This window comes from Salvelinus alpinus, chromosome 2 (genome assembly GCF_045679555.1).
Source record: "Salvelinus alpinus chromosome 2, SLU_Salpinus.1, whole genome shotgun sequence".
Classification (NCBI taxonomy): domain Eukaryota; kingdom Metazoa; phylum Chordata; class Actinopteri; order Salmoniformes; family Salmonidae; genus Salvelinus; species Salvelinus alpinus.
Genome location: NC_092087.1, coordinates 126145932 through 126434289, shown reverse-complemented (window position 1 = coordinate 126434289; position 288358 = coordinate 126145932). Strand labels below are relative to the sequence as shown.

At 44.2% G+C, this 288358-nt stretch overlaps 3 protein-coding genes, 1 long non-coding RNA gene and 1 pseudogene across 13 annotated transcripts in view; 4 read left to right on the top strand and 1 right to left on the bottom strand.

Moving 5' to 3' along the window:
- LOC139568670 (alpha-1,6-mannosylglycoprotein 6-beta-N-acetylglucosaminyltransferase B-like) overlaps positions 1 to 60201 on the top strand; it is a 203542-nt gene extending 143341 nt beyond the window's left edge. For both annotated transcript variants that reach the window (XM_071390666.1, XM_071390665.1), the window contains 9 exons: positions 24829 to 24960; positions 36104 to 36237; positions 38956 to 39086; positions 50405 to 50563; positions 51135 to 51281; positions 51462 to 51578; positions 56554 to 56628; positions 58105 to 58391; positions 59110 to 60201. In XM_071390666.1, coding sequence (XP_071246767.1) covers positions 24829 to 24960; positions 36104 to 36237; positions 38956 to 39086; positions 50405 to 50563; positions 51135 to 51281; positions 51462 to 51578; positions 56554 to 56628; positions 58105 to 58391; positions 59110 to 59308 — 1381 coding nt within the window. In that variant the 3' untranslated portion in view covers positions 59309 to 60201. The remainder of the gene's footprint in view (positions 1 to 24828; positions 24961 to 36103; positions 36238 to 38955; positions 39087 to 50404; positions 50564 to 51134; positions 51282 to 51461; positions 51579 to 56553; positions 56629 to 58104; positions 58392 to 59109) is intronic.
- A 100062-nt stretch (positions 60202 to 160263) lies between these two features.
- On the top strand, positions 160264 to 165076 carry LOC139568669 (uncharacterized). Its single transcript, XR_011673646.1, has 4 exons — positions 160264 to 160720; positions 161727 to 161790; positions 162579 to 162746; positions 164671 to 165076. It is a non-coding gene; the product is annotated as an uncharacterized lncRNA (long non-coding RNA).
- A 1734-nt stretch (positions 165077 to 166810) lies between these two features.
- LOC139568665 (SEC14-like protein 1) lies at positions 166811 to 221035 on the top strand. 4 transcript variants are annotated; one of them, XM_071390658.1, is made up of 17 exons: positions 166811 to 167155; positions 172148 to 172237; positions 206119 to 206268; positions 207138 to 207269; positions 209952 to 210080; positions 210717 to 211038; positions 211173 to 211282; positions 211496 to 211685; positions 213325 to 213413; positions 213515 to 213585; positions 214478 to 214649; positions 214809 to 214943; positions 215151 to 215285; positions 215776 to 216033; positions 216384 to 216562; positions 216865 to 216891; positions 218068 to 221035. In XM_071390658.1, exons 2-17 carry the CDS (start codon positions 172175 to 172177, stop codon positions 218165 to 218167), a joined length of 2262 nt encoding a protein of 753 aa, XP_071246759.1. In that variant the 5' UTR covers positions 166811 to 167155; positions 172148 to 172174; the 3' UTR covers positions 218168 to 221035. The 4 variants fall into 4 exon arrangements, with proteins under 4 accessions (XP_071246759.1, XP_071246757.1, XP_071246760.1 ...); XM_071390656.1 differs by having other exon boundaries at positions 211451 to 211685; XM_071390659.1 differs by lacking the exon at positions 216865 to 216891.
- Positions 221036 to 222949: 1914 nt separating this feature from the next.
- On the top strand, positions 222950 to 273584 carry LOC139568668 (endonuclease V-like). 6 transcript variants are annotated; one of them, XR_011673645.1, is made up of 10 exons: positions 222957 to 223106; positions 229398 to 229569; positions 237893 to 238027; positions 238922 to 238961; positions 239631 to 239743; positions 245489 to 245557; positions 245694 to 245822; positions 247549 to 247671; positions 250342 to 250432; positions 256539 to 256643. XR_011673645.1 is itself a non-coding variant. In XM_071390660.1 (9 exons), exons 1-8 carry the CDS (start codon positions 223063 to 223065, stop codon positions 256596 to 256598), a joined length of 762 nt encoding a protein of 253 aa, XP_071246761.1. In that variant the 5' UTR covers positions 222950 to 223062; the 3' UTR covers positions 256599 to 256643; positions 273277 to 273584. The 6 variants fall into 6 exon arrangements, 3 of the variants coding, with proteins under 3 accessions (XP_071246761.1, XP_071246762.1, XP_071246763.1); XR_011673643.1 differs by lacking the exons at positions 247549 to 247671; positions 250342 to 250432 and adding exons at positions 259025 to 259209; positions 273277 to 273403 and having other exon boundaries at positions 222958 to 223106; XM_071390660.1 differs by lacking the exons at positions 247549 to 247671; positions 250342 to 250432 and adding an exon at positions 273277 to 273584 and having other exon boundaries at positions 222950 to 223106.
- On the bottom strand, positions 230496 to 231723 carry LOC139568666 (UDP-glucuronosyltransferase 2B33 pseudogene; annotated as a pseudogene).
- Positions 273585 to 288358: the final 14774 nt, after the last annotated feature.

Here is a 288358-nt window from a genome sequence, read left to right as displayed (position 1 = left end):
TGTACAACATTAAAACCCATTCAGTCTGTCTGCAAACAGGCTCTCAAAGTGCTTGATAGGAAGCCCAATAGCCATCATCACTGTTACATCCTCAGAAAGCATGAGCTCCTGAGTTGGGAAAATCTTCTGCAATACACCGACGCATGTCTTGTATTCAAGATCCTAAATGGCCTGGCTCCCCCTCCACTCAGTACTTTTGTTAAACAGAAAACCCAAATCTATGGCTGCAGATCCACAAGGTCTGCCATGAGAGGTGACTGTATAGTTCCCTTAAGGAAAAGCATCTTTAGTCAATCTGCTTTCTCTGTGAGAGCTTCCCATGTCTGGAATACCCTGCCGTCAGACACACAACTGTAGCACCTATCACACCTTCAAAAATAACATGAAGACATGGCTAGAGGCCAATCACACTTGTGAAAATAATCCCTAGCTGTGTATTGCCACTTTCCATGTTGTCTGTAGCTGGTGAGGCATGGAAACACTTTGTTGATTTTATGTATTGTTTAGTTGCTTTTTGCGTGCCTTGCAAAAGTATTCACCACCCTTGGCGTTTTTCCTATTTTGTTGCATTACAACCTGTAATTTAAATGGATTTTTATTTGGATTTCATGTAATGGACATACACAAAATAGTCCAAAATTGGTGAAGTGAAATGAAAAAAATTACTTGTTTCAAAAATTCAAAAAATAAATTAAAGATGAAGTGGTGCGTGCATATGTATTCACCCCCTTTGCTATGAAGCCCCTAAATAAGATCTGGTGAAACCAATTACCTTCAGAAGTCACATAATTAGTTAAAATAAGTCCACCTGTGTGCAATCTAAGTGTCACATGATCTGTCACATGATCTCAGTATATATACACCTGTTCTGAAAAGCCCCAGAGTCTGCAGCACCACTAATCAAGGGGCACCACCAAGCAAGCAGCACCATGAAGACCAAGGAGCTCTCCAAACAGGTCAGGGAAAAAGTTGTGGAGAAGTACAGATCAGGGATGGGTTATAAAAACATATAAAAAACTTTGAACATCCCACTGAGCACCATTAAATCCATTATTAAAGAATGGAAAGGTCATGGCACCACAACAAACCTGCCAAGAGAGGGCCGCCCACCAAAATTCACGGACCAGGCAAGGAGGGCATTAATCATAGAGGCAACAAAGAGACCAAAGATAACCCTGAAGGAGCTGCAAAGCTCCACAGCGGAGATTGGAGTATCTGTCCATAGTACCACTTTAATCCGTACACTCCACAGAGCTGAGCTTAACAGAAGTGTGTCCAGAAAAAAAGCCATTGCTTAAAGAAGAAAATAAGCAAACACGTTTGGTGTTTGCCAAAAGGCATGTGGGAGACTCCCCAAACATATGAAAGAAGGTGCTCTGGTCAGATGAGACAAAAATTTTGCTTTTTGGCCATCAAGGAAAACGTTATGTCTGGGGCAAACCCAACACCTCTCATTACCCCAAGACTACCATCCCCATAGTGAAGCATGGTGGTGGCCGCATCGTACTGTGGGGGTGTTTTTCATCAGCAGGGACTGGGAAACTGGTCAGAATTGAAGGAATGATGGATGGCGCTAAATACAGGGAAATTATTGAGGGAAACCTGTTTGTGTTCCAGAGATTTGAGACTGGGACGGAGGTTCACCTTCCAGCAGGACAATGACCTTAAGCATACTGCTAAAGCAACACTCGAGTGGTTTAATGGAAAACATTTAAATGTCTTGGAATGGCCTAGTCAAAGTCCAGACCTCAATCCAATTGAAAATCTGTGGTATGACTTAAAGATTGCTGTACACCAGCATAACCCATCCAACTTGAAGGAGCTGGAGCAGTTTTGTCTTGAAGAATGGGCAAAAATCCCAGTGGCTAGATGTGCCAATCTTATAGAGACATACCCCAAGAGACTTGCAGCTGTAATTGCTGCAAAAGGTGCCTCTACAAAGTATTGACTTTGGAGGGGGGGGTGAATAGTTATGCACGCTCAAGTTTTCAGTTTTTTTGTCTTATTTCTTGTTTGTTTTACAATGAAAAATATTTTGCATCTTCAAAGTGTTGTGTAAATCAAATGATACAAACCCCCCCAAAAATATATTTTAATTCCAGGTTGTAAGGCAACAAAATAGGAAAAATACCAAGGAGGTGAATACTTTCGCAAGCCACTGTACGTGTTGCTTGTTCTATGTTGCTCTGCGTGTGCTCACTGCTCCTTGATTGTCTGTATTGTTATTGTAATTGTTTTTAATAACCTGCCCAGGGACTGTGGTTGAAAATTAGCCGGCTGGCTAAAACCGGCACTTTTACTGAAACGTTGATTAATGTGCACTGTCCCTGTAAAAATAAAATAAACTCAAACTCTAACTGATATCCACTGACCGGACATTGTTCCACGTAATGGAAACAGATTATACTGTTAGAATACACTTCCTGCTCAAATTCATTGGTGTTACCGATCTATAAAACCCAGCAACAGTAATCAGAAATTATCACAGAACGTTTCCGATTCAGCTATTCAGACCTCTACTGCAAATGTCCCACTGAATCCCTTACAGCCCGATATAGCCTAGCGAGCACGACTCGCTTTCACCAGCTCTTGTATTCTTACCAGTAGGAAAAAACGATACATAACCCATTCTCAACAACATTCAGCATTTACCTCTATCGTAAGGTTAAAAACAAACTTGGTCTCTTCTCTTTCGGCTTCACACTTATGAAATGTCCAAGACTTTAAAAGTAACATGTAATGCGCCAAATTTATAAAATACATCAGTCAATCCATAAGATGAAAAAAAACACATTTCGGTGGGCACAATACTACAGCCATTTACCACCCACAACTTCGATTATAGCCTAGTTTTATCATGCAATATTTAATACCCATGTTTTATTATCTATCGCTATTACCTATCCGCTATTATTAGAATTCATTCGATTTAGGTAACTGTCTCTTCTTTGATTCAGTTATTTAAATAAGACTCCATTCTCAATGTTATTTCAGCAGACCATTTTGGCAACAGACAACGTATTACAACGAAATCGCCTCGCTATTTATGGTGAATAAATTAACAAACACTGGCGGCCGTATCCGTCCATGCAAAACATACCAATAGTCGAATTACAATCAGAAACCCCATGCTATAGACACAATGCTATTGAAATGACGAAGAAATCCCGCTAATAACCCAATTACAATTGTCTGTAGTCATAACATCTGGTACATAATAACGACACAAATTCCCAGAAAATAGCCTCAATTAAAGGTTCAAGTGTTTCTCCGCAGAGATTCTCACATGCGCAACAGGAGCGGTCACGAAGTGAAGATTCACATCCCCATCCCCGTCGCCAAATGTTGTGGTTAATTTCTTTACTATCAAATGAGGAGAGACAAACTTATCACACAAGTCAGAGTTATACTTAAACTAAATCTTTATTCACTTATTAATAAGGGAGCATGTCAATACAACACACACATATAAAGTGAATCAATTGAGTGCTCTACGTTAATGATGGCTGGTCGACAAATCACCCTCAGTTAGAACGGTATTTTATAGCCAAGATACACCCACTTCAGGCTACATGACAAACAACAGATGTATGGAATGGGTCACAAGGTTAAGATTTGTATGAAAGATACTTAAAATTCACAGCAGACAGTATCTCATTGTGTAGAGACCAGGGTTTGGCCCTGGAGTCATCTCTCCCTGGTACCTTAAAGAACAGAAACATTAACTCATGCTCTGGAATGCGGTATCACCCAAAGACATCGTACATCTTCTAGAGGCCCATCCTCAGCAGAACACACACAGATGAGCGTTCTAACAACCCCTTATTCTGTTGAATAAAACAACCGTTTGATGCAATAACAGCATTAGAGCATAATCTTGTAATTTCTCCACCGTAGGTTTCAAGGGCTAGTTGTTGGCTCTGGGATCAATTGATATATATATATATATTGTTATTTCTTTGTCTTTCTTCCTTTCACTCTCTCTCTCTCATAATCCTTCCTCTCTTCGGGTTCAGAATCTATACTGAACAAAAATATAAAAGCAAAATGCAACAATTTCAATGATTTTACTGAGTTACTGTTCATATAAGGAAATTACGGACTTTATTACTCCTCAATTTCATCAGCTGTCCGTGTGGCTCATCGCAGACCATCCCGCAGGTGAAGAAGCCATATATGGAGGTCCTGGGCTGGCGTTGTTGTGGTCTGCGGTTGTAAGGCCGGCTGGACGTACTGCCAAATTCTCTAAAACGACGTTCAGTAAGTGAGGCGGCTCATGGTAAAGAATTAAATCAAATTGTATTTGTCACATGCGCCGAATACAACAGGTGTAGACCGTGAACACAATAAAATTACAATAGCGAGGCTATATACAGGGGATACCGGTACTGAGTCAATGTGCAGGGGTACAGGTTAGTCGAGGTAAAAACAAAGGGGGGGGGGGGGGGGGGTCAATGCAAATAGTCCGGGTGGACATTTGATTAATTGTTCACAAGTCTTATGGCTTGGGGGTAGAAGCTGTTAAGGAGCCTTTTTTTATACCTAGACTTTGCACTCTGGTACCACTTGCCGTGCGGTAGCAGAGAAAACAGTCTATGACTTGGGTGACTGGAGTCCATGACAATTTGGACAATTTTGAAATTAACATTAAATTCTCTGGCAACAGCTCTGGTGGACATTCCTGCAGTCAGCATGCCAATTCCACGCTCCCTCAAAACTTGACACATCTGTGGGATTGTGTTGTGTGACAAAACCACACATTTTAGAGGGGCCTCTTATTCCCCAGCACAAAGTGCACCTGTGTAAGGATTCTGCAGTTTAATCAGCTTCTTGATATGCCACACCTGTTAGGTGAATGGATTATCTTGGCAAAGGAGAAATGCTCCCTAACGGGGATGTTATTGGCCATAGCAAGATCTTGATCTGTCTCTCTGTCTTTCGCTCTCTCTCTCTCTGTCTGTGTCTCTCTCTCCCTCTGTCTCTCTGTCTCTCGCTCTGTCTTTGTATCTCTGTCTTTCTCTCGCTCATCTCTCTCTCCCAGACCGGGCAGCGAGGGCCTGGTGGTGAACGGGTTCCAGGCGCCTGCAGACAAGGCGAGCGCTGCAGAAACCAGGGAGATCAGTAGTAGTGCCATTCATCAAACGCCTGCTTCTCACAGAGCTGTATTTCTCATCTGACGGAAAAGAGAGGGGGCCGCAGGGAGGAGAGAGAGAGAAGAAGGAGAAGGAGAGCGAAAAAGCCATGCAGTCTCTGAACCTAGACGAGGGGGGGGGGGGGGGGGTCGAAAGAGAAAGGGAGGGAAACAGAGGATGGAAAAAGGGAGAGAGGTATATAGCGAGAAGGATATAAGGGGTGAGCTGGTGAGAGAGAAATTCGATAAGATAGAGCAAGAAAGGATGAGATTTCAGTCCTGCCAAATCAATGATGAGTTATGTGTAAAGTGCTTCTGTGGAGCCCTGTGGTGCTGTGCTAGAGCTACAGCCATAGCTAAAGGGAACAGAGATCCCTTCTAAAGGCCAGTTACATCAAACCCCACTCATTTAAAAGCTCAGACAGTGCAACTGCTGCTACAGCTGGCTCTAGACACTAATTGGGTACAGAAAAGTAAAGGCTGGCCTGCTGTCAAAATGACATAAGTTGCCCCATAGATACCGATCTGAAATCAGTTAAGAGTTTCTTCCAAATGGTCAAAGTTAGGATTAGGAAGTGTAGCTGATTGTGAATGTGAACTTCTTAAGGATCGGGGTCCCGCTAGCGAGACAACTTCCGGTGAAACTGGAGGGCGCGCAATTCAAATAAATTCTAATAAACATTATGGATTTTAAACATTTAGGTACATATAAGTGTCTTATATTGGCTGAAAGCTTAAATTCTTGTTAATCGAACTGCACTGTCCAATTTACAGTAGCTATTACAGCAAAAACATGCCATGTGATTGTTTGAGGACGGCTCCCCACATCAAAATATTTTTCCACCGGCACAGGTTTCATACATTCACATATAAAGATGAAATATTCACTTACTTTTTGAAAATCTTCCTCTGATTTGTCATCCAAAGGGTCCCAGCTATAACATGTGTCGTTTTGTTAGATAAAATCCTTCTTTATATCCCGAAAAGTCAGTTTAGTTGGCACCATCGATTTGAGTAATCCGCTCGTTCAACTTGCAGAGAAAGGAATCCGAAAATCTACCCCTAAACTTTGTTAGAACAACTCAAAATGCATATCTATTTACTCCTCAGATAACCTAAAATGTAATCAAAGAATAATATTTATTTCGGAAATAAGTACGTTCAATAGGAAATCGATTTTAGCAGGTGCATAATTTCTTCACGGCGCGCGCAAACACGGATTTCCAAGACTGTGTCCTTCTACTAAAACTGCTATTTCTTATTCGTTTTTGAAGTTACAAGCCTGAAACCTTGAACATAAACTTCTGACATCACTTGGAATCCATAGGAATTGCAGGGAGCTCATTTACAATATGACCTTTCTCTTGGATTTCTAAGAGGATGGTCTCTCAAAAAAATAATAATTCTGGTTGGTTTTTCTTTAGGTTTTCTCCTACCATATCTATTGTGTTATATTCTCCTACATTATTTTAAAATTTCTACAAACTTCAAAGCGTATTCTTTCCAATGGTACCAATTATATGCATATCCTGGCTTCAGGGCCTGAGCTACAAGCAGTTTACTTTGGGCACGTCATTCAGGAAAAAATGGAGAAAAAAAGGGCCTAGCCCTAAGAAGTTATTAAACGATCACATACCTCAATGTGAGCTAGCATGATAGCCCCATAACCATCCATTCAGACGACTGCCCTATGGCAGATAATAACTGAATAATTGGCACTTAATTTGACATACTATTACATTCGGAAATACCGCATCAGGAAGGCTGCCTTCCTTTACCGTCGCTCCTGGAGGGTCGTCCCATCTTTTCTGCTCACCGCCACGAAAATTGAAATATTGTCATCTCAATTTCATTTTACTTCTGAACTAACTAACTAATGATGGATAATGACGATGTTCCATATTTTCCATTGGCTTGGAGAGAAAAGGTCCTTCAGAAATCAGGTCAAACTAGGGCTGGAGTTTTCTATATCCTCACTAGGGGCAAATTGGCCCATTTTGGTGCAGCCAGGCTTGAAATGAAGTTGAGGGGTTGATTTTACTAAGAGGAAATACATCGCCCTCTCTTTCTTTCCCATTATTTCTCTCTCTTTTTTGAACTCTGTGTCTACAGTACGTGTCTCTGTCTTTCTTTCACTCCCTATTTATTTATTTATCTCTCTCAATCTTTTTCTCTCTCGTTTGTGCAGCTAACTGAGGAGGCTGTAATTGAATCATGTGAGATAAAGATGCAGAACGTAATGGCAGTGTGTGCTTCTGTATTAGATTGGTGCAGTAATGACTCTCCTCTTTCCACTCTTCAGATAACCTAAAAGGGGAAATTGGCATGTTTACCAAGTTGGATGTGTCTGTCCGTGTCAGTGTACAGAATGTGCTGTGTGAAATATTTATCTAATGACCCAGTTTGTCCTGCTCATCCTTGTGTTCAGGAATAACTCCCACCCCCCTAGTAATAGAATACAAGGTGTTTTGTATGTTGTGCCTGTTCTTCACCACCACCTCTATACTTGCTGGCTAAAGTACATAGCCTTTCCACATTTGATCCTCACCCTCGACCTGTTCACCAGTTGTGTGTCTACAGGGGATTCTAGAGGGCTTACCTCAGTCCCCCAGGCCAGTATAATTATACTCCCCAACCAGTCTACTTGTTAATATAATCACTCTTTCTCTCTCCATCACCAATCAATATATAGTCATTATTACTCTTGTTTGTACAGTGCCCTGTCAGCAGCTGAGCTGTGTGTGTGTGTGTGTGTGTGTGTGTGTGTGCGTGTGTGTGTGTGTGTGTGTGTGTGTGTGTGTGTGTGTGTGTGTGTGTGTGTGTGTGTGTGTGTGTGTGTGTGTGTGTGTGTGTGTGTGTGTGTGTGTGTGTGTGTGTGTGTGCACGTGTAACTGAACGTGCATATATTCACAAATGTGTGTGTGTATGTATATACACCAGTTGTGTGTGTATACACCAATGTGTGTGTGTGTGTATACACCCATGTGTGTCTGTGTGTGTGTGTGTGTGTGTGTGTGTGTGTGTGTGTGTGTGTGTGTGTGTGTGTGTGTGTGTGTGTGTGTGTGTGTGTGTGTGTGTGTGTGTGTGTGTGTGTGTGTGTGTGTGTGTGTGTGTGTGTGTATACACCAGTGTGTGTGTGTGTGTGTGTGTGTGTGTGCACCAATGTGTGTGTGTGTGTTCTCTCCCCTTATTCGTCATAATTTAATGTGAATTTTAGTGAAACAACTGGATTTGCTGACATGTAAAACAGTGCTTAGCCAAAGTGGAGATAAAGCAGAAGCAGGATCATTATAGATGGATGCATGCATATGCAGGAGGAACGCTGAGCTCTGTCAGAACAATCTCCCTCTCTCTCGGTCTCAGTGTGTCAGGTCTCTCATTAGTAAGCTGTCAGAGGAGAGAGAGAGAGAAAATGTCTGTTTGTGGAGGAAGGAGTGTTGGAGGGGTGAGAGAGAGCGTGGAAGAGAGAGGGAGAATCACATGCCCAGGGGACCAACCGGCGAGAAAGGTGTCGCTCTGACTTGTTATTCCTTTCCGTCTCACCCTCGCTCTACCTCCACCTCACTTGCCGTCATCATTAATCCATGTGCAGTAGATGATATAGAGTACAGTATATACATATGAGATGGGTAATGTAGGGTATGTAAACATTGTATTAAGTGGCATTGCTTAAAGTGGCTAGTGGTACATTTTTACATAATTTCCATCAATTCCCATTTTTAAAGTGGCTGGAGTTGAGTCAGTATGTTGGCAGCGGCCGCTAAATGTTAGTGGTGGCTGTTTAACAGTCTGATGGCCTTGAGATAGAAGCTGTTTTTCAGTCTCTCGGTCCCTGCTTTGATGCACCTGTACTGACCTCGCCTTCTGGATGATAGCGGGGTGAACAGGCAGTGGCTTGGGTGGTTGTTGTCCTTGATGATCTTTATGGCCTTCCTGTGACATCGGGTGGTGTAGGTGTCCTGGAGGGCAGGTAGTTTGCCCCTGGTGATGCGTTCTGCAGACCTCACTACCCTCTGGAGAGCCTTACGGTTGTGGGCGGAGCAGTTGCCGTACCAGGCGGTGATACAGCCCGACAGGATGCTCTCGATTGTGCATCTGTAGAAGTTTGTGAGTGCTTTTGGTGACAAGCCGAATTTCTTCAGCCTCCTGAGGTTGAAGAGGCGCTGCTGCGCCTTCTTCACAACGCTGTCTGTGTGGGTGGACCAATTCAGTTTGTCCGTGATGTGTACACCGAGGAACTTAAAACTTTCCACCTTCTCCACTACTGACCCGTCGATGTGGATAGGGGGGTGCTCCCTCTGCTGTTTCCTGAAGTCCACAATCATCTCCTTTGTTTTGTTGACGTTGAGTATGAGGTTATTTTCCTGACACCACACTCCGAGGGCCCTCACCTCCTCCCTGTAGGCCGTCTCGTCGTTGTTGGTAATCAAGCCTACCACTGTAGTGTCATCCGCAAACTTGATGATTGAGTTGGAGGCGTGCATGGCCACGCAGTCGTGGGTGAACAGGGAGTACAGGAGAGGGCTCAGAACGCACCCTTGTGGGGCCCCAGTGTTGAGGATCAGCGGGGTGGAGATGTTGTTACCTACCCTCACCACCTGGGGGCGGCCCGTCAGGAAGTCCAGGACCCAGTTGCACAGGGCGGGGTCGAGACCCAGGGTCTCGAGCTTGATGACGAGTTTGGAGGGTACTATGGTGTTAAATGCTGAGCTGTAATCGATGAACAGCATTCTCACATGGGTATTCCTCTTGTCCAGATGGGTTAGGGCAGTGTGCAGTGTGGTTGCGATTGCGTCGTCTGTGGACCTATTGGGTCGGTAAGCAAATTGGAGTGGGTCTAGGGTGTCCGGTAGGGTGGAGGTGATATGGTCCTTGACTAGTCTCTCAAAGCACTTCATGATGACGGAAGTGAGTGCTACGGGGCGGTAGTCGTTTAGCTCAGTTACCTTAGCTTTCTTGGGAACAGGAACAATGGTGGCCCTCTTGAAGCATGTGGGAACAGCAGACTGGGATAAGGATTGATTGAATATGTCCGTAAACACACCAGCCAGCTGGTCTGCGCATGCTCTGAGGACGCGGCTGGGAATGCCGTCTGGGCCTGCAGCCTTGCGAGGGTTAACACGTTTAAATGTTTTACTCACCTCGGCTGCAGTGAAGGAGAGCCCGCAGGTTTTGGTAGGGGGCCGTGTCAGTGGCACTGTATTGTCCTCAAAGCGGGCAAAAAAGTTGTTTAGCCTGTCTGGGAGCAAGACATCCTGGTCCTCGACGGGGCTGGTTTTCTTTTTGTAATCCGTGATTGACTGTAGACCCTGCCACATACCTCTTGTGTCTGAGCTGTTGAATTTCGACTCGATTTTGTCTCTGTACTGAGACTTAGCCTGTTTGATTGCCTTGCGGAGAGAATAGCTACACTGTTTGTATTCGGTCATGCTTCCGGTCACCTTGCCCTGGTTAAAAGCAGTGGTTCGCGCTTTCAGTTTCACGCGAATGCTGCCGTCAATCCACGGTTTCTGGTTTGGGAATGTTTTTATCGTTGCTGTGGGTACGACATCGTCAATGCACTTCCTAATGAACTCGCTCACCGAATCAGCATATTCGTCAATATTGTTGTTGGACGCGATGCGGAACATATTCCAATCCGCGTGATCGAAGCAGTCTTGAAGCGTGGATTCAGATTGGTCGGACCAGCGTTGAACAGACCTGAGCGCGGGAGCTTGTTGTTTGAGTTTCTGTTTGTAGGCTGGAATCAACAAAATGGAGTCGTGGTCAGCTTTTCCGAAAGGGGGGCGGGGGAGGGCCTTATAAGCGTCGCGGAAATTAGTATAACAATGGTCTAGTGTTTTTCCAGCCCTGGTAGCACAATCGATATGCTGATAGAATTTAGGGAGTTTTGTTTTTAGATTAGCCTTGTTAAAATCCCCAGCTACGATGAATGCAGCCTCAGGGTGTGTGGTTTCCAGTTTACAAAGAGTCAGATAAAGTTCGTTCAGGGCCATCGATGTGTCTGCTTGGGGGGGAATGTATACGGCTGTGATTATGATTGACGAGAATTCCCTTGGTAGATAATGCGGTCGACATTTGATTGTGAGGAGTTCTAGATCAGGTGAACAGAACGACTTGAGTTCTTGTGTGTTGTTATGATGATCACACCACTTCTCGTTAATCATAAGGCATACCCCCCCGCCCCTCTTCTTACCGGAAAGATGTTTGTTTCTGTCGGCGCGATGCATGAAGAAACCAGCTGGCTGCACCGACTCCGTTAGCGTCCCTTGAGTTAGCCATGTTTCCGTGAAGCAGAGCACGTTGCAATCCCTGATGTCTCTCTGGAATGCTACCCGTGCTCGGATTTCATCAACCTTATTGTCAAGAGACTGGACATTGGCGAGTAGTATGCTAGGGAGTGGAGCGCGATGTGCCCGTCTCCGAAGCCTGACCACGAGACCGCCACGTTTTCCCCTTTTTCGGCGTCGCACAGGGTCGCCGGCTGGGATCAGATCCATTGTATTGGGTGGAAGGCAGAACACTGGATCCGTTTCGGGAAAGTCATATTCCTGGTAGGAACGATGATGAGTTGACGTTAATCGTATATTCAGTAGTTCCTCCCGACTGTATGTAATGAAACCTAAGATTACCCGGGGTACCGATGTAAGAAATAACACGTAAAAAAACAAAATACTGCATATTTTCCAAGGAACACAAAGCGAGGCGGCCATCTCTTTTCGGCGCCGGAAGTCTTTACTGCATAAAAATAGCATCTTGTCTTTACTGTCTTTACTGCAAAATACTGCATCTTGCCATCTTTATGCAATACATGTACCACTAGCCACTTTAAACTATGCCACTTTATGTTTACATACCCTACAGTACTCATCTCATACGTATATACCGTACTCTATACCATCTACTGCATCTGCCATGCCGTTCTGTACCACCACTCATTCATATATCTTTATGTACATATTCTTTATCCCTTTACACTTGTGTGTGTGTGTAAGGTAGTAGTGTGGAATTGTTAGGTTAGATTACTGTTGGTTATTACTGCATTGTCGGAACTTGAAGCACAAGCATTTCGCTACACTCGCATTAACATCTGCTAACCATGTGTATGTGACTAATAAAATTTGATTTGATTTGATTTTGATTTGAAGTGAGCTCATTTTCATCACTCTTTCTCTCTTTCCCAATGACATGGACGTCGAATAAGGCGGCCCTCCGCACCTCTCTGATTCAGAGGTGTTGGGTTAAATGCAGAAGACACATTTCAGTTGAACGCATTCAGTTGTCCAACTGACTGAGTATCCCCCTTTCCCTTTCCCTTCTCTGTCTCTCTGTATTGCTGTCTACACCGTCCTCTTTCTCTCCTCCCTCCCCGTCTATCTCTCGCCCTCTCTGTTACTCTAGGAACCAGGCAGACAGTTTACCCCTTCACTCCCTCTGACAGAGGAGGCGGAGTAGGTTTCCCCTCCTTCCTCTCATCTCTTTGACTCATCTAGCGCTCCTCTCTTCCTCCTCTGGCTGGAGTTAATGGCTTTAGCATCTCCCTTATCTCAGACACACTGTCATGGCTCAGAGCTGGGATTTACTGGATGTTTGGAGCTGTGTGAGAAACACACACACTCACACACACTTGAGAGCAGTGAGATACACGCATGCATCCGCGCACACACACACACACACACATAAACATACACGCATGCACGGCTGCACACACACACACATGAACATACACGCATGCACGGCTGCACACACACACACACGGCGTAAACTAGCACTAATTAGCAGCGTGTCATTTGACTGATTTGTTCCACAACATCCAGTTTCATCACACCCTCCATCAGGGGAGGGAAGACAGCAGAGCAGCAATCAGACACTCAAACCATCCATGTAATCATCTAATCATCTGCTCCAGCCTCCGCCTGCTTATCCCTATAGGGCCTGCGTGTGTGTGTGTGAGAGAGAGAGAACATGCGATACACATACACACACGTCTGGCTGTCTATACATTAAAGCCCTGTATACCAAAGGACTCCCTTAAATGGCCACTCCCCCCCTTCCTTCCTCCCCCCTTCCTTCCTCCCTCCCTCCCTCCCCCTCTGCCTGACCCTGTCCTCTAGTCAGCCAAGGGGGCGATATGACAGCCTGCTGACAGGCCTGATGGGAGCCCCTGCTGCTGCTCACACATGCAGACACAGACACGGTCGCTCACACAAACAGTCACACACACATACACACACACTCTCTCTCTCTCTCTCTCTCTCTCTCTCTCTCTCTCTCTCTCTCTCTCTCTCTCTCTCTCTCTCTCTCTCTCTCTCTCTCTCTCTCTCTCTCTCTCTCTCTCTCTCTCTCTCTCTCTCTCTCATACACACACACACTCTCTCTCTCTCTCTCATACACACACACCCATGGCTCGTCTCAACACCCTGAGCTGCTGCCACTGTGGTAGGAGACCCTTCACCCTGCACAGACGCTTAGCCAGCTGACAACCTCTCACACACACACATACACACACACACACCCATTTCTTCTTTGAGTACAGAGGAAGAGGAGAATAGCCCGCTTTGAGAGAGACAGAAAGAGAGAGAGCAACCCCCATCTTAATTCACATAATGTAGATGTTATCCAAGGTTTTACATGTACTGAGAGATGTTTGACCTCTGTAGACATGGGGGACTTTGGATTCTCACAGAATAATGATCAGCATCAGAGCACTTCTCCATATTACCCCTATTTGTATCCACCAAAGCCGAACTCACTCCCGTCTTCACATAGGCCTGCTATGTGGTCACAGTGTGCATTCATAGGGGCTTGCTGATTGGACTCCAGCCCAGAGAAAAGGAGGACTGGACTGGACGATTGGGTGCCACTGTGCCCCTGTGTGTCATTGGACATGTGTGTCCTGGCCCTGTGTCATTTCATTTTGAACGAGTGTGTTTGTGTCCCTCGCTTGTCGTAGCTCAAACCACATGCCCACCGACATGTCCGCTCTACACAAACAATCCTGGCAATGCCAGTCGCTCACTGTGCCATCCTGGAATCAAAATGGGTATGCGTAAGGAGGTCACCCAATTATCAAATTTCTAGGGGGGTTTGGGGCGGATAAATGAATCAAATGACTCCCTCATTTTCCTCTCGCTTCCTCTCTTGCATGATCAAATGACTCCCTCGTTTTCCTCTCGTTCCCTCTCTTGCACGACTCTGACAACGTTAGTCACACAGCAGTGGCGTTGACGGGCTAAACGGCTGCCAAGAAACTAAGGAATAAACCAAGAAAAAAAGCTAGGCTTTCTAAATGAAAAACAAGTATTAAAGTCTGTTGCTCTGTTTTGTGCTAACTGGCTCTAAGTGATGGCTAACAACGTTGACTTGATTGATTTGGTTTGCATTGATTCTGAGGGCAGTTAGCGTTAGCGTGATTAGCGCAGCGGCGGCCATTTTGTCTCCAGTTTCCCCCTGGGTAGGTGATTACGGATGGGATGTATCGGAGACAGATAGCCATCTTAGGGCTAACAAATGCTTGATTGAAGTCCTGCGGAGCGTAATGAGAAAGGATCACAGCTCTGTAGCCGACAGGAGCCGTTTCTCAATGCGTTGTGGATGTGTCATATTATGATATTTATATTATGATATATGATATTCATCATTAACAGTTTGTTCAGGTTTGACTGATAATGCAGACGACAGGAAATGGAATCAGAGTGTTATGCAGGATTGATTTGATTCATAAATCATCTAGTTTGATTGAGGCCTGCCGCCCTCACACGCTGTCTGCTCTGCTTCCTGTAAATCTCACAGTCTGTCTCCCAAAAGGCACCCTATTCCCTTTTTAGTGCACTACTTTTGACCGGGCCCACAGGGCTCTGGTCAAAAGTAGTGCACAGTATAGGGAATAGGGTGCAATTTGGGATGCAACCCTCTATTTCCTATGCCACTTACTTAGCGTCTGATGTGCTGCGATGTTTTCACCTATTATTTTAATATCGAGGCAATACAACTCAAAGGGAGGGGCAGTCTTTTATTGCCTCAAAAGAACAGGTGCAGATGCTTAGTAACCATAGCCATCACATCTTTTATACATATTTCCTATTTTCTCAATAAAACTGGAGTTACTGTTCTCTAACCAATCTGGAGGATAGAGTTCACCTTTACCCTCACACAACAAAACAAACAGAAGTTCCACTCTACTGCACAGAGGTGTAGACACACACACACACACACACTAAACACACACACGCACACACACACACACACACACACACACACACTGTACACACACACACACTGTAAACACACATACAAACACACAGCCTCCCCCCACACATGAAAGAGCATAACCACACATTATGTTCAACAAAGTGTACCCCACTACATACAGACGCTCCTATGGGACTCAGTACCACCAGCCTTATATAATGTATTATTAAAGCTTAAAGCTTATGCTCTTTCATGTCTTAATACTTTATACAGTAAAAGCCTCCCTTAGAGATTGCCACTGTCTTCCATTAGGCTCATACTCCGACAAAATGTTGGTTTATTTTTATACATACAGTACATGCAGTACTGCAGTAATGTTGTGTTTAACTGTCAGGTACAGTAAAGAACAGTACTTTAGTTTTTCTTTGGTTGTTATGTGAAATAGGCTACATGGGAGTGTGAGCGATGTGAAGGACAGAGAGAGTTGGGGGAAACGTTGGTTGGATGGGGAGGGGGATCCTTGATGGGGGAAGGGCTCAATCCCGCCATTCAGGGCCGGACGGACTAGTGTGGGCGAAGAGGTGGAGGAGGGAGACAGTCGCAGCTCATCTTGTCTGCGGTGAAACCTCCTTCAGGAATCCCATCAAATTGCAGAGGCATACACACCACACACACACACACACACACACACACACACACACACACACACACACACACACACACACACACACACACACACACACACACACACACACACACACACACACACACACACACACACACACACACACACACGTCAGCCACCCTTACAGTATTAGACTCACATCCTCTCCTCTTCCTAACAAGCGCTCTCAGAACTATATCTACTGCATAACAGGGCCTGGAGATAGTAGGATATAGACAGCAGATCAGCATCCTGTCTCACTCTATACAAATGACCCTCTCATCCCAGCACATGACATGCTGTTAGGACTGTGCGTTGCGCAAGAGGCTTGTTAAAGCCTTCAGTGTTTATAGTATATTCAACAGTGGTGTCTTTGAGTCTGTAGGGAAATAGATGAGCTAGCCAGAGGAACATGTTGTGTCTGTATCGTGTGTGTGTGTTTCGGTAATACGTGTGTGTGTCTCTCTCTAGGGTGTGTGTGTGTGTGTGTGTGTGTTTGTGTGTGTGTGTGTAGTGTTCGCTGTCTGAGCTCCAAAACACACATGCATGGAGACACACTCTCTCCCTTTCTCTCTTTCATGCTAGCATTGGGATTGTTACTTACAATTAGTTTGTGTTTTATTTGCTCATATTACAGTATGCGGTCATTCATATCAACTTCCTTTTCCAAATGCACTTATTGTAAGTCCCCCGGGATAAGAGGGTCTGCTCAATCAAATCTAAAACATAAGCGTGTTCTGTAGAGAGAGGAAATTGACTGTAGCCCACCTCCATCACCATGTCCATTAGCCTTGTGTCTCCATCTGTCACGCTGGGCCAATACACACACACACACACACACACACACACACACACACACACACACACACACACACACACACACACACACACACACACTCACCCAGACCACTCACAGGTCAGCTATCCAATAGGGACTCGGTTGGCACGGTAAGTCCGAGGTTTTAGCCAATCGATGCGAATGAAAATGGATTCAAGTGACGGGAGTGATAGCAGACACAGCCCTGTTGTCTCAGGAGTGGTCTCTACTTCCTCCTCTTCTAGTAGGAGGAAATGGATACAGTGGAAATTGATGAGGGAAAATACATGAGAAGCATGGGAGATTCCTTCCGCCCAGTGGAGTATAGCAGAAATCAGTGAAGGTCAGAGTTTAGGGTTGCGGTAGATTCCTTTTATTTTTAGCTGGTAAGGAGTTTGGAATGTTGTGGGGGAATCAATGGGACACACACACACTGACACACAGAAGTAGACCGCACACACACACACTGACACACAGAAGGAGACCGCACACACACACACACACACACACACTGACACAGAAGTAGACTGCACACACACACACACACACACACACACACACACACACACACACACACACACACACACACACACACACACACACACACACACACACACACACACACACACACACACTGACACACAGACACACACATTCTCTCTCTCACAGGCTCCAGCTATCACTCCCTCTTCCTTAATAATGCAAAAACAAAAACCCTCAACTGGCAGGGAGTCTCTCTGCGTCTCTCCCTCTCTGACACACACTCCTCTTTCGTCCTCTCCCTCCCTCGCTCCTCTCATCTCTGAAACGGACACATTTCTCTCTCTCTGACACAAACTCCTCTTTCGTCCTCTCCCTCGCTCCTCTCATCTCTGAAACGGACACATTTCTCCCTCTCTGACACAAACTCCTCTTTCGTCCTCTCTCTCGCTCCTCTCATCTCTGAAACGGACACATTTCTCTCTCTCTGACACACACTCCTCTTTCGTCCTCTCCCTCGCTCCTCTCATCTCTGAAACGGACACATTTCTCTCTCTCTGACACAAACTCCTCTTTCGTCCTCTCCCTCGCTCCTCTCATCTCTGAAACGGACACATTTCTCCCTCTCTGACACACACTCCTCTTTCGTCCTCTCCCTCGCTCCTCTCATCTCTGAAACGGACACATTTCTCCCTCTCTGACACAAACTCCTCTTTCGTCCTCTCCCTCGCTCCTCTCATCTCTGAAACGGACACATTTCTCTCTCTCTGACACACACTCCTCTTTCGTCCTCTCCCTCGCTCCTCTCATCTCTGAAACGGACACATTTCTCCCTCTCTGACACAAACTCCTCTTTCGTCCTCTCCCTCGCTCCTCTCATCTCTGAAACGGACACATTTCTCCCTCTCTGACACACACTCCTCTTTCGTCCTCTCCCTCGCTCCTCTCATCTCTGAAACGGACACATTTCTCTCTCTCTGACACAAACTCCTCTTTCGTCCTCTCCCTCGCTCCTCTCATCTCTGAAACGGACACATTTCTCCCTCTCTGACACACACTCCTCTTTCGTCCTCTCCCTCGCTCCTCTCATCTCTGAAACGGACACATTTCTCCCTCTCTGACACAAACTCCTCTTTCGTCCTCTCCCTCGCTCCTCTCATCTCTGAAACGGACACATTTCTCTCTCTCTGACACACACTCCTCTTTCGTCCTCTCCCTCGCTCCTCTCATCTCTGAAACGGACACATTTCTCCCTCTCTGACACAAACTCCTCTTTCGTCCTCTCCCTCGCTCCTCTCATCTCTGAAACGGACACATTTCTCCCTCTCTGACACACACTCCTCTTTCGTCCTCTCCCTCGCTCCTCTCATCTCTGAAACGGACACATTTCTCTCTCTCTGACACAAACTCCTCTTTCGTCCTCTCCCTCGCTCCTCTCATCTCTGAAACGGACACATTTCTCCCTCTCTGACACAAACTCCTCTTTCGTCCTCTCCCTCGCTCCTCTCATCTCTGAAACGGACACATTTCTCCCTCTCTGACACAAACTCCTCTTTCGTCCTCTCCCTCGCTCCTCTCATCTCTGTAACGGACACATTTCTCTCTCTCTGACACACACTCCTCTTTCGTCCTCTCCCTCGCTCCTCTCATCTCTGAAACGGACACATTTCTCTCTCTCTGACACACACTCCTCTTTCGTCCTCTCCCTCGCTCCTCTCATCTCTGAAACGGACACATTTCTCTCTCTCTGACACACACTCCTCTTTCGTCCTCTCCCTCGCTCCTCTCATCTCTGAAACGGACACATTTCTCCCTCTCTGACACAAACTCCTCTTTCGTCCTCTCCCTCGCTCCTCTCATCTCTGAAACGGACACATTTCTCCCTCTCTGACACAAACTCCTCTTTCGTCCTCTCCCTCGCTCCTCTCATCTCTGTAACGGACACATTTCTCTCTCTCTGACACACACTCCTCTTTCGTCCTCTCCCTCGCTCCTCTCATCTCTGAAACGGACACATTTCTCTCTCTGACACACACTCCTCTTTCGTCCTCTCCCTCGCTCCTCTCATCTCTGAAACGGACACATTTCTCTCTCTCTGACACACACTCCTCTTTCGTCCTCTCCCTCGCTCCTCTCATCTCTGAAACGGACACATTTCTCCCTCTCTGACACACACTCCTCTTTCGTCCTCTCCCTCGCTCCTCTCATCTCTGAAACGGACACATTTCTTCCTCTCTGACACAAACTCCTCTTTCGTCCTCTCCCTCGCTCCTCTCATCTCTGAAACGGACACATTTCTCCCTCTCTGACACAAACTCCTCTTTCGTCCTCTCCCTCGCTCCTCTCATCTCTGAAACGGACACATTTCTCCCTCTCTGACACAAACTCCTCTTTCGTCCTCTCCCTCGCTCCTCTCATCTCTGAAACGGACACATTTCTCCCTCTCTGACACAAACTCCTCTTTCGTCCTCTCCCTCGCTCCTCTCATCTCTGAAACGGACACATTTCTCCCTCTCTGACACAAACTCCTCTTTCGTCCTCTCCCTCGCTCCTCTCATCTCTGAAACGGACACATTTCTCCCTCTCTGACACAAACTCCTCTTTCGTCCTCTCCCTCGCTCCTCTCATCTCTGAAACGGACACATTTCTCCCTCTCTGACACAAACTCCTCTTTCGTCCTCTCCCTCGCTCCTCTCATCTCTGAAACGGACACATTTCTCCCTCTCTGACACAAACTCCTCTTTCGTCCTCTCCCTCGCTCCTCTCATCTCTGAAACGGACACATTTCTCTCTCTCTGACACACACTCCTCTTTCGTCCTCTCCCTCGCTCCTCTCATCTCTGAAACGGACACATTTCTCTCTCTCTGACACACACTCCTCTTTTGTCCTCTCCCTCGCTCCTCTCATCTCTGAAACGGACACATGTCTCCGCGGTCGGTGCCCCTTTGACCGTTTCATGTGTAGATCTCCCTCTTTTTGGGATGCTGTTGCCCGCTCACTGTTCTGGCCATCTGCTACTCATACAGTTTGGATCACACTACTGAGCGGTGCTTCACCCTCGTCATCAACGCAGCATTGTCGTTTGATCGAGCTGATCGATTGATGTTTCGTTGTGTTTCTCTAATGCTCTCAGGGGCTTGGAAGTGGCTTCAACATTTCTCTCATCATCGTACGATAATGAGATGGTGGTTTATTCAAAGTGACTTATAGTGAATGCAGTACAGGACCGAAGGTGTTTTGACCTGACCAGGATCGACTTTTGACCGTACAGTCCAGGGCACAGTGTTTCCTGGTCAGGGTCGTGTGGTCAGTGAAAACTCCTGGTCCTGAGTATACAACAGGTCCCCACGCAGACATCAAGCAGCGCAGCAGGTAGCCTTGCCGTTAAAGCTGGTTCCAATACCCGAGCTGACGGAAAGGTGGAGGTGGAAAATTGGTCGATGTGCCCTTGAGCAAGGCACTTCACCCTAATTTTCTCCAGGGGCGCCGTACTACTATGGCTGACCCTGTAAATCAACACTTTTCACTGCACCGATCCGGTGTATGTGACAATAACACATTTAAATCTCATAACCTTCTCCAGCCAACTGATCCATGGAAACCATAGTTCATGTAACCTCTGCTCTGTCTGTGTGCTGTGTGTTTGAACCATACAGTAGTTAAGGTAACCTCTGGTCTGTGTGGTTGAACCATACAGTAGTTAAGGTAACCTCTGGTCTGTGGTTGAACCATACAGTAGTTAAGGTAACCTCTGGTCTGTGTGGTTGAACCATACAGTAGTTAAGGTAACCTCTGGTCTGTGTTTGAACCATACAGTAGTTAAGGTAACCTCTGGTCTGTGTGGTTGAACCATACAGTAGTTAAGGTAACCTCTGGTCTGTGTGGTTGAATCATACAGTAGTTAAGATAACCTCTGGTCTGTGTGGTTGAACCATACAGTAGTTAAGGTAACATCTGCTCTGTGTGGTTGAACCGTACAGTAGTTAATGTAACCTCTGGTCTGTGTGTTTGAACCATACAGTAGTTAATGTAACCTCTGCTCTGTGTGGTTGAACCATACAGTAGGTAAGGTAACCTCTGCTCTGTGTGGTTGAACCATACAGTAGTTAATGTAACCTCTGCTCTGTGTGGTTGAACCATACAGTAGGTAAGGTAACCTCTGCTCTGTGTGGTTGAACCATACAGTAGTTAAGGTAACCTCTGGTCTGTGGTTGAACCATACAGTAGTTAAGGTAACCTCTGGTCTGTGTGGTTGAACCATACAGTAGTTAAGGTAACCTCTGGTCTGTGTGGTTGAACCATACAGTAGTTAATATAACCTCTGCTCTGTGTGTTTGAACCATACAGTAGTTAAGGTAACCTCTGGTCTGTGTAGTTGAACCATACAGTAGGTAAGGTAACCTCTGCTCTGTGTGTTTGAACCATACAGTAGTTAAGGTAACCTCTGCTCTGTGTGGTTGAATCATACAGTAGTTAAGGTAACCTCTGGTCTGTGTGGTTGAACCATACAGTAGTTAAGGTAACCTCTGGTCTGTGTGGTTGAACCATACAGTAGTTAAGGTAACCTCTGCTCTGTGTGGTTGAACCATACAGTAGTTAAGGTAACCTCTGCTCTGTGTGGTTGAATCATACAGTAGTTAAGGTAACCTCTGGTCTGTGGTTGAACCATACAGTAGTTAAGGTAACCTCTGCTCTGTGTGTTTGAACCATACAGTAGTTCATGTAACCTCTGGTCTGTGGTTGAACCATACAGTAGTTAAGGTAACCTCTGGTCTGTGGTTGAACCATACAGTAGTTAAGGTAACCTCTGGTCTGTGGTTGAACCATACAGTAGTTAAGGTAACCTCTGCTCTTTGTGTTTGAACCATACAGTAGTTCATGTAACCTCTGGTCTGTGGTTGAACCATACAGTAGTTAAGGTAACCTCTGGTCTGTGTGGTTGAACCATACAGTAGTTAAGGTAACCTCTGGTCTGTGTTTGAACCATACAGTAGTTAAGGTAACCTCTGGTCTGTGTGGTTGAACCATACAGTAGTTAAGGTAACCTCTGGTCTGTGTGGTTGAACCATACAGTAGTTAAGATAACCTCTGGTCTGTGTGGTTGAACCATACAGTAGTTAAGGTAACATCTGCTCTGTGTGGTTGAACCGTACAGTAGTTAATGTAACCTCTGGTCTGTGTGTTTGAACCATACAGTAGTTAAGGTAACCTCTGCTCTGTGTGGTTGAACCATACAGTAGGTAAGGTAACCTCTGCTCTGTGTGGTTGAACCATACAGTAGTTAATGTAACCTCTGCTCTGTGTGGTTGAACCATACAGTAGGTAAGGTAACCTCTGCTCTGTGTGGTTGAACCATACAGTAGTTAAGGTAACCTCTGGTCTGTGGTTGAACCATACAGTAGTTAAGGTAACCTCTGGTCTGTGTGGTTGAACCATACAGTAGTTAAGGTAACCTCTGGTCTGTGTGGTTGAACCATACAGTAGTTAATATAACCTCTGCTCTGTGTGTTTGAACCATACAGTAGTTAAGGTAACCTCTGGTCTGTGTAGTTGAACCATACAGTAGGTAAGGTAACCTCTGCTCTGTGTGTTTGAACCATACAGTAGTTAAGGTAACCTCTGCTCTGTGTGGTTGAATCATACAGTAGTTAAGGTAACCTCTGGTCTGTGTGGTTGAACCATACAGTAGTTAAGGTAACCTCTGGTCTGTGGTTGAACCATACAGTAGTTAAGGTAACCTCTGGTCTGTGTGGTTGAACCATACAGTAGTTAAGGTAACCTCTGGTCTGTGTGGTTGAACCATACAGTAGTTAAGGTAACCTCTGCTCTGTGTGGTTGAACCATACAGTAGTTAAGGTAACCTCTGCTCTGTGTGGTTGAATCATACAGTAGTTAAGGTAACCTCTGGTCTGTGGTTGAACCATACAGTAGTTAAGGTAACCTCTGCTCTGTGTGTTTGAACCATACAGTAGTTCATGTAACCTCTGGTCTGTGGTTGAACCATACAGTAGTTAAGGTAACCTCTGGTCTGTGGTTGAACCATACAGTAGTTAAGGTAACCTCTGGTCTGTGGTTGAACCATACAGTAGTTAAGGTAACCTCTGGTCTGTGGTTGAACCATACAGTAGTTAAGGTAACCTCTGCTCTGTGTGTTTGAACCATACAGTAGTTCATGTAACCTCTGGTCTGTGGTTGAACCATACAGTAGTTAAGGTAACCTCTGGTCTGTGTGGTTGAACCATACAGTAGTCAAGGTAACCTCTGGTCTGTGTTTGAACCATACAGTAGTTAAGGTAACCTCTGGTCTGTGTGGTTGAACCATACAGTAGTTAAGGTAACCTCTGGTCTGTGTGGTTGAACCATACAGTAGTTAAGATAACCTCTGGTCTGTGTGGTTGAACCATACAGTAGTTAAGGTAACATCTGCTCTGTGTGGTTGAACCGTACAGTAGTTAATGTAACCTCTGGTCTGTGTGTTTGAACCATACAGTAGTTAATGTAACCTCTGCTCTGTGTGGTTGAACCATACAGTAGGTAAGGTAACCTCTGCTCTGTGTGGTTGAACCATACAGTAGTTAAGGTAACCTCTGGTCTGTGGTTGAACCATACAGTAGTTAAGGTAACCTCTGGTCTGTGTGGTTGAACCATACAGTAGTTAAGGTAACCTCTGGTCTGTGTGGTTGAACCATACAGTAGTTAATATAACCTCTGCTCTGTGTGTTTGAACCATACAGTAGTTAAGGTAACCTCTGGTCTGTGTAGTTGAACCATACAGTAGGTAAGGTAACCTCTGCTCTGTGTGTTTGAACCATACAGTAGTTAAGGTAACCTCTGCTCTGTGTGGTTGAATCATACAGTAGTTAAGGTAACCTCTGGTCTGTGTGGTTGAACCATACAGTAGTTAAGGTAACCTCTGGTCTGTGTGGTTGAACCATACAGTAGTTAAGGTAACCTCTGCTCTGTGTGGTTGAACCATACAGTAGTTAAGGTAACCTCTGCTCTGTGTGGTTGAATCATACAGTAGTTAAGGTAACCTCTGGTCTGTGGTTGAACCATACAGTAGTTAAGGTAACCTCTGCTCTGTGTGTTTGAACCATACAGTAGTTAAGGTAACCTCTGGTCTGTGTGTTTGAACCATACAGTAGTTAAGGTAACCTCTGGTCTGTGTGTTTGAACCATACAGTAGTTAATATAACCTCTGCTCTGTGTGGTTGAACCATACAGTAGTTAAGGTAACCTCTGGTCTGTGGTTGAACCATACAGTAGTTAAGGTAACCTCTGGTCTGTGTGGTTGAACCATACAGTAGTTAAGGTAACCTCTGGTCTGTGGTTGAACCATACAGTAGTTAAGGTAACCTCTGCTCTGTGTGTTTGAACCATACAGTAGTTCATGTAACCTCTGGTCTGTGGTTGAACCATACAGTAGTTAAGGTAACCTCTGCTCTGTGTGTTTGAACCATACAGTAGTTCATGTAACCTCTGGTCTGTGGTTGAACCATACAGTAGTTCATGTAACCTCTGCTCTGTGTGTTTCTGTCTCATAGATTTCTCGGGGTGCCCCCAGGCAGAGGGAGCTGCCCCCTGACAGGACCTCTGCCCTTTGACCTCATCTACACAGACTACCACGGCATGCAGCAGATGAAGCAGCACATGGGACTCTCGCTCAAGAGACACAAGTATGTGTGTGTGTGTGTGTGTGTGTGTGTGTGTGTGTGTGTGTGTGTGTGTGTGTGTGTGTGTGTGTGTGTGTGTGTGTGTGTGTGTGTGTGTGTGTGTGTGTGTGTGTGTGTGTGTGTGTGTGTGTGTGTGTGTGTGTGTGTGTGCGTACGCGCCAGTGTGTATAACATACATGTGTCAGTGTGATGTCATGGCTGAGGTTTACGGCCTGTGTTTATGAGTCCATTAGGACTGCTTGTTAGGTGCACTGCTACTGACGTGTCTCTCTGCTCATAACTCACAGTTAGTTAATCCCCTATAGGTCAGTAAAACATCCCTCAGTCTCCGGCCAGACTGTCAGTCCTGTCTAATCCTATGATGGAAGGGGAGGGGGAGGCATCAATACAAAAGGCCACACCACAGCAGTAACAATACACACTCTCTCCATCCACTGAGAATTACATGACAGGTCTTCCTTTTGAAGTCCACCCACGCGTACATGAATTCAGAGAAACACAAACGCACACATAGACAACAACAACAAAAACACATACATTTTCTTACATCTTAACTGCATCGTTGAGAAAGGGCTCATAAGTAACTTTTTCACGGTAAAGTCTACACTTGTATTCGACGCATGTGACAAATAAATGGATTTGATTTGACACATGTTTAGAGGCAGACACACACACACACACACACATGTTCAGTGCCGTCTATCTGACACACACACCATCGGCAGACTTTTCTGCTCGGCAACAAACAGCACCAACTAGAACGCATACAGCACAAGGCTCATACCAGCTCATCTTCTATATACAGTATGCACCAGGCCAGCTGTCAACAGCTTCTTATTGCTGTTGTACTGGTTGGGTTCTGCGTTGAGGTTAACTATCGATCGCAGGGAGGCGCTGAGAGAACGAGGGAGCGAGGTAGAGGGGAAGAAAGATAGACGGAGAGGGAGAGAGCGCAAATGAAAGAGTGGCAGGCCTCTTGACTCAAACCGACACCAGATAACAGCCGATGCCCACGCCATGTATTTTTTAAATCCAATTATGAATGAGGGATGAGAGAGTTTTGGTATGCGTGCGTGTGTGTATGCATTTTGGCATGAGGTAAGAGCATGAGAAGTGGGCCCGATGCTCTGGTTAAATTATCCCTATCCCAGCAGCTCTCTCTCTCTCTGTGTATACGTTCGTGTGTGTGTTTAAGCGCAAGAGCATGGTAAGTGAACCCTGAAATCCACCCAGCAGACTCTGTGTGGGTGTGTGTGTGTGTGTGTGTGTGTGTGTGTGTGTGTGTGTGTGTGTGTGTGTGTGTGTGTGTGTGTGTGTGTGTGTGTGTGTGTGTGTGTGTGTGTTTAATTATACTTATAGGAATAGTAAACAAACAACAAGTTGGTCAAACGCTATCTCTAGAGGGTTTAGGTTAAGGTTAGAATTAGTGTTAGAATAAGGTTCAGGGTTTAGGAGCTAGCGTTAAGTTTCGGGTTAAGGTTAGGTTTTGGGGTTAAGGTTAGGGTCAGGGTTAAGGTAAAGGTTCGGGAAAATAGGATTTTGAAATGGATTGAATTATGTTTCCCCACAAGGTTAGTTGTACAAGACTGTGTGTATGCGCGTGTGTGTGTGTGTGTGTGTGTGTATCACGTTTCAGGGAAGACCCAGATGCAGACAGTGTCGAAGTAACAAAGGTTTATTACTAGAACAGAGGGGAGGCAAAACGACAGGTCAAGTGCAGGCAGAGGTCAGTAAACCAGATCAGAGTCCAAAAGGTACAGAACGGCAGGCAGGCTCAGGGCAGGCAGAATGGTTAAAACCAGGAAAACTAGAAAACAGGAACTAGAAACAGACAGGAGCAAAGGGGAAACCGCTGGTCGGCTTGACGAACAAAACAAACTGGCAACAGACAAACAGAGAACACAGGTATAAATACACAGGGAAATAATGAGGGGAGATGGGAGACACCTGCTGGGGGGTGGAGACAAGCACAAAGACAGGTGAAACAGATCAGGGTGTGATGGTGTGTGTGTGTGTGTGTGTGTGTGTGTTTGTGACCAAACAACTTTGTCTGACTGGTCGTAACAGTTTGCTGAGGTCAGCAGCTCTCCCAGACAGTGAGTGGCTCAACAGTTATGGAGTCGTGTTGATTTCTGCCTAGGCAAAGCAGCACATGTCAATCTCTCCCGATCAATCAAGGGTTTGTGGTGTATAAATCAACACATTTTTCGAGTACGGCGTGATTTGAGGTTTCGAAACGTAATAAATATCAGAACTTTTTGAAAAGTAAGCCCTAAACATATTCAGATGTAGCTATGGTAAACAACCTTCTGTATTATTATTTAATGAGCGAGCTCACATAATAAATCTCTCTGCAACACACAGGGAATTGGTGTCACTAGGAAACGTACCACCCGCTCATTATACGATACATTACATGTAGAAAAGCTCAGTATTTATTTGTAAGAAGAACAAACTCCAACGCTTTCTTCCATACGGTACATCATCATAGAAAGCTTTTATACTGCAAACATGAATAACTTATCAGTCGAGTCCACACCTTATTGGAGCCTCATACGCTTAAAGAATGAAGTAGCCTTTAGACACTGGATTTCCCCCTCTACTTTAACCCCAGATGTAGTGCTTTACCCACAGAGGATTTGTGGACAAGAATGAGATACGAGCCTTTTATCGGCCCTACCAACTGAAAGGCATATCATTAATCAAGTGCAGAGCTCCTGGGCCCTTCAGTCTCTGTTTAATTACTTTAGTTTGATGTTGCTCCCAACGTCCAGATGCATTAATAATGCCTGGCCAGCCAATACGCTAGTGTGTGTGTGTGTGTGTGTGTGTGTGTGTGTGTGTGTGTGTGTGTGTGTGTGTGTGTGTGTGTGTGTGTGTGTGTGTGTGTGTGTGTGTGTGTGTGTGTGTGTGTGTGTGTGTGTGTGTGTGTGTGTGTGTGTGTGTGTGTGTGTGTGTGTGTGTGTGTGCGTTCAGGGGAGGAACAAGAGGATGGGGGGTCAATGATAAGAAGAGGGCAGAGGTCTGGTAAAGATGCTGAAAGCTGATATTGTGCGGCTTTAAATCACACCTCGCAACTGATAATGGGGGATCCACTATTGATCCCTATGTACGTGTAGCACAAGGGGATGTGTAGCACAAGGGGATGTGTAGCACAAGGGGATGTGTAGCACAAGGGGATGTGTAGCACAAGGGGATGTGTAGCACAAGGGGATGTGTAGCACATGGGGATGTGTAGCACAAGGGGATGTGTAGCACATGGGGATGTGTAGCACAAGGGGATGTGTAGCACAAGGGGATGTGTAGCACAAGGGGATGTGTAGCACATGGGGATGTGTAGCACATGGGGATGTGTAGCACAAGGGGATGTGTGAAACTTACTCCTCAGCCTGAAGTCTCCCCACTTGGGCCAGCTATCTTTTCGCGTGGCGCCGTCCGGCAAGACCCTTCAGGAGGACGGCCACGTGTGCTAGCAAGGCAGAGGTCCTGAGTTCGCGCCAGGTATGGATCGAATCGGGAGGAAGTGGTACTCGCTAAGCAAGCAGTGTGACGTTCTTTACATACGCATGGTGAATGTACTGCTCTGATAGAGCATAGCTGGAAGAGGACTGCGAGTGTACATACAGTACACATGTGCGCACACACACACAGAAAATGTTGCGTAAGAACATACACTTACTCAGCAACCCAGGGCATTTCTCAGCTCATGAACGGCTACTGGGAGCACTGATCACAGTATTTACAAGCCACAGTTACATTTTCCCCCTTTTTGAACAAGATAGCATAATGTACACTGAGTGGACAAAACATTAGGAACACCTTTCATAATATTGAGTTGCACCCCCCTATTGCCCTCAGAACAGCCTCAATTCATCGAGGCATACACTCTACAAGGCGTTTAAAGTATTCCGCAGGGATGCTGGCCCATGTTGACTCCAATGCTTCTCACATTTGTGTCAAGTTGGCTGGATGTCCTTTGGGTGGTGGACCCTTCTCGATACAAGCGGTGCAGTTCTTGACACACTCAAACGGGTGCACCTGGCACCTACTACTACTGTATACCATGTTCAAAAGCATTTCAATTGTGTGTCTTGCCTATTCACTTTCTGAATGGCACACATACACAATCCATGCCTCAATTGTCTCAAGGCTTAAAAATGCTTTTTAAGCTGTCTCCTCCCCTTTATCTACACTGATTGAAGTGGATTTAATAAGTGAGAACAGTAAGCAATCATAGTTTTCACCTGGATCCACCTGGCCAGTCTACTGTATGTCATGGAAAGAACAGGTGTTCCTAATGTTTTGTTTACTCAGTGTGTAAGACACTTAATATTTATCTATATCAGTGGTTTGTGATGTAGAACACATATCAAATCAAATGTTATTTGTCACATACACATGGTTAGCAGATGTTAATGCGAGTGTAGCGAAATGCTTGTGCTTCTAGTTCCGACAATGCAGTAATAACCAACGAGTAATCTAACCTAACAATTCCACAACTACTACCTTATACACACAAGTGTAAAGGGATAAAGAATATGTACATAAAGATATATGAACGAGTGATGGTACAGAACGGCATAGGCAAGATGCAGTAGATGGTATAGAGTACAGTATATACATATGAGATGAGTAATGTAGGGTATATAAACATAAAGTGGCATAGTTTAAAGTGGCTAGTGATACATGTATTACATAAAGATGGCAAGATGCAGTAGATGATATAGAGTACAGTATATACAGTGGTTTGTGATGTAGAACACATATTTATCTATATCAGTGGTTTGTGATGTAGAACACATATGTATCTATATCAGTGGTGTCTGATGTAGAACACATATTTATCTATATCAGTGGTTTGTGATGTAGAACACATATTTATCTATATCTGTGGTTTGTGATGTAGAACACATATTTATCTTTATCTGTGGTTTGTGATGTAGAACACATATTTATCTATATCAGTGGTTTGTGATGTAGAACACATATTTATATATATCAGTGGTTTGTGATGTAGAACACATATTTAGCTATATCAGTGGTTTGTGATGTAGAACACATATTTTTCTACATCAGTGGTTTGTGATGTAGAACACATATTTATCTGCAGTATTTCAGTGGTTTAAACCTCAATGGGAACAGTGGTGGGTGACAGCCTCCCACCACTGTTCCCTAGGGACCGTTCCCGCTCCAAGCAACAATTTAACCAACATTAGTCCCCACTCTGATCCTCTGCTAGATATGCTACCAGATATTCCACTCAGTAACTCCAAAGCCATTTCCCTCCTTCTTTTCATCCCTTCATACCTCCTTCCCTCCATCCCACCATCCCTTCACACGTCCAGGGTAATCTTGTCTGTTGGCAGAAAATTCCCCCGTTTTTGAGACGATGAGGGAGAAAGGGAGGGATGGAGAGAGGGAGGGAGGGATGGAGAGAGTGAGGGAGGGAGGGATAAAGGGAGGGAGGGATGGAGAGAGGGAGGGAGGGATGAGAGAGAGAGAGATAGGTCGGGATGGAGAAAGGGAGGGATAGCGAAAGGGAGGGAGGGAGCGAGGCAGAACTGAAAGTTAAATCTCTCATCAATGTTTCATGACACCGCTCTGAAAGCGGCCCCCTTGACTTACAGCTGCTCAAAGAAGCATGCCGTTTTTTTTAGACGTTCCCGTGCAGATGAGATGTCGTCTTCAGACGCTCCCTTCGAGATATATCGCTGTCGATCTAATGCCCTGTGCTCATTTGCAGAGTCTTTCGGTGAAAAACATACCGAAGTGTCACAGAAATATCTGCATCACCTTGTGCAGTATGGTAAAGATATTATGCCTACAGTGAAACGTGTATCAATCCTGTTCACATGCTTGAAAATAGCCAATTAGCATCACAACAATGCCTTGAATACACACACAGTAAACACACACTAGACACTGCATCTCCGAATATAGGCCTAGCAATCTTTGCTGTCGTGTTGACACAATAACAACACATGAATAACGTCAGAACAACGTTGCAAAACAATACCCAGTGATTACATGGTGTGAGTCACTGCGGTGTTAAACGGTGCCCATGGTGCAGGCTGTTGTATTTAATGCAGTGAATATTATTTACTTTGAAATGGAGCCAGTGAATCTGGAACACAGCGTTAGAAGGGGAAGTTACACACATCTACGCACTCACTCACACACACACGCGCGCCGCTGCTAAATCGTGGTCACCGCTGAAAGAAAAAACAAATCTGCCACCGCTGCTGAAATAAATCCAGGGGAAACACTGCACAGGCTCTGTCAAGAGGGCATTGGTGATCACTGGTCAGCAGTGAGGTATACATGGAAATATAAGATTCTAACTTGTATTTTTTCTGTGAAATATATTATCGGTAGACTACAGCTCTGCTTCAAGTGCTTACGTGTTTATTTGATGAAAGCTGAAACCGATTCTAGCAGAACATTTCAGCCCTGTCTCAAACTAGGGGATACCATGGGTCTATCCATCCACACGCGCACTCTGCTCGGTATTCCACGGTTAGGGAATTACGCTTTGACTTTAAAAATGTATACCAAACAAAAACTATTGATTTCAAAGTTGAACAAACTCTAAAACTATGCAGAAGGATTACTTTGAACAATTTCCACAGAAAATTAAACAAATTGAGTGGAAAAACTGTGATCAAACCATAATGGAATTGCGGTAAAATCTCTCTCAGGTTTTTATGCTCTGAATTAAGATTCAAAGATGTCAGCAGAAAAAATAGGTTGTCAGCTATGTCATGGTACCTTGAGTTTGAAAAAATCAATTTTTTTGTTATTGAAGTAAGTAAGTAAAGTGGATGTACACCCGGTAACAGAATTACGGTAACGGAATTACATCATGGGTCCCTGGTCTGTACTACACAGAAATGCATAATTATGGATATGAATGTCATTCTCTGTTTGGACATCACAGTAGAGCACAGTAGATTACAGTACAGTACAGTACAATACAGTACGTAAGAGTACAATACAATACAGTAGAGTACAATACAGTACAGTAGAGCACAATACAGTACAGTAGAGTACATTACAGTCGAGTTCAGTACAGCAAAGCAGAGTAGGGTAGAGTTCAATACAGTGCAGTAGAATACAGTACAGTACAGTAGAGTATAGTTCAGTAGAGTATATTGTATACTGTACTATACTCAATATAGTGTTCTATATTGTACTGTACTATTGTATTGAACAGTACTCTGCTGTGCTCTACTCACTGTACTGTACTATGCTAGCCAAACTTGTGAAACATACGTCTATGATAGGTTTCAGATTTGGTCCAGTCCGGTCCGTCCTTTGACATTAACATCTAAAGCCAAGGCGGACTGACCAAAGTTCATCTACTTTTCAACATCCATGAACATCCGGTGTAGGTTGGTGCTCAGCAGTGAGGATGCTGGTTAAGGTAAATGGAGAGAGAGGGGGCTCATGGGTAGGTGTCACTAACAGCTGGGAGAGGTGACAATAACTGGAGAGTGAGAGATGGAGGTAGATAGCGGGAGAGAGAGGCAGGGGTTGTCCAGACTCAGACTGTTTTAACACTGTTGGTTTGACCACTAGAAGACAGGAAGACAAGGAAAGTTAACAGCTGAACATAACAACCAGTATGCCAGTGGAAGGGAGAACAGTAGAAGGTGACCCAACTGTGGTTTGTAACGGTCGTTCTCCTCCTCTTCGTCTGAAGAGGAGGAGTAGGGATTGGACCAAAGAGCAGCGTTGTTATATGACATAATGAATTTATTAAAGTAAAGACGAAAACACTTTAACAAACTACAAAACAACAAACGACGCAGACCGACCTGAACATAAGAACTTACATATACACGAAGAACGCACGAACAGGTACAGACTACAAACAAACCGAAACAGTCCCGTGTGGCGCTACAAACACAGACACAGGAGACAACCACCCACAACAAACAATGTGAAACAACCTACCTTAATATGGTTCTCAATCAGAGGAAACGTAAAACACCTGCCTCTAATTGAGAACCATATCAGGCAACCCATTAACCAACATAGAAACACATAACATAGAATGCCCACCCCAACTCACGCCCTGACCAACTAAACACATACAAAAACAACAGAAAACAGGTCAGGAACGTGACATGGTTTGTGACTGTTATGATTTCCCATTGTTGCCAATTAGGTTGCAGACATTCCATTCTAGATTTTTTGGGGTCGTTTTGGTCAACAAATTGTGTTGAATCACTTAATAATTTATAAACAACATTTCTACCATTAAAATGACTATAACTAATTGGTGTGTCTACCATTACGTGTTACTTCTCTGCACTCGCATTATCCTCGCTCCACATGAAGGAGAGAAATTACAAAATGATCAGACAGATATGTGGGTTGTTGGTAACGGTATTACAAGGCAATATTTCTGAAACGTGCAAAAGGTAAACAACATCTCCAAAACTAAATATACGTTTTGATATCAGTTGCCAGGGGTATTTACGTCAACATGATTGTATTTTAATGTACAGTACCAGTGAAAAGTTTGGACACACCCATTCATTCATGGGTTTTTCTTTATTTCCAACAGTCTTGAATGAGTTCCCACATATGCTGAGCACTTGTTGGCTGCTTTTTCTTCACTCTCTGCGGTCCAAATAATCTCAAACCATCTCAATTTGTTTGAGGTCGGGTGATTGTCAGGTCATCTGATGCAGCACTCCATCACTCTCCTTGGTCAAATAGCCCTTAAACAGCCGAGAGGTGTGTTTTGGGTCATTGTCCTGTTGAAAAACAAATGATAGTCCCACTAAGGGCTGGTGTATCACTGCAGAATGTTGTGGTAGCCATATGGGTTAAATGTGCATTGAATTCTAAATAAATCACTGACAGTGTCACCAGCAAAGCACCCCCACACCATCACACCTCCTCCTCCATGCTTCACGGTGGGAACCACACATGCAGAGATGTTCACCTACTCTGTGTCTCACAAAGACACGATGGTTGGAACCAAAAATCTCAAATTTGAACTCCTCAGATGAAAGGACAGATTTCCACCAGGTCTAATGTCCATTGCTCGTGTTTCTTGGGCCAAGCAAGTCTCTTCTTATTATTGGTGACCTTCAGTAGTGGTTCCTTTGCAGCAATTCGACCATGAAGGCCTGATTCACACAGTCTCCTCTGAACAGTTGATGTTGAGATGTGTCTGTCACTTGAACTCTGTGAAGCATTTCTTTGGGCTGCAATTCCTGAGGCTGGTAACTCTAATGAACTTATCCTCTGCAGCAGAAGTAACTCTGGGTCTTCCTTTCCTGTGGCGGTTCTCATGAGAGCCAGTTTCATCATAGTGCTTGATGGTTTTTGCGACTGCAATTGAAGATACTTTAAAAGTTGTTGAAATTTTCTACATTGACTGACTGACCTTCATGTCTTAAAGTAATGATGAACTGTCATTTCTCTTGGCTTATTTGAGCTGTTCTTGCCATAATATGGACTTGGTCTTTTACCAAATAGGGCGATCTTCTGTATATCAACCCCTACCGTGTCACAACACAACTGATAAGCTCAAACGCATTAAGAAGGAAAGAAATTCCACACATTAACTTTTTACAAGGCACACCTGTTAATTGAAATGCGTTCCAGGTGACTACCTCATGAAGCTGGTTGAGAGAATGCCAAGAGTGTGTAAAGCTGTCATCAAGGCAAAGGGTGGCTACATTGACGAATCTCAAATATAGAATATATTTCCATTTGTTTAACACTTTTTTGGTTACTACATGATTCCATGTGTGTTATTATTTCATAGTTTTGATGTCTTCACTATTATTCTACAATGTAGAAAATAGTAAAAATAAAGAAAAACCCTTGAATGAGTAGGTGTGTGCAAACGTTTGACTGGTACTGTATTTCTGATACCTTTTAAGACTTTTTCTGGTATATTTTCTAAGACCCCTTTTTACGTCTTTTTCTCCATAAATAACTTATGCTTAATAACTTAATAACTTAATAACTTATCCTTTACTTATGCCAAGTTTTTAAGATGGAAAATGGAAAGAAAAAGGTATCTATGCCTTAATTTCCCCAAAATATAGACTCTTAGCTTTCATTTGACACCCAATTTGATATGCTCCTACGTACTTCACATGTTGGTGCGCGTGGGTCCTTTTCGATGGAAATGCCCTGGGCTCTCACTGCTCTTCTACTAATCGTCCCTGAGCTCAGACAGTGGCAGCATTTAACACTCACTAGACTGGCAAAGAACTGTTAGGGCTTTAGAGCGTGTGTAGGGAATCAGTGAGTTACCATGTCACCATGTTTCCTTGATTCCAAGAGATAGTTATTACCCAATTTCTCAGTATTCCCCATAGCCATTACTTTACCATGCTGCTTCTAGTTCAATTACGTGCCCTTACATTTCTGAGAGGGTAAACTGGCCTTTAATTCTGCTTATATTTCTTGGTTTTCCATCTCAGCTCCCAAACAACCCTTGGTAGCTTTTGGAACAACAGAAATGATTGATGCCCCTCTCCCATCAACAGAAGCACAGCTATATCTACTAACTTCTACTTAACAACAGTTCCACAGTGAGCTTTTGTCTCCGTGGTGTTGATAGTATGTTCAGCAATGTGTGTCTTGAAGACTGGTATTGATGGTATTTAACGTTCGTTGCTGTTCTGTGTTCTTGACAGACACGTACACAAGGCTTGTCAATCAGACACACATCCTGCATATCGAGCAGACAAATACACACACACACATACACACACACTTTTTGAAAGACCGATTAACCAACTTCTATCTCTGTCTCTCCGCTTGTGATTACGGCCTTTGAGAAAACACAAAGGCTTTCGGGGGGAAAAGAGCGGTGGTGATGCATTGTGGCCATTATTGAAATGGTTAATGCTGTCTAAAAATCTATTGTAACATGTAATTTATTTAGTTATTTACATTCATACAAATCATTCATGTCAAAAACAAGCATTCAGAAGTCGGGAATTGTCTGTTCAGAGAAGTATTATCAGTTTTCAGCATGTTCAGAAATACACATGATGTTTAAATTAATCTCACCAGTGCCAGTACCAGTACCAGTGCCCACTTTTGACAGGAAATGTCAGTTGTGTAAATTGCTCTGTGGTGTCGTGTTAAAATGGGCTCCCCATTTCAGGTGCCACATCCGTGTGATTGACACCTTCGGGACAGAGCCGGCCTACAACCATGAGGACTACGCCACCCTGCACGGCTACAGAACCAACTGGGGATACTGGAACCTCAACTCCAGACAGTACATGACCATGTTCCGTAAGTATACATCAATATGGACTATCACTCATTAGTATTACAACACAATGGATGGTTGCAGAGACTATGATTAAAGGCCCAATCTGTAAGATTTCCTGGTCTCAGATTGTTGATTCAGTCTACCGCGGTATTGGACACAAACATCGTCATTATACTATAGCGATTCGGGGGGAGGGGTGCGAGGGTCCAAGGCAAAGCACGACCCATGAAACTTTCAGCAGATATTAGGTGTTTTGGGAAGAGGGCTACAATTAGGACCTGAATATAGCCATGTGCTTTTGGGGGGCTCCATTATTATTTGATTTTGGAAAATGGCACATTAAAAAGGTTAGTTCACTATTATTGAATGTCAAGTCCAATACTACTTATGGAAGAGTTAGTAGGGAGTTAGGAATGAGAGTTAGGAGGCCAGAGTGATGTGAGAGTTAGGAGGCCAGAGTGATGTGAGAGTTAGGAGGCCAGAGTGATGTGAGAGTTAGGAGGCCAGAGTGATGCGAGAGTTAGGAGGCCAGAGTGATGCGAGAGTTAGGAGGCCAGAGTGATGCGAGAGTTAGGAGGCCAGAGTGATGCGAGAGTTAGGAGGCCAGAGTGATGCGAGAGTTAGGAGGCCAGAGTGATGCGAGAGTTAGGAGGCCAGAGTGATGCGAGAGTTAGGAGGCCAGAGTGATGCGAGAGTTAGGAGGCCAGAGTGATGCGAGAGTTAGGAGGCCAGACTGATGCGAGAGTTAGGAGGCCAGAGTGATGCGAGAGTTGGGAGGCCAGAGTGATGCCAGAGTTAGGAGGCCAGAGTGATGCGAGAGTTAGGAGGCCAGAGTGATGCGAGAGTTAGGAGGCCAGAGTGATGCGAGAGTTAGGAGGCCAGAGTGATGCGAGAGTTAGGAGGCCAGAGTGATGCGAGAGTTAGGAGGCCAGAGTGATGCGAGAGTTAGGAGGCCACAGTGATGCGAGAGTTAGGAGGCCAGAGTGATGCGAGAGTTAGGAGGCCAGAGTGATGCGAGAGTTAGGAGGCCAGAGTGATGCGAGAGTTAGGAGGCCAGAGTGATGCGAGAGTTAGGAGGCCAGAGTGATGCGAGAGTTAGGAGGCCAGAGTGATGCGAGAGTTAGGAGGCCAGAGTGATGCGAGAGTTAGGAGGCCAGAGTGATGCGAGAGTTAGGAGGCCAGAGTGATGCGAGAGTTAGGAGGCCAGAGTGATGCGAGAGTTAGGAGGCCAGAGTGATGCGAGAGTTAGGAGGCCAGAGTGATGCGAGAGTTAGGAGGCCAGAGTGATGCGAGAGTTAGGAGGCCAGAGTGATGCGAGAGTTGGGAGGCCAGAGTGATGCGAGAGTTGGGAGGCCAGAGTGATGCGAGAGTTGGGAGGCCACAGTGATGCGAGAGTTGGGAGGCCACAGTGATGCGAGAGTTGGGAGGCCACAGTGATGCGAGAGTTGGGAGGCCACAGTGATGCGAGAGTTGGGAGGCCACAGTGATGCGAGAGTTGGGAGGCCATAGTGATGCGAGAGTTGGGAGGCCACAGTGATGCGAGAGTTGGGAGGCCACAGTGATGCGAGAGTTGGGAGGCCACAGTGATGCGAGAGTTGGGAGGCCACAGTGATGTGAGAGTTAGGAGGGAGCGTTAAGAGGCCACAGTGATGCGAGAGTTGGGAGGCCACAGTGATGCGAGAGTTGGGAGGCCACAGTGATGCGAGAGTTGGGAGGCCACAGTGATGTGAGAGTTAGGAGGGAGCGTTAAGAGGCCACAGTGATGCGAGAGTTGGGAGGCCACAGTGATGCGAGAGTTGGGAGGCCACAGTGATGCGAGAGTTGGGAGGCCACAGTGATGTGAGAGTTAGGAGGGAGCGTTAAGAGGCCACAGTGATGTGAGAGTTAGGAGGCCACAGTGGGACACAGTAGGATTCCACCATCATAGAGCCCTGGCCTTCACTATCTGACTGGCTCTGCTTTTTATAGCAAGTCATTGAGCTAACTGAGCACTTGACTTTATCCACCCTCACCCACTCCATCCTCCACAGCACCACTTAGCATCGCTATATATTCTGCACCACCAGTACAGATGATCACTGATTTGTTGCTGAGAGTTTTCCAGCAGAGATGGAAATGCAAACATCTAGTGTATTCAAGAGTTTAAAAAGCTTCTAAAGTTTGTAATTTCCATTTAAAATGTCAGACTTGATTTGCCCTAACGAAAAATGTATCAACCCCTACAAAAAAATGGCCATTAATTAGAATCCACATAATAATTAACTTTTCCTGTTGCAGGATTATTTTCCTGCTGTAACAAACTGGCTCAAATTAAGATCCTACATCTGTACCTATCCACCTGGCTATAATGCACCCACAATACAAACCAAACCGCTCAGCATTGTAATGCTATGGATACCTGCAGAATCCACCTAGGTTTAACACACCACTTAACACAACACTGCCAGGACTTTAGCATACAGACAGCTTTTAGATTAGCCACACTTACAATTCCTGTTTGAATTAGCATATTAGAATCAGACTGAGGCACAGGCCATATCAATATCAGTAGAACCTCTTCACATTTCACTGAGGATATTGTTAAGCTCAAGTTCAAATGAGATGAAGGTATACACCTGTGTGTTTACTATCTCTTCTGTATCTGTCTCAATCTTTTCCCCTGTCACTCTCCCTTCCCCTCACTCTGCCCTTTCCCTCCTCTCTCTCTCTCTCTCTCTCTCTCACCCTCCTCTCCTCAGCCCACACTCCAGACAACTCGTTCATGGGCTTTGTGTCTGAGGAGCTGAACGACACAGAGAAGAGTAGCATCATGCAGAACAAGGTCAACAACATGGCCGTGGTTTACGGCAAGGAGGCCAGCATGTGGAAGGTAGGCAAAACACACACACACACACACACGCACAATCCACTCACAGAGAGACATGGGTTCAAATAATATGTATCATTTCAAATACTTTAGCTGTACTTGATTTAGCTTGCCCGATGAAATGGGATAGTCCCAAAAGTGCACACCGAGCGCTCCAGGCCGGCTCAAGCAAACACTTAATGTACTTGAAAGATTTCCAACACTATTTCAATCCAGGTCTGCATGCAGAGAGATAATTATCCCACTGACATAGAAAGTTATACGTAGTCGGGTAAAGTGCCGGGGGGGGTCAAATCTTTTTCGATTTTTGTAGAGCCATTCAAATTCCCTTCTTGAATAAAGCATATCTGATCTTTAATCTAGAGCTGCTTTATGTCATCCAGCTCATACTCTAAATTGCACCCGTAATATCCCTGTGCTCTTAGAATGAATACTTAGGCATTTGGATTGATGCGGATTTGACGTTTAAAAACATATAGATGAGCTGGATAAGAAGCGAAGATTTCAAGGTGGCTTTTTCTACAGAAACAGATGGTGTCTTTCTCTAAGCAGCAGGAAGCAGATTATTAAGTCAATATTTGTATCTGTTCTTGATTATGTTGATGTTATTTATCAAAGTGCAGCTGCTACTACTCTTAAACCTTTGGATGCATCTACCATAGTGCCCTTCGGTTTGTTACAGGCGACAGTTTTGATATTCGTCACTGTATCCTGGATCAAAAGGTTAGCTGGACTTCGCTAAAGACCCTTAGATCTCTACATTACTCCCATTTATTTTCCAAGGCTTTACTTTATGAACTTTCGTCTTATCTAACTTTGCTGTTAAAGTACAGACACCTGAGTTGCCAAATCCGTTCACAGGATTGGTTAACTCTTGAGGTTCCTAGTGTCTCCACCGAGCCCGCTAAATCTGCTTTTAGTTTTAATGCACCGTATTGCTGGAAGAGAATTCTGAAAACGTTTAATCTTGATGTCCTGGTGCCGTTCGGGCAATTTAAAGTATTGATTGGGGATTTATTTGTGGAGGAATGTGAATGTTTTTCTGTGATCTGTGATGTTTTATTTGTGCTTTGCATGACTGAGTTTTTAATGTGTGAATACAGTGTACAGCATATATACTGAGCAAAATGCCAAAGCAACATGTAAAGTTTTGGTGCCACGTTTTCTGAGCTGAAATAAAAGATCCCAGAAATGTTCCATATGCACAAAAAGCTTATTTCTCTCACATGCTGTGCACAAATTTGTTTACATCCCTATAAGTGAGCATTTTCCTTTGCCAAGATAATCCATTCACCTGACAGGTGTGGCATATCAAGAAGCTGATTAAACAGCATGATCATTACACAGCTGCATCTTGTGCTGGGGACAGTTAAAAGGACACTCTAAAATGTGTAGTGTTGTCACACAACACAATGTCACAGATGTCTCAAGTTTTGAGGGAGTGTGCAATTGGCATGCTGACTGCAGGAATCTCCACCAGAGCTGTTGCCAGAGAATTTAATGTTCATTTCTCTACCATAAGCCACATCCAACGTCATTTTAGAGAATTTGGCAGTATGTCCAACCGGCCTCACAACCGCAGACCATGTGTAACCACGTCAGCCCAGGACCTCCACATCCAGCTTCTTTACCTGATGGATCGTCTGAGACAGCTGATGAAACAGGAAATATTTCTGTTTGTAACAAACCCTTTTGTGGGAAAAATTCACTCTGATTGGCTGGGCCTGGCTCCCCAGTGGGTGGGCCTTGCACCCACGCCCACCCATGGCTGCGCCCCTGCCCAGTCATGTGAAGTCCATAGATTAGGTACTAATGAATATATTTAAATTGACTAATTTCCTTATATGAACTGTAACTCAGTAAAGTCGACGCAATTGTTGCATGTTGCGTTTATATTTTTGTTCAATATAATATATATATATATATATACACTGCTCAAAAAAATAAAGGGAACACTTAAACAACACAATGTAACTCCAAGTCAATCACACTTCTGTGAAATCAAACTGTCCACTTAGGAAGCAACACTGATTGACAATAAATTTCACATGCTGTTGTGCAAATGGAATAGACAAAAGGTGGAAATTATAGGCAATTAGCAAGACACCCCCAAAAAAGGAGTGATTCTGCAGGTGGTGACCACAGACCACTTCTCAGTTCCTATGCTTCCTGGCTGATGTTTTGGTCACTTTTTAATGCTGGCGGTGCTCTCACTCTAGTGGTAGCATCAGACGGAGTCTACAACCCACACAAGTGGCTCAGGTAGTGCAGTTCATCCAGGATGGCACATCAATGCGAGCTGTGGCAAAAAGGTTTGCTGTGTCTGTCAGCGTAGTGTCCAGAGCATGGAGGCGCTACCAGGAGACAGGCCAGTACATCAGGAGACGTGGAGGAGGCCGTAGGAGGGCAACAACCCAGCAGCAGGACCGCTACCTCCGCCTTTGTGCAAGGAGGTGCACTGCCAGCGCCCTGCAAAATGACCTCCAGCAGGCCACAAATGTGCATGTGTCAGCATATGGTCTCACAAGGGGTCTGAGGATCTCATCTCGGTACCTAATGGCAGTCAGGCTACCTCTGGCGAGCACATGGAGGGCTGTGCGGCCCCACAAAGAAATGCCACCCCACACCATGACTGTGGTGACCCATCGCCAAACCGCCAAACCGGTCATGCTGGAGGATGTTGCAGGCGGCAGAACGTTCTCCATGGCGTCTCCAGACTCTGTCACGTCTGTCACATGTGCTCATGTGCTCAGTGTGAACCTGCTTTCATCTGTGAAGAGCACAGGGCGCCAGTGGCGAATTTGCCAATCTTGGTGTTCTCTGGCAAATGCCAAACGTCCTGCACAGTGTTGGGCTGTAAGCACAACCCCCACCTGTGGACGTCGGGCCCTCATACCACCCTCATGGAGTCTGTTTCTGACCGTTTGAGCAGACATGCACATTTGTGGCCTGCTGGAGGTCATTTTGCAGGGCGCTGGCAGTGCACCTCCTTGCACAAAGGCGGAGGTAGCGGTCCTGCTGCTGGGTTGTTGCCCTCCTACGGCCTCCTCCACGTCTCCTGATGTACTGGCCTGTCTCCTGGTAGCGTCTCCATGCTCTGGACACTACGCTGACAGACACAGCAAACCTTTTTGCCACAGCTCGCATTGATGTGCCATCCTGGATGAACTGCACTACCTGAGCCACTTGTGTGGGTTGTAGACTCCGTCTCATGCTACCACTAGAGTGAGAGCACCGCCAGCATTCAAAAGTGACCAAAACATCAGCCAGGAAGCATAGGAACTGAGAAGTGGTCTGTGGTCACCACCTGCAGAATCACTCCTTTTTTGGGGGTGTCTTGCTAATTGCCTATAATTTCCACCTTTTGTCTATTCCATTTGCACAACAGCATGTGAAATTTATTGTCAATCAGTGTTGCTTCCTAAGTGGACAGTTTGATTTCACAGAAGTGTGATTGACTTGGAGTTACATTGTGTTGTTTAAGTGTTCCCTTTATTTTTTTGAGCAGTGTATATACATACAGTACCAGTCATAAGTTTTTTTTTTTTTACTATTTCTTACATTGTAGAATAATAGTGAAGACATCAAAACTATGAAATAACACATATGGAATCATGTAGTAGCCAAAAAAGTGTTAAACAAATGAAAATATATTTTAGATTTTAGATTCTTCAAAGTAGCCACCCTTTGCCTTGATGACAGCTTTGCACACTCTTGGCAATCTCTCAACCAGCTTCACCTGGAATGCTTTTCCAACAGTCTTGAAGAAGTTCCCACATATGCTGAGTACTTTTCGGCTGCTTTTCCTTCACTCTGCGGTCCAACTCATCCCAAACCATCTCAACTGAGCTGAGGTCAGGTGAATGTGGAGGCCAGGTCATCTGATGCAGCACTCCATCACTCTCCATCTTGGTCAAAAGTCCTTACACAGCCTGGAGGTGTGTTGGGTCATTGTCCTGTTGAAAAATAAATGATAGTCCCACTAAGCACAAACCAGATGGGATGGTGTATCTCTGCAGAATGCTGTGGTAGCCATGCTGGTTAAGTGTGCCTTGAATTCTAAATATATCACAGACAGTGTCACCAGCAAAGCACCTCCAAACCATCACACCTCCTCCCCCGGAGATCATCCGTTCACCTACTCTGCGTCTCACAAAGACACGATGGTTGGAACCAAAAATCAAAAATTTGGACTCAGACCAAAGGACAGTTTTCCACCAGTCTAATGTCCATTGCTTGTGTTTCTTGGCCCAAGCAAGTCTCTTCTTATTATTGGTGTCATTTAGTAGTGGTTTCTTTGCAACAATACGATTCACGCCGTCTCCTCTGAACAGTTGATGTTGAGCTGTGTCTGTTACTTGAACTCTGTGAAGCATTTATTTGGGCTGCAATTTCTGAGGCTGGTAACTCTATGAACTTATCCTCTGCAGCAGAGGTAACTCTGGGTCTTCCTTTCCTGTGGCGGTCCTCATGAGAGCCAGTTTCATCATAGTGCTTGATGGTTTTTGCAACTGAACTTGAAGAAACATTCACATTTTCCGCATTGACTGACCTTCATGTCATAAAGTAATGATGGACTGTCGTTTCTCTTTGCTTATTTGAGATGTTCTTGCCATATTATGGACTTGGTCTTTTACCAAATAGGGCTATCTTCTGTATACCACCCCTACCTTGTCACAACATAACTGATTGGCTCAAACGCATTAGGAAAGAAAGAAAATCCACACTGTGAGTTCCCATTAACTTTTAACAAGGCACACCTGTTTCCAGGTGACACCTGGTGACAACAAGTGACACCTGCATTCCAGGTGACTATTTCATGAAGCTGGTTGAGAGAATGCCAAGAGTGTGCAAAGCTGTCCACAAGGCAAATGGTGTCTACTTTGAAGAATCTCAAGTATAAAATATATTTTCATTTGTTTAACACTTTTTTGGTTACAACATTATTCAATATGTGTTATTTCAAAGTTTTGATGTCTTCACTATTATTCTACAAAATATAAAAAATTAAGAAATGACTGATTTCCTTATATGAACTGTAACTCAGTAAAACCGTTGAAATTGTTGCATGTTGCCTTTATAGTTTTTTTTACAGTGCATTCGGAAAGTATTCAGACGCCTTGACTTTTTCCACATTTTGTTACGTTACAGCCTTATTAAAAAAAAAATATTCTCAATCTACACACAATACCCCATAATGACAAAGCAAAAACAGGATTTTAGACAGACCGTCCAATAGACACATGGAGACTCACAGACAGACTCAATATGGATGAGAAGCATACCGTGTTAAATCAGCTCCTTTCCATTTGCTACAGTCAAGAACAAGAGGTTAAATCAATATAAACTACTAGAGGGGTTACAATCTTATCCACATTCACATCCTCATCCACCATGTTACCACACCCCTCCTAAACACTCACACACTTCTCACTCCCCCGGTATACACCACAGAGCTGTAACCAATAGCGCAGAGCTGTTAACTGCATAACCGATAATACGATCGACATGCCATGTATCTACTATCTGTAGAAGATATTACATTTGGCACGCAGCCGCACGTGGATACATTTAACGGAGTCATACAGCTTTCATTTGCAGCCAAATTTCCTTTCAAAAGCAGCCTGGTTGCTCACAGTGCATATTCGAATGAGGGAGAGACTCGAACTGGATGTTGTTTAAAGATGTGGCTTAGCTTTGTTCTCTCTCTGCCTCTGTTGGCGAGCGGCAATTCACGTGGATTCTTATTCAATGGTTTAGTCTTGTATCTCAAGGCGAGACAGAAGATGTTTTAGAGACAGTGTGTGAATATTGAGCAATTGCCGCTTTATAGGAACAGAAGGAGGGAAATGTAATACATGACAGATAGAGTTGAATATTTGTTTGTTCTTTCTCTTGTCTTTCCTCTTCTCGATTCCCTATTCCCTTCCGTATTCTTCTCCCCTCTCTTCTTCGACACTTCTCTTCTCTCCTATCCCCTCCTCTCTTCCTCCCGTGCGTCTCTCCATTGCATCTTGGTGGATGATATATTCTGCTGCAGCTCCAGGTAAGACTCTTCTCAGTCGAACACACCAGCCCTGTTCCCTCTCTTTTAAACCTCGGTTCATACATTTAGTTCATCGTTTCCTCCATGATCACACATCTATGAACACACGATACAGACTCTTGTGAATGTCAGTTTGACCATAAAGCTGCTATCACAATGTCACAATGTCACAATGCCTTCCTTTGCCTTTTCTTTTATACATGTTTAATTTAGAGATAATGGTGAATTGACAAGACATAAGTGGTTTGAATAGTCCACTGCTAATCTTAGCATGCAGCTGTCTGTGATGAGAGAGAGAGAGAGAGATGAATTATTGGACTGGGAAGCTGTGTGGTGCCACAGATGTCTTTCTGAATATTGAATACTGGGCGAGCGACTAGGATATCTGGTTCAATCAAATATACTGGAGCGGACCCAGACTTCACGTGCCCATTTTATGAAGTCGTGGGTCTATCTATCTCAACGCTCTCGAAACAGTTGTTTTTTGGTGGGTTAACTTCTGCTGTCTCTCTTTCTGCCGCTTGAGACAATTTGTCGAACAAATCGATAGTTCTTGCCTGCGCTATGTGGTATTGGGCTTAGTCGTATCATGGAGACATGAGTAGAGGAGAGGTGTGTGTTGGGTTTGAAGGGATAGTACTAGTATTGATTTCTGAAATGTTAACCTTGTGAGTCGGGCCTGTAAGGCAGGCTAAAGCCGTAAACAATATTGTGATGACTTCATCTCGTGTTCCAATGGGCATAGGGGGTTTCTTGTGCTTTTCGCCTGGGATATCGCTCCTTGTCCTGGCAACCAGCCTCCTCAAAATCAGGAGTGAGTTGGAGAGGTAGAAAGAGAGATGGTAACAGTTCAAGGGAAATTGTGAGTATGGAGAGAGGAAGATAGAGTTATGTAGAGGTCTGCAGGTGCTGTGTGTTTTTGGAGCCAGTATGTTCATGCCACCCCCCCCAAATTAGTGGAATGGTTTCAAGCACATGTTTTCCATGTGTTTGATGCCATTCCATTCACCCACTTTGCAGCCATTATTATGAGCCGTCCTCCCCTCAGCAGCCTCCACTGCTGTATGTTCGCCCTGAAGAAGGCACAGTGATGCCGAAACGTTGGTTTGCACAAATAAATTACTGGGAGCTTGTATATAGAGTGCACAATTATCTTTATTTATTTTTATAGCCTACTCGCCGTTAGTCAGCACCCTTTCCAACTTTTCAGGGGTGTTTTTTGGGCAGCCTTTAGTTATTATGCTCCCAGCTTCTGGAATTGCCTGCCAGAGAACACGAGGGAGGCCCAAACTGTGGACATAATTTAAAAGAGATCTTAAAACGCCTCTTTTTAGCTTTGCTTTTCCTTAGGGGGCTTTTTAGTCATTTAGTTCTTGTCATTCTTTTGTTTTGTATCTTATGTTTGTTGTGTAGTAAATATTTCAGCTTTTATTTTCCTCGTTTTTTATTCCTTTTTTTTGTTGCTGTGAAATACATTGCAATGCATTCCATGTCTGAAATGTGCTGTATAAATGAAGCTTGATTTGATAACTTTTTTGGCTGTGCGCCAGCTCGTTATTACATTACCTCCAGCACAGACACACACTCCTCCTCACACACATCCAAGAGCCATGTCTCTTCCTCTTCTCTCGTTCTCTCTTTACAGTCCCTCAACAGGCCATTTCCTAGCAAGACATCCAGTTCACTTGAGTTGAAACCCAGTCAAACAAGCTCAAACCCACCACACAAAGTTCAGGTTGACTTCTATTGTATAAATAAACCTTTCATCTTCCCTGAGTCCCGGCCGATTTTTCACTCTCTCGTAACCCAACCTTGATCTATATGAACTGATTCCTGAGAATAGAGTCCGGGTTAGATAATTAGCATTACTAATGTGGCCCGGGTCTGGCCCAGTCAAGCCAGGTCAAGGATTAGCTAGCCTGGGCTAAGCCTGGGTTACATCCGTGTGTGCGCGTCTGTGTGTGTGTGGTTCTCTCTCTGTTTCGTTGGCTCTAATTCATAGTGTCTGGTGCACTCAGAGCGTTGGCTAATCTCCTAATTGGCTGGGGAAATCCTCAGAGGAAACCATCTATCGCAGCAGCCAACCAATTACAGCACAGCCTACAGGGCGAGCACACAATAGAACAGGGATACAGTAAGCTTCTTAACATCCAGGAAGCAGGAAGTCAATAAGTAGACCTGGGCTGTGGTTGATTCACATTGAGGGGTGGGGGGGGTTGTTTTGTTTTTCAGACGTGGAGGCTAGCTATGAAAGGGTGCCCATGTTTAAACACACACAGGCGAAGCGCATGGACGCACACACACAAACACACACACACACGAGTGCACTCACACACACTCTCACACAACTACCACCTCAAAATGCATCCCCTTTTATGTCAACATCTTTGCACTTCTCTCACCCACACGAAAAACCCAAAGCCTCCATATCCACTTAAGATGCACTGTTGGGTTTAACGGTTGTGCCTCTCAGAAGAAAGACGTACTGTTGCTTCGGCACGTGAATGCACTGTATAGAATCAGCCAGAAAGCACATCTGTTATTGTGCATAGATGTGGTTTGCTTGTATGCCACAATAGATATGTGTACTCCCTATTTATAATCTATTCATTTCAATGTATGGGCATAATCTATTCATTTCAATGTATGGGCATAATCTATTCATTTCAATGTATGGGGACAATCTATTCATTTCAATGGATGGGCACAATCTATTCATTTCAATGTATGGGCGCAATCTATTCATTTCAATGTACGGGCATAACCTATTCATTTCAATGTATGGGCACAATCTATTAATTTCAATGTACAGGCACAACCTATTCATTTCAATGTACAGGCATAACCTATTCATTTCAATGTTTATTTTATTTTTTTTATTTTATTTAACCTTTATTTAACCAGGTAGGCAAATTGAGAACACGTTCTCATTTACAATTGCGACCTGGCCAAGATAAAGCAAAGCAGTTCGACACATACAACAACACATAGTTACACATGGAGTAAAACAAACATATAGTCAATGATACAGTGAAAAAAAATAAGTCTATATACAATGTGAGCAAGTGAGGTGAGATAAGGGAGGTGAAGGCAAACAAATATATGTATAAATAAATAAAAATATAAAAAGGCCATGGTGGCGAAGTAAATACAACACAGCAAGTAAAATAAAAAATAAAAACACTGGAATGGTTGGTTTGCAGTGGAAGAAAGCGCAAAGTAGAGACAGAAATAATGGGGTGCAAAGGAGCAAAATAAATAAATAAATACAGTAGGTAAAGAGGTAGTTGTTTGGGCTAAATTATAGATGGGCTATGTACAGGTGCAGTAATCTATGAGCTGCTCTGACAGCTGGTGCTTAAAGCTAGTGAGGGAGATAAGTGTTTCCAGTTTCAGAGATTTTTGTAGTTCGTTCCAGTCATTGGCAGCAGAGAATGTACAGGCATAACCTATTCATTTCAATGTATGAGCATAATCTATTCATTTCAATGTATGGGCATAATCTATGCATTTCAATGTATGGGCATAATCTATTCATTTCAATGCATGGGCATAATCTATTCATTTCAATGTATGGACACAATCTATTCATTTCAATGTATGGGCACAATCTATTCATTTCAATGTATGGGCACAATCTATTCATTTCAATGTACGGGCATAACCTATTCATTTAAATGTACGGGCATAATCTTTTCATTTCAATGTACGGGCATAACCTATTCATTTCAATGTATAGGCATAATCTATTAATTTCAATGTATGGGCATAATCTATTCATTTCAATGTATGGGCAGGCTTGCTGTTTTATAGTCTGTACTCCTAAGGCCCCATTACTGCATGATGGAACGGCGGGACTATGAAGACACACCCACAGACACACTCTAACACACACGTTCATACAATTATTATTATTTATTTTGTATTATTGTTTGTTTATTGTTGTAGATGAAATGTTTGTGACTGTCCTTGTCCATCAGTGTATCGGTGTTTTGTTACCCGTCATGTTTTGTGTTTTTGTGGAACCCAGGAAGAGTAGCTGATGCTTCAGCAAAAGCCAATGGGCATCCGAATAAACCACTGAATAAACCAATCAGATAGGTAGAGACGTGTGAGAGCTCCACAGATAGGTCAGGGAGAGGGATGTCATAGCAGCCAGTAAGGAGATGAGTGGAACCGGCTGTCACAGGCTGGCTAATGCTGTGCTCTGCTGCTGCTGCCCTCTGGGTGCCTGGGGTGGTACTGGCAGTCTGCCAGTGTTTTTTCCCTGCGTCCTTACATGGACGCCTCGCTCTCTGGCGCCGGGAAGAGACGCTAGGGGCCAAATGTGTGTGATGAGATAGAGAGGGATTGAGAGAAAGGGTGTGTGTGTGTGTGTGTGTGCGCACGTGTGCAGGAAACCATGCCAGATCCCTAGCACCTCACCTCATTCATATTGACGGCCCACGGCAGTGCGGCACTGTGTGTGTCTTTGAGTTTTCTAAAGGGGTCTGTCACATTAAATGCCCTGCGCTCACTAACAGGCAATGGCTTTGCCTCTCTCTGTGTGAAGATGCTAATGTTCACACAGCACACACACACTCACTCAGTGAATTCACAACCACTCATACACACACACATAAACACTCATAGTGCATTATCACGCGTACACACACACTAACACACACACACACACACACACTCATTGCCACGTATATGTACACTCATAAACAACCCCACACATAGCCATTAACACATCACCTCTAATCACGTCATTCTCTCTCTCTCCTTCCCTCTCCATCTCGCTCTACCTCCTTCCCTCTCATCTCCCTCCTTCCTTCCTTCTCCAGCTCTCCCCTCCATCCTTCCCTCTCCATCTCTCTCTACCTCCTTCCCTCTCATCTCCCTCCTTCCTTCCCTCTCCATCTCTCCCTCTCTCCTTACCTCTCCATCTCTCCCTCCTTCCCTCTCCATCTCTCTCTACCTCCTACCCTCTCCATCTCTCCCTCCTTTCTTCCCTCTCCATCTCTCACTCCTTCCTTTGCTCTCCATCTCTACCTCCCTCATTCTCTCTCCATCTCTCTTGCCCTCTCTGTCTCTCGCTCCCTCCGTACCTCACCCTCTCCCATCGCACTTGCTCCTCCACTTTCTCCCTCAAACTCAACCCACTCACTCTCTCCCTTTCCTTTCTCACTCACTCATGACATTTTCCACCGTCCCACTTCCTCTCCTCGCTCACCAACTCCCCATTCACTTTCTTACATTCTTTCTCTCTTCCCTGCTCCTTGTCTATCAGCAGGGTAAGGAGGGTTTTCTCCAGATCCTCCACAGGTACATGGAGGTCCACGGGACGGTGTACTACGAGACCCAGCGCCCCCCCGAGGTGCCTGCCTACGTCAAAAACCACGGCCTGCTGCCCCAGCACGAGTTGCAGACGCTGCTCCGCAAGGCCAAGGTACTGGAACACACACACACTAGACCATACACAACATACACAAGAGGTAACACACTACAGATGCGGGATCTTAATTGGATCACCCTGTTGCAGGATAACTTTCCTGCAATGCAGGAAATGTAAGTGTATTTGAGATTTAAAAAGGCTTCTTAAGTTTGTAATTTCCACTTTGAAATTCAGACTTGATTTTCAGTTACGGAAAATGTATCAACCCCTACAAACAATGTCCATTCATTATAATCCACATAATAATTCACATTTCCTGTTGCTGCAGGATTATTTTCATGCTGGAGCAAACTGGCTCAAATTAAGATCCTACATCTGTACATGCGCAAACACATTCAGGCACCATGCACGCACACATAATACACACACACAACACACACACACACTAGTTCCACACACACTACTGTTGCACCAGCACTAACCACAACAGCATCTACGCAAGGCCAACACACAGTTACCTTCCAGTCCCTGGTATATCTGTAAATGGCAGCATTTTCAATTGGCAAGCATTAATAAAATAACTGATGGTTATCCTAACTAGTATCATCTTCGACTCCTCCACCAGCTCTTCATCGGGTTTGGTTTCCCCTACGAAGGGCCCGCCCCTCTGGAGGCCATAGCCAATGGGTGCATCTACCTGCAGCCCAAGTTCCACCCACCCCACAGCTCGCTCAATCACGAGTTCTTCAGAGGCAAGCCAACGTCTAGAGAGGTGAGCTCCCATTGGTCAACACCGTATCTAGTACTGTACCACTCTTCAATTGAAAATGAACCAATGAAATTCAACAAACTACCAACATTCCCGATTGTACACCAAATGTGCCACTCATACCTCACAGAATATTGCTTTAAACTGGAATGTTCTACTAATTCTATACTCCACCCCTCTCAGGTGTCGTCCCAGCACCCATATGCAGAGCAGTACATCGGGCGGCCCCACGTCATGACAGTAGACTACAACAACTCCCAGGAGTTTGACGCCGCCATCAGAGAGATCATGAGTACCAAGGTACAGTTATTTCATGATGTATTTCTTGACTCATTGGTTTCTTTGGCAGTGACCAAACACACTATGTTGCACCAGGGAAGGATTGTACAACCATATAACGAGTCTGACGAGCCCGACGCAAACGATATACTGCTTTCTCGGGAACAGGCCCAGATCCCCGTGATTTGCGTGAAGAGGAGGCGGAGAAAAAGGGGCCAAAGGGCGGGTTGCCTTCTGAGAATTCGTAGGCGATCGAATTAACCCCACTTCCTTCCATTCTGCTAGCAAACGTGCAATCTTTGGAGAATAAAATCGATGACGTACGCGCAAGATTAAACTACCAAACGAGACATTCAAAACTCTAATATCTTATGCGTGGCTGAATGACGACACTATCGACATACAGCTGGCTGGTTATACGCTGTACCGGCAGGATAGAACAGTGGCGTCTGGTAAGACAAGGAGCAGCGGAATATGTATTTTTGTAAATAACAGCTGGTGCACAAGCTATTGCTCGCCTGAGGGAGAGTATCTCATGATAAGCTGTAGACCACACTATCTACCGAAAGAGTTTTCATCTGTATTTTTCATAGCTGTTTACATGCCACCACAGTCAGAGGCTGGCACTAAGACAGCATTGAATGAGCTGTATTCCGCCATAAGCAAACAAGAAAACGCTCACCCAGGCGGCGGCGCTCCTAGTAGCCGGGGACTTTAATGCAGGGAAACTTAAATCCGCTTTACCAAATTTCTATCAGCCTGTTAAATGTGCAACCAGAGGAGAAAAAACTCTGGACCACCTTTACTCCACACACAGAGACACATACAAAGCTCTACCTCGTCCTCCATTTGGCAAATCTGACCATAATTCTATACTCCTGATTCCCGCTTACAAGCAAAAATTAAAGCAGTGACTAGATCAATAAAAAAGTGATCAGATGAAGCAGATGCTAAGCTACAGGACTGTTTTGCTAGCACAGACTGGAATATGTTCCGGGATTCCTCCAATAGCATTGAAGAGTACACCACATCAGTCACTTGCTTCATCAATAAGTACATCGATGACGTCGTCCCCACAGTGTCCGTACGTACTGTACATACCCCAACCAGAAGCCATGGATTACAGGCAATATCCGCACTGAGCTAAAGGCTAGAGCTGCCGCTTTCAAGGAGTGGGACTCTAACCGGGAAGCTTATAACAAACCCGCTATGCCCACCAACGAACCATCAAACAGACAAAGCATCAATACAGGACTAAGATTGAATCGTACTACACCGGCTCTGATGCTCGTCTGGCAAGTATCTGTGACGCAGCCGATGTGACAGAGACCTGACCGTGTGGTGCAAGGACAACAACCTCTCCCTCAACGTGATCAAGACAAAGGAGATAATTGTGGACTACAGGAAAAAGAGGACCGAGGACGCCCCCATTCTCATTGACAGGGCTGTAGTGGAGCAGGTTGAGAGTTTCAAGTCCCTTGGTGTCCACATCACCAACAAACTAACATGGTCCAAGTGCACCTCCGGAAGCTCCATATGAAGAAGCACTATCTGCAATGATTTGACCTAGGACAGTGGTGTATGCTACTGGGAAACAGTGTGTCCACAGCCAAGGAGTAATTAGCAGTAAATGTGGCTTAATGGGAACCTGCAGTCAGCTTGAGGCTACAGGGAGTGTGAGAGGTTGAGAGAAGTTGAGCAAGAGGTCAAACATGCCGATTAAAATGCCTCTATAAGGCTGTGTTGTTTGTGTGTGTGTGATTTTGTGTGTCTGTGTGTCTCTAAATGTGTGTGTGTTCTCCACTCTCCTGCTGTCTGCTGTGTCTTGTCAGACATGCCATAGCTTAGTGCCCCAGCGCTTACTCTCTGTCTGTCTGCCTGCCTGTCTGCCTGCCTGCCTGTCTGTCTGTCTGTCTGTCTGTCACTCCACTGAAAGATGGCTGCCCTGTCTGTCTGTCATTCCACTGAGAGATGGCTGCCCTGTCTGTTTATCCATCTGTCTGTCTGTCTGCCTGTCTGTCACTCCAGTGATAGATGGCTGATGGGCCACTTCACCCCTCACTGGAGACTGCACACTCCCCCTGTTTGTCTGTGGGCTGGCTCTCTGTCCAGGGCGGCTCCACATGCTCAGCCATGCAGACCAAGCAATCTCTTCTGGCTGACACTTCTTCATGTTCACATAAATCCATATCCATTTCTCTTTCTGTCTCTCTCTTGCTCTGTCTCTCTCTTTCACTCTCTCTCTCTCTCGCTCTCTCTATGTTCCCCCTTTCTCATTCTGTCCATCCCACTGACCTGTTGTTCTCATATTTATCCCTCTTTAATAAATGGGAGGCAGTGAGGGAGGGAGGGAGGGAGGAAATGAGGGAGGTCAAGACTGTGCCTCTCTCTGCTTAGACCAAAGCAAATGTTGTGAGGCATATTTCTGTGCTAGTTTATATACATGATTCATAAAGTGTTATGTTTTGATCAGATTTGTGATGTGTAACTTTTTTCATACATCCTCTCTACACATTTGCTATTCTTTATTTGAAATTGGAAAAGTCCGATTTCACATGCAGTTAAACATTTTGTATTAAAACATGATTTACTGAGTGATGTAACGTTTACAAGTGAGATTTGGAACATTAGATACGTGATATACTGTTAAAACTGGAGGGAATACATTATTAATATGTAGTCTGTACGTTCAGGCTCCACGTATTCCTAATGGAAAAGTTTAACATAACTATTTGTGCTTAATCAAAAATGTATTTCCTTGAAATATTACATTATATTATCAGAGACACTTGGTTCCAAAGGGACATCCAGTTAAGTAATACTGTATTCAGTCGCTCGTGCTAAAAAGAAAACACACAATCCTGGTATTATAATAGTAATCATTTTATAATCATTTTTATTTTATCTAAACTTTATTTAACTAGGCAAACCAGTTAAGAACAAATTCTTATTTACAATGATGGCCTACCAAAAGGCAAAAGGCCTCCTGCGTGGACCTGGGCTGGGATTATAAATTCAAAATAAAGAAAAGGACAAGAGAGACAACACTACATAAAGAGAGACCAAAGACAACAACATAGCAAGGCAGCAACACATGACAACACAGCATGGTAGCAACACAACATAACAACAACATGGTAGCAACACAACATGGGAGCAGCACAAAACATGGTACAAACATTATTGGGCACAGACAACAGCACAAAGGGCAAGAAGGTAGAGACAACAATACATCACACAAAGCAACCACAACTGTCAGTAAGAGTGTCCAAGAGATTGAGATAAAAGTGTCCAGTTTGAGTGTTTGTTGCAGCTCGTTCCAGTCGCTAGCTGCAGCGAAATGAAAAGAGGAGCGACCCAGGGATGTGTGTGCTTTGGGGACCTTTAACAGAATGTGACTGGCAGAACAGGTGTTGTATGTGGAGGAGGAGGGCTGCAGTAGATATCTCAGATAGGGGGGAGTGAGGCCTAAGAGGGTTTTATAAATAAGCATCAACCAGTGGGTCTTGTGACGGGTATACAGAGATGACCAGTTTACAGAAGAGTATAGAGTGCAGTGATGTGTCCTATAAGGAGCGTTGGTGGCAAATCTGATGGCTGAAACGGTAAATAACATCTAGCCGCTCCAGCACCCTTACCTGCTGATCTATAAATTATGTCTCCGTAATCTAGCATGGGAAGGATGGTCATTTGAATCAGAGTTAGTTCGGCAGCTGGGGTGAAAGAGGAGAGATTAAGATAGAGGAAATCAAGCCTAGATTTAACTTTAGCCTGCAGCTTTGATATGTGCTGAGAGGACAGTGTACCGTCTAGCCATACTCCCAAGTACTTGTAGAGGTGACTACCTCAAGCTTTAAACCCTCAGAGGTAGTAATCACACCTGTGGGGAGAGGGGCATTCTTCTTACCAAGCCACGTGACCTTTGTTTTGGAGGTGTTCAGAACAAAGTTAAGGGTAGAGAAAGCTTGTTGGACACTAAGAAAGCGTTGTTGTTGAGCATTTAACACAAAATCCGGGGAGCGGCCAGCTGAGTATAAGACTGTATCATCTGCAAATAAATGGATGAGAGAGCTTCCTACTGCCTGAGCTATGTTGTTGATGTAAATTGAGAAGAGCGTGGGGCATAGGATCGAGCCTTGGGGTACTCCCTTGGTGACAGGCAGTGGCTGAGACAGCAGATTTTCTGACTTTATACACTGCACTCTTTGAGAGAGGTAGTTGCAAACCAGGCCAAAGACCCCTCAGAGACACCAATACTCCTTAGCCGGCCCACAAGAATTGAATGGTCGGATCCACATTGTTACATGGTCCTAATAAATTAAAATGGGGAACTATAATATAAGACAATCTGTTTCCGTTTTCAGATCATTTTTGTAATTTCCATTTAGATCAAGAAGCTCATTTCCAGTTAGTTTATTGAGTTTAGTTTCATTTACAGTTTCAAGTCGGTATGTGGGTGTGTTTTGCCTCAGCTAGAGAGAGAAAGAATTAGTATTTTGATGAATTACAGCCATGTTGATATTCTTTAATCCGACAAATCAACGGTGACCCTTTTGTTGAATAGCTATGAACGTCGATGCAAATGAATAGCTATGCAAACGAGTGCGTCCCAAATTGCATCCTATACCCATCATGCCTCCAGAAGGACCCATCGGGCTTTGATCAAAAGCAGTGCACTATGTAGGGAATAGGCTGCCATTTGGGACACAACAAAATGACTTACACACAAGTCACCCACTGCAATTAAGCCAAACCCACTTCAAAATGGCCACGATGCTTCCCAAATGGCACCCTATGTAGTGCACTGTGTAAGGAATTAGGTGCCATTTGTGGCTATTTATTGCAATTAGGATGAACGATGGGGAAACAGGCCAAACAATATTGAAATTTGGAAAATATGGTCATTTAGTGGTGTTATGCTGGTTGCCTGGCAACGCATTCTGTGGAAATGTTCTGATCTGTGGGAATCTGGGTGTGTGGGTGTGTGTCTTTGCAGGTCGAGCCATACCTACCCTATGAGTACACCTGCGAGGGAATGCTGGAGAGGGTCCACGCCTACATACAGCATCAGGTAGGTTCACCGTGCACACACACACACACACACACACACATAAGCATACATACATGCAGGCACTCAACCGTGTCTGTTTGTCCCAAAACAAATTATCATAAATGCCTTCCTACCACACACACTAACTCACCTCTGTCTGTAATCAACCTGGAGAGGTCACTAATCAACACCGATTCTCATTGTGGACTAGACCCGGGTTTCCCAAACCCGGTCCCCTACCCCCGGTTTCACGTTTTGGTTTCACCCTAGCACTACACAGCTGATTCAAATCATCAAAGCTTGATGATGCGTTGGTTGAATCAGGTTGAATCAGCTGTGAAGTGCTAGGGCGAAACCAAAATGTGTACCCGGGGGGGTGCTCTTGTGTGTTTCTGTGCAATAGCCTACTATTTGTGTAAATACACGGTCCTTGACATTATTTTTACTTAAGTCATTTAGCGGACGCTGTTATTCAGAGCGACTTAGCGCGTGCATATCGTTTCGTACTGGTCCCCTGTGGGAATCGAACCCACATCGCTGACGTTGCAAGCACCATGCTCTACCAACTGAGCCACACAGGACCACTGCCATGCTAGTCATTAATCTAATGTTACTATGTAATACATGTTTATTGGGTCATTGTTAGATACAGTCCCACATCCCATTCTATCGTACTCTGAAAATATCTCTTCAGCCCCGTGTATTTATCTACTGTATAGAATATTCATAACCTCTCTGTTTCCATTACAGAACCATCCCCGTGTTTATCTTCCTCAGTGTGTTTAAATAAAGTTCCTGTGTGTGTTTACTCTTCGGCTGCGTATTCCCCTCTGACCGGGGACGGTGTCAGTGGGTCACAAACCAGTGAAATACATTGAGCCGGGTCACTCTTATTCGCTGACTCCTCTCAGACCTTAGTAGGACCGACACGGACAGAACTGTCACGATCAGACTCTGATATTTCTGCTCTAATCTGTTTAATGTGTCTGACAAATTGCCAGTCAGAACTGCTATTAAAACTGTCGGGCTGATATGTCAAAACGGTTCTCTTTCATGTTTCGAAACGAGTTATCTCTCTGGTGCTGTTGGACCCAGATGAGTTTTGTCAGGGAATAGGTGAAGGATTGATGGCAGATTATTTAGAGTGATGTGCAGTATAGAGGAGGTTAGAGAAACGGCTGTTTATTTTGTATTTCTGTCCCGCGATGCCCTGAAGTGTTTGGAAATGTAGATCTATTCACAGCTAAAGGCAAAAGTGTCAGCGGGCTTTGATTTGTGTTGGCTTTCGTGTTTGTGTAGTGCGGGAGTGACAATTCGTGCATGTGGATGTGCGTAGCTAACTTGGCGTCTGTGCGTGCATTTGCACCGTCAACAAAAATACCACATTCTGTATAATGGAATCTCGGCACCCAGAAACAAATCTCCTGTGCGTGGTAGCACGAGAGACTACCTATGTGTTGTGTTGTTCAACATCCCCTCTCTCTCCTCTCCCTCCAGGACTTCTGCGCCCCCGAGGCCCCCTTCCCTCCGGCCAACTCCTCCTCCTCCAAGCTGGGGCTTAGTAGTCCGGCTAGCCCTGGGCCTCAATTTGTCCTGCTGCCCAACTCCAGTGCCCTAACCTGGGCCCCCAACGCCAACACCCCCCCTGCCTGGCCCCCCCTCAGCTCCCTGAGGCTGCTGGCGTCCCAGGAGGGCCAGTCGTGTGTGGAGGCGTGCCAGCGTGACAACCTGGTGTGTGAGCCCGCGTTGTTCCGCTTCGTCAATAACAGGGAGGCCCTCCGCGGGTGAGTGGCAGCTTGGCACACCTGTTTTCATATTAAGCCATATTCCTACACACACACACACACACACACACACATTGGACATACGTTTCTAACAGCCACACACACACATATGCAGACATTCGAAACACACAATCACTACACGTCACTAACAATCATACAAGCATGCACAATGCTCTCTGACCTCTAACCACCCCACCACTCAAATGTTACCATACAGTGGTTAGTTCCCTAAGGGCTGTCTGTGGGCGTAATACTCAACCAGCTACAGCAAGGATGTCAGGTTCAAAGTCTTCTCAGTGATGTCAGGTGGTTTGTCGGCGCCATCTAGAGATCTGTAGTGACAGCGGAAGACGATAAGAGTGTCACAGCAACGTCAACTCTTCCTCCTCTTATCTTTCCCTTTCACCTTGTCTTTCTCTTCATCACCCATCCTGCTCGACGTATTTTTCCTTTCTTTATCTTGGGTTCCTTTTTAACTTCATGCCTGTCTCTCTCTGTGTCTGCGTCTCTGTCTGCGTCTCTCTCTGTTTCTCCGTCTGTCTCTCTCTCTCTCCCCCTCGGTTCCCCCTTCCATCTCTTCCCCCTTTTCGTCCTCCCCCTCCGCTCTTGGACTCTCTTTCTCTCTCTCTTTCTCTCTGTATCGCTCAATCAAACACCCTCTATGCATCACCCCATCCCCCTCCATTCATCAAACATTCCACTCCCCTCCCCCCACCAGGTTAGAGGTGCAGTGTGAGGTGGTGGAGGCGGAGGTCAACCACGTGTTCCCGGCCTTCTCCGTCCTACGCCGGGAGTGCGGCCTCCAGAAGGACCCCCTCCTCTACAGCTGTGCCGGCCTCAGCCCCAAGTACCGCCGCCTCTGCCCCTGCCGGGACTACCGCCGCGGCCAGGTTGCCCTCTGCCGAGACTGCTTATGAGGTGGGGCCAGGAGTTTTTCCAATGAATGCCTAACCCAGCTAAGTGGCTAGGAACAACTCCAGACGCTCTAGTTATAGCCTATGAATTGTAGACTATAAACTATGAAATGAACCGGCCCTGGTTATGATGCTAGGAGAGGGGGTGGCTAAAGCAGAAGGACCCCCCTACTGAAAGACTTGGTTTGAGCTATCCTGTCCCATAGTCACCCCCCCCCCCCCCCCACCCACCCATCCTTCCTTGGTTTCTAAATGGACAAAAAAAAATCTGATATGAGCCTATGGATGGTTTGCCTCAAAGCTCCTCACTGGCCTAAGAGAGATGTGCTGGACTATATTGCAACGAGTATAACCGTTCACCATGTGGCCACAGCAATACACAGTAATAGAGAAACGGCTATATTGCCATCTAGCTAGCTACCTAACTATTACCTAGAGGAGACCCACTGACCGGAAGATCATTGATTTGCTGCTACAATATCAATAATTTGACTTTAACCCTCCAAGACCAGGGAGTTAAGAGAGTAATTGACCCGGGGGAGAAAACGTGTCCTAGAAAACGGGACCTTTGAGTGGAACGCCAACTTCGGGTCAATAACCAATCTCCTCTCCCCTCCTCTCTTTGGCTCTGCGCTTTGACAATGGATGATGGACACTCAGACTCTCTCCTCCTTTTAAAGATGAAATGTTTCTTTTGTGCGACTAAGATAACCCTGACTGCCAACGGAGTCAATGCAATCAGCTCTGTTGCGCTAAAATGGACTAAAACAGATTAAAGCTTATTTTTGAATAAAGCAAACGTTTTGACCCCTGCTACTGCGAGAACAGAGGATTTTTGAGAACCTTTCGGCGGTTTTGTGACGGAAATAAAAAATAAAAACGGAAAGTTAAAACGAGATCAAAGCGTCACTGTCGTTTTGTTGTCGGTCTTGTCATGGCTCGTAAATATTTTGGTTTCTTTCATCTCCGGCTGCTCATTTACCATTTCCCTCCTGTCCTCCCCTGCCCATCCATCCACGAGAAAGAGAGATATAAGAGATGTTTGATCTTCCACTCCTCCACAGCCAGAAGCAGGGGATGAGACTGTCGATATGTTGCGTTGGAGGGGGGAGGAAATCAGATATCTGTTCTGCTTTCTGGTTTTCCAGACCAGACATGCACTTCTGAGGCCAGCGTTCACAACACTTGTGCTTACCTTGGGAAGTGAGTGGGTGATCCAACATGACCCTTAATGTACCAGTCCAATGCTCATAGTAGGATAGTAGCTGGCCTCTACTAAGAAGCCGAATATGAAACATACTGTACACACTGTACATACAATTATACCTTACAAGTCTATGGAGTCTTGGAGCAAACTGTTTTTACGCCAAGTAGGAATCCTTTGGGAGAGTGCAATGGTTTTCCTCTGATAGGTCTATGGAGGTTGACATCTATGGTAGTGACGATAGTGGTCCATAACAGTGGATGTCTATGGTATTGGATGTACTGTCAGATGTACTGTGTGTCGTAAGGGGTATAATCTTCATAGTGTATATCGATTGCTGTGTACTATATATCTATTGAAGCATTGGCTTGAAGCGTTAGTTGACAGCTCTGTTTCTGCTCCGGGTCAGTATTACAGTGAATGAAGTAGAATATAATGAATAATATATCATCAGAGTGAAGGCCATGCAGAATTCCCCATTGGCCTGAAAGGGAATAAGATAGCATTATTTAAAGCTCTCTCTGTTTTCAATTTCATATAGCCCATAGGCCAATGAATCATTTTTATCCAGGCGTTCATCTCTTGGAGCTCGATATATACAAGAATAATGAAAAGACACTTAGCTGTACTTTGCTGAAAGATAGGAGTTTGAATGAAAACCTAATCCTACTGTTCCAAGGGGTCATAATGCCATTTCTCAACAGACAGAACTGTTATGTCATTTTATTAGCATTACTTGTGATTAAGTCATTATATAATTAGCACAGTGATTTATTCCCCAGACAGTGAAAGGTTAATTAACTATTTTGTCTCAGTATCTGCCTATTGCTGTGTGTGTGTGTGTGTGTGTGTGTGTGTGTGTGTGTGTGTGTGTGTGTGTGTGTGTGTGTGTGTGTATATAAATTAATGTGTGTGTGAGTATGGATACCTTTGGGAAGTACACACATACACTTCTGAGCATCACGTGAGTCCCTGAAACAGGATGGGCCAGAGAAATTTATCACGATCGTTATTTATTCATCTGAGAAAATAAACACGTTCACTCTTTCTTCTTCTCTCTATCCCCATCTCTTTCTCTCCCTTCTTCTCATAGGGTGACGTTCAAAGTTTATACAGTGAGGTCATCTCTTCTAATTGGCCTGAGTTGCTGATATTTGCATAAATGTTGCCTAAGAGAGACACTGGACTGTTCTGAAACAAGGATGCCCGTTCACCATGTGGTCCTGGTACTCCAGCAGGAAGTCAGAGCAGACATGGTGAAGATGATATCACACTTGAATGTTATCTTTGCTACCTAACTCTTAGCTACTGGAAATAACCCACCAGAAGATCCTTATTTTGCTGCTACAATATCAACAACAACAAAAATACTTTAACCCACCACTACCAGGGAGTTAAGAGAGAAATCGACCCGGGGGAGATAACAGGTGACACATCGTGTGTCAAACTCCTAGAAAACATGACCTTTGAGTGGAATGCCACCTTTGGGTCAATAACCCTCTCATCTCACCTCCTCTCTTTGGCAGTGTGCTTTGACTATGGATGATGGACACTCAGACATTCTCCCTAGACTCTTTCCTAATTTCAAAGTTTATACAGCATCCCAATTCTCTATATATTGCTCTACTTTTGACCAGAGTCCTATGGGCCCTAGTCAAAAGTAGTGCACTAAATAGGGAATCGTGGGCCATTTAGGACTTAGACAGGGGGATTTTCAGGAGCCGCATTTCATATTTTTTTTATAGGCCCTATCAAAAAGCTATGCAGGCAAATAGTACTCATCAAGGACACATTGTGTGTGTGTGTGTGTGTGTGTGTGTGTGTGTGTGTGTGTGTGTGTGTGTGTGTGTGTGTGTGCGTGTGCGTGTGCCCTTGAGCAAGGAAGATATGCCACAGTGTGTGAACATTAAAAGTTATCTTACTAAGATGCCCAGTGGCAACTTTAAATACTCCATTTGTAGCTCATCAGAGATTTCAGATTGTAGTCCATTTTGATCAAAGGCAATACCATCCACATAATGACGAGAGCCAGCATCAATGTCATGCCTGTAAGCTAGTAAAGGAAAAAGATTGAATGGCAAACACCATAGAATATTCCAGGCCTCAAATATGAGAGTTGGCTAGCTTGAATGTGATGGAGATAAACTTTCTAGGGTGACTTCCTCAATGGGGTGTGATACATCTCTAGCAGTGGCGGTCAGTGCCGTTGAAGATGAGGGAGGACGTTTGTTTTTCATGAACATGGCCTTATTTATTTCACAGCATATTGGATGACTGTCATTCATATTCCATTCACCCAGTTCAATGTAACAGCGATAGGTTTAGGCTACATGATACTCAAATTGTCCCTATACCCATCAGGAGGTTGCTACAAGCTAGCCTATGAATGAAAGTTAACAACGTAGGTGAACACAGGTCGAGAGACAAATTTGAGGTGACAGATAGTGACACATGGACAAATAGTGACATTCAGTACTGCCTTGCACACTCTTGCATCTAGCTAATATAAGGTATTATCATTAGTCCAAAAGTTTCAAACGAGAGTTTCTATTAGACAAATTCAGGTATGTTTATCCCCGTTTTGTTACGTTTGCTTCCGTTTAAGAACTGTTTTTCAACAGAATCAGCGGAATGATGTGTTGTGTTGGATAGTCATAGCCAGCTAGCTAACACAGCATCCCTCTGTTTGAGCAGGGTGTTTCAGTAGGCTAAACTAGCCAGCTGCATTTGCTAGCTAAGTAAGTGAAACAGAAAGTTACAAAAAATACACTCTTTCTCTCTTGATTCTCCTTCATTTTGGAATAAATTAATTGTTCAAAACTGTTCAACTAATTGTCATTCACTCTCTTTGAGTCAACTACTCACCACATTTTATGCACTGCAGTGCTAGCTAGCTGTAGCTTATGCTTTCAGTTCTAGATTCATTCTCTGATCCTTTGATTGGGTGGACAACATGTCAGTTCATGCTGCAATAGCTCTGATAGTTTGCAGGGCATCCTCCGGAAGTTGTCATAATTACTGTGTAAGTCTATGGAAGGGGGTGAGAACCATGAGCCTCCTGGGCTTTGTATTGAAGTCAATGTTCCCAGAGGAGGACTAGCTGTCCTCCGGCTACACCATGGTGCTACCCTACAGAGTGCTGTTGAGGCTACTGTAGACCTTCTTTGCAAAATAGTGTGTTTTATTCAATTATTTGGTGACATGTGATTATATTTAGTATAGTTTTATCTAAAAAAGGATAACTTTTTATGAAATTCACTGAGGATGGTCCTCCCCTTCCTCCTCCAAGGAGCCTCCACTGATCTCTAGATGGAAATATTCATCACATCAAAGCTTTAGACGGTGAGATCATTCTTATCTATGTAAGCAGGGCTATGGTGAGTAACAGCAGCGCCTTAGCATTCACAATGGATTATATGCTGTTCATCATATCTTCTGGCGACTTCACCAAGGAACGTTACAGTAGCTTTATCCACAATGGATGGCGTGTGTTCATTTCGGAAGTGACTAGAATAGAAAATGAGGAGAAAGAACTAAACCAGACTGAAATACTCAAACATACAGGCTCAGCTTAACTTGGTCACCAATAATCTAGTGAGATAGCGAACCTGGATAACCTTAATAACCTTTGGCTGATGTTGGCTCAATGTTGGATTTCCAACATCCTTTCCAACATTCTCTGATATCGGGCCAACGTTTCTGTTTCGCTTCCGCAATATCGTGTTATTAACCATGGAGTCCCCAAACTAAAGACTTTTGCCAGACATCACCAGCTGTAGAGTAGAGTATATCTATAGACAACAGCAGTAGAGTGTATATCTATAGACACCAGCGGTAGAGTATATCTATAGACACCAGTAGTAGAGTATATCTATAGACACCAGTAGTAGAGTATATCTATAGACACCAGTAGTCGAGTATATCTATAGACACCAGTAGTAGAGTGTATCTATAGACACCAGTAGTAGAGTGTATCTATAGACACCAGTAGTAGAGTATATCTATAGACACCAGTAGTAGAGTATATCTATAGACACCAGTAGTAGAGTATATATATAGACACCAGTAGTAGAGTATATCTATAGACACCAGTAGTAGAGTATATCTATAGACACCAGTAGTAGAGTATATCTATAGACACCAGTAGTAGAGTATATCTATAGACACCAGTAGTAGAGTATATATATAGACACCAGTAGTAGAGTATATCTATAGACACCAGTAGGAGAGTATATATATAGACACCAGCAGTAGAGTATATCTATAGACACCAACAGTAGAGTATATCTATAGACACCAACAGTAGAGTATATCTATAGACACCAGTAGGAGAGTATATCTATACACATCAGCAGTAGAGTATATCTATAGACACCAGTAGGAGAGTATAACTATAGACACCAGTAGGAGAGTATATCTATAGACACCAGTAGGAGAGTATATCTATAGACACCAGTAGGATAAAATATCTATAGACACCAGTAGGAGAGTATATCTATAGACACCAGCAGGAGAGTATATCTATAGACACCAGCAGGAGAGTATATCTATAGACACCAGCAGGAGAGTATATCTATAGACACGAGTAGGAGAGTATATCTATAGACACCAGTAGGAGAGTATATCTATAGACACCAGTAGGAGAGTATATCTATAGATACCAGTAGGAGAGTATATCTATAGACACCAGTAGGATAGTATATCTATAGACACCAGTAGGAGAGTATATCTATAGACACCAGTAGGAGAGTATATCTATAGACACCAGTAGTAGAGTATATTTATAGACATGAGCAGGAGAGTATATCTATAGACACCAGTAGGAGAGTATATCTATAGACATCAGCAGTAGAGTATAACTATAGACACCAGTAGGAGAGTATAACTATAGACACCAGTAGGAGAGTATATCTATAGACACCAGTTGGAGAGTATATCTATAGACACCAGTAGGAGAGTATATCTATAGACACGAGTAGGAGAGTATATCTATAGACACCAGTAGGAAAGTATATCTATAGACACCAGTAGGAGAGTATATATATAGATACCAGTAGGAGAGTATATCTATAGACACCAGTAGGAGAGTATATCTATAGACACCAGTAGTAGAGTATATCTATAGACACCAGTAGGAGAGTATATCTATAGATACCAGTAGGAGAGTATATCTATAGACACCAGCAGGAGAGTATATCTATAGACACCAGTAGGAGAGTATATCTATAGACACCAGTAGGAGAGTATATCTATAGATACCAGTAGGAGAGTATATCTATAGACACCAGTAGTAGAGTATATTTATAGACATGAGCAGGAGAGTATATCTATAGACACCAGCAGGAGAGTATATCTATAGACATCAGCAGTAGAGTATAACTATAGACACCAGTAGGAGAGTATAACTATAGACACCAGTAGGAGAGTATATCTATAGACACCAGTAGGAGAGTATATCTATAGACACCAGTAGGAGAGTATATCTATAGACACCAGTAGGAGAGTATATCTATAGACACCAGTAGGAGAGTATATCTATAGACACCAGTAGGAGAGTATATCTATAGACACCAGTAGGAGAGTATATCTATAGACACCAGTAGGAGAGTATATCTATAGACACGAGTAGGAGAGTATATCTATAGACACCAGCAGGAGAGTATATCTATAGACATCAGCAGTAGAGTATATCTATAGATACCAGTAGGAGAGTATATCTATAGACACGAGTAGGAGAGTATATCTATAGACACCAGTAGGAGAGTATATCTATAGATACCAGTAGGAGAGTATATCTATAGACACCAGTAGTAGAGTATATCTATAGACACGAGCAGGAGAGTATATCTATAGATTTAAAAAATTGAAATATCACATTTAGATACAGTTGAAGTAGGAAGTTTACATACACTTAGGTTGGAGTGATTAAAACTAATTTTTCAACCACCCCACAAATGTCTTGTTAACAAACTATAGTTTTGGCAAGTCGGTTAGGATGTCTACTTTGTAGCTCTGGAGCAGGTTTTCATCAAGGATCTCTCTGTACTTTGCTCCGTTCATCTTTCCCTAGATCCTGACTAGTCTCTCAGTCCCTGCTACTGAAAAACATCCCCAAAGCATGATGATGCTGCCACCACCATGCTTCACCGTAGGGATGGTGCCAGGTTTCCTCCAGACGTGACACTTGACATTCAGGCCAAAGCATTCAATCTTGGTTTCATCAGACCAGAGAATCTTGTTTCTCATGGTCTGATAGTCCTTTAGGTGCCTTTAGGCAAACTCCAAGCAGGTTGTCATGTGCCTTTTACTGAGGAGTGGCTTGTGTCTGGCCACTCTACCATGAAGGCCTGATTGGTGGAGTACTGCAGAGATGGTTGTCCTTCTGGAAGGTTCTCCCATCTCCACAGAGGAACTCTAGAGCTCTGTCAGAGTGACCATTGGGTTCTTGGTCACCTCCCTGACCAAGGCCCTTCTCCCCTGATCGCTCAGTTTGGCCAGGCGGCCAGCTCTAGGAAGAGTCTTAGTGGTTCCAAACTTCTTCCATTTATGAATGATGGAGGCCACTGTGTTCTTGGGGACTTTCAATGTTGCATAAAATCTTTTGGTAACCTTCCCCAGATCTGTGCCCCGACACAATCCTGTCTCGGAGCTCTACGGACAATTCCTTCGACCTCATGGCTTGGTGTTTGATCTGACATGCACTGTCAACTATGTACCTTTCCAAATCCTGTCCAATCAATTGAATTTACCCCAGGTGGATTCCAATCAAGTTGTAGAAACATCTCAAGGATGATCAATGGAAACAGGATGCACCTGAGCTCAGTTTCGAGTCTCATAGCAAAGGGTTTGAATGCATGTAAAGGTATTTCTGTATTTTTTTTTAATACATTTGCAAACATTTCTAAAAACATTTTTTTGCTTTGTCATGATGGGGTGTAGATTGACGGGGTAAAAAAAATTATTTTATACATTTTAGAATAAGGCTGTAATGTAACAAAATGTGGAAAAAGTCAAGTTTGAGTGAGACACGGTGTTGCACTCCCGTCCTTAAAATGAAATCAATATCGTGAGTAAATATTGCAGGCTTGCTTTGCTACAAATAGCTCTCCGTAGCCTTACATACAGGTATGAAATTAAAATAACAGCCACCAGGTTCATTGTACTGTAGGACTCGGCCCTTATTAAACATTCATTGAATTTTTAGACTGTGTTTTTTCCCCTAGACAGTGCTGCGCTTCAATGCCACATTTCTCATCTCTAATATCCGCTGCGCTTGTTTGTTTACTTTTGCCGGTGCAGTTGTAGGGGTTTTAATTAGGCTTAAACATGGTGCACAGTGGACATTGTGTGTGTGTACATGTGCGTGCGTGCGCGTGTGTGTGTGTGTGCCTCGCAGCGTGTCAGTCTGCCAGCGTTTGGAGGGACTAGGTGCCTGTGGATTTCTGGAATGAGATTTTCACACTATTGATTTATATCAGTCAGCTTCTCAGCCTGTCCATTGGCACAGGTAGAGTGTGTGTGTGTGTGTGTGTGTGTGTGTGTGTGTGTGTGTGTGTGTGTGTGTGTGTGTGTGTGTGTGTGTGTGTGTGTGTGTGTGTGTGTGTGTGTGTGTGTGTGTGTGTGTGTGTGTGTGTGTGTGTGTGCACACACCAGAAGTCCCCACAAGAATCGCAAACAAACAAATATTTTACCAACTGGGGACATTTTGTTTGTCCCAACAAGGTCAATTGCTATTTCTAGGGGGTTTAGGGTTAAGGTTAGAATTAGTGTTAGTGTTAGAAGCTAGGGTTAGTTTTAGGGTTAGGAGCTAGGGTTAAGGTTAAGGTTAGGTTTTTGGGTTAAGGTTAGGGAAAATAGGATTTTGAATGGGACTGAATTATGTGTCCCCACAAGGTTAGTTATACAAGACTGTGTGTGTGTTCATGCATTCGTGTGTGTTAAAGAGATGGTATCCACTAATGAGGTAGTTATTGCTGTAATTCACTCTGCTGTATGAAATGTGAATAAACCCACAGCCAAACGTCTACCTGATGCTACGCGTACGTGGTGCATAAGAACAGCCCTTAGCCATGGTATATTGGCCGTATACCACACCTCCTCGGGCCATATTGCTTAATTAACTAACTTTGCAAATGAAGGAAAAGAGGACATTTTCTGGAGTAAGCTACCATGCATTCTGTCTGCCAGTCATTTTATCTGCACTTTCCACTCGAATGTGCACTCTCTCACATTCACACACATTTGCACAGTTCCAAAGGCTTTCTCCAGACTCTTCCCTCTTGTCCTTCTCTTATTTCCCAGGAGTCTAATTTTCACCCCTCCTAACCGCCATTGTTTACCCACAGTGTTACCTGTTGTTAGTTTTTGATGCGATTTGTGGATTTAATGACTTGCTTCTTTAAGTTTTAACTTGGCATATATTCCCTTGCCCTTGATCACTGCTCCACGTTATGGACTACATCCACTAACCTGGAACAGGACAAATATCCTTTGCTATATGGCTATGTCCCAAATGGCACCCTATTCCCTATGTAGTGTAAAGTAGTGTAATGTTTCCTCACATAGCCTGCCCATGTTTTTGGAGTGGTGGAGACTGGATAGAAACAACATCACTGGTCATATGATGTCTTCCTTATGGGTTGCTACCTCTCTTTCTGTCTGTTTGTGACTCTCTCTTTCTGTCTGTTTGTGACTCTCTCTTTCTGTCTGTTTGTGACTCTCTCTTTCTGTCTGTTTGTGACTCTCTCTTTCTGTCTGTTTCTGACTCTCTCTTTCTGTCTGTTTCTGACTCTCTCTTTCTGGTTCTCTCTGGCTTTCTTTTCCTTTCACTTTCTCTCTCATCTCTTTGAGTTGACAGTTTGCCCCGCGCAGTTTCTAACAAGTCTACAGATTCTTCTTTCCTTAGTCAATGTACTGTGTGGCTCAGCTGGTAGAAAATGGCGCTTGCCAACGCCTGGGTTGTGGGTTCGTATTCCCATGGGGGGGGCCTGTATGACAAAGTACTAAAATCTATGCCGTCACTGTGGATAAGAGTGTGTGCTAAATGAACAAAACATTTATGATCCTTCACAGAGCTCTATCAAAATGCATTCTGTCCTAACATTATGTTGTATTAGAAAAGTCCTGTGTGTCCCTTATGTAACAGTATTACTTTAATCCGTCCCCTCGCCCCGACCCGGGGACCCTCTGCACACATCAACAACAGTCACCCACGAAGCATCGTTACCCATCGCTCCACAAAGGCCGCGGCCCTTGCAGAGCAAGGGGAACCACTACTTCAAGGTCTCAAAGCGAGTGACGTCACCGATTGAAACGCTATTAGCGCGCACCACCGCTAACTAGCTAGCCATTTCACATCCGTTACACTTAGTTATTTGACAGTGTTTTCCCAGCCAGACAGCTCAACCCACTGGGCACACACTTGTTGAATCAACGTTGTTTCCACCTCATATTAAAAAAAAGAAGAGTTATTGGCTGTTTTTTTGTGTCGAGGGGTTATAAGAGAGCTAATCTCTAATGTTTGTGTGCACGCGAGTAAATGTGCGTGCGTCTGTGTATCGAAATGCCATAGCCATAATCCCATGCACCACAGTGTCCCGTCAGTGTGACCTGGCAGTGCCGAGCCACCTTGCTGCTTTGTTAAAATAGCCACATGAAAGCTACATTCAGTGAAAGGTACACACACACACACACACTGCATAAGAGGATTTTCAATTCACCAAGCGCAGCAGGTTTATATCTGAGTGTTTTCACCAACTGATTGCATCAGCTGATATTGCACCAATTAGAATCATTAAAATGGCGATCTAGTTAGTTGACTAGGTTCTGCACTCACATTCTCTGATGGCTGACACGTGCAAGCAATACCCTTCTGGGTAGTGTAACTTGGTGAGAAAAAATTACGTTAAAACAAGAGTTCAGTTCACATAAAAGGGTTGACCTTAAAATGAGGGGCAGGTTTTTGCTGAATTTTTTGTTCAGTCTTTATTCATATTAAAAATCAGATTTTGGGGATTTTCCATGTGGTCTATATTAAAAGGAACTTCATTTCATTTGACAGACTTTTAAAATCCAATATTGGTGCACAATTTCTACCTGAAATATCAAAGGGACGCAGAAGGGACTCATTTTGTGGAATGACCCTATTGCTGTAACATGCGTTTGTTTTCTGCATTCCCACCACGCCCACCCCAGATGCGCCTGTTAGGGCTCTGCTTTTGTTTCAGTCAGGGGGATTGGTATAGCATACCTCGCTCACTGCTTGCAATTATTATTACCTTACACGATGTATGCTCTGGCAGTGAGCTACCCCGAAGGAGCAGAGCCTAACGCCAGGACTAATGTACTGCATGTATTGTAATATTCGAATAAATGGTTAAACGAGGCGTTTCCTGTCTGAACCTCTGTTAGGATGTGGAGAATATCATGCAACTGAGCAACAAGGAAGAGAAGAGGAGGAAGGTGAGATGAAGAGGGAGAGAATAGGTGGGGGGGTAAATAGACGGAGAGGAGAGGAAGGTGGCTTTTAATAAAGGGAGGAGGACGAAGAAAAGGAATGGAAGAAAGGAGGTGGAGAAGAGAACAGCAGCTTTTAATAACACTGGGAGAGAGGAGGAGGGCGAGAAAGAGGAGGAGGAAATAGGAGGACAGTGGTGTTGATAATGCTAGGAAGAGAATAGGAAGGGTTGAAGGAAGGTAGTTGTGGCCGCATGGCGCAGCATCATCGCTGTTATGCGAGAGAGGCTTTATTGCCCTTTCAAATATTAAAAGACGAGCTTTATTGCCCTTTCAAATATTTACAGAGGAGGAAATCAATGACCGATGCATAGGTATGCTAGCTAGGATGCCTTTGCCACTCTCTTTTCTTCCTCTCTCCTTTCCTCAGTGCTCTCTCTCCCTCCTTTACCCTTTCTCTTCTCTCTCTCCGTCAGTCTTTTCCTCCCTCTCTTCTCAGTAATAAGTAAGAAGGCAGGTGGTGGGGCTCCACTCAGCAGGTAACAAAGAGCTCTGTCAAGGTCTGAATCTCAAGGTCTGAATCTCAAGGTCTGAGAGAGAGAGAGAGAGAGAAAGAGAAAGAGAAAGAGAAAGAGAGAGAGAGAGAGAGAGAGAGAGAGAGAGAGAGAGAGAGAGAGAGAGAGAGAGAGAGAGAGAGAGAGAGAGAGAGAGAGAGAGAGAGAGAGAGAGAGAGAGAGAGAGAGAGAGAGAGAGAGAGAGAGAGAGAGAGAGAGAGAGAGAGAGAGAGAGAGAGAGTGGAGACAGGATTAAAATAAGATATGGGCCCCCTCTGAGCATTGGCGTGTTAATCAGAGAGAGGGAGGAGAGAGCGAGAGGGAACGAGAAAGAGGTTGCTTTGTCATAATAGCCTGCAGAGCTCTGCGGTAGTACGGCCCAAAGAGACAGCAGGCCGTGTGTGATCGGCCCTCTCACACACACACACACACACACACACAGGTAAGCCACTGCATGACAACGCTATTAAAAATCACTTCAGAGCGACGCCTGCTGAAAAGTAACTGTGTGATTGATGAAATTTCGCAATAATACTCACAGTAGGGCAGTTGTGCAGATGCTCCATGCATGTTAATAGGAGCCTTCTGAGGATGGGTAAACTTCAAAACAAAGAGATTGAGCGATGAAGATGGGTCAAAACGGTCACTTCCAGGTAGGGGGTTTCATACGGAAGCTCCTAATTGCCTCTTGCTCTTATGTTTAGAAAGGGATTTCAAGGTGGGAGAGTGTACTTTGAGAGAGGGGGGAGAGTGGGAGAAAGAGCAGAGTAAGGGAAAGAGAGAGAAGTTAGAATAACTTGCTTTGAGAGAGAAAGTGGAGAGAGAGAGAGAGGAGGAAGGGGATCAACAGGGTAGAGGATATGGAGAATGAGAAGGAGATAAATGGTAAGATGGTGGTTGTGAGAACCAGGCAGGCCTATGTCTCCGCTCACTCTGCCCAGCGAGGGTTCTCCTCAGATGGGGCTCGGGAGATGAAGGCGCCCCTTTGATGGTGACGGATGTGGAACCGTCTCCTCTATACATCCCGCTCTATGCCTCGTTTCCGTATCAACTTTGAACTCGTCTTCTCTGTGGCGTCAAACAGAAAGGACTTAAAGCGCTGAAAATGGAGAAAAGAGATGATAGGTACAGACGGAAGGAGGGAAAAAGAGAGAACAGGAGCTATTATCGGAGGCAGGACGCAGAACTAATGAACGTCCATGTGACTTTGGGCCAGACACCTGCGAGTTGAGGTGCTGGGAACTGACAGGGATAATGGCCCACTGCAGCACAGCACCATTAAAACCTTAGAGTGCTGCAGGGTGTTTGTGTGTGTTATTCCTTACCTACATCCTTAAGAATAGTGATATATCTCCCCCAAATCAACGTTTGTGATGTTGTCATACCTCACAAGGGGCGGGAAGTGGGGCTGAGGTTCTATTTTACTACACCGTGTGCAGTAGAGATTCAGATACATGCATTACGAGAGAAGTACAGACCTCAGGCGCAATTGAGCCTTCGGCACTCGTCGCCTCCACTACACAGTTCAATCACATACCCTTGCATTATCTCTCACACACCCACAGCTGAATTCCCAGAACAACAGACACACACACCTTTTGAAGGATCTTCCTCCCTCTCCCCAACATACTTACTGTAGATACACAGAAATATGACAATACACCTGACACTTTTTGTGTGGGGAGTAGGCCTATATATAGCATACCTACCACTGTAAATATGCTCACATGGGAGAATATGAGTGGATATTGTTTATATTCCAAATGCTAATACCTACTGCTCTCTGCAAGTCGACATTTTTTGTCATGAGCCTTGTCCTCGAGGCAAAACTGAGCGGTTTCCCCTTAGATAGGCTAGCTGTAAAGTAAAAATGTTGTTTCTAAATGAATGAAAACAAAAACTCGCTTTTTGGTCTTCATTTAAGGTTCTGGTTAGGCATTGGGGTTAAGGTTAGGGTTTGGTTTAAAATCATATTCTATGACTTTGTGGCTGTGCAGAGCTGCCTCCAGAACAAGATTCATGACAAAAAACACTGACCTCACTTCCACATATTGAATACACCAGTGGGCTGTATCTTACAGAAACTGCATACAGTTGAGTGAACTAACACTTCAAAGAATTGTCTGAAACTTAATCTTGAAGGGATAGTTCACTTAAAGTATAATCATTTATATCCGCATTTTGAGTGAACTGTCCCTTTTTAAGGAAGTGTTTAAAGCTCAGAAATAGACAGGGCTGAAAACATTACTAGTTGTCGAATATCCGCCTCTTCTTTCCTCAATAAGAGCTGTTTGAAAAGACTGCCTGAAATGTCAGCCTGTTTTGGTGGGATGGAGTTTTGGCCTGCCTGGTGAGATCACCCGGCAGTAAATTAGTTAATAGACCAATAAGAAAGAGAGTTCCAAACCTCTCTGCCAATAAAAGCTAGTTTTCAGTTTCCTACTCAGACCACTCTCAGAGCAAAATTCTTGCTTGAGAAATTGCTCTTTGCTAAGAAGCTATTTTTGTTTATTTTTGACCATTTTAATTGAAAACAATCGCAGTAAGGTGCTTAATTGTTACCCAGAAATTATTTTATATTGAGATAAAAATGACTGCATTGGACCTTCAAGGGTCTCATGAGACCCTCACGTTACAGGATATAAGTGCCTTTGATCTTCTCACTGATAAGAGATGGAGAGAAATACTGGGATCAGCTGAAAAGGCTCCACACACACCGGAACACACACTCATGTGCAACCACACACACACACACACACACACAAACTCAAAGCCAGCTATCTCACTTCACCACTCCACCCTACAACAAACAGGCAAACACAACACAGGTTGTTCATAGAGAGACAGGAGTCAAAGATGTGATAGGGAGGAGGCAGCAGTAACAGTTACATGACAGTCAGGCGCTAAGTTAGCAGTGTGTCAACTGTAGAACACCGTGGCGGTTGGTGCAGTTTAAGATGAGGGAGAACAAAAAAAAAAATCATGAGCAAGGCCTTATTTCTATTACAGCATATTAGAGGACTGTCATTCATATTACATTCACCCAGTTCAATGTAAGAGCGATAGGTTTAGGCTACTATATGATAATCGAATTTCCCCTATACCCATCATGAGGTTGCACCAACCTAGCCTGTGAATGAAAGTTTATAACGTAGATGCACAGGTCAAGAGAACAATTTTAGTACTTAAGGTGACAGACTGTGACACATTCAATACCACCTTGCACAATCGTGCCTGCATTTAGCTGATCTAGGGTGTAATCATTAGTCCAACAGTTACAAACAAGCGTTTCTATTGGACACATTCAAGTATGTTTATCCCCGTTTTGTTCAGTGTGGATCCATTTAAAAAATTGTTTTTCAACAGAATCGGCATAATGAATATACCCCTGATCACACGCAAACACAGCTCACTTTCATAGCAGCCACATAAAAACAGCATGATCTGCTCATTGTATAATTCCTTATCGCATCTACGCACTCTCCTCCTCTTACATTTTCCCTTCACTTGTGGCCTTCAGTGCACAACACATCAGCTGTCCTTGACCAGACTAAAAAAACTTTCCAAGCCAAACCTTCATATCATAACTGCTAACCACTACACACAGCCTACATTGTTGTCACCATATTAGCTGACGTCATGGTCAACATAGCTACTAAAACTAATGTGTTAGTAAACCCGCTACCCTCATACAGTACAGTGTACAGTCAGCAAGCATTTTAGCAGTTACACCAGCGGGCCCCGGTGGCAATAAATTTATAAAACCAAAAGCTTACCTTAACTTGGAAGAGTTCCAGTGTTGGATAGCCATAGCCAGGTAGCTAACATAGCATCCTTCTCCGTTTGAACTGAGTGTTTGAGTAGGCTAAACTAGCTAGCTGCATTCGCTAACTAAGTAAGTGAAAGTGAAAGTAAAAATACAACGGAATATAGCTAGCTTTCTCTCGCTCTCTCCCTCGCGCTTCTCCTTCATTTTGGAAGAAATTCTTTTTTTCAATACTGTTCAACTATTGTCTTTCTCTCTACTCACCGCATTTTATGCACTGATGTAGCTTATGCTTTTAGTACTAGATTAATTCTCTGATCCTTCGATTGGGTGGACAACATGTCAGTTCATGCTGCAAGAGCTCTGATAGGTTGGAGTACATCCTCCGGAAGTTGTCATAATTACTGTGTAAGTCTATGGAAGGGGGTGAGAACCATGAGCCTCCTAGGTTTTGTATTGAAGTCAATGGTTGCAGTCCAAACCCTTAAAAGACACACCCTCCTCCACTTACCCTTGCCTTATGCCCTTGGGGGAATCCCCATCTCCATCTTGGAGGGTGGACCAAATGATTAGCCAAGCAAGGGAAGTTTGCAAGCAAGGGAAGTTTGCAAGCCCCTCAGCCCTCCTTTTTAGTCGGCTTTGCGCGTGTACAATTATGTTCACTACGGGGCCTGAAACTCCCCATAATTCAATTCGCGACGAGTGTACATCCGCTAAGAAAAGTCAGCCAAAACTTAAAAACAACATCAATGGAGAAGTCAACATACAAGTGTAAGTAAAAACGAATGCAAATAAGTTAGAAATGTTTCTACTATGTAAAAAGTAAATATGTTTTTGTTTGGTTCTCTTTTGGAAATTGTAGAAATAAAACATTTTCCTTCTTCAGAAGTTCCAGCTAGGCAGGCTAACGTTAGTTAGCTAATTAGCTAGCCATCATACAGTAGGCATTTATTAATAATTATATACAGTATTTAATATAAGTAGGCATGCACTCATAATTGACTGTAGCGCATATAAAGCACCCACAAGCTACCGGTAGGTGAAAACACAATCATCGCGGGATGAACGAGGGACGAATTACCGGCCAAGGGTGGTCTATTTAAAAATCATTCCTTCCTCACTCGCCCCTTGCCCTGCAAGTGTATACTCGTCAGACGTCATGATACGTCATCAGAAGTGTGAACTTAATTTGAGGGCTGAGGGGATAGGGTGTGTCTTTTAAGTGTTCGGACCACAGGCAAAGTACCCAGAGGAGGTCGGAAACTAGCTGTCCTCCGCCTACACCATGGTGCTACCCTACAGAGTGCTGTTGAGGCTACTGTAGACCTTCATCGCAAAACAGTGAGTTTTAATCAATTATTTGATGACAGATATTTAGTATAGTTTTATCTAATAAATGATCACTTTAAATGTTTCACTATTTACATTTTTCAAAAATGTACTGAGGAAGGTCCTACCCTTCCTCCTCTGAGGAGCCTCCACTGGTAGACCATGTCAATGGGGATTTGGGCCTATGTGACTGACTGACAGTGCACCATGTTTTTGTTCACTTGTATTAAAAAAAAACATATTTAACCTTTATTTAACTAGGCAAGTCAGTTAAGAACAAATTCGTATTTACTATGACGGCCTTCCCCGGCCAAACCCTCCCACAACCCAGCACGACTCTGGGCCAATCACGGCCGGTTGTGCTACAGCCTTGAATCGAATCAGGGTCTGTAGTGATGCCTCTAGCAATAAGATGCATTGCCTTAGACCGCTGCGCCACTCGGGAGCCCCATGTGTCACTGGTGAGTTGTCTATTCCATAAGGTATTTAGAAATTGCTTAGCATTATCTTAACCTTTGAACAATTGAATAGTGTTTGTTGTTATGTGAGTTTGTATGTAAAAAAAGAAAAAAGTTGTAATAATTGTTTCAGGTGTCTCTAATTGGGTTTGTTTGGAATGTGTGTGTTGGTGGCCTGCTGGTGAAGCACGTGCAGAAGCACATATTCTTGAGCGATCATGGAGTTTCCTGAAGTCCCACACAGAGATGGAAGTCATCATGTCAGAGGACCGGGCGAGGAAGATGGCAGATGGGGAGAAGTGATCCGAAAGAAGGGCACGAGGTGCAAACCCGAACTACAAGTCGAGTACTTTCTCCTTTTTGTCAAGTAAAGGAGAGAAAAATGCATGTTACGCACCTGAAGATCCTGAGCAATCGACAAATAGTGAACTTCAAACTGATCCTGACAAAAGTGAAAAAGTGAGGAAAGAGAACATGCATCATTAGGTGAGGTGAAGGCTTCCGAGCTTCACCCCAATGATCAGGAAAATGCCTGAGATGACTGTGGCCCAGTGGGAGTACGATTTGTGAAGAAAGTGGATCCATGCCTTTTGGCCAGTCTGTTTGTGGTATCAGGCTGGGTGAAGAAGGAGTTGGATTCTGTCAATTCATTCAAAGTATCCAGAGATTAATATATGTTGGGCGTTTCAAGACTCGGGACGAAAACGGTGTCCTGCTTTGCTCTCCTGAGAAGAGTCCGACTGAAAGAATTGATAACTGGGCTGGGGTTGAGTGTTACGGTGGATCAACTGAAGTGGGGGATCCCCGTTGTCTGTTATGCACGCTGTTTGGTATGACGCAGACCCGGTGGCATGCACGAGACTGAGGAGACCCTGTCTGTCCTTCTTAGTTTTGATGCAGAGTGTTTGACGGATAAAGTCATGTTAGGGTATATAAGTTATCCTGTGAGATCTTTTGTTCCTAACCCACTACGGTGTTTCAGGTGCCAAGTTTATGGTCATGTTTCAGCAGTATGTAGTAGGGAGATTCCGAGCTGTGAGAAGTGTGCAGGAGGGCGTGGTACAAAAGCGTGTGTCGTTTCAATGGGAAAAGTGTTTCAATTGTGGGGGTGGCCATGTTGCTGGGGATCAGACATGTCCTGTGCGAGTGAGACATATTGAAGTTTCCAGGGTGAGAGCAGTGCAGAAAGTGTCACATGCTAAGGCAGTGAGGAAAGTAAAGGGTGGTGTGCAAAGGGTGAGGGACCCTGAGGGGATCCCTGTGAGTAGTAGGCCAGTACAGAGTGACCCCAACAGTTTGTACTTTAGTAAGGTTGGCTTATTGCCGTTTATTGCTATGGTCATTAATTGTAATGCACAGATGGAAAGGAAAACCCAGAAGATTGAATTGGTAGTAGCAGCAGCATATACGTTTTTGGGTATGATAGGTTTTAGTGCAGAAGAACTACAGTGGTTTTTGAGAGAAGGGGTTTCTGCCTCCCAGGCCGATAGCCTGGTGTAGGATCTGTTGGGGCCAAAGTAGTGGGAAGGACACTGAGTGTATAAAACATTAAGAACACCTGCTCTTTCCATGCCACAGACATACCAGGTGAATCCAGTTGAAAGCTATGATCCCTTATTGATGTCACTTGTTAAATCCACTTCAGTGTAGATAAAGTGGAGGAGACAGGTTAAAGAAGGATTTCTAAGCCTTGAGACAATTGTGACATGGATTGTGAATGTGTGCCATTCAGAGAGTGAATGGGCAAGACAAAAGATATAAGTGCCTTTGAACGGGGTATGGTAGTAGGTGTCAGGCGCACCGGTTTGTTTCAACAACTGCAATGCTGCTGTTTTTTTCATGCTCAACAGTTTCCCGTGTGTATCAAGAATGGTCCATCACCCAAAGAACATCCAGCCAACTTGACACAACTGTCAACATGGGCCATCATCCCTGTGGAACGCTTTCGACACCTTGTAGTCCAAGCCCCGGACGAATTGAGGCTGTTTTGAGGGCAAACAGGGGGTGCAACTCAATATTAGGAAGATATTCTTCATGTTTTGTACATTTGGTGTTTACAGGGGTAGATGGCGGTGCAATTTTTTTTAAATCCCCATTTGTCTTTTCCATTTTTTTATGAACAAATATGCAATGCACTTTCCAAACTGTGAAAGGCAGCAATACGCAACATAGCGTCTAGTCTGCCGGAAAGCCACGCGAATATGTCTCTAATTAGCCTTAATGAGACACCTGGGTGAACAAACATTACTCAACTGCAAGGACTGTGCAAGGTTTGGCTCTCTTTAGTCAAACGAAGGGCCAAACCACTGAATTCTTAAGAAAATAGTCAATGTAAAAGCTTCTTTTCTCTTTCCTGCGTGGCTTGGAGATAGCACCAACAACACTTTGTTTTGAACAAATGAGCAGGAGTAAAACCAACAGTACTACCTCCCTTTGGGAGGCTTTCCATTAGCAAACGCATCCAGTTAGGTTTGAAATGCAAGGTGAATGTCATGCCCTTTTCCCTGGGCCTTGTTTGGATTCTTATAACAAGACCAGCATACGAATGAAGCAATGTATTGGGCGCGCATTCTACTGTGTTTGCTCGAGATTATTTCCCGACGCAGCATTTTGAGTTGACCCTACTAGACATTCATAGTCTACCGTTGTGGCACAAATCCGTGGAGAAATATATATTTCTCAAAGGTTAGCAACACTGGAGGTTGGTGGCAACTTATTTGGGGAGGACAGGCTCGTGGTAATGGACAAAGCGGAATAGGTAGAATAGTATCAAAACCATCGCTCCGTTCCATCCATTATGAGCCGTCCTCCCCTCAGCAGCCCCCACTGGTTACCAACATGCCTAATGCTAATTGGTGTATGTAGTTGTATGTGTTCAGCTGAGCCTGGGGATGTGTGTTTGTGTTTTCTGTGCCTTTGTCTCGTTATCAGAAAGAGACAGCTGGTTCCGCAGGCTCTGTGTTTTTGCTGTGTGAAAAAGCGTTCTGTAATGTAAACATAAAACGTTTACGATGTGGCAACGGCACCCAACACACAGATGGTGGAAGAATATGGCGCTGCTCAAAGATCAAATCAAATCCTACTTTTTCATGTATGGCTTTGCTTTGTTAACTCTAGTTCGCTTTCACTTTTCAGCCTCAAGCATGTTTAATTGTTTGTATTCTATTTGTCATTCAAAGTGTGTGTGTGTGTTCATTTGAGCAGTCGTGGGTGCATACCTGAACAACTCATGCATTGCTTTTGGCATCAGCTATATTCCAGGTGAATGCCTGAAGGTAGCTGAGAGGTGTCATTTGAAAAACAAATAACATTTGGAGCCTTGCGCTCCAGTGCTCCTTCGCTGGCAGAACAATTGAAACTCAGGCAGGCGGAATTAGATTTCTGTCAAGTTATCCTCACATTCAGTACAGATCACTCAAGCATTTTGTGGCCATGGATGTGGAATCACAGACGCTGTGGAGTTTTCCTCTTGAGCAGGTTCCTTCTTTCCTTGAAGCAGCTTCTTATGAAGGGCGCCGTATAGTGCCTTATAAACCACATTCATAGCACCTTTACAGATGAAGACGTAGTGCATTATGAAACTGTATGATTATGCAATAAGGCTTAGTTATGACATGATACATGCCACCTTGCTGTCATTGTGATGTGGAAACGCCTAGGAGCAACAACGGCTCAGCTGCGAAGTGGTAGGCCACACAAGCTCACAGAACGGGGCCGCCAAGCGCTGAAGAGCATTACGTGTAAAAATCATCTGTCCTTGGTTGCAACACTCACTACCGAGTTCCAAACTGCCTCTGGAAGCAACGTCAGCGCAATAACTGTTCGTCGGGAGCTCCATGAAATGGGTTTCCATGGCCGAGCAGCCACAAACAAGCCTAAGATCACTGTGCGCAATGCCAAGTGACGGCTGGAGTGGTGTAAATAAACCTCACCACTATTGGACTCTGGGGCATTGGAAACGCGTTCTCTGGAGTGAGGAATCAGGCTTCACCATCTGGCAGTCCGACGGACTAATCTGGGTTTGGCGGACGCCAGGAGAACGCTACCTGCCCAAATGCATAATGCAAACTGTAAAGTTTGGTGGAGGAGGAATAATGGTCTGGGGCTGTTTTTCATGGTTCGGGCCCTTAGTTCCAGTGAAAGAAAATCTTAATGCTACAGCATTCAATGAAATTCTAGACAATTCTGTGCTTCCAACTTTGTGGCAACAGTTTGGGGAAGGCCCTTTCCTGTTTCACCATGAAAATGCCCCCGTGCACAAAGCGAGGTCCGTACAAAAATTATTTGTTGAGATCGGTGTGGAAGAATACTGAGCCCTGACCTCAACTCCATCGAACACCTTTGGGATGAATTGGAACGCCGACTGCAAGCCAAGCCTAATCGCCCAACATCAGTGCCCGACCTCACTAGCTCGTGGCTGAATGGAAGCAAGTCCCCGCAGCAATGTTCCAACATCTAGTGGAAAGCCTTCCCAAAAGAGTGGAGGCTGTTATAGCAGCAAAGGGGGGACTAACTCCATATTAATCCCCATGATTTCAAGTCAAATCAAATTGTATTGGTCACATACACATGTTTAGCAGATGTTATTGCCCAACATCAGTCCCCGACTTTACTAATGCTCTTCTGGCTCAATGGAAGCAAGTTCCAAATTCCAAATCCTTGGATTTGGAATGAGATGTTCGACGAGCAGGTGTCCACATACTAGTGTATCTGGGAATTACTCTGTAGTGTATATGTGTACATACACAAACGGGCTTACGCTCACACACACACACACACACACACACACTTCTCTAACACACATACACACACACTATTTTTCTTTCATCCGCCAACCCATACACACTCACACACTTGCTCTGACACACACACTAATTGGCAAACACACACTCTCTCTTTCTCACTCACACACAAGCCCACTAACAATCTGAAGGCTGACAGTAACTTTTAAAGTGAAGTGATCCCCGGTGAGCCGCCGTAGATGGACAAGAAGCATCGATGCGTGGGAAACATTGAGCCAGAAACGGCCCTCTCAAAACCCACTCGCCTCCTCAATTTTAAGTAATCGGGGCTTTTAACTTAATCGCCTCGAATCTCCAATGCTTTCCCCCAAAGAGCATCGTGAACTCTTGAATCGAGTCACTTAAATTGGGTCAGCCGTTAAGCTTCGACACGAGAGAATCTAGTCTCTCGCAGCTCTCATAACTCATGCTGATATCATAAGACCCATATATACCAGCCCCAGCCCTGTGCCGTAACACCGGTGTAGAGCAGATTTCCGTTCCGCGGTGTGATTTGTATAATTCCTTGTTGGGCTGTCAGGGAGCTGGGTTTTACACTTGAGAGTGTTGATGTTGATCTCATTGTCACACACTTGCGTTTGCTCTCCATCTCTCCTTCTCAGATTTGATCCCCTGTTCTTATTTCTTCATTCCAAAGCCCGCTGGGTTTTCATTAATGAAGGAATGCTAGTGTAGGTTTGCTGGGTGGATCTCAGCTATGTGTGTCCTCTGGCTTACATTGTACTAACTCTCCAATACTGTAGTGGACTGTTTCACTGTAGGGGTGGTGAGGTTGAAACTTGAGTATATGTCGTCCAGTGTCATACAGGTGCAGTATCACTGATTCTTTGCTCTTTAGTACCTTCATTTTAACCTGTCTACACCATAGGACAGTTTTCCTCCAACCCAGGTCCTGCAGAGCTGTAAGGTTTAGTTCTAGATGATGATTCAAGTTGAATCTGGTCTGTTGATGCTGAGCTGGAATGACCTGGAGCCAGCGGTGACTTCACACTGTGTACAAGAGTGTCCCTTTAACCCTTTGCCCCATTTCAAATGCACTGTGACTGGCTTACATGAATCACTGCAGGACGGGGACTGGTAGGGCACTCCTTTGGGGCCAACGTCTCTCCTCCAATCTCTCCTCCCTCTCTACTCCTCTCCTCTCCCTGCCTCTCTCATCTCTGAACTGTCCCGCTGCAAAATGGCCCAGTTTGGATGATGACACACATACAGACTTGTATAAATGACCCCCCTCCAATTCCACCGTGTCTGAAATCGCTTCCTCTCTGGCATTTGACAGGCTTCAGAGGACTTCCTTTTTAGAACTTCGCTCTGAGTCTCTGTATTAAAGTTCTAATCGGCCCCGTTGGGCCTTGTGGGGAAGAGACTGTTATTCAGCGGTACCGTGAGGGTGTTTTGGAGCTACTGTGATGCCATTTGTGGGATAATGAGGAAAAAGCCTCGACAGCTTACTGAGCGTAGATCTATTGTCTAGTTACTCTGGCCATCGCCATTAAACTGGGGATAAACGGTATTTAAAAATGTTTTACCCAAGATGCATTTCCTTGTGTGTGAGAGACATTTGTGGCACCTGCCCACACACACACACCCAAACACACACACAAGCATGCATGCATTTCCCTTACATGAGTTTGTATTAATGATAAGGCAAGGTGTTTGTGTTCCTCCAGGGTTAGCTACAGTGGGTAGCTGCGTAGCACCAGTCTGCATACTGATTGTGGTGTAACACCGCTGTGTGAGTGTGTCACCGCAGCTGGTGTAATGCTACTTCCTCTCTTCCCATGGAAACAAGTTCAATTAGAACACCCTGGCCAGGGAGGGTGAGAGAGAGAGACAGGGAGAGAATGAGGGAGAGGAGAAAGAGAGATGGAGAGAGAGTTGTCATTACCTACAGGGCTGTGATCAACAGAAAAGACAATGAGAGAGGATAATACAACTCAACCAGACTAGAGGGAGAGATAGAGGGAGAGAAAGAGAGATGGAGAGAGAGTTGTCATTACCTACAGGGCTGTGATCAACAGAAAAGACAATCACAACGAAAAGGGAGGACAAACATCAATGAAAACAGGGGTATCTTGTCCAATTCCAGAGGCCAGAGAAATAACATTACTGGGAGCCTACACTAGAGCACTGCTTCTTAGTGCAGCTTCAGCATTTGACCATTTTAGAGACCAGATAGTGTTGCAAATCCTCACTGGGCAGGAAAACGGCTCAAGCGAGGAGGGGAACCAGCAGGATTAGCACCCTGGTTTGGAAAGGAGAGGGGTGTGTGCGGCGTGCATGCGTCTATGGGAGCCAGTGGGCCTAAGTGGGTTTGCATGTGTGTACCTGTGTGTGTGTGGGCTCGCTGGGAGAATACTAAAGCCAAACGGTACCTACGTCTCTCTCTCTGAATACAGTCAGGAGATGAGAGATGCCTCTGCTGGAAGATGAAAGGAGAGGAAGCGCTGGATGACTCGCCCAGGCCTCTTCTCCTCCTCACCGCCCCGGGTTCATCATTATTCATTAACCAAGCCAAAGAAGTGTATGTTTGTGCGGGCGTCGTGTTGCACATGTAACAAACAGGGACATGTGTATTCTTGCATGAACATGATGTGCCTGTGAGTGCATAGTAGACAGAGAAGCTTATTCCCCAGACTGTACCAGATTAGATTCACTCTATCTCCCACACACACCATCAGCCCACCACCTATTAACCATCCCTCACTCACACGCACACACACAAGATGGCTGTTCTGGAGAGAGCCAGGAACTTGAGAGGAACCAACATCTTCCTCAACGAGGACTACTCTGAAGCTGTACGCCAGAAGAGGGAAAAACTTAACCCAGCTATGAAAGCTGCCAGAGAGCGTGGGGTCATTGCTTCCATCCACCTTGTCCACCCTCACTCCCAAAAGCCTGGGAGGAGTGAGAGAGCCAAGCTTCCAGGTCAGTAGCTTCAGCCCACCATCACACACAGACATCAACTGACACTCACAAGTGCCGGATTGACAGACTATGAGCTAAACAATGCTATTTTACTTTTTTATATATACAGTATATATATTATGTCTATCTCCGATATGCTAACCAGGAAAGGGCAAAAAATAGCCAATATTAATACATGTAGCTTTAGAAACAAGTTTTATGAAATCAATAACTAATATCGGATAACATTCATATACTGGCCATCTCGGAAACTCACTTAGATAATTCCTTTGATGATACAGCGGTAAGCAACACAAGGATATACTGTAACATCTACAGAAAATACAGGAATGCCTATGGGGAAGGTTGCTGTGTATGTTCAGAGACATATTTCTGTAAAGCTTCGAGAGGATCTCATGCCAAATGCTGTTGAAGTGTTGTGGTTGCAGGTTCACCTGCCTCATCTAAAGCCTCTTCTGTTGAGGTGCTGCTATAGGCCAAGTGCTAACAGTCAGCGTTTGAATCATATGTGTGCAATGCTTAATAGTGTGCGCGATGTTAACAGAGAGGTCTATTTTCTGGGTGACCTGAACATTGGCTGGTTAGCAACTAGCTGTCCTCTCAAGACGAAGCTTCTATGACTGATGGCTGTAATATGACCCACGTTGTCACTCAACCAACTAGAGTGTATACCAATAGTGTTGGATCTGTGACATCCGGTTGTATTGATCATACATTCACTAATGCTGCAGAGCTTTGGCTGTAGTGACCATAACGTTGTGGCAATAACAAGGCAAGCCAAAGTGGCAAAGGTTGAGCCTAAAGTCATTTTTATAAGAGATCATACAAAATATTTTTTCTGGACTTTTGTTGAAGATGTAAATAAATGTATGTCAGTCTGATGTGTACGAGGAAGTGAATCCAGATGCTGTCACGCCCTGATCTGTTTCACCTGTCTCTGTGATTGTCTCCACCCACCTCCAGGTGTCATCTGTTTTCCTCGTTAGTCCCTGGGTACTTATTCCTGGGTTCCGTGCTTGTCTGTTGCCAGCTTGTCAAGTCAACCAGTCAAGTCAACCAATTGTTGACAAGCATACACCTGTAAGAAATGAACTGTGAGAACTGTTAGAGCCCCCTGGATTGATGATGAATTGAACAATTCTATGGTTCAAAGAAATTATGCAAAGGAGTTGGAAAACAAGTCAGGCTGCTCAGCTGATTGGTTGACATACTGTACATTTACAAAACGTAAAGCTGCAATATGTGACTTTTTGGGCAACCCGACCAAATTCACATAGACATGTGTCATACATCTGTAATTCTCATTGAATTCAAGTCTAAGAACCGGTAGATCTGTTCTATGTGCGCTATTTCTATGCTTCCCATTCTGAAGTTTCGTTTTTGTGTCTTACTTTCTGTTTTGTACACCAGCTTCAAATAGCTGAAAATACAATATATTTGGTTACGGCAAATGCATTTCATAGCTGTTTAAATGATACAATGATTCTCTACACTATATTTGCTTGTTTTGTCACATAAACAGAAATTAGGCAAACTGTTCGAATTTTAGCAACCAGAAAATGGCGGCGCGATTTCTGCATAGGAGTTGGAAAACAAGTCAGGCTGCTCAGCTGATTGGTTGACATACTGTACGTTTACAAAACGTAAAGCTGCAATATGTGACTTCATCTTTAACAAAAAGATGAAAAAAATGATATTACCAAACCAAGTTAAATGACATAAAAGACAATGGAGTACCTTGAAAAACCCCAAACCCAATTCATCTCCAACACTCATTGAAGTTGATGTGTCATTTATAACGAAACCTTTTGATATTGCCAATAATTTTCAATGATATATAAAAGTGGGAAAACCCAGAAGAGAAATGACAACATTAAACAGCGAACCATCATTTTATATAACATCCAATAATGAAAGAGAAGGATGGCCGTTTTGAATTTGGTCAAGTTAGTGTGGGAGATGTGGAAAAACGATTGTTATCTATAATAATGATAAACCACCAGGTATAGACAACCTTGATGGTAAACTATTGAGAGTGGTAGCAGACTGTATTGACACCCCTATTTGCTTTATCTTTAACCAAAGCCTAAAGGAATGTGTGTGTCCACAGGCCTGGAAGGAAGCTAAAGTCATTCCACTATCTAAAAATAGTAAAGCACCCTCGCTGGCTCTAACAGCCGCCCAATCAGTGTTCTGCCTGTTCTTAGTAAGCTGATGGAGAGGACTGTTTGATGCTATTTTAAAAAGAACAAGTTAACTACTGACTTGCAGCATGCATATAGAAAAGGGCACTCAACTTGTACTGCACTGACTCAGATGACAAGCACGTTGCTACACCCGCAATAACATATGCTAAATATGTGTGCATGTGACCAATAAAATTTGATTTGATTGGTTAAAAGCAATTGACAATAAGATTACAGTCGGTTCTGTATTGTCAAATTTCAGTGCAGCCTTCGATGTTATTGATCATTCATCTTGATTGAAGAAATTCACTTGCTATGGCTTTACATCACCTGCCATTCACATGGTTGGAGAGTTATTTATCCAATAGAACCCAGAGATTGTTCTTCAATGGAAGCTTCTACAACATCAGTTACACTACATGTCAGCATCCAAAGCCTGTGAGCGCACCGAAATTCTAAATACAGTCAGCATCAGAATCTTAAATACATCTATAACTAAAAGCATGGTATTTGGTTCCAAACATTCTCTTAGACCTAAACCTCAACTGTAGTTGTGCATAAAGTGTGCGACCACTGCGCAAGTTGAGGAAGCTAAATTCCTAGGTATAACATTTGTCATGGCTCTCCTGTGAGGATCCGAAGGATCAGGTTACAGTGGGTCCGATCTACAGCGCCCTCTCTCTCCCGCAGAGGGGGAGAAGGGTGAAGTTGGCCATTTTATGACGGTCATAAATACCTGCAGGAGCTCTCTCTCCCACTCTGCAGAAATGGAAGTTAAAAATCCCTTTGTTACAACAGAGAGAGATTTTGTAGTACTGTGCCATCCAAGATTAGATAATGAAACAATATTTCTGTAATCCAAACATTTGGAATGGTCCGTGGGTATTTAAAGAACAATTCTGTCGAATTCATTACGATTTGGTGATGTCATTAAAGATGGTACAACAACATAACTGTATCTCTGAAAGTGTACATTTCCCAGTTGTCAGGTTTACATCTAAATGTTGTGGATCTTATATGATTAAATATGAAACTATTTGTGAGAAGATGAAATGTGATGTTAGCCTTTTAAATGAGAATTGTTTTTCATATAAAAATTCTACCCAGTTAGTAACCACACCCACGTAAGCACAGGCATTATGTCGACATCATGAAATGCCCTTTTTTCCAGAGTGCATAAAACTCCTCGTGAAGAATTAACATATCAGACCAAGCAGGCGGACGGTGTTGAACTGGACGTCACGAATGGTTAGATTCTACCAGACCAGAAAAACGTGGAGCGTGGCTGCACATTGAAATGGTAGGAATTTAAATCTCTAGTGACCAGTACATTGCCAGGTTGCTGCAGACGTGTAAAATGGTTCTAGCTGTACCCTGAATAATCAACCATTGGGACCTGTACACGGACGGTAAGCCGGACGTGTAAAATGACTCTACATTAGACCAGCGTGACCGACAGCGTGTGCTGAAAGGTACGAAACGGTTCGAAACTCTGAAACTCTCTCTCTCTCTAAGAAGACTACACAGGAACATTCGGTCTCCAGCTGTTTAAGTACTTTAGTCTAGTAAATTCGACCGAGAACCACCGGGTGGTACTTTGAAAGATCCATTATAATGAAAACTTCCTCTGGACGCTACAAAGGACATGGTGACCTCTGGTGGACAACCAGAGACTTACACAACCAGAAACTTTTTGTCAAATTTCTCCCCGTAGATGGATTGACTGTTTTCAACAGAGACAGCTAAGATACACACATGAATATGTACATTGCAATTCTTTCGATATGAGCGGCCGTTCATGTGCAAAGTATTCACATTTCCATGAGCATGGTAATCAGCTGTACGTACAATAGTGGAATTCCTTTGTCTCTCCCTTTCCCTCTCTATTGAATCCATCATTTTGTGTAACAAGCCTTCATGTCGGTTTAGTCCACTAGGGACCTTACATTGCGTTGTGTTAGTAACCATTATCTATACCGTGTGTGTGTTTATGTATTATTTAGTTAGTTAGTAAATAATTAATTGAGCCAATTCGTATATCGTGATTTCATCATTTATGCTAGGTTTCGTGCAGATATCCAAGAATTTTGCCACATTCAGAATGAGACTGAAGGTAAATAAAAATTTATGAATTGACTGTGACTGATGTAAGATATATTTATATCTTTAGAGTTTAGTCGGGAGATAGTCACGACACGACATATTGGATGGCCAATTATCATGGTCAAGTCATATTGACAAAGTTGATGTAAAGATGGGGAGAGGTATGTTTGTTATAAAGATATGTTCTGCGCTTTTGACACACAAAATCAACTGTACTAGTTGTTCAGACTCTGGTCTTGTCCCATCTTGATTACTGTCTGGTAATATGACCAAGTGCAGCAAAGAAAGACTCAAAAACAGGCTCAAAACAGAGCAGCACGCTTTGTCCTTAACTGCTGTCGTGGCAATTTCCTGTATTACCAAATGATAAATTATCGTTCAGTTTGGTCTCTAAGACGAGGTTCTAATCTCGTTCCTGGTACTTCATAGTACAAAAACATTACCTCACTATCTGGAATGCTCTTTAGGCTTTATTGGCCAAAGACATCGTAAATCTCCTCTGTCAGTGCTATCTCATAGAGGCCCATCCTCAGTGGAACACTGAACACACAATAGTCAACAGATTCTATTCTGTCGAATAAAACAACCATTCTAATGCAATACAAAGATTATAATATAATCTTTCAAGCACTATAACATAATCTCGCAATTTTCCACGACACTGCACGTACAGACTAACATCAACAACATGCATGCCAGTCTTTCCTGGTTGAGGGTTGACGAAAGATGAACTGCTTGCCTTCTAGTTTTCACGAGAAATATTACTGTGATGAAATAATCTGCATAATCAAATAACATTCTACTCAGACATTCATACATACCCCACAAGATATGCCACCAGGTGTCTCGTCACAGTGCCGAAGTCCAAAACGAATTCACGGCAACGCACAGTATTATACAGAGCCATGATTGCATGGAACTCCCTTCCATCACCTATTACTCAAGCAAACAGCAAAATGACCTTTAAAAAACAGATGAAACAACATCTCATGGAACGACGGGGACTGTGAGGGGACACACAAACACACACACACACACACACTCTAACAAACATTTTTTGTTGTTGTATTGTTTGTATATTGTTGTATTTAAAATGTCTGTGACTTTCCTTGTTTATCAATAACCAGGTTTCCATCAAACCTTTTTATGCGAGTGAAGCACATGTCATGACAGGCCCGATGTAAACTTTCCAAATGTCGACTAAACAAAATACAAGGTGAACTTTTTCTGTCGGTAAAATTCATTATGGGAGAAAAGTCAGTGGAAATGCTTTTGTACACAAAATATAGATATAATAACCATCATATGGAAGTAAACTTGGAGTCATGCGATGACATGTTGTGTGGTCCTCGGACTACAACTTGTCAAGCATGCAGTTTATTAAGCTACAGATGAAATAAGTTAGAAGGAACTTCAAAGTGTGCTGAAAGTGATGAGCTTGATGCTCCTTTCCAATAAATATCTAGGGTCTTATTCTGGTGACATGATGATCGATGCTTGGCTGCCATTTTGAAAAATGTAATCTCATCATGTAGGCTATACGTGCGCTCTAGTCAACAGCGTGCACATAGCGCTGTTGGCTAGAGGGCACTTGCCAACACCAGAGTGGGCACACTCGCTGAATAATGCCAAAAAATGTGTGAGAAAATCTTATATAACTGGCATGCTCATCTGTTTAAAATAACCATAAAACACACTTGTACAGGTTGTTTTTGCATCCATGTTCGGCAATTGTCTATTATTACCTTGTGCGTATGAACATTAGGTGTTAACGTAATGCCGACTGAGATAAGAAGTTCAGCAGATGTGTTGTCAGAGTGTTGAATTGGTGTAATTACTTACAAGATCGTAGAAACGCTGACCTGCTTTAATGACCTCTTTTAACATTACGTCATGTCTACTCACAACTGAGGTGGCTTGTGTAGGAATCCTACTCTACAACCTCCCAGCCTTCAAAATCCCACCAAACCGCTTTTGATGGATCTCATTGGTTAAAACATCTGACACAACTCTCAGTAGTAGCCAGTGAAATGGATGGATGGACATAGTTAGAACAGAAATATGCCAGCCAGTCCCTACTCCCTATAGCGGCCATTGGGACTTGTCCCCATAGACAATAGTGACGGCACTGATGCGATTGGTGGCCATTAGTCTTCATCAGACTGTTTTGTGTGTGCGGAGAGGCGTGAGGTAGTGTCGTCAGCCACTCTGTCTCAATGAGCCCTGGGGGTTGGCGGGCCATAGTGGTGCCTGGCACTGTCCATCTGGACTGGCGTTGGCAGTTCCAATCCAATGGAGTCGGGATCCCAGGTGTGGTTGGGAGTTGGGAGGGTGAGTCAGCACTTCAGTTGGTGTGTATGTGCAGTATGCATGGAGGGGAAATGTGTACTGTTAGACTGTTTAGGGTCATGCTAAAGTGTGTACCGAGTGGCGCAGCGGTCTAAGGCACTGCATCTCAGTGCTAGAGGCGTCACTACAGACCCTGGTTCGATTCCGGGTTGTATCACAACCGGACGTAATTGGGAGTCCCATAGGGCGGCGCACAATTGGCCCAGCGTCGTTAGGGTTTGCCCGGGGTAGGCCGTCATTGAAAATAAGAATGTGTCCTTAACTGACTTGCCTAGTTAAATAAAGATTAAATAGAAATTAGACAGCTTCACTCACAATTTCAACACTACAGGGCTGTGCCTGTACTCTTACAGCACATGGGAGTTCAGAAAGTCATCACAAGTTTGCTAACAAGATCATTTGCTATATCAGTGGCTTAATCAAAGTCGTTGGGAGGCTAATCACGGTCATTATGGTGGTTATTGATCCGTCTAAGTCGGTGCTGTGGTCTCTAGGTGGCTGATTAGAGCTATAAGTCTATAATAATGGCCTTGATTGGGAGAGCCTTTGACAGAAACCTTGAGCGGGCTAGTTCCTCATATAAGGATAAGGGGTCCAAAAATACAAACACTATTCACATAAAAGGTGAAAGACCTGGCCTGTCTTTAGAGCGGTAGAGAGGGAGAAGGAGGTGGGGGAGAGGGAGAAAGAGAGAGAGAGCAAGGAACGGTGAGAGAGAAAGGAAGAACGACAGAGGGGGAAGGCAGTGTACTGTTTGCTGAAAGAAAGAGAGGAGAGGAGGGGTACTTATTTGGGGTCTTTTATTTCTAGACTTCTCATCCTTAGGCCTATTGCTCCCCTCTGTGGTGTCATGATGCTATCCGGAGGACCCAGAGGACCTCATTTAGTCAGGCAGGAGAAAAGGCCAGCTCAGCAGAAAACGGGGTCCTGATTTCCCTCAGGCACTGGAGAGACCACCCTGGGAGACGGCAGTCTCGCTCTCAGTCTTGGGCTCTTTCTGTCTCTGTCTCTCTCGTCTCTCTCTCTCTCTTTAACAGGCGCTGCTGGTTGGGCCTCTGTGGTCCTGTCCTTTATATATCTCTTTCATTCCCTCTCTGCCTCCCTGCCTCCCTCCTCTCTCTCTCTCTCTTTCTAAACAAACCCACCTCTCTTCCTAATACAATTGATCTCTCCCCATCAAAACCATGCAGTATGTTGTTACAAAGTTTTTGAATGCAACGTAAAGCTTCGCTCTGAGTAAAAATCCTTCAAAAATAAATACACTGAACTAAATTAAAGCAGAGATGTAGTTTTGAAGAGCTTCATGGCCATGAGCTGAGATCAAAGGAAGTTCCTGATATAACAATGTTGTTGAAGAAGGAGCACGGGTGCATCCCAAATGGCACCCTATTCCTTACATAGTGCACTACTTTTGCCCTGAGCCCTAAGGGGACCTGGGCAAAAGTGGTGCACTATACATGGAATAGGGTGCCATTTGGGATGCACCCGTGCTCCTTCTTCAACAACATTGTCAACAACTGTAGATGAATAAATTGTGCAGCATCGAAAGACATTGGCCTCCAAAGAACCGAACGAATGGCTGTTGTTATGATCAAACCAAGGCTGACCTTCCTTTGCACTCCTCTGTCTGCAATGCAAATATTTTCTGTTAGATATAAGAAGTGACCTTTTTAAATGCCAATAACAACGATGAATATGCAAATGTACTCCATAATATTCAGTGACTTTGGCTAATGTGCATAATCAACCCATAGAGAGGAAGTGGCTTTGAATGCTTATTATGCTCCCTATTAATGCTTTAAGGATATGACTCCTGCTGTGATCGGTTAACCCACAGCGCGTGTGTGTGGGTGGTCGCGTGTGCGTGTGTGTGGGGGTGGTAGAGTGCGTGTGTGTGGGGTGGTAGAGTGCGTGTGTGGGGGGGTGGTAGAGTGCGCGTGTGTGGGGGTGGTAGAGTGCGCGTGTGTGGGGGTGGTAGAGTGCGCGTGTGTGGGGGTGGTCGCGTGTGCATGTGTGGGGGGTGGTAGAGTGTGCGTGTGCGTGGGGGTGGTTGTGCGTGGGTGTGTGGGGGTGGTGTGGGGGTGGTAACGTGTGTGGTTGTGAGGGTGGTAGCTTGGGTGTGTGTGGGTGGTAGCGTGTGTGTGGGGGGGTGGTGCGTGGGTGTGTGTGGGTGGTAGCGTGGGTGGTAGCGTGGGTGTGTCGGGGTGGTTGCGTGGGTGTGTGTGTGTGTGGGGGTGGTCGCGTGTGCATGTGTGGGGGGTGGTAGCGTGGGTGTGTGTGGGTGGTAGCGTGGGTGGTAGCGTGGGTGTGTCGGGGTGGTAGCGTGGGTGTGGTGTGTGTGGGGGTGGTAGCGTGTGTGTGTGGGGGTGGTGTGTGTGGGGGTGGTAGCGTGGGTGTGAGGGGTGGTGTGTGTGGGGGTGGTAGCGTGGGTGTGAGGGGTGGTAGCGCGTGTGCGTGTGGGGGTGGTAGCGTGTGCGTGTGGGGGTGGTAGCGTGTGCGTGTGGGGGTGGTAGCGTGTGCGTGTGGGGGTGGTAGCGTGTGCGTGTGGGGGTGGTAGCGTGGGTGTGGTAGTGTGGGTGTGTGGGGGTGGTAGCGTGGGTGTGTTGGGGTGGTAGCGTGTGTGTTGGGGTGGTAGCGTGTGTGTGAGGGGGTGGTAGCGTGGGTGTGTGGGGGTGGTAGCGTGTGCGTGTGGGGGTGGTAGCGTGGGGGTGTTAGCGTGGGTGTGTGGGTGTGGTAGCATGTGTGTGTGGGGGTGGTAGCGTGGGTGTGTGTAATGTATGCTGATCAGTGCTTAATGGCCACATGGGGAACATGAGAGGATGCTTACTATTCAAGGGTTTGTTGTGTTTCGTGTGTGTGTGTGTGTGTGTGTGTGTGTGTGTGTGTGTGTGTGTGTGTGTGTGTTCACTCGTCTCTAACTGTGAGGAGCATGAGTGAAAACGTGTGTGTCTGTGTGTCTCCTCGCTGACCTCCCGTCGTCTCCCTCATGTCTCTCGTCCCTTCATCCCCTCACAGTCAAAGCTGACAAAGTGAACCAGAGTGGCTTTAAAAACTGCCGAGGCTTAATGAAACCGAATCATATTAGAGTCAAAGCTGTACACTGAGACAGATGGGAGCCTGGTTGAGCTTGCCAGTATAGGGAACCACCATGTCGCAAATTACACATCCTCAGAAAGAGAGAGAGGGACACACACACACACACACCATAACATCATCTTTATCTCTCATCACATACCAAGATGGAGATGGTTGCTCTCCATCTTCTCTCTTCCCTCTCCTCCCTCCATCCCTCATTCCTCATTCCTCCTTTATCTCATCTGGTGCCTGTCACTGTGTTTAGAGATGTACAACTAAAGTACAACGTAGTTTGGTCTGCTCAGCGGCGCTATTGCTGGTGGTTGCGCTGTACCTTCCCTCCCTCCCTCCTCTTTCTTGCATCTGTTGCCTCTGACTGTCTTGACTGTTACGATAGCACCAGCGTTGCGCAGCGTCCTCCTCACTACCTCGGCTACAGTACGGTGACTAAGTGTCTTCCTCACCCGTATCTTCCTGTATTGACGTAGAAATCCCCAGGCAGGTGTAATCTGCTCCCGCGCATCACCTTCAAACACACCCATCATTCCCTTTCCTGGAAATTATCATTTTTACGACAAGACACTTTATAAAAAGCCATTACCCTCTTAAACCGGTGCCGTTCAGAATGTCAGGACACCATTATTATCGTGAGAGGTGTGCCGGGTTTAGTATGGTTCTCGCCTGCTCGGGACTCACCTCTGATATTTTGCTATTTGCCGACTTTGCCGAGAGGGCGTTTGGGCATTCGAGTTCAATATTATGGAAATGTTCATTTTGTTAAGCTGGCTGCTGTTTTCTTTGACTGACAGCGGAGTATAATAGGCTATCTGGCAGGCTGTGCACTCGGCTATGGTGGAGATACACAATGCAGACTTAATGAGAGGAGATAGCATTGTGGGGAGAGCTGCTGTGGATAGAAGGAGGCCAGGGCATTGTGTGTGTGTGTGTGTGTGTGTGTGTGTGTGTGTGTGTGTGTGTGTGTGTGTGTGTGTGTGTGTGTGTGTGTGTGTGTGTGTGTGTGTGTGTGTGCAAGCACAGGGATTACACTGGGTCTGAGAGGGTCATTTCAGTGGATGAAAATTAAAATGTGTGGTTAGTGATGAGAATCCTTTACTCAAGGCGTACGGCTACTGAGCTGTGATTATAGCTCTGGCTGGTGTGAGCATTTGTGTTGATAGAGCATAGTTAAGGCTAATGTCTATATGGGATGTTTAGCTGTGGAGTAGACAGGAACAAGTGGTAATGTGATTAGGGGTGAGGATGCATTGTCAGATTGTGTACGGCTGGAGGGTAATCTCGCCCACACACATCGTCCTGCTGACGGGAGCAGACACTGAGAATCATATGAAGCTCTATAATGGGCGGATCAATAGTCCATTCAGTGGTGATGAGACACCAGCTAGTCAATAATGCCACACACAGCCTGGCAGGCAGACAGACAAATGGGTGACAATCACTCGTTCGCCTTTAATTTTCACACATGTTTTATCTCACCTAATTTCACTGTTTCATAATCTCTATCTTTCTCTCACACACACACACACAGTATCCCCCACCCCCCACCCCACCCTCCCTCTCTCTCTATGACACTGGGTGTCGTATCAAAAAGTGATAACTACTTGATCAAGCTCATCACCTCTACTGGAGACTAGATTGAATCCTACTGTTCCCCATTTCATCACTGCTCCATTTAACCCCTAACGTCAGATTGAAATGGATTAGTAATGTCAATTAACCCTTTCATGGTCAACAGTAGGAATTGAAGACACATAAAAGGGAGATGGCGTGTCTGACTGGCGATTTCTCTCGGACAGGTTCAACTCCATGCAAATCTGCAGGACCGCATACTAGCATGTAGCTTAGCGACATGATCTTACGAACTGTGGACACCAATCCAATTGAGACATTTCTCCAAGGCACTTATGCGTAGGGAAGCCGTGTGTGATATTAAGGTGTGTGCTAGTGATAGGGCCAAGGTGGGCACAATCTACCTTCCTCTTATTCACCCCAATTGGAAGCCTCTGTCCCGTAACGTTAACTATCAGACATAGGAAAGAATAGGATAGGATGAACTTTAATTGTCTTAGACACACAACGCTGCTGTATATACATAGAAAATGGACACTGTACATGACATTATAGCAGGAATACTAGGGCTGCAACCTATAGCGTACTAATAAAAACTAACCTGATAGAACAGGAGTTGTGCTCTTTCTGTTATTAATTAGACAATGACACAGTAGTCGCCATGGCAACCCGAAGAGGAGTGTAGGACACAAATACACCTCGTGTCTGAGGCAGCAGGCTACAGTATAGCCCCTGATACTGTAGCCTTGTCTGCAGTAATATCATTCCACTTCTAGCATATAGAATGGCTTGGCTCAGACTGAACAGATGTCTGAAGCGAGATGTGTGCCTTTGAACTGATGCGATTACGTCTGCGCTCTCAAGTCTCCGTCAGTTTGGTGTCAGAAGTCGAGCCGAAGGATATTGACTGAGATGTGTGATTGATAATGTCTCGTGAATCTCACAAATTTTTTGGTTTTTGTTACATCAAAACACACCGAGAAGCCAATCACGGTGTTGTGCAAGTTGTCTCACAGCGCCACTCAATTATTTTTCTATTCATTCTCTCAAACGGGTTGTCAGGTCTAATTTACTTCATTGTCCAAACCCACCATTTTCTACAATCAGGTGGATCGTGCGAGGAATGCACTGCTACAGACAATTGGCAAACTGCCCTGTTAGGTAGAAAATAATCAAGAAAAGGGGAAGACTTTTTTTTTGTCCCGTCAAAACCCTATTGACCTGTCATTAATCTGTAGCGGAGAGGTCAGGAACAGATGTCAGGACAACAAATATTGTTAATACGTTATGTAAACGTTGTGCAACCCACCGTAACAGGGTCAACCAATTAGGTCGGAGGATAGATGAGGAGAGTGGGCGGACATTTTCTCCTTAAGGAAGCCTTGTTAGATGGCTAATATTGGTTGATTTATGTAACTAGGCTGTAGTCTATGTAATCTTAAACCACATACCACAGTTGTTATTGTAGGTGGCTGGGGGTGGTTGTGAAAACTGCTCAGAAGACAAACTTTGAGCTGATTATGTTAAAATGATAGCCACTCTTGTTTGTATCTACTGTATAGTCACTACTGAGGTGTATGTTGCTTGAGCGTCCAACTGCTGTTTCCCTTTGCATTGAGGAGGGCTGTGGTAGTCTGGTCCAGACTCCAGAACCCACACACACACACACACTCTCCCACGGCGTATTTATCAGCTCGGCGAAATGTGTTCCTTGTTCTTAAATTAGCGTGACAGTGATGGAGCAGTCCATCTCACGCAGAGTGACGTGGGAGACGGGGGGGTGGAGGGGGTTTGGACTGACCCACATCCAGCTAGCAACTCTTCATTACAGGAGAACTCCAGAGTGTGAACCACGGGAAAAATAACCATCATTTGGTGGGTGCTTATAAGTATTTGTTATTATGGCACATGAGTTCATATGTTCAAAAAAGCATTTCTGCAACAAAGAAATGCATTTAGATGAAAAAACGTTTACGTTCACATACCTCTCCTGTGAAGTCCGTCATATTTGGCTCCCGAGTGGCGCAGCGGTCCAAGGCACTGCATCACAGAGCAAGAGACGTCACTACAGACCCTGGTTCGAATCCAGGCTGTATTACATCCGGCCGTGATTGGGAGTCCCATAGGGCGGCACACAATTGGCCCAGCGTCGACCCGATTTGGCCTGAGTAGGCCGTCATTGTAAATAAGAATTTGTTCCTAACTGACTTGCCTAGTTAGGTAAAGGTTCAGCTTTCTGAAACGGGTCACATATTTGTCCAATTTCCCACAGGTGTGGGAATTGAAAATGTGTTTTTTGCATATCGCACTCTCCCTGAGACACCCTCTGAGAGTGGCGTTACGGCCAAGGTCAGCCATTATCAACAGCAACCCTAGAGCAATTAGGGTGAAGTTCCTTGCTCAAGGGCACATCGACAGATTGTTCACCTTGTCGGCTCGGGGATTCTATCGACCTTTCGGTTACTGGCCCAACAATCCAACCACTAGACTACCTGCCACCTCTGGGATTCCCTCAATCTGCATTCAGAACGACTGCCAGGGCTAGAAAAACGAGGCCCGCGGTGACTGATCGCCATGTACTCATAAAACAGGCTCTCACTTATGCAAGCTGCTGATTAGGTGAAATGTATTCAGGGTACACTTCTTTTCACAACCCCCCCGTCTTGGTGGTGAATGGGCAGGAGAGGAGTCTAGGGATGCACCCCAATTGGCACCCTATTCCTTATATAGGGCACTACTTTTGGCCAGAGTCCTATTGGCCCTGCTCAAAAGTAGTGCACTATATAAGGAATAGGGTGCCAATTGGGATGCATGCCAGGACTTGGGGGTAGGTAATTGGAACAGACGAGCCCAGGCTACAGGGTGGTAATGCTGCGGCCCCCAGGACCAGTAACAGCTTCTATATACTGGTTCACAGACCCCCAATTAGGCTCTCTAGAAGTGGAGGTTCAGGTTCCTTCAGGGAGGGAGAGCAGGATGGTCCTCCTTTATTACATCTGGTTGAGAGGTGGTTCGGTCTGTGTCCCAAATGACAGCCTATTCCCAACACATTGCACTACTTTTGACCAGGGTCTGGTCAAAAGTAGTGCACTATACAGGAAATAGGATGCCATTTGGGACTCATACTTTGGTTTTATGTGGCCTGGAAGGCAGCGCATGGAGAGACAGGGCTCCAGGTTAGCAAGTAGCGGAGAAAACATGTTTTTTCTCTCTCTTCTTTCTGTCTCCTCCGTGATCGTCGTTTCTCACATGGGGGGATAGAGTGAAATATTTATACAGAGCCGGAAACGCTTTTCCTTTCCCTTGCCCTCCTAATGGGTCACAGGAGACTGTGGTTACACTGGGAGCTGGAGATGTTGCTGATGAAAGCTGTTCTGGGATCAGCCCATAGCTCAGTTCTGGGGTTGTTCGAGAGGAGAGCAGCCCCAGAGGACTGATCCTAGTGCTATACAGGTGGAGACTGCTGAGGAATGGTAAAAAGTGGTAATACTCTTGACAGGCTGTGGTTGTGTAATATGTCTTATTAGTCAGAGCCCAGAGTTATTCCTGACCACATAACAACAACAAAAAACTCAGGGCACTTGTCGTGTTCCGAGTTATAGGCTATTACGGGGGCACAGACCTTTTCCTGGCCACATGTAATACAACTTATTAAGGTAATCTTTAACCAATATTTACAGTATCATTCAGATTATTTAAGAGATAAATTACACTATTTGTGACTGTCACAAAGCTTGTCCAGTTACTTCAGACCTTTTGAATAACTCTTGCGTAACATAGTTTTAATGTACATGACCAAAAGTTAGAGGCTCTTTACTTCCTCAGACTTAGTTTGACAGCACCCTGGTATTATTAAAATGCTAGTTTGTAAAACACATCCATCATAGTACAAGTAAATCCAAAAAACACACAAAAGCACAGACGTTGCATAAGTCGTGACCCTTTCTTTTCTCCAGAGCAGAATAATCTCTAAACATTTTTGTCCTCGTTGCCAACCATAGTGCCTGTGTGCTGTGTTTCAGCACATAATACCACAGTGCTTCCCCGTTGGCTCCATCGTAGTGGGATTGCACTCTAGCTTTGAGTACCTTGGTGAGTTGATTAAAGGTGCGATCTGGGTATCTGTTCAATGGCCAATTAAATGATTGATATATACAAGTGATGGGACTGCCATTATGCTGAAAAACAAATCCCAGATTGTAGCTTTTAGTTGGAGGGCAATTTACTTGTTGTCTGGGTCAATTGTGAGTTTCATTACTCCAGGCCTACCCCAAGCAACCCCTGGGTGACTCCCATAGAGACGTAGATTCAGGAAGTTATAAAGACACTACTGTAAAGCATACATCATTGTCATCACAGCCATGGCTGCCCCAAAAAATGTGCACATTTGAGAGATTTTCCTCATCTGATTACCATAGAAGTCATTATTGACTTACACACACTGCACCACCACTGCCACCGCTTCCTGTGTAAATTATTCATTGGAGGGAAATGAAGACAGTTGGGCCTGGTTTAGCGGAAGGCAAAGTTTGCCCCCTAGGGAGGGACTCTGATTGGTTGTTTTAATTACCCTCGCCACGGGACACTTTTAATCACTTTCTGTGTCTCTTCTTGTTTATCAATGCACACATACAGTTGAAGTCGGAAGTGTACATACACTTAGGTTGGAGTCATTAAAACTCGTTTTTCAACCACTCCACAAATTTCTTGTTAACAAAATATAGTTTTGGCAAGTCGGTTAGGACGTCTACTTTGTGCATGACCCAAGTCATTTTTCTAACAATTGTTTACAGACTGATTATTTCACTTATAATTCACTGTATCACAATTCCAGTGGGTCAGAAATGTACATACACTAAGTTGACTGTGCCTTTAAACAGCTTGGGAAATTCCAGAAAATTATGTCATGGCTTTAGAAGCTTCTGATAGGCTAATTGACATCATTTGAGTCAATTGGCGGTGTACCTGTGGATGTATTTCAAGGCCTACCTTCAAACTCAGTGCCTCTTTGCTTGACATCATGGGAAAATCAATAGAAATCAGCCAAGACCTCAGAAAATAAATTGTAGACCTCCACAAGTCTGGTTCATCCTTGGGAGCAATTTCCAAATGCCTGAAGGTACCACGTTCATCTGTACAAACAATAGTACGCAAGTATAAACACCATGGGACCACGCAGCCGTCATACCGCTCAGGAAGGAGATGCATTCTGTCTCCTAGAGATGAACGTACTTTGGTGCGAAAAGTGCAAATCAACCTTGTGAAGATGCTGGAGGAAACAGGTACAAAAGTATCTATATCCACAGTAAAACGAGTCCTATATCGACATAACCTGAAAGGCCACTCAGCAAGGAAGAAGCCACTGCTCCAAAACCGCCATAAAAAAGACAGACTACGGTGTCCAACTGCACATGGGAAAAATATCGTACTTTTTGGAGAAATGTCCTCTGGTCTGATATAACAAAAATACCATTTTTTATACATAAAGACCATCATTATGTTTGGAGGAAAAAGGGGGATGCTTGCAAGCCGAAGAACACCATCCCAACCGTGAAGCACGGGGGTGGCAGAATCATGTTGTGGGGGTGCTTTGCTGCAGGAGGGACTGGTGCACTTCACAAAATAGATGGCATCATGAGGCAGGAAAATTATGTTGATATATTGAAGCAACATCTCAAGACATCAGTCAGGAAGTTAAAGCTTGGTCGCAAATGGGTCTTCCAAATGGATAATGACCCCAAGCATTCTTCCAAAGTTGTGGCAAAATGGCTTAAGGACAACAAAGTAAAGGTATTGGAGTGGCCATCACAAAGCCCTGACCTCAATCCCATAGAACATTTGTGGGCAGAACTGAAAAAGCATGTGCGAGCAAGGAGGCTTACAAACCTGACTCAGTTACACCAGCTCTGTCAGGAGGAATGGGCCAAAATTCACCCAACTTATTGTCGGAAGCTTGTGGAAGGCTACCCGAAATGTTTGACCCAAGTTAAACAATTTAAAGGCAATGCTACCAAATACTATTTGAGTGTACGTAAACGTCTGACCCACTGGGAATGTGATGAAAGAAATAAAAGCTGAAATAAATCATTCTCTCAACTATTATTCTGACATTTCACATTCTTAAAATAAAGTGGTGATCCTGACCTAAGACAGGGGACATTTACTAGCATTAAATGCCAGGAATTGTGAAAAACTGAGTTTAAATTTGGCTAAGGTGTATGTAAACTTCCGACTTCAACTGTAATTGTATTTTGGCCTTTTCTTAATAGTATTTTGTTCTTAATTGAGAAACAAATGTTGTTTTTGCTGTTTATTTTTACTATCCACCTGGACAACACAAAAACACTCATGAGAGGCTGAAGCAGTAGACCATTAGAGCAGAGCCCATGGTGCTATAATGGGTTAAGCTCCAAGGGCAGATTGATAACAGGAGTAAAGCCAGACTGTCCTCTCTATGGATCGTCTGCCAATCAATGGACTGTGTAGTTTCTCTAGAGAGCATCTCCGCCTCTCACAATGCAAAGTGGGCCTTTATCTGTGTGAGGGACATTTAGTCATTCACTGGAGCTTTCTTAGTGTGCTCTACTCTCATTTTTTGGGGTCAAATATGGGTCGATGTCATAATATCAATTGAGGTTAAAATTGAGTTTTGCCATGGCTTAAACATTGCTCGTGTTCATAAGGGCACAACATAGCAAAACAATTTTAACAACAAAAACAAGCTTTTTTTAATTGGACAAGTTCAGACATCCCGGTTTTGCTCCGTTTCAAAGTGTTTTTTCAGTTCTGTGTCTACTGAACACTACCTGGCCTATTCTTTCTGAATCAAATCTTGTGTGACCAATACAGAATCACCGTTCTTGCTCCTGAATGAACTTTAATAAGAAGAGAATATATAATGAAATCCACTGTATGTAATGAAATCCACTTTTCGTTGTCATTTTCTCTTCATGTGTGATGCATGATGACTACTTATATAATATTGCACTGAATTTAATTTCCTCCTAACGTTGATTAGTTTGAAGTGCTTATAGGCCTACTGTACTTTATATTAGATATGAGTCGATTCATTTCGTGCGGACATCTTATTTGACCTTCTGACAAATGTAGATTCTTTCTCTGTCATCAATAACTCGTTTGACACTTTTATCCACGGAATGTAGTTAATGGAACTAGTATGATCTCTGTGATTTTCTCCTTAATCTCACCAAGACCAATGAACATGCGTCATGTGAATGGGTATTTCACGTGATACATCTGGGACAACAGTAATGAGGATAACTGAACAGAAAAAGAGAGATTGGGTTGTGATGTCCTCCTGGCCTACCTATGCTGAACTGTGTGTGTGTGTGTGTGTGTGTGTGTGTGTAGTAACCGACTACTATCGTTCATTAGTTATTTCCTCAATTTCTGTGTTTGCACTGTGTCTAGGTAGCTGTGGCAAGGAAGACAAACACACCATCTTGAGGTCACCTCTCAGAGAACACAGCCGTTAAATGAGTCTTTATACCCCATGAAACATGCCCCTATGTTTCAAATGAACGTTCCCGCGTGACCCCCTCCACCGCCGTAAATACTCCCTGCACGCCGCTCTGCCTTTCCACCGCAATTCACTTTCACTTTAATAACCACTTTAACAACCACTATACTACAGCCAATCTGTACAAGAGCTGGACCACTCAGACATACACACACACTGATGCAGACGCGCACGCTGATGCGCACACAAACACACACACTGATGCAGACGCGCACGCTGATGCGCACACAAACACACACACTGATGCGGACGCATACTGACTCAGACGTGCGCACACACACACAGACACACACACATAGCCAGTGCTAGCCACTGCCCATAACAGCACTATTACTTACAGGAAATTAAACTTGCTCCTTTAACAGCCTAATACTCCTTCACAGAGGTAGACAGGGACACAAAATAACTAACAGTTAAATTGCTAAGCTATATATCTACTGAGGTACCAATTGGCCCAAAAGATGGCATTTACACACACACAAGGTTTTACCAGTGTTGGTTGCTGAGGTAGTGGAGTGTGGTTGTTTGTGTATTCAGAACAGATGTGGTGGGATGCTGGAGTCATCGTTCATCCTCATTTACCTGTTGGACAAACACACACACACCAATACTTGGCTAAAGGCGTCTGCATACTAGGTTTGGTTTGCTCCTAGCAGAACTCGGTTTGGAGAAGAAAATGTCTATGCCCTTAAAAAGCGTCAGTATTACTGTTTGTCCCTCTTGAGATGCCGTAGCAGCAACACTTCCTCAAAATAGTCAGAATCAAGAATCCAGAAATCTGTTATTAAGGTGGTCTTAGTCGCACAATTTTACGTCTAACTAAGCTGTTTGGTGCAGTATTTCTCAAATTATTTTTTGTTGTTGCATGAAAACCACGGTCGTTGAATGACAACAAATAATTAATTGAAGAATCCTTACTGTTGACCAATCACCCACAAAGGGACGTAGACTTTGGCTACTGAACTTTGGCTTGCCTTAAGTAAAAAATAATGTGTGTTCAATCAGCCGGAAAACCTGCCGAACACCAAAACTAACAAACACATGTTCCACATTTTGTTGTGTTACAGCCTGAATTTAAAATGTCACTGATCTACACACGACACCCCATAAGGTCAAGTGGCATTATGTTTTTAGAAATGTTTACAAATGAATTAAAAATGAAAAGCTGAAATGGCTTGAGTCAGTAAGTATTAAACAGTGTTGGAAAAAGTACCAAACATGTCATACTTGAGTAAAAGTAAAGATACCCTAATAGAAAATGACTCAAGTAAAAGTCACCCAATAAATGATACTTGAGTAAAAGTATAAAAGTATTTGGTTTAAAATATACTTAAGTATCAAAAGTATAAATCATTTCAAATTCTTTATCCACATCACCAACAAACTAACATGGTCCAAGCACACCAAGACAGTCGTGAAGAGGGCACGACAAAACCTATTCCCCCTCAGGAAACTGAAAAGATTTGGCATGTGTTCTCAGATCCTCAAAAGGTTCTACAGCTGCACCATCGAGAGCATCCTGACTGGTTGTATCACTGCCTGGTATGGCAACTGCTCGGCCTATGACTGCAAGACAATACAGAGTAGTGCGTACGGCCCAGTGCATCACTGGGGCCAAGCTTCCTGCCATCCAGGACCTCTACACCAGGCAGTGTCAGAGGAAGGCCCTAAAAATTGTCAAAGACTCCAGCCACCCTAGTCATAGACTGTTCTCTCTGCTACCGCATGGCAAGCGGCACCGGAGCGCCAAGTCTAGGCCCAAGAGGCTTCTAAACAGCTTCTACCCCCAAGCCATAAGACTCCTGAAACTATTTGCATTGCCCCCCCTCTTCTACACTGCTGTTACGCTGTTATTAAAGTGACTATGCATAGATAATAACTACCTACATGTACATATTACCTCAATTACCTCGACTAACCGCTGCCCCCGGACATTGTCTCTGCACCGGAACCTCCTGTGTATAGCCTTTGTCATGCCCTGACCTTAGATATCTCTGTTTTTCTTTATATTTTAGTTAGGTCAGGGTGTGACTAGGGTTTTTGTATGTCGTCTAGGGTTTTTGTATGTTTATGTTGGCCTGCTATGGATCCCAATCAGAGACAGCTGTTTATTGTTGTCTCTGATTGGGGATCATATTTAGGTAGCCATTTGCCTTGTTTGTGTTGTGGGATCTTGTCTATGTGTAGTTGCCTGTCAGCACTATAGTGTATAGCTTCACGTTTCGTTTGTTATTTTGTTAGTTTGTTCATTCTTTTAATAAAGAGAATGTACGCATACCACGCTGCGCCTTGGTCTCCTTCATACGACGATCGTGACAGCCTTGCTATTGTTATTTTAATGCTGCTCTTTAATTATTTGTTACTTTTATTTCTTATTCTTATTTTTGTTTGTATTTTTATAATTTTTATTATTTCTATTTTTTAAACTGCATTGTTGGTTAGAGCTTGTAAGTAAGCATTTCACTGTACGGTCTACACCCTTTATACCAACCACACGTTTGTAACGTCCGTCGTTAGGAGAAAGAGAGGAGGACCAAGATGCAGCGTGGTGAGTATTCATATTCCTTTTAATGACAACCGAATACTCGAACAAAACAACAAAATAACGAAAAACAAGAATAACACGAAACGAAACAGTGCTGTCTGGTGACATACACAAAGACACAGGAAACAGGAACAATCACCCACAACCCACAATGACAAAACAGGCTACCTAATTATGGCTCCCAATCAGAGACAACGACTGACACCTGCCTCTGATTGAGAACCATATCAGGCCAAACACATAGAAATAGACAAACTAGACATACAACATAGAATGCCCACTCACATCACACCCTGACCAAACAAAACATAGAAACATTCAAAGTAAACTATGGTCAGGGCGTGACAACGTTGGTATAAAGGGATCGGGAGACAGGCGCAGGAATGCGTAATAAGGGTTTTTATTTACCCAAATTACAGCGTGCCATGTAAAGGCATGGGGACGAAGACCAAACAAACACATATACAAAACACAGAGTTGAGACCTAAACAAAAGAGCGAGATGTACCTCGAATAAATACACGAGCGCACAATGATGAGACCCGTAATCATCTGCGCAATACAAGCGGCACAAAAGCCAAATCAACGAAGCACAGATACTCACACGACCAACGGACATTGGAACAATAATCGACAGCCCAATGGTGAACCAAAGGGCACATTTATACAATTAATAATCATTGAGGAAATGGGGACCAGGTGTGCGTAATGGCACAGTTCCAGAGGGATCCGTGACACCTGTTGTATTCGGCGCATGTGACAAATACAATTTGATTTGATTTATATCAAGCAAACCAGGTGGTACCATTTTCTTGTTTTTTAAAAATCCATAGACACACCAACATTCAGACATAATTTACAAGTGAAGCATGTGTGTTTAGTGAGTCCGCCAGATCAGAGGCAGTAGAGATGACCAGTGATGTTCAGTTGATAAGTGCTTGAATTTGACTATTTTCCTATCCTGCTAAGCATTCAAAATGTAACGAGGAAAATGTATGGAGTAAAAAGTACTTTAATATTTTCTTAAGGAATGTACTGTTGTGAAGTAAAAGTAAAAGTTGTCAAAAATATAAATAGTAAAGTATAGATACCCAAAAACACGACATATGTGTCACGGATTCCCCCGGTACTGCTGCTCATTCCGTTCACCAGTTCCGGAGGTCTACGTCACCGGCCTTCTAGGCGTCACTGAACTGGATTCATTACCACCAACCCTGGACTGTCTTGTCTCATTACGCACACCTGGTTCCCATTCCCCCTGTTTAGTATGTGTATATATGTGTTTCAGTTTGATATGTTGGATAAAAAAATAAAGACAGACACCAATGTCAAGTTCAATAGCCTTGTTCAAGCATTGTACAAATCCCTACACACGGAGTCCGGGAAACTGTCCGGCTAGTCGATTACCTATCAACTAGACTCCGTAACATCATTCTTTTCAATTGAAAGTGCAAACATAACGGCACAACACTAAGTTCTTAACAGTCAAGTCATAACAATTGAAAACGTATTGCATTTTCTTTTTACTACAGTTGTCATCTTCCTCTTTTTTAATTTAAATGTTTCAATTTTTTATTACATTTTTTATAAACAGAGGACAAGTTATCACAGTCTCTTGCTTACAGAGTAAGCCTATCCGGTGGCTTGCATAGCCAACCTACCCGTGAGTAAGTATTGGCTCTGACAGAGGTAGGATTAGAGCCACGAGCTGGAGAGCTTGGTGGTATAGAAGCCTCACCTTCAGTTGGCTCATGTCTCAATTCTGCGCCCCTTGCCCTTAGGCCTGGACTGTGATCCAACTCATCTAGGTGAGTGTATTGCGTGTTCTGGTTTGTCTGCTCTGCTAAGCACAGATCCACCCGATTGCGACGATAGAGGGAGCCACCAACATCCACCAGGTAAGAACGTGATGCAACTCTCTGTAGGCACATGCCCAGCTTCCAAATTCCTGTGTGGTCACCCGGCAGCGGTTTCATCCTTATCGTTTCACCCACCTCCAGCTCTGGTAGGTCTCGAGCAGTCCGGTCGTAGAAGCACTTAGCGAGCTGCTTTCTGTGTCGCAGTTTGTCCGTGACGCCAACCATGACGCAGGGCTCAAATAGCTTGTTAGCTACTGGGATGGTAGTCTTCAGATGTCTGGACAGAAGGTGTTGTGCTGGGCTGCTGTCCATGTTTTCGGTGGGTGTGTTCCTCCACTGTAAGATCACTTACCATGGGTCGCTGCTGTCACGCAAGGCCCTGCTTAACAGTTTTTTTGCAATCTTGACAGCTGACTCTGCCTTGCTATTTGCTTTTGGGTGTCTTGGAGAGGAGGTCACGTGGTCAAACTTCCATTCTGAGGCGAAACACTTCACTGTGCAGTGAATTGTGGGCCATTGTCCATGATGACCTTGTCAGGCTGGCCTTGCCCTGCAAACTGTGCCTTGCAGTGTATCTCCCGGGTGGCGCAGTCGTCTAGGGCACTGCATCGCAGTGCTAGCTGCGCCACCAGAGTCTCTGGGTTCGCGCCCAGGCTGGGCTGGGTTCGCGCCTAGGCTCTGTCGCAGCCGGCCGCAACCGGGAGATCCGTGGGGCGACGCACAATTGGCATAGCGTCGTCCGGGTTAGGGAGGGTTTGGCCGGTAGGGAGGGTTTGGCCGGTAGGGATATCCTTGTCTCAGTATGTAAAAATGTAATAAAATGTATGCACTCTACTGTAAGTCGCTCTGGATAAGAGCGTCTGCTAAATGACTAAAATGTTTATGACCGTCTCTGCAGACAAGTCAGGGAGCAGTTCAATTTCCCAAAAGTCAGAGTAGTGATCAACAATGAGAGAGAGTCCTTTTGTCTGTGGCTGAATTAGTCCATGCTGACAATTTGCCAGGCACTTGTGGGCAGTCCGTGCGACATCATGGTTTCCTTTTGCTGTTCATGAGCGTACTCGTTGCATGTGGTACAGCTGACAAAGTCTTTAATTTCTGCTTGCATGTTTGGCCAGTATAATGTTTCACGAGCCTGGCGGTAGCATGCGTCACCTCCAACATGACTGGAGTGTATGCGGGTAAGCATCTCTGGACGTAGTGATTTGGGAATAATGACCTTCTGACCTCTGAACAAGACGCCATTTTGCACGCTGATCTCATCTCGAAAGGTCCAGTATTCTCTCACTGTGAAATGTGTCTCTTCTTTCAGGTACGGCCAACCTGCGAGAGCCATGGACTTCAGTGACTGTAGGTGTTCGTCCTTGTCAGTGTGTTGCCTGATCTGGGCTAGGCGGTGATCTGTGACGTTTAAGTAGTCTGCTTGATTGATCTGTTGAACATCTTGGTGTTCCTGCTGTAGCAAACAGATGGCATACCACTGATAGGCAGTGCCTCTGCCTGTACATTGTGCCTCTGCCTGTACAAAGTGATTATTAGTTCCACAAGCTCTGCATGGTTTTCCGTAGGCAGGGCAGTGCTCTTTGCCTTATGCGTGTGTATTTCCACATTATTTCCATGCTATGGAGCTCTCTGTGTTCACCGTTCGGGGTGAATTACTCTGCCTCGATTGGTTTTGTGAATGTCTGCCTGGCAACAGCGTGAACAGTATCAAAGTCGGTGGGTGGGGTTTCGATTTCCATTGCTCTCATTCTCATGTCAGTGACTTCGGCAGTGCGGCACATTTCAATGGCAGTTACTAATGTTTAACCTCTCTCTCTTAGCAGACGCAGGCGCTTATCCTCATTTGCAATTCCCAGTACTATTTCCCAGTACGAATCAATTAATCTTTCAATCCCCCATATTCACAAGTGGGAGATCTTTCTCTCAAACGGGTTACAAAGTTGTGTACTGAAAATGAACAGCTCGTATGACGTTCCTGGCGGTTTTGAAGAAATTCTCCAATGCATCCAATATAGCCTTTGCATCACACTGTTAACGTGCTGTGAGGGTGAGATTGTGCCGGTAGATATGCCTGCATTCGCTGCCCATTAAACTCCTCAGAGTTGCCGCTTGGACCTCGTTGGGTTTCTCATGTAGGCCAGTGCATAGTCCTCAAATTCTTCCCTGAAGTTGTCCCAATTAGTAATCCAGTCCCCTGTGAGAACCATGGGATTTGGTGGCAGAATGTTTGCTGCCATAGCAATGGAATAGGAGGTCTCTTTGCCTTCAGCCATCGAGGTAGGTAGTGATGCTAACTAGCCAGCTAACAACGAGTTGATCAGTGTTGTGACTAGCAGTAGGAAAAGGAGTGCGTTCGAATATGGAACGTAACTGCGCCTATACTGTACTTAGCTACAAAAATAACAAGCGTGTGGTTTTCAAGACACTTCTGACACCATGTTTCAGTATGATATGTTGGATGAAGGAATAAAGACAGTCACCAATGTCAAGTTCAATAGCCTTGTTCAAGCATTGTACAAATCCCTACACGCGGAGTCCGGGGAACAGTCCGGCTAGTCGATTACCTATCAACTAGACTCCGTAACAATATGCGCCCTCTGTTTCCCATTGTCCTTATTGACTATTGTTCCATGTCCGTTGGTCTTGTGTTCTGTTGTATCGTGTGTGCACTTGTTATTACGGGTCGTGTCCAGTGTATTTATTCGAGGTTTACACCTTGCTCTTTGTTTGGGTGACGGCCCTGTGTTATATATTACGTGTTTGTTTTGGGCTTCGTCCCCGTCATGTTCATGACGTACTCTATTTTCGTATTTCTGCGCCTGTCTCCTATCATTATACAACATGGCAGTATGTAGTACTTTAAAGTATTTTTTACTTAAGTACTTTACACCACTGGTATTCAACCCCTTTGTTATAGCAAGCCTAAATAAGTTCAGGAGTACAACTTTGCTTAAGTCACATAATAAGTTGCATGGACTCACTCGGTGTGCAATAATAGTGTATAACATGATTTTTAATGACACTGTACCCCACACATACAGTTGAAGTCGGAAGTTTACATACATTTAGGTTGGAGTCATTAAAACTCGTTTTTCAACCACTCCACAAATTTATTGTTAACAAACTATAGTTTTGGCAAGTCGGTTAAGACGTCTACTTTCTGCATGACCCAAGTAATTTTTCCAACAATTGTTTACAGACTGATTATTTCACTTATAATTCACTGTATCACAATTCCAGTGAGTCAGAAGTTTACATACACTAAGTTGACTGTGCCTTTAAACAGCTTGGAAAATTCCAGAAAATTATGTCATTGCTTTAGAAGCTTCTGATAGGCTAATTGACATAATTTGAGTAAATTGGAGGTGTACCTGTGGATGTATTTCAAGGCCTACCTTCAAACTTGCTTGACATCATGGGAAAATCAAAAGAAATCAGCCAAGACCTCAGAAAAACAATTGTAGACCTCCACAAGTCTGTTTCATCCTTGGAAGCAATTTCCAAACGCCTGAAGGTGCCACGTTCATCTGTACAAACAAAAGTACGCAAGTATAAACATCATGGTTCCACGCAGCCGTCATACCGCTCAGGAAGGAGACGCGTTCTGTCCCCTAGAGTTGAATGTACTCTGGTGCGAAAAGTGCAAATCAATCCCAGAACAACAGCAAAGGACCTTGTGAAGATGCTGGAGGAAACAGGTACAAAAGTATCTATATCCACAGTAAAACTAGTCCTATATCGACATAACCTGAAAGGCCGCTCAGCAAGAAAGAAGCCACTGCCCCAAAACTGCCATAAAATGCCAGACTACGGTTTGCAACTGCACATGAGGACAAAGATCATACTTTTTGGAGAAATGTCCTCTGGTCTGATGTAACAAAAATGAAACTATTTGGCCATGATGACCATCATTATGTTTGGAGGAAAAAGGGGGATGCTTGCAAGCTGAAGAACACCATCCCAACCATGAAGCACCAGGGTGGCAGCATCATGTTGTGGGGGTGCTTTGCTGCAGGAGGGACTGGTGCACTTCACAAAATAGATGGCATTATGAGGCAGGAAAATTATGTGGACATATTGAAGCAACATCTCAAGACATCAGTCAGGAAGTTAAAGCTTGGTCGCAAATGGGTCTTCCAAATGGATAATGACCCCAAGCATACTTCCAAAGTTGTGGCAAAATGGCTTAAGGACAACAAAGTCAAGGTATTGGAGTGGCCATCACAAAGCCCTGACCTCAATCCTATAGAAAATTGTGGGCAGAACTGGAAAAAAAAGTGTGCGAGCAAGGAGGCCTACAAACCTGACTCAGTTACACCAGCTCTGTCAGGAGGAATGGGCTAAAATTCACCCAATTTATTGTGGGAAGCTTGTGGAAGGCTACCCGAAACGTTTGACCCAAGTTAAACAATTTAAAGGCAATGCTACCAAATACTAATTGAGTGTATGTAAACTTCTGACCCACTGGGAATGTGATGAAAGAAATAAAAGATGAAATAAATCTTTCTCTCTACTCTTATTCTGACATTTCACATTCTTAAAATAAAGTGGTGATCCTAACTGACCTAAGACAGGGAACATTTACTAGGATTAAATGTCAGGAATTGTGAAAAACTGAGTTTAAATGTATTTGGCTAAGGTGTATGTAAACTTCCGACTTCAACTGTACAATTATCTGTAATGTCCCTCAGTTGAGCAGTGAATTTCAAACAAAGATTCAACCACAAAAACCAGGGAGGTTTTCCAATGCCTCGCAAGAAGGGCACCTATTGGTAGATGGTAGCATGGTGAAGTTATTAATTACATTGTGGATGGTGTATCAATACACCCAGTCACTACAAAGATACAGGCGTCCTTCTTAACTATGTTGCTGGAGAGGAAGGAAACTTCTCAAGGATTTCACCATGAGGCCAATAGTGACTTTAAAACAGTTACAGAGTTTAATGGCTGTGATAGGAGAAAACTGAGGATGGATCAACAACATTGTAGTTACTCCACAATACTAACCTAAATGACATAGTGAAAAGAAGGAAGCCTGTACAGAATACAAATATTCCAAAACATGCATCCTGTTTGCAATAAGACACTGAAGTAAAACTGCAAAAATGTGGCAAAGAAATTAACTTTATATCCTGAATACAAATCGTTCTGTTTGGGGCAAATCCAACACAACACATCATTGAGTACAACTCTTCACATTTTCAAGCATGGTGGTGGCTGAATCATGTTAGGGGTATGCTTGTCTTTGGAAAGGACTAGTGAGTTTTTTAGGATACAAATAAATGAATAGAGATAAGCACAGGCAAAAACCTAGAGTAAAACTTGGTTCAGTCTACTTACCAACAAATTCACCTTTCAGCAGGACAATAATCTAAAACACCAGATTATATTTAATGTTCCTGAGTGGCCTAGTTAGTGTTTTGACTTAGATCAGCTTAAAAATCTTTGGCAAGACTTGAAAATGGCTGTCTAGCAATGATCAACAACCAACTTGACAGAGCTTAAAGAATTGTTTAAGAATAATGTGCAAATATTGTACAATGCGGGGATGCAAAGCTCTTAGAGACTCACGCAGAAAGACTCAAAGCTGTAATCACTGCCAAAGGTGATTCTAACATGTATTGACTCAGGGGTGTGAATACTGACATAAATTAGGTATTTATATATTTCATTTTCAATATACTGTATGTGCAAAACTCCTAAAAACATGTTTTCACTTTGTCATTATGGGGTATTGTGTATGGGTGAGCAACATTTTAATCCATTTTGAATTCAATCTGTAACACATCGAAATGTGGAATAAATCAAGGGGTATGAATCATTTCTGAAGGCACTGTATGCATATTGTTCTGACTGGGAAGCATACGCTAAGCTTAAGGGGTATCCAAACCAGAGAAAAAGTGTTGAGAGAGAGATGGGTTCAGAAGATTGACTCTCAGTCTGGTGAGGCTGGTAGTGAGAGAACAAGCTAAAGAGAGTGACCACTGGCTGGCATAGGCTGCTTGTTTAATCCCAATGCCAAGGCTGGCAGGACCTGCCTCCTGCTGTAAAGGCTCCATGATTAGACAGACATCTCTCTTTCTGTCTCATTTTCTTAACCTCTCTCAATGTACCCTCTTTCTTTCTCTCTAACCTTTTTCATTAGCCTCTATCCCATCTCTCTCTCCATCTCTCTTCCCTCATCTCCCTCCCTCCCTCCCCCTCTCCTCCACTCTCAGTACCCAGCGAGGTGACCTGTCCGATCTAGCCAAGGTCATGGAGGCGACATGACGGAGAAGGCGGCTGATTTTAGCCGGCTTCATTACTTTACTTTCCCCCCTGGCCCAATCCTGCCATCCCTCCCTCCATTCCCTCCATCTCTCTATTCCCCCCTCCATCCCTCTGTAGGCCTGCAAGCCCTCTTCATCATGTGACTAACAGGACCTCTGTTCTCTGGCTTTCAGAGCTGGACAGCAAGGGGAATGGAGGCTGGGTGTGTGTGTATATGGAGGGGGAGCTGTGTGTGGGGGGGGGGGTGAGAAACACAATCTATGTGCGTGAGAAACACAATCTATGTGTCTGAAAGAGAGAGAGAGAGTGTGTGTGTGTGTGTGTGTGTGTGTGTGTGTGTGTGTGTGTGTGTGTGTGTGTGTGTGTGTGTGTGTGTGTGTGTGTGTGTGTGTGTGTGTGTGTGTGTGTGTGTGTGTGTGTGTGTGTGTGTGTGTGTGTGTGTGTGTGTGTGTGTGTGTGTGTGTTCAGAAATTGGATACAAACTCTGCCAAGAAAAGAATGACTTGGCCCCAAGGCTCCAGCCAGTCTCTTGGGCTGTGTAGCAGCGTCCAATGGGGGAATGTGATGTCTTGACTGCTCCCTATAGGAGAGGGGGAATTCTGACACACGCACACGTGGTACACACACTCCATGGGGCTTCCATCAAAGCAGCTGGTAGAAGTCATTCCTCATGCTTCATGGGTAATGGGATTTAAAGTTAACCTAGGACATTGCCAGGGAAGGTATGCTTCCATTCGGTTCTATTTTCAACACAAGAGACGGTGGTTTCACAGTTTGGCTAATGGGAAGATCATGTAAGACTTCCCAAATGAGTCGCTATGTGTTATGCGGTTAGGAGGTCTTTGGAGATGGGTTGAGTCAATGTTATCTTTTATATGGTGGGAAATAGCATCGTCTTGTCTCTGTTTCTTCACCCCAGACTAGACAATGAGAGCAGCAGGAGAGGATGGATCATTATTTTGAGATAAAAGGGGCAAAGCCGCAGCGGTGTGTACTGTGCGCGTGCGACGGTGAAAAGGGTACACCACACTCCCACAGTATCCCAGAGAGAACGGTTCCTCTGAGAATTACTCCTACAGTTTAGTCGTTCTCTGAGACACACAAGACAACGGGAGACACTATCTCAGAAATGTTGTGTGTGTGTGTGTGTGCACCTCAAAGTTACTGTCTTGTAGTAGGAGCAGAATACTATGACATGTACAGTACTTGCTAGCATTCCCATTTCAATAAGATTAGCTTACTAAATACCACCACAGCCATCACATCCTGCTTATTCTCCTACAGTAGCATAGTTAGCATATATTGCCTTTTAATGTTCTAAGTATATAACGAACACCATGTGAACGGAGACTTGCAAATGAATATTTTCAAAGGTAATCACCCACAATCCCTCACGGTTGTAATTAATCACGAGCAGTAAGCTAAGGCTTCATATATTAATGACATGTACTTATACACATACAGTATATTTCACTCTGCCGCCAACTAACATACTCATTAATAAAGAAGTCAATTTATCAAAGCTTCTCCGGAACTGAATATATTAGCATTGATTGCGGTCCAAATGACACTCTCTTCCCTACATAGTGCACTACATTTGACCAGAATCCTATGCGACCTGGTCAAAAGTAGTGCACTTAAAAGGGAATAGGGTGTCATTAATATTACCTCAGGATGTGGAGAGCGGGGATGAGAGGTCTCTGGTCCAGTGCTTTCCAACATGCTCCGTCTCATTGGAGTGTTACAATTGAATTGAGCTAAATCACATACTGTGCTTCTTCATATGAACAGGGCGTGACAAAGTAATGGAGTCATTTGCATGGTATGGTGGAATAGCTTTAGGTCGTCCTGAACGTGTTGGATGGCATGAGGAGTTCATTTTGTCTACTGGAGGATGGAGGAGGATAGGGGATTGTCAGGGATTCTATGGATAGTAAGGAGGTATGTGACATCTATCACTATTATTATATGGTTCTCACTCTATGGGCCGTTGCCATTGTTCAATGTCAGTGCAGGAAAGGAGACATTTACATTTAAGTCATTTAGCAGACGCTCTTATCCAGAGCGACTTACAAATTGGAAAGTTCATACATATTCATCCTGGTCCCCCCCGTGGGGAATGAACCCACAAACCTGGCGTTGCAAGCGCCATGCTCTACCAACTGAGCCACACGGGACCACAACAGACAAGGACAAGGAGAAGAGGCAACAACAGACTATTGAGATGGACCCAAAGTAATAACTCTCTCTCTCTCTCTCTCTCTCTCTCTCTCTCTCTCTCTCTCTCTCTCTCTCTCTCTCTCTCTCTCTCTCTCTCTCTCTCTCTCTCTCTCTATCTCTTCCCTCTCTCTCTCTCTCTCTTTCAGCCGCTCTCTCTCTCTTCCCCCTCTCTCTCTCTCTCTCTCATACTTTCTCTTCTCCCTCTCTCACTCTCTCCCTCTCTCTTTCTCTCTTATCCCTCGCTCTCTCGCTGTCTTTCTCTCTCTCTCTCAGACACAGGCTGTAATCTCCTGCTTTGATCAGGCCTAATGATTGTCATCAGCCCTGCTTAAGGAGGCCTGGCCCTGTGCCCAACGCTGCTGTGTGTGTGTGTGTGTGTGTCAGGCCCTCTTAATGAGGTGAAGCTAGAGCGTGACTCAGAGTAGCCTTAGGGGTAGTAGGGTGGCATAACCCCGACCACAAACAGGCCTCCAGCCAGCCCCTGACATCCCCACAGTGAAGAGACACCGGGCACACACTGAAAGATCCACTCTAAAGAGGCTGATGTCGTTCTATAAGCCGTTATGACGTGCGACAGGTTCAGTACACATCCCTGCATTCTGTATCAGAAACTTCAGCCGTACGTTACTTCCTGGTTAACCTACAGACGTACGAGCTACCAGACCCGGTCTCGTGATTGGCTAACTCTAGAGATCCCTCCCATCTCCACTGACTTAGATAAATCTGCTTTTAGTTATTTTGCACCCGATGTATGAAACAATCTACAGGGCTCCCTGCAACTTGATGTTCTGGTGTCTCTGAGGCTGTTCTAGTTGTTGATTATAGACCTCTTTGCTGAGGGATGTGATCGTTTTACTTGAATGGCTTGTAGACCTTGTATGTTTTTATTATGTCGTAAATAGTATAAATTGTGTAGATAGTATGACTTGTGTATATGCAGGGCTCCCTTGTGAAAGATGCCTTGGTCTCAATGGGACTCCCTGTGAAAACAAAGTTACAAAAATGATGATTTCACTGGGCCTTGTGCTGTGTAGATCCATAGTCTTTTAAGCCTGTTTGTGTTCCCACCTACATACGTATACTGTTCACCAAACATTGTTAGTGCATGTGCTTATCTTTGCTATACTGTAATATGATCCGAAATCATTTGAACCAAGCTCCTCCGTTCACTTCACTTCATTCTATTCACCACTGTGCTGCATCCTCATTAGCATACCAGTCTGTACCACTATGCTGCATCCTCATTAGCATACCAGTCTGTACCACTATGCTGCATCCTCATTGGCATACCAGTCTGTACCACTATGCTGCATCCTCATTAGCATACCAGTCTGTACCACTGTGCTGCATCCTCATTGGCATACCAGTCTGTACCACTGTGCTGCATCCTCATTAGCATACCAGTCTGTACCACTATGCTGCATCCTCATTAGCATACCAGTCTGTACCACTGTGCTGCATCCTCATTAGCATACCAGTCTGTACCACTGTGCTGCATCCTCATTGGCATACCAGTCTGTACCACTGTGCTGCATCCTCATTAGCATACCAGTCTGTACCACTGTGCTGCATCCTCATTAGCATACCAGTCTGTACCACTGTGCTGCATCCTCATTAGCATACCAGTCTGTACCACTGTGCTGCATCCTCATTGGCATACCAGTCTCTATTGTGTGGCATGAGGATGCAATCTGGGTCAGACCCTCCTGGGTTCGTTTATACAATGCATTAGCTTTTGTAGTTTTGAAGGTTATGCTGTATCAGTGGAGCTCAGGGAGTGAGGTGTACGTGTGTGCGTGTGTGCGTGTGTGCGTGTGTGCGCACGTGTGTGTGTGTGTGTGTTTTACATTTATTAAAGTTGAACAGGGCTGTATCAGTGAGGCTGAGGGAATGCTGTCTCTTATCTACGTCTTGAATAATGCAGGAGGCCCAGGGGTCAGAAGACCAGCTACCTGTGCCAACCTGTCCCACTATCTCTCTCTTTACTCAGACACACACACCAGTAAACACACACAGCTCCTATTTAGACACACACACACACACCAGCAAATATATACATGTACGAAGCACACAGTCCTGCAACTCTCCTTTTTTTACACACACACACACACACACACACACACACACACACACACACACACACACTGAGACGCAGGAGGAAACGGGGAAATGTATCGTGTTCTGTTTATCTCCTTGGTTATTTACCTCAACCTTTGGCAGTGCAGTTCCGTTGTTATTGTTTGAAGGTCTTTCCCTCCCAGAGAGATGACACATGTTACAACACGCAGTCTCTTTGATTCTAATTAGCGTGTGATTAGCATAACCTGGATTAGCATAGTTAAATAGTTTGTTTTTCTCTGTGTCTGGCTGTGTGCGTGTGCGCATGTGTTTGTGTTGTTTGACTGACTGACCGCCCCGGGAGGAGCGTCATTTGCATATGACGCTTTCCCATGAAATAACCCACAGTAACACCTCTTTTTTTTTTGCCACAAGCCCACATCAGTCAAACAGACTGCTATTGGAGAATTCAATCTCACATTTAATTTGCCATTGTAATGCAATCTGCAACATACATTTGTTTTGCCCTCTGAGGGGAAAAAAAGAGGCCATTTGTCATCATCATTTCATCATCGAACAATGGCGCATCAATCTCCTGCCCCTGCCACCTATAGCGTATCAGCGAATCAACTTCAACGGTAACTCTTCCCAAGGCATAGTTAGAAAAAACGGCGTCAGCGCCATAGGCTGTTGGTTTAGTTATCTTGTTTATGCCGTCGGGAATGGATGCCGTTAAGTAAGTTGTTTTCGTTGCACCCAGAAGCTGTCTGCCGTGTTTCGATCTTTCATTGTGTTTCTATTGTAGTCTGTGTTAGAAAGAGGTAGTCTGTGTTCACTAGGGCACATGGTTGCAAAACGGAAACTAAAAATGAGCATTTTTTATTGGATAGATAGTTCATTCCTGTGCCTAATGAACATCACCCAGGTGAGTACCTCCACCTACCCCTAGCTAAAGTGAATCCATCATCTCTATCACACTGTGCTCTGAAATGTGATTATCCACTTTATTATGGTGAGAGCACCCCTACTGTGAATTTAAATGGCTGCCTTTGGAAAATGATCATTCCATTTTATCTAGCCCAGTGGTTCACAACTACTCAAGTACCCCCAACAATAGATTTTTTTTGTTGTAGACCCAGACACACCTGATTCAACTTGTCAACTAATCATCTAGCCCTCAAGGAGTTGAATCAGGTGAGTTTGTCCGGGGCTACAACTCAAATGTGTGCCGTTGGGGGGTACTGGAGGACTGGAGTTGGGAAACACTGCTCTAGCCAGTGTTTAATCAGGGGAAATAACATGAGCTTATTGTTTAACTTGTATCTAGCAGGACCTTTAGTGAGGCTGGTTGGTTGATTTATACCCTTAGCCTGGGTACCAATTTCTATTTCATTTCAATTCGATTTAAGGGGCTTAAAGACATTTCAAATGTCATATTATGTCTATATACTGTGTTGTAATGATGTACAAATAGTTCAAGTACAAAAGGGAAAATAAATCAACAAAATTATGGGTTCTAGTCATCGGTCCCTATGGCCTGCAATCATCTGGGTCGTATTCATTGGAGCACACTGTAGCAAAATGCTTTTCAGCGTAATATGAAACAAGTGGTTCCATTTTGGACAACAACAAAAAACATTTCAACAGAACATGAGAACAAGAGGTTCTTATTGGACAAATCCAGGTAGTCCCTCCCTGTTTTAGTCTGTTTGGTGCCCTACTAAAATAAGTCCTTTACGGCACTGTAGTTGGTACCCTCTTTTCAGAGATGAAGACCAACTTATATATCAGTGGAAATCCTAGTGAATCGCTTAGCAAGTTGATTCAAGTCAACATTTAATAAAGCAATTCGATTATAAAGTTCATGAATAGGCCTCTTCACAACTAAAATTATTATCAAATTGATTAAGTGATTCGGCAATTATAAGGACAACATGCATAGTAGGACAATTATTAGCAGAAATCACATATGCAAAATAATGAACTATGTAGAAATTAAGAGAGAATGCTAAATCTATCAAGGATATAGGAAGTAAAGGTTATCTTTCAATTTGGAATTGGTCTTCAGTAGCAGATAAAGTTGAGGCTCTCCTGGCAGTCCCGGGCCTCCCATGCTCCCTCTGTTGCCATGGCCCCACATTGGAGGTTCCAGGCGGGACATTGATGCAGTCCACCCTGGGGCCAGGCCTCGTACTCCAGTGGGTCCCCGTTCACCCACAGCCAGCGGTTGGCCAGGTAACGCAGGCCCGTCCACAAGTGGGCCGTGGTGGTCCGGGCCTCCCTGCTCTCCCTCTGGGCCAGAAGCAGCTCCGTCTCAGACACCAGGCTGGTGAGGTCGGTGTGCTGCTCCCTGCAGTACTCCAGAGCCTCCTCCCAGGTCTTGCTCTCCCTCACCACGATCAGCTTCAAGCAGAAGAAGGGTAGCTGATGGTATACAAACGCATCATGCCATCTATTCCCTTTAATCAGACCATAGTCTTCTTTAGGCCCGTTGTTTGGTTGATCCTTGTCCCAGACACCAAGGTAGGTTGCGTATCCACCTCCCGACCACCTCCAGCCTTTTAGGTTGTTGGGCTCTCTGTACAGACCAATCCAGGTGGAATCATGAATCCATACACCTGGTGCCGTTTGTAGCTGCTGCTGTTCCCACTCACTGCTGATGGAGGACAGGTCGGTGTAATGTTCTCTGCAGAACTCCTGAGCTTGTAACCAGTTTTTCTCAGCAGAAACATAGATGTGCTTCCTAGATACAAAGGTGTATGGTTGATTCCGCCGATCTCTTGTCACACCAAATACCCCCAACACACTGGACATGAGGAGCACGGTGTAAACAGTCTTCTCCATGACAATGTTGCGTTCCGATTTGAGGTGAAGTGTGTCTGCTGTTTCTGCTCTGTCTGATGCTCTGACTGATGACGCTGGTCTGTTTCGAGGCATGATGGACCAATAGAAGAGCTTTACATTTGACATTTTTGTTTTGCAAATATGCTCACCTGTACAAACGTAAGGAAGGCAAATCTAACATAAAACGTATGTCTCTTCGAGGGGGCTCACTGAAGATGGGTGGAGAAAGTTTAACAGGAGTCAGCAACTGACACGTACACCTTTGAATAAGGGGCCAAAGCTGTTTGCCTGGTCGTTGTGTCTCTACCTGTCAAATAAATTATCTGACACATGAAAAGGCTGCTCGTAGAAAATGGATGGAAAAGGTTGAGGTCTGTGCAAATAACATGAATAACTTTGAATGAGGAGTAACAGTTGTTAGTTTAGTGCCTCTGCTTTAGGAGCCTCATTCCCTTGACACCCCGGCCAGTTCCTCCCTGCCCGGCTGCCTGTGCAAAATAGCCTAGAATCATAGCAAAATAGGATTTGATTAAGAGGAAAATGTAATTGTATTCACGCTTTTTAATTACTTTCAATTGACAAAATTGACTTTTAACTAACTCAAGATGGGACAGATGGGCCTTTTACAATGGGGACCACACAGTGGGCAGAACAACCAAGGAGGTGGGCAGAGCCAAGCAAGAGCTAGCGAAATCCAATTGTACCATTTTAGCATGTACTGTATTTCAGTGGTGGGCCGTCAGGGCCAGCAAGGCCTTCTCTGCTGGCCTCAACATCATCAGAATATACTTTTTTTTTTTTTATATATTTTCCCACAAATATGTATTAAATTATTCCCCAGAGTAAGAGTTATACTCTTCATTTCATAGCTTTCCTCTTGGTTGCACTGCTTCCAGCCCCAGGTTGAGATTTGGAGGGCTGGTCTTTATGTTAGATCTTTTATCCAATCATATTCAGCCATCATGTGTTGCCAGGGGTCTAAAATCTGCCCTCAGGCCTTCAGAATCAACAGTGCGGGCGCTTGTAGCTTATAGTGAATGGAAATGAAAATTTAGTGTCAACCAATCAGCTTTAGAGTTGGCTATTGTACGCCTGCTGGCTGGCTCCAGTGTTACACAGGAGCCAGCTAGCAGGCGTAGTGCGTGCACGTCTTTTGATTGGATTACCAATATTGAGAGGCAGGTCCTATGGGCAGGTCTATGCAGATCTAGGAAACTGAATTTGATAAACAAATTAATTTGCGTACTACTAAGCTGTTTTTTCAACCCACAATGGCGGAAGGAGGAGAAGATATCGATTTGGTCGAGGATATAATTATAACGCCATTCTCAAGACAAACTTTTCAAGAAAAGTTAGACATTGTAAGGAGAGGTCGCCCGACGCCACAAAGCCTGTCACAGGCGGGAAAGGGGTTCCAACTACGAGCGCTGTCAATGGCTCACAGGCTCCGAGAAGCACTGCAAACTGTACTGCTGGGAATGCCTATTATTTGCAAGTGATCGATTTGGTGTTTGGAGCCACACTGGCTTTGCAAACTTGAGTTGTCTAACCAAGGCAGCAACGAGACACCAAAGTACGGCTGGGCACTTACAAGCAATGGTGCTTTTGAAAACTTTTGGGGACACCGGAGTGGATCTACAGCTCAACTAACAAGCGGGCAGGGCAACGGAGCTGCACAATGAAAAGGTGAAGGGAAATATTGAAAAGACTCATTGATTGTGTCATGTTTTTGGGTAAACACTGTTTACCCAAAAATGTCAATTTGTCAATTTCAAGGTGACGCAACGCCTGGTTATACTGCGTTTCTGTCTAAATGTATAGTGTCTAGAGCCATGGCATCATAATGATGGTAATAAGAGGTGGATTAATTCTGGTGGGACTGTGTAGTACCTCACTGAAGGCCCAGGCCCCAGGCCCACGGCACGCCACTGCTGTATTTGCATATTTCTGTTAGGGAACGTCTCTGAAGTGCGTGTGTCCAAGAACTTGATTTCTCCCTCTTGGATTCCTTCTAAACGACAACAATTTTAGAAACTCTGGCAAAGGGAAGTGCTGAGTGATTAGTGTTTTTTAAGGTCGGTTCGGTTTACGCACAAAGTGACCCTCTGTGACCAAGAGAAAGTGGCCGTGTTTCATTTCTTCAAAATTATTCCGTATTTTTTCATGTTGAGAGCTCTAAATCCTTCTGAGAATATCACAGAGATAAAACCACAATTGCCGTCTCCCAGGCTGGGCTCCGTCGCTCAGAGGCAGATTAAATCGATTCTTTGTTTGGATAGGTCAGAAATTGTGACACGTCACTCCCTATGACAGTGAAAAGAAGGCAGCCTGTACAGAATAAAAAATATATCCAAAACATGCATCCTGTTTGCAATAAGGCACCAAAGTAAAACTGCAAAAATGTAGCAAAGAAATTTACTTTATGACCTGAATACAAAGCGTTATGTTTGAGGGAAATGCAACACAACACATCATTGAGTACCACGCTTCATATTTTCAAGCCTGGTGGTGGCTGCATCATGTTATGGGTATGCTTTTCATCGGCAAGGACTAGGGAGGTTTTTTTAAATAAAAAGAAACGGAATAGAGATAAGCACAGTCAAAATCCTAGAGCAAAACCTGGTTCAGTCTACTTTCCACCAGACACTGGGAGATGAATTCACCTTTCAGCAGGACAATAACCTAAAATACAAGGCCAAATATACATTAGAATATCTTACCAATATGACATTGAATGTTCCTGAATGGCCTAGTTACAGTTTTGACTTAAATTGGCTTGAAAATCTATGACAAGACTTGAAAATGGCTGTCTAGCAATGATCAACAACCAACTTGACATTTGTCCTTCTTGTTGGTCACATAACCCTTAAAAAATAAGGTAGGGGCGTGGATCATAAAACCAGTCAGTATCTGGTGTGACCACCGTTTGCCTCATGCAGCGTGACACATCTCCTTCGCATAGAGTTGATCAGGCTGTTGATTGTGGCCTGTGGAATGTTGTCCCACTCCTCTTCAATGGCTGTGTGAAGGTTATGGATATTGGCGGGAACTGGAACAGACTGTCGTACATGTCGATCCAGATCATTCCAAACATGCTCAATGGGTGACATGTCTAGTGAGTATGCAGCCTATGGAAGAACTGGGACATTTTCAGCTTCCAGGAATGTTGTACAGATCCTTGCGACACGTGCATTATCACGCTGAAACATGAGTTAATGTCAGCAGATGAATGGCATGACAATGGAGCTCGTCCCGGTATCTCTGTGCATTCAAATTGCCATTGATTAAAATGCAATTGTGTTCGTTTTCTGTAGCTTATGCCTGCCCATACCATAACCCCACCGCCACCATGGGGCACTCTGTTCACAACGTTGACATCAACAAACCATTTGCCCACACGATGCCATACACAAACGTGGTCTGTGGTTGGACATACTGCCAAATTCTCTAAAACAATGTTGGAGGCGGCTTATGGCAGAGAAATGGCCATTCATTTCTCTGGCATTTGCTCTTGTGGACATTCCTGCAGTCATCTTTTATTTCAGCTCATAAAATATGGAATCGACCCTTTACATGTTGCATTTATATTTTTGTTCAGTGTAAATGGAATTCAAGTCATTGAACCTATGTAAAATACATATATATTTAATTAATCGTTCAGCACTAGCAAAAGGTCAGGTCTATAAAACTTGGTGCGCTCTATTCCTACTAGATTTTAGTTTTGAACAGAAAACTGTACTGAGATAGGATGTGTCACTCGTGAGAACATTTGCAGAATGTCATCCTAGCTTAATCTTGCTACATCTTCTGCCTCTTCCTTGCCACTGCACTTCCTCTCATCACCATATTTGGTCATGATTGGATGCCCCTAGCAGACGCTTCAAGTTTTTATGCATGTGTCTAATCCGGGTTTCCACTTTTATGTCAACACTAGTTATTATTTACCACTTAGCTACCCCACTTTGTTTGCCTTCTGTTGAAAGAGCTCTCACCTGGCCGGGTCAGATTGTCTTTAAATTAAACTATCATTGAGCTAGTTCACCTGGGTAACTTTCAGAACACTTTTTCAAACCACTTTTGCATGTGCCAGGTTTTCCATACAATTTTGTTTGGGAGGAAGACACATGAAAAGACATGACTGTTGCTCCTCATTCAAAATGATGCACTTCATTTGCACACATCTGTTCAAACTTTCCTACCCACTGTGTACCCGCTGCATCAGTCACATTTCCAGACATCGGACTGGGAATTTATTTAGGAAAAAAAAAAACATTTGTATTTGTAGATTTGCTTGCCGCATGTTTGAATGAGCATGCAAAGGAACTTTCCTTTCAGCCTGTCTCAAAAACAACTAAGAAATGTAAAGTTCTGCTCTTGGTTCATTGTGCCTCCAACAGACCAGCCTCATCCTCATCCTCATCACTCATCAGTCAAGTCATCAGACAGATCAGACACAGCAGAACAGACACGCTTTACCTCACACCTCACGTCTGAACACAACACCGCAATAGAGAAGACCATCTCCACAGTGCTCCTCATGTCCAGTGTGTGTGGGGGGTGTTTGGGAAGAGACTGATGAAAAAATAATTTTGGGACAATCCAAATTCTTCGGTATCTGGGAAGCACATCTATGTTTATGTTGACAACTTGGGCAGAGGGCATTATACTGGCCTGTCCTCCATCAGCAATGAGTGGGAAGAGTAACAGCTAAGAAGCGTTGCAGGCGGCTGGTTGTATCATTGGATCTGCATTGGTCTGTACATAGAGCCTTACAACCTAACAGGCTGGAGGTGGTCAGGAGGTGGATATGCATCCTACCTTGGGACCTAGGCATCCGAACGAACAAACAACGATCTCTTGGAAAACTATGGTTTCCTCTATTGTGATGGGTGGCATGATAACTATGAGAATGTTCCATCCTCCTTCTTCTGCTCTGAGCTGATTGTGGTGAGGGAGAACAAGACTTGGGAGGAGGTTCTGGAGTGCTGCAGGCAGCAGCACATGGACCTCACCAGCCTGGTGTCTGAGACGGAGCTGCTTCTGGCCCAGAGGGAGAGCAGGGAGGCCCGGACCTGGACGACCGCTGGCTGTGGGTGAACGGGGATCCCCTGGAGTGCGAGGCCCCAGGGTGGACAGCACCAGTGCCCCCGCCTGGAACCATCGCTGTGAGGCAATTGCAACGGAGGGACTCAACTCTGCTACTAGAGACTGAGACCTTCTCAGGGAAGAGGGACCTGAGAATCTCATAGGGCGCATCTCAATTGTCCAAATTGCTTTTCTCTCAAATTCGAATAAGATTTTTTTTAAATGTAATTAAAAATATTTATTTATTTCACCTTTATTTAACCAGGTAGGCTAGTTGAGAACAAGTTCTCATTTACAACTGCGACCTGCCCAAGATAAAGCAAAGCAGTGCGACACAAACAACAACACAGAGTTACACACGGAATAAACAAACATACAGTCAATAATATAATAGAGAAAAGTCTATATAGAGTGTGTGCAAATGAGGTAGGATAAGGGGGGGGTGAGGCAATAAATAGGCCATAGTGGCAAAATTATTACAGTATGGCAAATTAAACACTGGGGTGATAGATGTGCAGAAGATGAGTGTGCAAGTAGCGGTACTGGGGTGCAAAGGAGCAAAATAAATAACAATATGGTGATGAGGTAGTTGGATGGGCTATTTACAGATTGGCTATGTACAGGTGCAGTGATCTGTGAGCTGCTCTGACAGCTGGTGCTTAAAGCTAGAGAAGGAGATATGAGTCTCCAGCTTCAGTGATTTTTGCAGTTCGTTCCAGTCATTGGCAGCAGAGAACAGGAAGGAAAGGCGGTTGAAGGAGGAATTGGCTTTGGGGGTGACCAGTATACCTGCTGGAGCGCGTGCTGCGGGTGGGTGCTGCTATGGTGACCAGTGAGCTGAGATAAGGCGGGGCTTTACTTAGCAACGACTTATAGATGACCTGGAGCCAGTGGGTTTGGTGACAGATATGAAGCGAGGGTCAGCCAACGATAGCATACAGGTCGCAGTGGTGGTTAGTATATGGGGCTTTGGTGCCAAAACGGATGGCACAGTGATAGACTGCATCCAATTTACTGAGTAGAGTGTTGGAGGCTATTTTGTAAATGACATCGCCGAAGTCCAGGATCGGTAGGATAGTCAGTTTTACGAGGGTATGTTTGGCAGCATGAGTGAAGGATGCTTTGTTGCGAAATAGGAAGCGGATTCTAGATTTAATTTTGAATTGGAGATGCTTAATGTGAGTCTGGAAGGAGAGTTTACAGTCTAAATACACTTTACTTCACACCACACATCTGAACACAACACCGCAATGGAGAAGACCATCTCCACAGTGCTCCTCATGTCCAGTGTGTGGGGGGTGTTTGGGAAGAAACTGATGAAAGACTCATCTTGGGACAATCAAAATTCTTTGGTATCTGGGAAGCACATCTGGGAAGCACATCTATGCTTGACAAAACATGGGCACAAGCTCAGGAGTTCTGCAGAGAGCCTTACACTGACCTGTCGTCCTCCATCAGCAGTGAGTGGGAACAGAATAGGGTGCATCTCAATAGTCCAAATTTGTTTCCTCTCAAATTCGATTTTTTTTTTTATAAGAATGATCAAAAAACACCATTTTAATTTAAACATGTCCTATCTTGTAAAAAAAAAAAATACCACAGTGAAAAAGTACACATACTGTCCAGTACAAGCTCTTACAACTTTTCAATGAGAGCTATCTTACTTTCAACACAGCCCTGTTCCTCCTTTAGGTTTAACTTTACTGTGAGTCATTGGAGATAAGCAATTCTGTCTGTTTTATGATACTCATATAAGCAGCATACAGTATGCCTTTTCTATTAGGCTCTAATACGTACTTCCCAGAAAAATACCCTTCTGACAGCATGGCCGAATATGAGCCAATTACGACTGTTTGTGCATTTCCATTACTAGCGTGTCGGGTTCTATATTTACCGTGTCAATTGAAGTAGCCGCCGGGTTGCTAATAGCTAACAGCGTCTTTGACACGGAACACATTGGAGGTGAACAACAGGTTATGACCGAGGGTCCAACGAAGAGCAGGCGCTAATAGGAACAGGTTGCACCTCTCTGCTGTACTCCTTCCCTTACAGAATAGACCTGAGTACACTTAGTGATGATCAAACCCAGTAGGTGGGCAGACGGAGGCAGCAGAGCACCGTTCAGTGCTTAATCAACCAATCGGAGACCTCTGCACCTCTTCCATGAGGTTATTAGACAGGAAGTGTGCCTCACGGAGGGTGCTGCCGCAACGCCAACCTGAGGTGATTGCCAAGGCAACAAACTCTGACGGTTAGGCCAACACACAAGGAGACCTCAGCATCAGAAACGTTTATATTATTAGAAAAGGTTGGATAATCCATTAACTTTACACTGTCAGTCGAGATTAGAAGTCCGCCCTCACTAGTTCTTCTTGTATCTGAGTGGCTCACTGGTTGTAATGAATTCAAATATTCTTTAATTATACTAGTGTGGCTGCCCGAAACCTTACTGCAATCTGATTATTAAAGTGCTCCACTAATTTGATTTGATGTTGCCATACCAAACACGACCAGACAGCTCTACGGGGATTTTTAATTGGTGGCAATTCAAGTAGTTAGTCCTGTATTAAATGTCCAATTATGCAAAATAATGTATATTTTTCAAAAGTCAATTTGATAGACGGTCCCTGTTGCAGATAATGTATTAGTGAAATTGATTGTTTTGCGTCAAAACAGAATCAAAAGTGGAGAGTTTTTCTTCTGGGCCCGTAATCACAAAGTGTCTCAGAGTAAAAGTGGTGATCTAGAATCAGTTTTCACTTTTAGATCATAATGTTTAAGATTATATGGACTGGTAGAATCTGATCATAGATCAGCACTCCTACTGTGAGACACTTTGTCAATGCAGGCCCTGGACCTTTAATTTCTTTGCACCTGCTTTGTCCATTACAGTGGTATAACTGCCAGGCAGGAAGAATCCCATTAGCTGTCACTGTTACCATGGTGACATACCATACCCTGGCCATTTGTTTGTTTTTCTAAATGACCCGTCTGACTGGAGCTAAGGAGATATCCTTGAATGGCCCACTACGGGTACAGGCACTTCGCATGTGAGGTTAAAGAACAGGTGTGTGTTCGTGTGAGGGTGTATGTCTGCATGTGCATGTATGTGTGTGTGTGTATGTACGCATGTGCTGAGGGGTAATGCTCAAAATAATACTTATCATGTGAGTTGAAAGGGCAGGTGTGCGTTTGTGTGTATGTGCCCGTGTGTGAAGTGCACATATTTGTGTGCATGCATGTGTGTGTCTCTGAGAGTGTGTGAGAGACGTGCATGTGCACACACACACACACTTTCGGAGACGCACTGACTCTCAAAGGCACCTCGGCAACATCCAATTTGACCAGGTCCATAAATTATTGAGTGGGGAGAGGGTCAGGTGTTACTCTTCTATTTATGCCTGTGAACAAAGGAGGCGAATAAGGTTCCTACCCAATCGTTTCATTTCCGCCAAGCCTGTCACTAGGGACTCCAGAGGTGCCTTTGTTCAGACAGATTACACCACGAATACAATTAATATTTCAAATGTTTCTCCATGAATATAAACACTATTTGACTGTAATCAACATTGGACACAGACTGGACTTGGAGCTTTCAAATGGAAGATGTATTCCACTTAAGTGGAATATAAGTGGAATATAAGTGGAACAACAGAGTATTTTTCAGTTTGAGTACAAATGGGCAGAAGAAGCACACACTCACTTTGAAAGTGTGCTTCAAAGCGCTTTAAAGTTAAACCCAATAACACAATCACTATGTATAATTTTTATCAACATACACTCAACTATGTATTTATTTAGACGGTGAAGCTAACATTTGTAAATGTGCTCTATACCCCAGCATTTTGGATTTGAGATCAAACGTTTCATATGAGACGATAGTATAGAATGTCACCTTTTATTTGAGGGTATTTTCATACATATCTGTTTTACCGTTTAGAAATGAATGCACTTTATGTATCTTGTCCCCGCATTTGAAGAAGTATTTGGACAAATTCACTTAGTGTTTTAGAGTAGTCAAATGTTTAGTATTTGCTACTGTATTCCTAGCCTGGAATGACTACATCAAGGTTGTGGCTCTACAAACTTGTTGGATGCATTTGTTTTGGTTTTGTTTCGGATTATGCAAATTCATCCAAAAAGCAAATGCTTCCAACAAGTTTGTAGAGTTACAAGCTTGATGTAGACATTGTGTGCTAGGAATATGGCACGAAATACTAAACTTTTTCGCTAAATGTAATACGCTATAAAAGTGAATTTGTCTAAATACTTGACACCTTCAAATGGAGGGACAAGATACATAAAGTGCATTCATCTCGAAACGGTTAAACAAATGTATGAAAATACTCTCAAATAAAAGGTGACATTTTGTACATATGCCTCATAAAACATTTGATCTCAAATACCAAACTAAAAGATTTTGTTTCACTGTCCAAATTAATATGTAGGGGAGTGTGCCTCTGTGCTAGCATTTATTTCTATCAAAGAACCAGATAGATGATCGGAAGGCAGGACTACAGTACCCCAACACACTCACACTACTTATAATGCAGCAGCTGTATCCCACCAAAGCCAGGCAGATGTTTAACCCTAGTCCATCGATTTGGAGAGATTTATATCTGATCTTACAGAGCTTCGATTGACAGTTTTTAGGGAGCGCGATCACCTATCACCTCTGTGGCAGACCAGGGGGTTAGGTCAAGACGTTTACATAGATCAGACATGGACAGAGTATGATTAGCTCGGTTTCAAGGGTGTTTATTAAATAATAAATCGAAAAGAAAAGGTCTCCCCTATGAGACCCTCTCCGGGATACCTTCTTCTGGGCTCAGGGTCTTCCTGTATCCTGTTGGGCACACAAACTCAACTCCCTCGGCTTAGCTCGGGTAAACGTATCCAACCACATGGAAGTCACCTCACTTCCCCTAGTCCTCTCTCTGTGTGCTGCCCTTCTGGCAGCTTAATGGGCCTCCCACAGCTGGTGAGCAATCCGCCCTTGATTACTCACCAGCTCCCAATCAGCCCCAATTAGTCCTGTCCGGAGAGCCCGTCGAGACCTGTCACGTCCAGCAGAGGGAGCCACAGCCTCGTGATGTATACTCCCTCTGTTACCAGGCCTCGATGAGTCTCCCCCTGGTGGCTGACCTGTGATCTTCGAAGGTCTTCTTCTGTTGGCACTCCAAAAGGTCTCAGTTACATTACAAATGGTCCTTTTGTTCGATAAAGTCCTTCTTTATATCCATAAAAACTCAGTTTAGCTGGCGTGCTTCAGTCAATGATCCACCCAGTTTCCCTCCATCAAAATGCATACAAAATGAATCACAAACGTTACCAATAAACTTATCCAAACAAGTCAATCATCGTTTATAATCAAACCTTAGGTACCCTAATACGCAAATAAACAATCAAATTTAAGACGGAGAATAGTATGTTCATTACCGGATATAAATAACAAAGAACGCGCTTTCCTCCACGCTCTTGGAAACACTACAGCCAAAATGGGAGCCACTTAGAAAAACTACAACTTCTCCCTCATTTAAAAAAAAAACAGCCTGAAACTCTTTCTCAAGACTGTTGACATCTAGTGGAAACCCTAGGAACTGCAATCAGGGAGCATTTCGCCCTATAATAAAAGTGCCAGCCATTGAAATCAGTGTTATGCTGAATTGTTTTTGGGGGGTGGTGGTTTGTCCTCGGGGTTTCGCCTGCCATTTCAGTTTTGTTATACTCATATACATTATTTTAACAGTTTTAGAAACTTTAGAGTGTTTTCTATCCAAATCTACAAATGATATGCATATCCTAGCTTCTGGGCCTGAGTAGCAGGCAGTTTACTTTGGGCACGCTTTTCATCCGGACATCAAAATACCGCCCCCTAGCCCAAAGAGGTTAACGCCCAGCCATTTTGCTGGGTTATATGTGTGTCCATCTCTGGTCCTTCTCATGAATCTCATATCTGCCCAGTGGAGTGAAGAACTGCCAGGAGTTTCCTCCTTCCAGAACTTGACACTTAACATAGAATACATATTTTTCACTCCTCATTGCAGTCAATCATGCGACTGGATCGTGTTTTAAAGGCAATGTTCATGTGCGGGCATATTCTACCTGTCAATCAAACATTTTTACCCCCATAATTAAAATGTCTCACAAGTTAAAGGCAATGTCCATGGGCAGCATACTCTACCTGTCAATCAATTATTGTTCACCGCCACAATCAAAGTGAATAGTTTTTCCTATAAGAATGTGATATTCCTATGAGAATGTGATATTCCTATGAGAATGTACATTTTTTAGCTGTGCTTTCTAGTTGTATAATTGCTCTACGACTGTTTAAAATCAGGTAATGTGGCTAGGGTCTGGGGAACTGGTAACGCCGCACTACATCTCGTGGTGTTGCAGTATATGTTGCCTTCCAGCATATGTCGTCTGCCGAGGGAGACCAGCCAATTAAACAAAAGTCTGTGGCAGGAGGCGAATGTCTGTAACACCGTCTCCCAGGTGCAATTGCAGCGCAGGATCACTGAATTATTCTAGACCACCCCATTGGCTGCCTCCCTTTAAAAGTGCTGCCAGAAGAGGAGTAAGGTGAGCTTATGTTTTGGCTATGCCTTTGTGATACAGGATGTGTATAGTGTGGCTGTAGTAAAAAGTCCCTGCATCCCAAACCAGCCAGTGGAACCAGCCAGTGCTGCATCCTTCCTGAGACCTAGAAGTACTGTCACCCAGGATAGAGAAATGCTTTTCAGGGCCAGTGTTATAAACAATGCTTCTGGAGTATGTTGCGTTGCAGTGCGGAGGGTTGTGAGTTCACACCCAAGTCAGGGTGGAATTTTCACTCCTTCACATTTCCAGAGAGAGAAAGTCCAACAGTGAAGAGTTGAATTTTACCTTGTAATAAACAGAACATTACTCAGCTGTGGCCGGTTGAGACTTTATACGCAGGCCGGCAGGAAGAGACAAATCTACGTCTTATTTATGCAAGTGTCCTTCGTCCTCCAGATTGTCTGACACAAAAGCATTTTCAGTGGTGTATCCCTGAGATGTTCTATTCGGTTCTCTACAGCTCCATTCAGTACATTTGTGCTCTTACTGTGTGATCAACACTAGATAATAACAGAAGCATTTGCGATGGCATGTCTCAAGTGCAATCTTTCAGGAAGTCAGGTGTCTTTCTCTAACTGGCTATATTGTTTGGTGAGTGTGATTGGACCATTTGAGCATCCTGTAGTTACTTTGTATGCTACCGTACAAAGACACACAATGAAAGGCAAACAAAAGAAGCCAACATCAACACCCACCTGAGACAAAAAAGACATGCATTACCTCATGTTGAGAATTGTATGAGATACATAATATTACATCTGCATGAATAAGCCTGACACAGATTCTGCTGCCGAGGTCCAGACAGTGCTGGCAGAGAGAGAAGCCCAGCGTAGTTAACTGCACTGGCCCACTTGGCAGTGTCTCAGCATGGGCTCTCTCTCTCTGTCTTTCTCTCACTCTCTCATCGCTCTCTCTCTCTCTTTCTCTCCACCAATTCAATTCAATTCAATTCAAGGGGCTTTATTGGCATGGGAAACATGTGTTAACATTGCCAAAGCAAGTGAGGTAGATATTATACAAAAGTGAAATAAACAATACAAATTAACAGTAAACATTACACATACAGAAGTTTCAAAACAATAAAGACATTACAAATGTTATATTATATATATACAGTGTTGTAACAATGTACAAATGGTTAAAGCACACAAGTTAAAATAAATAAGCATAAATATGGGTTGTATTTACAATGGTGTTTGTTCTTCACTGGTTGCCCTTTTCTTGTGGCAACAGGTCACAAATCTTGCTGCTGTGATGGCACACTGTGGAATTTCTCCCAGTAGATATGGGAGTTTATCAAAATTGGATTTGTTTTCAAATTCTTTGTGGATCTGTGTAATGTGTGGGAAATATGTCTCTCTAATATGGTCATACATTGGGCAGGAGGTTAGGAAGTGCAGCTCAGTTTCCACCTCATTTTGTGGGCAGTGAGCACATAGCCTGTCTTCTCTTGAGAGCCATGTCTGCCTACGGCGGCCTTTCTCAATAGCAAGGCTATGCTCACTGAGTCTGTACATAGTCAAAGCTTTCCTTAAGTTTGGGTCAGTCACAGTGGTCAGGTATTCTGCCACTGTGTACTCTCTGTTTAGGGCCAAATAGCATTCTAGTTTGCTCTGTTTTTTTGTTAATTCTTTCCAATGTGTCAAGTAATTATCTTTTTGTTTTCTCATGATTTGGTTGGGTCTAATTGTGCTGTTGTCCTGGGGCTCTGTGGGGTGTGTTTGTGTTTGTGAACAGAGCCCTAGGACCAGCTTGCTTAGGGGACTCTTCTCCAGGTTCATCTCTCTGTAGGTGATGGCTTTGTTATGGAAGGTTTGGGAATCGCTTCCTTTTAGGTGGTTGTAGAATTTAACGGCTCTTTTCTGGATTTTGATAATTAGTGGGTATCGGCCTAATTCTGCTCTGCATGCATTATTTGGTGTTCTACGTTGTACACGGAGGATATTTTTGCAGAATTCTGCATGCAGAGTCTCAATTTGGTGTTTGTCCCATTTTGTGAAATCTTGGTTGGTGAGCGGACCCCAGACCTCACAACCATAAAGGGCAATGGGCTCTATGACTGATTCAAGTATTTTTAGCCAGATCCTAATTGGTATGTTGAAATTTATGTTCCTTTTGATGGCATAGAATGCCCTTCTTGCCTTGTCTCTCAGATCGTTCACAGCTTTGTGGAAGTTACCTGTGGCGCTGATGTTTAGGCCGAGGTATGTATAGTTTTTTGTGTGCTCTAGGGCAACAGTGTCTAGATGGAATTTGTGGTCCTGGCGACTGGACCTTTTTTGGAACACCATTATTTTGGTCTTACTGAGATTTACTGTCAGGGCCCAGGTCTGACAGAATCTGTGCAGAAGATCTAGGTGCTGCTGTAGGCCCTCCTTGGTTGGTGACAGAAGCACCAGATCATCAGCAAACAGTAGACATTTGACTTCGGATTCTAGTAGGGTGAGACCGGGTGCTGCAGACTGTTCTAGTGCCCGCGCCAATTCGTTGATATATATGTTGAAGAGGGTGGGGCTTAAGCTGCATCCCTGTCTCACCCCACGACCCTGTGTGAAGAAATGTGTGTGTTTTTTGCCAATTTTAACCGCACACTTGTTGTTTGTGTACATGGATTTTATAATGTCGTATGTTTTACCCCCAACACCACTTTCCATCAATTTGTATAGCAGACCCTCATGCCAAATTGAGTCGAAGGCTTTTTTGAAGTCAACAAAGCATGAGAAGACTTTGCCTTTGTTTTGGTTTGTTTGGTTGTCAATTAGGGTGTGTAGGGTGAATACATGGTCTGTTGTACGGTAATTTGGTAAAAAGCCAATTTGACATTTGCTCAGTACATTGTTTTCATTGAGGAAATGTACGAGTCTGCTGTTAATGATAATGCAGAGTATTTTCCCAAGGTTACTGTTGACGCATATTCCACGGTAGTTATTGGGGTCAAATTTGTCTCCACTTTTGTGGATTGGGGTGATCAGTCCTTGGTTCCAAATATTGGGGAAGATGCCAGAGCTAAGGACGATGTTAAAGAGTTTTAGTATAGCCAATTGGAATTTGTTGTCTGTATATTTGATCATTTCATTAAGGATACCATCAACACCACAGGCCTTTTTGGGTTGGAGGGTTTTTATTTTGTCCTGTAACTCGTTCAAGGTAATTGGAGAATCCAGTGGGTTCTGGTAGTCTTTAATAGTTGATTCTAGGATTTGTATTTGATCATGTATATGTTTTTGCTCTTTATTCTTTGTTATAGAGCCAAAAAGATTGGAGAAGTGGTTTACCCATACATCTCCATTTTGGATAGATAATTCTTCGTGTTGTTGTTTGTTTAGTGTTTTCCAATTTTCCCAGAAGTGGTTAGAGTCTATGGATTCTTCAATTACATTGAGCTGATTTCTGACGTGCTGTTCCTTCTTTTTCCGTAGTGTATTTCTGTATTGTTTTAGTGATTCACCATAGTGAAGGCGTAGACTCAGGTTTTCCGGGTCTCTATGTTTTTGGTTGGACAGGTTTCTCAATTTATTTCTTAGATTTTTGCATTCTTCATCAAACCATTTGTCATTGTTGTTCATTTTCTTTGGTTTTCTATTTGAGATTTTTAGATTTGACAGGGAAGCTGAGAGGTCAAATATACTGTTAAGATTTTCTACTGCCAAGTTTACACCTTCACTATTGCAGTGGAACGTTTTACCCAGGAAGTTGTCTAAAAGGGATTGAATTTGCTGTTGTCTAATTGTGTTTTGGTAGGTTTCCAAACTGCATTCCTTCCATCTATAGCATTTCTTAATGTTACTCAGTTCCTTTGGCTTTGATGCCTCATGATTGAGTATTGCTCTGTTCAAGTAGACTGTGATTTTGCTGTGGTCTGATAGGGGTGTCAGTGGGCTGACTGTGAACGCTCTGAGAGACTCTGGGTTGAGGTCAGTGATAAAGTAGTCTACAGTGCTACTGCCAAGAGATGAGCTATAGGTGAACCTACCATAGGAGTCCCCTCGAAGCCTACCATTGACTATGTACATACCCAGCGTGCGACAGAGCTGCAGGAGTTGTGACCCGTTTTTGTTGGTTATGTTGTCATAGTTGTGCCTAGGGGGGCATATGGGGGAGGGAATGCTGTCACCTGCAGGCAGGTGTTTGTCCCCCTGTGTGCTGAGGGTGTCAGGTTCTTGTCCAGTTCTGGCATTTAGGTCGCCACAGACTAATACATGTCCCTGGGCCTGGAAATGATTGATTTCCTCCTTCAGGATGGAGAAGCTGTCTTCATTAAAGTATGGGGATTCTAGTGGGGGGATATAGGTAGCACACAGGAGGACATTTTTCTCTGTTAAGATAATTTCCTTTTGAATTTCTAGCCAAATGTAAAATGTTCCTGTTTTGATTAATTTAATGGAGTGAGTTAGGTCTGCTCTATACCAAATTAGCATTCCCCCTGAGTCCCTTCCCTGTTTCACACCTGGTAGTTTGGTGGATGGGACTACCAGCTCTCTGTAACCTAGAGGGCAACCAGTGGGTCCGTCTCCTCTGTACCAGGTTTCTTGCAGGATGACAATGTCTGCATTACCGATTTCTTTGGTGAAGTCCGGGTTCCTGCTCTTTAGGCCAAAGGCAGATGACCTCAGGCCTTGGATATTCCAGGATGATATAGTGAAGGCTTTTTGTTCCATAAAGTGTCCAATGTTGTTGGTCGTGGTTTGGCCTCAGGCCAGTAAGTGTGAGCAGAGCCTGCTGAGCATCTGGTACATGCCGTTGGCTTGGGCGAGTGTAAGAGTGGGGGTTGGGCCTGTTTGCCCGCTCACTACCTGGGCGTATGTGTGACTTCCATGTTGATGCCCTCTCTGCGGGGGTGGGGTGCATGGGGTGGGCAGGAGTGGCATAGGTCTGATCTGAGGGGGCCTAAATTGGGTGTGGGCATGGTTGATGTGGGGGGGTGTTGATTGGTTGGGGTGGGGGTGTGTCTGGGGGTGCTGTGTTCTGGATGTAGGTCCTCTTGGCGTGGGTCCTCTATGTGTAGGTCCAGGGTGGGGTGCTGAAGGTCTTGGAGGGTGTCTCGCTGGTCTGGGTGGGGTGTCTATTGATCTGTTGCTCCTGTGTGAAGTGTTGGGGCTGCGTTTGAGAGCGATGTCCTTTAGAGTCCGGGCAAAGGTGGGCACTGCTGCCTTGTAGAGGTGGACCTGGTCATAGAGGCTGTTCAAGTCCAGGGTGGAGTGGTGGGCCAGGAAAACATTTGGTTTTGAGGCACAGTCACGGGAGATGCTTGCGTTTACCCGCTGTATTGTAGCAGGGTGGAAGTCTTTTCGTGGTAGCAGGGTGGAGATAACCACTTGTGCATTGGGGAAAGTAGAAGAAGCTTTTTCAATCACTCCCTTCAGTGCTGTGGCCACCCTTTCCTGCTGTGCTCTCAGGTCGTTTGTGCCTGTGTGTATTATTATGTGGCTAGGTGAGCCTAGTTTGTCCTCAGACAGAAGGTCTAGGGCGCACTGGGTGTTTGGACACCAGAGTTTAGATACACTGTGTTTGGGAAAAAGTTTTTTTTCTTCTATAAATTTCCCATTTGAGTCCATAAGGAGAAAAATCTGTGTCTTGTGTTTGTCCTCAGTGGGTGTGGGGGGGTTGTCAGGAGGGCTATCAGGGTGGCTGACAGGGGGGGTGCTCAGGGGGGGTGAGAGCTGCTGGGCTTGGGGTTTTTCTTTTGTCTGTTCTGCTGTGATGTTGACTCTATGGTCAGGGTCTGGTGTGGACTGTTCTGCTGTGGTGTCGAGACTTTTGTCGGGTGATGAGGTGGGCTGTTCTGCTGGCTTCTCTGTGGGGATGGCCACCTCCCTAGTGGGTTGTTCTCTGTCACATGCCATCCCCCTCAACCTCTCCTCCAGCAGTCTGATCCTCTCCTCCATCCCCCTCTCCCTCTCCTCCAGCAGTCTGATCCTCTCCTCTAGTGCTCTGTTCTGCTCCTGCTCCTGCTTCTGCTCTTTCTCCAGTTGAAGTTGTCTCTTAACTGTCCAGAGTCCAGATGTGTCTCTCTCCACCTCCAGCTCTCCTGGTCTGGTTAAGGGGGTGTTGTTGTGCTGGACTGTTGTCTGGGTCTGTGCTGACTGGAGTGTAATCACCTGCTGTTCCAGCTCAACCTGCCTTACCTCCAGCTGGGTGAATTTATCCTTCATTTCAATGAGGGAGAAGTGCTCTGTACTGGGAGGTTGACTGTCTGCTGAGGGTTGCTCGTCTGTGGGGTTATATGATGAAGAGTTTTGGTCTGACCCGCTTGGGGTGGGGGTATCTTTATCAAGGGAGAGCTTCTCCTGCTGGGCTAATTCTTTGATTAGGTGAAAGTCCAGCTGAAACTGTTTGGGGTTGCCCTGTACCAATACTGTTCCAGACTTATATAGATTTATGTTAGCTGACTCAGAGTCCTCGTTGTCAAGTATCCTGAGTTTCCACCCCTCGTTAACCCCCCCTCTCTTAACAGAGGGGTAGTGTGCTAATATAGCACTGTGCCATGCCAGGGGATGGTTTGTGTGGAAGATAAGGTTGCTGATGTTCCCATTTTTGTAATAGTCAGCAAAAAGTGTCTCTTGATTTTCCATAAGGAGCTTCATTTTGTGCTCTTTTCTTGCCTTGTCATTCTTTACACTCCCAGGGTACTGTATTTTAATTACCTCTGAACAGCAGGAGGGAGCTTCTAAGGCCTCTCCATTTGGTTGGGGTAGACTATTCGACTCTCCTGCCATTGTTGGGCTAATGGTCTTTGACACCTCTCACTTGACACGTCAGTGCTAGTTGAAGCTGTATCAAGCTTGGCAATTATGTTTCATTCAATGCTTATAAAGTAATGTCATGTATTTTTCTTCTTGGCTTTTGGCAATAGAATATAGTTTCAGACTAAACATTACTCACTCAGTTCCAGGTTGGGTGGTGTTTTCAGGTTACTGTTGTTTTCCAGAGAATTTGCTGTGTAATAATCCTTGGTAGTTGTGAATCTTTCAGGTGATTCCGTAATTCCGTCCAAAATCAGGTTGTAGGTTTTGAGTTTTGATTTGAATTTAGGGTTATGTTGTAGAGGGTAGCATCCTGTATGTGTTCCTGACAAAAAATCCAAGTTTAACTAACTCTAAATCTATATTTTTTAAAGAAAATGCTGAAAAATGCAGGAGCTCATCTGATCATGACCTCTCTCTCTCTCTGTCTCTCTGTCTCTCTCTCTGTGTCTCTTTCTATATCTGTCTCTCTCGCTCTCTCTCTCTACCCACCATCTCTGTCTCTCTCTCTCTCTCTCTCCCTCTCTCTCCCCCATCTCTCTGTCTCTGTCTGTCTCGTTCTCTCTCTGTCTGTCTATCTATCTATCTCTCTCTGTCTCTCTCTCTCTACCCACCATCTCTATCTCTGTCTGTCTCGTTCTCTCTCTCTGCCTCTCTCCCTCCCTCTCACTCCACAATCTCTCTCTTTCTCTTTCTCTCTCCATGCTCTCTCTCTCTCTCTCCATGCTCTCTCTCTCTCCATCCCAGCTGTGTTCTACACTGTTATTTATCCTGGTCTTCAGGAACAACAGCTTATCCCACCACCCAAGCCTGTTCCAATTAGCTCTACTTCTGGGGATCATTGGCACACTCTCTAAGCATCTGCTCTGTCATGCGCGCGCGCGCGTGTGTGTGAGACACTGACAGGGTTTGAACCCATGTCTCATGAAAAGTGCATTGGCCCACTAAGCCAAACACCTATGCCTAATTGAAAGGGTAAAGTGTGTACCTTTGTGCTGTGTAGACACCTGCGTCTCAGTCTTTGTGTCATAAGCATCGTTTGATAAATGTTGCTCAACATAACTGCAAATCAGTACCTCATTTATTTCATTTGGAACTGTGTCTCTTCCATTCCTTTCCAAGCTAACTTTTCTGAGCTACTCTCTCGTGTGGAGACCGTACCCCCAGACAAAGAGAGGAAGGAAAGAGAGCGGAATGAACGAGAGAGGAGTGAAGCAGTAATTACTGGCTTGGTTGCTGTGTTTCAGGGCTGCTGCCTGTGTTAGTGGCTCAAGGTGCCTAGCTAAGTGAAATAGACTGCTTTCTTTGAAGGGCATTCTGTCCTCAAGTAAAAGTGTAACTAAGCACACACACACACAGATACACACACCCACACACACACACAGATACACACACCCACACACACACACAGACACACACACACTTAATGAAAGAGAACAACTCTGGGCTGATCTGTGACCCGCTAGCACCTCCCCTGGTGAGAGGGGAATAAGGCAACCTCAGAGTTCCACACAAGGATACTTTATTGACACACACAGGAATGAAATGGTGGTAGAATGGTAGTGGTTCTATAATGGACAGAAAACAGGGGTAATGAATACACTTTACACAACACAATAACTAATAGCACATTTAGAGTCACAAAGCTATTAACAGAGGGAGGACTGTATAAATGGACCCGCTACCTGCACATACAGTGGGGAGAACAAGTATTTGATACACTGCCGATTTTGCAGGTTTTCCTACTTACAAAGCATGTAGAGGTCTGTAATTTTTATCATAGGTACACTTCAACTGTGAGAGACGGAATCTAAAACAAAAATCCAGAAAATCACATTGTGTGATTTTTAAATAATTAATTTGCATTTTATTGCATGACATAAGTATTTGATACATCAGAAAAGCAGAACTTAATATTTGGTACAGAAACCTTTGTTTGCAATTACAGAGCTCATACGTTTCCTGTAGTTCTTGACCATGTTTGCACACACTGCAGCAGGGATTTTGGCCCACTCCTCCATACAGACCTTCCCCAGATCCTTCAGGTTTCGGGGCTGTCGCTGGGCAATACGGACTTTCAGCTCCCTCCAAAGATTTTCTATTGGGTTCAGGTCTGGAGACTGGCTAGACCACTCCAGGACCTTGAGATGCTTCTTACGGAGCCACTCCTTAGTTGCCCTGGCTGTGTGTTTCGTTTCGTTGTCATGCGGATAGACCCAGCCACGACCCATCTTCAATGCTCTTACTGAGGGAAGGAGGTTGTTGGCCAAGATCTTGCGATACATGGCCCCATCCATCCTCCCCTCAATACGGTGCATTCGTCCTGACCCCTTTGCAGAAAAGCATCCCCAAAGAATGATGTTTCCACCTCCATGCTTCACGGTTGGGATGGGTTCTTGGGGTTGTACTCATCATCCTTCTTCCTCCAAACACGGCGAGTGGAGTTTAGACCAAAAAGCTCTATTTTTGTCTCATCAGACCACACGACCTTCTCCTATTCCTCCTCTGGATCATCCAGATGGTCATTGGCAAACTTCAGACGGGCCTGGACATGCGCTGGCTTGAGCAGGGGGACCTTGCATGCGCTGCAGGATTTTAATCCATGATGGCGTAGTGTGTTACTAATGGTTTTCTTTGAGACTGTGGTCCCAGCTCTCTTCAGGTCATTGACCAGGTCCTGCTGTGTAGTTCTGGGCTGATCCCTCACCTTCCTCATGATCATTGATGCCCCACGAGGTGAGATCTTGCATGGAGCTCCAGACCGAGGGTGATTGACCGTCATCTTGAACTTCTTCCATTTTCTAATAATTGCGCCAACAGTTGTTGCCTTCTCACCAAGCTGCTTGCCTATTGTCCTGTAGCCCATCCCAGCCTTGTGCAGGTCTACAATTTTATCCCTGATGTCCTTACACAGCTCTCTGGTCTTGGCCATTGTGGAGAGGTTGGAGTCTGTTTGATTGAGTGTGTGGACAGGTGTCTTTTATACAGGTAACGAGTTCAAACAGGTGCAGTTAATACAGGTAATGAGTGGAGAACAGGAGGGCTTCTTAAAGAAAAACTAACAGGTCTGTGAGAGCCGGAATTCTTACTGGTTGGTAGGTGATCAAATACTTATGTCATGTAATAAAATGCAAATTAATTACTTAAAAATCATACAATGTGATTTTCTGGATTTTTGTTTTAGATTTCGTCTCTCACAGTTGAAGTGTACCTATGATAAAAATTACAGACCTCTACATGCTTTGTAAGTAGGAAAACCTGCAAAATCGGCAGTGTATCAAATACTTGTTCTCCCCACTGTATTACAGAGCATAGTGAACACACAGAGGCAACATACAATAGGCAATAGCGGAAACTAACTATGAAGAACAATATACAAATGTCACACAACTCACTTTGGGCACACCCACCATCCCACCAGTCCAGATCTACGAGTCTAGATGTTGCTGTGCGGGACAGAGGGGCCTTGCTGCTCTCTCTGTCACTGCTTGGAGGAGACTGGACAGTGTCTGACCTGAATAGTAGAACGGTGTCCCCCTAGCAACTGCCCTAGCGACTGCCCCAGCAACCAATCAGGGCCCAGGTCACACAGGTCAGAGAGCGTTTGAGAGGCCGGTTTATAGCTCTACTTCTGGGGATCATTGGTTTATGGTAGCACTCTATTTCGGTCAGTCATCAGTTAGTATCAGTTAGTTGTTTATATTTCCTTGTTAGACACTTCTCTTGTTTGGTATTCTTTCCATGCGTCTACTTTACAAGTATCAGTATGTGTGATATGTGAAGTAACCCAGACTACTATACCTTGAAAGTTACATGTGAAGCCTCGTACTTGGGATTCTTTTAAAATTGTCCCATCCTTGGTGAAGTTAGCTTCATTCATTCATGTATGTATGTGTTCAGCTGGAGTAAGAACCTCTGCTGTTCAAAAGCAGACCCACTGGGCAAAAACTGATCGAAGGAACGTTGTTTCCACGTCATTTCAACTAAATGATTTGTGATGAAGTTGAATCAGCATGGAAAACTGATTGGATTCGCAAAAAGTCATCAACGTATGGGAATTTTTCTCTTTTTTTCACCCATTTTTTTTCACCTAAATCCTGTGACATGGTGAAATATTTGGTTAATTTGACGTTGGTTGACAACATCAACCAAAGTGAAATCAAAACAAGACGTTGAAATGACATCTGTGTCTACCCAGTGGGGAGTGCATGGGACTCTTGATGCTTCACCAATCCTTTATTATCAGCCAGTATCAGTATCATAGAACCAAAATGACCTTCTAACCCTTCTGTCAAATGACTTGTCTAATTCTCTGTTTGCTTCATCTGCAATTGAAAGCCGCCGCGCATTGGACTTCAGAAACACGACCATGACTGATATCCCTCTATCTGCCTGCGCAGCTTTCCCACCCCATTTGTAATCCCATCCAATTCCAGGCTTGCGGGGGAGCGAGACCCATACGGAATACCGGGAAGAAATTCCCAGGGATTTTCCACCTCATCTGTTCCTGGGAAGCAGATGGTGATGGAAAACTGAAAGGCGTCGTTTGTCTTCATCAGCCTCCCACTCCGTGAGGGTCGAATGGAGAGGAAGAGGAGGAGGTAGAGGGAGGAAAGGAGGATGCAGGTTATAGGTTATCTATAAATGGCAGTAACTGAGATTGTCATGTGAGCTGGGAGCTTGAGACATTAGACATGTCAGCTCCCGAGATTACTGATATAGATTTTCCCATACAGCCTGGGATATGGAGGGATGGAAGAACAGAGAGAGGAGAGGGGTGGAGTGTGGGTCGGGGGCGGGGGTGCTCCCAGCTAGAACATTTGGTTCTTTGAAAGTTGTGGGAAAGTATGTTTTTGGTTTTCCATTGGTTCTGGGTACGAAGCCCTACGTTTCCTGACTGGTAAAACTGAGGGAAAAAAATAGCTTTCTGAGAACGGAAGTGAATTACAGTTCCCTGTTCTGGGAACCTTAATGTTTAGGTTGCAGGGAGGTTCTGAGAACGTTTTACTATGGTTCACTGAAAGTTTCTTTGATTGGAAGTTATAGGTTATTTGAAGGTAATAAAAATGATGTTCTGAAAACATGTTTCAATAAGTTTTTTTGATAACAATGCTAGCTTAGTTTGGGCTAACTGTTTTGAACTCCAAGCACAGATGGAAATTCATTTGCTTAGGCATTAATCATGCGAATATATTTTTCTTCTTTATTGCGGAACAGCATCAGCGAATTTCTAAGCTATGCTTTCTGTTTTCTAGCCATGGAATTAGTCCACTGCGCCTCTAGGATGGAACTAATATGCCATGTTTTCTTTTGACTCATACAAAGCTGTTCATTTTAGTCTATTCAAACAGACCCCATTTCAAAGGTAACAAGCACTCATTATGACCAACTCAGCTGAACACACTTAACAGAGTTTTGTTGAAGCTGACAACGGAATGTATATGTTTTTCAATAACATTCTTGGAATGTTACTTAAGTTCTCTTGTGGTTTTTATGAAACGTTTTCTTAACGTTCACCGAACTATGTGAGAACATGACCAAATAGAACCATATGGAAACCTGTCGGAAACGTTATGCTGAAGCACTAAAATTCCCACAGAAGAATGTTGTTTCATTAACGTTCTGTGAACTATTTGACAACATTATCAATGTCAAACCATTTGGAGAGGACGTTCCTAGAACATTACCAAAGTTGAAATGAAATGTAAACATGTTTGAACTTTTAGGAAACGTTCTGTTAAAGTAATGTAGATAATGTTTTTTTTGTCATGTTCGTTAAATGTGCTGAGAATGTTCCAAAGCCAAGCAACTATCCTGCACCATTTCCAGAAAGTTGTGGGAAGGTTGTATGCAAAATAACCATAGGACAACCACACTCTCACCAAGCTCTAAGTAATATATGGTTCTCAGAACATTATATGCTAGCTGAGTTCTCTCTCATGTGGCTCTCTCTGTCTCTACCCACTCCTCTCATATTTATTTACCTCTCCCTCTCTCCCTCCCTCCCTCTTCCCCTCCCTCCCTCCCTCCTTCCCTCCCCAGAGCCTCCTCTTTGCTGCACCATAATTATTTATCACCGTGCCATCTGCCCCATCAAAAGTGAATAACTTTACAACCACACGTTCTCTCTCTGCTGACACACACAATCACATACAGGGAGCCTCGAGGTTAGAGCATTGGGCCAGTAACTGATAGGTTGCTGGTTCGAATCATGGAGCTGACAAGGTGAAAATGTGTCGCTGTACCCTTGAGCAAAGCACAACACCCCATTTGCTCCAGGGGTGCAGAACAATAGTGACTCTGGCTGTGACCCCACTCCCTGCAAGTGTCCCAGGGGGAATTGGGATATGGTGACCCTGGCTGTGACCCCACTCCCTGCAAGTGTCTCAGGGAGAGTTGGGATATGGTGACCCTGGCTGTGAACCCACTCCCTGCAAGTGTCCCAGGGGGAGTTGGGATATGGTGACCCTGGCTGTGACCCCACTCCCTGCAGGTGTCTCAGGGAGAGTTGGGATATGGTGACCCTGGCTGTGACCCCACTCCCTGCAAGTGTCTCAGGGAGAGTTGGGATATGGTGACCCTGGCTGTGACCCCACTCCCTGCAAGTGTCCCAGGGGGAGTTGGGATATGGTGACCCTGGCTGTGACCCCACTCCCTGCAAGTGTCCCAGGGGGAGTTGGGATATGGTGACCCTGGCTGTGACCCCACTCCCTGCAAGTGTCCCAGGGGGAGTTGGGATATGGTGACCCTGGCTGTGAACCCACTCCCTGCAAGTGTCCCAGGGGGAGTTGGGATATGGTGACCCTGGCTGTGACCCCACTCCCTGCAAGTGTCCCAGGGGGAGTTGGGATATGGTGACCCTGGCTGTGACCCCACTCCCTGCAAGTGTCCCAGGGGAAGTTGGGATATGCAAGAAACACATTTTCATTACACACTTGTACAAGTGTGTAACAGGACAAATATAAGCACCCCCCCCTAATTAGTATTACACACCTGCCCTTTAACCTTGCATGAAAATCAAATCAAATGTTCCTAATACAACAGGTGTTACCGTGAAATGCTTACTTATAAGACCTTAACCAACAATGCAGTATTAAGAAAAATAAGAATTAAGAAAATATTTACTAAATCAATTAAAAAATACTGTATACAAGGGGTACCGGTACCGAGTCAATGTGGAAGGGTACATGTAGGTAGGGGTAAAGTGACTATGCATAGATAATAAACAGCGAGTAGCAGTAGCGTAAAAAAAGGGGGGGGTCAATGCAAATAGTCTTGGTAGTCTGTTACCATAGTGTGTCGGTCCAAGCTCTCTGCCCCAATCAGATGGGTCATTTAGAAAAACAAACAAATGGGCAGGGTGTGTCACCATGACTGTGGTCATCCTACAACACATCTCAGACCAGTGTGCAGTAACTAGCAATACTATATCAACTGAAGACCGGAACATTCACTTGATCAGCTAGCTATGCAGGTAATTATTTTGGTCCAACGTGACCAGTGGCTCATTCTAGTTAGTCTAGTTAGTCCTTTCTAGCTATAGAAACTATCCCAAGGTTCCATGAGGTTTACAGCTACACAACAAACCATCCCTGTCCACACTGGGTAAGATCCTACCCACCCTGGGGCCTTTATCAGTCTGCTCCAGAAGGTTGCTGTTCTGTTCTAATGTTCTAATCAGCAGGACAGGAGTAATGGCAGACAGGAGGGGGTGCCCCGTGCCCGGAATAAAAACAGGGATCAAAGGAGGCACGCTCCTCATCACTCACTCACTGGTGATTGGCCTCCACAGAGGGAGGGAGAGCGCTCTCAGCTACAGGCAGACAGACAGGCACCCAGTCAGACCCAAAACTTTCAGCCGAGAGTAAACAGCTCCACCACAACCACCCCTCTCACACATAGCCCCGCTGATGATTGGAGTTGAATTGGAAAGGAGAGGAGAGGCATGCAATGCACCATGGTAATCAATGGAGCTGTGCTCTGGCTTTGCTCTAGTTTAGTCGGCAACTCTTGACTTTGGGGAACATCATTGTTTTGATCCTTTTAATTTCACTCCAAAGTTGACCTTATTGAAGGGATTCTGTGATGATTAAGTGTTATTGATATGATTGTTGAACAGAGGTAAATGTTGGTGGTGATGATGATGATGAAGCAGGGCTAGTGCTGCTGATCTCAGAACTGGCAATCTTCTTGGGATGATAGTAGTTCCATGTAGTCTTTCTTATGGCATCACGTGATCTAGAGGGACAACAACTTCAATGGACCATCTGCCAATCACCAAAACAACTATCTTTAGAAGGACTTTTTCATTTACAAGTTCTCTACATAAAATGGCGTATGGCTCCATCTAGTGGCTATCTTTAGAATTTACAGGAGACAGAAGTTCAATGAACAGTGATCTATTTTTGGCATGAGTTTTACTCACAATTGCTTACGTGATATGGATGTGCAATGTGACTGCTGTATGATGCGCTCAACAAAAGAAGTTCCCTTACAGGAAAATATAGTTACTATTTTAAGTGAATTTTTTATTTAATTTCATAGATGACATGACAAATGGATAGAATATACGTAACGCAATAGGCTACCCCTGTGAACCTGCTACGCTTCTACGCATGATCTCTCTGAGTGCAGGAATAAAGACGGTGTTATATAACTGGATATTCTAAATGCCTAACCAATGGAAATAGCTTTCTCTCCATTTTTCTTATGGTCAGAATGTGTAGCAAACATAGATTTTTGAATTCCATTTGGATTCCTGGGAACACTCCAACCTGTCAGCCCAAGAAGTAGCCTAGGCCATAACGTTCTAGAGATTACCTAGTGTTCTAGAGATGACCCACGGTCACTGTTATATAACTGACCATGAATTGATCTTCTCCTCTCACTAAAGAATAAGAGACCGATGTAATTGAGTGAAGATGAACAGATTGTATTCAGTAGCTACTACTACTACTGTAGCTTATGAAATGTAATGATATAGAAGTATAGCTATAGGGTTGTCAAGACTTGATGAATGAAAAGACAAACGCAGCATATTGCTTCATCCATATTTTTTATTGGTTTAATACAGAAAAAATGCATCATCCCAGACCCAATAAGAAGAAAGGTTGTGGGGGTGGGGTGGGGCGGTAAAAAATAAACAAAAATAGCTTCTTAGCTAAGTGCAATTTCTCAAGCAAGAATTTTTCCTGGGAGTGGTCTGAGTAGGGAAGGGGAGAAAAAGCTGTTATTGGCAGAGAGGTTTGGAACTCTTTCTTATTGGTCTATGACCTAATCTACCACTTGGTGATGTAACCAGGCAGGCCAAAACAGTCTGAAATTTCAGCCAGCCTTTTCAAACAGCTCTTACACTAAAAGGGCATTATCATAATTTTCACAATATCACAGTATTTTTCTAACCTCATAGTGTGGAAATATGTACTGTCGTGTCTTTACTATGATTAAATGAGATGACATACTATTTTCAAATTGATTACCTAACGTTTAATTGTTTGATTAAATTAATCAGGCAATAACTAACTCATTAGGAATCCGGGGCACCACGGAAGCATTTGTTTATATAGAGTGGCTATCTTCCGAATCCACTCTTAAAGATCTGAAGACCTTTTATATCAATAGCAGTCAATCATTAATTATTCTTTACCTTCTATCAGTCTCATCTGAACATCGTAAAATTCTTGGTTATCTGCACGAATTATGAATCAGTGATATACAAATTGGCTTAATTATTTATGTGCTAACTAATCAAATCACAGAAATACAAAACAAACAAACAGTAGATATTATACATTGGCTTGCTACATGATACAAAGAAAAGTCCCTAGCGGACTAAACCGATATGACGTTTTGGTAGACAAAAGAAAGGGGTGTGCAGTTCAAGAGCGGGAAACTCAGAGGATTACTACACTTATAGAAATTGCTAATACTTTACATGAACGACCGCTCATTCGAAAAGAAATTGCAATTTATATTTATGCCCGTATGCCATTGTCTTCTCTGTTGGAATCCGGTCTGTCTGCTGGATAGTTCATCAGAGTCTCTCTGGTTGCGTTTCCCGGAGGATCAAAGTATTTTGTGGTTGTTAGAATGGATACTTCAGAGTTCTCATAGAATAGATGTTTCGGCGGTTGTCGGTATTCTCCTCCTAGGTTTACATAATTTCTAGCTACAGACTAGTAATTCGTGTCGTCTAAAATGTCTCACTTATTCTGTAGTGAATCGATAGTCTCGGAGTTGAACCATTTCCAGCCGTCTAGCCAATGCTCCACGTGGTATAGTCTTGTCCTTTGGTAGAGTTGTAGTTTAAACCACTTCACACACCAGCGTCACCCGGCATGTTTTGATCTTAGAAATTCAACCATTTGCTACCTTAGTTTAAACCATGGTTTACGTGGTCTGGTGTGAATTTCATCAGGAGTGGGTTTTATATGTTTCAGTAGAAAAGGGCGGTCCATGATGCCTAATGTGATGCCTGGGCTCATGGGGGTGTGGCCACTGACTAGTTAACCTTTATATGAAAATCCATACTCTCATTTAGAAGATTAATATCACATTACATCTTTCACAAATAGTTTCATGTTTAATCACATACTTTTCACAATATTTAGATGTAAACCTGACAGCTGGGAAATGTACACTTTAAGAGATACCGTTATGTGTGTTTCCTGTTCCTCATGATATCACCAAATGAAACACACTCGTCATAATTGTCCCTTAGGTGTCTACGGACCAGTCCCACATTCTCAAAAGTAGAAATGATTCTCCCATTTTAGGGATTTAGGAGTTTGGCCAAGTGAAGTCCTTTGTTCTCTCTCTGTGCCAGGAATTTATGACGTGAGATAACAAAACCTGGGTTTAGGTGAGGGGGGGGGGGGAGCACGATCTACACCCAGAAAGGGCCACGTTGTGACAGTACAAAACACAGGAAATTTGGGTTTTTGATTCCATTGGGCCTTTAATGTTCTCTTTAATCATCTTCTGAAGGCAGCAACACCCCTCCTATTGCTGAGCATCTGAAAGAGAGTATAGCACATTATAATCACACATTGGCTTGTGGCACAATTAACATAAACAGGCTAACTCTTTACGTAATAAATCACTTTGGTTTATCTCAATCAAATCTTCAAAGCAGTGATTTCTCCTCTTCAGACTGCCCGCTGGGCTGCCAGAGTCTGCCGATCTCCTTCTCCGCTTTCACCAGCTTTGTGGCCAGCTCAGTGCTGGCCCCAGGCTCTTTTCGGGAATGCCTCTCTTCCTCCATTATATCCATCTTGCCCTCCAGCTCAGCCTTGAGCTGCTCAAAGGAGATCCTCTTTGCCCGCCACTGCTTCACTTTGTTCACATTAGACAGGATCTCCCTCCTCAGCTGGGTGCAGATAGTGGAGACTGTTTCACTTTCAGCCAAGTCATTCTCCAGCTAACTCTTCTTCTCCTCCATTTTCCCTGGCTCACTCCTTAGCTCGTCGCAGGCATTCTGCTCGTCATTCAAAGCTCTGGCCAGCTGAGAGGCCCTGATCTCCTCGCCCTGCAGTCTGGCCTCCTATCTGCCATCTCCTTCTCCAGCTGGGAGGCCCTGGTCTCAGACTCCTCGCTGATCTTAAGTCTGTCTTTCAGAGCCATCTCCAGCTGGGAGGCCCTGCTCTGCTCTCCCTTCAGTTGATGAGATGTCTCTTCAAGGTCTCTCTCCATCCACAAGGCCCTGACTTCCACCTCATCCAACTTCCTCTGCAGCTCCTCAATAGATCTCTGCTGTGTGTCCCCACTGAGCTAGCTTCTCTTCAGGCTGGCCTTGACGCTCTGCAGCTCCTCAATAGATCTCTGCTGTGTGTCCCCACTGAGCTAGCTTCTCTTCAGGCTGGCCTTGACGCTCTGCAGCTCCTCAATAGATCTCTGCTGCATGGCCCCACTGAGCTAGCTTCTCTTCAGGCTGGCCTTGACGCTCTGCAGCTCCTCAATGGATCTCTGCTGCGTGGCCCCACTGAGCTAGCTTCTCTTCAGGCTGGCTTTGACGCTCTGCAGCTCCTCAATGGATCTCTGCTGCGTGGCCCCACTGAGCTAGCTTCTCTTCAGGCTGGCTTTGACGCTCTGCAGCTCCTCAATGGATCTCTGCTGCGTGGCCCCACTGAGCTAGCTTCTCTTCAGGCTGGCTTTGACGCTCTGCAGCTCCTCAATGGATCTCTGCTGCGTGGCCCCACTGAGCTAGCTTCTCTTCAGGCTGGCTTTGACGCTCTGCAGCTCCTCAATGGATCTCTGCTGCGTGGCCCCACTGAGCTAGCTTCTCTTCAGGCTGGCCTTGAGGCTCTGCAGCTCCCAAAAAATGTATTTGAACATTTCATCGTTGGTGTTCTGCTATAGATACGTTTCAACACAGATCCTAAAAATGATTGTACGCGATTGAGAAAAACAGTAAGTAATGAAAGATATGACGCAACGCAGAGGATAAATATATATTATAGCATATATACCTGTCTTATACAATCTATTGTATACTACCTTATAGAATTACATATTAGTCATTTAGCAGCGCTCTTATCCAGAGTGACTTACAGTTAGTGCATTCATCTTAAGATAGCTACGTGGGACAACCACATATCACAGGCATAGTAAGTACACCTTTCCTCAATAAAGTAGCTATGAGCAAAGTCAGAGTTAGAAAGGGGTGGGGGGGGTTAATTGTAAGTGTTGGTTCAGGAAAGTTCTTATTATTTATCCAGTACAGTACATTCCTTTGACTTTTTATAACGTATTACTAAATGAACACATCACAAAAGTTTTCATAATATTGACACCAGTGGAGGCTGCTGAGGGGAGGACGGCTCATAATAATGTCTGGAATGGAGTCAATGGAATGGTATCAGACGCATCAAACACTTGGTTTACATGTGGTTGATACCACTCCATTGACTTCATTCCAGACATTATTATTATGAGCCATCCTCCCCTCAGCAGCCTCCACTTAACTCTGCTCACTTTTACAGAAACTTGCTGGAGACGAACGTGGAACAGGGTCTTTCTCTTGGTGAGTGTGATTTCATTTCTGGTTGAATGAGAGGGAGCACACGTTTGGTCTTCGTAATAGGGACTGCCTCTGACTCTTCCATACCTAGACCTTCTACCTATGGCTTGGGGGGGAGGGATCAGCTTTAATATTGCAGAGCGATTGTAGCTTCCATCAATGTAATTGTCTGCATCATTTCCAACCCCCCATATATTTTTTATATATATATTTAAGCAATAATGCACGAGGAGGTGTGGTATATACCACGGCTAAGGGCTGTTCTTCAGCACGACGCAACGTGGAGTTGGCCATATACCACAAACCTCTGAGGTGCCTTATTGCCATTATAAACTGGTTACCAATATAATTAGAGCAGTAAAAATACATGTTTTGTCATACCCGTGGTATACGGTCTGACAAGCATTTCGCTACACTTGCATTAATATCTGCTAACCATGTGTATGTGACAAGTACAATTTGATTTGATATACAACGGCTGTCAGTCAATTAGCATTCAGTGCTCGAACCATCCAGTTATATATATATATATATATACTGTATATAAAATATATTGTAGAAACCTTTGATGAGACCAACCTTGAGCAGGACACATCCTCTTGGTAGATGTTTCAATTTCAATCGGTTAGCATATTAGACATACATTTGTTGGTTAGGTCATACAGGGACATACCAGCCATGAAGTGGCTGGTAGTACTGTACATTAGGAACACCTTCCTAATATTAAGTTGCACCCCCTTTTGCCCTCAAAACAGTCTCAATTTGTCGAGGCATGGGCTCTAAAAGGTGTCGAAAGCGTTCCACAGGGATGCTGGCCCATGTTGACTCCAATGCTTCCCACGGTTGTGTCAAGTTGGCTGGAGGTCCTTTGGGGTGGTTGAACATTCTTGATACACACAGGAAACTGTTGAGGATTTTTCTTTTAAAGCAGCGTTGTAGTTCTTGACACACTCAAACCAGTGTGCCTGGCACCTACTACCATACCCCGTTCAAAGGCACTTATATCTTTTGTCTTGCCAATTCACTCTCTCAATTGTCTCAAAGCTTAATAATCCTTCTTTAACCTGTCTCCTCCCCTTTGTCCACACTGATTGAAGTGGATTTAACAAGTGACATCAGCTTTCACCTGGATTCACTTGGTCAGTCTTTCATGGAATGTTTTCCAAATTAAGTATTTTTTATTGGGCATGTATTCCCTACAATACTGTAGCTAACGTAAATATATACATATATAAAGTTAGAATACACATTACATTAGATTTGTTTTTGGGCCAACCTGGAGGATGGTTTTCCCAATGGTGTATTTCAAAAGGAAGTTCAGTGTTTTACAACTTCATGTTAGATGGCCCAGGCAAGTTAATTAAGAACAAATTCTTATTTACAATGACAGCATGGCCAGTGACGACTGAGAAGTGCAGAGCGATACATAAAATAACAAAACAACATTGAAATCACAGGACAAGACAGACAGAAGGACAGGGACATATGACAAACACAAAAGTTACAGCACAAGGAGAACAGATATCACAACACAACGGGGCAGAAACACATGGCCACAACACAACACTTAGCAAAAACAGTCAGCATAGATAGTAGACAGTCAGCAATAAATGTGATAGAATATCAGGTACAGTACCTATATGAAACATTTTAAGCGTCCATTGGAATGTTCATAATTCACATGCTATTTGTTAGAATAACACGTTTTCCGTGAAAGTGTCTAGGAATGACATGATTCTGCAGAGTAACAAGTTATAGTCCGTGAGAATGACCATGAATGACATGATTAGATAGAAAGGTGGCTGTATCCAGGTGGAACCTAGACCGGGGTGTTGAGTGACCAGCTGATGGAGTGGAGGCCACCGTGGAAATGCGGGACCGGGGAATGCAGGAACAGGCTTGGACCGCAGAGGGGACTGTCGTCAGGTAGCCACAGGTAGCGGGTGTGAGGAACTGCGATTGAGTTTGTTGACAGTCACTAATTAGGAGCAGAAATCTTCTCTAATCCTAAAGCTGCTCCAATGGCCATGGTGTGACTGTGAAGCCTCCCTTTTTCTCCTCAGTCTGTTAAAGAACTTGATGTGTTTTCTCTTCTCTAGAGATGAGACCCCCTTAAAGGATGTTGCCTATAGGAAGTCCATGGAGTTTCCTCCTTGGCTACATTCTTCTGCGTCCAGGTTAAAGTATTGTCAGCCAAGTATTGGTTCATGATGAACATGATGATGATTACAGAGTATGCTGTGTACGTCTTGGATAATTTGAAGGTCCTCCCGGTGGTTCAAAGTACTCCTGAGAAAAACCTGATTGGGGGGGGTCCCCAAGACAGAGAAACTGAGACAACAGCTGCACAGTAATACAGAAGAAGAGGACCCGAAATGTGGTCTCAAACCACAATTCAGTGCACAGACACACCCACATTCTTTTACAAACATGTCTGTTTCCCAAATGATACACTCTACCCTATATAGTACACTACTTCTGACCAGAGCCCTGGTCAAAAGTAGTGTCCTGTATAGGGAATAGGCCATTTGAGATGCATAAGCATTCAGATAGATGACACAGGGAGGTGATAATAAAAGTGGTCTGTGATTTTCTACTCCAGATCATGATTCAGCTTGGTCATGAGTCCACGTTGAAAAATTAAAACACAAAGGTTTTCTGCTACATGTTTAATGACCTCTATGCATTATGTCATATTAGATACCAGACAGACAGAAGATGCTTCTGAGAGGAAAAGAAGACGCCATACCTAGTGTACATACAGTGCCTTCGGAAAGTATTCAGATCCCTTGACTTTTTCCACACTTTGTTATGTTACAGCCTTATTCTAAAATGAATTAAATAAATAAAAATCTCAGCCATCTACACACAATATCCCATAATGACAAAGCTAAAACAGTTTTGCAAATGTATTAAGAATAAAAAACAGAAATAACTTATTTACATAAGTATTCAGACCCTTTGCTATGAGACTCGAAATTGAGCTCAGGTGTTCACTGTTTCTATTGATCATCCTTGAGATGTTTCTACAACTTGATTGGAGTCCACCTGTGGTAAATTCAATTGATTGGACATGATTTGGAAAGGTACATACCTGTCTATATAAGGTCCCACAGTTGACAGTGCATGTCAGACCAAACACCAAGCCATGAGGTCAAAAGAATTGTCCGTAGAGCTCAGAGACAGGATTGTTTGGTGACCTAGAACTCGATGGTCACTGAGAGACCTCTAGAGTTCCTCTATGGAGATGGGAGAACCTTCCAGAAGGACAACCATCTCTGCATCACTCCACCAATCAGGCCTTTATGATAGTGGCCAGACTGAAGCCACTCCTCAGTAAAAGGCACATGACAGCCCGCTTGGAGTTTGCCAAAAGGCACCTAATCTGATGAAACCAAGATTGAACTCTTTGGCCTGAATGCCAAGTGCCACGTCTGGAGGAAACCTGGCACCATCCCTACAGTGAAGCATGGGTGTGGCAGCATCATTCTGTGGCAATGTTTTTCAGCTGCAGGCACTGGGAGACTGGTCAGGATCGAGGCAAAGATGAATGGAGCAAAGTACAGAGAGATCCTTGATGAAAACCTGCTCCAGAGCGCTCAGGACCTCAGACTGGGGCGAAGGTTCACCTTCCAACAGGACAACGACCCTAAGCACACAGCCAAGACAACGCAGGAGTGACATTGGGACAAGTCTCTGAATGACCTTGAGTGGCCCAGCCAGAGCCCGGACTTAAACCCGACCGAACATCTCTGGAGAGACCTGAAAAAAGCTGTGCAGCAACCTGACAGCTTGAGAGGATCTGCAGAGACGAATGAGAGAAACTCCTCAAATACAGGTTTGCCAATCTTGTAGCGTCATACTCAAGAAGACTCGATGCTGTAATCGCTGCCAAAGGTGCATCAACAGAGTACTAAGTAAAGGGTCTGAATACTTATGCAAATGTGATATTTCATGTTTTATTTAATTTTTTTATAAATTAGCAAACCTGTTTCTGCTTTGTCATTATGGGGTATTTTGTGTAGATTGATGAGTGAAAAAAACAATTTAATCAATTTTAGATTAAGGCTGTAACGTAACAAAATATGGAAAAAGTCACGGGGCATGAATACTTCCCGAAGGCGCTGTATATCCTCTTGAGACCTAACAATTCATTTTTGTGCTCTCTATTGGACATTCGTTTTTATTTTGTCTCTAAGGCCACGGTTTTAGGGCCTGTTGTACCTTTGAGAGGACGTTCCAGGGCTTTTAATGACACAATTAAATGTGTGTCACAATTCATACCCCTTTTCATAATGAAAAGTCATAAAGTTCTTATTGAACTCAAAAGCTACAAAAAATATAATTGCTAAACTGTCCATTGACTATGAAAATAGTAGATGAAGTGTGTATGGGTGGCTGGTTATTGAAGGGGGGTTGGGGCTGGCTGACGGTTTCAGTACAGTAAGCTGCTCTTTATAGGAGGCGTTGGGAGTTTCAGAGCTGCACTGAAGTGAAGACAGAACTGTGTGAAGACATCTCTTTCTCTGATACCACCTCTGGTTCCAACAGAAGAGATCACCATGTTCCTTTCTACTGCTTCTATTACAGCCCTGCTACTCACTCTGTCTGGTAAGACTGATTTAACACCGACTAACTCCAGTAAAATGAAATCACTGACTACAGATTATATTGTAAATATGGAGATGATTACTTCCAGAAGTATTAATACCAGATCCATTGATGTACTCCGCAATCACTAGGAGGCACAATGGGCACAATGGGCTTGTATTGTAGGATCATGATGATGTATTTTTATCCACAATAACAAAATGTTTCTACATTTCTGCAGGTATGGAAGCTCTGACACTGACTCAGGAAAAGTAGTTTCAATGAGCAAGGCAAAGGCAAAAAGCCTGATATGGACAGTGGTGGTGCAAAGATGGCAGGAGCAGTGGAATAGTGATACTAAGGGCAGGCATTTATTTCAAGTACAGAGGAAAGTCGGGGAGGGGAAGACGGTAGGAAGGGACCGAAGAGAGGTTATTTTTTACAAGATTAAGTGTGGGACGCAGCCGGTTGAATAAGAGTTTAAATGTGATCGGAAAGCATCCAACAGGAAAGTGTGATTATTGCCAGGAAACAGAAACCATTGAGAATGCATTGCTACAGTGTGGTCAATGGGAAAGAGAGGTGGCTCTCAAAGGGAAAGAGAGAGAGAGAGTATCCCCTTTCCCCTCTAGCATGAGGGAAAAGGGGATACAGGAAATTAGTTTCACAAATATATTGAGTAGAACGTCATTAGATTTAGTCTCAAATAGTTTGTTATCTTTTTTAAGAGCAACGGGGCTGGCAGGTACAGTAGAATTTAGTTTCTCCCTGGCTCTGGCCCACACTCCAGTACACTAGGTGGCGGTAATGCACCATAACGCTGGATGCCAACAACTGATAAACCCCACTGAAGAAGATGTATTTTGTCCTAAACATGGAGTGGGGGATTACACAGGTCTTCTGAAAGATCTGGTGAAGGAGAAGATTATGGACAAGAAAAAAGAACAGTGGAAATGGTTATGATGGAATATGGAATGAGGGAACTTTTCGAGGAACTTGAGGAAATGGAGAGTGACGAGAGTGAAGATTAATTCGATGTGGTGGTAGGTGCAGTTATGACTGTTGAGAAGAAGTAGAGGGAAGCAGTGTGGCGAGGAAGGTTGGCGTTAAGTGCAAAAAGAGGGAAAAGTGTTCCCGAAGCTCAGAAATGGAACCCTGACGAGAGTATGGATGAAGTTCCTGCAGTGAGAACCACCATGGAAGGGCCTCGGTCCGAGGATGTAAAGGATGATTATGGCCCAGTGGAATTAAGATATGTGGAGAGAATGGATCCTTGCATTTTGGCTGATCCAAATGTGGTGGTAGGTTGGGTGGAGAAGAGGTTGGGGACTGTTGAGTTGCTAAGTACTGTAACTAGGAGTGGACTAATGATGATTTATTGTGTTTCTTCAGCCCAGAGGGAGCGGACGCTCTGGATCACGCGAATAGAGACAAGAAATGTGACTTGCTTTGCTGTCGGGAGTAGGGCACGGTTGAAAGGAGTGATAACTGGGGTGCCATTAAATGTTTTAAAAAATCAGTTGAAAGTGAAGAATCCCGGTGTCTGTGACGCTCGTCGTTTGGTGAAACGCAGATCCGGTGGAGAGCGTGGGGAAACAGAGAAGACGTCTTTTCTGTTGAGTTTTGATGAAGAGTCTTTGCCAGATAAGGTTAAGTAGGGAGTGTAAGTTATCCCATGAGAGTGTTTGTTCCTAAAATACTTAGGTGTTTTAGGTGTCAGGCTTATGGTCATGTTGCAGCAGTATGTTGGAGGGAGAGTCCTAGGTGTGAGAAGTGTGCAGGAGGGCATGAGACGAAGGAATGTGTAGTTTTGGTAGAGAAATGTGTGTGTGTTAGTTGTAGGGGTGCCCATGTGGCTGAAGATCGGAGGTGTCCAGGGAGAGAAAGTCAGGTTGAGGTTGCTAGGGTCAGAGTAGTACAGAAAGTGTTGTAAGCTGAATCAGTGAAGAGAGTGGCAGAGGACTTGGGATTGCGAGGTTTTTCCTGCAGAACAGTTGCAGGGGGTGTTGAGTGGTAGAGTTCTGTCCCCCCGGACCGTTGGTCTGGAGTAGGATTAGATAGGGTAAATAGTGGGATGGTGTTATTTTTATTGATTTATTTACATTTTTAAAGAGAAGGCTAATAGTTGGCAGGGTAATTGTTCCTTTTCCCAAATGTTATAGTACTGTATCACAAAGAATTGAATATATACTGAACAAAACTAGAAATGGAGTTACACAAGCGTTTCGCTACACCCACAATAACATCTGCTAAACACGTGCACGTGACCAATAAAATTTGATTTGATTAAAAGGAAATCTGTCAATTTAAATAAATGCATTAGGCCCTAATCTATTGGTTTCACATGACTGGGCAGGGGTGCAGCCATGGGTGGGCTTGGGAGGGAATAGGCCCACCCACTGGGGAACCAGGCCCAGCTAATCAGAATTAGTTTTACCCCACCAAAGGGCTTTATGATAAACAGAAATACTCATCAGTTTCATCAGCTGTCTGGGTGGCTGGTCTCAGACAATCCCGCAGGTGAAGAAGCTGGATGAGGAGGTCCTGGGCTGGCGTGGTTACACGTGAACTGCAGTTGTGAGGCCGGTTGGACGTACTGCAAGATTCTCTAACATTATTAATATTCAATTCTCTGGAAACAGCTCTGGTAGACATTCCTGTAGTCAGCATGTCAATTGCACGCTCCCTCAAAACTTGAGACATCTGTGGCATTGTGTTGTATGACAAAATTGCACATTCTAAAGTGGCCTTTTATTATCTGCAGCACAAGGTGCACCTGTGTAATGATCATGCTGTTTAATCAGCTTCTTGATATGCCACACCTGTCAAGTGGATGCGTTAATTTGGCAAAGGATAAATGCTCACTTACAGGGTTGTAAAAAAAATTGTGCGCAAAATTTGAGCGAAATAAGCTTTTGGTGCATATCGAACATTTCTGATATAGTTTATTTCAGTTCATGAAACATGGGACCAACACTTTACATGTTCGTTTATATTTTTGTTCAGTATAGGTAGATCGTGAATGGTCTCACTCCAGTACAGTAGGTGGCAGTGTATGCAGCTTAAATTGGATGCGATCCCCCAAAGCAATCCAAAATAAGTATTTTTGTCCTAGTCTGAGGCGGCAAGCTAGCAAAGTAGAGCTCTTTTTTAAAACTTTTGTTAACCTTACATGTTATGTATTGAGGAAATGAGATGATTCGAATGGATGGAAATGACCGAAACACATTGAAGAACACATGGTAAGAAATGTGTCCTTGCTAACCTGCCTGGCCAAAAGCTAACGTTAGCTAGCTAACTTAGCTAGGTTTGTAAAACGTCCAACCAGGCCAAACAAGTGACGGGGTCCCATTTGGTAAAAAAAGAAAAAAGGGGTACTTGTTTCTGGTAACTGTTGGATTTATAGCATGTGTATCCGTCCCAAATGTCACCGTATTTCCTATTTTGACCAGGGCACTTAGGAAATGGGGTGCCATTTGGCATTCACTGTGTAGTGGTAGCTAAATCTGGTTTTGGGCAGGTGATGTCGTGTAGCCATCAATGGCTGCAGCGTGTTAAAATCTGGTGACTGACGTACACTTTAAACCACCTATACTCCTTTGAGACCCCTCTTTCAAAGATGCACATCTCTTCTAGTCATGGTAGTGAAAGTAATAGGCGACTTGACATTTTTATAACTGACCCAAAGCTTTATCGGGTGTTAATTGCTTGACGAATTCAGAAAACACACCTGTGGAAGCTTTCAATACGTTGTATTCTTCATTTACTCAAGTGTTAACTTTATTTTGACGGTTACCCGTATACTAAAGCAGTGGGTTTTGTGAAGCCTGGCAGTTGTAGTTGTGAGCACGTATACAGCAGTTTGACGCTCATGATACTGCACACATACTTTTGTCTTTTAGAAAACATAAGTTGTCCCTTCCCTCAATTGTTTTGTGTTAATCTAAAATTCTGTAATGTATTTACTATTCAACTAGATTAGTTTTCACTAGCCAGCTATCTAACTTCAGTGGCAAAGGGGTACTATAGAAAATAGTATAGGTTTAGCTAGTAGTCTACTGCCATAAAGATTTCCCTGTTGGTGGTAATGATACACGTTGTCCAGTAGAGGGAGTGCATGCTAGTATAAGATCAATACACTCACGAGGGTCTGAAAATATTCTGTCTAATATATGAAACCAATGTTTATCATCTCAACAATAAACTGCTCCACTAAAACACTAATCTCCTATGTTTCCCCATCTGTAGAGGTTCAGCATATCTCAATGAGTCGGGTGTCCTTGAAGTCTAGAGATGCATGCTGACAATAAAGGTGCAGAAATATTTGTGGTGCCAAGATCATGGATCCCTCACCTTTGCTTTTGAATGTGCATGCTTTTGATAATCTGGTCTTGGGCAGGTTCTGCAGTTTAGCCGTCGTGGTCGTATGCTGCAGCGTGCCTTGTTGGACCTAGACTATAACAGGGGGTTCTGTGAAGCCTTCCCTGGCAGTTGCAGGTGTGAGCATGTATACAGCTGTTTGATGTTCATGTATGATACTGCGGACAAACTCTGTCTTTTGATAACATAAGTGTCCCTTCTATCTTTTTGTGTTGAGATGCTGCTGTAGATGTATTTTCAATTAAACTAGATTGGCTTTTGCCAACTGACTTCAGTGGGAGAGGGGTACTGTAGAAGAATATACAGGTTTAGTAGTCTAATACAGGGGTGTCAAACTGATTCCATGGAGGGCTGAGTGTATGCTGCCTTTTTGTTGCCTTTCAATTAGTGTGTAATAAAGACCTAAACAACCAGGTGACTGGAGTTTAAAACTAATCAATGAGCTGAAATGATCACGCAAGTACAAGAGCGGAGCGAAAACCCGCAGACACTTGTCCCTCAACGGATTGAGTTTGACACGTGGTCTAGTGACAAAGATTTCCCTGTTGGTGGTAATGATAACGTTGTCCAGTAGAGGGCACGCTAGGATAAGATCAATAAACTCATGAGGGACCGATCAAATATTGTCTTATAAGTTGAACTGTCTGACATATGAAACCAATGTTTATCAGATTAGCAAACTACTGTATTAAAAACGTGTCTTCTGTTTCTCACCTGTAGTGGGTCGGCATCTCATCGTGTCAGATGTCCTTGATGAACTCACATGATGGGGTGTCTATTGAGACCAGATGCATGACGACAATGAAGGGGAAAGCATAGAAACACATTGACAGTTTCTATTTCTGTTAGAAATAGATCCCTCTCACCTCTGCTGTAATAGCCTACCTGGTAAGTAGGCTATATTGGCTTGGCCTATAGTGCATCTGTCCCAAATGACTCCCTATTTGATGCAGTGAACTATATAGGGAATGGTGTGTCATTCTGGACGTGCATGCTTTTGATAATCTGGTCTTGGGCAGGTGCTGCAGTTTGGTCGTATGCTGCAGCGTGCCTTGTTGGACCTAGACTATAACAGGGGGTTCTGTGAAGCCTTCCCTGGCAGTTGCAGGTGTGAGCATGTATACAGCTGGTTGATGCTCTTGTATGATACTGCGCACAAATGTCTTTAGAAAACAGATGTATCCCTTCCTTATATATTTTATGGTGGTTAAATGCTGTTGGTGTATTGTGCAACTCCTCCTTTCCTCATTGCATGTGTCATGCTTCGTAGGCTACGCCCACCATTTTCAACATCTTGCGTAAAGATTTGTCAATTACATAAGGGATAATCAATTGGCTATGTGTTCTGTGGAAGGCATGTTCTACGACGCTCTGGCGGAGTGGAACTTCCCTCCCAGGGAGTTGCATTATTTTCCAGAGGACACACAGAACCCCTGCATTGGTTATCACTTTTGTACCATGGCTATAATTTGACACATTTACCAGGAGAAATGTGTTCCAAATCCACTTAAGTAGCCAGCAAGTTGAATTGATAGCTACAGTAGTTGCCTTAATAACCAAACAGACTTATTTAGCTAACCAAACCAGAGATGGGACTCCATTGGGCAATGGAGGAACTTATAACGCCTCGGTCAGCAGATTGTCACCCAATCGCGTTCACATTGTCATGCAGCATCCCGCGGTTATGCTAGTCGTCATGCAATCCCTTCTCAAAGTCAGGGTCTGAGTTGAGAAACCTGACAATTTCTCAACAATTTTAATGTCACTGAGAACAAGTTAATGAAATTCATGCTAATGTTTTCTTCCACATTGACTCCCCTTCACTCCTTGAAGGAGAGCTTTCCTTGTCCCAGAAAGCACCGCACGGCTCATTGACGACACATGGGCAACTTACACAATGGGCGTTAATACGATTCCAATGGAATTTCCACTTCTCCTCAAAAGTATCTCTGACCAACCCAGCAGTCCTATTTTGCTATTATGAAAATGTAATTCAACAATGCCAATGTTTTAAATGAGTATTTTACTTTCAAAAGGAGTTCAAACATAGAACATGGAAGAATGAACTCGAGCCACTGAATTCTACCATGCTGTTGTATTGTGCGTTATAGGGAAATAATGCACGCTCTAGAATGCCCTTCAAGCCAATCCGTAACGAGTATTTAACAATGCTATGTTATAAAGTAGGGGTCTCCAACCTTTTCTAGCATGAGAGCTACTAAAAAAATTAAGTGTAATTTATTTGTATAGCTTTCAAATGGGCCTTTTCTCCTCTGCTACACTTCCCCAGGCCCTTGGTGTATAATTGATTTTTGTCAATATAACTGGTGAAATAATGGTTAATACACAACTAAGGGGGCCCCATAAAATGTATTCTGGATTTTTTTTGTTTAAATGTTACTCTCAATATGCTTATTACAAATATATTTTTGACAAACAATGAAAAATGATGGTCGGGGGGGGGGGTAACAAATTTGAGTTGAATTCTCTTTAATTATGCATTAATCAAGAAAGTAATGTCTGCTGCAGAACAGTTTGCAAAACAATGGCTACCCAATTGAGACAAATAATCTTATTTTTGACAGCTAAGCCTACTAATGTCAATGTGGCGTTGATTGTATAGCAGCCGGGAGCTTTTTGTTTATGACCGTTTGTGATAGAACTCATAAAAAGCATCTATTTTCAGAATTGTTGGAGAAAAAGTTTCCAAACCCATCTGTTTGAACCCCCAAGGAGGTGATGTCCCTCTGTGCTCCTCTTCAGCCCAGTGGGTTCTGACTCATCAGTTGATGCACTTTCTCTCTTGTGTTAGGTTTCGTACCACTTCCTGGTTCCAACGCTTGTCCTGATGGAGTGAAGGAGCAGAATCAAACTAACCGTTGATGTTTTGACTGATGTATATTCATAGAACTAGATTACATTTTATGTATAGTGGTGTATTGTCATCAGGAGAACCATTTGTCAAAGATTCAGTGAAGTTTGATATTATCCACTTCCTCAAGGAGAAGGTAGCAAGCAACAAACGCTAGAAGCATGAGAAATGTGTTCATGACAATGTTATTGCAATGACCTTGCAGGGGGTCTGTAACGACCATATCACATTTGTATGAATGTATTTCTGGAATATACTGTTCTCTTAGTGGCGTAAACTAATGTAGCATGTTGTCAGAACTAATTTTGCCTTTTGTCCATGATTCATCAATAAAACTAGTAAACAAGTTTGTATCATGTCAATCTATTCCTTTTTAATACAGCAAACATTAAACCAAATGAAGACATTTGTATCCCCTCCTGTAGTTTTAACCTTGGTGGGTTTGATGGTAGACTTTGGTTTGGGGCTGAATTTTACTAGTTTGCTAGTTTGCCTTTGAAATGTGATTGCCTCCATGCTATCAGCACTAGCCATCTGTGCCAAATGTCTTGCATACTTAGTGTGTAATTCCTTGGCCCAAAGAATAATCTTCGTCCAAAGGCTGCTGCTTATGCCCAGAAAGCTTTGTCATTGCTGGCACTGTTATGAAATATGACCTAAAATCCCTATGTGCTCAGAATGGAGAGGATAGACTGACATTGCCCTGTGTGGATCTTAGAGGATTATCTTAAAGTTGTTCTACTTAGATCTAATATCCGAACTCTGCAGATAACTACATGTGCATGATTCCACGGCCATGTGAAATGTTTCCATATCGAGGATGAGCGCAAATGATTCATACCTCTTTATATCCCTGCTGGGATTTGGTGTTCTCAAATGGTTATTCAACAGGAAGCCTTGCCCTAGGGGAAGTGGGTAGTTGTGAGACTACACATGTAACACGCAACAGTTCCCCCCTGTGCCATAATGTCCTAAATTGATCAAATGGAATGTTGATAAAAGCTTTGCAATGGTGGAAGCAGATCTTATTACATGGCTAATGGGGTTAGTATTGAAAATGTCATTAACGGTTTACTAAAGTGTAAACTTTTCTTTTTTTAATCATGCATTTTCAGGTTAGATGGAAATCCTGAAACGATCTTATCAAATGGTTCATCCTTTGTATCCCATGACTCATTTTGTTGTACAGTAGTACTGGTGATTGAATTCCCAATGTTGACTCAATGCAGCCTACTGAACATATTCCTTATGCAATTGTATCTTATACAGTAAGCATAACTTAATAGTTTCGGGGGACCCTTCAACTCATGCTTATGATGAACTGTACTGCCAACTCACTTATGCCACACACTTTTTTGAAAGACTGGCACGTGCACATGGACTTTAGCAGAACTAAGCTGAAATCCAGTAAATGGATTCTAGAGACTGAGTTGTGCTCATATGAGTTGTGAAGTGCATGCCATGTCATGCTGTATTTTAAATGGATAATTTCCCCCATATAAATTATGAAAGATTCAGGGATTTAGATTATATTTGAGTGCAGAATTAGTCAAATATTATCTTATGGATTTTAGGGGATCCACACAGTAAATTACACTCATTTTGCAAACGGAAGTATGAGGAAAGAGATCAATTTACAAATGTCACATGGGCCTGTTGTCCAATATCATGATTTGATACATGGTCATGACAACTTTTTTCAAATTTGCATGTGCCCAGTTCCCTGAGCAGTGAAGCTGACGTAGCTTTATCCTCTGTCTCATCACAGTATAAAGGAGATTTTACATTAATCTTGTGACCGCTGAGCTGGTAGCATAAATTTCATTTTCAAGCACCATATGGCAGCTCATCTCTCGTCTCTAATATTCTGTACCATCACTCAACTATTATTTCCCTGATAGGCCAACATAATATTTAGAAACTGATTTATATTCAGTGATTAAAAAAAATATATATATATATTGTAACTGCATATGAAAAGGATGGAGAAGCAGTGGAATTGTTTTGTATGAGCGGAGCGCACCGCACCGCGGCACTGCTGAGCTCTGTCGGTACCAAATGGGAGGGGCGTAACTGTCAATACGAAAACTCGAGCTTTCAAATACATTCATTCTCCGGTCCTCACGGCGCAAACCCTCAGCTGGCTGTTTTTAGCTCGCTAGCGGCATCTGGAATCTTTTCACTGTGTTAGCTATCTATGCATTTTTAAAATGCTGTTGTCGCTATCAGGTCGATGGCTAACTGGCTAGCATAACAGCTAGCTAACGTTCAGCACTGGTTCGTCACCGACCGGCGAAAAAGGAACCGAATAAGACTATGGATTAACAGTATAACGGTACTTGAGTGCCCTGCTCAGACTAAACAATACGAGCCAGATATATCGAAAGAAGCAGATAATTGTTAAAGATATTCCGTTAATTCATTGGTGAGTGTCATTTATATTTGTTCAGTTAACGTTATGCATGTGTGAATTCGTATTACCTGCAAGCCCCATGCCTGCAGTGATTGTGTACTGTGATGACCAGCTAATGTAGCTCAAATGTAGGCTAAATAACCCGAACTATGCTTTTAACGACTTCACATGTTATATGCTTCTATATGTTGTAGTTACAGTATATAGTGTGCGAGAGAGAGAGAGTTTGTCACTCACTAAGTGAGTGTTCTGGATTTCTGAAGGGCTCAGCTATAAGTGTTTGAGTGGCACTGGCACAGCTTGTTTGTACTGTATTACAGTGCTTCTGGTCATCGCTGTGGCATAATGGATAACAGTGAGCAAAGAACCTGTATTGTGGTTTGCTTTCTGAAAAGTCACCTGTTCTTTTCTCCTTGACTTACATCTTTTGTTCAACAGGGAAATATCATCTCCCTTTAAAACATGACGGTAAAAATTGTTCACCTGTTTTTAAGTACCGTAGCCTAAATAACCCCTGTAGTTGGCTAAATGGAAAGGCTTAGGCTAGTTCCACTAGTAGAATATGATGAGCTTTTACAGACAGTAGAATAGATATAGCCTTGGTGCCAGTCTTCTGCTCTCTTGCCAACTCCTATGAAATTGTCATGCCTAATAAAACATTTAAAAAACACGGACTGACACCCAGGCTAGTGTGATGTTTTAGTTGAAATGCCCCATATCCCTCAGAAGTATAGCTCTGGTCCAGTGCGTTACGTGTGGCTTATGCTTTCTTAAACGTTGGAGGCTCAAGCCGAACCTAACGCCCCGGATGGATCAGACCTACCAGAAGTAGTGCTGTGTAGCAAGTGTTTTAACACCCCTATCACACAAGGTCCCTTCCTTGCTGCGCGGCTGCTGAAAACGTCAAGCAACACTTACTGCTTAGTAACATGTATCTGCACGTTAAATAAATCAACAACACTGAACAAGTAAGGTATGCCATGTGCTAAGACTGGGCAGGTACTCTGCCTGTCTTTACATGTCCTTGTCGGTACAGGTTTACAGCAACACTTACATTTCACAATGTCATTTTTGTTTTGAGATCTGGGTTGTGTTCAGTAGGCACAAAGCGTAAGAAAATGGTCTGAAACAGGGAGGTAGTACAATCTGAACCTGTCAAATAAGAAGCGCTCGTGGTGCCCCTAATAAACACATCCCAGGCTTACCCAATAGCTGTTAGACAACAGGGCGATTCCACGCTAGGACAGCCCGGAAATATTTAACGTATCTCAGATTGGTCTGGCAATTCTCACATAAACTTTGGGAGGAAGAATGTTTGACATGCTTTTTACATTTGTATCACAAACCATTTGAGAAAATCATGATGAAAGTGGCAATTTTAGACCCTTTTTAGACTATAGGGCCTACATTTCTCCTGTAAGACCCTATGAGCCGTGAACCGTACAAGATAACGTCTGTGTCCAAATCCCATACTAGCTTACTAAATAGTATGCGTAAAAGGAAGTGTTATAGTATGACATTTTGAAAATGGCACTCTGAATGTGTTGCGATTGAGTCCAACCATTAGTTTATTTTGGTACACCTCGTCAATTTATCTGATTATTAGTTGTCAGACACGTCAAAAAAGATGAGTGAATTCTACTAGATTAAGGCTCGGTTATGTTAGGGCGGGAGGTCCTGTATAAAAAATCTTTCCAGTTTTCTCCCTTTCGATAACCACTTGGCGTGAAAGAGGAAAAAATGTCATGCTCTGATCCAGTGGAAACGTCATGAAATAGGCCTACTTAATGACTTCTTATCCGTTGCGCAAATAGCCTACAGCTGTGTCTGTCCCGAGTTCATTGGCACAGGAAACTCTGAAGGCCCAGAATAATTTATCCAATGTACCAAGTTAATAGTTGATACGTTTCAAGTAGTGATGCACCTATATGACATTTTTGGCCGATATCCGGTATTTTCCTTGCCAAAGAAAATTATACCGATATTTAACATTTTAGCTGCCTTTTAAACATTCTAGTACAGTTAAATAGTTAACACATATGGACACAGCGGTCCAAGACACTGCATCTCAGTGCAAGAGGCTTAACAACAGTCCCTGGTTTGAATCCAGGCTGTATCTCATCCGGCCGTGATTGGGAGTCCAATCAGGACCTGAATATGACTGCACGTCGCATTAACGCGGTCATTAATTTTTTACGAAGTTATTACACATTGATTACTCTATCACTCGTATTTCATATGTCACAACGATTCATCGATACATATGCTATGATGCTGGTAAAGTTGTCTCGCGCACCTACAGTGCATTAAAAAAAACAGACATAAAAAATAAATAAAGCTAGCTAGGTCATGGATGCAAACAATGTTCTTCCCCAAAAACATAGCAAAACAACAATCTGTTTCAGTTAGCTAGCTAACTATATAGCTAGGTGTCATCTAAAATGACCCTAATTTATAAGAGTTATTATTTGATTAACGGTGGTCAGACCCATCTATGTGAAGCCAGCCACAATAAGGATTAGCCACAATAGTGGACTTTGCGGTTAGCCTTCAAAATAAGTTTGGCATAATTCTACTATTTGTATTCATTTGCATCACTGTCAATGACATACTTTTATTTTTGAAGGCAAATCGCAAATTCCACTATTGTGCCTAATCCTTATTGTGGCTAGCTTCACAACACACAACCCTGTCCGGTCGAGCCTCACTAGCCAGATGAAGCCACCTGGCTGCTTATAACGTTAGCTTTGGGCAACAGGGTTAAGTTGCTGGCTAGCTATGTATTTTCATGAACTGAAGTTAAATTTCAATAGGTGAACAAGTGGCAACCTAGCTAATACTTACTCATAAGGATTCCTAAATCATTACTAAGAATAATGAAAATGACTGCAGTTTCTACTCGTCATTGTTTTCAGGCTGGTTGTATTAGTGCTAGCTAGATACCAAGCTAAAGCTAGCTACCCCAGAAGTTGCGGTCAAACAAATGATGCTTTATTACCAACGCAGTATTGTAAACACATCGTTCGTGGCCGGTGTTTGCTTGTTTGCAGACTTTTTTTGAACAGCTTTGACAGTGCTACTGTATCTTTTTTGGCACGCAAAGACCCAAACGGCGTTCCATAGTATGTATGGCAAGAAGATAATAGGTGTGACGCTATTACTGTGTAACTCCGGTAGGGCAACATCTGAAAAATTGCGCACTTGGTAGTGTGTACCGGTGCTCGACCAGTCGGCGAAAGCCATCATCACCCAGAGAACGGTTTATTGTTAAGGGCACTGAATGCCATTATCTAGGCTTTAATGGATTTCGCCTTTTAAGTTGTCTTGCTGAAATGTTCTTACTCTTTCAAATGACTGCTCGAATTGTTGACTGCTCGATCCACACAGCAGACATTGTGGGCTAGGTTAGGAATGCTGTGTTGCACGTTTAGTGCAAAATTTTACATGGTGTCATCATGTCATATACCTACGTTATATAGGTATGCACGGTAGCTTTGACATCGGTTTTTAACATCGGCGTTAAACTAGACATCGGGCCGATACCAATGTTGGCATTTTTAGGTAATATCGTCCGATTCCGATATGTTTACAATTTTTTTTATATCGTGCATCCCAAGTTTCAAGTTCATTGCAGACGTTGTGATTTATAGTATATTTATTATTATCAGGATATTTTCTACCTGCAGGCTACAATGTTTTTATTTGTTGGCTTTTATAGGCAATTTTTACATAGTTGGTAATGGCAATAGACGTAACTTTTTAGGATTGTATAATTTTTCATTTAGATTTGGATATAATTTTGAATAACCACATGACAATGATTTTGATATACAAAGACGTTATTATAAATGAGTTTTAACAGTTTCACGAAAATATGCACGTGAAAACTATAACTGGCACGCAGATCGGTAGAAATGGTAAGATAAATTGGCATTCCGCATGAGAAAGGTTACACGTGGAGTCGGCAACCTATTACAGCCAACTTCAGGAGAGTAATGGCAGAATCTGCGAAAGCCAGTAGAGGTGGGAGGAGAATGGTCGGGTTAAGTTTTTGTTTGTTGTTATCTTGATCTCTGGCTCCCTCTTGAGTCATTTGTCTTATTTCATCAAACCGTGTGCTTAAGGCATCAGACAAGCTCAATGCATCAATAGTTGGTTTTATTAAAACACATAGGGTGTGTCTCTATATATGGAAAAATACACATTTTGACAAATCCCTCCCCAACCTCCAAATAGCATGCAGCGGTTTCAGGGTCAATATATGTTGGCTCTATCAGGACTATAGCCTAGTCCTACTGTATTTGCCAATGTCTGCACTCTGGTTACCACCACTAAGTTCCTGGAATGCACTGCTTACATTTACATCACAGAGAACACATTAATTCATCAATTCTCTGCGGCCAACCACCCGTTCATGCGTTTACATAGGCTGTAGTGCAGTATTAATTGCTCCCAAGCTTTCAGCTCTACCGCTAGCTCCACATAACATTTACATACGCATCATTGTAGATCTACCTGAGTAGTTTATCAGTCATGTGGTAGGGACTAGTTGGCACTTGGCAATCCCTGACTTTCCAGTATTTGGCCATGTCTATCTCAATTTCTGTTCGCTATGCAGTTCAGTTCCTGAATGTGTGATGTATGGTGCGAAACGTTGCCTTCATTGATCAGTTCAATGAGACGCGCTTCCTCACCCACGGCAGAGCAGAGTGCCTTCCTGCAGGCTATCACTGCAGACAAACTGCCAAGTACTCCGGGCTCCCCGCCAGCTGCTACACACACACACACACACACACACACACAAACCTGGCTTACTTAATGACATGTCAGATGCCTCCAGCGGGGCCATTGAGAATGATACTGGCATTTTACCACCTTAAGCACTATTTTCTTTGTGTGTTACGCTCCCAGTCTAATGCATTCTGGCCCATTGTCTTCTCTCACCAAGACGATTCTGTGATGATGGTTATTATTAAGCTCTAATATCCGATTGTTTTCTCTTAGGTCGTTGGCACCACAGTCGTTCCCACCATGGTGCAGAAGTATCAGTCACCCATCAGGGTGTACAAGCATCCCTTTGAGCTGGTGATGGAGGTAAGTGATACTCTGCCCTAGACTCTTGAACTCCATTAACACTTCACATGAATATTAGAGGTACTGTAGTGGTTATGCAATGGTCCCCAAGACCACCTCTAGGAAGTGGTGGGTAACGACGTTAGGACAACCTTCTCCTTCATATGATTGACTTGAACTTGACAACATGGTTGTATGAGATGTAGCCTAGGTCTAACAAATACCCAGGCAGTAGTGGTTGGGTTATGTAATGGTAATGAATACAGTTATTCTAAAATGTTTATTCTCCCTCATCAATCTACACACAATATCCCATAATGACAAAGCAAAAAAAAACGTTTTTTTAGAAATGTTTGCAAATGTATATTTAAAAAAAAAAATATATATATATATCACATTTACATACAGCTGAAGTTGGAAGTCTACATACACTTAGGTTGGAGTCATTAAAACTCGTTTTTCAACCACTCCACAAATTTCTTGTTAAACTATAGTTTTGGCAAGTCGGTTAGAACATCTACTTTGTGCATGACACAAGTAATTTTTCCAACAATTGTTTACAGACAGATTATTTCACTTATAATATCACAATTCCAGTGGGTCAGAAGTTTACATACACTAAGTTGACTGTGCCTTTAAACAGCTTGGAAAATTCCAGAAAATGGCTTTAGAAGCTTCTGATAGGCTAATTGACATAATTTGAGTCAATTGAAGGTGTACCTGTGGATGTATTTTAAGGCCTACCTTCAAACTCAGTGCCTCTTTGCTTGACATCATGGGAAAATCAATAGAAATCAGCCAAATCTGGTTCATCCTTGAGAGCAATTTCCAAACGCCTGAAGGTACCACGTTCATCTGTACAAACAATGGTACGCAAGTATTGACACCATGGGACCACGTAGCCGTCATACCGCTCAGGAAGGAGACTTGTTCTGTCTCCTAGAGATGAACGTACTTTGGTGCAAAAAGTGCAAATCAATTCCAGAACAACAGCAAAGGACCTTGTGAAGATGCTGGAGGAAACGGGTACAAAAGTATCTATATCCACGGTAAAACGAGTCCTATATCGGCATAACCTGAAAGGCCGCTCAGCAAGTAAGAAGCCACTGATCCAGAACCGCCATAAAAAGCCAGACTACGGTTTGCAAATGCACATGGGGACAAAGATTGTACTTTTTGGAGAAATGTCCCCTGGTCTGATGAAACAAAAATAGAACTGTTTGGCCATAATGACGTCGTTATGTTTGGAGGAAAAAGGGGGAGGCTAGCAAGTCGAAGAACACCATCCCAACTGTGAAGCACGGGGGTGGCAGCATCATATTGTGGGGATGCTTTGCTGCAGGAGGGACTGGTGCACTTCACAAAATAGATGGCATCATGAGGCAGGAAAATTGTAGATATATTGAAGTAACATCTCAAGACATCAGTCAGGAAGTTAAAGCTTGGTCGCAAATGGGTCTTCCAAATGACCCCAAGCATACTTCCAAAGTTGTGGCAAAATGGCGTAAGGACAACAACGTTAAGGTATTGGAGTGGCCATCACAAAACCTTGACCTCAATCCTATAAAAAATTGTGGGCAGAACTGAAGAAAAAAAAGTGTGCGAGCAAGGCCTACAAACCTGACTCAGTTACACCAGCTCTGTCAGGAGGAATGGGCCAAAATTCACCCAACTTATTGTGGGAAGCTTGTGGAAGGCTACCTAAAACATTTGACCCAAGGTAAACAATTTAAAGGCAATGCTACCAAATACTAATTGAGTGTATGTAAACTTCTGACCCACTGGGAATGTGATGAAAGAAATAAAAGCTGAAACAAATCATTCTCTCTGCTATTATTCTGACATTTCACATTCTTAAAATAAAGTGGTGATCCTAACTGACCTAAAACAGGGAATTTGTACTAGGATTAAATCTTAGGAATTTGTGAAAAACTGAGTTTAAATGTATTTGGCTAAGGTGTATGTAAACTTCCGACTTCAACTGTAGGTCCCCAAGACCACCTTGAGGGAAGGGTTGGTAAAGTATATGAGGGCAACCTTGGCTTCATATTGAACATGTGTGCCACATGATGTGTGGTTGTGTTGCACTGTGGCATACAATCTAGCTGCTTGGGTCTAACATGCACTAGCAGTCATAATACTGTGATGGTCTTCGACTGGTCATCTTGACTGGTCATTTGTGTAATGTACCAAGCAGACCACTCAAGAATTGTCCAGTCCAGGATGCACAAATCACTTTCAGTCCATCTAGTATGTAGACAACTCAAACCCCCACACCATCTCAGGCTATTTGGAGAACCACTGACAGCTATGTCGCTGCACCAACCCTTTTAATATAATAGCAAATGATGGGAACTGTTATGTTGAACAGAAGTACCATTGCTGAATTGGTTGCTGGTCTGTTTCCTCTGTTAAAAAATGCAGCACCTGTGCAGGCTTTTGGTGAGTGAGTGTCTATTCTTGCTCCTACAGTATGCTTGAGTTGTACTCACTCACTCAGATCCGATGAGGATGTGTGCAGTACAAAAGTTGGAAGTATAGATGGAGAGTCTGCCTCCTGCCGTCTGTCTCGCTCGCTCGCTCTCTCAATGAGTATGTTTACATGCAGACAATAATGCGATTATTGTGAATATTCAGATAAATACTTTTTACATGCTTTGCAAGAAGGACGATTTCCCTAATAATCCTGTTTACATGGACACATCTGAAATCAGGCTAGCTGATGGCACTCTGATAAATGCAGAAAATCGCCAATCAAAATAAACGTTTTACCACAGCGACCATGTTATTTTTGGGAAGCATATTTAATTCTGAACTACTTTGCATACATTCAGCTGTTCCAAACTCACTTCGCTCGCGCTAAAGAGGCAGGCTCGCTCGGCTGGTGCTAGTACATGCACAGATCAAATGCACAGCTGGAGCGCCGCTTTAAACCAGGTGTTGTAATCTGTGTATGCTTACATAGAGGTTGACCGTACGCCGATGTAAGATAAGCAGAGTAAGGTGTTTACATGACTATTGCATAATCCGCCTACTATCTTAATCAGTTTAATATCAAAATATTACTGTGCATGTAAACGCACTCACTGTCCTTCTCTTTCATTCTCTCTTTCGCTCCATCTTTCTCCCTCTCTTGGCACCCCCCTCCCTCCCTATCTTTCTTTGCTCAGCCTCCAGAGCTAGAGGACAGGCCTGTCAGGCAGGGCTGTCACTGAGGGTTCACTGAGTAAACGGTTCAGTGGCAGATGAGCAGTGGAAAAACACTGGCTTATTCAGCCTCAGCCTCTCCACAGTACAGTGGCTACAGGCCGGGAGGCCCATGTTCACTACATTAAACTGTGTTATGGTGGATTATCATCAGAATAATTCTCTGTGTTAACTTACTAGTGTTTCTTCTTCATGACCGTGTTGCACATAGCTAGGAGGAGGACCTGTTTTCATAATTTTCGTTAACCACCTCGTCTTGCTTTACTTAATAGGTCTTGTTATCAGTCGGCCAACTTCAAGATCGGTAACTATTTCTAGAAGACATGCGATCAAAGCATTGTTTCAGTTCAATCCAATTTAACTGCACTTCAATTGAATGTGATTCAATAAACTATTTTGAGTTAGGCTATTGTAGCCATGCATGCCGGTTCTATTTGCTGCCTCAAATCAGCTTTCTCCACTAAAGCAAGGAAAAGAGGCAAATCTCCTCCCTGGTGAATGGTGGGCAAACACTGGACAGGGGGCTATAAATAGTCTGTGTGGAGGCTGCTGGAGCACAACACCTGGGGGGGGGCAGGAGGGGAGGGGGCCTGAACTGAAATAGTAGTAAAACCATATTGGGCTGCCTGAGGGGCTTTGTGCTGTAGATGACCCTGCCTAAGGGACATCCGAGCTGGGATGAGCTGCCTTAATGCTTAATTTTGGCTAGGTGAATGTTTTTGCTCGTGTGACCCTTAAAACACCTTCACTTGAAAAACGAGAAATAAGCTGCAATAGTACTGTTTGTCCATCATGAGACGCTGTAGCCAGTATATACTTCCTAAAAAATTGTCAGGATTAATCTAACGCAAGAGATCTGTCATTCACTTTGACGTTTTTCCCGAGGAGATCTTAGCCGTGCAATTTTACATCTAACTAAGATGTTTGATGCAGTATTTCTCAAGTGAAAAAAATTGCATAAAAACGATTAGTCTCTCGTTGAATGACAACAAACACTTGATTGAATAATCCCTACTATTGACCAAACACCGACGAAGGGGCCAAGACTTCACTAACATCTTTGGCTTGCCTCGAAATGTTTGTGTGTGCACGAACAGCCCCCCCCCCCCAAAAACCTTGCAGAAGACCAAAACTAACAAATAATTCACAAAATGTCATAATATAAGCCCAAACTGTCGAATGGGAAGCATGCGGATGCCTTTTCGAGTCAGATGGGACAGGTTCTGTTAATCTGGGGCAGTAGCAGAGGGGGAGAAGAGAACCAACATAATAAGCTGAGGAATCCAAGGCAGAAGGTTATTTGGCAGGCAAAATGGTTGCACAATGGTTGAATAATGCAGGTACAAGTGGTTCACTGTGCGTCGTCATGGACAATTGTCTGTCTGTCCTGTCTTTCTTGATTTGATATCTCTTAACAGGTCGGCCTGAATCGGCGTTGTCAGAATTCTGTAGCCTAGTAGAAGAGAGCTGGCTCACTATGCCACGTGTTCTCTAGCCTGTTGTCTGTCCTTTTCTTTATTGATGTGCGATTGGTACATGTACACTGACTGATATGGCCCCTTCTAAAGCTAATGTGTTTGAAGAGGCAGTGTTGATATATTCTCTCTCCACGGGGAAATGACAAATTGGCAGACACTCAGGGTATTTTCTGGATCAAAAAGGGGCTGAGACGGTGGTCCCCCATCTGGGCGGCGTAGAGACATGTTAGCATTTTTAAGACGATTTCCCCCCGCAATTATACAGATTTCTCAATGGAGCTGAGAGATTGTTGCAGGTTTAAAGACATTTCCTGCGACTCTTAAATATTCTGGCATGGAGCTGAGAGACCGAGGGGGAGGAAAAACATTTTGCTACCGTGTGCATTACTGAACAGAACATTGCCCTGGTGTTATTGATGCCCGTGTGCGATCACAAAGCCATGCAAGCGGTCCGTTCCTGCTCTGCCCTCCGCTATCGCCTTGACTGCACCTATTTGAGTCTCCCTAATAGTGAGGCAGCGTGTTCTACTTTGTGCCACACCCCCATGCAGCATAGCCGTGGGTGTGCACCGCACGTGAATGTGCATGTTTTGTAGGTTGTTGTCATCAGATTCTGTTTGGTATGACTAGGCTAGTTCTCCCCTTGCAGTTTGTCTTTCAATAGACTTGAAAGTTGGCAAACATGGCTTTTCCTTCTCTTTTAAGGGATTTTATTTTATATTTTTGCTTTGAGGAATGTTGCATGTCTCTCTTTCCTTCCCTGTCCACTTTTTTCTTCTTCTCTGTTTGAAAACTGTCAGTCTTCTGAAACACCCTCTTACCGTCCTTTGGAAGGAGAACTGAAGCGCTGTATTCCTCTGACTGTCAATTACCTTTTTAAACCCATTCCTTCTAGAAGAAATACAGCCTCTTTCTTTGCTGTGCCTCAACCACCCACTCAAGGCAATGACAGGATTGAAGCAAAATGTTTCCACCTCTAGCAATGTTGCCATTAGGCTCAAAGGAATGTATTAACAGCATCACGAAGTCCTTAGCCCGTTCTTGCCTTGCAGCTGTCTATTTTCCACAAGTATTAAAATAGTTCTATCCTGCTTTGACTTGAAGCAGGGTTAAAGTAGGCTTACGTTGCATTAAAGCCACTTTTTAAAATGAAAAACCATGTTTGATGTATTTGATACAATTCCTGCTCCAGCCTCCCCAAATAAGGTGCCACCAACCTCCTGTGCTGGACCCATGTATTAGGGGCCGATGATTAGGCCTATGTAGCATACTGTTATACAATATGACTCCAATTAGTTTGCCTTTGCGCCCCTCCTAAGAAATAGCGGAAAAGCTGAACAATAATTCAAAAAGAGAAGACCGCTAACTTGAGTAATTTAGCACTTTGTCATTTTCCAAAATTACATACTTTTTTTGAGGGTGAGTCAGGAAATAATTGCTCAGGACTCCTGTGAAAGTGACTGATAAGGACAGAAAATTGCTGAGAAACACCGACCCCAGCAGCCCAGCAATGGGAAACGCAACTTCCTCTTTAACTAGGCTAGATGACACTCAGCGGAGTGCTACTGCAGCAGCTAACTAGTGTGCTTCAGTAATCTGGACACGTGCATATGCATGAGGTCGCACGCATACCGTCCAGCTTTCACCCGTGTAATATTTCTCTAGAGGAAGGGCTTTGGAAGGAAGTAAAACAACAATAGCTACTGAAACACAGTAGTGGCCCATAGCCTCCCTGCAGCATACACTCCCGACTCGTACCTGCCTTCTCAGCAATAACAGGAAGTGTAGTCGATATTATTGTTGCTATTAGCACGCCGCGCCGGTTCATGGAGCCCATGAGCATTTCACAAGCATTTCGCTACACAAACTTCTCGCTACACAAACTTCTCGCTACACAAGCATTTCGGTACACTCGCAATAGCATCTGCTAAATACGTGTATTTAACCAATAACATCTGATTTGAGATAGTGTTCCCCGTGGGAGGAGAGAGGATGTCGAGAGACTTGTTGTTCCAGATTAGAGGACTCTTTGTCCTCCACCATTTCCCCTAAGGAATATATTAGTTTGAAGGTTTGCGCTTTGGGGGAAGTTGTGTTCCCAAAGTAGGCGAGAGACGAACACTGTTTGTTGTTTCAGGTGAAGAGAGGCTCTGTGTTCTCATTAAAGCAACCTGCCCGCCCTCTCCCTCAGACTCCAATAGTGTCCAGATCAGATTTGATTCATTAGAGTAGCGTAGCTCACTATTTACCATACACCATCCAAAGCGACTTAGGCTAGACCCACTAACAATGTATGTACTCTATGTGTTTGTGATCCCTACAGGAATTGAACCCACGTCCTTTGGGTTGCTAATGCCACGCTCTTACCAACTGAGCCACAACAGACAGGGGGATATGCTAATCCACTAGATTAGGAAAAAGTACCACCTTGTCATCGGGTGAAGCATCAGTGTCCCATGCCAGCCTGCTGCACATCTGGGCACGGTCAGAAAGGTGATTTTTAGCGTGGCCGTAAGCCTAGCCTAGCCTAGCATGCCCATTTATAAGTGGAGGGTTGCGCTAGGCTAATCCGCTAGGACAAAACGCCTGCTGTTGCAGCTGTACATCTGTGCACCTCTTTTTAGTCATATCCTCTTTGGATTGCAGCCTGGCCACCTCTGCACACTCTAGAAGATAGAGATAGGCCATCTAAGGGTAATCTCCCTTAATATTTAATGGAAGTGTCTGGGTTTTGCCATCAGCCAAGCAGGTGTGTAGCATAGACTACTGATGCGATTTCCATGGCACTAGTGAATTAAGTAGCTTTTCCACAAAGTGCTGTCATTGGGTGGATGGTTGTATGCTTGTGGATAGTAGCCTATAGGCTAATAAGGCTTGGGGTAGAGCTCTGATACTGTATCAGACAGCATCATGTTAATGCAGATGGTGAGACGGAAGGGAGGAGCGAGTAGCCTATGTTTGTCTGTGTGGTCCTGATGAGTGGATTTTCAGGCCAGATAACCAAGAATTTCTGCATGTAATTTTATTAACCTTGTGGGGCCCTGTTTTTGGTCGACTCTTTACTCTCTTTTGCTATAATTTGTCTGGTCGAAGAACACACTTGAAACGTTTTAATGGTTAACGTCATCTCAGAATTTAGAACTTTCCTCGCCTCTCTAAGAATGCTTTGCATTTCATTTACAGTGTCTTCTGAAAGTATTTACACTCCTAGACTTTTTCCACATTTTGTTGTTACAGCCTGAATTTGAATGGATTCAATTGAGACGTTTTTGTCACTGGCCTACAAACAATACCTCATGAAGTCAAAGTGGAATTGTTTTTAGTTTTTTATATATATAAAAAATGAAAAGCTGAAATGTCTTGAGTCAATAAGCATTCAGCCCCTTTGTTATGGCAAGCGTAAATAAGTTCAGGAGTAGAAATGTGCTTAACTACTCACGTAATAAGTTGCATTGACTCACTGTTTGAAATAATGTTTTAACATGATTTCTGAATGACTACCTCATCTCTGTACCCCACACATACAATTATCTGTAAGGTCCCAGGGAATTTCAAATACAGATTGAATCACAAAGACCAGGGAGATTTTACAATGCTTCGCAAAGAAGGGCACCTATTGGTAGATAAGTAAAATAATAATCTGACATTGAATATCCCTTTGATCTTGGAGAAATTATTCATTACACTTTAGATGGTGTATCAATAAACCCAGTCACTGGAAAATACAGGCGTCCTTCCTAACCTAGTTGCCGGAGAGGAAGGAAACCATTCAGGAATTTCACCATGAGGCCAATGGTGACTTTAAAACCGTTAGAGTTTAATGGCTGTGAAAGGAGAAAATTGAGGATTGATCAACAGCCTCGGGAAGTAGGGATGCTGAGGGTGCAGCAGCACCCCTGAGAAATCTTAATAAAAAATAAAAAAATTATTAAATGTTTGTCTTCTCAAAAGTAGTGCACTGGTCCTGTATTAGTGGACCAATATAGCAGTTTTTAGCGTGGGCAAAATCGCAGCACCCTCCAAACTTCTTACCGCAGCTATGATCAACAACATTTTAGTTACTCCACAATACTAACCTGAGTGAAAATAAATAAGGAAACCTGTACAGAATACAAATATTCCAAAACATGCATCCTGTTTGCAACAAGGCTCTAAAGTAATATTGCAAGAAATGTGGAAAAGCAGTTCACTTTTTGTCCTGAATACAAAGTGTTATGTTTTCAAGCATAGTATTGACTGGCTGCATCATGTTATGGGTATGTTTGTAATCATTAAGGACTGGGGAAATGTTCTGGGGAAAAAAGTAACAGATTGGAGCTAAGCACAGACAAAATTGTAGAGGAAAACCTGGTTGTCTGCTTTCCACCAGACACTGGGAGATGAATTCACCTTTCAGCAGGACAATAACCTAAAACACAAGGCCAAATCTACGCTGGAGTTGCTTACCAAGAAGACGGTGAATGTTCCTCAGTGGCCGAGTTACAGTTTTGACTTAAATCTACTTATTGTCTAGCAGTGATCAACAACCAATTTAACAGAGCTTGAAGACATTTTTAAATAACAATGGGCAAATGTTGTACAAACCAGGTGTGGAAAGCTCTTAGACTTACCAAGAAAGACACAACTATAATCACTGACAAAGGTGCTTATACAAAGTATTGATTCAGGAGTGAATACTTATGTACATATTTAATATTTAATACATTTGCAAAAATGTAAAAACATGTTTTCACTTTTTTGTCATGGGGTATTGTGTGAAGAAGGGTGAGTTTTCTTTTTTTTTTTTTTATCCATTTTGAATTCAGGCTGTAGTATGAATACTTTCTGAAGCGACTGTAGCCCTATCTCTTCACTATGATTTTACACTGACGGAAAGTGCATTAGAGGCTTGGCTGTAGAAACCTCAGAACCTATAGAATTATGATGATATAATTTAAACTAGATTATGTCCACTTGACAAGACTTCCGACCCCTCTACCTCACAAAATGTCCACTTGACAAGACTTCCGACCCCTCTACCTCACAAAATGAGGATTCTGAATTTATACAGTATTATATGTGGAATCTTTAGGTAGAGGCCATGTCTAGGCCTATATATTGTGAAATATAAAGACCTTTGTAGAGAGGGTTTAGATTTCACTCGAGGGTTGAGGGCACTCGACTCCCCTTGCGCCAAGGCAGCACTGGGCGTTGGAATGGCTGCGGAGACGAAGACGAAGAGTTTATATATGCAGTAACTGTATGTAACCAGCTCATTATGAGGATAACAAACTGCTCTTGGCAACCGCTGGACAGAGCTGATATCGGTCAACTGGTTCCAATTCCCTCTCCATCTTTCCTCTCTCTGTCCTTTCTCCCTGGACCCTCTCTCCTTTTCACTTTCTCTGTTTCTCTCTCCCCCACTGTGCGGTGTGTAGTCAGCTGGCTGGTTAACCTCGCTCTTTCTTACTCCCCCCCCCCCCCCCCCCTCTCCTTGTCACTTCTGTTTTTCACTCTCTCTCCACTTTTCTCACTATCTCTTTGTGGGGTGTTTGGCCTCAGTGTAAAGGTGTGCCAACAGTGCAGCAGGTCTGGCCTATGGGCAGCGTAATCAAATAGGCCTGCTTGCTGCCACGCTTGGTTGTCCCTCTGAGCTTCTGGCACTATAGTACTGTTTTGACTGTGTGTACTGCATTTTCAAAGCCTCATCGTATCCTTTCAGGGATGAACCTACAGCCAAGGAGAAGAAACATTGGAGATGATCACACAAACATTTGTTATTAAATCAAGCAGATTATTGCAGATCCAACGCACATCTCCCCAGGACAATGGAAATATCATTTGAAACCTGAAGACCAGTCAGACTAGATTGCGTTAACCTCACTACCTGTCCTTTCTCCTTTACTCACTACAGGTGGATCTGTTTTCCTCCAAGGCCCTATTTCTAAACTAGGTTGCTGACTTGGCCAGCTGTGCTCTGTCTCTGGCCCAGTATAGAAGAACAATTCAGTATGACATGGCAGATGACAGTATGCCATCCCTCATCCTCATCCTGCCATGTCTTGACCCAATTCCTTCATCCCACTTCCTCCATCCCAGATCTAGGCTATTTCAGCTGTCGCCACATTCTCCCCTGAAGTGCTATAGCTGATCTCTGTCTCTAGATGTGTTGTTATAATCTCCTTACCATCTCCTATAGGCCCTAAGCCTGGGGATTGTCCATTTATTCTCTCAATGCATCCTGTCCAGCGCGTCCCGTTTCAGGCTTTTGTCATTAGGATTTAAACAGTAGAAGGCTAAGTATAGCTGATTCATTCCTATGTTAACCTAGTGAGCTAATGGGAATTCAAGTGCACTTACTGCGCTAATGAGAATTTTTATGCAAGACGGAGCCATTTTTCGCGTTCTTTTGGGTTAGACTAGAGGTCTTTTAATTGAGGTTTTGGGAAACATGGGAACTCATTGCCTGCAGTATTTCCATTCTCTCTGCATTATGCAGAGAGTTGCCTCCTCACCTGTGGCCGGCGTCATGCCAAAATCTTTTGGTTCAGAAATGTTCCTTCACACACTTTGTGAATGCGTCTGTCAGCGAGCAGCATCCGCCTGCGGAGTGTAAGTCACTTCGTCAGATACAGATCTGCCAGAGACTGGTTATAGCCCCTAGAGAAGCCCTCTGCTCTGTGAGGCAGCATTGATGAAAGACTGACTCTGAGCCTGCTATCTGTGAGTAAGCTGCATTAATAAGTGTATCGGTTTCTACCAACTGACTCTGGCCTGTGAGAATTATCCTGATCTGTTTCACTTATTTACATTTACATTTAAGTCATTTAGCAGACGCTCTTATCCAGAGCGACTTACAAATTGGTGCATTCACCTTATGACATCCAGTGGAACAGCCACTTTACAATAGTGCATCTAGATCTTTTAAGGGGGGGGGGGGGGGGGCAGAAGGATTGCTTTATCCTAGGTATTCCTTGAAGAGGTGGGGTTTCAGGTGTCTCCGGAAGGTGGTGATTGACTCCGCTGTCCTGGCGTCGTGAGGGAGTTTGTTCCACCATTGGGGTGCCAGAGCAGCGAACAGTTTTGACTGGGCTGAGCGGGAACTGTACTTCCTCAGTGGTAGGGAGGCGAGCAGGCCAGAGGTGGATGAACGCAGTGCCCTTGTTTGGGTGTAGGGCCTGATCAGAGCCTGAAGGTACTGAGGTGCCGTTCCCCTCACAGCTCCGTAGGCAAGCACCATGGTCTTGTAGCGGATGCGAGCTTCAACTGGAAGCCAGTGGAGAGAGCGGAGGAGCGGGGTGACGTGAGAGAACTTGGGAAGGTTGAACACCAGACGGGCTGCGGCGTTCTGGATGAGTTGTAGGGGTTTAATGGCACAGGCAGGGAGCCCAGCCAACAGCGAGTTGCAGTAATCCAGACGGGAGATGACAAGTGCCTGGATTAGGACCTGCGCCGCTTCCTGTGTGAGGCAGGGTCGTACTCTGCGGATGTTGTAGAGCATGAACCTACAGGAACGGGCCACCGCCTTGATGTTGGTGGAGAACGACAGGGTGTTGTCCAGGATCACGCCAAGGTTCTTAGCGCTCTGGGAGGAGGACACAATGGAGTTGTCAACCGTGATGGCGAGATCATGGAACGGACAGTCCTTCCCCGGGAGGAAGAGCAGCTCCGTCTTGCCGAGGTTCAGCTTGAGGTGGTGATCCGTCATCCACACTGATATGTCTGCCAGACATGCAGAGATGCGATTCGCCACCTGGTCATCAGAAGGGGGAAAGGAGAAGATTAATTGTGTGTCGTCTGCATAGCAATGATAGGAGAGACCATGTGAGGTTATGACAGAGCCAAGTGACTTGGTGTATAGCGAGAATAGGAGAGGGCCTAGAACAGAGCCCTGGGGGACACCAGTGGTGAGAGCGCGTGGTGAGGAGACAGATTCTCGCCACGCCACCTGGTAGGAGCGACCTGTCAGGTAGGACGCAATCCAAGCGTGGGCCGCGCCGGAGATGCCCAACTCGGAGAGGGTGGAGAGGAGGATCTGATGGTTCACAGTATCGAAGGCAGCCGATAGGTCTAGAAGGATGAGAGCAGAGGAGAGAGAGTTAGCTTTAGCAGTGCGGAGCGCCTCCGTGATACAGAGAAGAGCAGTCTCAGTTGAGTGACTAGTCTTGAAACCTGACTGATTTGGATCAAGAAGGTCATTCTGAGAGAGATAGCAGGAGAGCTGGCCAAGGACGGCACGTTCAAGAGTTTTGGAGAGAAAAGAAAGAAGGGATACTGGTCTGTAGTTGTTGACATCGGAGGGATCGAGTGTAGGTTTTTTCAGAAGGGGTGCAACTCTCGCTCTCTTGAAGACGGAAGGGACGTAGCCAGCGGTCAAGGATGAGTTGATGAGCGAGGTGAGGTAAGGTAGAAGGTCTCCGGAAATGGTCTGGAGAAGAGAGGAGGGGATAGGGTCAAGCGGGCAGGTTGTTGGGCGGCCGGCCGTCACAAGACGCGAGATTTCATCTGGAGAGAGAGGGGAGAAAGAGGTCAAAGCACAGGGTTGGGCAGTGGAACTTATCACAGGACTCCTCATTGCAAGGTCGAGATGCTGCGATGACAGCCCTCCACCGCCTCGCTCTACCAGCAGTGGCTGGCACACACACACACACACACGCGTCTAGGGATGGGTACCGAAACCCGGTATTAAGCGGGCCCCGGGGCTAAATTATGAAAGACCGTAGTATCGATAAGCTCCGACGTTATCGGTTCTGATTTCGGTACATGACCTATTTATTATTGCAACATAAACGTTATCTTGCACATTTTATCTCACCAACCGTTTTCTAATTTGCAATAAGATGAAGACATTCGTCTATGATGCATGTTAGCTATTCCCAATCCAGAAGAGAGAGATCTCTGGCGCGGAGCCTGTCTCTCTCACACGCTACAGCCCACACACACAAGAAAGACCCTGCTCTTAATTAGTGACGATGGAGAGAACTAAATGTTCAAAAGTGTGGTTACACTTCGCCAGAGTCAATGCTGACAATGTTCGTTGCCACAAGTGCAACAAGACTTTGCTCGTGTTTCCGCCCTTACAAGCAAACCTGTCCAAACATCTATCGAAAGTGCATCATGTACAGGCAGAGAAAAGCACAGTTTTCGACTGCCTAGCTCGTGGTTCATCTCTCGTTGCCCGCTCTACGTTGGGTATGTATGCTATCAGCCTAGAGCCCACACACAGATTTAACTCAATTATGTGAACATGGGTTCCTGATCAAAAGGAACCATTAGCCAGCTGATTGTTTAGCTATGGGTGCGTTCAGATATTCAATCAGATTTTGCAACTTGTTTGTTAAAGTTGCAGCTACAATGAACCAACCCACTCCTCCCTCTAATACCGCTGGTCCAAGCCAAAGACAACCCTAAAGCCCCTTCACGCTGGCGGCTAGTGGGAGGATGACTGAGGAGAGGGTGAATGAGTGCCACCTAGCAAGTTCATAGTGAAAGGCCTACACCCCTTTGCAACAGTGGAGTCCAAGGGCTTTAGGTAACAGTCTGTCAGTATATATTGAGTTGTATTCATGTTTTGGATATAGTAGTATAAAAGGGTTGTATGTTAGTCCCATCACTCCACAATACACAACACAATAATTCAATAAGGATAATTCAACACATGAAAACGATCAGCTGGCCATCACATCAGACTGGTGGACCAGCCTCTGTCAGGACCACTATCTCACTGTTACAGTGCACTACACAAGCCAGGGCAGTGTAAAACAGAAGGTCCTCCACACCAGGGGCAGTGTAAAACAGAAGGTCCTCCACACCAGGGCAGTGTACAAATCGCAAACTGGCGAAGTAGTGGCAGAGGAGATCTCAGACATTCTGGAAGATTTTGAGAAAGAGCTGAGCAAGATTGTAGCTGTGACTGTTGATAATGCTGGCAATATGGATGTTGTCATCAAGAGGCTACACATCCTAAAAATAGGATGCTTTGCACACACATTGAATCTGGCAGCGCAGAAAATCTACAAAATGACTTCCATTTGAATCAGAGCAGTGGTCGTGTGGTTCAAGAGATCCTCGATGTCCAAAACAGTCTGGAAGGAAAAGCAGCAGCTCCTTGGTAAGAAGCCAGTTCAATCTATTAAAGTATTATTTAGAAATTCCCACATTGAACAATTTAATTCAGTATTCGGGTGTGCGGTAATTAAATGTATGTTGTGTTTTTTGTTTGTTTTTTAAAGTTCTTCCGCAACACTCACTCATCCCTGATGTCAAGACCAGATGGAACTCTGTCTAATGATAGAGATTCATGGAGCAGTATCCAGCGATCCAAGCAGCAGCCTTGGACTCACGACTGCAAAAAGCAATGAAGGACGAGGACTTCCATAAGGCTGAGGAGTTTGTCCAGCTCATGAGAATCCTCTATACATCCACACTGTGTGCGTGTCATGTGACAAGAATGCCACCTGTGGACAGATCAAACCCATCCTCCACAAACTGGAAGAGCACTTCACTGTGAAGCATGAAGATAGAACGAGGAGGAGTCTGAAGGAGAAGAAATGGAGGAGACAGTCCCTCCATTGTACAAAACAAGGAGTGTCTTGGCGGAGCTGTTCTCAGAGGAGGACAGGGAGTGGAGGTTGACGATCCAACAGAACTCCTCGTCCCTCACCCTCAGCGAGCGTGTTGACTTAGAGGTCGAGCTCTACAAAGGCCTGCCTCCCATCCACATGGCTGAAGATCCTGTGATGTGGTGGTGGGAGAAGAGTTACTCTGCCCCTCACAAACATTGCAACAAGCTACTTCTGTGCTCAAGCTTCCTCCACCCCTAGCGAGAAGGTATTTTCGACTGCAGGGAACACAATAAGCCAGGAGAGGTCCCGACTTCTGCCAGACAAGGCAAATATGTTGATCTTTCTCCAGAAGAACTGTTAAGAACTGTTAGTCCTTTTGCAGCCTACCTGCAGGCCCCACCCGTGTTGCTCTACACCACTGTGTTTTATTTTGCAGGAAAATATTGTTTCATTTGTTATACATTTCCATCGTCACAACATTCGTCTATAATAGTGATTTGTTTAAAACATTGCTGTTTCTTTTGCTGTAAATAATTGCTTATTTTATTTATTTTACATTTCAGAAAATAAAGCAATGTTAATTCTGTTATTAATTTGTTTCTGTTTTTTGTTTTTTTTAATAACAAGAAGAACCAATAAGAATACCGTTAAAGTACCGGATCGATAAGCAGTATTGGTAAGAATAGTAATACTGATAAAATCTTAACGATACAAATCCCTACACACGTCACACAATTGACCGTTAGCGTATTCTTGGTGCAGTCTACGTAGAGCCAAGCTGCAGTCCATGTGACTCACTGCAGACGTAGGGAGCCAGTGTGACGTTAATAGGAATATGATTGACCTACATATTCCCATACAGTGTGTGTGTGTGTACATATGTATTGTACAGTTGTGGCCAAAAGTTTTGAATGACACATATTAATTTACACAAAGTTTGCTGCCTCACTGTCTTTAGATATTTTTGTCAGATTTTACTATGGAATACTGAAGTATAATTACAAGCATTTCATAAGTGTCAAAGGCTTTTATTGACAATTACATGAAGTTGATGCAAAGAGTCAATAATTGCAGTGTTGACCCTTCTTTTTCAAGACCTCTGCAATCCGCCCTGGCAGGCTGTCAATTAACTTCTGCGCCACATCCTGACTGATGGCAGCTCATTCTTGCATAATCAATGCTTATCAAATCAAATTTACTTGTCACATACACATGGTTAGCAGGTGTTAATGCATGTGTAGCGAAATGCTTGTGCTTCTAGTTCCGACCATGCAGTAATATCTAACAAGTAATATAACCTAACAATTTCACAACAACTACCTTACACACACACACAAGTGTAAAGGAATGAATACGAATATGTACATAAAAATATATAAATAAGTGATGGCCGAACGGCATAGGCAAGATGCAGTAGATGGTATAGATTACAGTATATACATATGAGATGAGTAATGTAGGGTATGTAAACATTGTTTAAGTGGCTAGTGATAAATTGATGACATACATTTTTCCATTATTAAAGTGACTGGAGTTGAGTTGGCAGCAGCCACTCAATGTTAGTGATGGCTGTTTAACAGTTTGCTGGCCTTGAGATAGAAGCTGTTTTTCAGTTTCTCGGTCCCCGCTTTGATGCACCTGTACTGATCTCGCCTTCTGGATGATAGCGGGGTGAACAGGCAGTGGCTCGGGTGGTTGTTGTCCTTGATGATCTTTTTGGCCTTCCTGTGACATCGGGTGGTGTAGGTGTCCTGGAGGGCAAATAGTTTGCACCCGGTGATGCGTTGTGCAGATCTCACTACCCTCTGGAGAGCCTTCCGGTTGTGGGCGGAGGAGCTGCCGTACCAGGCGGTGATACAGCCCGACTGGATGCTATCGATTGTGTATCTGTAAACGTTTGTGAGTGTTTTCGGTGACAAGCCGAATTTCTTCAGCCTCCTGAGGTTGAAGAGGCGCTGCTGCGCCGCCTTCACCACGCTGTCTGTGTGGGTGGACCATTTCAGTTTGTCCGTGAGGTGTACGCCGAGGAACATAAAACTTACTACCCTCTCCACTACTTTCCCGTCAATATAGATAGGGGGCTGCTCCCTCTGCTGTTTCCTGAAGTCCACAATCATCTCCTTTGTTTTGTTGACATTACGTGTGAGGTTATTTTCCTGACACCACACTCCTAGGGCCCTCACCTCCTCCCTGTAGGCCGTCTCGTCGTTGTTGGTAATCAAGCCTACCACTGTAGTGTCGTCTGCAAACTTGATGATTGAGTTGGAGGCGTGCATGGCCACGCAGTCGTGGGTGAACAGGGAGTACAGGAGAGGGCTGAGAACCCACCCTCACCACCTGGGGGTGGCCCGTCAGGAAGTCCAGGACACAGTTGCAGAGGGCGGGGTCGAGACCCAGGGTCTCGAGCTTAATGACGAGTTTGGAGGGTACTATGGTGTTAAATGCTGAGCTGTAATCGATGAACAGCATTCTTACAAAGGCATTCCTCTTGTCCAGATGGGTTAGGGCAGGGTACAGTGTGATGGCAATTGCGTCATCTGTGGACCTATTGGGGTGGTAAGCAAATTGGAGTGGGTCTAGGGTGTCAGGTAGGGTGGAGGTGATATGGTCCTTGACTAGTCTCTCAAAGCACTTCATGATGACAGAAGTGAGTGCTACAGGGCGGTAATCATTTAGCTCCGTTACCTTAGCTTTCTTGGGAACAGGAACAATGGTGGCCCTCTTGAAGCATGTGTGGACAGCAGACTGGGATAAGGATTGATTGAATATGTCTGTAAACACACCAGCCAGCTGGTCTGCGCATGCTCTGAGGACGCGGCCGGGGATGCCGTCTGGGCCTGCAGCCTTGCGAGGGTTAACACGTTTTAAATGTTTTACTCACGTTTGCTACAGTGAAGGAGAGCCCGCAGGTTTTGGTAGCGAGCCGTGTCAGTGGCACTGTATTGTCCTCAAAGCAAGCAAAAAAGTTGTTTAATCTGTCTGGGAGCAAGGCATCGTGATCCGCGACGGGGCTGGTTTTTCTTTTTTAGTCCGTGATTGACTGTAGACCCTGCCACATACCTCTCGTGTCTGAGCTGTTGAATTGCGACTCTACTTTGTCTCTTAGCTTCTTTGATTGCCTTGCGGAGGGAATAGTTACACTGTTTGTATTCGGTCATGTTTCCGGTCACCTTGCCCTGATTAAAAGCAGTGGTTCGCGTGTTCAGTTTTGCGTGGATGCTGCCATCAATCCACGGTTTCTGGTTGGGGAATGTTTTAATAGACGCTGTGGGTACAACATCACCGATGCACTTGTTAATAAACTCGCACACCGAATCAGTGTATTCGTCAATGTTGTTGTTCGCCGCAATGCGGAACATATCCCAGTCCACGTGATCGAAGCAATCTTGAAGCGTGGAATCCGATTGGTCGGACCAGCGTTGAACAGACCTGAGAGCGGGAGCTTCCTGTTTTCGTTTCTGTCTATAGGCTGGGAGCAACAAAATTGAGTCGTGGTCAGCTTTTCCGAAGGGAGGGCGGGGGAGGGCCTTATATGCGTCGCGGAAGTTAGAATGACAGTGGTCTAGGGTTTCGCCAGCCCTGGTAGCACAATCGATATGCTGATAGAATTTGGGGAGCCTTGTTTTCAGATTAGCCTTGTTAAAATCCCCGGCTACAATAAATGCAGCCTAAGGATATGTGGTTTCCAGTTTACATAGAGTCCAATGAAGTTCTTTCAGGGCCATCGATGTGTCTGCTTGGGGGGGAATATACACGACTGTGATTATGATCGAAGAGAATTCTCTTGGTAGATAATGCGGTTGGCATTTGATTGTGAGGAATTCTAAGTCAGGTGAACAAAAGGACTTGAGTTCCTGTATGTTGTTATGATCACACCACGTCTCGTTAATCAGAAGGCATACACCCCCGCCCTTCTTCTTACCAGAGAGATGCTTGTTTCTGTCGGCGCGATGCGTGAAGAAACCAGGTGGCTGTACCGACTCAGATAGCGTGTCTCGAGTGAGCCATGTTTCCGTGAAACAAAGAACGTTACAGTCTCGGATGTCTCTCTGGAATACTACCCTTGCTCGGATTTCGTCTACCTTGTTGTCAAGAGACTGGACATTGGCGAGTAGTATGCTCGGGAGCGGTACGCGATGTGCCTGTCTACGGAGCCTGACCAGAAGACCGCTCCGTCTGCCCCTTCTACAGCGTCGTTGTTTTGGGTCGCCGGCTGGGATCCGATCCATTGTCCTGGGTGGTAGGCCAAACAGAGGATCCGCTTCGGGAAAGTCGTATTCCTGGTCGTAATGTTGGTGAGTTGACGTTGCTCTTTTATCCAATAGTTCCTCCCGGCTGTATGTAATAAAACCTAAGATTACCTGGGGTAACAATGTAAGAAATAACACATAAAAAAACTAAATACTGCATAGTTTCTTAGGAATACGAAGCGAGGCGGCCATCTCTGTCGGCGCCGGAGTTTGTCAGAATTTGTGGGTTTTTGTTTGTCCACCCGCCTCTTGAGGATTGTTCTCAATGGGATGTTCTCAATGGGATTAAGGTCTGGGGAGTTTCCTGGCCATGGACCCAAAATATCGATGTTTTGTTCCCCGAACCACTTGTTATCACTTTTGCCTTATTGCAAGGTGCTCCATCATGCTGGAAAAGGCATTGTTCGTCACCAAACTGTTCCTGGATGGTTGGGAGAAGTTGCTCTCGGAGGATGTGTTGGTACCGTTCTTTATTCATGACTGTGTTCTTAGGCAAAATTGTGAGTGAGCCCACTCCCTTGGCTGAGAAGCAACCCCACACATGAATGGTCTCAGGATGCTTTACTGTTGGCATGACACAGGACTGATGGTAACTCTCACCTTGTCTTCTCCGGACAAGCTTTTTTCCTGATGCCCCAAACAATCGGAAAGGGGATTCATCAGAGAAAATGACTTTACCCCAGTACTCAGCAGTCCAATCCCTGTACCTTTTGCAGAATATCAGTCTGTCCCTGATGTTTTTCCTGGAGAGAAGTGGCTTCTTTGCTGCCCTTCTTGACACCAGGCCATCCTCCAAAAGTCTTCGCCTCACTGTGCGTGCAGATGCACTCACACCTGCCTGCTGCCATTCCTGAGCAAGCTCTGTACTGGTGGTGCCCCGATCCCGCAGCTGAATCAACTTTAGGAGACGGTCCTGGCGCTTTTCTTGGGCGCCCTGAAGCCTTCACAACAATTGAACCGCTCTCCTTGAAGTTCTTGATGATCCGATAAATGGTTGATTTAGGTGCAATCTTACTGGCAGCAATATCCTTGCCTGTGAAGCTCTTTTTGTGCAAAGCAATGATGACGGCACATGTTTCCTTGCAGATAACCATGGTTGACAGAGGAAGAACAATAATTCCTAGCACCACTCTCCTTTTGAAGCTTCCAGTCTGTTATTCGAACTCAATCAGCATGACAGAGTGATCTCCAGCCTTGTCCTCGTCAACACTCACACCTGTGTTAACGAGAGAATCACTGACATGATGTCAGCTGGTCCTTTTGTGGCAGGGCTGTCCTTTTGGGATTCAGTTCATTTGCATGGCAAAGAGGGACTTTGCAATTCATCTGATCACGCTTCATAACATTCTGGAGTATCTGCAAATTGCCATCATACAAACTGAGGCAGCAGACTTTGTGAAAATTAATATTTGTGTCATTCTCAAAACTTATGGCCACGACTGTATACCAGTATGTAGGCTAGGCTATATGTACAGTGTGTGAGTCCCTCCCCCATACTGTGTAAGTGCATACGCAGGAACACACACTCTCCTCCTGTGCCGTTAATTCTCTCTGACGCAGTAGACCACAAATCACTCCCCCCCCCCCCCCCGTCTTCCTTGTTGTCCCACGCTTCACGGCCCATAGCCTCCTGACACAGCAGCCTTTATTTCCAGGAAGCAATGATGACACGCTCAATGCAGCCTCTGCACCATTCACTAATACAGTCAATGGAGGTGCACCACTGCACCACAGCCAGTGAAGATGACCCGTTTCCAATAGCTGTCAGTGAAGATGCCATATTGTTTCCTTTAATGGGGATGGGAAGATTGGCAGTTTCCCTCAGCCATCAATAAAGATGCCAGGGATATGCGTTTCCTGTAAGTCAATGGAGGTGCAGCACTGGCCATACAGTGCCTTCGGAAAGTATTCAGACACCTTGACCTTTTCCACATTTTGTTAGGTTACAGGCTTATTCTAAAATGTATTAAATCGTTTCCCCCCCTCAATCTACACACACTACCCCATAATAACAATGCTTTTTTATGTGCTAATTTATTTAAAATATAAAACATCACATTTACATAAATATTCAGACCCTTTACTCAGTACTTTAAGCACATTTGGAAGCAATTACAGCCTCAAGTCTTCTTGGGTATGACGCAACATGCTCGGCACACCTGTATTTGGGGAGTTTCTACCATTCTTCTCTGCAGAGCCTCTCATGCTCTGTCACGTTGGATGGGGAGCGTTGCTGCACATCTATTTTCAGTTCTCTCCAGAGATGTTTGACCGAGTTCAAGTCCGGGTTCTGGCTGGGCCACTCAAGGACATTCAGAGACTCCTATGTTGTCTTGGCTGTGTGCTTAGGGTTGTTGTCCTGTTAGACTGGGGCGAAGGTTCACCTTCTGAGTGGCTGAGTGCTCTGGAGCAGCTTTTCATCAAGGATCTCTCAGTACTTTGCTCCATTCATCTTTCCCTCGATCCTGACTAGTCTCCCAGTCTCTGCTGATGAGAAACACCGTCACAGCATGATGCTGCCACCACCATGCTTCACTGTAGGGATGGTGCCAGGTTTCCTCCAGACTTGATGCTTGGCATTCAGGCCAAAGAGTTCAATCTTGGTTTCATTAGACCAGAGAATATTGTTTCCGATTGGTCTGAGAATCTTTAGGTGGCTTTTGGCAAACTCCAAGCGGGCTGTCATGTGCCTTTTACTGAGGAGTGGATTCCGTCTGGCCACTCTACCATAAAGTCCTTATTGGTGGAGATGCGGAGATGGTTGTACAGAGGAACTCTGGAGCTCTGGCAGAGTGACCATCAGGTTCCTGGTCACCCCCCTGACCAAGGCCCTTCTCCCCCGATTGCTCAGTTTGGCTGGGCGGCCAGCTCTAGGAAGAGCCTTGGTGGTTCCAAACTTCTTCCATTTAAGAATGGAGTCCAATGTGTTCTTGGGGACCTTCAATGCTGCAGAAATATTTTGGTACACTTCCCCAGATTTTTGCCTCGACAAAATCCTGTCTCTGAGCTCTACGGACAATTCCTTCGACCTCATAGCTTTGTTTTTGCTCTGACATGCACTGTCAACTGTGGGACCTTATATAGACAGGTGTGTGCCTTTCCAAATCATGTCCAATCAATTTAATTTACCACAGGTGTACTCCAATCAAGTTGTAGAAACATCTCAAGGATGATCAATGGAAACAAGATGAACCTGAGCTCAATTTCGAGTCTCATAGCAAATGGTCTGAATACTTGTGTAAAATAAGGTATTTCTGTTTTTATTTTTTTATTTTAATAGATTTGCAAAACATTCTGAACTTGTTTTCACTTTGTCATTATGGGGGTAGATTGCTGAGGATTTTTTAAATTAAAATCAATTTTGGAATAAGGCTGTAACATAACAAAGTGTAGAAAAAGTCAAGGGGTCTGAATACTTTCCGAAGGCACTGTATATAGTCAAAGGGGATAGGAAGACATTATTTCTCCGAAACTTCAATGTAGATGCCAGGGTTTCCTGTTTCCTGTCACAGTGATGGTGCAGCACTGGTCAATGTGTCCATAGCCAGGCAATGAAGATTTGATACTCAGTGTTTCCCATTACAATCAATGAACCTGCAGCACTGCTCATACAAGATGCCAATGTTCCCTTTACAGTCACTGAGGACATGATACTGTCTACTTGTAAAAGTTGATGAAGATGGCAGTTTTTATATGTTAGTTGATGATTATGCAAGTTTCCCCATTTCAGGAATTCCCAGTCAATGACATGCCATGTAACCTAATACCAACAACCAGACTGGTATGTTTAATACAGTAGTCAGCATCAGGAAATGCTGTGGTGGCAGACAAAATGTAGACTATGAAACCATATCAATTGTGACCGCCTCATTCTGCCCTGTGACCGCCTCATTCTGCCCTGTGACCGCCTCATTCTGCCCTGTGACCGCCTCATTCTGCCCTGTGACCGCCTCATTCTGCCCTTACACATCTTTTTCAAGTCGCCTAACTCCATTGGTTAAATATAAGGACTACTTTATGTTGCAGAGGGAGAACCATTTGTAGCATAACAGGGCAACACATTAGCTCTGTGTATGTCACGTTGGCAGTGGCCTCTCTAAATGCCAGCCTGGTCGTGGAACAGTGAGTGTGTACTTTTAGCTCAGCATTTCCTGTTTTGATGGCAAGAGTGTTTGACAGATGGGCTTCCTCTGCTCTGCTCTCCTCAGTCCTCTCACTCACTCACACACGCACCATCTCATGCGGACTGCATTGCCAGAAAGGGGGGCTCATGCCCACTATACCGTCCTTGGCAGAGCCAAGAATTCTGCCCTGACAATACCCTCTGTGTTGATGAGAGCTGTAGAGTGGGTGGTGGTGGGTACTAAGTAGCTGCCCTATACAGAGCTTAGGCTAGCTATGTAGCTATTCAAATAGTTCTAATAGTTTTCACCCCTACACACCTCCCCACCGAAACACAATCTGCTTGAGTGTGCTGTACAGTCATGATGCTTGTGCACCATACTGAATACTGCAGTTAAACTCTGTAGCTACTTAGCATTGCGATTATGAGTGTGGGATACAACCAGGATATTAACAATAAAGTAGCCTATACACCTGAATGTACAAAACATTAGGAACATCCCCTTTTGCCCTCAGAACGGCCTCAATTAGTCAGGGCATGCTCAACAAGGTGTCGAAAGCGTTCCACAGGGATGTTGGCCCCAATGCTTCCCACCGTTGTCAAGTTGGCTGGATGTCTATTTGGTGGTGGACCATTCTTGATACACACATACAGGAAACTGTTGAGTGTGAAAAACCCAGCACCGTTGCAGTTCTTGACACACTCAAACCGGTGCACCTAGCAACTACTACCATACCCCGTTCAAAGGCACTTAAATATTTTCTTACTCATTCACCCTCAGAATGGCACACGTACACAATCCATGTCTTAAGAATATATCTCTTTTTATCTTTCTTTTACATGTCTCCTCCCCTTCATCTACACTGATTTGAAGGGAATATTGGTTTTCCTAATGATTTGTACTCTGTGTATAACATATAACAGGGAAGCCATTGCATCCTGATATGCCCCACTTTAAAGCTGTATAACCTGTTAGCCTATGCTCTGTATTGAGCAGGAGTGACAAGCCTCAGTATATTACCCAAGGACTCCCAACTGTACGGTTCCACCTACTCCAGGCCACATTAACTATTCCCCATTCAACACTCAGTCAATAGCTATTATCCTATTAAACAGGAGAGGTGAGGGACTGGGCAGGATAAGGAAACCGGTTTTGGTGAGCAGTGAAAAGACTTGTTTAACTGGAGGCCATGACACCTGGCAGGAGTTTGCCACTTAAAGGGGATGTAGGCTATTCTACACTGCCTACAGAAAGGACAAACCATAGAAATGTAATAGGAATACTCAAAGGGATCCTTAAAGTCCCTAGGCTGTGTCTCAATAGCTTGTAATGGCTTCCTTCCTCATCTCCTTTCCTTGACCACTAATCCTAAAGGATGTGATGGTTGAACATTTTTGATGGTTTATTAATAATATTAATTTAAATCTATCCAGCCCTGTTCAGTACTCACAGAGGAAAGGAGACAAGGAAAGGGAGTTACTCAGAAGTATTAAGACAAGTAGGATCAAGTTTTATTTATTTATTTATTTAACCTATTTTTGTGAGACTTACCAAGCCTGCACTTGCACAAAACCAATCATTTCTTAGCATTTCGACCATTCAGAACAGTCTGGAACACAGCGGTCTCTCAAACTGCTCACTCAGTAGATTTTATCCCCGTCTCTCTCTCTCACAGTGCTCCGCTGTGACCTACTTTTGACTTTATGGCTTTTCTGGCTAAACTCTGAAAATTAAAAACCATGAGGATCTCCCCCACCCCACATTACATTTGGTGCATAGTGCAGCCTGCCCTGACCCTTTTAGGATGGATGGATGGATGGATGGATGGTGTGTGTGTGTGTGTGTGTGTGTGTGTGTGTGTGTGTGTGTGTGTGTGTGTGTGTGTGTGTGTGTGTGTGTGTGTGTGTGTGTGTGTGTGTGTGTGTGTGTGTGTGTGTGTGTGTGTGTGTGTGTGTGTGTGAGATCTCCAGCTCTCTTGAATAGATGTGGAACTATGTTCCCTATTTCAGCCTAAATGCCAGTGGGAGAGGTGCCCAAAGTATTGCCAGTTGGACTACATAGCAGCAGCACAGGACCCAGCCACAGGCGTCACATACACTCTGGGGTCAAGTGGTTATTTGACCAACACACGTCATACACACACACCATCCTCTCTGCCAGCTAGGTCAGTAGACACGACCCAGTCAGTCTAATCAATAGCCACTACGCCCATGCCACCCTGTACCGTCTACCTGGCTGCAGCCTGCATGTGACACTCTGACACATGCCTCCACCCTACAGTCCTGCTTAAGAACCTATTGAACCACCATGGAACCCTGGGCCATATTCAATAGTGGCCCTGGTCAAAAGTAGTCCACTATATAGGGAATAGGGTACCGTTTCAGACACACACAATACGTCCATTGATCACTGCCGTCATAGTCAGCAACACAGCAAGCCCCTGGCATCCAGGCCTGGCATTGGCAGTACAGTACTTTCCAGAATAGTGCCGCAAGCTAACACAATAATGCTCCTTTTGTTCCTCTGTTTACAATTATGTGTGCGTGTGTGTGTGGGCCTTGCCCTGAATTCAATCCACTTTGTGCTGGAAAAAAGAGAAGAGAAATGGATATAGGGAAGGTTTTTTTTAAAAAGGGGGATTTTTCTCATTTCAAATATTACTATGAAATGTCATCTGAAGACTTGTGTAGGTCTATGTTGGACCAAAGAGCTTCGTATGTAACCGAACACTCCAAATACCTCAATCTCTTTTGTACAAATAGCTTCATTCTAAGGTAAACGTCTAATAGTTTTGTCAACAGCAAAAAGAACGTTCCGGCCCTATCACGAACATCTAAATGCCTTGTTTTTTCCTTTTGTTTTGATATTGCGTTGCAACCAAGCCCTCCTCATCTATTGTCTTCATCTCAAAAGCGTCCCCTCACCAAAATGTCCTCCTTGTCGCCGTTAAACGGCTGTTAGAAATATAGGGACTGACGTCCTGTTGGCTCTTGGCTCTGTTGTTGTTACACAACAATGCTGATGCAGTCCGGAGACGAGACGACATTCGCACCTAACTAGGAAGTCCACTGGAGTCCCGGGCAATTTCAATTGCGTTTGAGATATCCCTTGCAACTGTGTGAAAGTTACTTTCTGTAACACCAGCACTGTAGTATCGTCACTATAAACAGTGTGTTGATGTAAGCCGTGGGTCTCGCCATTACTGTATATTGATTTAACCATTAGGCTACGTCAGCACTGTGCAATTGCATCAATATTCCCTTCGTGTGTGTGTGTTAGGGAGAGTGTAGGACTAGGGAGAGTGTAGGACTAGGTATCTGTGATCTCAGATTGTAGTAGGGCTTGTCTGCATTGGCCATTTTTAAAGCTGCTCTTAATCAGATCTTGTCATCTGATCTAGAGTCAGTGCTCAGTGTCGGCTAGATCTCTGCTAATTGCCAGGCAGGGTGAAGAACTGATCTTAGAGCAAACCTTAGCTTAATTAGAGCTGATGTAGTTGTTGTGAGGTTGATATGTGTGTGTGGTGCAGACAGGCTGCTCCACCCCAAGCAACAGGAGTCTCTACTCTACCCCACTTCTTTCACACATACAGTAGACATACAGGTCTCATAAACACACTGAGGTCCAGTGGTCATTGACCATCGCAGGGCACGTCAATTTCCCTTCCCCACGCACACACATTCTCACACACACTCAAACATTATTACTGCTCGCGACGAACATTGCGGCAACACTGAGGCAGTCACACGCCCACACATCAGCTCCAGCAGCCTGACCTTGGCCAGTGTCCTTCTCTTTCTAAAGACCAGCCTCTTTCAAAGCCACTCACACACACACACATCATCTAGTCCCCTCTAGTCTGGAAATAGTCTTGAATAATATCCTTCGGTTCCTTTTCCACCCGACTAATTTATTCCCACTGTTTTCACTTCCTTGCTTTCCATTTCAAAGTGTCCTCCGTTCCCCTTCCTGGAAAACAGTAAGAAATAGTTCCACTTCCAGTCATCCATGCCCAGAGTCTTACTATCCTTTCCTAAAGGAAGACCTGTTTTCTATTTCCTGGAAAGGATTAGGTATTGTGTATTGTTTTGACATTTCCCCCATGCATGTCTGGAAAGTGATCCTATAAACGTCCCAGCTACATTCCTGGGAATGTTACTCACACACTTGGCCTGCCTATCCTTTAGTGTATCCTGTAGCTAACACACACACACACACATGCTTTCGTGCTTATTTGTACACCTCATATAGCCAATTTTATTAAAATGTTTTCTCTTTCCATTTTTTGTTTGACAGCTAGCCTAATCTGCTCCGGGGAAGGGTTGAGCTGGAGGCAATCAAATTAATATTTTGCCGTGCTGTGTTGGAGCTCCATCAGTTGGATCTGTTTGGATGAACTGCTGCCTTTGACTGCCTGTAGCTCTGTTTGAATCAATCAGTCAGTTCAGTTATAGAACCCATTGGGAAAGGGGGATACCTAGTCAGTTGTCCAACTGAAATGTGTCTTCCGCATTTAACCCAACCCCTCTGAATCAGGGAGGTGCGGGGGCCTGCCGTAATCGACATCCACATCTTCGGCGCCCGGGGAACAGTGGGTTAACTGCCTTGCTCAGGGACAGAACGACAGATTTTTACCTTGTCAGCTCAGGGATTCGATCCAGCAACCTTCCGGTTACTGACCCAACGCTCTAGCCACTAGAATCATGTGACAATGGGGCGGTGGCTCGCGTGACTGACACGGCCTTTGTCCCAATTACTGTTAATCTTTTGAACATTCTTAAATATTTCCACCTTCCTTGCCGTCACAATACACAACCTCTGATATGATAAGTTAAAGCATCGTGTTGGGAAACCATCCCGCCATTTCACCGATACACTTTAATGATGGATATGAAACAAGGAAGGAGACCATGTCAGAGTATTGGAGCATTCTCTTGTCACCTGTCAAAACCGAGCGTGACACACTTCTTTACGTGACTTTAAGAAACCCTTATCTTGAATTGACTTTTAATAGCACCATGATGCTTTGTCAATATCAGACAGCCAAAGGCCTAAATATTGACCCAGTCGCCCTTGTTAGTTTTGGATGTTTGAGCATGTGCTCAGCTGTGACAAAACCATGAGTCATGCTTGCAAATGTGGTATTTGAGTTTCGGTGATGTCACTCGGGCCTTTGATATGGAATTTGAAAATATGTAATAAGTAGTTCATTTCCTGTTTGGAAGAGGCATCCCGGATTGATTTGGCCTGTATCTCGAGGTCGTCTCGAGCATCACGTGACACCCTCAACAAACTAGTACATTGTCTTTGGGTTACCGCTAAAAACCACTACAAGTTACACTCTGCACCATGTTTAGAAGGCACTTGGTGGGTTACGTCATTTCTAGTTACCTATCGTTGTTTTTCCCTCACTGATCTGAAAGTCAGCTCTTCCCCCTGAGTCAGAACACTGAGTTCTGCCTTGAGTGGTGCTGTGACTTGTGTGTCTCTGTTTAAATAGTTAGTATCATGGCCTTTACATTTCCTGTTTGGCTTCCCTATTCATTGTGGAGCTTGTTTTCCTTTGTCATGTGACCTTTGTTTAGCATTGGGTGTATGTTGACTCTTGTATGTACATCTAACCTCCAACACTTGAGTAAATGAGGGATACAAAGTAGGCCTATAATTAAAGTAGTTGGTTCCACACAGGTGTGGGTCCTGGGTTAATTAAGCAATTAACATCCCATCATGATTAGGGTCATGTATAAAAATGCTGGGCAGGCCATTACTTTGGCAACCAGGGCTATGCCCCCATCCACAGAGTTTGAGCATGAAAACGATTGTAAACCGTATGCCATAGCCCTCTGTCACCAGATCTCAACCCAATTGAACACAGATTATGTGACATATGCACATTTGTGGCCTGCTGGAGGTCATTTTGCAGGGCTCTGGCAGTGCACCTCCTTGCACAAAGGCGGAGGTAGCGGTCCTGCTGCTGGGTTGTTGCCCTCCTACGGCCTCCTCCACGTCTCCTGATGTACTGGCCTGTCTCCTGGTAGCGCCTCCATGCTCTGGACACTACGCTGACAGACACAGCAAACCTTTTTGCCACAGCTCGCATTGATGTGCCATCCTGGATGAACTGCACTACCTGAGCCACTTGTGTGGGTTGTAGACTCCGTCTCATGCTACCACTAGAGTGAGAGCACCGCCAGCATTCAAAAGTGACCAAAACATCAGCCAGGAAGCATAGGAACTGAGAAGTGGTCTGTGGTCACCACCTGCAGAATCACTCCTTTTTTGGGGGTGTCTTGCTAATTGCCTATAATTTCCACCTTTTGTCTATTCCATTTGCACAACAGCATGTGAAATTTATTGTCAATCAGTGTTGCTTCCTAAGTGGACAGTTTGATTTCACAGAAGTGTGATTGACTTGGAGTTACATTGTGTTGTTTAAGTGTTCCCTTTATTTTTTTGAGCAGTGTGTATATATATATATATATATATATATATATATATATATATACCAGTCTGTTTTGTGTTGAGGTATGTTGTTGGGTGTGAAGAATTCTGTTTGTTGTATTTGGCCTGCCCCTTCATGTGATGTTTAGCGCTGTTGAGAGCATTTGTTGATGCAGTAGCCTGTTTTGATGGGCGAACACCAAACACCGTGTTTACTCCTGCCATAGTGCTGACTGTACTCCTCCGAGAGCCTCTGTTCTAGACCAGAGAGAAAAACAGAACTCAGCATGATGATAGTGGACACAGCTCAATATCTGCGTCCCAAATGGCACCCTATTGCCTATATAGTGCACTATTTTAGCACTTTAGGGAATATATTGCCATTGGAACACAGCCAACAGCCCTGGCAGTTTTATTAGGAAGTCTGATACCATGCTGACTGGAGCGACAAAGAATGGGGGGTGCAGCTATTGCCAATTTCCAAAGCCCCTACTTAGCCTGGTTTGCTCGTGGCCTCACACCCCGGCCTGAATACCGGTCCCATTTTAGCAGGGTAAGCTCTAGCCCTTATTACAGTTATATGACAAGGCCCATGTCTAGGCTACAGGGGTGTTTCTCAACCTCCAGTCTGTGGCCCCCAAAAGGAAAAGCCATAGCTTGCCAGTCCCTGGTATGAAAAGGACTGCAAAACACTGGTTTTAGAGGACCCGATACTGACATCTTGCTCCAGTATAACTGACCAGAGGTCGACCGATTTATGATTTTTCTACGTCGATACCAATTATTCGAGGACCAAAAAAAGCCGATACCGATTATTCGGACGATTTTTATTTTATTTATTTGTAATAATGACAATTACAACAATACTGAATGAACACTTATTTTAACTTAATACATCAATAAAATCAATTTAGCCTCAAATAAATAATGAAACATGTTAAATTTGGTTTAAATAATGCAAAAACAAAGTGTTGGAGAAGAAAGTAAAAGTGCAATATGTGCCATGTAAGAAAGCTAACGTTTAAGTTCCTTGCTCAGAACATGAGAACATATGAAAGCTGGTGGTTCCTTTTAACATGAGTCTTCAATATTCCCAGGTAAGAAGTTTTAGGTTGTAGTTATTATAGGAATTATAGGACTATTTCTCTCTATACCATTTGTATTTCATATACCTTTGACTATTGGATGTTCTTATAGGCACTTAAGTATTGCCAGTGTAACAGTATAGCTTCCGTCCCCCTCCTCGCCCCTACCTGGGCTCGAACCAGGAACACATTGACAACAGCCACCCTCGAAGCATTGTTACTCATCACTCCACAAAAGCCGCGACCCTCGCAGAGCAAGGGGAACAACTACTCCAAGTCTCAAAGCAAGTGACGTCACCGATTTGAAACGATATTAGCACGCACCCCGCTAACTAGCTAGCCATTTCACATCGGTTACACCAGCCTAATCTCGGAAGTTGATAGGCTTGAAGTCATAAACAGCGCAATGCTTGAAGCATTGCGAAGAGCAGCTGGCAAACGCACGAAAGTGCTGTTTGAATGAATGCTTACGAGCATGCTGCTGCCTACCATCGCTCAGACTGCTCTATCAAATATCAAATCATAAACTTAATTATAACATAATAACACACAGAAATACGAGCCTTTGGTCATTTATATGTTCAAATCCGGAAACTATCATTTTGAAAACAAAACGTTTATTCTTTCAGTGAAATACGGAACCGTTCCGTATTTTATCTAACGGGTGGCATCCCTAAGTCTAAATATTGCTGTTACATTGTATAACCTTCAATGTTATGTCATAATTATGTACAATTCTGGCAAATTAATTACGGTCTTTGTTAGGAATAAATGGACTTCACACAGTTCGCAAGAGCCAGGCATCCCAAACTGCTGCATATACCCTGACTGCTTGCACGGAATGCAAGAGAAGTGACACAATTTCCCTAATTATAAGAAATTCATGTTAGCGGGCAATATTAACCTAATATGCAGGTTTAAAAATATATACTTGTGTATTGATTTTAAAGAAAGGCATTGATGTTTATGGTTAGGTTTGGTGCAACGACAGTGCTAAATCATCACCCGTTTGGCGAAGTAGGCTGTGATTCGATGAGAAATTAACAGACACCGCATATTTGCAACGCAGGACATGCTAGATAAACTAGTAATATCATCAACCATGTGTAGTTAACTAGTGATTATGTGAAGATTGATTGTTTTTTTATAAGTGTAATGCTAGCTATCAACTTACCTTGGCTTCTTGCTGCCCTCGCCATGCAGGCTCCTCGTGGAGTGCAATGTAAGGCAGGTGGTTAGAGCGTTGGACTAGTAACCGGAAGGTTGCAAAAACAAATCCCAGAGCTGACAAGGTAAAAATCTGTCGTTCTTCCCCTGAACAAGGCAGTTAACCCACCGTTCCTAGGCCGTCATTGAAAATAAGAATGTGTTCGTAACTGACTTGCCTAGTTAAATAAAGGTGTAAAAAATTAAATAAAAATCGGTGTCCAAAAATACCGATTTCTGATTGTTATGAAAACTTGAAATCGGCCCTAATTAATCGGCCATTCCGATTAATCGGTCGACCTCTGTAACTGATGATCGAGCTGTGAACCCTGCCAACCTTGAGTTAAAAAAAAAAAAAGAAGCTTGTTCTTTCTCTCTCGCTCTCTTGCTTAGCTTTTGGTGAGTGCTTTTACATGTATGTTTCCAGTCTGAGCCATCTTGACTACGTGGTGGATTTGTGCCCGGTGGTGGCCTCACATTGCCCCAACGCTACTTCCCTCATTTTTCTCTCTCCTTCCTCTCTTCTCTCGGTCGCTCTCTCCAGACTGCAGAATCCAACTGGGCCAGGATAAGAATCTGCCCATTCAGCACAAAATGAAATGTATAATGGTGTCTAGAGCGGCCAGGCAGAAGTAGACAAAATGAGTTCCTTTATTACAACACAGGGCACAGACTTGTAAAGATGCTGTCATCATGTACAAGTCCCTAGACTGTTCTGACCGCGGTATCACTTAGCTGGAGCATCACCTTGTCTCCCACATCTCTTCAAACTGATCCGGGACCTGTCGATACATGTCTTCTCATGTCCCCTGGCTACTTACAAAACCCTGCCAATCAGATCAGTAATAAAATATTATGAAAGCAATGCCAGGCCCATTGTGTGCCAAGGACCTTACGTTGTGTAACAGTTGCCTTCAGCAGCACAATAAATCGAGGGCTGTGTCTGAAACGATACCCTATTCCCTTCATCGTGCACTACTTTTGACCAGGGCCCATAGGGTGCCATTTTGGTCGCAACCTAGGTGGTGTTATGTGGTTTATGAGCAGAATTCTACTGATATATTGTGCCTGGGGTGCCTTTACTAGGCTTAATATTACTGGGCTTTTATTATTACTGGGCTTGTTATTACTAGGCCTATTATTTTGCATCCAAGATAATGAAACGATGCATTGTGTAATGCTGGCGTGTGTGCCAGCTGCCGAGACAATTGGATACGAGTCAACGTTAGTGAGGGGATGTGTGGGTTGTGGCGTTGAATAGACCTGAATGGTGTTTTGTCTCTCGCTGTCTCTCTTCTCTGTCCTAACCTCTCTTGCCCGCCTTTATCACTTTCTTTCTCTTGCTCATTTTTTTGAGATATGAAAACAGCTGACAATATTGATTTTGGGAGCTAGGCTATTTCATTAAATGTCACTGTTGGAGATACAATGGCTAGAATATCTTCTCTGATGCGTCTCACTCTCTCAATTCAATCAACTTTATTAACATGGAAGGTAAAGGAGTTTGCGTTGCCAAAACAAATGAGTCCCACACTAATAATCCTTTCTCTTTCCATCTCTCTCGCAGGCCTACGAGAGGCGATTCCCCACGTGTCACCTGATTCCCATGTTTGTGGACAGCGAGGTGTTGGAGGAAACTGAGAGCGAGGACGGATCCATACACCAGGTCCAGCGCCGCTGCAAACTGGACGTGGACGCCCCTCGTCTCCTCAAGCGGGTACGGTTGACGTCGCTAACCTGTCACTAACTTCTCTCTTGAGTCTTGTCAGTCAACCAATCAAATGTATTTATAAAGCATTGTCAGTCGACGTGAGTCTTGTACTTTAAGTCAATCAATCAACCAAACCTAAGTCAATCAATCAACCAATCCAATTTATTTATGAAGCCCTTTTGTACATCATTGTCACAAAGTGCTTTACAGTAACACAGCCTAGACCCCAAAGGCCAAGCAAAAGCAGAAGCTGTTTGAGTATTGTTTAAAGTTTCCACTCAATGTTTCCATATTTCTATGAAATATGTCCTAGAGTTACTTAAAATTAGTGAATTAGTTTTCAATTCAATAAAAAAAATAAGTTTAAAAGTAGTCTTTCTGTGTTGGAATGGTGTTGGCTTACCCCAACCACAGAGTGGTGTTGACGTATACCGGTCATTAAAAATATTGATGTGAGTAGATCGCTGATTGGCCAGCTCATCCTCCTCAGGAAGATGACATCATGTTCTATGAGGAAATAGCAAGCATTTTTTAAACGGTCTGTTTGAGATACAAGTTTGATATTTGAGCGTTTTTCTCCAATTTATGCTTTGGCCACAAATTCGAGTATAGGACGAGTCAGCAACATTATTTGGATACGAGTTAACAGAATATTCATTTTAAGTGAGATTTTCAGGGGACAGTTTAAATAAAGTTGCATTTAAAACATCCTTAGCTTGTGTTCTAAGCGAAGCTGACATGACGAAGAAAAAAAAAATCAAAAGACCTTAACACGCAAATCAGGCATCGGCCATTTTGTAATCAGTGTATCCGTTTTTCCTTTTTGACCATTTAGTTTTGCTGCAACTGGTTTCATGAGTGTCCTTTGTGTGCAGATTGCGGGGGTGGACTATGTGTACTTCAGCCAGGAGAACACTCTGAACAAGAGAGAGAGGACGCTCCACATCGAGTCCCACAACGAGACCTTCTCCAACAGAGTCATCATCCACGAACTCTGCAGCTACTCGGTGTGTTACACACACACACACACACACACATACACACACACATACACACACACATGCCATACACACACACATTAAAATGTAGCTTTGGTTAGAATGGTTACATAAGCTACCTGTCCATTCGCTAACACACATTCTGGCTTTAATTTTCAAACGCGTGCACACACACACTCAATCACACTCAATCACACACACACAAAGACCTGTTAAACCACTTTGAAGCCAGCTGTCGGCAGCACACCTGTGCATTCACAATGTCTCTTCAAATGTACCGATCGAGCGGTGTTCCAACCAGCTCCTGATATGTAGCTACACACACGCCACTTCAGTCTTAGTTTTATATCACCTTATCTCACATGACACGCACACACACACAGCCCTGTAAAAGGTTGTCGACAGCACACTTATGTCTGAACCCCTTCCCTCCAATGCACTCACAATGCTTCTCTCCAAATAGACAAAGAAAACTGTGTTCCAACCAGCCTCTCATATGCTGCTTCCTTCCCACTGAATAATTCAGACCTCCCATTGTTACCGGCAGCACACCGCCTCAACACACTCACACACTGTTCTGGAGTCAGTTCTTTCACACCTCCCAGGCGTTGTTGCAGCACTCCCTCCTCTGACCTCAGTGCTACTCCCACCAGGCTCCCATGGTGAATGAATGCGCTCTGAGTTAATGAGGTCAAGCACATTGCATTAGCGTCTAACGAGGCTAGCGGGCCTATTTTAGGTCCGTTATGCAGCTTTCCTTGTGAAGAACAGTTACGGTTAGCCCGCGTCTGCTAACAAGGCTAGGCAGCTCAATGAGACTGAGCTAAAGTTGGCTAAAGCTGACATATTTTGGTAGCCAGAGATAACAGGTATCCAGCACCGGAGCTAGCCGAAGAGCTACGCAGTAAAATCATCTCTGTCAGAAGTTGTGTGTCACGGAGGGATCACTGTATGACTTGCCTCGGTTTGCCTAGCGGTGTCTGACATTCAACACTCTCACTCCCAGTCCTATCAAACACACTCCACTCACTGACATCCAACACTCTCACTCCCAGTCCTAACTAACACACTCCACTCGCTGACATTCAACACTCTCACTCCCAGTCTTGTCGAACACACTCCACTCACTGACATTCAACACTCTCACTCCCAGTCCTATCGAACACACTCCACTCACTGACATTCAACACTCTCACTCCCAGTCCTATCAAACACACTCCACTCACTGACATCCGACACTCTCACTCCCAGTCCTATCTAACACACTCCACTCACTGACATTCAACACTCACTCCCAGTCCTAACTAACACACTCCACTCACTGACATTCAACACTCTCACTCCCAGTCTTGTCGAACACACTCCACTCGCTGACATTCAACACTCTCACTCCCAGTCCTGTCTAACACACTCCACTCACTGACATTCAACACTCTCACTCCCAGTCCTAACTAACACACTCCACTCACTGACATTCAACACTCTCACTCCCAGTCCTGTCTAACACACTCCACTCACTGACATTCAATACTCTCACTCCCAGTCCTGTCTAAAACACTCTCACTCCCAGTCCTGTCTAACACACTCCACTCACTGACATTCAACATTCTCACTCCGTCCTGTCTAACACACTCCACTCACTGACATTCAACACTCTCACTCCCAGTCCTGTCTAACACACTCCACTCACTGACATTCAACACTCTCACTCCCAGTCCTGTCTAAAACACTCTCACTCCCAGTCCTGTCTAACACACTCCACTCGCTGACATTCAACACTCTCACTCCCAGTCCTGTCTAACACACTCCACTCACTGACATTCAACACTCTCACTCCCAGTCCTGTCTAACACACTCCACTCACTGACATTCAACACTCTCACTCCCAGTCCTGTCTAACACACTCCACTCACTGACATTCAACACTCTCACTCCCAGTCCTGTCAAACACACTCCACTCGCTGACATTCAACACTCTCACTCCCAGTCCTAACTAACACACTCCACTCGCTGACATCCAACACTCTCACTCCCAGTCCTATCGAACACACTCCACTCGCTGACATTCAACACTCTCACTCCCAGTCCTAACTAACACACTCCACTCACTGACATTCAACACTCTCACTCCCAGTCCTGTCTAACACACTCCACTCACTGACATCCGACACTCTCACTCCCAGTCCTATCGAACACACTCCACTCACTGACATCCAACACTCTCACTCCCAGTCCTATCGAACACACTCCACTCACTGACATTCACTCTCACTCCCAGTCCTATCGAACACACTCCACTCACTGACATTCAACACTCTCACTCCCAGTCCTATCGAACACACTCCACTCACTGACATCCAACACTCTCACTCCCAGTCCTAACTAACACACTCCACTCACTGACATCCGACAAAATCTATTTTGATACAATCTCGTGCTGTGTGTGAATGTGCTGTCTGTGCTTGATACCGTCACAAAATTCCCCCCTACTATCAATATGTGTTGGCATATAACGGCACAACCTGTCAGTATTGGTATAATGCCAGTGGACAGTGTCATCGGTACGCACTTCCACACACAGCTGAGGATTTGTGGCTTGTAGTGTGCGTCAGCGCTCGGCACAGAGTCATATTGCCGTGTGTGGTTGCCACGGTAACACGTGTATCTTCTCTTTCGTGTGTGTGTGTGCAGGCCCACCCTGAGAATGAGGACTGGACGTGTTTCGAGCAGTCGGCCAGCCTGGACATCAAGTCGTTCTTCGGCTTCGAGAGCACGGTGGAGAAGATAGCCATGAAGCAGTACGCCAGCAGTATCAAGAAGGTGTGTGTGTGTGAGCCGGATCTGATCAGGGTCATATTCATTAGACACTAACAGTAAGTAAACAGACTGAAAGGTAGCGGGACTACCTGAACCTTGTCCAATAAGAAATGTTGACTTTAGTTTATCGTTGGTACGTTGCGCCCTACTGAATACAACCCAGATGTATCCTATTTAGAGAATTCACCAGACGTTAAACATTCCCCTCATGCAAAAAATGATGAATACAACTAGGCTCCATTTCAACTCAATAAGTGAATTGACATTCCAATTTTTAAATGACCTAATTGTATTGGGAATTTAATTCATCCCCTGCATTGAGTTAAATGAAAAGGAACCGGCCCAACCATGGAATCCAGTGTTAATACAGCAGACATGCCATTGGGCCGTGAGTAGTGAGGTCTAGTGCTAAGTGGCTCTTATTATGTAATGTAAGCCAATTTGCCAAGCCAGTGTAAACAAAGGTAAAGCTCCTAGTCCCTATTTAGCCTCCTTCCATATTAGTAACTCTAACTCTCTCTCTTCCTCACTCTGTCGCTCTTTCTCTCCTCCCCCGTACTCCCACCTCCCCCTCTCTCCATCTCTCTTGCTCTCTCTCCCTCCCTCCCTCTCTCCTTCCTCCCCCTCTCTCGTCTTCAGGGTAAGGAGATCATAGAGTTCTACCTAAACCAACTAGAGGAAGAGGGGATAAGCCACGTGCCCCGCTGGACTCCCTCCCTAGATGCTCCCTCCTCCTCCTCCTCCTCCTCCGTCACCACCAAACCTGTCTGTGCCACCCCGAAGCTCCTCCAGCTGGAGCTGCCTGTCACGCCCGCCGTCTCAATCCCCGTGTCCACGGATGCCAATGACCGTGAGATTGCCAATGCCAGCAATAATGATGCCACCCAAAGTGATGCCACCAGCAACGATGCCACTAACCAACCTGACGACCAGACGGAGAATCAGACGGGCACGCCTGAGGGTTAGTACTAATGGATGATTGAGAAACTGTTCCAAAGTTTCAATACGTTAAAGTGACGTTTAGCTGTGTGATTGATTTTGAATGAGATTGAATTGACTGACTTGAGAATTCCCTAAATTGTGTGTGTGTTGTAGACAAGTTGGATGCAGACTACATCAAGCGCTACTTGGGAGACCTGACGCCTCTGCAGGAGAGCTGTCTGATCAGACTACGACAGTGGCTGCAGGAGAGCCACAAGGGCAAAGTGAGACCCACACACACACCCGTACAGTTTTCAATACACACATACTAAAGCATATCCTATCTTTTAAAATCATACTCTGCTACTTGAGACAAACATAGAGGCATGTGTGACGTGCTCACACGCGCACGCTCTTACCCTGCCCCCTCTGAACCCCCGCCTCCCTTGAAGACCCTTACCGTCACTCCCTCCTCTCCCTCCTCGCCACCTTTCCAGATCCCTAAGGACGAGCACATCCTTCGTTTCCTGCGGGCCAGGGACTTTAACATGGAGAAGGCCAGGGAGATCCTGTGTCAGTCCTTAACATGGAGGAAACAGCACCAGGTGGACTATCTGTTAGAGACGTGGACCTCACCACAGGTCCTCAATGACTACTACACTGGAGGGTGGCACCACCATGATAAAGGTATGGAGTATGGACACAGAGAGAGATGCTCAGGCATACACACACACACAATTAGTCGCTAATAATTGTCACGGAGTCTTGATTTGATGTAGAGGGGCAGTCTGATGATGATCACAAAATACAGTTGTCGCTCAGAATTAGACACACGGCACAAACCCTCCTGTACTCATGTTATTTACGCATGGTAAAATAAAACTGTTGCGTGTGTCCTGTTTCTTTTTAAGTTGTTAACAGAAGTAACTTCCCAAAATGTCACTTTATTTCACTGTAATCGAAAAAGACGTCCCTGTCTAAGCCACAACTTCCTGTCATACACCATATTCGTCCAACGAAGGAATACAACTTAGAATTGACTGCATTGCAGTTCACCAGTCCCAATTTCAAAAACGTTGTTGTTACGTCATACTTGCCCTGGGTATTTGCATGCTCTGGTTTATTGCATGTCTTCACGGCAGTCCCAAGGCATTGCCCTCATCACACAATTAACTGTAGAAGAGCCTAGTTTGAGGAGTGGAATAGCCTTTCACCTGTTAAGCAGCGCGAGAGAAACTCCTCATAAAGCTGGTACTGGAGTCTAATGTGCTTTTTGAAGTCCAGTCAATGCACAACCAAATAACCATTCGAAGTGCAATCGTGTATTAAACTGTTTTGATGACCATGATTGGAAAAAGAGCTACTGTTTTTATTTCAGTAATTAAAGTGCGCCTCCCATTCGCCGTTGAAGTGCATAGGCTAAAGTCAACTGTAGGCAGGCTATCAGCAGGTCACCCACCACTTTACAATGGGAGCTTGAGGCAGTATAATTGTTTGAAACTTTAACGTTTTACTTCACTTCAAATAATGAGGCATGTCTTACCTTGCTTCAAAGTAGCATAGCCAAGATTCCAGCATGATTTTATAAAGACTTCCCCATACCATTTAACCAGCATGAATTTTATAAAGACTTCCTCATACCATTTAACCAGCATGGATTTTATAAAGACTTCCTCATACCATTTAACCAGCATGATTTTTATAAAGACTTCCTCATACCGTTTAACCAGCATGATTTTTATAAAGACTTCCTCATACCGTTTAACCAGCATGATTTTTATAAAGACTTCCTCATACCGTTTAACCAGCATGATTTTTATAAAGACTTCCTCATACCGTTTAACCAGCATTTCTCACCTGTTCTATTGGTTTTCATATTAACTTTGGCTTCTGGACAAAGAAATAAAGGCACAATCCTGGTCAACCCATCCTAGTTGTTGTTATTAGATTCCCCATCTTTCTACGTTTCTAGCAGATATTTTCATCTCTGTCATATTTGGAACCACTTGCATTATGGGTACTGTTTTAGAGCTGTGTTTTACCACTAAGTGTTTGAAAATGATGCTTTATTAGCTGCTTCATTACAGCAGTTGCATGTTCAATAGGTTATAGCCTTTTGACTGTTAGACGATAGGCTTGCTATTGTTGCGTGTTTCTCGTAATGAAAAATATCTATTCCTTATATGCATTCATAATATTTTACTGTTTAGAATTGTTTTTACTGTTTGTTGACTGGTTAATCAGGGTTGGTTAGTTGGAAGCAAAATTGACCGAAATATGCATCCCTAGACTATACAAATATACTTATGTCTGTGTGTCCTTCCAGAGGGACGTCCTCTCTATATCCTGCGTCTGGGACAGATGGACACCAAGGGGCTGGTCCGGGCCCTGGGGGAGGAGTCTCTACTCAGACACGTGAGTGGGCCTCGTCTGCTGTCAATCACACATGTGGTAACTAAAGTGTGTGTGTTTCTGTGTGTGTGTAAGCATACCTACATTGTGTTTTAACCCTTCAGGTTCTATCCATAAACGAGGAGGGCCTCAGGCGCTGTGAGGAGAACACCAAAGTCTTTGGCCGACCAATCAGGTACACACCCCGTTGCTGTTTGGTAGTAACACCACCACTCCCTCTGATAGGTCAAGTGGCGTTTAAGCCATATTGCATACACCCATCCAGGCCTCTCAGATCTACAGGACACAAGTTCTGTGGGAGAAGGGGACTCAACAAGTAATGAGTCCTATGGGGCCTCTGTAGCTGTTGCTAAGCTAATGTGTATCATGGAAATTGCCTTGGTGCAGTGGGGTTATTAACGCAGAGACTGCGGAGTGTGCTCTTTAAAGTTAAAGCTATCTCTAGGCAAGATGGAAAGAATGTGGAGGGTTCCTCTCTGAAAGGTGTGGGTGAGAGAGAGAGACAGGGGGAAATTGATTAAGTGACAGAGAAATGGGGCGAGTGAGAGGAGAAATGGAAAAGAGAGGGAAGGGAAAAAAAGAGAGAATGTGAGAATAGGGGTGTTATCTGGCAGCTGTCGGGCTTATCAGATGGACGTGACTATGGAGAGAAGCCATGCAGGAATGTTTCTCAAGTGTGCTAGGGTGGAAAGCCATGGAGCTTCCCTCACGTAAGACAGAAGGAGCGAGAGAGCCCCGGATTGAGAGAGTGGGAGGAATCTGTCTCCGTTTTTTGCCGTCAGGGTCGAATTTGGAAATGTAATGTGCATAGTACTTACTGGTGTGCTTGAGTCAGAGCAGATCCCACCTGCTGCAACCTGTTCCATAATCAAGACCTCTACAAATACTCAGCCCTGCCACTTCCCTGCTGCTAGATCATAATCTCTGCTCAGTCAGTCTACGGTTCTAGCCGTTTGTTTCTATTTAGATCCTGTTGTGCCTGTTTTCTTTGCCTGACGCTGTTTTCTTAAAATCTGTGCAGAGTACTTAAAATGTTCTCCATCCTCCTCTCGCTCTCTCCCCTCTAGTTGTTGGACGTGTCTGGTGGACCTCGAAGGGTTAAACATGCGCCACCTGTGGCGACCGGGAGTTAAGGCCCTTCTGAGAATCATTGAGGTGGTGGAGGCCAACTACCCAGAGACCCTGGGACGCCTGCTCATACTGAGGGCTCCTAGAGTCTTCCCTGTGCTCTGGACCCTGGTGAGACACTATGAAATGCTATGGCTGGAGACTCCTAAAGGGCACCCTATTCCCTATATGGTGCTCATAGGGCACTAGATAAGCTGCAGTTAGGCATGATGTATTTAGGTGGGAGCAGTAGGGTGTTGACTCGTCCCACCGTCTCTGTCCTGTGTTCAGGTGAGCCCGTTCATCGACGAGAACACCCGTAAGAAGTTCCTGATCTACGCTGGTAATGACTACCAGGGCCCCGGCGGCCTGCTGGACTACATAGACAAGGAGGTCATCCCTGACTTCCTGGGAGGAGAGTGTATGGTGAGTCACTGTGTGGGGGCGCGTGCGTGTGGTGTCATCACCCAACATAGTCACATTGTCGTGTGGTTGCCATGATAACGTTTGTATCCCTTTTTCGCGTCTGTGAGCGTCTGTGCATGCATATAAATGATATTGTCCTTGTGGAGCAGAATGACATGTACTTTCTATGACGTTTTAGTTTCTCATATGGCCTAATTCTGTGTGCAGTGTGAAGTCCCAGAGGGAGGCCTGGTGCCCAAGTCTCTGTACCGTACCGCAGAGGAGCTGGAGAACGAAGACATCAGCCTGTGGACAGAGACTATCTACCAGAGTGCCAGCGTCTTCAAGGGAGCGCCCCACGAGGTGAGCCCCAACACAGTGCACCTCGGCTGGGGCGGAGCAGAGAGGACTCGAGGAGAGCGGGGCGACTGTGGCCTGAGCTGGAGCTTTTGAAGTCGTTTGTGGGGGGGAGAAGGAGAAATAAGTTCCTTGACCGACACTGCCACCCACTGGAGATGTCCTGGAAGTGCATTCAAACTGATCTTCAGACATTTAGCCACTGTTCTGTCACAAATTGAACGTTGCTTTGAGAGGAATCTGCACCCATTTGTTCTTTTGTTTCTGTTACATAAAAGTAGATAGATTATATAATCTGTTATAAAAGAAGCCATGTGGTAACTAGTCGGTAGAAATCTCCTGTCTTATCTCCCTCTGTCATCTGTTCTTTTCTCTCTAATTATTTTTCAATCTCTTTCTTTTACTTCTACTCTTCTCATCCCTCCCCCTCTTTCTCCTTTTCTCTCCCCTCCCTCCTTCAACCCTCCTCTCTTCATCTCCCTGCGTTCCCTCCCAGGTGGTGCTCGAGATCATCGACGCCGCCTCCGTGATCACCTGGGACTTTGACGTGTGTAAGGGCGACGTGGTCTTCCACCTCTACCACTCTAAGCGTGCCCCCCAACCCCCCCGCAAGGACCCCCTAGTGGGGCAACACAGCAGCGTCACCACCCCCGGGGGGAACAACGTCCAGCTCATAGACAAGTCCTGGACCTTAGGCCTGGACTACAGCATGGTGGAGTCACCACTCACCTGCAAGGAGGGGGAGAGCGTGCAGGTCAGCACTGGAGCAGCACACTAGCTGTTCATAGTATTGAGAAAGACATCAGGCATGCAGGTGGCTCTTTGTCAGTGCCTGAGAGAATCTCTTGACTGAATGAATGAATTAAGATTGACTTCATGAAAATATACAGGTTTGCGTATTACACCAATGTTGAAACCAGTTGTTTAGTGTTAAGTGTGATTTTTAAAATAACAATCAGATTGACCATGATTAAAACCTCTCATCTAATGCATCTCTTTCCCCCCACATCTCTCCCTCTCGCTGTCCCTCTCCTTCCCCTCTCCTCCCCCTCTTGCCGTCCCTCTCCTCCCCCTCTCCTCCCCCTCTCGCCGTTCCTCTCCCAGGGTTCCCACGTGACCAGGTGGCCCGGGTTCTACATCCTGCAGTGGAGGTTTCACACCATGCCGGGCAGCGCCTCCACCAACCTGCCCCGCGTGGACGACGTCCTCGCCTCCCTGCAGGTCTCCTCACACAAGTGCAAAGTCATGTACTACACAGAGGTCATTGGCTCCGAGGACTTCAGGTTAGTAGCAGTGTGTGTGAGCTGATACCAAATGGGTCATCAAAGTAAATGTAATTTATTTTTAAATCATACTGTATTTTGTGTTATTATTGTATTGTATCATCACTTTTTTCCATTTTATATTTTTTGTATACAATATTGACATTAATGTCCATTGTAGCCATTATGAAGTGTCAAGTGTAGGCTTCCCCTCCTAAAGAGAGAGGCGTCCTTTTTACCCTCCACTCTTTCTTTTCAATGCGCTCCTGTCCTCTTATCGCTCACCAACCCCTCTTCCACTCCTTCTGTCTCTTCCTGTGAAGAACGGCTTGCTTTGACGTTCAAAGTTTGTAAGTGGACTTGTGTTCCCTTAGCTTTGCATTGCGTTTGGTTGCTTACGAGAACTCCCATTTAACAGTTAGCGACAGCTCTGTAACATGCTAGCATCCTGACCCTTCGCGTATGGCTTTATTTGAGCATTACCTCACCAGCAATGCTAGGCTTTCTCTTTTGTGCTTCAGCTAGAGAAAGGCCACTCACACTCACTAAGCTAGCTAGTCTCACCCTTGCTTGCATGAATGACTAACAGACACATGCTTTTTTTTGTTTCGAGTTGCCTTCCTCCTTTGCCACGAAGGGCTACCTGTATTTCAGGGTTCCCCAACTGGCGGCTCGCGGGTGGTTTTATTTATTTTCATGTGGTTTTATTTATTTTCATTGTTGGACATAAAAGACTGATAAAAGGGATTTTTTATTTAGGAAATCTGTTCCCAAGTATTCCCATGCATAATAGAGGCACGTGACGTCATACAAATCTAAGTAAATGTAAAATTAATAGGTTTTAATTCAAATATGATATCTGTTTGAGCTTCTTGCGGTCAATTTACAGTCTACAAATGATTTGTAATTATGTTCCGGCCCCCCGACCATCTGCTCAAGACAAAATCAGCCCCCAGCTGAATGTAGCTGATGATCCCTGCTGTGTTTTTCTGCCGCTGCAAATTGGTTGATATGGATAAGAAGTCTTTTCATTCATGCCCCTCAAAACTGTCACTGAAGCATGAGAGACCATGTTTTAGTCACCGTGGGTTAGAAGAACCTATTTAGTGCAGTATGCTAAATGAATGTCACACAGAGTGGATTCACCTCCGTTTGGTTTGACTTGCTGCATGAGCCACACTATTCGGCACTGTACTTGACAAAGCAGGAGCTTGAGCTGGGCATTAATACCAGACCAGGGATCAAAAACTATTTGAAATAATTTCCTATGTGACAATAAAACATTTTTTTTGTTTATACTTAAGCTGTGCTTGATAGAGCTTTCCTTTTGCAATATAACCAATAAACAAGTATATATATATAACCCCTCCCACCTATGCAAACACTCAAAGAAATTGAAACATTTCAAATAGTTTTTGCACCCAGGTCTGTTTTAAGCCCATTTAGTATGTAGTTCTAAAACCTTAGGCCAACAACAATAAAACATTTAAATAAATTAATCTAACCTTTTTTTTTTACTCTCTCAGGGGCTCTATGACCAGTTTGGAGTCGAGCCACAGTGGTTTCTCCCAGCTCAGCCACGCCACCTCTAACCACTCCCAGTCCAGCTCCATGATCTCCAGGTAGAGGACTACAACTCTTGCCAAGGACTACAATTTGTCCTCTTCTGAACTACAAGTCCCAGCTCCTCCAGCCTTCACAGTCCACACTTTCCGCCCTAACCACCTCAAACCTGTACTACTATTAGTCAGTCACAATGTGGATCTGAAGCATGCTTGCACAACAGAGGATAAAGAAAATGTCGGCAGTTGAAAACAAAGACTTGTGATTTAAAGGGCTCCATTTTTCTTGCAGCAGGCCGTGTATATATCTTCCCAGCTTTCTCCTGGGCTGCTGAACAGAACGTTGGCAGAACGTTTTCTGCTTGCTGAGACGTTGGTAGGTGTGGGAAGTGTCGCACCCATGGAGCGCAATGCCGGATCAAGCAATTGTCACACTCATTTAAGGAGCTGTGAGACTGGATTAAAAACGGGATGCGTCGATACATATATGCAGTAGAACACTTTACGCGCATGCACACTTCCAAGGTGTTGGTGATACTGGATGCGTTGTTACAATAGAACATGGACACTTTATAGGTTGAAGAAACAGGAAGCACTGTTACCTGCAGACAAACATGCTCAAACATAGGAAGACACACAAACACATACTGTATCGACACAAACCATAAACACACCTGCAATGACATGCAGAAAAACACAGTATTTGCCATATCACCAGTGGGGTTTGTCTCTACCTGGTGAATTGTTTATAGGTCAGGATTGGGGTAAAGCCGTAGCGAGGTATCGTTTAGAAGCAATAAGCAGAGTTCGAATTTTTACTATTGACATAAATAGAAATGTAATTATCATAAAAATGTGTGTATGGAGGTTTGTCCTCATGGGTGCTATGTGCAATGTATAGGTGACCTTCCAGTTCCTGGGTGACTAGATGGACGGACAGACAGGCACATTTTAATTTAGCTAAACTTTAATTTGGAGAAATAGCCAAAAGAAATTGCCAGAGGTTATTTTGGAAATTGGAATTCACAAATGGAATTTGAATTAACACATTTTGAATGTGTTCGCAAAAATTCTCTTTTTGGCACGAGACACTTAACCAGTGATTCCTTTTAAATTCTTGAATTTCAATTACTCGGACTTGAATTTGAATGGATTCCGCCCCAAAATGAGTGTTTCCCGTCTCTCCCTGACTGCAGGAATGAACCTGACCCGTAGCTAGGTGTGGTGTGCTTTTGCTAGCCAATGGAATGTCCCGAACTGTCAGGGTCACAGGTTGAATAGGTCAAACTGCTATTCTTTTTTAAAGGTGTGGATATAGAGGGAGGAAGTGAATGTTTTTTTGTGGTGAAAGCTTAATCATTTGCTACTGCTCCATTCATAGAAATGTATTGATGCGTACATGTACTTGGGCTAGTTGGATTGTGTTTTCAGTAAGAGTGAAGTGTGTTGCTGCATGCTCATATGGGGATATGGTTGATTGATGATTTTAGTTTAGGAGTTACCATAGTAACTACTCATGAGCCATTTGTTAGGACCATTTTAGCCTTTGTAACTAACCATGTATATAAGAAATATATCTGCTTGGTTAGGGGACACCCCCTTTGCCTCGACTGAGGGAAGTGGACGAAATTGACGATGTTTCCATTGTAATGCAACGTACCCATGCAAATAATGTTCTGTACAGCCACCTTGTGCTTCTAAAGCACCAAAGACCAGCCAACAAAAAAAACTCTGTTCCATCTTCTAGTTTCAATGTTTGTTTTTTTGTCACGCTAGTTTGGAGTGTTTTAGGGGCTGTTTTGTGAGCTTCAAGCTCACGGAAGAGATATTGAACTTTTCTACAGACTGTAGGGCTGTTTCAAACGTTCGGTAAGCTTTTGCCTTGCATTACAAGCTGAGGCTCTCTCAAGACAAGTAAGCCCATCCAGCCTGGTCAGTGCCACCATGCTGCTGCTTGACGTTAGAGGGCCAAAGACGTGTTTGTTGATGGGCGTTGGATCTCACTCCCAAGGATTATCGGCCAATCAGGACCCGTCTGTTTTTAACAGCTTTTTGAGATACTACTTTTTTTTAAATATGATAACGAAACCCCAAAAGGTCAAAGTGAATCGTCTAATGTCTAACTGGAATAACGTGAAGTGCTTTGCTCACTGAGGAAAGGATCCGCTCAGAACGAGGGCTGTTCAGAATGAACTAATTTATTAAGTTTTAGTGATTGAATGGAATAATGAATAACTGTAAATGTCTGTAAGGGTGTCACCCATGTCAGGTCTGAGGATGTGTAGTTGTACGTGACTTATTTTCTTCTGTACTAATTTTAACCTTGAAGCATGTCTAGAGATAGACTAGGATGGGTTCCTACTTTCGGGCTCTTTATCAAAGGAAACTCATAATGTCCACAATGCGTAACATAATATCAACACAATGTGTAACGTGCTCAACGGTTCACCAAGCTGTAGAGGTTCCAGTCCTGAATAGGTCTTTGTTCCCTCTCACAGTCCTGTCGTGTTCAATGTTAGTTTTTCCTCAGCAGAGTTGGAACAGCGCTTTAGAAGTGTCTCACTGTGTTGTTTTAAACCAGAGACCGATTTCTTCAGTTACCTTTCAGTTTCATCAGCTGACCTCAACATGGGGTCACTGCCACGACTGAAATGTGTCTGCTATGTAACCTGCTTTGCTCTACTTATGTCAACCTTCACTTCTACTTCTCATTTAGATATGAGGGCTATTTCTGTCTTGTTTGTCTGTGTCACCAACCATATCCTGATTTCTCCATTTCTAATCTAGCCTCCCTTCCTATAAGACAACGATAATGTTGCATATCTTTATTTCCCTTGAAATTCATAATGTTTAAAGAAAGAACTTTGAATTAATATAAAATAGCGCCTTTACAATTTTTCAAACCATTAAACTTGAATTATGAGAATTAAAAGTTGTCTTGTTTGTGTAACATATCTTTCTATGTTTGATCCGGCTTCAACCTGCAATGCACGCAGCAATCTTAGTTTAAACTCAATTTGACTGTGTAAATGTGGATACATTTAGTTATCTGTATGTAGGTGACTTGAGCTATCTCAGACAAAATGATAATCAGAAAGAGTTGAACATTGAGTGGATGAATAGCTGAACCGATGGATGGGATTACGTAAAAGGTGGGTTTTTAGACGGGAATGGAAGATGGTCACTGAATTACAGGCAGATAGTATTCGCTGGGGACCAGTTTGAAGCCTAAAATCTCATTTGAAAGTGCTTTCTTGGTAACAAAAAAAGTTAATTACTGTATGGTATTGAGGAGCTGTCCAAGGTACTACTGCCTAATGCCCACTAGGTGGCAATCATCAAATATAGAACAGAATATGCACAATCAAATCAAAATTGTATTTGTCACATGAACCGAATACAACCATAGTAGACCTTACATGCTTACAAGCCCTTAAACAACAATGCAGTTTCAAGAAAAATAAGTAAAAAATAAAAGTAACAAATAAAGAGCATCAGTAAAATAACAATAGCGAGGCTATATACATGGGGTACCGGTACAGAGTCAATGTGTGGGGGTACAGGTTAGTCGAGGTAATATGTATATGTAGGTAGAGTTAAAGTGACTGCATAGATAAAAGAGAGTAGCTGCAGTGTAAAATAGGGGTCTGGGTAGCCATTTGATTACCTGTTGAGGAGTCTTTTCAGGGGGTAGAAGTTCAGAAGCCTTTTGGACCTAGACTTGGTGCTCCGGTACCGCTTTCCATGCGCTAGCAGAGAGAACAGTCTATGACTAGGGTGGCTGGAGTCTGACAATTTTTAGGGCCTTCCTCTGACACCGCCTGGTATAGAGGTACTGGATGGCAGGAAGCTTGGCCTCAAGGATGTACTCAAATCAAATTTGTATTTGGCCGTACGCACTACCCTCTAGTGCCTTACGGTCGGAGGCCGAGCAGTTGCCATACCAGGCAGTGATGCAACCAGTCAGGATGCGGGTCCACAAACTAAAGACAAGTTTGGATTTGAACTGCACATTTTGTACAATGCATATTTTATGAGTCTGTCTCAGTTGTGTTTGAAAGACGGTACAAGTGCCACTGCAATGAAACTGCTACATGTGAACTTTTGTGTGACACTTGGTGTTTTCAAGATAACTGGGAACTCGGAAAAAAACTAGGTAAAATCATAACGTCCGTGGTCGTCAGCTCTAGAAGGATGCCCGAGTTTCCGACTTGGATGATCATTCAAAACGAATCACAGTCGGAGATTTCCAGCTGTTTTGAAAGTACAGAAGTCGGACATTTCCGAGTTCCCAGTTGTTTTGAACGCGGCAAGCGCTGTTTGGTTCCGCCCATATGGAGAGACGTTACGAAACAACACAAGGTACGACCAAAGATATTTATAGCTAACCCAAGACAGTGCATCTGTGTCGTTTACAGTTGGAGCAAATGCAGCATAGTGGGCAGAACATGCAAGGAGGTGGACAAAGCCAAGCACGAGCTAGCGAGATCCTATTGGTGCGTTGTAGCATGTATTTGCATATTTTCGTTAGGGAACATCTCTGAAGTGCGCGTGTGCACAAACTCAATTCAACGTTGCACTCCTTCTAAACAACGCCCCCTTTTAAACGTTAGCAAAGCATCAAGTCTATAAAAAATGTGTGCACTATGTTCGTAACAGATTATAGTTTTGGGAACAGAAATGTATTGAGAGCAAATTTTTCAAAGATGAAAAAATGTGCAGAATGTCGGCCCAGTTTAACCTAGTTCCATCCTCTCACACTACCCGCGACTGTACTTCCTCTCACTACCATATTTGGTGGTGAGAAAACGAACGCTTCAGCTTTATAGCCCCTGTGAAGCGTCTGAGTTTATCCTTCTGTCTGTGGTACAAACGTTATTATACGTCAGTGGTACAACACGGAAGAAGGTATTCGCTTCAATAATTTGACACTTCTGCTTGTTCACCTCGAATAACTACATGTCTATTCTTCCTCAAGAAGAATTGGTCAAGAAATGGGAAAGGTCAGACACGTTTCTCTTAATTTGACATAATAAAATGGCAATATGTAAACTCTATTTCACAGCTACTCGCAGCGAAAAGGAGCACGCGCTGCTCCTCCTCACCTGTGTCATATTGTCATTTGATTAGGACACCACAGACGGGTGTGACAGCTAGCTATCTAGCTAGCTCACATAATTTGCTAGCACCCTGGTAGCTACAAATACAGTGCTTTCTAGCTAGTTAGTATAAATAAAGACAGACATTACAAGAGGCAGAGCAGTTGTCTGGCACATGGAGCAGTGGCGGTCAAGATGAGGGAGGATGATTGTGTTTTCATGAGCATGGCCCTATTTTTCTATTACAGCATATTGGATGAATGTCATTCATATTCCATTCACCCAGTTCATTGTAACAGCAATATGTTTAGGCTACAACTTTATACTCAAATTGTCCCTATACCCATCATGAGGTTGCCACAAGCTAGCCTATGAATGAAAGTTTACAACGTAGGTGCACACATGTCGAGAGATACATTTGAGGTGACAGACAGTGACATTCAATACCGCCTTGCACACACTTGCCTGTATCAAGCTGATATAGGATGTCATTATTAGTCCAACAGTTGCAAGAGTTTCTATTGGACAAATTCAAGTACGTGTATCCCGTTTCTTCCATTTAAGAAATGTTTTTCAACAGAATCGGTGGAATGAACATACCCCTGATCACGCTGTATTCCTTCTCGCATCCATGCGCTCTCCTCCTCTCACCTCTTCCCTTCGCTTGTGGACTTCAATGCACAACACATCAGTTGTATGTGACCAGGCGGAAAAACCTTTCCAGGCCAAACCGCTAAACACAGCCTACATCGTTGTCACCATATTAGCTAAAGTAACGTCATAGTCAGCATAGCTAATAGAACTAACGCGTTAGTAAACCCGCTACAATCATGCAGTAACGTTACAGTGTACAGTCAGTAAGCAGTTACACCGGCAGGCCCCGGTGGCAATAAATTAGTAAAACCTTGACTTGGAAGAGTTCCAGTGTTGTGTTGGATAGTCATAGCCAGCTAGCTAACACAGCATCCCTCTGTTTGAGCAGGGTGTTTCAGTAGGCTAAACTAGCCAGCTGCATTTGCTAGCTAAGTAAGTGAAACTGAAAGTGAAAAAAATGACAATCTCTGTATATATATTTCTTTCTTGCTTCTCCATTTTGGAAGAAATTCATTTGTTCAAAACTGTTCAACTACTCTCTTTGAGTCAACTACTCACCACATTTTATGCATTGCAGTGCTCTCTAGCTGTAATTTATGCTTTCGGTACTAGATTCATTTTCTGATCCTTTGATTGGGTGGACAACATGTCAGTTAATGCTGCAAGAGCTCTGATAGGTTGGAGGACATCCTCCGGAAGTTGTCATAAGTACTGTGGAAGTTTGTGGAAGGGGGTGCCAACCATGATACTCCTAAGTTTTGTATTGAAGTTAATGTACCCAGAGGAGGACGGAAGCTAGCTGTCCTCCGGCTACACAATGGTGCTACCCTACAGAGTGCTGTTGAGGCTACTGTAGACCTTCTTTGAAAAATAATGTGTTTTAATCAATTATTTGGAGACATGATTATATTTAGCATAGTTCTATCTAAAAAGGATAACCTTTGTAATGTTTTACCATTTTTCTTTTTATGAAATTCACTGACGAGGATGGTCCTCCCCTTCCAACTCTGAGGTATCTCATAACTTTGAACCAACTTCGATTTTCGACGTTTAACTAGCTAACAATTTGTTGTCCTCCCCATTTCAATCTCCACTGTCATGAGTTCACTAGCTACACAAGTTCAGTTCCACCCCTAGCCGTTTGGAGGCCCTAAGGGATAGTTCTAAGTTTACTGGGGTGGGTGAGGAGGGTTGTCAAAATGTGTATGTTTTGTGTTTTTGGGGGGGGGAGCACAGGGTAGGGTAGTGCACAATGGTGTAAAGTACTAAAGTAAAAATACTTTAAAGTACTACTTAACTATGTTTTTGGGGTATCTGTACTTTACTATTTATATTTTTGACAACTTTTACTTCACTACATTCCTAAAGGAACTGATGTGCATTTTACTCCATACATTTTCCCTGACACCCAAAAGTACTTGTTACATTTTGAATAGCAGGACAGAAATTGTCCAATTCACGCACTTATCAAGAGAACATCCCTGGTCATCTCTACTGCCTCTGATCTGGCGACTCACTAAACACAAATGCTTTGTTTCTGAATGATGTCAGAGTGTTGGAGTGTGCCCCTGGTTATCCATAAATAATAAAAAACACTAACAATTGTGCCATCTGGTTTGCTTAATATAAGGAATTTGAAATGATTTATACTTTTACTTTTGATACTTAAGTAAAAAAAAAAAAATGGTTTACTTTAGATACTTAAGTATATTTATAATCAAACACTTTTACTCAAGTAGTATTTTACTGGGTGATTTTCACTTTCACTTGAGTCATTTCCTGTTAAGGTATCTTTATTTTTACTCAAGTATGACAATTGGGTACTTTTTCCAGCACTGGTAGTGCATTTTATTCCCTGCTTTACAATCCCATTTTTCAGGCTTTACTATAGAATTTCTTCCATATAGCCACATTTTCTCATCTGCTTCCCCTATCAAGGTGTTTTCGTACTTTCCTTATGCACCACGCTTTTCTGCATGCTTACTATACTGTCAACTCTATTCTGCCCTCTATCCATAGTGACAATAGTGGTAGCTGGATTGTTTGTCGAGATCTGCAATAGGCTAACTAGCAATCATACCACACATAAAATCATTCAAAGCTGCACCATTTTCTACATAAATCCACAAGAACATAGAGGAATAGCTGATAGGCAGCGGAGAGGCATGGTGCGTCATTGCACAGGTGTCTTTTATACTGATAACAAGTTCAAACAGGTGCCATTAATACAGGTAACGAGAGGAGGACAGAGGAGCCTCTTAAAGATGAAGTTACAGGTCTGTGAGAGCCAGAAATCTTGCTTGTTTGTAGGTGACCAAATACTTATTTTCCACCATAATTTGCAAATTAATTAATTAAAAATCCTACAATGTGATTTTCTGGATTTTCTTTTCTCATTTTGTCTGTCATAGTTGAAGTGTACCTATGATGAAAATTACAGGCCTCTCTCATCTTTTTAAGTGGGAGAACTTGCACAAATTGGTGGCTGACTAAATACTTTTTTGCCCCACTGTATGTGCCGTACAGAATCCTGACAGAAACACTGCTAGCCTAACAAAACATGTACTGTGACTAAAACTCAACTGGGACATGCTTTCAATGGTGCTCTCCAACACCTGACACTAATATAGTGGATTATGGGGGGGTACCCTAACTGTGACTCAAACCCTGGTCCCTATGACTGTCATTCCAAAAACCATTATACTGTCACAATCCTCGCTATATGAGCCATGATGAGGGTGGCAGGTAGCCTAGCGGTTAAGAGCGTTGGGCCAGTAACTGAAAACTCGCTTGTTCGAGTCCCCAAGCCGACTAGGTGAAAAGTCTGTCGATGTGCCCTTGAGCAAGGCACTTAACCCTAATTGCTCTGGATACGAACATCTGCTAAATGACTAAAATGTAAGGATACAATTCCTACCAAGTGGATTAACCCTATTAGCACGATCCATAGGGTGTTTGCCTTTCACGCCAGAGACTCGGTTTAACTTCCTTGTCCTGCCGTTTGCTACAATGGTGTTTGAAGTGAGATGGCGGCCGTGCCTTCAAGTACAGAGGGGGCAGTGTAGCAAACCTCACTATATGAGCCGCGTTGCAATTCCCAGCAACTGGGTTAACCCTATTGGCACGATGTTTGTCTTTCACGCCAGCAATCTTAGTTGTATTCCCTGCCCCACTGTTTGCTCCAATACCAAAAGGCTAAAGTCTCTTGATGAGGTTGTTAGGTGTTGTATTAAGGTTGTTTAGTATTATTACAAGGGGTGCAAGTTTAATTACATTTTTAAATTATGATTGTTGTTTTTTGTTGGCTCGCTTTACATTTCAATTTTTTTTAATCTGTTATACAATTAATTCAATTTGTATGGTCTTAGGCACATTATTGTTTTCAAGTGAGTACAATTCTACTCTAGACTGTAAATTGTAGTGAAAATGTCATTGAAATAATGGTGCAAAAGCCCTGTTATTTGAATGTTGTGGATCAGTTGTGGGTCTACTCTCAGATCTTAATATCTAGAAAGGCACAGTACAGGACAGTCTGGCTGTATTTTTACTTCTGATACTGATGCACTGTCTGTTGCTGCTCATCATTCTCCCAAGTCTTCCTATATAGTGAAGCCACAGGCCTATGCTCCCAGCAGGCCCTGTTATTCAGGAAAGCTTAACGCGCGTTCTGCCTCCTTTCTGATCCGAGTGGCTTTTCCTCGATCTAGAACCTAAGGCTTCAATATAGCCTACATATTTGTCATTTAACTTTTAAAATGTATTACCTTTTTTGTGTGGCAGAAACACAACTAGTGATAATGTTTTCATCTGATTAGGCTACTTCGAAAGTCTCCTGTAACCTACCTGCGCACGCTATCCACTCAAATATAATCCAGCATCCAAACTGCACACTGGCCATTCAATCAATGGCAAGAGACATCTGTTACAAAACACCCAAAAGTTGAATGACATTCGTAGATTGTCAAGCCAAGCCTTTGATACTGAGTAGGGAGGGATCTATTTTCTGTTTGTCGAGAGTGACATACTCTATTTGATTGTAGTGTTGAAAACGTAAACCAAGATGAAGTCGGTAATCGGTATGCAGTTATGCATTGCTTTTTGGTTGTGTGTGGTGCATTGGCACAGAAACCTGTTGGTGGGGAAAACATTGCATATGTTTTATATACTATACTATATACTATAGTAATACGTAGTAATAAGGCACAAGGGGGTGTGGTATATGGCCAATATACCACGGCTAAGGGCTGTTCTTAGGTTCGTAGTGCGTGCATACAGCCCTTAACCGTGGAATATTGGCCAAATACCACAAACCCCCAAGGTGTCTTATTTCTATTATAAACTGGTTACCAATGTAATTAGAACAGTAAACAGTGATTTAATCTCATCAGCATTTAGGGCTCGAACCACCTGGTTTACAATTATAGATATATCATACAAATGTACATCTGATTTCCCCCTGGCTAATGATTATTGTCTGCGCTGTCTCTGATCGTAGTGTAGTGAGGCAGGCAGGGGGAGAGAGCTCATCAGTGGTGGTCGGCAAACCCTCAACCTTTCTGGCCCGTAGCATCGACTGTGCCACAAAACCATGCTGAAGTGGTCAATTCGATATCCACGTTTACTCATTTTGCCATGGGGCAGAGACACATTTTTAAAGCTAATTTCCTGCATGACTTATGCCATGTTAATGATGTCTGAGTGACGAACAAAATCAAAGGCGGCCCCCCGGAGGTCAGCACCCCTGGGTGACTGACAGAACAAGAACAGAAAAACTGCTGCTGCACAACCAAAATTGCAACTTGTGTACGGTCCCGTGTGGCTCAGTTGGTAGAGCATGGCGCTTGCAACGCCAGGGTTGTGGGTTCATTCCCCACGGGGGACCAGGATGAATATGTATGAACTTTCCAATTTGTAAGTCGCTCTGGATAAGAGCGTCAGCTAAATGACTTAAATGTAAATGACTTAAATGTAAATGTTCTACTATTCTAACTCTCAACAGTACGACTGAGCTTCTGGGTCTCCGCTTGTGCTTGGAGCCAGCCCTGCACAAGTTGGTATTTTAAACCCAATGAACTGTGCTCATGGAATATCACACATCAACCACATAACCATGTAACCATGTAAAATGTCTGAATGTAGGCCTAGTTATCCTTGTTCAATAGTGGATAGCCCTTGTGAGGTTCAGGTAGGGTTGTCTTGGGAGAACAGTAGTAAGTTACCCTATGACACCAGCAGAGGGACACAGCAACTGGGCAGGTGAGGTGAGACCTTTCTGCAAGAGAGAAGTTTCCTGCCAACAGTAACCCTGGAATGCTGCCAGTTTCAGCCATCTCGCTCAGCCATTGACTTGTGAATCTATTGTGACTGTCACTGATAATGGTATCATGTCCCTTTTCCCAGCGCCGCCTCCTTGGTAGATTTGTGTCTGACGCTGGAGATGTAGAAGCCAAGCAGATGGTGTAGGGGGACCGGTGCTGTAGAATGCCTCATTACTACTAGAAGTCTTCATCTGCTGTTGACCGGTCCAAATTTGCTCCCTACCTCTCCCCCTTGGCCACTAACCCTTTGCGGTTTTCTCTGCCTCTCCTCTTTCTCTCCTAGTGAACAGGCCAGCCTGAGGCAGCAGGTGGTGGAGGAGGACACAGAGGATTGGCAGAGATGTCCCGACTTCACCGGGCTGGAGAGGGTTGGAGGAGTGGACCTGTCGTTTATCAAAGGAGATGACGTCAACGCCTGTGCCCAGCTAGTGGTGCTTAGCTACCCAGACCTAGAGGTAAGGCACTGACTCGGAATATTTCTATGCTAATGCTAACCATAGGCTGCGTCTTAATGCTATAAAGCCCAAACGGACCATTTCTATGCTAATGCTAACCATGGGCTGCGTCTTAATACTATAAAGTGGTTTCCTTTCCTCCTCTGACTCATAGGCACTGTTTGATCATACTAGATGAAAGAAAGATGGTGTTCTTTTTTGTATTTCACCTGAATAGCTATTCTGTATTAGTGTGGATCAAAGAAAGGAGACAAGGAAAGGAAGTGACTTGAAGGTATTGACACACAGGCCATGTCTGTTCAGTCATCCTAGCAGTTTGTGAACATGAGTCTTGCCTCAACTTTTCATTGCCTCTATTTTTCATTCTTAACCGTTCCGCTCCCTCTATTGGACCCGACCCTAATTCTCCATCAAGGGCTGTCAACTCATTCTGAAACACAACCCATCATAATTAATGATATTTGCCAGCTTGTTTTGTTGATACATGGACCAATTTTGTTGTAATGTTATTATAGTACGGCTAATTAAATGTTCCCCAGTCAGTGCAGACACAATAATTTACCCCGAGTCTCTCCCATTGGATTTTATTGGATTTATTCACAACACAGTGGTTTTTGCATCATAAGCCCAAACAATTTCAGAATAGCCAAGAGCCACAATTAATTTTTACAAATTGGCTACTTGAAGTTTAAAATAGTTTTGAATATCCAAGGATGAATATCTGCGTAATTTTCTGAATTATAGTAATTTGTGTGACATTCACATGACAATTAACATAGAAGATACTAAATAAAAATTCTGACAATGACGGGCATTTTAGCAGGAACACCAACTCCTCAATCAAATAAAATTGACTTGATAGAACAATGTGAAATAAATCAACACAATTTATGAAACAAAAAATACACTTGTGTGATACCCATTTCCCAACAAGTTAATCACAAATACTTGAAGCTCTCAGAAATAATAACTTTTACTTATGAGTACAGTATGATGATACATTTTTATTTTCCAACACAACCTGCAGCAACAGTATTTTACTATAGCTGCATTAGGCAGGAGGAAGAGGAGCACCATTGCCAACAACATGGTGATGACATCCACTGAGTGGTAGCTGTATCATGGCATCCTGTGGGACTCTGAGCGCAAGTCAGCAGCTTCTTTGTGTCTCATGACGAACTCGATCCAGTAGACGGCCCTGTCCAGTGGCTTCATGGAATGGTCTGGAGTGCTTCTGCATGTTGAACTTGTAGGCACCATTGTGGAGAACTTCATGCAAGCCCTGAAGAAAGATCCCTCTATTGAAACTGCCAATGTCTAAAACCTTGGCTCCTCCTCTCTCTTCCAGCTGGAGAAGATTGTCAAATTGGTCTTGGAACAGTGGCAAACCCAACACCATGGTAAATGGCCTCCTTGACAACATTTGTAACCCCATGTGACACAAATGCTCTGATCTTGTCATGACCAAGGAGGTCAGACTGAGCCAGCCATTTTACCAGGAGGGTATTGTTACCCAAAATTGAGGGTTTGTCACTAACATGTCCCCACATGACTTTCTGAGGCGTTGGGAAAAGGCAGAAGCAATTTCAGTGGATACATCCCTAGTAAGACTGACTAAGGATCCTAACTACATTATAATGACCCCATGTTCTCCAGAGCTCTGAACAAACTTTTCCAGCTCTTTTGAGAGCGATTGAGCAGGCTTACAATAGAAGCCATGAATGTGTACGATGTTTGGCATAGTTGGACGTGGAGACCCGAAAACAAAATCAGAGCGAATCAACCATAGGTCAGCTGAACGGAGCAATCTGTAATAATGAATATCTCGGCCAAAGTATTTATCACAAAGCTCATCATAGTATAGATTGAACTCTACAGTTTCATGGTAAACCATAATACCATAAAAACATATTTCCGAGCCGCTGTAAGAAATCCATATCCTCCTATAAACTTGATCTAAAAACTGGAACAAATGACTGGCGAGGGAGAAAGAGCAAAATGTGTATACCAGCTGTGGTCCAACGAGCACTGTAAACTAAAGGCAATCTAATATAATGCACCAGCAAGACTCCCCCACCCCAATGCAGGATCTGTGAGCACCATGTCATACCTCGCCTCCACAAGGCTTTTCATGAGTTCATTATCCTCAAACATTGGTCTTACCATACCACACATACGTTCTTGAATCTTTGAAAGTAAACTCAGCAAAGAAAGAAACGTCCCTTTTTCAGGACCCTGTCTTTCAATGATAATTTGTAAAAATCCAAATAACTTCACAGATCTTCATTGTAAAGGGTTTAAACACTGTTTCCCATGCTTGTTCAATGAACCATAAACAATTAATGAACATGCACCTGTGGAACGGTCGTTAAGACACAAACAGCTTACAGATGGTAGGCAATTAAGGTCACAATTATGAAAACTTAGGACACTAAAGAGGCCTTTCTACTGACTCTGAAAAACACCAAAAGAAAGATGCCCAGGGTCCCTGCTCATCTGCGTGAACGTGCCTTAGGCATGCTGCAAGGAGGCATGAGGACTGCAGATGTGGCCAGGGCAATAAATTGCAATGTCTGTACTGTGAGGTTCCTAAGACAGCGCTACAGGGAGACAGGACGGACAGCTGATCATCCTCGCAGTGGCAGACCACGTGTAACAACACCTGCACAGGATCGGTACATATGAACATCACACCTGCAGGACAGGTACAGGATGGCAACAACAACTGCCCGAATTACACCAGGAACGCACAATCCCTCCATCAATGCTCAGACTGTCCGCAATAGGCTGAGAGAGGCTGGACTGAGGGCTTCTAGGCCTGTTGTAAGGCAGGTCCTCACCAGACATCATCGGCAACAACGTCGCCTATGGGCACAAACTCACCGTCGCTGGACCAGACAGGACTGGCAAAAAGTGCTCTTCACTGACGAGTCACTAGGGGTGATGGTCGGATTCGCGTTTATCGTCGAAGGAATGAGCGTTACACCGAGACCTGTACTCTGGAGCAGGATCGATTTGGAGGTGGAGGGTCCGTCATGGTCTGGGGCGGTGTGTCACAGCATCATCGGACTGAGCTTGATGTCATTGCAGGCAATCTCAACGCTGTGCGTTACAGGGAAGACATCCTTCTCCCTCATGTGGTACCCTTCCTGCAGGCTCATCCTGACATGACCCTCCAGCATGACAATGCCACCAGCCGTACTGCTCGTTCTGTGCGTGATTTCCTGCAAGACAGGAATGTCAGTGTTCTGCCATGGCCAGCAAAGAGCCCAGATCTCAATTCCATTGAGCATGTCTGGGACCTGTTGGATCGGAGGGTGAGGGCTAGGGCCAATCCCCCCAGAAATGTCCGGGAACTTGCAGGTGCCTTGGTGGAAGAGTGGGGTAACATCTCACAGCAAGAACTGGCAAATCTGGTGCAGTCCATGAGGAGGAGATGCACTGCAGTATTTAATGCAGCTGGTGGCCACACCAGATACTGACTGTTACTTTTGATTTTGACCCCCCCTTTGTTCAGGGACACATTATTCCATTTCTGTTAGTCACATGTCTGTGGAACTTGTTCAGTTTATGTCTCAGGTGTTGAATCTTGTTATGTTCATACAAATATTTACACATGTTAAGTTTGCTGAAAATAAACGCAGTTGACAGTGTGAGGACGTTTCTTTTTTTGCTGAGTTTATATCAACATGAGAATTTTGTTCTCTGAATAATTTTTTAAGAAGTGTATCCTCTGTGTGTTTTTGACGGATTGTTTGTAATTTTATCAAGCCCGCCTATTGTTGAGATGCTTATTAAGGTGTAGAGCAAGGATGGGCAACTGGCGAGCCGGAACGCAGCCCGCCTTTTTTAGGCCGAGGCTCAATTTCAACCCCATGCCCAAAAGCCACCGTAATTCAAGAATGAACCAAAAACAACACAGACTCTCTCCACGTGTCATCCCTGGGGACATATCAAATACAGCAAAACGTCTCCATCAATCAATAAATATTTGTATTATTTATTGCATTACCCCGTCAATTAAAATGCCTAATTAAAAAACAAATCCAGGACTCAGGAGCCTGTATAAATCTTTTGGTTGACTTGCACACTAGATTTTCTTTTTAATAACCTGACAATTCACAAAAGAATGACAAGTCGCAAAATCCCAAAGACCTTGTCATCGACTTCAGGTTGATACTGTCAGCTCCAGTGGATCCATCGCAAGGGACCAAGGTATAGATCTCTGTTCAATGATTAACAAAAAATTGAACTTTGGAGCCAACTTTGTCAAAATGCCCAGATAGTTTTTCAGAGGCAAACTAAGAAGGCTGAGAGTGAATTAATCCATTTTGCAGTCCTTCTATCCTTTTCAAAAAAAAATTTATAGAGGTTTATTGAACCTCATGATCAGCATAGTTGCCTGGTTTGGCTTACATGGGTAAGAACACTGTAGCGAGAGTTGTGCAGGTCAGTGGAAAGATATTCTGGGTTAAACAAAAGGCTCTCAGAGAAATCTAGAAAGACCACACACACACACAAGAGAGGGAAATAACATTTGATCAATCACATCTCCTTTTTACAATGAGTATGCAGTACAGTATTGACATCTAAACACAGACTCAGGTCTCTACCTCTCCAGACCAACAGAGCCGTTATGTTTTGTACCAGAATCAGTACGCCTTTAGAGGGATAGTTCTGTTAAATTATATATTTATATTTAACAAAAGGAAAACCCGCACACTGAAAAAGCCAGGCGACCGAGCCTGACTTCAGTGCTTATTTATTTTTCATATTTGCAGTGACATGATCGTAAGCACTTAAGTCAAGGTCGGTCACCTGTCTTTTTTCAGGGTGTGGTACTGTATATACTCTTGTTTTTTTAATGCTAGTTCCTGACAAATCCAGCACCTGGACCTAGACACACTGCTCTGCACAAGAGTTTCTCTTTCTTTGTTTACATAGTACCAGTCGAAAGTTTGGACAGACCTACTCATTCAAAGGTTTTTCTAAAAAAAAATCTATTTTCTACATTGTAGAATAATAATGAAGACATCAAAACTATGAAATAACGGGCCTCCCGGGTGGCGCAGTGGTCTAAGGCACTGCATGCCACCGGAGATTCTGGGTTTGCCCAGGCTCTGTCGCAGCCGGCCGCGACCGGGAGCCCCATGGAGCGGCGCACAATTGGCCTAGCGTCGTCCGGGTAAGGCAGGGTTTGGCCGGCAGGGATATCCTTGTCTCATCACGCACTAGCGACTTCTGTGATGGGCCGGGCGCAGTGCACGCTGACCAGGTCGCCAGGTGTACGGTGTTTCCTCCGACACATTGGTGCGGCTGGCTTCCGGGTTGGATGTGCACTGTGTCAAGAAGCAGTGCGGCTTCGTTGGGTTGTGTTTCGGGGGACGCATGGGAGTTGCAGCGATGGGACAAGACTGTAACTACTACCAATTGGATACCATGAAATTGAGGAGAAAAAAGGGGGTAAAATTAATTTTGAAAATTAAACTATGAAATAACACATTTGGAATCGGGTAGTAACCATACAAGTGTTAAACCAATTAAAATATATTTTAGATTTTAGTGTCTTCAAAGTAGCCACCCTTTGCCTTGATGACAGCTTTGCACACTCTTGGCATTCTCTCAACCAGCTTCATGAGAAATGCTTTTCTAACAGTCTTGAAGGATTTCCCACATATGCTGAGCACGTGTTGACTGCTTTTCCTTCACTCTGCGGTCCAAATCATCCCATACCATCTCAACTGGGTTGAGGTTGGGTAATTGTGGAGGTCAGGTCATCTGTTGCAGCACTCCATCACTCTCCTTGGTCAAATAGCCCTTACACAGCCTTGAGGTGTGTTTTGGGTACTGTCTTGTTGAAAAACAAATGATAGTCCCACTAAGCGCAAAGCAGATGGGATGGCTTATCGCTGCAGAATGCTGTGGTATCCATGCTGGTTAAGTGTGCCTTGAATTCTAAATAAATCACAGACAGTGTCACCAGCAAAGCACTATCACACCTCCTCCTGCATGCTTCACGGTGGGAGCCACACATGCAGAGATCATCAAGACACGGCGCTTGGAACCAAAAATCTCAGATTTGGATTCATCAGACCAAAGGACAGATTTCCACCGGTCTAATGTCCATTGATCGTCTTTCTTGGCCCAAGCTAGTCTCTTCTTATTTGCTTTAGTAGTGGTTTCAGCAATTCAACCATGAAGGCCTGATTCACAGTCTCCTCTGAACAGTTGATGTTGAAATGTGTCTGTTACTTGAACTCTGTGAAGCATTTATTTGGGCTGCCATTTCTGAGGCTGGTAACTCTAATGAACTTATTCTCTGCAGCAAAGGTAACTCTGGGTCTTCCTTTCCTGTGGCGGCCCTCATGAGAGACAGTTTCATCATAGCGCTTGATGGTTTTTGCGACCGCATTGACTGACCTTCATGTCTTAAAGTAATGATGGAAAGTTGTTTCTCTTTGCTTATTTGAGCTGTTCTTGCCATTATATGGACTTGGTCTTTAACCAAATAGTGCTATATTCTGTATACCACCCTACCTTGTCACAATACATCTGATTGTCTCAAACACATTAAGGAAAGAAATTCCACAAATTAACTTTTAACAAGGCACACCTGTTAATTGAAATGCATTCCAGGTGTACCTCATGAAGCTGGTTGAGATAATGCCAAGAGTGTGCAAAACTTTCATCAAGGCAAAGAGTGGCTACTTTGAAGAATGTCAAATATAAAATATATTTTGATTTGTTTAACACTTTTGGTTACTACATGATTCCATGTGTGTTATTTAATAGTTGTGATGTCTTCACTGATTATTCTACAATGTAGAAAATAGTAAAAATAAAGAAAAACCCTTGAATGAGTAGGTGTGTCCAAAATTTTGACTGGTACTGTATATTTATATATTTGTATATACAGTGATGTCCAGAAGTATCGGGACAGTGACACATTTTTGGTTGTTTTGGCTCTGTACTCCAGCACTTTGGAATGAAATTATACATTGACTATAAGGTTAGTGCTTAGAAATATCAGTGTTTAGAAATATCAGCACTTTGTGTACATAGTCACCCCATTTTAGAGAATGAAATCATGGTAGCATCCACATTAATGTAGAAGTGTTCAGAAACATTTTCTATTCTTATTTACAATAAAAGTGACTCCAAAATGACATAATACATTATTTACCAATTATTTCTATTGGCCACAAAATACTCTGAAACACAACCCAAACAAACTGGAAACGCATCCAACAAGTTTGTAGTCACAAGATTGATATCATAAGGTGAATGCACCAATTTGTAAGTCGCTCTGGATAAGAGCGTCTGCTAAATGACTTAAATGTAAAATTGATGTACAGTGGCTTCAGAAAGTATTCACACCACTTTACTTTTTCCATATTTTATTGTTTTACAGTCTGAATTTAAAATGGATTACATTTAGATTTTTTTTTCACTGGCCTACACACAATGCCCCATAATGTTAAAGTGGAATTATGTTTACAAATTAATAAATGTAAAACTGAAATATCTTGATTCAATATGTATTCAACCCCTTTGTTATGTCAACCATATTCAATATTTTCAAGCATAGTGGTGGCTGCATCATGTTATGGTTCTGCTTGTAATTGTTAAGGACTGGGGAGTTTTTCAGGATAAAAAATAAATGGAGTGGAGCCAAACACAGACAAAATCCTAGAGGAAAACCTGGTTCAGTCTGCTTTCCACCAGACACTGGGAGATGAATTCACCTGTCAGCAGGACAATAACCTAAAACACAAGGCCAAATCTACACTGGAGTTGCTTACCAAGGAGACAATGAATGTTCCTAAGTGACCGAGTTACAATTTTGACTTAAATCTGCTTGAAAATCTATGGCAAGACCTGAAAATGGTTGTCTTGCAATAATCAGCAACCAATTTAACAGAGCTTGAATAATTTTTTAAAGAGTAATGGGCAAATGTTGCACAATCCAGGTGTGGAAAGCTCTTAGAGACTTACCCAGAAAGACTCTACGCTGCCAAAGGTGCTTCTACAAAGTATTGGGTGTGAATACTTAAGGAAATTAGATATTTCTGTACTTCATTTTAAATACATTTGCAAACATTTCTAATAACATGTTTTCAATTTGTCATTATGGGGTATTGAGTGTAAATGGGTGATTTAAAAAAATAAATATTTAATCTATTTTGAATTCCGGCTGTAACACCACAAAATGTGGAATAAGTTGAGGAGGATGAATACTTTCTGAAGGCACTGCATTAGATATAACACAGGCATACGTTTATGCCGGTGTTCTCTGCTGTCTGTTCCCTGTGTCCACTACCAGCTGCTGTATGAGGACAGTCAGATGGTGACCCTGACCGCCCCCTACATCTCAGGGTTCCTGGCCTTCAGGGAGACCCCCTATCTGCTGGAGGCCTTGCAGCGCCTGGAGACGACCCAGCCCAGCCTGCTGCCTCAGGTCAGGGTCTGGCCACATTGGAGATGTTACAGTTTAACTGACTTAGTTACTGTAATACTCAGAGAACCCTAATGTCTCAATTTAGTTGAAACTAAATGTCACTCTGACATGTCTCATAGTGTCTAACTTTTGTTGAGACTTAAGGTTAGTACAGTTTCATTGATGTTGTCGGTTTGCTGTGTCCAACTGTTTAACTGTTCACCTCAGGGCGATACATCTCTGTGTGTTAATGTCTTTCCTTTCGGCTATCCAATACCCTCTATCTTCCTCTCCCACGATGTGTGTCCATAAGTCAGCTCTGTATCATCCATACCTTTCCACTCTCCTGTGTTAGTCACAGCCCACACAAATCACTCACTCCCACCTCAAGTCGGGTCCCTGTCCACACCCCTCCCACGCAAAACACGCACACACACACTCGCCGTCTTCTGCCTAACACATGCGCGTTGCCCTCGTGGATTTATCACTGACATTTCCCAATGGACACTGACAGACCAGTCCCTGCTGCTTTATGTTCAGCTCCTCAAATTATTTCTACATGACTTATGATTCACAGCAGAAATATGCCTGTACAACTACCTTGGCACTGTAAGAAATCAGTGAATGGGCGGTTGGCACAGTTCAATACATTCAATACATCCATCCAACAAAATCTCACTAAGTCTTGTGTAAACTCTTCTTTAGTTAGCCTGTAATGAAGAAAGACCTCATGCTGTATAAGTACAAGGGACAGCAGAGAGCTGCTTTGCCCATCTCTCACCCGTTGCCTCTTTCTGTACTTGCCCATCTCTCACCCGTTGCCTCTTTCTGTACTTGCCCATCTCTCACCCGTTGCCTCTTTCTGTACTTGCCCATCTCTAACCTGTTGCCTCTTTCTTTATCTGTCCCCAACAGGTGGTCTTGGTGGATGGGAATGGTCTGTTTCACTACAGAGGTGAGTAGTGGAACAGACCATCTCGGTCTCAAATGAAGACTGATTCAAACTGAGACCAAGACTGGATTCTCAGGCTACATACTGTCTACTAATAGCATTGACTATTTACTACTAACAGTAGCCTGCTACGTACTGTCTACTAATAGCATTGACTATTTACTACTAACAGTAGCCTGTTACATACTGTCTACTAATAGCATTGACTATTTACTACTAACAGTAGCCTGCTACGTACTGTCTACTAATAGCATTGACTATTTACTACTAACAGTAGCCTGCTACGTACTGTCTACTAATAGCATTGACTATTTACTACTAACAGTAGCCTGCTACGTACTGTCTACTAATAGCATTGACTATTTACTACTAACAGTAGCCTGCTACGTACTGTCTACTAATAGCATTGACTATTTACTACTAACAGTAGCCTGCTACGTACTGTCTACTAATAGCATTGACTATTTACTACTAACAGTAGCCTGCTACGTACTGTCTACTAATAGCATTGACTATTTACTACTAACAGTAGCCTGTTACATACTGTCTACTAATAGCATTTACTATTTACTACTAACAGTAGCCTGTTACATACTTGCATAACACTTCAGACTTCAGCTGGTTGTGACAGTCATGTCCCCTACTATACATATGGGGTTGTCTTTTTTCCAGAGTTTGGTCTGGCGTGTCACCTGGGAGTTCTGTCAGGGCTTCCCTGTATAGGTGTGGCCAAGAACCTCCTGCAGGTGCAGGGTGTGGAGAAGAACGAGGAACACCAGTCACAGGTGAGAGCTCCAACACTCACATTTCACACTGGTAGAGATCAAAATGATGGGGGGGGGGGGGATTGCATTGAATCAAATGACTCATTTCCAATGATTTAATGCCTGTAAGGGCGGAGTGTCACTAGTTATATTTCATTCGTTTTTTTGTTTTTACAATAACAACTGGTTAACACATTCTTATGAATGTTTTCACTCAAATGAAATCTCAACTGACATTGGACTACTAAACTGTAGCCTACCTACAGTAGGTCTGCATTTGAGCAAATGTCTGACCTCCAATGTCAAGCTTTTGTCAAACTTTTCTTCTCCTCTTCTGTTGTTGACAGACTTCACATACCATCCTCGGTGGGGTGGTCCATTTTCTTGTGGCTGTATCAAACAACATTTGAATGCAACAACAAAATAATTATAGGCCTACAGTTTTATAGTGTTAATTTAATATTCATGAATCATTCATGTGGGTTTTTGTCTACCTTTGTGCTCTATTTGTCACACTTAGTCATACTGTAGCTGTGTTGAAATTGGAGTACGGAGAGCACAATGCATTATTCATCATTCTATTGTGATAAATGTTTTAAGGTAGTGTGTTTTCTTTCCTGGATCTATTGTAATATTTTATTGTGGGATGTAAGTTTCTCTCCACAGTGTTTCTGTGGCTTGAACTGTATTATACAAGTCGAGCAAAGACAAAAACTTGTTGGTGAAAACCGTAAACCAGCTCTTATTGAAGAGAATTCTGGTGGGAGAAGTCTCCGGTAAATATCTAAACTAAGGAAAAAAAGAAACGTCCTCTCACTGTCAACTGCGTTTATTTTCAGCAAACTTAACATGTGTGAATATTTGTATGAACATAACAAGATTCAACAACTGAGACATAAACTGAACAAGTTCAACAGACATGTGACTAACAGAAATGGAATAATGTGTCCCTGAACAAAGGGGGGGGTCAAATTCAAAGTAATAGTCAGTATCTGGTGTGGCCACCAGCTGCATTAAGTACTGCAGTGCATCTCCTCCTCATGGACTGCACCAGATTTGCTAGTTCTTGCTGTGAGATGTTACCCCACTCTTCCACCAAGGCACCTGCAAGTTCCTGGACATTTCTGGGGGGATTGGCCCTAGCCCTCACCCAACAGGTCCCAGACGTGCTCAATGGGATTGAGATCCGGGCTCTTCTCTGGCCATGGCAGAACACTGACATTCCTGTCTTGCGGGAAATCACACACAGAATGAGCAGTATGGCTGGTGGCATTGTCATGCTGGAGGGTCATGTCAGGATGAGCCTGCAGGAAGGGTACCACATGAGGGAGGAGGATGTCTTCCCTGACAGCGTTGAGATTGCCTGCAATGACATCAAGCTCAGTCCGATGATGCTGTAACACACCGCCCCAGACCTTGACGGACCCTCCACCTCCAAATCGATCCCGCTCCAGAGTACAGGCCTCGGTGTAACGCTCATTCCTTCGACGATAAACGCTAATCCGACCATCACCCCTGGTGAGACAAAACTGCGACTCATCAGTGAAGAACACTTTTTGCCAGTCCTGTCTGGTCCAGCGACGGTGGGTGCCCATAGGTTGACGTTGTTGCTGGTGATGTCTGGTGAGGACCTGCCTTACAACAGGCCTACAAGCCCTCAGTCCAGCCTCTCTCAGCCTATTGCGGACAGTCTGTGCACTGATGGAGGGATTGTGTGTTCCTGGTGTAACTCGGGCAGTTGTTGTTGCCATCCTGTACCTGTGATGTTCAGATGTACCGATCCTGTGCAGTTGTTGTTACACGTGGTCTGCCACTGCGAGGTCGATCATCTGTCCGTCCTGTCTCCCTGTAGCGCTGTCTTAGGCGTCTCACAGTACAGACCTTGCACTTTATTGCCCTGGCCACATCTGCAGTCTTCATGCCTCCTTGCAGCATGCCTAAGGCACGTTCACGCAGATGAGCAGGGACCCTGGGCATCTTTCGTTTGGTGTTTTTCAGAGTCAGTAGAAAGGCCTCTTTAGTGTGCTAAGTTTTCATAACTGTGACCTTAATTGCCTACCGTCTGTAAGCTGTTAGTGTCTTAACGACCGTGCCACAGGTGCATGTTCATTAATTGTTTATGGTTCATTGAACAAGCATGGGAAACAGTGTTTAAATCCTTTACAATGAAGATATGTGAAGGTATTTGGATTTTTACGAATTATCTTTGAAAGACAGGGTCCTGAAAAAGTTACGTTTCTTTTTTTGCTGAGTTTATATATTTTTTTTAAGCAATTTGTTTCGTTGTGGGAAATTCTAATCCAAAGTTACAAATAATAACATTTTAAGGAAATGAATTGCATGCTTCAGGCTTGCAACAGAGCAGTGATATATAGTGTGATGGTTTGGTGTCTGTAATGACTGATGGAGAGGTGATAGTAATAGGGAGACCGACAGATATGGCACTAACATGACTAATGTGACCACAATGCTAACAGATTTCCATGGTAAAAGGCCATGGGAGTTTAGCGCAGTACCCTGAACACATGCCACCAAAAATCAACTGCCAAACGGCTCCACAACCTAAAAACTCAATTACCCTCCAATAACCGCAGCTCAAACGGTCCCCACGACGCACATCTATGTTAGCGTAGCGCACTAATCTTACACAACACTTTGATGTCCCTCAGCTCTGCTTTAGCTCTAACGGCTGTTATGTGTAGACTCAGATTAGGTTTCCACTGTTTATGACCAGAGAAACCGGTACCGACTCCCAAGTTAATTCGATCTCTCTCAGGCGACACTTAGCGTCTCACAGACGATAGCGATAGCATAAGCCTCGTTAACCGAACTACTGTAGCCACGGTGTGGATTGCATTGGCTGAGATTTCTGAGCAAACTGATACAGTATCTGTCAGTTAGCTACTGTTAGCTAAAGTGTTTCCTCTTAGCTAGTCTTTCATTAAGGTATCAGGTAGCTTTTAGCCGTCCAGATACATTTCCCTCTGGCTTTTAGCTAGCGACGCTCCAGTTATTTTAAATGAAACATTAGAACACCTCTTATCTTGACTTTGGTACTGGCGTCAGGCTCTGTTTTCAAACGATGACTCACTGCAGATTGTAGAATGATAGATGTGACCTCTCTGACTTCAATATATCTAAGATACAAGCGTAGTGTTAAACTGCCATGTGTGTAATTGTTTTTGCTCATTAATCACATCAATGCAACATGAGTCATATTTGTTCCTCCAACTGCTCTCACCTGAAATTAGATTAGGAGAATCTGTGTTCATACGTCCAGAGTGAAGGAGACGTCAAAGATACTCACAGACATCCAATGTGTCTCTGGGGTTTCGTTATGTCCGAGTGTTTCGTAACATTGCGATGACGCCCAATTCAAATCCAAGTAAATTAAAACATCGCAATACAATTTACGTGAATTGTTCATAGGATTTAAACATGAAGGCGTTTTTAGAAGTTCCTGTGATCATGGAGCCTCTGTTGTCACGTTGACATCACATTCCTGTGTTCCTGTTACCCCCTGCGTCTTTGTAATGGGCTAAAGGTTTGTATGGACATGCCACTGGTCTTCTCCCATTGTGTGTGCATGTGTACATATGTGTGTGTTATGGGTCACTGCAACAGTGGTTCTATTGTGTGCATTGCCAGGGAGTGACTCACTGAGGCCTTTTGAATGAGCTCGATGGATAGGGGCTTCATTCCGTTCACACGGCAGCTGCTGCCCCTGCCTGCTGCTCTGTGGATGAAATTCCTGTCTCTGTCTCTCTTGTTCGCTTCTCTTTCTTCGGCTCCACTCTATTTCCCAGCTCTCTCTCACTCCTTTCACTCCTTCTCTCTCTACTCTCTCTGCAACTGCCGTCTTTCAATATCCCATCATCATTTTTAACCTCTCCCAGTTCTCCCAGACCCCTTCACGCACTCTTTCTCCCCCTCCCTCCTCCTCTTCCTCTCTGGCACTGAGTCAAACCATTGTGTTATTGATGGTTGGCCTGTCTCATGTCCTACTGCCCAGGGCGGCTGACTCAGACAGACACACTGTTCTCCTAGATACCACCAGATGGGCCCTGGGCCCTACCTGGCCCCTCACCTGGCGTATCCTCCTGTCCTGTATTATAATTAGTTATGGTGAAATGGATAGGACATCAAAGCTTTCATTAGTTTAAAGCCAAGTCCTCATCTCCAATGAGACACCTGTTACAGCATCAGTCTTGGCAACAGGGATGAGGATGGTTCATTTTGATCTGAATGTATCTCAAGCTGATTGCAGGATCTGAGAGCTCTCTCATATAAACACTGCATCATCCAATATGTGAAATATCTGATTTTTAACTTTCAAGTTTAAGGTCGAGTGAAGACGGGATGATGTGGTTTTTCACGTACCGATGACTCACACCATCCTATGCACTTCAAATGAGATATACACTACATGACCAAAAGTATGTGGACACCTGCTTGTCAAACATCTCATTCCAAAATCAAGGGCATTAATATGGAGTTGGTCCCCCCTTTGCTGCTATAACAGCCTCCACTCATCTGGAAAGATTTCCACTAGGTGTTGGAACATTGCTGCGGTGACTTAGGGGCACTGATATTGGGCGATTAGGCCTGGCTCGCAGTCTGCGTTCCAATTCGTCCCAAAGGTGTTTGATGGGGTTGAGGTCAGGGCTCTGTACAGGCCAGTCTAGTTTCTCCACACCAATCTCAACAAACCATTGGACCTTGCTTTGTGCACGGAGGCATTGTCATGCTGAAACAGTCAAGGGCTTTCCCCAATCTGTTGCATGAAGTTGGAGGTACAGAATTGTCTACAATGTCATTGTATGCTGTAGCATTAACATTTCCCTTCACTGGAACTAAGGAGCCTGAACCATGAAAAACAGCCCCAGGCCATTATTCCTCCTCCACCAAACTTTACTGCCAGATGGTGAAGCGTGATTCATCACTCCAGAGAATGCATTTCCACTGCTCCAGAGTCCTATGGCGGCGAGCTTTCACCACTCCGGCCAAAGCTTGGCTTTGCACATGATGATCTTAGGCTTGTGTGCGGCTGCTCGGCCATGGAAACCCATTTCATGAGGCTCCTGCCGAACAGTTCTTATGCTTGTTGCTTCCAGAGGCAGTTTGGAACTCAGTAGTGACTGTTGCAACCGTCGGCAGACGACGCTTCAGCGTGTAAAGTTCTGTGAGCTTATGTGGCCTACCACTTCGCGGCTTAGCCGTTGTTGCTCCTAGACGTTTCCACTTCACAAATACAGCACTTACAGTTGACCGGGGCAGCTCTAGCAGGGCAGAAATATGACGAACTGACTTTTTGGAAAGGTGGCATCCTATGACGGTGCCATGTTGAAAGTCAATGAGCTCTTCAGTAATGCCGTTCTACCATATGGAGATTGCACGGCTGTGTGCTCGATTTTATACACCTGTCAGCAACAGGTGTGGCTGAAATAGCCAAATTCACTAATATGAAGGGGTGTCTACATACTTTTGTATATATAGTATATTACCAGGGAGGGAACAGGACAGCTACTAGCATGTTGCCTTGTGAGAAAGACAGGAACATGGCTGACAGGGATGTGAAGAACATCCTCCCCTCAAAGAAAAGAGAGACCGAGGAGATGGAAGAGAGAAAGACTTTGATATTGCAAGAAAAATAAACACGCGCACAGACAGAGAGAAAGTCAGACTCGCACAGAGGGACGGACGGACGAACAGACTGACAGTAGTAGTGTGTATAAATGATGGTCTGACTCCACTCCTCCTCCTCAGATTGCCTCATTGCAGAAGGGAGGAGAGAGCTTCCCTCTGACTAGCGACTCAGGAAAAGTTCTGGGGAAGGTAAGACTCACGCGCACGTTCACTACATCGCACACAAACGCGTAATCAGTAGTTCTAAACATACAGTCTCCTCTCTGTCTGTCTCTCTGTTTCTCCTCTCTCTCTCGCCATCCCTTTTCGTCCTCTTTCTTTCTAGGCCCTGCGTAGTTCTGACAGCAGTACCAAACCAGTGTATGTTTCAGTGGGCCACAAGATCAGCCTGGACACGGCCCTGCGCCTCACACACTCCTGCTGCCGCTACCGTGTCCCAGAGCCTATCAGACAGGTACACACACACACACAGAGTCAAACACATAAACATATTCCCACACGCATACGAAAAGAGCCACTCAGTCACCAGATTAGAAGTCAGTCTGATCAATGAAAGTCAACTGAGAAAAACCCTGGCAAATGGCTGGGAGGAACAGAGCAAATCAATATGGCTTGCTGGACACGGGACACCATGTGAAGTTAACTTGTCTGCTAATGCTTCTCTCATAGAGAGGGATAGAGACCGCACTTGCCACAAATCCTGTTGTAGCATGGGCAGCGCCATTAAAGTTTATAATGGCAAAAAGAGGGTGGGCAGGCTCTCTTTCTGACTTGATGCTCATCTCCCCCTGCAGTCTGTTAGTGTTGTTCTACATTCCTGCCACTAGACTGTGCTGTTCCCTTAGAGATAAGTGTGGTGGCATAACTCATCTGCCTTGCACACTGTGCTGCTGTCAAAACCAGCCTTGCACTGCACCCAGTGCTCTCACACACACATACACATGCACAGAAACACGCTCGCTCGCTCACTCACTCACTTTCTCTCTCGCTTTCTCATTCTCTCTCTTTATCTCTCTTTCTCTCTACCCCCTCTCTCTGTCTCTCACTGTCTTTTTTCTCCACTGCAGTCGGCACGCACACTCACACACACACTCACACACACACTCACACACACACACACACACTCACACACACACACACACACAGCATTTCACACACACACACAGCATTTCACACACCTCTATTCTCAGTATATTGCCAGGAGAGCTGCAGCAGTAATGTAGCCTTGGCTAACTCATCTCCTCCTGTGTGTGTGTTCATTTCATCAGTGAGTGTGCTAATGTATTTAGTGGGTGCTGGGGGTTCGTCCAATAAGATTGGACCTGGACATCGCTGAGAGCAAGGGGACTGGCAGAGAGATAACCGCTCTGTTCTTTCTCTCTTCATATCTCTCTCTCTCCCTCTCTTCAACTCTCTCCCTCGTCTCTCATTCCCCGCTTTATTTGGTTCACCTCACTTATCTGTCTTTGTCTATCTCTTTCTCTCTCTCCATCTATCTCCTCTCTCTCTACACTTCTCTCTATCTCCACACCTCACTCTCTCTCCAGACGGTCGTCAATGTTGACCCTTGACAAGCCGTATTGCTGCCAGCCAGCACTCAACCACGTACACACACACACACACAAACACACACTGATGATAGCTCAGAGCCAGCAGCGACAGGTTGCCAAGTTTTCTCGTGCTGTGGAAACAACAATATGCTCCTGCTCCTCAGCGTTTAATTGCGGTTTGCTGTTGGGACCCAAACACAGGAGCAGGTGGCGGAGGTTTGCCAAATAAGGGCACAGGCATCGTTTATGCATTCAGGAAGAGGGACAAATTGGAGCGTGTACGTTAATGAGGTGTTTTGGGGCATCGGAAGTAGGGATTTGGGTTGACAGGTTGGGTTAAGGAGCTGGGTATGTAGGCCGTTCATGTGAGATGGGTTGGGGATCATACTGTAGCAAAATCATTTGAACTAGGTTGCAGTGGGCACCTGTTCAGAATGTAAACTTAAACCCCTTGCCTCTTTTTCCATTCCTCTCCTATCTTTTCCTGTCCTTTCCACTTCCCTTCTTTCATCTTCTCCCCTCTTCTCCTCCTTTCTTTCCTCTCCTCTATTCTCCTGCCTTCCTCCCCTCCTCACTGTACCTGTTCAACCTGAGAGAAAGAAAATCCCTCAGTCTGTCTGATCTCTACAGTTAAAAGAGCGAGAGCGAGATGAAAGAGAAAGACGACGTCGCGGTTGGAGTCTGCAGTGAGGAGTTGATGGTGCAGCGGGCTGAAGGCAGAGTCAAGGCACTGCAGCAGAGTCTGTATGCACAGTGCGTTGAGTGCGGAGGAACGCGCGCTTTTACACTAACGTGATGAAGCTCTCCATCTCACCCACTCACACTCATATACACTTTTAAACTCTCATAGACTCCCTCTACAAATACACTCATTCATATCAATATTATGCACAGTCGCTGAGAAAGCATGAGACAGCGTAGCCCATTGCGGACATTCAACACTCTTAGAGCCCTTAGAGGATGATTGACAAGTGGGTATCAATATCACACACACACACACTCCCCTCTTCCTAGCCTTTCTTAATGAGGCCACAAACAAAGCAAATGGACAGTAGGAGTCCTTTTACCTAATGATGAGGGAGGCCAGGTAGGCCGCCGCACCATTCACACACTCCCAGTGGACCCTGTGTGTGTGTGTGTCGCCCTTCTGTGTGTATCTACGTCCACGTCCGCTTGGCTGGTAATGATCTCCGGACAGCAGAAATCCATACTAACTGACAGGAAGACATGAAGTTGTTCATGGACAACAAGGAACCAATGCTAGAGCCATAACACTAGTCTACTCTACTCTCTTTCCTTTAGGGAGGAAGGACTAGGAGGGCTCACCAGTGAAGTTGATTACTGCAGCTCATGAACAGCACCAGTCTTGTGGCACTGACCATTGCCAATCAGTTAGGGCTAGTAGTAGTAATCAATTCAATTTGGTAAAGCTTTATTGTACCCAAAGGGGTGAATTGTTGACAAGGCAAAGCACAATGGTGTGTCCAGTGTCGCACAAAGTCCTGCAGACAGGGTAACAACTAAAAGGATAGACTGATGAAAAACGCCTAAAACAAACAATGCCTTGCTTCTCTAGTGAAATAGTCGTTCTATTCGAAAGGCAATATTTTTGATGTAAAATTTGCCTCTGCAGGATAAAGGTCATGATTCTGGTAGGAGTCCACAGCTACAGTAGGAGCGCCGCTCTGGGTGGCCATTCTAGTTCTACCATAACTCCATGCCTGCAGTTGAAGTCGGAAGTTTAAATACACTTAGGTTGGAGTCATTAAAACTTGTTTTTTAACCACTCCACAAATTTCTTGTTTAACAAACTATAGTTTTGGCAAGTCGGTTAGGACATCTACAAGTAATTTTTCCAACTGTTGTTTACAATTGTTTACAGACAAATTATTTCACTTATAATTCACTGTATCACAATTCCAGTGAGTCAGACGTTTACATACACTAAGTTGACTGCCTTTAAACAGCTTGGAAAATTCCAGAAAATGTTGTCATTGCTTTAGAAGCCATGATAGGCTAATTGTAGGCTAATAGGCTAATTGTTATCATTTGAGTCAATTGGAGGTATACCTGTGGATGTATTTCAATGCCTACCTTCAAACTCAGTGCCTTTTTGCTTGACATCATGGGAAAATCAAAAGAAATCAGCCAAGACCTCAAAAAAATGTAGACCTCCACAAGTCTGGTTCATCCTTGGGAGCAATTTCCAAACGCCTGAAGGTACCACGTTCATCTGTACAAACAATAGTACGCAAGTATTAACACTATGGGACCACGCACTCGTCATACCACTCAGGAAGGAGACGCGTTCTGTCTTCTAGAGATGAACGTATTTTGGTGCGAAAAGTGCAAATCAATCCCAGAACAACAGCAAAGGACCTTGTGAAGATGCTGGAGGAAACAGGTACAAAAGTATCTATATCCACAATAAAACGAGTCCTATATCGACATAACCTGAAAGGCCGCTCAGCAAGGAAGAAGCCACTGTTCCAAAACCACCATAAAAAAAGCCAGACTACAGTTTGCAAATGCACATGGGGACAAAGATTGTACTTTTTGGAGAAATGTCCTCTGGTCTGATGAAACAAAAATAGAACTGTTTGGCCATAATGACCATTGTTATGTTTGGAGAAAAAAAGGGGGAGACTTGCAAGCTGAAGAACACCATCCCAACCGTGAAGCACAAGGGTGGCAGCATCATGTTGTAGGGGTGATTTGCTGCAGGAGGGACTAGTGCACTTCACAAAATAGATGGCATCATGAGGGAGAAAAATGATGTGGATATATTGAAGCAACATCTCAAGACATCAGTCAGGAAGTTAAAGCTTGGTCGCAAATCAGTCTTCCAAATGGACAATGACTCCAATTATAATTCCAAAGTTGTGGCAAAATTGCTTAAGGACAACAAAGTCAAGGTATTGGAGTGGCCATCACAAAGCCCTGACCTCAATCCTATAGAAAATGTGTGGGCAGAACTGAAAAAGCGTGTACGAGCAAGGAGGCCTACAAAACCTGACTCAGTTACACCAGCTCTGTCAGGAGGAATGGGCCAAAATTCACAACTTATTGTGGGAAGCTTGTAGAAGGCTACCTGAAACATTTGACCCAAGTTAAACAATTTAAAGGCAATGCTACCAAATACTATTTGAGTGTATGTAAACTTCTGACCCACTGGGAATGTGACGAAATAAATAAAATATTAAATAAATCATTCTCTACTATTATTCTGACATTTCACATTCTTAAAATAAAGTAGTGATCCAAACTGACCTAAGACAAGGCATTTCTACTAGGATTAAATGTCAGGAATTGTGAAAAACTGAGTTTAAATGAATTTGGCTAAGGTGTATGTAAACTTCCGACTTCAACTGTATATCTGCTCTGCTCATCACACCTGCCCTTGTAACATTGTGTTTCCCGCAGCCCTGAGTGCCCTGAGCTGAGATACTCATCAATTACTCTGCTCTGCATCTGAATCAACAGGAAATGCTAAATCAGCGTTGCTTCTCCCCAGGTTGTTGCCATAACAAATGGAATTTCAATGTGAGCGATTGTTGGAGGTAGCGTTAGCGGTGGGCCGTGGTTGGTCTTTGTAGACAGAGGTAAAGGGATGCTGATGGTAGTTTTGTGTGCCGGTGTCCCCGCTGAGACTCTGGCTTCTGTGTTTGTTTAAAGGGAAGGCTTTAATCTGTGTTGTGTGTTTTGTGGGCGTCTGTCTCTTCCTGCTGCAGCAGCTACACACACAGACTGCTTACAGAAACTCATGCCTATTGTGTCTCTCTCACTCCCTTTGTTAATGTGTGTGTGTGTGCATGCCTGTCACATTTCTCAGCATCTGTCTGTCTCTCCATTTCTCTCTCTTTCTCTACCCCTCCAATCTCTCGCTGTCCTTTCCTCACTCTCTCTCTCCCACCCCCCATCTATCCCCTATCCTCTCCTTTGAATAATTCAACCCCACAGAGCTTTGTGTTTCTGTCTGTTGACACTGACACATTAACAACACCCACCCACCCACCCAAAACAAACCCAAACACATTCAGTCTGCTGCAGACCAGGGTTCAAACCCAAACACATTCAGGCTACTGCAGACCAGGGTTCAAACCCAAACACGTTCAGTCTACTGCAGACCTGGGTTCAAACACATGCAGACCTGGGTTCAAACCCTAACACATTCAGTCTACTGCAGACCAGGGTTCAAACCCAAACACATTCAGGCTACTGCAGACCAGGGTTCAAACCCAAACACATTCAGGCTACTGCAGACCAGGGTTCAAACCCAAACACATTCAGGCTACTGCAGACCAGGGTTCAAACCCAAACACATTCAGTCTGCTGCAGGCCTGGGTTCAAATCCAAACACATTCAGTCTACTGCAGACCAGGGTTCAAACACATGCAGACCTGGGTTCAAACTCAAACACATTCAGTCTGCTGCAGACCAGGGTTCAAACCCAAACACATTCAGGCTACTGCAGACCAGGGTTCAAACCCAAACACGTTCAGTCTACTGCAGACCTGGGTTCAAACACATGCAGACCTGGGTTCAAACCCAAACACGTTCAGTCTACTGCAGACCTGGGTTCAAACACATGCAGACCTGGGTTCAAACCCAAACACATTCAGTCTACTGCAGACCAGGGTTCAAACCCAAACACATTCAGGCTACTGCAGACCAGGGTTCAAACCCAAACACATTCAGTCTGCTGCAGGCCTGGGTTCAAATCCAAACACATTCAGTCTACTGCAGACCTGGGTTCAAACCCAAACACGTTCAGTCTACTGCAGACCTGGGTTCAAACCCAAACACATTCAGGCTACTGCAGACCAGGGTTCAAACCCAAACACATTCAGTCTGCTGCAGGCCTGGGTTCAAATCCAAACACATTCAGTCTACTGCAGACCAGGGTTCAAACACATGCAGACCTGGGTTCAAACTCAAACACATTCAGTCTGCTGCAGACCAGGGTTCAAACCCAAACACATTCAGGCTACTGCAGACCAGGGTTCAAACCCTAACACGTTCAGTCTACTGCAGACCTGGGTTCAAACACATGCAGACCTGGGTTCAAACCCAAACACGTTCAGTCTACTGCAGACCTGGGTTCAAACACATGCAGACCTGGGTTCAAACCCAAACACATTCAGTCTACTGCAGACCAGGGTTCAAACCCAAACACATTCAGGCTACTGCAGACCAGGGTTCAAACCCAAACACATTCAGTCTGCTGCAGGCCTGGGTTCAAATCCAAACACATTCAGTCTACTGCAGACCTGGGTTCAAACCCAAACACGTTCAGTCTACTGCAGACCTGGGTTCAAACACATGCAGACCTGGGTTCAAACCCAAACACATTCAGTCTACTGCAGACCAGGGTTCAAACCCAAACACATTCAGGCTACTGCAGACCTGGGTTCAAACACATGCAGACCAGGGTTCAAACCCAAACACATTCAGTCTACTGCAGACCTGGGTTCAAACCCAAACACATTCAGTCTACTGCAGACCTGGGTTCAAACCCAAACACATTCAGTCTGCTGCAGACCAGGGTTCAAACCCAAACACATTCAGGCTACTGCAGACCAGGGTTCAAACCCGAACACGTTCAGTCTACTGCAGACCTGGGTTCAAACACATGCAGACCTGGGTTCAAACCCTAACACATTCAGTCTACTGCAGACCTGGGTTCAAACCCTAACACATTCAGTCTACTGCAGACCAGGGTTCAAACCCAAACACATTCAGTCTGCTGCAGGCCTGGGTTCAAACCCAAACACGTTCAGTCTACTGCAGACCTGGGTTCAAACACATGCAGACCTGGGTTCAAACCCAAACACGTTCAGTCTACTGCAGACCTGGGTTCAAACACATGCAGACCTGGGTTCAAACCCAAACACATTCAGTCTACTGCAGACCAGGGTTCAAACCCAAACACATTCAGGCTACTGCAGACCAGGGTTCAAACCCAAACACATTCAGTCTGCTGCAGGCCTGGGTTCAAATCCAAACACATTCAGTCTACTGCAGACCTGGGTTCAAACCCAAACACGTTCAGTCTACTGCAGACCTGGGTTCAAACACATGCAGACCTGGGTTCAAACCCAAACACATTCAGTCTACTGCAGACCAGGGTTCAAACCCAAACACATCCAGGCTACTGCAGACCTGGGTTCAAACACATGCAGACCAGGGTTCAAACCCAAACACATTCAGTCTACTGCAGACCTGGGTTCAAACCCAAACACATTCAGTCTACTGCAGACCTGGGTTCAAACCCAAACACATTCAGTCTGCTGCAGGCATGGGTTCAAATCCAAACACATTCAGTCTACTGCAGACCTGGGTTCAAACCCAAACACGTTCAGTCTACTGCAGACCTGGGTTCAAACACATGCAGACCTGGGTTCAAACCCAAACACATTCAGTCTACTGCAGACTTGGGTTCAAACACATTCAGTCTACTGCAGACCTGGGTTCAAACACTATTTGAAATCTCTCAAATACTTTGAACGTTTGTTTGAAGCCTGCCTGGAGTGTCAGATGGGCGGGAATTATTTTCTTGGACTATTCTATTGGTCCATTGAGCCAGGCAAGCTCAATCAAGCCCAGTTTTGAAATGATTTCAAATAGTATTTAAACCCAGGTCTTGTATCCAGTGCATTTTATCTCCTCTCCTCCATGGAAACAAATGACAGTGCAGACGCAGAAAACACACAATGCAGGAGAGAGGCTAGACACTAACTATGAGGAATTACACCAGCAGAGTCCTCACACTAACTTCTGTCCTCTTCCTGCTGTGTTATCGTGGATGGGGATTGAGTGCGACAAATGCATCTCACTTAAGGTGGTTAGTGTGCTTAGTGCATGCCATGTGTTCTACTGTAGCGGGTGGTCAGGGTGTACGGTAAGATTTCTTGACAAAGGCTCGGCGATGTGACTCAACATTTGACTATTTACTTGAGTGCATCATGCCCAAGTGCACCGTGTGTCCAGCTACTGTCTTACGAAGATTTGAACTAGCCTACACTCCTCACAACTTGCATTTTATATCTGAGCAAATATCACCAGTTATTCATATTTTGTTATATGTGGGAAATAGTTCATATTCATAATATTGCAGAAAAATAAGTTACTTTGAACGATTTCACTCCGCAAGTGTGCTTTCTTTCTGAGGGTGGGGGCGATACTACTGCAGCATTAAACGGTGCTGCTTGTTGAAGCCCTCAGGTTCTCTAAATGTTCATATATTTCTGTTTGACATTTTCAGCTTGAACCAGAAACCCAGTCCAGCTGGAGGAGTAAAGAGAGGGAGAGGGATGGAGGGAGAGAGATGAAGGGAGGAAGAGAGGGATAGTGTAGCCAGACAAACTGCTGTAGGGCTGCAGGGGGAGAGCAAAAGCCGTGCCTCAGGCCAGTGGAACGAGGCCAGGGCGCAGAGTTAGAGAAAGAGAGTGAGTGTGTGTCTGAGTGTGTGTGTAAACATGTCTGCATGCATGTGAGTGTGCGTGAAGGCATACGTATGTACATGTTTGTGTGAAATGGCGCCAATACCCCCTGCCAAGTGCCACAGCTGAGCTGTGACGACTCAGTGTCCAGCTGTGCACCCACACCCTGCCAGTCCTGTTCCCAGTGTAAGAGCTCTATGGGTGACAACGGGAGACTGGTGGACAAAGCTTCAATCAGACCCCTTCATTCCTGTTGGCACTACCTTTTCTACCTTCTACCTCTCCTTCTGTCAACCACACGCCAATGCATCACCCACATCTCTCATTCTCTCTCTCTTCTTTTCTTTTGCTCCCTCCTTTCTCTCCCACTCCCATCCAAAGCAATGACAAATCAGCCGAGTGTTGTCTCTTGTGCTTCGCTGAGTGCTATGGGAAGTTATGATAATGAGTAAGTTGGAACCCACCTGTTATTTATGCTTGCTCCGCGCCACACCAAAAGCTACTGGAGCAGACTCCAGATGTATCAAAGTTGAACACTGGTCTTTTATGATGTTTTTGTGATGTGAAGTTTTTAAGGGTATTTTAAGATCTGTTGGAGCGCGTGTTCTCCAGGGTTGTGAAGTTTTTGTGTGTGTGTGTGCGCACAGTGTCTGCCTATGTGCCAGCGTGTGTTTACACATGTTTTCATCCGGGTGCTGGGTAATTCAGGGGCTTCAGCTGCAAATGGAGTGACTCACGTCCTTGCTGATTGATAGACAGAGAAGAAAAATCCCCAGTGGAATTCACACTGACTGTTCTCATTAAAGTAACTGACACTAGGGCTTTACCAAGGCCACACATTCATTACCAAACACATTCTAAACCCCCTTTCATTCTAAATCCTCATTATACCTTATACCACCTTATACCATCCATGACTTACAGCTAAAGCACAAACACACACACACGCATACGCATAGACACACATACACATATGCATAGAAACATATACACGCACACACACACGCATAGAAACACACATACACATACACGCACACATACGCATAGAAACATATACACACACATACGCATAGAAACACATACACACACGTACACACACGTACGCATAGAAACACATACACACACACATACGCATAGAAACACACTCACACACATACACAGAAACACATACGCATAGAAACATACACACACACGCATAGAAACACATACGCATAGAAACACATACACACACACACGCATAGAAACACATACGCATAGAAACACATACACACACATACGCATAGAAGCACATACACACACACACACGCATAGAAACATACACACATACGCATAGAAACACAAACACACATACACTTACAGCTAAAGCACAACCACACACGCACAAACAAATCTCACACACACACAATCCACGACTCTTACTGAGTCACGTAGCAAGAACAAAGGCAGGTTGGTGTCACGACTTCTGCCGAAGTTGTTGCCTCTCCTTGTTCGGGCGGTGTTCAGCGGTCGACGTCACTGGTCTTCTAGCCATCATTGATCCATTTTCCATTGGTTTTGTCTTGTCTTCCTACACACCTGGTTTCAATCCCATTCATTACCTGTTGTGTATTTAACCCTCTGTTTCCCCTCATGTCTTTGTCAGAGATTGTTTTTATGTCAGTGTTGTATATATGTCTGTATAGGTGTGCGACGGGTCCTCGTACCCACTTTTGTTTTTTATGTACATTTAGTGTTTGGAGTATGTTTAGTGGACTTCTATTAAAAAGACTCCATTACACTCCATTTGACTCTCCTGCGCCTGACTTCCCTGCCACCTATACACACGACTCTGACAGTTGGAAATCAAATAAACAGTTCTAGATTAGTTATTAAACAATTTGATGGATGAATGGTTGGCATTGTCATGACGAGATGAAGCACACAGCAAGTCTTTGATGGGTTCTTGTTGTTTTTTATTTCAGGCTGCTTTTATCCAATCCTATGCGGGGGAGGACAGGGGATCCTAAGTTGAGAAGTGTAGTGTCATAACTCAAACATTCACGGAGATCTTGCATTGTCAATGAGATATTGCAGAATACGTAGGTGTGCAGTTTTATGACAGTGGGAAGACAAGAGGCCTAATTGGTGTTGTTGGCGGCAGGAGAAGTTAACCCCTCTGCTATCTTTTTGGGATTGCAGGCGGACATGCGCTCCAGAGAGTACCTCCGTGTCCACTTCCCAACTGCTGCAGACACCTGAGCATAGAGGAGATTGGGAGGTGTTTCAGCAGACACACACACAGAGGTAAAGCACTCATTGCAGGCATTTGCCGTGGCTTACAAATACTAACGCTTGTGCTGTCCCCACTAATGTGGAGGGAGATAAAACACTGTCCCATTTCAAACAGATATATAGCTGGTATTGAATTGACTCTCTCACTCTCACTCACCCTCTCACTCTCTTCCCCCACTCTCTCACTGTCTTCCCCTCTCTCTCTCACTCTCACTCTCTCTCTCTCTCTCCTTCTGTCTTTCTCTCTCTGTCTCTCACTCTGTCTCTCTGTGCACTCTTTGGATCTGTGCCAGGCTGCCAGCCCAGTGCTGAGCCCTTAATGTCCTTACAAAGGGTATACCAGGCACTAGTGTTATCCCAGGACAGCTTCTCTGCAGGGGGAGGGGTGGGAGGTGAGCCAGTGGAACCACCTGGGGTTGAGCAACGAAGGAGGGAGGAATGGAGGGAGGGAGGGGAAAAAAAGGGGTGTGAGGCAGTGGCTGTTTGTGCCGTTCAAGATTAGGGAGAGGATGTGGGTGCACAGGTGGCAGACAGTGACTGATTTAATACCACCGTGCACACTCTTGCCTGCATCTACCTGATAAGGGCTGTAATCATTAGTCGAAACAGTTTGCAACTTAAACAATAGTTTATTTTGGACAAATGTAGGTAGGTCCCTCCCCACTTCATTCCGTTTGCGTTTGTTAAAGAAACGTTTTGCAACAGAATCGCGGAATAAATACACCCTGATCACACAGTTCACTTTCATAGCAGCCACATACAGCATCATCACTTTGCTCATTGTATAATTCCTTCTCACATCTACTGTACACGCTCTCCTTCTCTCACCTTTTCCCTTCTCTTGTGGACTTCAGTGCACAACACAACAGCTGTTTGTGACCAGGCGCAAAAAAACCTCTCCAAGCCAAACCTTCATACCGCTAACCGATAGACAGCCTACATCATTGTCACCATATTAATGTTATAGTTAACAAACTAGCGTGTTAATAAACTCACAATCCAATCCATGTGTACAATCACGCAGTACAGTGTGACCATGTGGTGCAAGGACAACAACCTCTCCCTCAACGGGATCAAGACAAAGGAGATGATTGTGGACTACAGGAAAAAGAGGACCGAGCACGCCCCCATTCTCATCGACGGGCCTGTAGTGAAGCAGGTTGAGAGCTTCAAGTTCCTTGGCGTCCACATCAACAACAAACTAACATGGTCCAAGCACACCAAGAGAGTCGTGACGAGGGCACGACAAAACCTATTCCTCCTCAGGAGACTGAAAAGATTTAGCATGGGTCCTCAGATCCTCAATAGATTTTACAGCTGCACCATCGAGAGCATCCTGACGGGTTGCATCACTGCCTGGTATGGCAACTGCTCGGCCTCCAACCGCAAGGCACTACAGAGGGTAGTGCGTACGGCCCAGTACATCACCGGGGCCAAGCTTGCTGCCATCCAAGACCTCTATAACAGGCAGTGTCAGAGGAAGGCCCTAAAAATCGTCAAAGACTCCAGCCACCCTAGTCATAGACTGTTCTCTCTGCTACCGCACGGTACCGGAGCGCCAAGTCTAGGTCCAAGAGGCTTCTTAACAGCTTCTACCCCCAAGCCATAAGACTCCTGAACAGCTAATCAAATGGCTACCTAGACTATTTGTAAGGTTTACACCTGTTGTATTCGGCGCATGTGACAAATACAATTTGATTTGATGTACAGCAAGCGGTTTAGCAGTTACACCGGTGAACCCCGGTGGCAATAAATAATCAAAACCGAAAGCTTACCTTGACTTTGGAAGAGTTGCATTGTTGGATAGCCTTAGCCAACTAGCTAACATAAATAGCATTCCACTGTTTGAGTCAGGATGTTGAGTAGGCTAAATTAGCTAACTAAGTAAAAGGTAAACTAAGAAGAAAGAAAATACAATAAAATATAGCTAGCTCTCCCTCTGCTGCATCTCCTTAATTTTTTTAACAAGATCATTTGTTCAAAACTGTTTAACTATTGTCTTTCTCTCTGAGTCAACTACTCACCCCATTTTATGCACTGCAGTAGTTTATGCTTTTAGTACTAGATTAATTCTCTGATCCTTTGATTGGATGGAGAAGATATTAGTTAGTACTGCAAGAGCTCTGATAGGTTGGAGGACGTCCTCCGGAAGGTGTCATTATTACTGTGCAAGTCTATGGAATGGAATGAGAACCATGAGCCTCCTAGGTTTTGTATTGAAGTCAGTGTACCCAGAGGAGGACGGAAACTAGCTGTCCTACGACTATGGTTCTGACATACAGAGTGCTGTTGAGGCTACTGTAGACCTTCATTGCATAACAGTATATTTTAATCAGTTATTTGGTGATGTGAATATATTTAGTATAGTTTTATCTAAAACTTTTTTTTTTTAGGTATGAAATTGACTGAGGAGGATGATCCTCCCCCTCCTCCTCAGTGAGGAGCCACTGGTGTGAGGTGAGAGCTCCTCGGATGGAGCGAGGGAGGGAGAGGGGGAAGGACGGAAGGCTAAGGCAGCCTTAGATCCAGAGATCATCCTCCCAAACAACAGTCAGTGCCCCATCATCCCCTCCTTTTAGTGAGTCATCAAAGCTCCAGCGCTTCAAGAGTCGTATGAGGATGCAAAGGATGTTCGCATACCCAGTTACAGTACAGTACACACGTAGACGCACGCGCGTGAGCACACAGATGCACATAGAGATGTGCACATCGAGAGGACATTTGCACACTCTTGCTTAGTCACACGCATACATACACACACACAGATGCATGCATCCACTGCACGGACCCACCCTAACACCCATTTGAAATGCAGCCCGTGTTCCTACATTCCAAAGTTATCCCCGTTTGAACTCCCCCATGACAGGAGCGATGCTCTCTCTCACCCCTCGTCCTCTTTTGATCATTCGCTCAACAAAGGGGAAAGTGACAGGAAGGTTTTTGCCGAGTGAGCAAGGCTGCCCCTCTCTGAATCTCCAGGCTTTAACTCCCTTATCTCCCTTCCCCTTTAAAACCTCCCCTCACTCCCTTCCACTTAAAAAGCTCTGTGGATCAGCTATGCAGGGCAGATATTCTGGCGATGCAGGTTCTGGTACTGTTCTAATGAGGGCTGGAGTGTGCTCAACCCCTCTAACTGTACAGTATGCTACTGTCTCCGACATGGTGGGTAACGAGAAAATGGAGAGGATTTGGTGCGTCATGGATCAGTAGTGGTTGCTAGTAGTGGCTATATGGTCAGGGTTTCTGTCTTCCTGTTACATTATTCATCAGTGCGTGCATGTGGTGGCCTCTGTCTTGTTAAGTTTATCCAATGCCATTTCTCTACAAACGGGGGTGGTGGGTAATCTTACTCTGCAAGGGCCAGTATAAGCGCAGACTTTTAAATACTTGGTACGATTGCCTAACCCCGCACTGTAGTCTTCTTATAGAGTTTAGTCAAAGGATCATTGGGCTCTATTTATCTCAATAGGATCTCCAGGTTTGGATAAAAGATCATTAAAGAAAATTGAAAATGGATACTTCTACGATTGCATACCACTGCTCTACAGGTTTCTTCTAGTGGTTAGGCAGAGAATCGTTGTGCTCCCTTCTCCTAACCAGTCTCCCTTGAAGTCCACAGTCTCTATCTCAATGGAATCCCATTACAGAAAATGGATACCTCTAGTGGTCCTCTGTTAGATACCCAGAGCCTATCATCCCCTGGACCACTGGGTAGAACTGGAGTATCCATTCCTCTGTTAGCCTCTGGACTGTGAGCCCACCTGTTGTCTCTCACAACCCCCTCATAGCCCCCTACAGTGCAAAGGGAATGAGCACCTCTCTCACTGACTCATGCTGGAGGGAGAGAAAGCTTGGCAGGAAAGCAATAGGATTCTGACAGAGAGAGAGGACAGGATGAAAGATGGATCAGCAGGGGAGGAGATGAAGGGATCTGAAGGGAGGAGAGGAACGACAGGAGTGGAGACGGGGATGAGGAGGCTGAGGAGCAAGGGAGAAATGGAGTACAGGAATCAATGCAGATGGGAAAGAGCTCTTGTAGTGGTTTGCGGTGTGTGTGTGTGTGTGTGTGTGTGTGTGTGTGTGTGTGTGTGTGTGTGTGTGTGTGTGTGTGTGTGTGTGTGTGTGTGTGTGTGTGTGTGTGTGTGTGTGTGTGTGTGTGTGCATTCACACCTGAGTTTAGCTTTTTCATCTATTTAAACTTTTACGAACACGGACCGTGAGTATTTTCTGATCATGTGACCATCCGAGGCGAAAAACACCTTTCTCTTGTATTTATCCTCATTGATCACCACGGTAACATTACAGCTAGTCCCTCACAGACCTGTACAGCTCTTCCCTCCCAGGACTGATGGATGCTGCCCAATGCTGTGATTTCTTAACCAATCATTTCCCTCTATCCTCCTCCATTACCCCACCCACCCCTCAGTCCTAACCAATAACTGGGGACCTCAGGTTAAACTAAATTAAATGAGTTGAAGTTTTCAATTAGGTTCATGCTGATATACACACTGCTGCCCTTTCCCACTGATCTCCAAAATGTCAGGGAAATGTTGTGGAGATGAATAGACTCGGCAGGGAGGAGGACAACTAATTAATAAGAAAACTTCTTGGTGAAAGTAGGGATTCTTTTGGATGATTTAAAGGCCAGTGCAGTCAAACATTTGATTTACCTGTGTTTTATATATATTTCCACACTGTGAGGTTGGAATAATACTGTGAAATTGTGAAAATTATGATCATACCCTTTTAGTGTAAGAACTGTTTGAAAAGAACGGCAGAAATGTTTGCCTGTTTTGGTGGGATGGAGTTTTGGCCTGCCATGATGACATCACCAGGTGGAAAAATAGTTAATAGACCAATAAGAAAGGGAGTTCCAAATCTCTCTGCCAATAACAGCTAGTTTTCAGTTTCCCACTCAGACCATTCCCAGACAGTCCTAGCAAAATTTTTGCTTGAGAAATTGCTCTTTGCTAAGAAGCTATTTTTGTTTATTTTTAATTTTTGTAATTGTTATCTAGAAAATTATTTGATATTGAGATACAAACTGCTGCATTGGACCTTTAATGATAAAACACCAGCATGATGGTATATAGGCTGACTTTGAGTGTTCCCAGGGATTCAGATGCACAAATAAAATATTGTTCAGTGACAACACACCTTTTAATTAGACAAGAAAAGTGTGTGCGTGTTTTATGCATGTGTGCAAGTGTAGCGGACTTGAGTCAGTCATGGTTTCTCATGGTCACGTGATGGGTAGCCCCGCCTTCGACTTCAAAATCAGTGTCAGCCAGCAGGCCAAAAGGAAATGTCCTCTTGGTCCAAAGGTCAAGACGTTAGCTTCTCCCGTGGGAGAACAGGGTTCAAATCCTGACAGTTACACGGATGTTATTGTGCTTGTATGATAAGGGCAAAAGGTGAGTGTTCCTTTTGATGTTGAAGCTGAAGACATGAGGGAGTTTGATCTCAGAATAGGAATACCCTGAAGGATACTCTCATCCTCTCATTTCCTCTCTCATCCTTCTTTTGTTTCTCCTGTTTCTCTGTCTCTTTATCTTATCTGCTGTCCTCACTTACATTTCTCTAATATCTCCTCTTTCTTTCTCTCGCCTTTAACTCCTCATCCCCCCCCCCCCCCCCCCCCTCCTCTCTTTCCCATTCCTCCCTCTCTCTGAGGCCCAGTGAGTATAGACTAGAGTAGCACAGTGTGCCAGAGGCAGCAGCAGGCATCTGGGCCCTTTCTGGCAGACAGAGAGAGGGTTGGCAGGATACCCGGCGCCTGCCTCCATGCCTCTCTTCCCCCAACACGCACTGGGACTGCGCAATCAAAGACACAAAAAGAGAGAGATGGGGAGGGAGGGAGAGTTGTCCATCTTTCCAACTATCCATCTCTTGCCTTTTCTACTGCTACGTTGTCATCCATTTCCACCCGAATAGACAGAGGCGAAACACAGTGAATAAAAAGAGAGGGAGGGAGGGAGATGAGCATTTTGTACCGCAACCTGGAGAGGCGGGGAATCAGGGATAAGGGATGGGCGGGGGTGTAAGTGGAGAGAAGACGAAGCCAGGCAAATCAGCGGGAGGAGACCCCCAATCTAGTATCTACCTGTCTGTTTGATCCGGCAGAGTGGATCCGCAATCGTTTCATCAAGCTTGGCCTCAGGAACGAAAAACCCTGTCATCCCTTCTTTTCCCTTCCTCCTCCTTCTTTCCCCCAGAACACCACCGCACTGTGCGAACCTCAATCGTTGATAAATCGCTGCCACCTGCCTCATTTCTCACAACCCGTCCCACGATAACAAGAACAATCGCTGAGCCCCCAAGAATGAGAGATGGATAGAGAGAGAGCGGAGGAATGTAGAGAAGAGGAGTGGCAGGTAGTCTAGCAGTTAAGAGCGTTGGGCCAGTAACCGAAGGACGCTGGTTTGAATCCCCGAGCCAACTAGGTGAAAAATCTGTCTGTGCCCTTGAGCAAGACACTTAACCCTAATTGCTCCTGTAAGTCGCTCTGGATAAGAGAGTCTGCTAAATGACTCAAATGTAAATGTAAGGCGTGGAACAGTAAGGAGAGACAAGCGTAGAGAAAAAGTGTTTTTGAACAGATGTGAAGGGGAACTGAGGGAATCGGTGTGTGCAAAGGAAGTATAGAAGTGAGAGAGAAATAAAAGAAAAGACAAACTGTTGTTGCACTCCTCTGAATTGTTGACAATAGCTGATTTTGTATCAGTTCAAGGTCAACACACTCTATCTCACACACATCAAAACACAGAAAGCCACTGGCATTGAGCATGAAAAAGTTTACTCAGCAAGTGTAAAATAATCGTGACACCCCACAGCTTGTGTGTTCACTCTTCACACTAAAAGTTATCAAGGACTCCAACAGATGTTTTTCCTGTTTCCGGCTAACTGGTGCACCCACACAACTCAATGCAGCCCAATGGGTAAAAAAAAGAACTTGTTTAAAACTCACAAATTATTTATTTTTTTCCCCAGATTGGGGATGCTTTTCTTCATGTTGAGAGTTAGTGAATGTTTTACTCTGAAATGTGTCAAAATTCTGACCCATTGTGGCCTGGCTGGTGTAGAGGTAACGCAACGGTCTCCTGCACACAAGTCTACGGTGTCGGCATGCGGTCAAATTCAGCCTACTGTCCTTTGACACTACCTCCCTCTGTCTTTCCCCACTGTTATCCTCTCCATTGATGTACAGTGCCTTGCAAAAGTATTCATCCCCTTGGTGTTTTTCCTATTTTGTTGCATTACAACCTGCAATTTAAATACATTTTTATTGGAATTTCATGTAATGGACATTTCATGTAATGGACAATATTCCAAATTGGTGAAGTGAAATGAAAAAAATTACTTGTTTCAAAAAATTGTAGAAAATAAAAAACTGAAAAGGGATGCGTGCATATGTATTCACCCACTTTGCTATGAAGCCCCAAAATAAAAAATCCTGAAACTGAAAGAAGAAAACAATTAATGAATATAGCACCACAACAAACCTGCCAAGAGAGGGCCGCCCACCAAAACTCACGGACCAGGCAAGGAGGGCATTAATCATAGAGGCAACAAAGAGACCAAAGATAACCCTGAAAGAGCTGCAAAGCTCCACAGCGGAGATAAGAGTATCTGTCCATAGGACCACTTTAAGCCATACACTCCACAGAGCTGGGCTTTACAGAAGAGTGTCCAGAAAAAAAGCCATTGCTTAAAGAAAAAAATAAGCAAACACTTTTGGTGTTTGCCAAAAGGCATGTGGGAGACTCCCCAAACATATGGAAGAAGGTACTCTGGTCAGATGAGACTAAAATGTATTTCTTTGGCCATCAAAGAAAACGCTAAGTCTGGCTCAATCCCAACACCTCTCATCACCCCGGGAACACCATCCCCGCAGTGAAGCATGGTGGTGGCAGCATCGTGCTGTGGGGATGTTTTTCATCGGCAGGGACTGGGAAACTGGTCAGAATTGAAGGAATGATGGATGGCGCTAAATACAGGGAAATTCTTGAGGGAAACCTGTTACAGTCTTCCAGAGATTTGAGACTGGGATGGAGGTTCACCTTCCAGCAGGACAATGACCCTAAGCATACTGCTAAAGCAACACTCGAGTGGTTTAAGGGGAAACATTTAAATGTCTTGGAATGGCCTAGTCAAAGCCCAGACCTCAATCCAATTGAGAATCTGTGGTATGACTTAAAGATTGCTGTACAACAACAGAACCCTCCAACTTGAAGGAGCTAGAGCAGTTTTGCCTTGAAGAATGGGCAAAAATCCCAGTGGCTAGATGTGCCAATCTTATAGAGACATATCCCAAGAGATGTGCAGCTATATTTGCTGCAAAAGGTGGCTCCACAAAGTATTGACTTTGGGGGGGTGAATAGTTATGCATGCTCAAGTTTTCTGTTTTTTGTCTTATTTCTTGTTTGTTTCACAAGAAAAAATATTTTGCATCTTCAAAGTGGTAGGCATGTTGTGTAAATCTAATGATTACAAACACCCCAAAAATCTATTTTACTTCCAGGTTGTAAGGCAACAAAATAGGAAAAATGCCAAGGGGGTGAATACTTTTGCAAGCCACTGTACCTATTAGGAGTTTACCTTTCCTTCTGGTTCTGTCCATTCCAGAGGAGAGAGGAAGAGGCACCTTGGGTCAGAAGCCAGTGAAGGTCAGTCATAGTTTAGAGTTGACAAAAGTTCCTGTAGGTTTTTACCCAAAAGGAGAAAATAAAGATTCCAGAAGTTCTAACAGAATTATATACGCAGCTGTTTGCAGCTGAACTTTCATGCCCTACTGTTCATCTAAAATAAAACAACAGTCAACAGTTCTGATCAGCAGTCCAAAGAGCTGTTATTGATAGATGCCTTGGCAGAGATGGGCTGACACAGCTGAACATCTGAGATGGATGGCCTTATTTGTCTTTTAAGAAAACCGACTTTACCTCCTCCCTTGACTTTACTCTCTGCCTCTGTTCAGGTGCGAAGTGCCAACGCCTGCCTCTGCCTCTCCTTCCACTGCGAGCACAAATACCCATACCTTGCTCTAAAATGGAAAATCAATGGGGCTTCTATGGGCAAATCAATACAGACCGATCTGTTGCAATAAGGACAAATCAGCCTTGAGATGGTAAGCGAGATGCATCATGGGATGCGTTTTTAGATTTTACATTAGGCCGAGAGGAACTGACTGTGAGGTCCAGCCATTCCTTTTGATTTCAGTCACTTAGTGTCTCTTCAGTAAGCTACAGTGCTGTTTAGTTACTCTATTGGCTCAGCTTGTTCTACCATTAGCGATTATGCTACCATACAGTATGCCACAGTGTTAGCGACGATGCTACCATACGGTATTGCTCAATGTTAGCTATGATGCTACCATACAGTATTGCTCAGTGTTTGTGATTATGTTACCATGAGTGTGCCTCAGTGTTAGCGAGTATGCTACCATGCAGTGTGCCTCAGTGTTAGCGAGTATGCTACCATGCAGTGTGCCTCAGTGTTAGCGATTATACTATTATACAGTGTGCCTCATTGTTAGCGATGATGCTACCATGCAGTGTTCCTCTGTGTTAGCGATGATGCTTGTGTGCCTCGGTGTTAGCGATTATGCTACCGTACAGTGTGCCTCAGTGTTAGCGATTATGCTATCGTACAGTGGGCCTCAGTGTTAGCGATTATGCTACCGTACAGTATGCCTCAGTGTTAGCAATGATGCTATCGTACAGTGGGCCTCAGTGTTAGCGATTATGCTACCGTACAGTATGATTCCGAATTAGCTGTGTTGTCTTTTCTTCTTTAGTGTTGAACCACCGTTTGAAATATTCTACTCCATAAAGACACAACAAAACCACCTTCCAAAACAAATTGCAGCTCGTCATCTTTCTGTCTATCGCCAACTCCTATGGGTGCCTGTGTCGCTCTGAATATCGGCACACGTTCCATTATCATCTCTCGGGCCTTCCTTCCGTCGTCGCAGTTTACAATTTCAGAAATCAAATCACTTTTGCTTGCTGATTTGGGGATTAGAGAGATTTAAATGCTGAGTTGTATCTACTAACTAGCCGTTGAGGATATGTAGCCATTTAGGGTATTGAGCTCTGAGCTGCCAGTAGTGACTGCCCGTCTTCATTGCCCTCAGTATTTACTGGCAGAGTATGCTGTACGTGTATGTGCCTGCGTGCGAGAGAGTGTTTGTCCATGGATATGAATGATTGAGCCAGTTGTGTGGGTGTGTGCGGGGAGGCTGTTAATCAGACATCCCTGACAACAGATGAATATGGATGTGCCTTGAGAGAGCATCAAATAGTCATTTACACCCTGGCGCTTTATAGTGCCTCGCCACAACCAACCAACCAGGACATCACTCGCAGCTATTGTCACAAACACACACAGAAACAGATACCCAAAGGTACGCACTGCATACACACGTTCGTAAATCCACTCGCATGCTTATACATCCACCGGCTATACACATCAACTGGCGTGCAAAATCCCACAGGAAATGATGAGTGCAGACAGTCAGTCATAAAATCAACACGATGATCTGCTCACTCTCCTGGTCTCACTCCCCTTGTATGGTGTTAAGTCAGAGGTGTTCTACACCATCCACTGAACTGATGCTGTGAAGAGACAGCGACATCAGTAGGTAGATGACCACCTCACCCGTACCTGTGCCAAATGGTGAGTCACAATCTACTATGATCATGCATGTGTATGTGTGTGTGCCTTTGCCTCTGTATTCGTGTGTGTGTGTGTTTTCTACTACACCTGCTTACATCAACACTGATTCACGGTGCCGGTAACACTCTCTCCCGACCCTCCATCTCTCCTCTGCCCACTGTTAGCCCATCCCTCAGTCTGGCCCAATGGCCATGAGCCTCCATAGAAATATCTCCTCCCAAACCCATTTACTACAAATAATGGGGGTGAATCTGTGAGCTAAATCATAGTGAATCAGATCTGTTTGGATAGCCTGAGACTGATAGGTCCATCTATGGGGTACCACTTCTTTCTTACCCTCTCTCTCTCACGCACTCTATCTCTCTCTCTCTTTCTTCCCCTCTCACTCTCTTCCCCTCTCTCTCTCACTCTCTTCCACTCTCTCACTCTCTTCCACTCTCTCTCACTCTCTTCCCCTCTCTCTATCATTTTATTACACTCTCCCTCTCTCCTGCTGCTGTAATGTAATATGATGCCCTCCAGGGTCACAGAGCCCAGCGCTTTCATGTCAGACAGGCCGCTTCAAACGGCCGCACTGAGCAGAGCTCTCCTGCTCTCTCTTGCACATAGCTTTTCTTTATCTCTCTGCCCTTTTGTTCCTGCCCTCCCGCCTAGCTCTCTTTCACTCGTCTTTCTGTCCCTGCTGTCTTTCGCCTCCTCCCGACGCGTTCAATCCTTCTCACTATCCCTCTCTGTTTTCCCTCTCTCTCCCCCTCTCTCTCTCTGTTTTCCCTCTCTCTCCCACTCTCTCTCTCTGTTTTTCCTCTCTCTCCTCCCTGTCTCTGTTTTCCCTTTCTGTTTTCCTCTCTCTCCCCCTCTCTCTCTGTTTTTCCCTCTCTCTCCCCCTCTCTCTCTGTTTTTCCCTCTCTCTCCCCCTCTCTCTCTGTTTTTCCCTCTCTCTCCCCCTTTCTCTCTCTGTTTTTCCCTCTCTCTCCCCCTTTCTCTCCCTTTCTCTCCGCACACCTTGAACAACTTCATAAGCATCATGCTGAGTAAACAACGCTCAAGCTAAACTCAAACGCATCAAACTCTAGAGCTGAACACCTTAACTCCACTTGTCCCTGTTCAGTGTTATGCATCTAGCATCTCCTCGCTACCCTTGCAACGATAAAAGGACATTAACACACACACACACACACACACCCACGCTCTCACACACAGATTCACACACTCCGTGAGAGAGCGTGGTCCCACGGGGACAGCTGGAGGAGGGTGTGTGTGGAGAGTGTGGCAGTACTGTAGTCCGGGGCCGGATGCAGAGAGCCCAGTTGTTCTTGTCACACCGCCACCTCTTCATCAATCATGTCACAGTTAGCGTCACACAGCGTCAGGCCAGTCCCAGGGCGCACACACACACAATGATTATTATATACACACACACAAATGTTACCGTAAACGGCACACCACCATATTCACAACACCCGCACAAACACACCACTTCTAGCTATTTTGATGACACTTAGGTGTGCACCCCATTTTCCCTGAGCACTTGTTATATTACGATGCGTATCTAGTTGTATGAATGATCCTTTACCTCGGTCGTGATCAGTCTAGCTAGTTGTTATTGAGTTCAAGTGTTTATTACAGGGACAGCAGGAGAAATGAGGGCATAGCTTGTTCAATATATTTACTGGGAAAACATGTACGGTGAAACTCCACTCAAAACATCATTATACAACTCCCTCAGCAAGGATACGGTCTGTGAGCAAAACAAATTATGAAAGTGAAGTGAAATTGAGATCAACAGACGAAGCTGGTTCCTTGTTGCATATTTTTGAAATCACTTTGCGCTCCCGTTTCGGTGTCTGAGACCTTAAGTGTCTCAGGTGTTTGTATACAAGGTTTTGATTGGATTAAAATGAAAGGACCCAGGTGGTGATGCAATACCATCGGCAATGTTCAACAGTGTTGCATGGACACGTACCACCTAATGCTCAGTAATCCAATCAGTTGCTGACTGTGTGTATGGGTGTGTCGTTTCGTGTGCGTGTATTAGGGCATATCCAGTATGTGCCATGGAAATAGAGATCTCTGGGCCATGGCCTTTCCCCCACTCCCCCCCTCTTCCTCTCCCCCCTCCTCCCCTACACAAAGGCCAGCCATCATGTTGTGCATCACCGTATGTCCCCTCACCCCGCCAGGCCCCATACAACATGATTCATCCCCCAACGAGGTGAGGTGTGACTGGGAGATTATTAATACTGAAGGGCAGAGCTCCCTAAAAGATGAACAGTCGCCCGCCCTGACTGCCTGACTACCTGCAGAGGAAATGGGAAAATATTGCAAACGTTTATGGGGGGTGTGTGTGTGTGTGTGGCTTCTCATATTTGTAATGCAGGATGCAGGGCTGGGCCAGCCTGCTGTATAGTCTGGTGATGTCTGAGCATGGATAAACAGATCAAATGTGCTGACTCCAGCAGTATGATACGGTGTAGGTGTTTGTGTGGCGGTGTGTGTGTTTATGTGTAGGGGGGGTTGTGAGTGTGTCTTGGGGGGGATGTTTGTGTGTGGGCGGGGGGTGGGGAAAGGAAGGGGGGGGGGGGGTTCATGTGTGAATTTATGTGCCCATGCACACATTTTTGAGTTGACAATCCATATGTGTGTGGGCTTATTTTGTCATTGACATAGTGTGTGTTTTGAGTGCAGCAAGTTGTAAACTCCCATCTGGCAGACGCGAGTGCACTGTAGGCAAATGTGTGTGTGCGCTGTTTGTGCCTGTACGTGTATGTGCGTGTGCGTGTGCGTGTGTGTGTGTGTGTGTGTGTGTGTGTGTGTGTGTGTGTGTGTGTGTGTGTGTGTGTGTGTGTGTGTGTGTGTGTGTGTGTGTGTGTGTGTGTGTGTGTGTGTACGTACCTGTGTGACGACAGGGCCATGTCATTGGCTCCCTCTCTCCAGTGAGTTATCTGGCCCTTTGACACCTTCGCTCCAAATCAATCTCCATCTCTGCCTGGTCATGTCTGCCATTGAACCGGCCCCGTGTGTTATACTGACATCTAAACTATATCAAAGGATGCGTTTTGACACTTTCATTCACGTTTGAAAATATTATTTTCTCCAATAGGCCTTTGAAAGTAATTGCTGGCAAAGCAGTTTTCTATTTTCAATGGAAGATGTCAAGGTGCAAGTCATGTGGTTAGCTATTAGGTATGTGTACCAGTAAAGACAACTTTAGTATAGTTTTGTGATGGGGTTAACAAGCTAAGACCACGTTTGAAAGGGGAAGCTAACCTCCAAAATGCGTTTTCACATCTCTAAAGCTGTGTGCCACTGGTGAGGAGGTAAAGTGTGATAAACGACAATCTGAATGATTGGGGGAAGTGCCCAACAGTCTCACAGAGGAGAAGGGGACCGATCAGCATGACGAACTCTGAGACAACTCCCTCAGCAAGTGAAGCAGTGTGGTTATTCTTGTCAGAATGTCCCTATGTAGGATTATTTTTGTTATGATTACTCAGTCCCACGCACATCCCATTGAAGCTTTCACAAACGCTACTTCCCCCTCTTTATCAGAAGAGTAACTTATCTTTACCAAAGAGAGTCTTGTTCTGCAACCTCTGATTTACCCTCCTGACATTAATCAGTCAGCGCGACTCTAAGACACCCTCACACAGGAAGTGACCCTTTAAACCTTGACACTACTCCTGATGCAACTCCAGGTAATGAAGGGTAGAGCTGGAGGTGTGGGCTGCGTCCAAAATGTCACCCTATTCCCTATAGTGCACTACTTTTCACCAGGTCCCATAGGGCTTTGGTCAAAAGTAGTGCACTATATATGGAATAGGGTGCCACTCGTGGTGAGAGCTTCTATGTGAGGTATCCTGTTACTGAAGGAAATGTGTTTTCACACAATGGAGTGAATGGAGGTGAGTCATGGCCAGCTGAGAGATTCAGATCCGCTCTGCATTCAGACATAACAGCAGCGATCCCACTCACATGTCGTTCACTTCTTGTTCACTCACACTGCCCATTGTACAGAGATAATGTGACGGGACAGCAGTGGAGAAGGTGGAAATTTTTAAGTTCCTAGATGTACACATCACGGGAAAACTGAAATGGTCCACCCACACAGACAGTGTGGTGAAGAAGGCGCAACAGCGCCTCTTCAACCTCAGGAGGCGGAAGAAATTTGGCTTGTCACCTAAAACCCTCACAAACTTTTACAGATGCACAATTGAGAGCATCCTGTCGGGCTGTATTACCGCCCACAACCGCAGGGCTCTCCAGAGGGTGGTGCGGTCTGCACAACGCATCACTGGGGGGAAACTACCTGCCCTCCAAACTACCTGCCCTCCAAACTACCTATCACGAGTCACTTTAATAATGCCACTTTAATAATGTTTGCATATCTTGTCTTGCATTACTCATCTCATATATATATATATATATGTGTGTGTGTGTGTACTCATCTCATATATATATATATATATGTGTGTGTGTACTGTATTTTATACCATCTATTGCATCTTGCTAATGCTGCTCTGTCATTGCTCATTCATATATTTATATGTATATATTCCATTCCTTTATTTAGATTTGTGTGTATTAGGTAGTTATTGGGGAATTGTTAGGTTACATGTTAGACATTGCTGCACTGTCTGAACTAGAAGCACAAGCATTTTGCTACACTCGCATTAACATCTGATAACCATGTGTATGTGACCAATAAAATTTGATTTGATTTGACACTGTGTGTGTGTGTGTTATACATTAGTCAATCCCCATTGAACCCTCCTTCAGCATCAGCCGAACGAACACATCCCTTTCTCATCACTGACCATGTGTACTTCTAATAGCTTACGTACCCTTTAGCATGAGTTATAATAGCTAATATGCCTTCTAGTACTCAGGTACCACTTCTTCCACTGATCTGAGTGCTGCCTCTCCCCTCAGGAGACACAGCAGCGTCTCCTCTCCGTCTGTCTACCGCTGACCTGGGGTCAGCTTTCTGTGATGTCTCCTCTCTGTCTCCCATTATAGGTCTATTTTCTATTATGCTCTGTCTATTATCACCTGGTCAGCACATTGACCCCTTACAGTGTCTGATTGTAATGGACAGCAACCCTGATCCCGTTCATTTCCCTTTTCTCCTTTTCCGTCTTTCTCCTTCTTCGTCTCTCTCCCTCCCTTCCTCTCTCTCTCTCTCTTTTTCTCCAGTTTAATGGAAATGTCTTCTCAGGCGATATCAGTGCAAATTGCATATTAGGTCACTGTAAGCCCTGGCGGATACTATTGAAGGTTACGATAGCTGGTATACCAGGCCAGCTCCTGATACTATTGAAGGTTAAAATAGCTGGTATACCAGGCCATCTCCTGATACTATTGAAGGTTAAAATAGCTGGTATACCAGGCCAGCTCCTGATACTATTGAAGGTTAAAATAGCTGGTATACCAGGCCAGCTCCTGATACTATTGAAGGTTAAAATAGCTGGTATACCAGGCCAGCTCCTGATACTATTGAAGGTTAAAATAGCTGGTATACCAGGCCAGCTCCTGATACTATTGAAGGTTATGATAGCTGGTATACCAGGCCAGCTCCTGATACTATTGAAGGTTACGATAGCTGGTATACCAGGCCAGCTCCTGATACTATTGAAGGTTAAAATAGCTGGTATACCAAGCCAGCTCCTGATACTATTGAAGGTTATGATAGCTGGTATACCAGGCCAGCTCCTGATACTATTGAAGGTTAAAATAGCTGGTATACCAGGCCAGCTCCTGATACTATTGAAGGTTATAATAGATGGTATACCAGGCCAGCTCCTGATACTATTGAAGGTTATGATAGCTGGTATACCAGGCCAGCTCCTGATACTATTGCTAATGTCTGAAGAGACTTTGGAAATACTTTACTATTTGGGGATGTTGTCTGTTGTAGAATGTGTCGTGTTATGCAAAGCTGATGTACTAATGTCAACTCTTTCTCTCTCCTCAGCGCTGGGAAGTGGACACATCATGAAATGCAAAACACAACAGTGATGCCTAACAAGAAGATACCCGAAGAGCCTTCAACGTGCCTGTTAGTGTGTGAATGTGTTTTTGTGTGTGAGAGAGTGAGTGGGTGCATGAGAGAGATTTACATGAGATTTACAGTGTTTTTATGCATTCTCTTTATATCTACAGTATAGTCTATGGGTATTTTTAAGAATAGAAGAATATATTTATATACTGTACTCATGTTTTGGGTTCTTTTTACACAGAGATCCTTTTTATCCTGTAAATAAATCCCAACTGAGCCCTGAATGTATTTATACCACTCTTTATTTACATTTTGGGGGTCAGAGCCAAAGATGTACAGAATTCAGCTAACCTTTCCCCATGTTAGCAAGCTGAGTTGTACAGTAGTTGTACAGTAAAAGGAGTGACGCAAACACTAACTTTTCCCAATTGATTTACAGTATCTGTGGCTCTGTGTGGTTGAGGTGAGAGGGGTTGTTGTACGTCATTATAGACTTAGGAGTGACTCACACACTTCTTACATCACATCTCTGTGCGGGGGTGTGTGCGGGGTGTGTGCGGGGGTGTGTGTGTGTGTGTGTGTGTGTGTGTGTGTGTGTGTGTGTGTGTGTCTGCATTTCTTCGTGTGTGTGTGTGTGTGTGTGTGTGTGTGTGTGTGTGTGTGTGTGTGTGTGTGTGTGTGTGTAATGGCGGTGCGGTGCCTGGCTGGGCCCAGGGATCGGAGCGGAAGGGCAGAGGGGGGTTGACGCTGCAGGGTTCAGGGACGGGATTAGAGCCTACCACCGGGGGCAGTATTGATCAGCATGGGGTGTCAGGACCATCCGGCCTCAAAGGAACTCAGGATTGGACTGTACATATCGAAACCCACTGATATACACACACACACGTCAGAGGGCTGCAGCCCCAGGAGTAGGCCACGAGCCAGGTTGAGGAGGAAGGGAACAGACTGTGTGTGTGTGTGTGTGTGTGTGTGTGTGTGTGTGTGGTAAGTGTTTATTTTTGTAGTTTGTAGAGGGGGGCATGTGTACATCCGGGTGTCTATTTTTGTTGGTGCTGAGTGTGCATTTTAGAAGGCGTTGAGTTGGCATATTGTGCTTGTCTGTTTCAGATTCCCATAGATGCATTAGGCCTAAACATAAAAAGATGAGGCCGTAAACTGACATTAGAATGATTTGTTCCAAGACAGGCTCCACAGGTAGTCATTATTCATTCCCCCTTACATTTAGAACAAGATATAAGCGTGCATGAAGTTTTTTGTTTGTTGTGGTATTTAGTATTTTATTAGGATCCCCAATTAGCTGCTGCTACTCTTTCTGGTGTCCAAACCGGAAAACAAAACGCAACAAATAAAATACATAATATACATAACAATACATAATGTAATTCATAATATACATAACAATACATAATAATACACAATATACATAACAATACACAACATATATAACAATACCTCATAATACACAATATACATAACATTCCACAACAGACATAACAATACATAATAATACACACTATACATAACAATACATAATACTACACAATATACATAACAATACATAATACTACACAATATACATAACAATACACAACAGACATAATGCAACACATAATATACATACCAATGCATAATACAACACGTAATATACATAACAATACATACTATAACAATACATCATATGCATAACAATACATAATACAATCCATAATATATCAAAATATCTGTCTCTTCACAGTCCCCGTTGTGCCATAAGGTCTAATTTAATATTTTTATTTATCTGGTTTTATTGCTAGCTTGAGTTACTTGGGGTGGCAGAGAGTTCCATGTAGTCATGGCTCTATTTAATACTGTGCGTTTCCCAGCCTCTTGTGCTGGACCTGGGGACTGTGAGGAGACCTCTGGTTGCATGACTTGTGTTGTGCCAATGGGTGTTCGAACTGTGTGCCAACTGCTTGAACAGACAGTTCAGTACCTTCAACAGATCAACACCTCGCATAAAGACTTAGAAGAAGCTTATGCTACCAATTACAATGCAGCCTATTCCCAAGCTGTTTTAACTTACAGTTTAGACCGATATTATGATAGGCCTTGTAGCCTCTATCAGAGTCTATCACTTTGTCCAGATTCATGCGATCGACGTGCGTCGCATTTCACAGTAAAACGGTAACCTACTATTTTATATATGGACAACTAGGCTAAGGCCTACACTTTGTCAAGTTGCAAATAATATCATTCAGACTTGTGTTAAACCATTTTTACATAGGGAAAATAAAGGTATTCTAATTCAATCTAATAGGCCTAGAAATAGATTTACTGTTGGAAGTGAAAAAGATTTCCATTTGTAAAACAGCTGATGTTATGTTTATTTTACAGCCAAGAGAATGAGGAAACTCCAAAAAGTAAACCCTCTGGGTGTGGTTCATGGCTCAGGGTGTGGTCCGTGGCTCAGGGTGTGGTCCATGGCTCAGGGTGTGGTCCGATGCTCAGGGTGTGGTCCGTTGCTCAGGGTGTGGTCCGTGGCTCAGGGTGTGGTCCATGGCTCTGGGTGTGGTCCGTGGCTCAGGGTGTGGTCCGTGGCTCAGGGTGTGGTCCATGGCGTGTGGTCCATGGCTCTGGGTGTGGTCCGTGGCTCAGGGTGTGGTCCGTTGCTCAGGGTGTGGTCCGTTGCTCAGGGTGTGGTCCGTTGCTCAGGGTGTGGTCCGTGGCTCAGGGTGTGGTCCGTTGCTCAGGGTGTGGTCCGTTGCTCAGGGTGTGGTCCCTGGCTCTGGGTGTGGTCCGTGGCTCAGGGTGTGGTCCGTTGCTCAGGGTGTGGTCCGTTGCTCAGGGTGTGGTCCGTTGCTCAGGGTGTGGTCCGTGGCTCAGGGTGTGGTCCGTGGCTCAGGGTGTGGTCCGTGGCTCAGGGTGTGGTCCGTTGCTCAGGGTGTGGTCCGTTGCTCAGGGTGTGGTCCGTTGCTCAGGGTGTGGTCCGTGGCTCAGGGTGTGGTCCGTGGCTCAGGGTGTGGTCCGTGGCTCAGGGTGTGGTCCGTTGCTCAGGGTGTGGTCCGTGGCTCAGGGTGTGGTCCGTGGCTCAGGGTGTGGTCCGTGGCTCAGGGTGTGGTCCGTTGCTCAGGGTGTGGTCCGTGGCTCAGGGTGTGGTCCGTGGCTCAGGGTGTGGTCCGTGGCTCAGGGTGTGGTCCGTGGCTCTGGGTGTGGTCCGTGGCTCTGGGTGTGGTCCGTGGCTCAGGGTGTGGTCCGTTGCTCAGGGTGTGGTCCGTGGCTCAGGGTGTGGTCCGTGGCTCAGGGTGTGGTCCGTTGCTCAGGGTGTGGTCCGTGGCTCAGGGTGTGGTCCGTGGCTCAGGGTGTGGTCCATGGCTATGTTAAAAGAGATGGACAAGGACATATCCACCCTCCGAAAGAATCTGAACCACTATAAGGCCTGCGAGGGGACGTGGATAAAATAAATGGAATAGCTCAAGAGGAGGGGGTCACCACGTTCAAAACTAGAGACCTTGAAATCTATACTCTCAGGCAATAGAAAGTAGATCTGGAGATGAGACTGAGGCAAGCAGAAGAAGGAGAGATGTCCAGTCAGAACCAGATAAACGCTCTCCAGGAGAGCCTCCAGGCGAAGGAAGAATAGTGGATGGCCAGTCAGAATGAGCTCCAGGAGACCCTCCAGACTTTGGGGAAGCCGATTCATACCAAATACTGTCAAAAATGGGATCCGATGAGTCTCTGCTTGGCACTCAGCATTAAAGAGATAGATTTGGGGTAAGGCCCTGCAGGAGACTAGCGTCCTGTCATTTATATCAACAATTAAAAAATAAAGATTGAAAAGAATTAACAGCAGTGGTGTAATGTGTCTTGGTATTTGGTGTTTTGATTCTGTTTGAAGAATGAACAGAGCACCAATAGTTCATTGTCATAGTTAGTTTGAGCCCTGTGCTTATAGTCAAAGTAGGGGTGGTATTATCTCTTTTGGCAATGCAGCACACACACTTTCATCTATCACTCACTCTGTCACTCACACACACTTTCATCTCTCTCTCTGTCACTCACACACACATTCATCTCTCTCTCTCTTTCAGTCACTCACACACCCTCGCTCTCTCTCTCTTTTTACACACACAAACAGACAGACAGACAGACAGGCAGGCAGACAGACAGACAGACAGGCATTACTGCACAGACTCAGTGTAGCTCTCCTCTTCTCTTGTTCTCTCAGCATAAACTCAACAGCTCTCAGAAGATCCACTTGAAAGCACCAGAAGAGAAATAAACATACATATTTCATCCACATTTTTCATCCTGTGGTTTTTGCAGTTGATTTGAGGATTTCCTAGCTTGATTTAATCTTCAAACAGTGTTTCATGTGGTCCCAGCCTCCAAGGGAGGTGCAATCAGGCATTCTCAGAACAGATAAAAAATGTAACTGTAGTCTATCAAGTCTAATGAAGGGACAGTACCAGACAGTCTCACTCCTACTCAGCACACAGTACTTACCTGGATAGAGAAAGAGAGGAACACAGACAGACAGAGGTAGACACAAAAGCAGACAGAAAGAGAGGGGGACAACGACAGAGAGAGAGAGGACACAGGGAGGGTACACAGACTCCACGCTCCTCACATGTTTCTGCTCGATTGAAGTTAACAAGCTCTTTGATGTGTTTTTGGAGACGGCCTGCGTGAAAGCGTACGTCAGGAGCTGACAGCGCAATGTGAATCCCCTCTGTAATTTGCTAACATGGGTGTCCTTGTCAGAGCCCCTCTGTTAGTGCAGCCTCTTATCTGTAGGTGGTCGGCTGGGACAGAGTGCCCTCTCATTGTCTCTCTTTGAGGGGGTTGCTTGGTCGCCTAGGGCTGGATTCAATCCCTAGCGCTGAAGAGCTACGGTACAGCGCGATACAAATGTATTGCCAATGTTCCTGTGTTAGCAGAGACGGTAAAGCTGTCGGCTCAATCGGAAAATGACCTTTACATTTCAAATCAAATGAAAATGTATTTGTCACGTGCGCCAAATACAACAGGTATTCAGTGAAATGTTTACTTACTTACTAACCAACAGTGCAATTTTTAAGTAAAAAATAAGTATTAGCTGAACAATAGATAAGTAAAGAAATAACAACAACAGTAAAAAAGACAGTGGAAATAACAGTAGCAAGGCTATATACAGGCACAGGTTAGTCAGGCTAATTGAGGCAATATGTACATGTAGGTATAGTTAAAGTGACTATGCATATATGATAAACAGAGAGTAGCAGTAGCGTAAAAGAGGGGTTGGCGGGTGGCAGGTGGCGGGACACAATGCAGATAGTCCGCGTAGCCAATGTGCGGGAGCACCGGTTAATCGGGCTAATTGAGGTAATATGTACATGAATGTATAGTTACAGTGACTATGCATAGATGATAAACAGATAGGAGCAGCAGTGTAAAAGAGGGGTTGAGGGGTGGGGCAGGACACAATGCAAATAGTCCAGGTAGCCATTTGATTACCTGTTCAGGAGTCTAATGGTTTGGGGGTAAAAGCTGTTGAGAAGCCTTTTTGTCCTAGACTTGGCACTCCAGTACCGCTTGCCATGCGGTAGCAGAGAGAACAGTCTATGACTGGGGTGACTGGGGTCTTTGACAATTTTTAGGGCCTTCCTCTGACACCGCCTGGTGTAGAAGTCCTGGATGGCAGGCAGCTTAGCCCCAGTGATGTACTGGGCCGTATGCACTACCCTCTGTAGTGCCTTGCGGTCGGAGGCCGAGCAGTTGCCGTACCAGGCAGTGATGCAACCAGTCAGGATGCTCTCGATGTTGCAGCTGTAGAACCTTTTGAGGATCTCAGGACCCATGCCAAATCTTTTTAGTTTCCTGAGGGGGAATAGGCTTTGTCGTGTCCTCTTCACGTCTGTCTTGGTGTGTTTGGACCATTCTAGTTTGTTGTTGATGTGGACACCAAGGAACTTGAAGCTCTCAACCTGCTCCACTACAGCCCCGTCTATGAGAATGGGGGCGTGCTCAGTCGTCCTTCTCCTGTAGTCCACAATAATCTCCTTTGTCTAGATCACGTTGAGGGATAGGTTGTTATTCTGGCACCACCCGGTCAGGTCTCTGACCTCCTCCCTATAGGCTGTCGTTGTCGGTGATCAGGACTACCACTGTTGTCGTCTGCAAACTTAATGATGGTGTTGGAGTTGTGCCTGGCCACGCAGTCGTGGGTGAACAGGGAGTACAGGAGGGGACTGAGCACGCACCCCTGGGGGGCTCCAGTGTTGAGGATCAATGTTGCGGATGTGTTGCTACTAACCCTTAACACCTGGAGGCGGCCCGTCAGGAAGTCCAAGACCCAGTTGCAGAGGGATGTGTTTAGTCCCAGGATCCTTAGCTTAGTGATGAGCTTTGAGGGTACTATGGTGTTGAACGCTGAGCTGTAGTCAATGAATAGCATTCTCACGTAGGTGTTCCTTTTGTCCAGGTGGGAAAGGGCAGTGTGGAGTGCAATAGAGATTGCATCATCTGTGGATCTGTTTGGTCAGTATGCAAATTGGAGTGGGTCTAGGGTTTTTGGGATAATGGTGTTAATGTGAGCCATTATCAGCCTTTCAAAGCACTTCATGGCTACGGACGTGAGCGGGTCTGTAGTCATTTAGGCAGGTTACCTTAGTGTTCTTGGGCACAGGGACTATGGTGGTTTGCTTGAAACATGTTGGTATTACAGACTCAATAAGGGACATTGAAAATGTCAGTGAAGACACCTGTCAGCTGGTCAGCACATGCCCAGAGCACACGTCCTGGTAATCAGTCTGGTTCCGCGGCTTTGTGAATGTTGACCTGTTTAAAGATCTTGCTCACGTTGGCTACGGAGAGCTGATCACACAGTCGTCCGGAACAGCTGATGCGCTCATGCATGCCTCAGTGTTAATTGCCTCGAAGCGAGCATAGAAGTGATTTAGCTCGTCTGGTAGGCTCGTGTCACTGGGCAGCTCGCGGCTGTGCTTCCCTTTGTAGTCTGTAATAGTTTGCACGCCCTGCCACAGAAGACGAGCATCGGAGCCGGTGTAGTACGATTCAATCTTAGTCCTGTATTGGCGCTTTGTCTGTTTGATGGTTCGTCGGAGGGCATAGCAGGATTACTTATAAGCTTCCAGGTTAGAGTCCCACAACTTGAAAGAGGCAGCTCTAGCCTTTAGCTCAGTACGAATGTTGCCTGTAATCTATGGCTTCTGGTTGGGGTATGTACGTACAGTCACTGTGGGGACGACGTCCTCGATGCACTTATTGATAAAGCCAGTGACTGAAGTGGTGTACTCCTCAATGCCATTGGAGGAATCCCGGAGCATATTCCAGTCTGCTAGCAAAACAGTCCTGTAGTTTAGCATCTGCTTCATCTGACCACTTTTGTATAGACCGAGTCACTGGTGCTTCCTGCTTTAAGTTTTGCTTGTAAACAGGAATAAGGAGGATAGAATTGTGGTCAGATTTGCCAAATGGAGGGTGAGGGAGAGCTTTGTATGCCTCTCTGTGTGTGGAGTACAGGTGAGCTAGAATGTTTTCCCTCTGGTTGCGCATTTAACATGTTGTAACGGCTGTCGTCGGTGGAAGAAGGTGAGGACCAAGGTGCAGCGTGGTAAGTGTTCATGATGTTTAATAATCATCAAAACAGAACACTGAATAACAAAATAACAAAGAAACAACCGAAAACAGTTCTGTCTGGTGCAGACACACAAAGACCACCCACAAAACCCAACAGAAAACAGGCTACCTAAATATGGTTCCCAATCAGAGACAATGACTAACACCTGCCTCTGATTGAGAACCATATCAGGCCAAACGAGAAAACCAACACAGAAACACAAAACATAGATCTCACGCCCTGACCACACTAAAACAAAGAAAATACAAAAGAACTATGGTCAGAACGTGACACATGTTAATATAAATTAGGTTCAACTGATTTAAGTTTCCCTGCATTAAAGTCCCCGGCCGCTAGGAGCGCCGCCTCTGGGCGAGCAGTTTCCTGTTTGCTTATTTCCTTATACAGCTGACTGAGTGCGGTCTTAGTGCCAGCATCCGTCTGTGGTGGTAAATAAACAGTCATGAAAAATATACATGAAAAGTGTGGTCTACAGCTTATCATGAGATACTCTACTTCAGGCGAGCAAAATTTTGAGACTTCCTTAGATTTCGAGCACCAGCTGTTGTTTACAAATATGCACAGACCGCCCCCCTCGTCCTGTTCTATCTAGCCAGTGCAGCGTATATCCCGCAAGCTTAATATCCATGTCGTAATTCAGCCACGATTCGGTGAAACATAAGATGTTACAGTATTTGATGTCCCGTTGGTAGGATATTCGTGATCGTACCTTGTCTAATTTATTGTCCAATGATTGTACTTTGGCAAGTAATACTGACTGTAAAGGCAGATTTCCCACTCGCCGTCGAAGGATCCTTACGAGGCACCCCACTCTGTGTCCTCTGTACCTGCATCTCTTTTTCTTGCCAATGTCTGGGATTTTGGCCTTGACGTTGTGTCTGAAGTGCATCCTGTGCATCCTACTCGTTGAAGAAAAAATCTTTGTCTAACCGGAGGTGAGTGATCGCTGTCCTGATATCCAGAAGCTCTTTTTTGCCATAAGATACAGTGGCAGAAACATTATGTACAAACTAAGTTACAAATAACGCGAGAAAAAACACATAATAGCACAATTGGTTAGGTGCACGTAAAACTGCTGCCATTTCTTTCGGCGCCATTTTAGAGTGCTGAACTTCAGCACTATGGATTGAATCCAGCCCTTAGTCAGGAGAACTTGGGGTTGATACGTTATGATGCTTGTATAATGCGGTTGTTTCTGGGTTGGAAATATCACAATCCATTATTGCAGGGTTGTTTCAGCTTCCTTGCTTGATTGCACTTGATGCAAATGTTGTAAGTCGCTCTGGATAAAACTGTCTGACTTATTACACTAAATGTCTAAAATGAACTTTCCAATTTAATGTGATCCGTCAAACTGGGTAGAATGAAGTTGGACTTTGAAACATCAGTCATTCAGTTGCCAGGAGATGAGGGACAAAGCATGCCATCGTAAGAAGACCAAACACAAATTTTCTCTCTCTCTTCGTCTCTCTCTAATCCAGTCGAAGAATGAAAACTTTCCACATTCATATCTTCATGTGTACCAGGGAAGAGAATCAAAACAGGTTGGCCACTCAAACCTAGACAACCTTTTCTTCCTCAATGCCAGGCAATTACTGCTGTGTACAGAAAGGTTTTCACGACCCACAATGTTCCAGCCAGGCACTATTAAAGCGCTAGAGAGGTCTGAAATGGTAGCTGGGCTATTGTACAAGTCGAACCGACGCCAAGGTATTTGACCTTAAGAAGAACTTTGTGTACAAAGCAAGGACTCGTACTTTTTAAAAGTACTGTACTGACTTTTCAAACAAGTGGGATGTAGATGATGGCTCTTGACTGTTATGACTCGATGACGTTTTTTTGTTGTACTATCGTTCAATGATCGGTCAAACCCCTTGGTTTTCATTCTGTATCCTCTTTTACTCCTCTCATCTCACACTCTTTCACTGAGTCACCCCCTCCACCTTGTATTGTATATCTGTTTTTTTTTTTATTACTTTGTACTGTATCTGAGGAAGAATGAATGAAAAGTTTACTGAGGAAGAATGAAAGAGGAAGCCACAAGTGCACTCACGTACACAAACCCTCCCCACCACCCCACCCCCAACTATTTTATTCCTCTCCGGTCACACTCTTTCACTCACTGAGTCACCCCTCCACCATGTGTACCTGTGTTTGTTTACCACGTTGGATTACTTTGTACTGTATCTGACCTGGCATAGGTTTACAAAGGGGATTAGAAAGGGAAAACAGGTGCATCATAGCTGGGACCCGAGAGACTGAAAAACAGCTTCAATCTCAAGGCCATTAGACTGTTAAATTGCTATCACTAGCCAGCCTCCACTCAGTACTCTGCCCTGAACTTAGTCATTGTCACTAGCCGGCGAAACCCTGCACCTTAGCGGCTGCTGCCCTATGTACAGTACATAGAAATGGAGTCACTGCTCATTTTAATAATGCAACACTGATCACTGTAATCATGTTTCATACTGTTTTACTCATTTCATATGTATATACTGTATTCTACTGTATTGTAGTCAATGCCTCTCCGACATTGCTCGTCCTAATATTTACATATTTCTTAATTCCATTCTTTTATTTTGAGATTTGTGTGTATGGTTGTGAATTGTTAGATACTACTGCACTGTTGGAGCTAGGAACACAAGCACTTCGCTACACCCGCAATAACAATGCCTAAATATGTGTATTTGATTTGATTTGAAGTATGAAAGAGGAAGCCACAAGTGCCCCCACATACACAAACACTCCCCACCAACCTCACCACAACTCTTGTATTCATCTTCTCTCATCTTCACTCGTTCACTCGCTGATTCACCCCTCCACCTGTTTGTTTGCAGATATGTGTGTCTACCATGTTGTTTGTGACCTCTCATAGGTCTATTAAGAAAGAGTTAGGATGGGGCCCAGGTCTGATGTTATAGAAATCATCTCTATTTCTCTCTCTCTCTCTCTCTCTCTCTCTCTCTCTCTCTCTCTCTCTCTCTCTCTCTCTCTCTCTCTCTCTCTCTCTCTCCCTCTCTCTCTCTCTCTCTCTCTCCCTCTCTCTCTCTCTCTCTCTCTCTCTCTCTCTCTCTCTCTCTCTCTCTCTCTCTCTCTCTCTCTCTCTCTCTCTCTCTCTCTCTCTCTCTCTCTCTCTCTCTCTCTCTCATATACACATACACACACACCTGCATCCCTCCCTCCTACACACGTGCGACGAGGGCAAAATGTGTTTTAACTCATCTCCAGTGCCAGTATGTAAAGTGATTTCTTTCAGTGTGCAGAGGTCTTAGGTTTCCTTTCACAGGGACAACACTAAAGTAATTAGTGTGAGGGGAGGGGATGGTTGCTCCACTATGCCATGGTTCCAACTCATAAGGTCAAACCTGATGTTTTCAAACGTAATCGCCAGATGTGCAAGAACAAGTGCTCCAGTACCTTTCTCTCTCCCACAGTTCTTTCTCAGGTCTCTCTAGCAGTTCTTTCTCAGGTCTCTCTAGCAGTTCTTTCTCAGGTCTCTCTATCAGTTCTTTCCCAGGTCTCTCTAGCAGTTCTTTCTCAGGTCTCTCTAGCAGTTCTTTCTCAGGTCTCTCTATCAGTTCTTTCTCAGGTCTCTCTATCAGTTCTTTCTCAGGTCTCTCTATCAGTTCTTTCTCAGGTCTCTCTATCAGTTCTTTCCCAGGTCTCTCTATCAGTTCTTTCCCAGGTCTCTCTATCAGTTCTTTCTCAGGTCTCTCTATCAGTTCTTTCCCAGGTCTCTCTATCAGTTCTTTCTCAGGTCTCTCTATCAGTTCTTTCTCAGGTCTCTCTTTCTCAGTTCTTCCTCAGGTTTCTCTCTCTCTCAGGGCTTCCTCAGGTCTTCTCCTCTCTCAGAGATTCCTCAGGTCTCTCTCTCAGGGCTTCCACAGGTCTTCCTCTCTCTCAGGGCTTTCTCAGGTCTCTCTCTCTCAGGGCTTCCTCAGGTCTGTCTCTCTCAGGGCTTCCACGGGTCTCTCTCTCAGGGCTTCCTCAAGTCTCTCTCACTCAGGGCTTCCTCAGGTCTCCCTCTCAGGGCTTCCTCAAGTCTCTCTCTCAGGGCTTCCTCAAGTCTCTCTCTCTCAGGGCTTCCTCAGGTCTCCCTCTCAGGGCTTCCTCAAGTCTCTCTCTCGGGGCTTCCTCAGGTCTCTCTCTCTTTTCGTCATCTTTCTCTCTCTGTTTCATTCCTTCTGATTCCTCCCTGCATCAGTCCTTAAGCATATTGTCTGTGATGTCTTCAAGACTGTATGTGTGTTGTATTATTATCTGTCTTTGTCTCTCTTTGTCTCTCTCGCTATCTGTTTGTAGTGTCTGCGTGGAGCCATTTTAGTGTTAGTCAGTGCTGCAGTCCCATGTTTTTCCCTCTGCCTGGATTTCACTCAGCTTCTGAATTACAGTCTTTGATACTGTCTCTCCTTCTCTTGTCTGCCAGGCCTCGGTCCCAAAACATTATATAGTGTAAAGAAAGGGTCAAATCTGTTGATAGAATTCTGCACTCCAGAACATGTGACCCAAAGTTATTTTCATTTATTGTCCAAAACCCGTCTGCGTTGGCAATATTTACACGTCTGCTGTGGTTTCTGCCAATAAAGCTTTACTGAATTGAAAAGTCTAGACACTGATATTGTGCGGATTGTGCCAGCCAGAACTGTGTGTTTATATACTAAGTACCATAGTTGCCATGTGGTAGCTTAGTAGCTAACTCTCTTGGCTGCCTCTGTATCATTTTCTGGGGTTTAGTGTGCTAGCATGTGGTCCGCCTGTTTTAGGCTAAGTCCATTAGACTGCTAATCATTGGGAAAGGAGTTTTACTGCGAGTTCTGCCTCTCTTTCCCTATTCACCAGTTGTGCCCAATAGCTGTGACCTTTAAAATAGCAGATGTGCAATTAAGGAGGTTACACCTGCTGCTATTTGATTACAGCCCCATTTACCTAAAAAGCCCTTCTGTCTGGTCTATCTGCTGCCCAAATTGGAATTTACATCAGGCCCGAGATACAGGTTGGCAGGCACTCACACAGACACACACACACAGACACCCACACCCATACATACACACACAGACACACACACAAACACATACACACACAGACACATACATACACACACAGACACATACATACACACACAGACACACACACACACACATACACACACGTTCTCTTTCGTTCTTTCTCTCACACACAGACAGGCTCAGACACAAGAGGTATGTGGCAGGGTCTACAGTCAATCACGGATTACAAAAAGAAAACCAGTCCCGTCGCGTACCAGGATGTCTTGCTCACAGACAGACTAAACAACTTCTTTGCTTGCTTTGAGGACAATACAGTGCCACTGACACGGCCCGCTACCAAAACCTGTGGACTCTCCTTCACTGCAGCCGACGTGAGTAAAACATTTAAGTGTGTTAACCCTCGCAAGGCTGCAGGCCCAGACGGCATCCCCAGCCGCGTCCTCAGAGCATGCGCAGACCAGCTGGCTGGTGTGTTTACGGACATATTAAATCAATCCTTATCCCAGTTTGCTGTTCCCACATGCTTCAAGAGGGCCACCATTGTTCCTGTTCCCAAGAAAGCTAAGGTAACTGAGCTAACTGACTTCCGTCATCATGAAGTGCTTTGAGAGACTAGTCAAGGACCATATCAGCTCCACCCTACCTGAGACCCTTGACCCACTCAAATTTGCTTACCACCCCAATAGGTCCACAGACGACGCAATCGCAACCACACTGCACACTGCCCTAACCCATCTGGACAAGAGGAATACCCATGTGAGAATGCTGTTCATCGATTACAGCTCAGCATTTAACACCATAGTACCCTCCAAACTCGTCATCAAGCTCGAGACCCTGGGTCTCGACCCCGCCCTGTGCAGCTGGGTACGGAACTTCCTGACGTGCCGCCCCCAGGTGGTGAGGGTAGGTAACAACATCTCCACCCCGCTGATCCTCAACACTGGGGCCCCACAAGGGTGCGTTCTGAGCCCTCTCCTGTACTCCCTGTTCACCCACGACTGTGTGGCCATGCAAGACTCCAACTCAATATTCAAGTTTGCAGACGACACTACAGTGGTAGGCCTGATTACCAACAACGAGGCAGCCTACAGGGAGGAGGTGAGGGCCCTCGGAGTGTGGTGTCAGGAAAATAACCTCTCCCTCAACGTCAACAAAACAAAGGAGATGATCGTGGACTTCAGGAAACAGCAGAGGGAGCACCCCCCTATCCACATCGCCGGGACAGTAGTGGAGAGGGTAGTAAGTTTTAAGTTCCTCGACGTACACATCACGGACAAACTGAATTGGTCCACCCACACAGACAGCGTGGTGAAGAAGGCGCAGCAGCGCCTCTTCAACCTCAGGATGCTGAAGAAATTTGGCTTGTCACCAAAAGCACTCACAAACTTTTACAGATGCACAATCGAGAGTATCCTGTCGGGCTGTATCACCGCCTGGTATGGCAACTGCTCCACCCACAACCGTAAGGCTCTCCAGAGGGTAGTGAGGTCTGCACAACGCATCACCGGGTGCAAACTACCTGCCCTCCAGGACACCTACACCACCCGATGTCACAGGAAGGCCATAAAGATGATCAAGGACAACAACCACCCGAGCCACTGCTTGTTCACCCCGCTATCATCCAGAAGGCGAGGTCAGTACAGGTGCATCAAAGCAGGGACCGAGAGACTGAAAAACAGCTTCTATCTCAAGGCCATCAGACTGTTAAACAGCCATCACTAACATTGAGTGGCTGCTGCCAACATACTGACTCAACTCCAGCCACTTTAATAATGGAAAATGTATGAAAAAAAATGTTTTCACTAGCCATTTTAAACAATGTCACTTAATATCATGTTTACATACCCTACATTACTCATCTCATATGTATATACTGTACTCTATACCATCTACTGCATCTTGCCATCTTTATGTAATACATGTATCACTAGCCATTTTAAACAATGCCACTTAATATAATGTTTACATACCCTACATTACTCATCTCATATGTATATACTGTACTCTATACCATCTACTGCACCTTGCCTATGCCGTTCTGTACCATCACTCATTCATATGTACATATGTACATGTACATTTTTATCTACATATTCTTCATCCCTTTACACTTGTGTGTATAAGGTAGTTGTTGTGAAATTGTTAGGTTAGATTACTCGTTGGTTATTACTGCATTGCACAAGCATTTCGCTACACTCGCATTAACATCTGCTAACCATGTGTATGTGACAAATAACATTTAAATGATAATATAATACAATTTGATTTGATTTGATTCTTTCTCTCAAACACAGACAGACACTCTCTCTGACTCACTGACTCAGTATGCCTGCTCACACTACAGACAGGTGACATCGCATTTCTTCTTGGAGAAGTAAATGTTTAAGGAGATGCGTGCCTGAGTATATACGCATGCTCGTGTGTGTGTGTGTGT

Excerpts from the sequence above, each read along its gene's own strand:
- LOC139568668 (XM_071390660.1), top strand. The coding sequence starts at position 223,063 with ATGTCTATTCTTCCTCAAGAAGAATTGGTCAAGAAATGGGAAAG. Across the intron at positions 238,028-238,921 it reads AGCCCAGCCTGCTGCCTCAG|GTGGTCTTGGTGGATGGGAA; the intron begins GTCAGGGTCTGG and ends TGTCCCCAACAG. Across the intron at positions 238,962-239,630 it reads TGGTCTGTTTCACTACAGAG|AGTTTGGTCTGGCGTGTCAC; the intron begins GTGAGTAGTGGA and ends TCTTTTTTCCAG.
- LOC139568665 (XM_071390656.1), top strand. The coding sequence starts at position 172,175 with ATGGTGCAGAAGTATCAGTCACCCATCAGGGTGTACAAGCATCCCTTT. Across the intron at positions 172,238-206,118 it reads CCTTTGAGCTGGTGATGGAG|GCCTACGAGAGGCGATTCCC; the intron begins GTAAGTGATACT and ends TCTCTCTCGCAG. Across the intron at positions 213,586-214,477 it reads GTCTTTGGCCGACCAATCAG|TTGTTGGACGTGTCTGGTGG; the intron begins GTACACACCCCG and ends TCTCCCCTCTAG.